General features: G+C 39.8%; 5 protein-coding genes, 62 non-coding genes and 57 pseudogenes across 69 annotated transcripts; 5 read left to right on the forward strand and 119 right to left on the reverse strand.

Moving 5' to 3' along the window:
- The first annotated feature begins 15,452 nt into the window (after window positions 1-15,452).
- Window positions 15,453-20,831, forward strand: myct1a (myc target 1a). The gene is made up of 2 exons (XM_085431939.1): window positions 15,453-15,795; window positions 18,343-20,831. The coding sequence occupies exons 1-2, from the start codon at window positions 15,741-15,743 to the stop codon at window positions 18,885-18,887; spliced, it is 600 nt and encodes a 199-aa protein (XP_085288065.1). The 5' UTR covers window positions 15,453-15,740; the 3' UTR covers window positions 18,888-20,831.
- Window positions 20,832-22,440: 1,609 nt separating this feature from the next.
- Window positions 22,441-28,987, forward strand: serac1 (serine active site containing 1). Of its 2 annotated transcripts, XM_085431940.1 has the most exons (17): window positions 22,441-22,564; window positions 23,046-23,194; window positions 23,283-23,319; window positions 23,412-23,554; window positions 24,596-24,685; window positions 25,275-25,406; window positions 25,499-25,620; window positions 25,693-25,821; window positions 25,967-26,080; window positions 26,242-26,404; window positions 26,656-26,806; window positions 26,905-27,046; window positions 27,180-27,280; window positions 27,437-27,534; window positions 27,653-27,835; window positions 27,912-28,055; window positions 28,165-28,987. In XM_085431940.1, the coding sequence occupies exons 2-17, from the start codon at window positions 23,101-23,103 to the stop codon at window positions 28,299-28,301; spliced, it is 1,980 nt and encodes a 659-aa protein (XP_085288066.1). In that variant the 5' UTR covers window positions 22,441-22,564; window positions 23,046-23,100; the 3' UTR covers window positions 28,302-28,987. The 2 variants fall into 2 exon arrangements, with proteins under 2 accessions (XP_085288066.1, XP_085288067.1); XM_085431941.1 differs by lacking the exon at window positions 22,441-22,564 and having other exon boundaries at window positions 22,571-23,194.
- A 1,261-nt stretch (window positions 28,988-30,248) lies between these two features.
- On the forward strand, window positions 30,249-31,356 carry gtf2h5 (general transcription factor IIH, polypeptide 5). Of its 2 annotated transcripts, none has more exons than XM_085433553.1 (3): window positions 30,249-30,382; window positions 30,695-30,781; window positions 30,874-31,356. In XM_085433553.1, exons 2-3 carry the CDS (start codon window positions 30,747-30,749, stop codon window positions 31,052-31,054), a joined length of 216 nt encoding a protein of 71 aa, XP_085289679.1. In that variant the 5' UTR covers window positions 30,249-30,382; window positions 30,695-30,746; the 3' UTR covers window positions 31,055-31,356. The 2 variants fall into 2 exon arrangements, with proteins under 2 accessions (XP_085289679.1, XP_085289680.1); XM_085433554.1 differs by having other exon boundaries at window positions 30,250-30,327.
- A 1,705-nt stretch (window positions 31,357-33,061) lies between these two features.
- Window positions 33,062-33,251, reverse strand: LOC146691912 (U2 spliceosomal RNA). The gene has a single exon (XR_014915398.1). It is a non-coding gene; the product is annotated as a U2 spliceosomal RNA (small nuclear RNA).
- Window positions 33,252-33,345: 94 nt separating this feature from the next.
- Window positions 33,346-39,004, forward strand: LOC146691913 (uncharacterized). The gene is made up of 2 exons (XM_085431942.1): window positions 33,346-34,117; window positions 34,585-39,004. Exon 2 carries the CDS (start codon window positions 34,894-34,896, stop codon window positions 38,935-38,937), a length of 4,044 nt encoding a protein of 1,347 aa, XP_085288068.1. The 5' UTR covers window positions 33,346-34,117; window positions 34,585-34,893; the 3' UTR covers window positions 38,938-39,004.
- A 22,107-nt stretch (window positions 39,005-61,111) lies between these two features.
- On the reverse strand, window positions 61,112-61,227 carry LOC146691914 (U2 spliceosomal RNA; annotated as a pseudogene).
- A 636-nt stretch (window positions 61,228-61,863) lies between these two features.
- On the reverse strand, window positions 61,864-61,946 carry trnal-uaa (transfer RNA leucine (anticodon UAA)). Its single transcript has one exon. It is a non-coding gene; the product is annotated as a tRNA-Leu (tRNA).
- Window positions 61,947-62,793: 847 nt separating this feature from the next.
- LOC146691916 (U2 spliceosomal RNA) lies at window positions 62,794-63,008 on the reverse strand (annotated as a pseudogene).
- Window positions 63,009-63,651: 643 nt separating this feature from the next.
- Window positions 63,652-63,842, reverse strand: LOC146691917 (U2 spliceosomal RNA). The gene has a single exon (XR_014915393.1). It is a non-coding gene; the product is annotated as a U2 spliceosomal RNA (small nuclear RNA).
- Window positions 63,843-64,478: 636 nt separating this feature from the next.
- On the reverse strand, window positions 64,479-64,561 carry trnal-uaa (transfer RNA leucine (anticodon UAA)). Its single transcript has one exon. It is a non-coding gene; the product is annotated as a tRNA-Leu (tRNA).
- Window positions 64,562-65,408: 847 nt separating this feature from the next.
- LOC146691919 (U2 spliceosomal RNA) lies at window positions 65,409-65,599 on the reverse strand. The gene has a single exon (XR_014915397.1). It is a non-coding gene; the product is annotated as a U2 spliceosomal RNA (small nuclear RNA).
- Window positions 65,600-66,235: 636 nt separating this feature from the next.
- trnal-uaa (transfer RNA leucine (anticodon UAA)) lies at window positions 66,236-66,318 on the reverse strand. Its single transcript has one exon. It is a non-coding gene; the product is annotated as a tRNA-Leu (tRNA).
- Window positions 66,319-67,165: 847 nt separating this feature from the next.
- LOC146691921 (U2 spliceosomal RNA) lies at window positions 67,166-67,377 on the reverse strand (annotated as a pseudogene).
- Window positions 67,378-68,020: 643 nt separating this feature from the next.
- On the reverse strand, window positions 68,021-68,234 carry LOC146691922 (U2 spliceosomal RNA; annotated as a pseudogene).
- Window positions 68,235-68,877: 643 nt separating this feature from the next.
- On the reverse strand, window positions 68,878-69,092 carry LOC146691923 (U2 spliceosomal RNA; annotated as a pseudogene).
- A 643-nt stretch (window positions 69,093-69,735) lies between these two features.
- LOC146691924 (U2 spliceosomal RNA) lies at window positions 69,736-69,905 on the reverse strand (annotated as a pseudogene).
- A 689-nt stretch (window positions 69,906-70,594) lies between these two features.
- LOC146691925 (U2 spliceosomal RNA) lies at window positions 70,595-70,809 on the reverse strand (annotated as a pseudogene).
- A 643-nt stretch (window positions 70,810-71,452) lies between these two features.
- Window positions 71,453-71,664, reverse strand: LOC146691926 (U2 spliceosomal RNA; annotated as a pseudogene).
- Window positions 71,665-72,307: 643 nt separating this feature from the next.
- On the reverse strand, window positions 72,308-72,498 carry LOC146691927 (U2 spliceosomal RNA). Its single transcript, XR_014915399.1, has one exon. It is a non-coding gene; the product is annotated as a U2 spliceosomal RNA (small nuclear RNA).
- Window positions 72,499-73,128: 630 nt separating this feature from the next.
- Window positions 73,129-73,211, reverse strand: trnal-uaa (transfer RNA leucine (anticodon UAA)). The gene has a single exon. It is a non-coding gene; the product is annotated as a tRNA-Leu (tRNA).
- An 847-nt stretch (window positions 73,212-74,058) lies between these two features.
- On the reverse strand, window positions 74,059-74,271 carry LOC146691929 (U2 spliceosomal RNA; annotated as a pseudogene).
- A 643-nt stretch (window positions 74,272-74,914) lies between these two features.
- LOC146691930 (U2 spliceosomal RNA) lies at window positions 74,915-75,105 on the reverse strand. The gene has a single exon (XR_014915409.1). It is a non-coding gene; the product is annotated as a U2 spliceosomal RNA (small nuclear RNA).
- Window positions 75,106-75,741: 636 nt separating this feature from the next.
- On the reverse strand, window positions 75,742-75,824 carry trnal-uaa (transfer RNA leucine (anticodon UAA)). The gene has a single exon. It is a non-coding gene; the product is annotated as a tRNA-Leu (tRNA).
- An 847-nt stretch (window positions 75,825-76,671) lies between these two features.
- Window positions 76,672-76,886, reverse strand: LOC146691932 (U2 spliceosomal RNA; annotated as a pseudogene).
- A 643-nt stretch (window positions 76,887-77,529) lies between these two features.
- LOC146691933 (U2 spliceosomal RNA) lies at window positions 77,530-77,720 on the reverse strand. The gene has a single exon (XR_014915419.1). It is a non-coding gene; the product is annotated as a U2 spliceosomal RNA (small nuclear RNA).
- A 636-nt stretch (window positions 77,721-78,356) lies between these two features.
- Window positions 78,357-78,439, reverse strand: trnal-uaa (transfer RNA leucine (anticodon UAA)). Its single transcript has one exon. It is a non-coding gene; the product is annotated as a tRNA-Leu (tRNA).
- An 847-nt stretch (window positions 78,440-79,286) lies between these two features.
- LOC146691935 (U2 spliceosomal RNA) lies at window positions 79,287-79,489 on the reverse strand (annotated as a pseudogene).
- A 2,104-nt stretch (window positions 79,490-81,593) lies between these two features.
- On the reverse strand, window positions 81,594-81,714 carry LOC146691936 (U2 spliceosomal RNA; annotated as a pseudogene).
- Window positions 81,715-82,350: 636 nt separating this feature from the next.
- On the reverse strand, window positions 82,351-82,433 carry trnal-uaa (transfer RNA leucine (anticodon UAA)). Its single transcript has one exon. It is a non-coding gene; the product is annotated as a tRNA-Leu (tRNA).
- Window positions 82,434-83,280: 847 nt separating this feature from the next.
- LOC146691938 (U2 spliceosomal RNA) lies at window positions 83,281-83,492 on the reverse strand (annotated as a pseudogene).
- A 643-nt stretch (window positions 83,493-84,135) lies between these two features.
- Window positions 84,136-84,305, reverse strand: LOC146691939 (U2 spliceosomal RNA; annotated as a pseudogene).
- Window positions 84,306-84,995: 690 nt separating this feature from the next.
- On the reverse strand, window positions 84,996-85,210 carry LOC146691940 (U2 spliceosomal RNA; annotated as a pseudogene).
- A 643-nt stretch (window positions 85,211-85,853) lies between these two features.
- Window positions 85,854-86,066, reverse strand: LOC146691941 (U2 spliceosomal RNA; annotated as a pseudogene).
- Window positions 86,067-86,709: 643 nt separating this feature from the next.
- LOC146691942 (U2 spliceosomal RNA) lies at window positions 86,710-86,900 on the reverse strand. Its single transcript, XR_014915420.1, has one exon. It is a non-coding gene; the product is annotated as a U2 spliceosomal RNA (small nuclear RNA).
- Window positions 86,901-87,530: 630 nt separating this feature from the next.
- Window positions 87,531-87,613, reverse strand: trnal-uaa (transfer RNA leucine (anticodon UAA)). Its single transcript has one exon. It is a non-coding gene; the product is annotated as a tRNA-Leu (tRNA).
- Window positions 87,614-88,460: 847 nt separating this feature from the next.
- On the reverse strand, window positions 88,461-88,673 carry LOC146691944 (U2 spliceosomal RNA; annotated as a pseudogene).
- Window positions 88,674-89,316: 643 nt separating this feature from the next.
- LOC146691945 (U2 spliceosomal RNA) lies at window positions 89,317-89,507 on the reverse strand. Its single transcript, XR_014915423.1, has one exon. It is a non-coding gene; the product is annotated as a U2 spliceosomal RNA (small nuclear RNA).
- A 636-nt stretch (window positions 89,508-90,143) lies between these two features.
- trnal-uaa (transfer RNA leucine (anticodon UAA)) lies at window positions 90,144-90,226 on the reverse strand. Its single transcript has one exon. It is a non-coding gene; the product is annotated as a tRNA-Leu (tRNA).
- An 847-nt stretch (window positions 90,227-91,073) lies between these two features.
- LOC146691947 (U2 spliceosomal RNA) lies at window positions 91,074-91,286 on the reverse strand (annotated as a pseudogene).
- A 644-nt stretch (window positions 91,287-91,930) lies between these two features.
- LOC146691948 (U2 spliceosomal RNA) lies at window positions 91,931-92,142 on the reverse strand (annotated as a pseudogene).
- A 643-nt stretch (window positions 92,143-92,785) lies between these two features.
- Window positions 92,786-93,000, reverse strand: LOC146691949 (U2 spliceosomal RNA; annotated as a pseudogene).
- Window positions 93,001-93,643: 643 nt separating this feature from the next.
- On the reverse strand, window positions 93,644-93,834 carry LOC146691950 (U2 spliceosomal RNA). Its single transcript, XR_014915429.1, has one exon. It is a non-coding gene; the product is annotated as a U2 spliceosomal RNA (small nuclear RNA).
- Window positions 93,835-94,470: 636 nt separating this feature from the next.
- Window positions 94,471-94,553, reverse strand: trnal-uaa (transfer RNA leucine (anticodon UAA)). The gene has a single exon. It is a non-coding gene; the product is annotated as a tRNA-Leu (tRNA).
- Window positions 94,554-95,400: 847 nt separating this feature from the next.
- LOC146691952 (U2 spliceosomal RNA) lies at window positions 95,401-95,613 on the reverse strand (annotated as a pseudogene).
- A 643-nt stretch (window positions 95,614-96,256) lies between these two features.
- LOC146691953 (U2 spliceosomal RNA) lies at window positions 96,257-96,468 on the reverse strand (annotated as a pseudogene).
- Window positions 96,469-97,191: 723 nt separating this feature from the next.
- Window positions 97,192-97,382, reverse strand: LOC146691954 (U2 spliceosomal RNA). The gene has a single exon (XR_014915430.1). It is a non-coding gene; the product is annotated as a U2 spliceosomal RNA (small nuclear RNA).
- A 636-nt stretch (window positions 97,383-98,018) lies between these two features.
- Window positions 98,019-98,101, reverse strand: trnal-uaa (transfer RNA leucine (anticodon UAA)). Its single transcript has one exon. It is a non-coding gene; the product is annotated as a tRNA-Leu (tRNA).
- An 847-nt stretch (window positions 98,102-98,948) lies between these two features.
- LOC146691956 (U2 spliceosomal RNA) lies at window positions 98,949-99,161 on the reverse strand (annotated as a pseudogene).
- A 643-nt stretch (window positions 99,162-99,804) lies between these two features.
- On the reverse strand, window positions 99,805-100,019 carry LOC146691957 (U2 spliceosomal RNA; annotated as a pseudogene).
- Window positions 100,020-100,662: 643 nt separating this feature from the next.
- Window positions 100,663-100,853, reverse strand: LOC146691958 (U2 spliceosomal RNA). Its single transcript, XR_014915431.1, has one exon. It is a non-coding gene; the product is annotated as a U2 spliceosomal RNA (small nuclear RNA).
- A 636-nt stretch (window positions 100,854-101,489) lies between these two features.
- On the reverse strand, window positions 101,490-101,572 carry trnal-uaa (transfer RNA leucine (anticodon UAA)). The gene has a single exon. It is a non-coding gene; the product is annotated as a tRNA-Leu (tRNA).
- An 847-nt stretch (window positions 101,573-102,419) lies between these two features.
- On the reverse strand, window positions 102,420-102,632 carry LOC146691960 (U2 spliceosomal RNA; annotated as a pseudogene).
- A 643-nt stretch (window positions 102,633-103,275) lies between these two features.
- Window positions 103,276-103,488, reverse strand: LOC146691961 (U2 spliceosomal RNA; annotated as a pseudogene).
- Window positions 103,489-104,211: 723 nt separating this feature from the next.
- Window positions 104,212-104,402, reverse strand: LOC146691962 (U2 spliceosomal RNA). The gene has a single exon (XR_014915432.1). It is a non-coding gene; the product is annotated as a U2 spliceosomal RNA (small nuclear RNA).
- A 636-nt stretch (window positions 104,403-105,038) lies between these two features.
- On the reverse strand, window positions 105,039-105,121 carry trnal-uaa (transfer RNA leucine (anticodon UAA)). Its single transcript has one exon. It is a non-coding gene; the product is annotated as a tRNA-Leu (tRNA).
- An 847-nt stretch (window positions 105,122-105,968) lies between these two features.
- On the reverse strand, window positions 105,969-106,181 carry LOC146691964 (U2 spliceosomal RNA; annotated as a pseudogene).
- A 643-nt stretch (window positions 106,182-106,824) lies between these two features.
- Window positions 106,825-107,039, reverse strand: LOC146691965 (U2 spliceosomal RNA; annotated as a pseudogene).
- A 643-nt stretch (window positions 107,040-107,682) lies between these two features.
- On the reverse strand, window positions 107,683-107,882 carry LOC146691966 (U2 spliceosomal RNA). Its single transcript, XR_014915394.1, has one exon. It is a non-coding gene; the product is annotated as a U2 spliceosomal RNA (small nuclear RNA).
- Window positions 107,883-112,697: 4,815 nt separating this feature from the next.
- On the reverse strand, window positions 112,698-112,813 carry LOC146691967 (U2 spliceosomal RNA; annotated as a pseudogene).
- Window positions 112,814-113,449: 636 nt separating this feature from the next.
- trnal-uaa (transfer RNA leucine (anticodon UAA)) lies at window positions 113,450-113,532 on the reverse strand. Its single transcript has one exon. It is a non-coding gene; the product is annotated as a tRNA-Leu (tRNA).
- Window positions 113,533-114,379: 847 nt separating this feature from the next.
- Window positions 114,380-114,570, reverse strand: LOC146691969 (U2 spliceosomal RNA). The gene has a single exon (XR_014915433.1). It is a non-coding gene; the product is annotated as a U2 spliceosomal RNA (small nuclear RNA).
- A 636-nt stretch (window positions 114,571-115,206) lies between these two features.
- On the reverse strand, window positions 115,207-115,289 carry trnal-uaa (transfer RNA leucine (anticodon UAA)). Its single transcript has one exon. It is a non-coding gene; the product is annotated as a tRNA-Leu (tRNA).
- Window positions 115,290-116,136: 847 nt separating this feature from the next.
- LOC146691971 (U2 spliceosomal RNA) lies at window positions 116,137-116,349 on the reverse strand (annotated as a pseudogene).
- A 643-nt stretch (window positions 116,350-116,992) lies between these two features.
- On the reverse strand, window positions 116,993-117,204 carry LOC146691972 (U2 spliceosomal RNA; annotated as a pseudogene).
- A 723-nt stretch (window positions 117,205-117,927) lies between these two features.
- Window positions 117,928-118,118, reverse strand: LOC146691973 (U2 spliceosomal RNA). Its single transcript, XR_014915434.1, has one exon. It is a non-coding gene; the product is annotated as a U2 spliceosomal RNA (small nuclear RNA).
- Window positions 118,119-118,754: 636 nt separating this feature from the next.
- trnal-uaa (transfer RNA leucine (anticodon UAA)) lies at window positions 118,755-118,837 on the reverse strand. The gene has a single exon. It is a non-coding gene; the product is annotated as a tRNA-Leu (tRNA).
- An 847-nt stretch (window positions 118,838-119,684) lies between these two features.
- Window positions 119,685-119,897, reverse strand: LOC146691975 (U2 spliceosomal RNA; annotated as a pseudogene).
- Window positions 119,898-120,540: 643 nt separating this feature from the next.
- Window positions 120,541-120,755, reverse strand: LOC146691976 (U2 spliceosomal RNA; annotated as a pseudogene).
- A 643-nt stretch (window positions 120,756-121,398) lies between these two features.
- LOC146691977 (U2 spliceosomal RNA) lies at window positions 121,399-121,589 on the reverse strand. The gene has a single exon (XR_014915435.1). It is a non-coding gene; the product is annotated as a U2 spliceosomal RNA (small nuclear RNA).
- Window positions 121,590-122,225: 636 nt separating this feature from the next.
- On the reverse strand, window positions 122,226-122,308 carry trnal-uaa (transfer RNA leucine (anticodon UAA)). The gene has a single exon. It is a non-coding gene; the product is annotated as a tRNA-Leu (tRNA).
- Window positions 122,309-123,155: 847 nt separating this feature from the next.
- On the reverse strand, window positions 123,156-123,368 carry LOC146691979 (U2 spliceosomal RNA; annotated as a pseudogene).
- Window positions 123,369-124,011: 643 nt separating this feature from the next.
- LOC146691980 (U2 spliceosomal RNA) lies at window positions 124,012-124,226 on the reverse strand (annotated as a pseudogene).
- Window positions 124,227-124,869: 643 nt separating this feature from the next.
- Window positions 124,870-125,060, reverse strand: LOC146691981 (U2 spliceosomal RNA). The gene has a single exon (XR_014915436.1). It is a non-coding gene; the product is annotated as a U2 spliceosomal RNA (small nuclear RNA).
- Window positions 125,061-125,696: 636 nt separating this feature from the next.
- Window positions 125,697-125,779, reverse strand: trnal-uaa (transfer RNA leucine (anticodon UAA)). Its single transcript has one exon. It is a non-coding gene; the product is annotated as a tRNA-Leu (tRNA).
- An 847-nt stretch (window positions 125,780-126,626) lies between these two features.
- LOC146691983 (U2 spliceosomal RNA) lies at window positions 126,627-126,839 on the reverse strand (annotated as a pseudogene).
- Window positions 126,840-127,562: 723 nt separating this feature from the next.
- LOC146691984 (U2 spliceosomal RNA) lies at window positions 127,563-127,754 on the reverse strand. The gene has a single exon (XR_014915395.1). It is a non-coding gene; the product is annotated as a U2 spliceosomal RNA (small nuclear RNA).
- Window positions 127,755-132,569: 4,815 nt separating this feature from the next.
- On the reverse strand, window positions 132,570-132,685 carry LOC146691985 (U2 spliceosomal RNA; annotated as a pseudogene).
- A 636-nt stretch (window positions 132,686-133,321) lies between these two features.
- Window positions 133,322-133,404, reverse strand: trnal-uaa (transfer RNA leucine (anticodon UAA)). Its single transcript has one exon. It is a non-coding gene; the product is annotated as a tRNA-Leu (tRNA).
- An 847-nt stretch (window positions 133,405-134,251) lies between these two features.
- LOC146691987 (U2 spliceosomal RNA) lies at window positions 134,252-134,442 on the reverse strand. The gene has a single exon (XR_014915448.1). It is a non-coding gene; the product is annotated as a U2 spliceosomal RNA (small nuclear RNA).
- Window positions 134,443-135,078: 636 nt separating this feature from the next.
- Window positions 135,079-135,161, reverse strand: trnal-uaa (transfer RNA leucine (anticodon UAA)). Its single transcript has one exon. It is a non-coding gene; the product is annotated as a tRNA-Leu (tRNA).
- An 847-nt stretch (window positions 135,162-136,008) lies between these two features.
- LOC146691989 (U2 spliceosomal RNA) lies at window positions 136,009-136,221 on the reverse strand (annotated as a pseudogene).
- Window positions 136,222-136,864: 643 nt separating this feature from the next.
- LOC146691990 (U2 spliceosomal RNA) lies at window positions 136,865-137,077 on the reverse strand (annotated as a pseudogene).
- A 723-nt stretch (window positions 137,078-137,800) lies between these two features.
- LOC146691991 (U2 spliceosomal RNA) lies at window positions 137,801-137,991 on the reverse strand. The gene has a single exon (XR_014915437.1). It is a non-coding gene; the product is annotated as a U2 spliceosomal RNA (small nuclear RNA).
- Window positions 137,992-138,627: 636 nt separating this feature from the next.
- Window positions 138,628-138,710, reverse strand: trnal-uaa (transfer RNA leucine (anticodon UAA)). Its single transcript has one exon. It is a non-coding gene; the product is annotated as a tRNA-Leu (tRNA).
- An 847-nt stretch (window positions 138,711-139,557) lies between these two features.
- LOC146691993 (U2 spliceosomal RNA) lies at window positions 139,558-139,770 on the reverse strand (annotated as a pseudogene).
- A 643-nt stretch (window positions 139,771-140,413) lies between these two features.
- On the reverse strand, window positions 140,414-140,628 carry LOC146691994 (U2 spliceosomal RNA; annotated as a pseudogene).
- Window positions 140,629-141,271: 643 nt separating this feature from the next.
- LOC146691995 (U2 spliceosomal RNA) lies at window positions 141,272-141,462 on the reverse strand. The gene has a single exon (XR_014915438.1). It is a non-coding gene; the product is annotated as a U2 spliceosomal RNA (small nuclear RNA).
- Window positions 141,463-142,098: 636 nt separating this feature from the next.
- trnal-uaa (transfer RNA leucine (anticodon UAA)) lies at window positions 142,099-142,181 on the reverse strand. The gene has a single exon. It is a non-coding gene; the product is annotated as a tRNA-Leu (tRNA).
- An 847-nt stretch (window positions 142,182-143,028) lies between these two features.
- Window positions 143,029-143,241, reverse strand: LOC146691997 (U2 spliceosomal RNA; annotated as a pseudogene).
- Window positions 143,242-143,884: 643 nt separating this feature from the next.
- Window positions 143,885-144,097, reverse strand: LOC146691998 (U2 spliceosomal RNA; annotated as a pseudogene).
- Window positions 144,098-144,820: 723 nt separating this feature from the next.
- LOC146691999 (U2 spliceosomal RNA) lies at window positions 144,821-145,026 on the reverse strand (annotated as a pseudogene).
- Window positions 145,027-149,841: 4,815 nt separating this feature from the next.
- On the reverse strand, window positions 149,842-149,957 carry LOC146692000 (U2 spliceosomal RNA; annotated as a pseudogene).
- A 636-nt stretch (window positions 149,958-150,593) lies between these two features.
- On the reverse strand, window positions 150,594-150,676 carry trnal-uaa (transfer RNA leucine (anticodon UAA)). The gene has a single exon. It is a non-coding gene; the product is annotated as a tRNA-Leu (tRNA).
- An 847-nt stretch (window positions 150,677-151,523) lies between these two features.
- LOC146692002 (U2 spliceosomal RNA) lies at window positions 151,524-151,714 on the reverse strand. Its single transcript, XR_014915449.1, has one exon. It is a non-coding gene; the product is annotated as a U2 spliceosomal RNA (small nuclear RNA).
- A 636-nt stretch (window positions 151,715-152,350) lies between these two features.
- On the reverse strand, window positions 152,351-152,433 carry trnal-uaa (transfer RNA leucine (anticodon UAA)). Its single transcript has one exon. It is a non-coding gene; the product is annotated as a tRNA-Leu (tRNA).
- Window positions 152,434-153,280: 847 nt separating this feature from the next.
- On the reverse strand, window positions 153,281-153,493 carry LOC146692004 (U2 spliceosomal RNA; annotated as a pseudogene).
- Window positions 153,494-154,136: 643 nt separating this feature from the next.
- LOC146692005 (U2 spliceosomal RNA) lies at window positions 154,137-154,327 on the reverse strand. The gene has a single exon (XR_014915439.1). It is a non-coding gene; the product is annotated as a U2 spliceosomal RNA (small nuclear RNA).
- A 636-nt stretch (window positions 154,328-154,963) lies between these two features.
- Window positions 154,964-155,046, reverse strand: trnal-uaa (transfer RNA leucine (anticodon UAA)). Its single transcript has one exon. It is a non-coding gene; the product is annotated as a tRNA-Leu (tRNA).
- An 847-nt stretch (window positions 155,047-155,893) lies between these two features.
- On the reverse strand, window positions 155,894-156,106 carry LOC146692007 (U2 spliceosomal RNA; annotated as a pseudogene).
- Window positions 156,107-156,749: 643 nt separating this feature from the next.
- LOC146692008 (U2 spliceosomal RNA) lies at window positions 156,750-156,941 on the reverse strand. Its single transcript, XR_014915450.1, has one exon. It is a non-coding gene; the product is annotated as a U2 spliceosomal RNA (small nuclear RNA).
- A 166-nt stretch (window positions 156,942-157,107) lies between these two features.
- On the reverse strand, window positions 157,108-157,332 carry LOC146692009 (U2 spliceosomal RNA; annotated as a pseudogene).
- A 5,559-nt stretch (window positions 157,333-162,891) lies between these two features.
- Window positions 162,892-163,082, reverse strand: LOC146692010 (U2 spliceosomal RNA). Its single transcript, XR_014915441.1, has one exon. It is a non-coding gene; the product is annotated as a U2 spliceosomal RNA (small nuclear RNA).
- Window positions 163,083-163,718: 636 nt separating this feature from the next.
- trnal-uaa (transfer RNA leucine (anticodon UAA)) lies at window positions 163,719-163,801 on the reverse strand. Its single transcript has one exon. It is a non-coding gene; the product is annotated as a tRNA-Leu (tRNA).
- An 847-nt stretch (window positions 163,802-164,648) lies between these two features.
- Window positions 164,649-164,860, reverse strand: LOC146692012 (U2 spliceosomal RNA; annotated as a pseudogene).
- A 643-nt stretch (window positions 164,861-165,503) lies between these two features.
- Window positions 165,504-165,694, reverse strand: LOC146692013 (U2 spliceosomal RNA). The gene has a single exon (XR_014915442.1). It is a non-coding gene; the product is annotated as a U2 spliceosomal RNA (small nuclear RNA).
- A 636-nt stretch (window positions 165,695-166,330) lies between these two features.
- On the reverse strand, window positions 166,331-166,413 carry trnal-uaa (transfer RNA leucine (anticodon UAA)). The gene has a single exon. It is a non-coding gene; the product is annotated as a tRNA-Leu (tRNA).
- Window positions 166,414-167,260: 847 nt separating this feature from the next.
- On the reverse strand, window positions 167,261-167,473 carry LOC146692015 (U2 spliceosomal RNA; annotated as a pseudogene).
- A 643-nt stretch (window positions 167,474-168,116) lies between these two features.
- Window positions 168,117-168,307, reverse strand: LOC146692016 (U2 spliceosomal RNA). The gene has a single exon (XR_014915443.1). It is a non-coding gene; the product is annotated as a U2 spliceosomal RNA (small nuclear RNA).
- A 636-nt stretch (window positions 168,308-168,943) lies between these two features.
- On the reverse strand, window positions 168,944-169,026 carry trnal-uaa (transfer RNA leucine (anticodon UAA)). Its single transcript has one exon. It is a non-coding gene; the product is annotated as a tRNA-Leu (tRNA).
- Window positions 169,027-169,873: 847 nt separating this feature from the next.
- On the reverse strand, window positions 169,874-170,085 carry LOC146692018 (U2 spliceosomal RNA; annotated as a pseudogene).
- A 643-nt stretch (window positions 170,086-170,728) lies between these two features.
- Window positions 170,729-170,919, reverse strand: LOC146692019 (U2 spliceosomal RNA). Its single transcript, XR_014915444.1, has one exon. It is a non-coding gene; the product is annotated as a U2 spliceosomal RNA (small nuclear RNA).
- Window positions 170,920-171,555: 636 nt separating this feature from the next.
- trnal-uaa (transfer RNA leucine (anticodon UAA)) lies at window positions 171,556-171,638 on the reverse strand. The gene has a single exon. It is a non-coding gene; the product is annotated as a tRNA-Leu (tRNA).
- Window positions 171,639-172,485: 847 nt separating this feature from the next.
- Window positions 172,486-172,700, reverse strand: LOC146692021 (U2 spliceosomal RNA; annotated as a pseudogene).
- Window positions 172,701-173,343: 643 nt separating this feature from the next.
- LOC146692022 (U2 spliceosomal RNA) lies at window positions 173,344-173,534 on the reverse strand. The gene has a single exon (XR_014915445.1). It is a non-coding gene; the product is annotated as a U2 spliceosomal RNA (small nuclear RNA).
- Window positions 173,535-174,170: 636 nt separating this feature from the next.
- Window positions 174,171-174,253, reverse strand: trnal-uaa (transfer RNA leucine (anticodon UAA)). Its single transcript has one exon. It is a non-coding gene; the product is annotated as a tRNA-Leu (tRNA).
- An 847-nt stretch (window positions 174,254-175,100) lies between these two features.
- LOC146692024 (U2 spliceosomal RNA) lies at window positions 175,101-175,312 on the reverse strand (annotated as a pseudogene).
- Window positions 175,313-175,955: 643 nt separating this feature from the next.
- Window positions 175,956-176,146, reverse strand: LOC146692025 (U2 spliceosomal RNA). Its single transcript, XR_014915446.1, has one exon. It is a non-coding gene; the product is annotated as a U2 spliceosomal RNA (small nuclear RNA).
- A 636-nt stretch (window positions 176,147-176,782) lies between these two features.
- trnal-uaa (transfer RNA leucine (anticodon UAA)) lies at window positions 176,783-176,865 on the reverse strand. Its single transcript has one exon. It is a non-coding gene; the product is annotated as a tRNA-Leu (tRNA).
- An 847-nt stretch (window positions 176,866-177,712) lies between these two features.
- On the reverse strand, window positions 177,713-177,918 carry LOC146692027 (U2 spliceosomal RNA; annotated as a pseudogene).
- Window positions 177,919-178,561: 643 nt separating this feature from the next.
- LOC146692028 (U2 spliceosomal RNA) lies at window positions 178,562-178,753 on the reverse strand. The gene has a single exon (XR_014915396.1). It is a non-coding gene; the product is annotated as a U2 spliceosomal RNA (small nuclear RNA).
- A 4,827-nt stretch (window positions 178,754-183,580) lies between these two features.
- Window positions 183,581-183,696, reverse strand: LOC146692029 (U2 spliceosomal RNA; annotated as a pseudogene).
- A 1,567-nt stretch (window positions 183,697-185,263) lies between these two features.
- Window positions 185,264-185,471, reverse strand: LOC146692030 (U2 spliceosomal RNA; annotated as a pseudogene).
- A 6,554-nt stretch (window positions 185,472-192,025) lies between these two features.
- On the reverse strand, window positions 192,026-192,122 carry LOC146692031 (U2 spliceosomal RNA; annotated as a pseudogene).
- Window positions 192,123-199,727: 7,605 nt separating this feature from the next.
- LOC146692032 (serine/threonine-protein kinase pim-1-like) lies at window positions 199,728-202,692 on the forward strand. Its single transcript, XM_085431945.1, has 9 exons — window positions 199,728-200,030; window positions 200,423-200,659; window positions 200,785-200,910; window positions 201,034-201,128; window positions 201,267-201,314; window positions 201,399-201,617; window positions 201,707-201,887; window positions 201,974-202,144; window positions 202,234-202,692. Exons 1-9 carry the CDS (start codon window positions 199,970-199,972, stop codon window positions 202,323-202,325), a joined length of 1,230 nt encoding a protein of 409 aa, XP_085288071.1. The 5' UTR covers window positions 199,728-199,969; the 3' UTR covers window positions 202,326-202,692.
- Window positions 202,693-203,872: the final 1,180 nt, after the last annotated feature.

A 203,872-nucleotide genomic window follows, 5' to 3' on the forward strand; every position in this document is an offset into this window, starting at 1 on the left:
CATCCGCATGTGGAAAGGGAGGACTTAGCGGTGGTGGGTGGGTTAAAGGAGACCATTTAGCAGGTTAGCAGGGGAAAAGCGGGAGCTCTTCTGTGACAGCACCACACACACAAACACACAAACACTAAAGCAACGCGGGGACAGACGTGCAGGAATTCCCTATGTGCTGCTGGCACTCTTAATTCCCCTCCTCGCTCTCCCCTCTGTCATCCATACAGATACCATGCGGTGCTCTGAGGCACGCTGCTTCTTTACTCCATAGAGCCTTCAGGGGAGCAGACTATCACTGACAGTCATCCTGTCTGATCTCCTACTGTACTCCCTTCAAAAAAAGAAAAAAAGAAAAGAGCCACTTTCATCTCAACCACAGTCACAAACAGTCTGTTTGTTTTCTCTCTGGGTAAGCGACTACCGAACAGGAGTGGAAAACAATACAGGAGGATGTAATATCTGGGACGAGGTTTGGATTGTCATACAACATGAAATGTACACAGTCCACAAAGCGTCTCGGACAAGAACAATATAGCGAAGTCCAGAACAAAGAAGACCACCACTTTCATTCTGATTCAGTCATGCTGTGGAAACTGCACTGCTGCTGCTGCTGGTAAAACTTTTACTGCTAAACAAGGCAACAAGAAAACATTAGACAATGGGTGCACTGTTTGTCCAACTACTGAGAGTTCATTTTACAAAGGCATGTTCCCTGAGTGCGAGAAATCCCAAGACGATACTGGGAATTAAACAAAAAGCTAACTTGTGCCATTCCCTATGGTTTAACATCTTCTCATGATGTTGCATAAAGCTGGGTGTGCATGTCCCCAGTGTATGTTGACCCCTTCTTCTTTCACACTCTGATTCCTATCTCAGTTTCTGCCTGACCTCTGCTCTCCTGCATTCAGCCTTTTCTGTTTGTTCCCCATCTCCTCCAACAACCACAGGCATACACGCGCACACACAGACACAAAAACATACAGCCAGTGTGAGCTCTGGCAAAATTAAAATTGCAGAGCTCCTTTTGAAACCATATTCAGAGAGTTTCCTGGAAAGCAATATTCATGCTGAAGAGCCCGGTGCATCTTATATCAGCCTTAAAGATGAAAGGACCATTCATCATTTGTATGATTTTCCCTTTTTGTTCTTTGGGTTCCCCCCATAAGGGATTTTAATTAAAAAAGTCATCAATAACCGATGGCAGCTGTCATCCGCTATCTGTCTGCTGATAATCACACCGCTGACACTCCTCCCTCTAACAGCCCTGGAACTGGCCGTCATAACGTGAGCCTATCCCTCTGGATGACTCTTTGAAACGAGTGTCTGTCAAGCCGCGCTTTACATTTCTGAACATACAGTTGGAGAGCTGTGTATGTGTGACGGACTGTGCAGGCATTTTAGCTCAAACGACAGTTCAAAGAAATATTCATGCAGTCCTGTTTTTTTTTTTTTCATATTTACATTTGCATTGCCTTTACCAGCTTTCTCTAAACTATGAAAAGATGATTTATGCCAGTGGAAAGCAAAATCCATTGGGGGTTTCACTCTGCACAAACTCGCAGTCCCAATTCAATAACATTACTGCAAGAAAATCCTTTGGCCCATGCTGCGCTGCAACCAGGCAAAGATCTATTGTTCTAGAGAGCCCACGCATTATCAATGATGTAAATAATAAAACAGAATATATTGACCGATGCACAGTGTGTTTCCATTTACTCCAGCCTCTATGCCAAGTTCAAGGTGCTGCTAAACAGCTACACCCGAACTCAGAAGTGTGAGGGAACTATCCGAGGTGCTGAACCCGCCAAAAAGAATCAATCAACGAGAATTAATGCAATTTTTAATCCACTTTAAAGCAGTAAATTTACAAAGAGCCAGCACTAAATAATGACCAGCTATAGCCACGCTGAAAGTCCAAGTCTTTTGAGCTCAGTATTTCTAGTTTGTTTTGTTTTGTTTTGTTTTTTTTAGATAATTCTTCCTTTTTAACAGTGAAAAATGTGGAAGCAGAACTTCTCTGGTGAACTAAACTGTTAAGAAAAACAACCCCAGGGCAAAAACCAAAACAACATGGTGAGGATTCATGGGACTTATTAGACTTCACCACGGGAGCTGAGAGAACCACAGGGTGAGCAGGTGCACACAGGCTCACACACACATGTTGAACAGAATAAGCTGAATGGAGACAATCACTTTCACATATACTGTATGTACAAGAATAAACCAACAGACTCCTTTAGGCTGCAGATCTCAGGAGTGTTTCAGTCTTTCCAAGAGGAAAAAAAAAAGATGATAGTGGGGGGGTTGAAACAGCCTGAACCTCAGCTGGTCTGGATCCCTGTTGGAGCCCCTGGCAGCCCCAGAAAATACCAGATCCTTCACTGAGGTTGTGGAGGTTGGACGTGGGTCAGCGCCCAGCGCTCACACAGGTATGCCTGCAGGGTGCGATGCTTCCTGAGGAGAGGAGGAACCGTCTCTTTTCAGCCATTAAAGGAAAAACAAACGCCCCCCTGGAAGGTGGAATAACGCCGTGTCTGCTCATCATATAATGCATTCACCCTAAGGATATTTGGGTTTTCTCTCTGAGCAAACAAGACTTCTTATTTAGCCCTTCATGACTGTACAGAGACACAGCGCCACCTTGTGGATAAGTAAAGCTTTAAGTATTTGAAGTTGATGGGGTTTTTTTTCTTATGAATGCATATTACCCAAAAGGCAACGTACAGACAAAAGAAAGCAAGAGAAGAGGACAGAAAGAACAAGCTCAGCTTTAAACCTCAGCCTCTCAGATGACCCCGCTCTGCACTCAAAGCATTTCTGATCTCTTTTAATCTATTAATGACTCCACAACTCACCAGCCATGATTATGGCCGATCACATATGGACGGGCACTCCACATACTTACTGTACAAGGTCACACACTCTGATGTCAAGTATTAATGTAGTAATACATTGATTTAATCATATTATCTTCATATTATTCAAGCTGGTGGACATTTAAATTCATCTAACAGCTGCATACCAACCTGGATTAATTGCTTAAACGACAGTCACTATGAATGTGTGTGTATATGATGAGGCTTTTTTAGATTTCTGAAAATAGTGCGTCTTGCAGCACAACATTAATGGATCGTGCCTGTGAACACCATCGTGCACTAAATGGATGGCTTTGTTGTACGCCGCAGAGGTACCCTATAATTGCTTCACACACTCTTTCTCACACACACACAACCTATTTTGCAACACTTGCACGCACACCCATCCCACTGCACTGATTTCACAGGGTTTAGAGGCTTTTCTACCCCTGCTTCTTCCAACAGCTTATTTATCCACTTCCTGACTCCAGCTCTTCTCTTTCACCCCAACAATTCCTAATTTATAAAAAAAAAAAAACCTTCTCTGCACTTCCGCTGGAGTACTTCAGCCCGAGCACTCAATAACACCATCTATCACGCTCTCAGCACCTCCACTCAACCCTCATGTCCATTCAGCCTCTCCATTCGCCATCCCACTTCATTTACAACACATTTTTACCAGACTCGACGTAAGTGCTGAGACGGAAGTCCAAATGTCAGCCAATTAGCATACCTAATTACATTTCAGTAATAATGACACCACATTAAAAGGACTAAGAAGGGGGGAACAAGTCAAAGTGATTATCAAAACAACCCCTTGCCTCTTTCAAGCACCATCACTCCCTTTTCAGTAGCAGATGTGCAGAGAAGGCACTTTGTCGTTTGACAAAAATGTCCAAATATCACAGTGTTCATTAAAGCCAGGCCACTGATACAGTAATTTCAGCAATTTTAGCACCTGCGGTACTGACGCACACACATACACACACACACAACAGCAATGAAGGCAGATCAGAATGCAAATGCAATACAGCAAAACAAACTAAAGGAATTTAAAAAAGAAATATGTAAAAATCAAATGAGACAAAAAAGTCTAAACAGGTCATCTCTCTTAGCGTAGACAGTATATTTGTTTCAGATATTAATTTGATTCATTTCTGACAGAGGAGCTGCAAAATATCAGACACATCCTGCAGCGAATCAGTGTTAGTCCGTGAGCTACAGCCTTCTGTCTTGTTTTATCAAGGCCTTTATCACAGCGAAATACATTTAGGTGAACACAACAAAATTTTAACATCACACACACAATCAGACTAAACAAGCGGCTAATACAAAGCATCTATTCCACTGGAGGCACAGGGGGTCGTATCAAAACACCATTCAGCAGCACTAAGAGCATTAGAAAGACTCAATTTGGCTTTGAAAAAATATTTTCTGCTTGATGTTTCTCTGCTGCTCTCCATGAATGTATGTGATGATTGTGTGTGTGTGTGTGTGTGTGTGTGTGTGTGTGTGTGTGTGTGTGTGTGTGTGTGTGTGTGTGTGTGTGTGTGGGAGAGTGCGGGAGTGGGTCAGACAGTCTAAGCTCTTTATCCAGGTTCAGTGGCTCGCCGCACATTACAGGGACGAGTAAAGTGAAAGGACTAGCGTCAGCACACTAAATAAATCACTGTGGCCAGAGCAGTAAATTCAGTTATAATGCTCGTCTTTGCTGTGAAATAAAAATGCTGCCTGGCACAGAGCCAGAATCATCTGCAAAATCCTGTTGCACATATCCACTTGAGCGCATTTATGCCCATCCAGCTGGGCAAATTTTCTTTGTTATTAAAAGTGAACCTAAACCAATTCTTTTTTGCATCTGGCAGATGTCCGAGCGCCTTTTACTTCACTAAAACCATCTGTCCCATTCACAGTGCATATCTGTAAAGGTATTACATTTAATTTCCTTCTACTTTCACCTGAATTTTGTTGTTTTTTTTCCTTATTACGCATTCTTGCAACAGGCAAAAAGGGCTTGTTGTGTCAGATGGCAGAGTTGCGTCTGTTTCTTAAAAACAAAATGAGGTGTTTTTATTTTCATAATTTTCTGTGAGCGACACAGAAAACAGGAAAACTTGGAAATTACTTACTTATTACCACATTATCTGCCTGACTGACCTTTACTAGGTCAAGGATTCACTATCTGACCTCTATTTAAAAGCGCTAAATTTACCGCCAGAGGCAAAAGTTTCTACTATCCAATCACAATGAGATGGAGGGAAAAGGGGGACAGAGGTGTCTGTGGGTGAGAGATAAGAGCCTGCATGAGACTCAGAGTATTACAGAAAGAGGCTGAATGTGTCTCGGGGTCAAAAGCTCAGGTGTCAGGATTTTATCTGTTAAGACATTGTTTGGCACGTCCATCAAAACTATCTGAAGCTTCAATCTGACAGACAGCATCAAAGAAGATACTGTATCGTGGAATCGGTGTGGCCTAAAGCTGTGATTTTGCCCCATGCTACAGCACCTAATAGTTTGAGATAACATAAATACTCCTTTCATTATATCTTTAGAGTCACTTAATGCTGCCTGTGTTGCATAAAATGTTAGAGTTAGAGAAAGATTTTTATATTGTAATTCTTCTTCTTCACTTAAATAACGCAGGAATACACTCTGACCTTTGTGAAAGAGTGACATTTAAAAGAGCGTCTAGAGTGGATGAGTGTGACCCACCGTACATATTGTACAGGAGGGACCCTCAGTGACCTAATCTTGTGATACGTCACTCAAAACCTCACTGACTGTCAGGTTAAAAGAGATTATGATCTGATCTGCAATAGAAGCTGCCACTGGGAAGCTTGCATGGTCTGAACACAGATACCCATTAATGCAGGGACAAACATACACACACACCTTTTTATCAAGCATAACGTGCTGTTACAGAAGCAGAGCCTGAACCAGACATGCCCCATAAGCCCACAGGGTGAAAAAGAGAAAAAAAAGCCCTGTGCTGGCTGTCATGCGACTGCCGTTTATGGCAACGAGTCACAAACACAATCTGGAAGTACAAGGAGAAGAAGAAGCAGCAGAACAAACAACAACTCACGCTACAGCGTTGTTCCCGAGCAGACGCTCTGCCACAGTTCTGCTCTGGTGGCCTTGAAGACTTCCTCTGGGTCTGTTTAACTGCTCAGTTAAACTGCTGACACCCAGTCTTATAAAAAATTACAAAAATAAAACGTTGCACTAGAGCTATTTTTAACACAGCGATTATTTCGGTGTCTATGTAAATGTGGACACGTGTGTGTGTGTGTGAAGCCACGGTGTGCAGAGCCACAGACGATAAATAGTGGTGTCACAGCTAAACAGGAGGCTGGCATGGCTCAAGGTGACCGTCTGCTCGGGCCTTCCTTGGCTGCGGCCGCATCATAATGTCGCCCCTGGCAACAGGATGTCAAGCTGGCCCTGGGCCAACCCAAGGATCTGTGCCAGGCCCACTAGCAACTAGGAGCTTAAAAGCTGGTGTGTGGGCTCGCTCTCTCTCTCCACCCCCCCCCCAACAACTCTGCTGGTCCAGTCCTCATTTTCCTGCTTTTCCCGCTGTCGCTCTCATTCCCATTTCATCCATCTGAAACTCTCAGTATGGGGCTCATATCTTCCAGATGTGCTGCCTCTCTGTTGCCTATGCACTTTACCCTCTCAGCCTTTTTTCCCCCTGCTAAGCATCTTCCTTTACCAAAATTACACAATGCAGAGAAAACTCATGCAGGTGTGCACACCCACCTCAATGAGATTTAGCAAACTTGTCCACTTGATGGGCCGGCAGACGGCAGCGTGGACGTACCCCTCTTCCGCCCACGACAGAGAAAACAGGTGAGAAATTGTAATAGCAAAAACAGCGCATCGCTTTTCTCGTTAATGAGAGACAACAAACAGGCAAATTCCACAGCATATGGATGAGTTCAGGCTGGGAGGTGTTCAAAGCGGCCTTGCCGTTCTCTGCCATATGGTGTCACTAATTGCGATGTTTTTGGGGTTTTTTCCCTTTTGTATGCGACAGAGAGGTGCACCAAAAGAGCTGGTTAAAGGGAGAAAAACACAAGCCCAAAACTGGGGCAAAAGTTTTGATTGTTTTGATGTTGCATTGAGCCGTTTCTTTCTTCTCAAGCGGTCGCCAAATTGAGCCTTGAGGGAGAACGGTTTAAAACATGGCGATTTGAGATTGTTATATTCCCTCGAGATGATGAGGAAATATGTTAAACTAATCGCGGTTTACAAGATATGCAAGTGACATTAGATTAGATATATTTATACAACTAACCGAGTTTTCTTCCCTCAAACACATGTGAACATAACAATTATCCCAGTAGAGTCACATTGTCATGAACAAAGGCTCCATACATTTCATCTACAGCTGTCTTAGGGTACAAGCTCAGAACTATATAATACTGGAAAGAACACGTTTTTATGTTGTGTTTCACTTTCATCTGCAGATTAATGAAAAAAAAGAAAAGTGCTCCTCTTTGATTCCTACAAAACATCTTGATTATATTATCACAGGTTTAGCTCTCGCCTCCCAGGAGATGAACGGCAACCAGAACACATCAAACAAATGAAATTAGATTCTGCTTGCCCGCTGTCAACAAGCTAATTTGATGCTGTACTCAGAGGCGAGAACATATGAGATACATGAGAGCTACATGTTATGAAAAAAGAAAGAATAAAAAAAACTACAGAGTACAATCAAAAAGTTCCATGACTCAACCCATTATAAAGGAAAGACAATACTCCTGATTTAAATTTGGACTAAACCTAAATATCTGGAGAAAGTACATGTACAGAGGCAACTGTAAAGGGGACCGGCCACTTCATTAGGTATACCTTGCTAGTATTGAGAGATTTTGGTCCATATTGAATTGATTATCACACAGTTGCTGCAGATATGTGTGCTGCACATGCAAGCATGTGCATGTGTATGTTCCACCACACAGTAAAGGCCCTCATCTTGATAGAGAAAATGTGACCGTGGAGGCCATTTGAGTACATTGTACTCATTGTTATATTCAAGAAACTAACTTGATGTGATCGAGCAGTGTGACACGGTGCATGAGAAGATGTGTACACATAAAGGCATAGACATGATCCGGATCAATACTCAGGTAGGCTGTAGCATTCAAACAATTCTGTGTTGGTACTAAGGGCCCCAAAGAGTGCCAAGAAAATATCCCCCAACACTATTATAATATTAAGAGTACTTTGAATCAGTGGTAAAAGGCAGGATGGAGCCATGCTATCGTGTTGTTTCTCCAAATTCTGACCCTACCCTCTGAATATCACAGCAGAAATCAGAGTTCATCACACTAGGTAATGTTTTCCAATCATATGTTGTCTAATTCTAGTGAGCCTGTTTGAATTGTTGCCTTAACTTCCTGTTCTTAGCTGATAGGAGCAGCTCCTCTTGGGTTCTTCTGTGGCTGTAGCCCATGTGCTTCAACGTGGTGTTCAGAAATCCTCTTCTGCATATCTTGTTTGTATTCAGTTACTGTCTTCTCCTCTGACCTCTGCCATCAGCAAGATATTTTCTCCTGCTAGTCATTGGATAGTTTCTATTTTTTTGGACCAGTCTCTGTAAGCCCCTGAGATGGTTTTGTGGGGAAATTCTCAGTAGGTCAGCATTTTCTGAAGAACTCAGATCAGCCATTTTTTAACACCAACAACCATGCTGCGTTCAAAGATACTCAAATCACCGTTCTTTCCCATTCTGATCCTCAGTTTAAACATTAGCAAGTCGTTCTGATCATGTCTGCATGCCTAAATCCTTTTAGTTGCCGCCATGTTTGATAAATTTGACATTTATGTTAAGCAGCTGAACAGGTGTAGCTAATAAAGTGGCCGGTGAATGTAGATCAAGTACAGATTTTGCTTTTTCAACACATTTAGTAAGAACGATGCATATTCCAACCACAGGCAATATATCAGACTCGAATATAATAGGCACATACTAAATTCAGCAGAATCAAAGATGATCTACGCGTTGTATTTTTGTGGTAACGGCTACTGCGGCTACATTAGAGCAGCATTGTTCCCACAAACCCTCAGTCTTTCCATTTGTAAAGACACCCACAGCAACAGAAACAATTTTATCTGAAATGCTTACAATTTGTGAAACCATTAAAGCAACAGTTGGTAAAAGGGCCGTTTGCTAAAATGAGATAAAAGTTTCACTAACTGGAGCTGACACACTGCCAAAAAAAGTAGGATCCAGTCAGAAGTCTGTGGCTGGAACAAACCACTGTCATGTTATTTACATCCTTACAGCATTCAATAAGAATCCTATACCTATAAGTAGTAGAAGCTTGCCAGATATCTAGAAACACCACCATTTAGATGCCGATGAAACATTATCCACCTCTTTGAAATCGGGGTGTCTCCCTGCGGATTAATTTGTTTTAATTCTAAGAAGTATGAATAAATAATGGGATCATATGACACCCTTTCATTGTTGCAAATGGTTAAATGCGCACTCAATGCGTGTCTGCATCAATCCGTCTTTGCACTGGAGAGACGGCTCGAGGGGAGGCTTCTAAAATTAGATCCATCAGCGTACAATTGAGATTCAAAGTGTGCATCCACACCTGCACACAGTGATGCAGGGGAACCACGTGGCTGCTGATGCTGTTCTCGGCTTTCACAGAAACTGCCACCTCAGAAGCCTTACAGTGAGCAGCCATATTGGATCTCAGCTCTAGTGTCACCTGACTTTCCTGCTACTTTGCAAGCGTCATCAATCTGATCCTGTCAGCAAAGGATACATGATCCCGGCACACTGAGATACACCGTTTCCCACTGGAAGCTTGTGAAACTGTTAAAGCCATGCTGTTTCATTATTAGCAAATGGGAATAAATGCTAGTTATCTGCTCCAAAAAATACAATAAAATAAAATTTTAAAGAATAGAGAATAAAATTTTAAAGAAGAAATAAAAGTTAGAGGTTAGAGAAGATTTAAAAAAAAATACTTTAAGCTGATTATTTTAAATTAGCCAGGTTGGATGTAGCTGTGCCAGCAAGCTGAGGATATAACTGTCCATTATGAGGAGTCCTGCTACTAAAGCCGAGTTAGGCTGAGGAATAGACTTCATCCTGTCAGCTTCTCTGAGGATTAGCTTTGCTATTGTCTGCTTCCCTGTCAATCAACATACAGAAACATATATATACACACAAACACACACACACACTGCACTCCATGTGTGCAATCACTAACACAGATAGACCAAACACACAGCGAGCAAGCAGGCAATTAAAACAAACACAAAACACAAACAAGAATGGGGCAATAATGCTGTCTCTCACACATTTACTCATTACCATTTGATCAAGTTTTTTTCCCAATGAAAAAGAAAAATTATATGTCAAATAATAAGCTCTAACTGCTGCAGGTTTCTCCATCTTGATTTAAAAAAAAGATTCAGAGCATTTAAAATAAACCAAAGCACTGATAGGGCCTGAAGGTGAGATAAAACAGAACTGATTATAACCCCAAATTTCTACTGTACTTCTTACACTGCATGCAGTGACATTGCACATTCCACTGATTTATGCCCTTCTCATACCAAACATTTATCAGCCATATGAACTTGAATTCCAGCATTACACATCAGGACATTCATGTCATGAGGATGAGATGGAAGACAGATTTTTTCCACGCTGTCTCTACCTCATTCTGCTCTGCTGTGTCATACCAAGCTCTAGGTCACCTCTAAACACTCTGCAAAACCAAGTTAGAGCATTGTGAGTAAGCATTTGGCTCCTACCTTGCAGCTTCTGCATCACGTTGGTAATATCCCGAGCAGAGTGTCCGTAGTGCCTGGGTGATGCCATGCTGCTGTGCTGAGGTCACTAAAGTCACGTCCCAGCTCCTGTGAATCACCCTGGCAAGATCCTCATGCTCTGACCAGGACTGCAGCAGTTTAGAGTCTTCACACTGACCGCAGTGTGTCAAGACTGAATCATGCCAATGTTGCTGTTTCTTTTGAAGTCATCCCTGTTACAGTAGCTGTCTGCAATCCTCACATTCTGCAGAGCTCCTCCCCTGGTAATGATGATGTAAGTGCAAACTGGATGTGTATGCGAGCATGCATGCATGTGTGTCTGTGCACTGAACATCTTAGAGGCCCCCCTCCCTTCCCTGAGCCTTTTACTCCTGCAGACTGTATAGCTTTGTGGTCTGCATGTACTGCCACCTGCTGTCCAACCAAAAGGAATACGCTTCCATCTCAGACCTCAGGATAGGGCTTCTTCTCCTGCCTTCTGGTTCTTCCACATGGGAAGTTGGCTTCAGCTGGGCAAATGTGCGTGTCTGCAGAGTGGCAAAAGAAAGAAACAAGAAAAAACAGAATGAGCCACAGAAAATGTGCGATGGAAGATAAATCCCACTTTAAAAAGGGCTGACATTAAAGAATCAAACCTGTCAGCACCAATACATGTTAAGGATACTGAAAATTTATCAGACTCAATTTGAGGGTAATATTGGTTTGAGCATTAATTTGTTGAAATGGTTAAAGCCAAACTTGTGCACTCACTCCAGAGTGATAACTACGCCTTCAGCCAGACAGAAGGACTGATGTATTTGCTTTATTAGTGGTGGAAAATGGATGCTATTTACCAAGATTAACTGCTCTTAAATTACTGAAGATAAAATGGAGGCAAAATGGATTAAAACAATTAGCGTTAATGATGCATAGAAAACAAAATCACTTACATATTTGAAAGCACGTTGTTTTGAAAATGAGCTATATGGCTCTACCACTTAAAAATCCAGAAAGTATAATAATTTGTTGGCTTTGTTTGATGGTTAAGGAAAGAATTTCAAGCTCCAACCTGTTGTATAAATCACATTTGGGTTGGGTTGCACCTTAAAAATACAGTTTTTTAATATGAAGTCATTGTAATAAATAAAATAATACAATGACTAGATGATCATATATTGTCTATATTTTTCTCCTTACTTAAAGGAATACACTGGAACCCTGTTATTAATCATTTTTCCTAACAGAAAAATTGTTATTTCACTGGTATTAATAGAGGTAGACCATCTCTAGCATGATAAAATCTAAATATACATAAGCATACAGAGAACATGTGCACACGTGTGCAAAAGTATGACATAATGCTGCTTGATTTCAATATAAACTAGAAGTTTCAGTTGCTACTTAATTCATTGCTTTGTGAATTATCCCATGACATCACCTTTACAGTGTGCTCAGGTTAAAGGTTGGATGGGGTGCGGGTGGCGGTGGGGGGGATTGGTGTCTTTTGCAGATCAAATCCTTGAAAATAAGCGAGCTGTATCCTAACCAAAGGACATTTCATTTTAAGTGTAGTTTTAAAGGAATCACACATATATTTTGGGGCTGGAATGACAAAGAACATTAAGAACAAACCTCTGTGAATCAAGCAATAAAGCATCTCCCTTAAAACACAATGTCCAAGATATACTACCCAACAACAGATCAATGCCACTCTTTGAAATGCAAGAGGGAGGTGCGATGAACCACTGGGCTCTGAGCACTTATTGCGATGTGTAATCCCATTAGACAAGTCCTTTCATCATCATCTCAGGAGAGCTCTTAGAAAACTAAAAGAGGGAGCTACAGAGCTCCGTCCAGAGCGTCATTCCACAAAGGCAGACACAGATGAGGACGCCTTGAAAACAGAAAAACTAATAAATGATCGACTGAAGCTTCTTTGATTTCACTAAATGATTGGCAGCAGGTGAAAAGGGCTGATTTTAAGGATGAGGATTTGCCTTCCACAGTATATCTGCAGGTCTGGATGTCTAGATTTCTGCAACATCTCGGCAGCCTTTTTGAAGCTTTTGTTGCGTGCTGTTGTTTTGTTTGTTTTCTGCAGTGACTGTGTAAAAATAATATTTACTGGGGGGAAATATTTGTCTTTCAGCCAAAAAGCTGTGGAGAGAAGATGTGGAAGAACATGAAATCCTCAAAATAACTCCCCCAAACAAGATGAATTGGTGTTTTACTGGTAAACCTACTAAAAAATGTTCTAAACCACAGTGTAAGACAAGGCAAAAACAAAACAAAACAATAATCCATTCAAATTACAGGCCTGCCATTGCTACTGCCATAGAAAATATGGGGCAAAAGATTTACCTTGGTGAATTCAGTATCAGCTATACAGGAACTCCTTCCCAATAAATGTACATGTGTCAGAATCAGCCGTTTGACTCGTCAGTGCACTGAAATGTTGTGGGATTTCGCTGGATTGGCCGGCTGCTCTGCAGCAGGAATGGACTGCTGATTCCTACATTTTTACACAGCTCAGCTCGAGGTGACCTCTACCGTTCAGCGCCCCTGTGGACCAAAACAGATTCAGCGAAAGAGTAAGTCGACAATGCTGCAGCAGAGGAGAGCAGAGACAGGTCAATAGGAAACCATCCAAGAGTAACCCTTTTAAGATCCGTTTTCTTATCTAATCATTGCACAGCCAGAGAGCTGGGAGCAAGACTGCTAGCATGGTAATCTCTTTCATGCATAGTCAGCAGTTTTCTGAAATCTCATTAGAAAGTTTGCTGTATGCATGGCAAAAATCAACATGCTAAGAGAGAAACGCTGTTCTGCAAATCTATTATGGGTCCTGAATTATTGTATCTGAAAAGTTGTTTACCACGAAACATGTTTGAAACATGAGTGAATCTTTCCAGTTATACTGATGTATGTTATGTATTCAACTCAGAAGCCTTTTACATGTTTTTCTGTAGCAAAAAGGACACAATTATTTATGTAATTAATTCATGAAAATTGTGTAAAAATGTACTTGCCTTAAAGGGCTGCCACCCATTATTAATTAAGATGCAGAAAGCATGGCTTTTTTTGAGTGCAATACTGTTGAATAATCATTATGTGGAGGTCTGCAAACAGACTGCATCACACATTCAAAAGTACAGTGCAAATATTAAAGATAAATAACCTCAGCCCTTTTATCATTTGTGTCTGCTAATTAGCTAACAGAGATGTTTTTCTAACTCTTTCCCCCCATTTTGACTGATGTTTAATGTTTACAGATGTTTAATGTTTACAGGGTGGCAGCAGACATGCTCTCTGACTTTCAGATCACATAAAGAGATATGAAGTTACCCTGGAGTATTGCTCCATCTACTGATCAAAGCGGGGACAGAAGAAACACAGAGAGTAGCTCCCTGGTGCATTAATTTCTAACCAATGCAATGTCTTTAAAACAAAACAGTATCACCTGTTTATTTTTATTTTACTAATTTTATACATGCTCCAGAAAAGCACATTGATACAAGCCACAGCTTTGAAGGTTTATAAAATATTAATTTTTAAAAATCTGTAAAATCTGCATTTTTCCTTGCTACCTAAATCTTTGAAGTACTTCTGGATGTGTATTTCTTTACTTTAGACATTAAGACATTAAGGACTGCACAGTTATTTCCCACCACTCCGCCCTGCTACACTTGATAAATGCCATGAACAAAAGCTATAAAAGCTTAAAGAATGTCTCCGCCACATATCAACATATTGGTTTATTGGCCTTCAGCTTCTCTATATCAGAAAACAATGGCCTGACATACTATTTTCAACAGGTCATACAGCCGAGCCAACAATTAAAGGAAGTTCAAGCTTTGGTTGGGATAGTCTCTCTCCCTTACTCTCTCTTTGCCAGTAAGAAGGTTAAAGCTCTCTAAACACAATAAACTCTCAGAGATTTTTGAGTAAAATGCTCATAATTGTGTATTTTAAAAACAAAAACAAAAAACCATTGACTCAGTGAATGTTTAGAGAAAGCTGAGATCAGGGGTCAACTCGGAGAAGTAAAATAAAAAGCTGCTGTTGGAGCAAAGGGGCCGGTCTACCTCAGAGGCATACCAATGTGACTACTGGCATCGTTCTTCCTGACTGAATTGATGAATTTGCAGCAGATTTGACTGCTATTCTTTTTCCTTAGTTTAGCGTGGGATCAAAAACACAGAGATTCATTTCAGTGCATTATATCCTGATTTGTTGAGAGAAGGCGGTAAAAAAGAACTTGAAATAAAAATGTTGGTGTATCAAAAGAGCAGCTGAGCAGCTCTTCTTTCTTATCAAATTACATTTTTTTAATGAATCTCTCAAATTCAGGCAACTTTGGTTTTGATAGAGAGAGAGGCACCGAAGAAACACTGAGTTTACCAATACAAATGCTGCAGTTAAAGACACGTGCAAAATTACAATCACCATTTTCAGTTGGAGATTTGCCTTTCAATGCCCCTTACAGCCCCAGAAATGTAACTTCTGGTGCAAGGTGGTGGCTTGTCGCCTGGGGTCTCTGTGACGGAAGAAAAAAAAGAAGAGATTGAAATATTTATCATTTCTGAAAGGAAGAAAAATATTTGTGATTGTAATAGACTCTCATATGGTAACAGCTGAAGGACTAACTCCTGCGGTGGTGATCCTTCTTCTACTTTAATCAACCTGAAGGAAATGATGAGAGAGGAAGTGATTACAGAAACACCCCGTCTCTATACCTCCAGGATCTCTGTCCTGAGTAGATAAGCCCCTCCTGTTGCTAATTTCCAGCAGAAAAGCAGGAAATGTGACAGTGTAGTTTTCCGCTTCCATAAACAAGCTGACTGTCAGAGTTAGCTGCCAGCCCTGCGAGCGTCTGGGCTGAGTCTCCTTTTGAGGAAGTCGGACGTTACTGACAGGGAAAGTGAGCAAAGGAGAAGAGGGAGAAAGTAGGGGGAACAGGAAAAGAGACGGGACAGAAAGACAGGAAAACCCATCATAAAAAAGGACAGGAAAGAATTGACAGGAGAGAAGGGAGAAGACGAGGAACAGACAGACTGAACTGAGCTTCAGTCTCTCTTCCTCTCCTTTGACAAAGCAGATTAAGTCATGGCTGCGAACAACACAAATTTCCTTCTGGAAATGCTTCAGCCTGCCGACGTTGGTGAGTTTTCTGAGTTTTCTGAGTTTTCTTTCTCTTTTAGCTGGTGTGTTTCATGTGGTTGCTCTGATTGGTGCCTTCAGGAATTCAAGCTTGAATCGCCTCCTAGAATAGATGTAATATGCGGGCCTGGTGCCCTTTTGAACCAAGCTTTATCATCCAAATTTGAATATTCAAAGAAACCTTTTCAGACTTCTAAGAATGCTCGATCTGTTTGGTGCTCATCTAAGGAGCGTGGAAAGAAAAGCGACTGGACTTCTTTAAGTTTCTTGAGGACGTTTCACCTTTCATTCGAGAATCTTCTTCTGTTCTAAAACCAAATGGTGGAGAGTCCCAGGTATTTAAGCCCTAGTGGGAGTTTTCCCTTAAGAGGGTACTTGACCCACTATTGATCAGGTGCCTCATCAAATGAACAAAGGTGTAGGTCATTATCTGAGTTTTAAGGTGAAACCTCACCCTATCATGTGACCTACTGAATCAATGTTAATGTCAATCCAGTCACTTTTCTTTCTAAGCTCCTTAGATTACCATAACCTGGATGACTGAGAACCTACACAGACATACTTGCTGCTGATGTTTTCTTTTTTTCAGTTTTCCCTAATGGTATTTCCAGATGACTTTTTACTAGCGTCTGCCCTCCATTTTCCAAAATTAGAGAAAAAAAAAACTTGTGGAAATGTGGTCTAGTAACAAAGCAGGTTCAAACTTTTTGAACATTTTATTGAGGGGAACCCGATTTCTTTTCCTGGCATAAGTCCAGTGGTATTTGTCTCATCTGCTACATTCTCTTCCTTCTCTCAAGCATGCTCAGTTGGCTTTATCCAAGGCAAAGTAGCACAGAGCAAGAATATGTCAACAGCTTTTCATTTTTTGTCTGTGTGTGCGTGTGTGGAAATGAAACTCAGTTGGTTTGTTTTCTCCAAGACGCTCAATCTGTTAAACACAGGCAGAGGAAAGCCTATTATTATTTTGTCAAGGGCCACCATATTTCAAGACACGTCTGGCAATTCTCAGTTTCTTCCTAGCACACATTAAATCCCTTGCATTCACAGTGGATTATTAAAAAAAAGACCATAAAGGATATTTAGATGCACTGCATGTGCATAAGAGCAGTGAGGATGTATAACTTCACCAAAGCTGAAAAACCCTCCAACCTGTGCATTAATTGACTGTGTGGATCCAGAAGGATATTTAGATCCAAATTAATTTCTGATGTTGTATTGAGAGCATCAAAAAATGTATCTAAATGTATCTTTTTGTCAATTTTATATGCATTTGTAGAAATATTAACTGGTTGTTCCACACTTGCCACACAGAACTGCAAGCAAGTATTTGTGATACCTGGTAATCAGTCTTTCACATCACTGTGGTGGAATTTTGGCAAACTCTTCTTTGCAGAATTGTTTTAATTCAGCCACAGTGGAGGATTTTCCAGCATCAATGGCCTTTTTAAGGTCATGTCAAAAAAGACTCAATGGGATTTAAGTCAAGACTTTGACCAGGCCACTCCAAAGCCTACATTTTTGTTTTTGTCTATTCAGAGGTGGGCCTGCTGATGTGTTTTAGATCACTGTTCTGCTGCATAGCCCAAGTGTACTTGAGCTTTAGGGCATGAACTGATGGCCAGACATTCTCCTTTAGAATTTTATTTTACTGTTGGTGTGGTGATCTTTTTATGAAATGATGTGTTAGTTGTATGCCAGATGTAAAGGTACTCAAGCCTTCAAGAAATCTTGGGGATCACCAAGATGTTTTTTGGCAGTGCAAGACAAGCCTTTGTGTTCTTTTTGGTCACCAGTGGTTTTCTCCTTGGAACTCTCTCTTGGATGCCATTTTTGCCAAGTCATGAATTCTAAGTGTAACTGAGACATGTGAACCCTGCAGCTCTTTAGATTTTGTCCTGGTTATTTTCTGACCTCCTTCCATAAGTTATGTATGTGCGCTTGGACTAATTTCGGTAGGCCGGACACTCATAGGAAGGTTCACCGCTGTTCCAAGTTCAGATTCCCAGCCTTAAAGCTTTAGAAATGGCTTTATAACCCTTTCCAGACTGATAGATATCAATGACTTTGATTCTCAGCTGTTTCTTTAGATCTTGGCACGATGTGCTGTCTTCTGAAATCTTTTAGCCTGCTTCACTTTGTCAGGCAGGTTCTATTTAAGTAATTCTTTGATACAACAGGTCTGGCAGTAATCAAACCTAAGAGTGGCTTGTGAAACTGAAGTGAACTTCTGAAAAAATTTGGCTAATCACAGTTCATTCATGATTTCACACAGGGAATCATGAATTAACTGATTAATAACAAAATGATGGTTTAATAAATTAAACCATAATTTAAAACTGCATTTTATACTTACTCAGGTTATCTTTGTCTAATATTACAATTTCATTTAATGATTTAAAGCATATAAACAAAGAAGAAAGCAGGAAAGGGAGCAAACACTTTTTCACAGACTTGTAATGGGAATATTTGTGATATAAAAAAGATACTACAGCACAGATCATTTTATAATGATCCTTTTTTAAATGGTATGCTTCTCTCTTCACAGACCACCTGATTATAGCTTTCTGTGCTTCTGTGGCAGTGGGCCTTCTCTTGGGCGCCCTAGTTTATGTGATGCTTACTTGGTTTTCCCGACACAAAGCAGGCTCTGCCAGCATCACCCGCCGCCCGCATCGCCGCTCGCACACTTCTTCCCGCCATCGTCCAGGCTTTAACCGCAGCAGCAGCTATGACCGGCGAAGCAACAACAGCTTAGTGACAGCTGCTTTCACCTTTCACCGCCAGACTTCCTCTCAAGATCACTTTGACGCAATGGCGCATAAATCCAGCTTCAGGGGCTCCACCTTCCACCCGCTCCTCCAGTGCAGCCAAATTGCAAGAGAGGCAGAGGAGGGGAGCCAAACCACACTGCCACGTACACCACCTCTGACTACATCAACTGGATCAGCTCAAAGCGTAGCCCAGCCAGCTGCCACCCCACCAAGACCAGAGTCATTTTGGGGGAACAGTGTCAGAGGTCTTCATGCTACGCAGACCCCACCTCCAGCTTATGAGAGCATAATCAGAGCTTATCAGGAAACCCGAACCTAAGAGGAGTGAAAGCAGCACTGGCTGATACTAATTGGGAGATGAATGGATTTCCAAACTGGACTAAATCTATAATGATTTTTATGATCAGGTGGAGCTGGAGTGGAGAAAACAAAGAGGCCAAGCTCAGCTAAGTGCCCTGCTTAACACAATAACTTCCTGAAATTACATAATTTTTAGCAAATCTGCTATATATTTATAAACATATTTGCCTTTCATCATTAGATACTTTTATACAAAAAAAGAAATTGTAAAAAGTTATTTGAATGGTGTTGCATCCTGTCAATGGTGATTATTTATAATGTAAGGCAAGACATATGCTTTCTCCGTGCAGGTCGTATAATAACTATGCAAGAAAAGATGTAATGATTGTACACGTGAAGCTTAAAAGATAAATAAAAAGTGTGTGTAAGCCTGTAGTTAATAAAGTGCATTAGACTATTTGATGTTTTATCAAATTCATGATGAAAACTTGGTTAAATGGACCTGATGTTTTTTATTTTCTGAATCACATATTCAAGATGATTTTGTTTATGTGTTTGCATGAACAGCACTTGCGAATGTGACATGTGAGAAAATGTGGGCATTAGGTATAAGAATTTTTGTTCTGTATGTTTTGAATGTATTTTACTGGACTCTGCTCTTAAGTTAATGCAATAAAGCAAGACTCAAAAAGGCTTTTCAGTGCAGACATTTTGGTCTGCAACAGGTCTGGAGGGACTCGGCAGGACAACCATTTCTTCACATAAGCTGACACAAAATATATAAAAAAAAGTGAATAATTCTTCCAATAAGGCCTCTGGGTATAAAGAAAGGATACTGAGCAATCTCAAAATGTAATGGGTTCTGTCCTTTACCACTCCACCTATAGCTACTTTCAGCTGCTCCCTTGGTACAAGCACAAATGGGCTTTTAATCTCCAGCTAAAACTGAACCAGTGACCTTTTGCATGGCAAGCAAATGTCTGAACCATTGTACTATGAACTGCTACTATGTTGATTTTCATGAAACCTCTCCAGCACACTTCATAAAAGTCAAGGTAGTCACCTTACAATGCAGTTCAACCTAGCACTCACTCAAATATGAGCTACCAACAGTTCAAGACTATAGTGTTGTTCCACAGTAATGCACTCTAGAGCAAAAAAAAGCCAGAATACAATAATAGTAATAGCTGTGTTAGACTGCTATATTTACAGTGCAGCTGTGCTGTCATTTTTATTACTGTCCTAACTGTTGTTTCCTGAAGAAGGAACTTGTGTACAACAGTAAAGTTTGAAAGGTGAAGGACACAATCCCTACAGAGCTCTTAAACTTTACAGGACCAAACGATGAGCAGCACTCGTAATGGCAAAACACATAATCGCTAAGGTATTTACAGCTGACTAAAGCCAGACAGAAAAATAATAATAAAAGCTAACCTAAAACTTAAAATTTTTAAACAATGCAAACTAAAAACTAAACCGAAACAAACAAACCTACTATGGAAACTAAATTAATTAGTTTACCACATTTAATACACACAAAAAAGAACTATACAACCAAATCTAAAAACATGACTCCAAAATGCCAAACTCTTAGCACAATTTTACTGGTCTCACTCAAATATCATTATAAATCCAAGATTTGCACATTTCTGACACACAAATCCATTATTCAACACGCTTTTTTCACCTACAAAACACTGGCCTTCAAAAGGCAACACAATCATTACCAGTTCCTCTCACTCGTCATGCACCTCCTCAAACTCAACTAGAAGAACAATTCAGTCATGTGTCAGAGTATAAAAGAGGCCTCAAGTGTAGAAGAGGAAGACTAGCAGGCAGCGGAGGCCATCGTGGACGAGGAGGAAGAGGAAGGCTCAGCCATGCCAATATTTCCAGTGAAATGTGTGCAGCTGCTCAGTGGGACATTTTGTATTATAGTAACCAATAAATACTTCTTTTGTTACCTTTTTGTATCTCTGCACTGATTTTCTTGGCAATGTTTCTCACTGTACTAACATTACACGGTGGAATTACTGAGTTTTGCCATATACTACATGAAACAGGTAACACTGGTGTTGAGATATATGTAGAACTGTAAATGCTATATTTGGACAAAACTCCCTACACTTCACCAGAACAAGAAAAAATAAACTTACTCTTACACATTTGCATGGATTTAAATATGTAGCTTCATGGCCAAAAATACACAAATAATTTTTATAGTAGTTTCCTGAATTTCTGAATTTGGTTTTTGATGTTCTGTAGGAATGTAAAGGTATGTGCGTGTTGTTTTGGTTAAAGAAATCAGTTTTGAGAAGAAAGAACAATGTTTTGAGTTGTGTTTAAGTTTTTAAAAGTTTTATGATATGTTAAAAATGCAAATAAAATGTAAAAAACATGTAATAACAAATATGTTACTGCATGTAAAAAATACACTTCTGTTTAGATAGATATATTTTGCTCTTTTTGTCAGACCTTCCCACAGATGTCCTCCTATATATATTTTTGTCTTATACTTATGGAAAAGAGTTGTAGAAAAGACATTACTGGTTTTAGTTCTAATAACATTTTGTCAAATTTTCACTTTAAATAAATCTGGTACATATTTGACTGAGAAAGAGAAAGGAGGTCAAACTCATTTTAAACTGTGAGCCAGATACAGCACACTTTGATCTTAAGTGGGCCAGACCAATGAAACTCTTCTTTCTGTCCGTTCATAATGGGTTATTCGATTATTGAATATTATCTTAATATTTGACAAAGAAGCACAATTTCAACAGAACATCTCAGTTTTTTTCTACATAATAAAGATTCATCCACTGCTGTAGTGAATGAAAGAAATCTATATGTATGAGAATTAAATTGTAAGAAATAAACGTGTAAAATTACAGAAAAGGTTCTGGTAGCTATATCTTTGTCAATCCTGTGATTACAAAACACAAAGTTTTTGTTTATTCACAGAACACGTCCTTTATTTGTATCCATTGTTAAAAAAAACCCATTAATTTCTGTAGTGAAGAAAAGGAACTTTTCTGATATATTTTTTTTTATTATCTGTTACCTAATTACTTAGGTGTGGCCACATAGGAGGTATTTAGCAGTAAAGATAAATCTGTGATACAAAATTATATTAAAAGTCAAACTAAAACAGACTCTCTTCGCATTTCCTAAAGCTGTCCAGTGAGGCCCGATTGGAGTGTTCATCAGCTTATTTCTGGCCCCTGTGCCTTATATTTGACACCCCTCCTCTAACCCATCTATTCTTATCAGTTTGCTGATATTGCCAAATTTCACATCCATAAATTGCAGTTCTCCAATAAGAAGCCACACTTCCCTATTTTCATGAATGGAAATTAAACTTTATGTGACCACAATTTATCCTTCCCGCAACAAGAAGGCTATAAACATTTTTGATTTTATAATATCGCATTGTAACAGTATTACCGTCTTTATTTGATGCCTCTCTTACTCTCGCCCCTCCTCTTTCCCCCCGTGACATATTTACTTTTTACACTGTCGTTTTTGCGTAATCTTGCAGTTCACACACCGAACCTCTAAAGCGGTCAATAAAAAAAAACTGTTGCAGTGGATGACGTATTATTTGTGGGACAAATTTATGTTGTGTTTATTTACACCGGCTGCAGTCTTGGAGGACGTTATCGTAGTTCTTTTAAAACGTGTCCATCGATAAATACGGTAAACTCGCTTATCAGAAATGGACATTAATCCACTACATGTCCACCGGGTTACTCCATTAGCCGTTTGGGTGCCTTGCACAGAGCTAGAACAATCATAGCCAAATGCTAACTAATCTCCACCAAGTTAGTGGCAGCTAAGGCTTCATTTAGCTTCACCCGGATTACGTTTGGGTGTTCATGCCAGCTTTGGCTTTATGGCGGAGACTTACCGGTGTTTATGTTATTTACTCAAGTAATTTTAGCCCAGCTGTCAGTTACACCCATCTGTGTGGCTAGCTAACGTTTAGCTAATGGTCTTTGATTATATTAATGCTTTAGATTAGTTCACCATTAGCACTGTCACGAGTTAAATGTTAGCACTGCTAAGTGTTTAAACTGACATGATAACATTAAATGTAATTATCGGGTCGTTTTTGCGTTGACATACCGTTATGTGCCTTATCAGACACTGTCCTCACGTCTGTGACTTGGTCAGATAGGTTGGACAGCAGTCTGGTTAACACACGCACATCTGGGAGGGCACACAGGGGAAGGATGTCCGCAGCCGCTCTGCGCTGGATCCGTTGTCGGAGGCTGAGCACAGCTGGGCCGCCTAGTGTGAAGAAAGTGCTTCAGTGGAAAGATTTAAGTAAGTTATTAGACAAATCAGCAATCTTGTACAATAAATTTCAATAAACACGTTGAAAATAAAGATCTTCCTCTTCGCTGGCATTTAGGGAAAGTTGCTAAAGTAACTGGCGCAGTTGTCTTGGGGTAAGTTACATTATTAAAAGAATGATTTATGCAGCGTGTGAGAGAAGAATGATCTCTGTCCCATAGCTTATTAAACATGCTCCTTTCTGCAGGGGCTGTCTTTTTATTACTTATGAGGTGATAGCCTTGGATAAGGCTGTGACCATTGACACTAGTGCAATTCTTCAGGAGAAGAACAAGTCGTACATCTATCTGAGGGCCACTCCTTCAGATGAAAAAGACAACCTAACTGGAGGTAATTAATGCTATCCTAAACAACCTCATGGGTAACATGACACATTATATATCTTTTGTTGCTGGACTCAGTCACAACTTTTCACCAAACCCTGGCTGGTGTTTGTAGGACAATCCCAGAATAAACAGTACATTTATAAATGTATCACGGAGTCTCATATTTGATGTTTTTGCCTGTTGTACGACTGTGTTTGTAGTTCTACATTTTCTCACTGCATCAAAATATTCACATTCTGTTTCTACATACCTCCATCTAGTGTCGGACGTATTTTGGGACGAATTACACGTTTTGTTGTGAAAATACACAAGGTCAAATGTAGCATCTCCCATTTGGCATTGCAGTATTTCTTCTTGTACTAAATCTGTCATTTTAACCTCTTTTGCTGTATAAATTATTTATATATTTCCACTAGCCTATAAATGTAGTAAGACCTGTTTAGATTTTTAATTTAAATTTACTGGGTTTTGGACATGTTCCTTCTTCCCTACTGTGGGAGGGCATTATCTGACAAATATGCTGAGTGGCCCCATTTTGTTCTTGTATGAGAAAGTGTTGTTGAGTTTTTTATGTTCAGTGGGGCAGTGACATCTGCCTTCATTCTTCCTGTCTTCCCTTTCCTGCCAGGACTTTGGGCCATTTGGTGTTGGGTGATTTTACTTCCTCGACCTTTTTAGTGGAAGCTTTCACAATCAACTTATAAACTCAAATATAAGCGGCTTGACTATGCCGAAACATATGATCATGATCATTTTAAGCAGTAATCACTCATAATGCGCTACTTCACTTTTAACTTAACTTCGGGGAGGTGCAAATGCTATAAGGATGAGATGGATTTATAGTGAAAGATAAAAAACAGAATCTTTATTATAAAAATGGAAATATAAATTAATAAATTAATCTGACTCAAATTTGATTAATTAGCCACCTCTACAGGGAAGCATTTCTAAATGGTTTCTGTTGTCTTTATAATGTTATAGAAATGCAGTTCTAAATTTTGTCAAGAGAGTAGTGGCTAGTTGTTTTTTTCTGCATCTCTTCCAGGACTTACACAGAAAGCAAGGAGGGAACTTCATAAAGCAGCAAGACGGTTTGTGGAAATATCCTCGAGGCTTTTACTGCAATCACTCGATGGTAAGAAACTAACAAACACCAATTCACCAATAACATAGACAGATACACGATAATGCCCCTAATATTTCTTGAACTGAAAAGTATTATTGCCAATAGCAGGGCAAGTGTTTATGCTCAGAAAACTGTAGTCATTTAGTCAATTTTATGTGACATATGTGCACAGAGACCAAAGGAAACACCTGCCTTTGCACATGCACATCCTGTTTTGAATGCCACATAGCTTTTACAGTGGTGTGGATCTTGTAAAAGTGAGTGGAATAAACAAGTCTGAGATTTTTTGTTTTGTTTTTAGCCACCTGTAGTTTTAAATCCGCAGACAAAAAGTTACATTCACTTTTGTTTACTTTAACCTTTTACAAATTAATAGCTGCCAAATTGATGACACAAGTTTCACTCCTGCAAGGTTTGTACTGTAGCTCATTAGCTCTTGTAGTAATCTAAAAGGTGGTGCAGTAGACACTAGTAGTTAACCTTTTAGTTGTAGTTAGAATTGCTAAAAGGTCCAGTTAGAGGAATTAGTAGAACACGTCTCCACTTTTATTTTGTAAATGTTCAGACGGTCAGTTTGTTCCGTAATTTTGTGTCTTAGAGCACTTCAGTCATGTGGATGCTGACCCACATGAGGTGGCATTGTGGGTCCTGCTGAAGAAGACACAGTCAGCTAACAAAGCCATCAGACTAGAGGCTGTTCAGGAGCTTGCAGACAATCACCACTGGCATGGTAAAGGACCCTAAAAGTTTCCTGTCACGTTAATTTGATACACAACAGAGACCTGCTCTGGTCTTAGATCACACCTGTTTTGAATAATCCAGATTACCAGTACCAGACGGCAGCCCAGGTTATAGACCATCGGACAGCAGTGGGCTTGGCCCGGATGCCTCAGGTAGACCTGAGGTTTTTCCGTCACCCACCTGCACTGCCTGATTTGGAGGAGGTACTCAAATCTACTTTTTAGGATAGTTACCATTTGAATGCCTACCTCACAGATGTGCTGTGATCTTCTCAGGGTTTGTCAGCGGAGGACGGACTGAGGCAGCTTTTGGCATCTCTGCCTCAAACTGAGGTGGACAAATGTGTTCGGTACTTTACCTCACTGGCCCTGAGAGAGAGCACTCAGTCCTTGGCAGCACAAAGGGTAACAATCACAGATGTACACATACATGTACAGTCATTAGGAAGGCCAGGTCTAAAACTAAAAACAGTCACTGGGATGTGATAAAGAAAAAAAGAAGAAGCTAGTTTCTATATCCTGTCATTAACACGTGCGCTTCATTGTTCAGGGTGGTCTGTGGAGTTTTGGTGGCAATGGGCTGCCTTATGCCCAGAGCCTTACCTCTGTTCCTTCTGAGAAGGTGGAGTCCTTCTGTCTGCAGGCACTGGTACAGCACTCAAAGGTAATCATCATCATTGTGCATCCAAAGGTGATTTAGTCTGGAGTCGGTGGCTTGATTATTTACTTACTACTCATTGTGGTCATTGTAGCAGTGTATTAAGGTCAATTCTATGCGCCCGCTGTCTGGATGTTGCCTTGTGGTTAATACTTTGTGATCTGCAGGTAAGGAGCCACTGTGACCACATAGTTGCCAACGGAGGTCTACAGCTTCTCCAGAGGGTTTATCAGCTCAGAACAGACTCTATGAAGATTCAGAGGAACATTGTTCGCATCATCGGAAACCTGGCTCTCAATGAAGGTGCCCATCAGGCCATAGCCCAGTCCGGTAAGTCTGTAACTAATCTGAATAAACTGGAGACAGCTCTGATTATGTGTAATCCTGACTGGGTGCGCTAAAGATGTTATGAAAGTAAGGTCTAAAATATATGTTGTGCTTGTTTCAATTAGAGATTCGATTTTCACCATCACAAAAAATGTGTTTACTTTTATAGTTATCCACCCCAACTTATAAATTTTATCGTACTCCTCACACTTTCCTGTTTTTTTCCCCCTACTTTACCCATAAAACACTTGCAGGCTGGGTGTCTGTCCTGGCTGAGATGATGCAGTGCCCTCACATCATGCAGGCGTCTCACGCAGCTCGCGCTCTTGCAAACCTGGACAGGGAGACAGTAAAAGAGAAATACCCAGATGGCGTCTATATCCTGCACCCACAAACACGTAGCAAGTAGGAAAACAAATTCAGTTATTACATAATGCATTAACGTCATATTATTTTATTGTTATAACCCAACCGTCATCTTTGACAATGTTTTCAATTTCCAGTCAGCCAATCAAAGCAGACGTGCTGTTCATCCACGGGATTCTAGGGGCAGCTTTTAAGACGTGGAGGCAGAAGGACCGCAATGCATTAGAGGAAGAGGAGGCAGCCAAACGCGAAGATGACTATACAGAGTGCTGGCCAAAGGTAACAAAGGCACCTAATTCCTCTCATTACATTAATGGATTGTTTCAGTGTTTTCCAGTGTTTCTGAGGTCTCACACAGCTTAAGATTTATCTCAGTGTTCTTCCGTGTTGTTTTATCACTGTTTATTGTCAGTCATGGTTGGCTGCTGACTGTCCAAATCTTAGAGTGCTGTCGGTGGAGTATGACAGTCATCTAAGTGACTGGATGGCCCAGTGTCCTGCTGAGAATCAGAGGTAAAAAAAACAACAACTATAAGTCTGTAGTTTCTTTATAGGTCTACATGTGATTAAGGTGCTATTCTTGGTAAAATAGAATATTTTTGCAAAGTCGGGTACCCTTGGATTAATTACTCCAACAGATTAAAAAGGGTTGACTATCTGTCTCTCCAGGAAGTCTCTAGCCTACAGAAGTCAGGAGCTGCTAAAGAAGTTAAAGCTGGCGGGAGTTGGAGAAAGGCCTGTGGTCTGGGTAGCCCACAGTATGGGAGGTATTTCTCCCACATCTTTCCTTCCACAAGCATGTCGGACTTTTATGCAGATCCCTTGAATCCAATTTGAAAAACAAAAATTACTAATCTATCCTCTTGCATTTGGTTTCTCTTGCAGGACTGCTTGTAAAGAAAATGCTGCTGGATGCCTTACAGGACCCAGACATGCATGGGTTATTACAGAACACCAAAGGGATTATGTTTTATAGTGTTCCTCACTACGGCACCTTCATGGCAGAGTACTCTGTCAATGTTAGATATCTTCTCTTCCCCTCCATAGAAGTCAGAGAACTCTGTAAAGGTCAGTGAATATGATGAATTCTGCGGTCTATGGAACTCTTTCAGCATCTAATGTGAATTGATGTGTGTGTTTTAAGATTCACCAGCTCTGCGCAGCCTGAATGACAACTTCTTGAACCTGGCCAAAGAAAAGGATTTCAAGGTGCTGAGCTTTGCAGAGACTCTACCGACAAACATTGGACCCATGATCAAGATACTTGTGGTACCAACGCAGTCAGCAAGTATGTAACTCCAAATACTGTAATGTCTGAAATGTACAGCTTAAATATTAAAAAAACAACAACACATAGTTGAAGCAGTGTCTTGCGTCTCATCGTGTTGTGGTTTCAGATCTCGGGATTGGTGAGCTCATTGAAGTGGACGTAGATCACCTAAACATCTGCAAACCAGAGAGGAAGGACTCGTTTCTATACAAACGCAGCCTCCAGTTCATCCTGGACGCTCTGCAGAGCTACATCGCCCACTGACAGAAATCTATGAAAACAATGACACTGAGACCACCTGCTGTATACTTGAAATGTATACTACACTCCAAACCAAACAGAGAAATAACTGCACATTCACATAAAGCACCACAAATGCGATTGCAGTATAGCTAATTTGTGGAAACCTGTCAGTTGTGATAACGATAGCAGGGTGCGTTTTTTGTTGTTGGGGTTTTTTAAGTCATCCACTGAGATAGGTCTCTTAATGCTACATCAGCTAAGTTATAAAGAAAATAACTTATGTTTACAAGTAAATTAAGCACATTGAAATTTTATCTAGATTTCCTTTTATTTTAGATTTATTACCAGCTAATCATGGGATACACAATGCTCATTATCTACTGTATTTACTTAAAAATGCACTGACATTTTGTTGCTACTCATGCAACTCGACTTTTGACCAGAGCAAAGGTTTAAGACTTTATTTTTTATATGTATTTGTTTTACTCTAACTATAGTGTGATTATCATCTTATGTGCCAAAACATACTCTTTCCCAAGCCTTACCTCAAGTGGACCTGAGTTCATACATTTAGTTCAGATTGCACATGCAGTTGTATGGGACCGATCAAGCAAATTAATTTAAATACATGTGTTTGCAGCCCCCACTGCCACTAGCAGTCCTAAATGCTGGCAATGAAATGAATAAATGTGTAACGTTTGAGGGTTTATGAGTCTATGCATTTCTATATACAAAGTACAAAATACAACAAAGTACTTGAAACATTCCTCTGGGATTTTGGCCCATATTGACATGATACCATCACACAGGTGCTGCAGATTTGTCAGCTGAATATCCATGATAGGAATATACCACATCCCAAAGGTGCTCAAGAGGATTAACATCTGGTCACTGGAGGTCATTTGAGTTCAGTGAACTCATTGCCACCTACAAGAAACCAGTATGACATGATATGAGCTTTGTGACATGATGTCTTATCCTGCTGGAAGTGCCCATCACAAGATGGATACACTGTTATCATAAAAGGATGGACATGGTCCAGAACAATAAATGGGTTGAACTAAGGGGCCTAAATTGTGCCAGGAAAACATTTCCTACACCATTAAACCAGCCTCGGAAACCTTAGTTTCCTATTCTTACCTTATTCTTCTGCTGCTGTAGCCCATCTGCTTCAAGGTTCAAAGTTTTGTTCAGTCATAGATGCTCTTCTGCATACATTGAATATAAAAAAGTGATTATCTGAGTTACTGTTGTCTTCCTGTCAGCTCAAAACAGTCTGACCATTCTCCTCTGAGGCATTTTTACCCAGAGAACTCCTGCTCACTGGATATTTTCTCTCTTTTTGGATCAGTCTCTATAAATCCTAGAGATGGTTGTAGCTCAAGTGACCAGCAATTTCTGAAGTACTCGACAATCAGCCCACATTCAAAGTCACCTAAATCACCTTTCTTCTCCATTCTGATGCTCAGTTTAAACCTCAGCAGGTCATCTTGGTTGTCATGTCTACACGCTTAAGTGCACTAAAATACTTCCACGTGACTGGCTGATTGGATATTTGCCTTAAGGAGCAGCAGAGCAGTTGTACCTTATAAGTGGTTCTGAGTGTTTGTGTAAATATATATATATATATATATATATATATATATATATATATATATATATATATATATATGTATCAAGTTGTCATAGTTTTCCTGTTAGTGACAGAAGGAGGGAAATGGCACAGTACTGTATTTTATACTGGATCTTAACTTACATTTTGCATCAATGTCATGATGCAGTTTTTGTAATGGATTTTATGCACTTGGGTACGAATGTTGCATTATTTTTTTCATAATACTCACTCATCTATACACAGCGTAGTTTTTTAAACCCACGGTATTGATATGATACCTTTTACCAAGCACAGAAAAGCAGCACAGAAGCAGCAAAAACTTTTAAAACACGCTAACGCGATATTTGGACATCAGAAGATTGTCCCTTGGCGCACACCTTACATAACCCATCAATGCCTTGAAAACTTAACAGGAACAGCTGGAGATCTCGGGTAGATAAACGGCTGTTTGTTGCTTTATGTTAATCCTTCGCTTAACTGTAGACAGGTATGTACATGAAGTTTGCTCTTTTAGATATTTAAGATCGTGGTATGTAGCAGAACATGCCTGTGGCCATGCTATTTTGAGCTAGTGGTAGCAGCAAAATGCTAACCGGTGCTAAAACAAAGAGCTAGCATACGCTGTACTGGAACGTTTACAAGTATTTTCTTTGTTGTAATGGTAATAAAAGTATTATTAAAATGTCCGAAAACATGTGACGCGTTTATCTGACTGTTTGGTGGCTTAATAATGGTTTAGCTGCCGTAAAGCTGCTTCTACCTGAGGCCTTCAGCTGTCGGTTTGTTTACTGTGCTGCAGGTGTTCAGCTCTTTAATCAGCTTCGACTGTCCATTTCTCTGCACCTGTCAATATGGTCAACGTGCACAAAGGTGTCCTTGTTGAATGGTAAGGTTGTAACTTTGCCAAGAAATATTTGTAGTTAGCTTCACAGAAATCTGTTTTTAAGTAGCCGAAACTTTAACTTTCTCTTCCTGCAGTGATCCTGCCATGAAACAATTTCTCCTGTACCTGGATGAAACGATGGCCTTGGGAAAGAAATTCATCCTCAAGGATCTTGACGACACGCACGTGTTCATTCTTGCAGAGGTGGTTCAAACACTCCAGGAGAGAGTTGGAGAGTTGATGGACCAGAATTCATTCCCCATCACACAGAAATAAACGCAAACTGTCAGGAGAAGTGCTACTTTTTGGCCATGGACTGCTCATGATCTCTGGATAAATGTTTGCAGTGTTTTAACTGCAGACTACAGTGGATTACTGTGAAAATGCTCAAGGAGTTTAAATACATTTTAATAACAGGTTCCAGAATATGTTTTCTTTTTCTTTGCCTTCTTTAAATTGCAGATCAAAGCTACCGTGTTGGCAGCAGCATTTTTTTCCCCCCCTTATTAATAATTGATATGAAAGGAGCAAGGATCCGAAGTTAAATAAATTGACAGCTGCTTGCTGTTTAACAGTGACTTTGAGGGTTTTTTTTTCCATATTTGGATTAAAGTTGGTCTAAAAATATTTAAAACTGTCTTCTGAAAATTTTGGGATGTTGTTTCTAATGTAAATCAAAATAATACAATTGTGTATTGAAGGTCATATAATCCCTTTTAAAGCATTTTAAATTGAAAATAATTTGAGGGTAAATAGTCTCTTTTATCACTATGTGGCATCTTTATTTTTCTTTCTTTGTAATGTGACTGGATGAAGTAACTAGATTTATTTAGTATCATTAACGCAAGCTAAGTTTCTCTACATTAGTTATACATTGCACCCCGAAACATACAGAAAAACCCCTCTGATTGTGCACTGAGTGGGAAGCAGGAAAACTGTTTAAAAAGAACGTTGAGGAACCACTTCTGACTGAGTTTTAGGATTTGTCAAGCCAGCTAACAAAAACAAGCCCGGCTGAGTTCAAGCTGCTTTGTAAGAATTGATTTAGTCTTTTTCTGTTTAATTCCATACACACACATAATGAAATACCCAAATTCTTTGCAATGTTATGTTGAAAAGAGTGTAACTGCCTTTCAGAGAGGTGACCCCTCCCAATTTTAATGTATTCATTTTATTAACAGTGAGCTTCTTTTTATAGCCATTAATTTTACTAATTAATCCAAAAGCTTGGAGTTTTTCCATTAACCATTTAACAATTTTCCCTTTGGGTTCAGCATCACAGCTTTTTTGTGGGAAAGATATTGCTCACATCAAATGCCTAAAAATCACATCTGTTGCTCTCATAGATTCCATCCAGTTTACCAGTCATGAGGCTCCAAATTATACCAGGAGTGGGGTTTGAACCCACGAGAGGATGCGCTCATTAGAGCTTAAGTCCAACGCCTTAACCACTCGGCATGCGTGTTCCTTTAGGAAACAGGAAGATTGGTAGGAGAAAGAAACGTATTAATCTTGTTTGTTAGGATCATAGCCATAAATGGAGGACTCTTATAAAGTCCATGGATTTTCATTCACACATATTACATGAGATATCTACTCTTTACACACTAAGGATCCAAACTACCAGGGCTACGGCACACAGCTGTTTTATAAATCATCAAAACCAATACTATCCTAAGATTTATTATATACAAAAATGATCTGTTCCAAAATGTTTTCATGTAATCCTGAAAACAGAAAAACAATCTTCTGCACTATTAACCATCCACAAATGGAAACAACAGACAATACGATCTTAGCTAAAAAGCCAAGAAAAAATTGTGTGTTTTTTTTCTTCAAACGATGTAATTTACAGCCACAGAGGACAGAAAGCTGCAGTATGTAGAGAAAGAGAAGAGTTAAACCTATAATCAACATGAGTCCTTGTAGATGGCAGCCTCCGGTTTTTAAAGACTTCTATTGGTCTCTAGTGGACAACAGAGGTAACTGCAGGATTGGAGCCAGAATAGTGTAACTGCAGTTCAAAACGACATATTTTTTTGATTTCCCATAGAAAGTGTGTGTCCAGCCACGTGTCAGTCCAAGTGGCAGGATTTAGTAATTCTGGTAATAGTTAAATGTAACTCATTCACAAATATTAAGTCGCAAGATTTCAGTCTGACTAACCTTGGAAGATTACACGAAGACAATGTCCAGATATGCAGACGCACGCATATATCTAGCGTATAAGAAATTTCTTTGCACAAACTGTTGAGTCAAATGACATTTGTTTTTCACAGCTTCAGGGGGTGCACCATTCCTAGAAATACTGCAATACCAGGTCGATGTGTGGAGTGGACGGAGCAAGCCCCTATTCCATCTCCCTGCTCCAAAAATCAATTTAATATATGGTCCCCGGGTAGGGGACGTATCAGATATTAAACTGATAAGAACAGATTTTTTTTTTCCTTTTTTTATTTTCTTTTCAAAGTATCTCCACACTTTACATTCATATTCCAAATAGCTCAAACATCTTTTTTTTTTTTTTTTTTTCACAACATTTACATTTCTTCATTTCTTTTCATCCCAAAGAGCATTCTCCCGAGCTAAATCCGATTTCCAACACACGAAGCAAAGAACATTTTGATAAACAATAACAACCAACACATACCTACTATCTCGCTCCCTGTCACTTACCACCTTCTTTTGGGTGGGTTTAAGAAAAAAGCTTTCCACCTATCCTTAATTGTGTCACTTCCCCACTTTTCTAGTTCGTGCCAATATATACCTTCAAATTCTTTCTCTATTGCCTTAACTGTTCCAATTTCTCCCCATTTATACACCCCCGTTATGAAACCCTGTCTTGCTTTCCATAATTTAAGCTTTACAATTGATAACAGCATACAAAGTACTTTATATTGCTCTTTTCCCACTCCCTTAACCCCGAACGAGGTGATTTCATCATATGTCACGTTTTCCAAGCACTTATAACTCCCTTTTACCCCGTCCCACACTTTTTTGCATATTCACATCCCCATAATACATGTTCAATCGTTTCATCTTCCTTACAATTTTCCCTTGGACAAACTTTTTGTTTCCCCAAATCGTGGGCATACATTGTGTGTCAAGTCAAACCGAGTAGGAGGTGGAGAGCCCTGAGGAAAAAAAGTAAACGTGACAGACTGGAGGGCGGAACTAATCTTGTGTCTGGGTTTCTGTCGGGAAGGAAAAGAAGGCGAACTGGGGAGCAACAGGAAGTTGCCACTTTCGGGAAAAGCCCAGCATAATTCTTTCAATAAGTTGTTGCCAACATGAATATTGTGTGGAACTGAAGTATCTACAAAGCCAGGGAGGCAGCCGGTAAGGGAATGGTTGCTGACTATGGTAAAAGACTTTGAAGCGAGTTGCTAAAGAATCGCGGCTGCCGCTAGCTTACGTAGCATTAGCACTGTGCCGTGAGTTGGTCGCCTGTTTACGAGCGGCACCATTGTTTATTGTTGGTCTGCATATGGAAGACTGTTAATGCTTGCATATGGTTAAGAGAAGCTGGTTATAAATACTATTGTTATTGCTCAAGTTCTAATGCAGATTGATTATTTAATTTAGCACTTTAATAGAAAGCAGTATTTCTCAAGGTGTATGTACAATTGCTAGTGAATTACATAATTTGAGCATTTAAAAATACTCAAGTAAATATTGTACTACAAAGCTTGCGCACTGCATTGATGTGTTTAAAAAAGAAAATGTGTTTGGGATTGTTTACAATATTTGCAGATGTGTGATAACAAACATAATTTGTATTTTGGTTTTTTGGTTTGTATTTAAAGGTTTTTCACCTATGGCTGACTGTGGCCGAAAAGAAGATTAAAGAAAAGGAAAACAAAAGATCTGCCTGGTCATTGAGTGAAACCCAGTTAAACACCTGTGGTAGATGCATCAATCCCTTTCAAGCGGGGAAGCTGCACAAACTTAGAGAGCTTGACAGTGAAAAACCGGGAAATCAAATCTGGGAAAAATGACCTTTAGTCCTGGGATAAGGGAATAATTAGTGCAAAGAGGAAATTCGGAGAATCCCTCAAGTTGCATGTGCCATTCCCATTAGTAAATAAACCCCAGTTCAAGCTGAGCACACAAAAATGGCAGACCAAGCTGCTGGAAAGTCAGTTGAACAACTCAAAGGAGTGAGGGCAACAGCCAAGAGATCATTCTCTCGTCTGGTTAATAGCATTACGAGGACGCATGAGGATATGACTGAAGAAGAACTCAAAGACAGTTTCAATAGACTGACAATGGAAGCAGAGAAAGTCATGGAGGCCAATGATGATCTAGAGGCCGGTTTCATCACGGAGCTAGAGGCAAAGCCTGACACAAGTGAAGCAGCTGTGCTGACAGAACAGCCGAGAGCCGACTTAGCAAAGACTGCAAGTGAATGTGAGTTAAAACTGAAGGAAATAAAAACCCTAGTCAGAGAGGCTCTCTGGGCCAACTTTGGAAGTGCAGAATTGTCCACAGCACTACAGGCAGCAGAGGCTGAGTGTGAACATGTTGCTGCCATTGCGCCTGACGGTAATTATGAAGTGTATGATTTCATTCTTGGCCACCTGAAAGAACTGGTGGGAGTGGCAAAGGAGAGGTATAGCAAGTGGAAGCATTGGATCCCATCAGGTATTCGGAGAGATCTTCAAAGCAATATACAGAAGCTGGAACTCTGTGTCCCCAGGCTGGTTTCCAGAAAAGCTGACTTTCTGGAGATGAGAATAAAGGAGGATGCTGATCACCTGTCATCATTGCCAGTTACCTCCAGCTGCCCCATGCCAATCATCAAGCTGAAACCAACAGCACTTCCTAAGTTTCTTGGAAATAAACGAGACTTCCACAGATGGAAGAAGGAATGGGAGGTTCTTCAGGGGCAGGCGGAGCCATCTGGTTCGAAAGAGATCAAAAAGTTTCAGCTACTTGATAGTGTGGATGAGAAAATAACGAGAGAACTTCGACTCACCACTTACAACACTGCAGACGACATCTTTCGTGTTTTGGAGAATCGGTTCGGCAATCAAACATCAATTGCTATTGAAATAGTGGAGGAGTTACAGAGAATGCCAGCTGTCAAGAGCCACCAGCCAAGAAAAATAGTGGAATTAATTCAAGCTGTGGAGAAGGCACTTCAAGACCTGGTTGACCTTGGTGACACGGGGGCCATAAAAAACCCACTGGTGACAAAGTCAATCGAAAGTAAACTTCCGGAAACACTCAAAAAGGAGTGGCTTATTTATGTTGCTGACAGTAGAAACACGGTCACCCCAGAAAAACGATTTGATAGTCTTCTGGAATTCCTCAAAGAGCAAGAAACCATATATGAACAGCTTGATCATCTGAGAGAGGAAGAGCCAAGTAAGCGAGAAAGAGTGGAGCTGAAACATTCCAGAACCAAATTCACCAAATCAGGTAGTGATGAAGGGTGTGTGGTCTGCGGTGATGGAAAGCATAAAAAGAAACTCTACTTCTGCAGGCAATTTAAGACATTAAAGCTTGCAGAAAAGAAGGCCGCAATTAAGAAACTAGGCGCATGCTGGAGTTGTCTCGACGTTCATGACAAAGGGTCATACTGCAAACCCACTTATCTGTGCAAAAACCCAGGCTGCAAAGAAGCACACGCTGCGGAGCACCATTACTACCTATGCCCTAATGCTGAGGTGAGGAAGGGAAGTGCAGCAGGGAAGCAAAATAGATCTGATCCAGAGGGAGGAAAGGTCAGCAGGAAATGTACGGAGGATCAGGAGGAGTTCCTCAGAAAACTGTCACCTGAACTGGCAAGAGAATGCAGGGATGCGTTCTCAAACACTGCATCTAGGGCATGCAGCACCACCAAGGAGCAGCCAAGCCTCCTATTTGGAGGTGGGCTTCGAGAGCTGCCAGTAATCATGATGCTCCTTGAGGTCACAGCTAATGCTGGGCAAAAGATTGGGACATTAATTGACCTGGCTTCTGACACCAACTATATAACCCACAGGGCTGCAAGCAGTCTTAACCTAAGAAGTGAAGAAATCACTCTGGTTGTTCATGGAGTAGGGGCAATGAAAACGCACGTGAGAACAAGGCGGTATCTTTTAAAGATCCGAGTCAGAACGCCTAGAGGCACCCTTAGGTCACACCAACTGGTCTGCTATGGACTCGACAGCATAGCAGAAGTCCACAAACATGTCACACCGAGTCAGCTACAAAGGTTCTTTCCGGATATACCACTCAACGATCTTGTAAGACCGAAAGACATTCATCTGCTTATAAGTCATAAAGAAGGTCGGCTAGCGCCTCAGAGGAGCAGAGTCATCGGTGACCTTGTGTTATGGGATGGGCCACTTGGAAAGACAGTTGGGGGAACTCACCCTGAGCTCTTCGAGGAGCTTACTGTCTCTGCCCACATGTCCAAGACACACTTTGCCAGGTCAATGAGAGCAGCAGCTGTCAAGTATGAGGAGCTCATTGGCGAGGCCTCGGACCAGTCTTCAACAAGGAAGCATGTTCCTGCTAAGCTTCAGAGGTCAAGTACCTCAACCACCAGTCGAGGATTCTTAGAGTGGTGGAAGTGGGATAGTATTGGTGCTGCATGTGAGCCAAAGTGTGGGGGTTGTCGTTGCGGAAATTGCCAGCCAGGTGGGAAAGAAATGACACTGGCCGAGGAGAGAGAGCTTGAAATAATAAGAGAAGGACTCACCTATGTCACGGGTGATGGCCACAGCGACGAGCCACACTGGCATACCAGATACCCTTGGGCTGAAGATTCAGTATCCTTACCAGATAACAAAAAAGGAGTTGAGAGCACATTCCTCCGGACAGAGAAACAATTGGCCAAGGAGCCTGAATGGAAAGCTGCTTATGCCGCTCAGGTGCATGACATGGTGGAGCGTGGAGCCGCAGTCAAGTTGTCCAAGGACATGATCAGTAACTGGGATGGGCCAGTGTGGTACGTGAGCCACCTCATTGCTCCGAATCCCCACTCTGTTACAACTCCAGTGAGGCTTGTGTGGAATAGCAGCCAGAGGTTTAGAGGTGTGAGCTTGAACGACCTGCTAATAAAGGGTCCAGATGTCCTCAACCAGATTCGAGCAGTTCTCCTCAGATTCAGGGGCGGAGTGTACGGAGCCCTTGGTGACATAAAAAAGATGTACAATTCAGTTTGGTTAGAGGACAAAGAGATGCATCTGCATAGGTTCCTCTGGCGGGACTCTGAGGATGACGAGCTAGAGGAATATGCCATCACAAGGGTGAACATTGGAGATAAACCGGCAGGATGCATTGCACAGCTGGCAATGCGTGAAACTGCCAGCCTTTCTACCTTTTCCCACCTCAAGGAGGAACGTCGTGTACTCCAGCAAGACAGCTATGTCGACGACATCCTTACCTCTCACAATGACATGAACCAACTAAAAGTCATTACGGAGAACATTGAGCAGATCCTAAAGGCTGGAGGATTTGAGCTGAAACCTTGGGTCTTGTCTGGTCAAAGTGGGAGGAGGAAGCGCAATGACGAGGGTGAGAAAACAAGAATGAAAACCATTGTCCTACCAAACCAAATGCGTGACGAAGAAAACAAAGCTCTTGGTCTGGGTTACATAGTGGAAGAAGACAAGCTTCATGTCATGGTAGCAATCAACTTCTCCAAGAGGAAGAAAAAGATGCGAGTTGGCCAAGACCTTGCCCAGGAGCAGATTAAGACCCACACGCCAAACCCACTGACGCGAAGAGAGCTTCTCAGCCAAGTGTCAGGGTTGTATGACCCAGTCGGTTTGGTCACTCCTGCAAAGCAAAAAGGAGCAATCTTAGTTCGCAGGGCATTCCAAGAGACAAAAGTAGAAAGCTGCTTGGTCAAGGACACTTGGGATATGGCGCTCTCAGATGCCCTGAGGGAGGACGCCATTAGGCTTTTTGAGGAGTATGCCCAGCTCAGCAAAGTCACATTTGCAAGGGCGCTAACTCCCCCGTGCTTCACCGAAGAACCCTGGGCAATTACTTTCTCCGATGGAAGTGAGCAAGCCTATGGGGCAGTGTTGTACTTAAGGTGGAATTCAGATCAGGGCCCAATCATCAGGTTGGTGGAGTCCAAAGCTAAGTTAACACCATTGGACCACAAAGGGGATGTTGTGTGGGGCAGTGTTTGGCTCACGCCTAAAGAAATACTTTGAGGCGCAAAGCCGGATTCAGGTTGAGAGGTGGTATCACTTTGTCGATAGCCAAACCGTCATTGGGGCAATACAGCGGGAGAGCTATGGGTACCAGACCTTTTTTGCAAATAGGATTGGAGAAATACAGAGCAGCACAAGGATTCAAGATTGGTGGTGGGTTCCTGGCCCTCAGAACATTGCGGATGTAGTCACAAGAGGAGCTAGTCCCAGGGATCTAGATGAAGACTCAGAATGGCAAAATGGTCCAAAGTTCTTGAGTTTGCCGGTGTGCGAGTGGCCAGTCAGGTCAGCTAAAGAGTTAGCCGCCACTGCCAAAGAAAACGTCAATAAGCTGCAAAGAAAGGCGTTTGTCGCTGCCTTGACAAGGGCCGAGATAAAAGGGCAAGAAGAAAAGCGAAGTCGGGCTGCTGAGGCCCAGGGAGAGCAGCGAAGACCACCTGCAGGGTCGGTCATCAAGAACCTTTTAGATGTCAAGCGGTTCAGTGACCTAACTCGATTAGTTAGATCAGTTGCTTGGACTTGGAGAGCAGCTAGAAAGTTTCTTGGGGGACATCCATCTGCAAATGACCCAAAGTGGGAGGCAGTCCCGTTGGCAGGAGTAATTTCGGTGAAGGAACGTGAAGATGCCCTAAGAGACATCTTCCTTGCAGCACAAGACAGCGCTGTCTTCCCAAGCACTACTACAGATAGACTGGTTGTATACAAAAACCCAAGCTCTGGGCTCTTTGTTTGTGGCGGCCGAGTGCAAGCTTTTAAGAAAGACCAGGTTAGTGTTCCCATCTTGGCTTATGATGCTTGGATCTCTACACTGTTGGCTCGGGAGGCCCACAATGAGAGTCATGAGGGAGTTGCTGGGACCCTGCTCAGAATGAGGAAGAAAGCGTGGGTCATAAGAGGGAGAAGGATTGCTCAAAAAGTTGTGGATGGTTGTGTGGTTTGCCGGAAAGCAAAAGCACAGAGTTGCCGGCAAATAATGGGCGACTTACCTCCGGAAAGAACTCAACCTGCTTTACCTTTTGAGTTCACAACAGTGGATCTCTTTGGACCCTACCAAGTGAAGGATGACATCAAGAAAAGAGTCATGATAAAGGTTTGGGGGGTTGTATTCTGTTGTATGGCCAGCAGAGCGATTCACACGGAGTTAGTAAATTCCTTGTCGACTGAAGGCTTCTTAATGGCTTACCAGAGATTTACAGCAATTAGAGGACATCCAAGAAAGATCTGGTCAGACCCAGGTACTAATTTCGTAGGAGCAAAGTCTGTCTTGAAGGAACTTTACGGATTCTTGGAAAGTCAGAATAAGTTTGTCTTGGAGGAGACTGCAGCAAAGAATGGAACAGAGTGGATGTGGAAAGTAAATCCGGCTGATTCCCCACATAGAAATGGAGCTGCTGAGGCTGCTGTGCGCATTGTGAAGAGAGCACTCCAGAGTCTTGGAAGGGAGTCTGGGCTAAGTTACAGTGAGTTCCAGACAGCTCTTCATGTGGCAGCTAACCTTGCAAATGAGCGCCCGATTGATGCCAGAGTACAGAGTCGGGAAGGTTGCATTCATTACGTCACACCCAACAGTCTTTTGCTTGGTCGAGCATCTCAAAGTGGGGACTTCAAGGTGTTTGACTTTTCCGTTTACCCCTATAAGAGACTTCAAGCAATCCAGGCAGAAGTGAGCAAGTTTTGGAGGTCCTGGAGCCAACTTGCTGGCCCTAATTTGTTTGTAAGGAGCAAGTGGCACACTGCACACAGAAATGTCACTGTTGGAGATGTCGTCTGGTTAAGTGATCAGAATGCGCTGAGAGGGCACTTCAAAATGGGCATAGTTGTCAGCACTAATCCAGACAAAAAGGGTATTGTGAGGGACGTCAATGTCCGGGTATGCCCAAGTTACAGTGGTTCTGTGGCTAAGTCCTTGAGGGCGGAGGACTTAAGCTCTAGTTCAAGAGGAGCGACTCCAGTGGCTCAAGCTACCATCCTTCATAGAGACGTCAGACGTCTAGTTGTTCTGTTACCTGTGGAGGAGCAAAATGGGACCAAGTCGTCAGTGTCATGCTTAAATGGGATGAGTTAAACTGCGGTTTGCTTGTGAACTTGGCGATCTCCTGTGTTCCAAGGGAAGATCGAGTGGGAGGTGGCAAGTCAAACCGAGTAGGAGGTGGAGAGCCCTGAGGAAAAAAAGTAAACGTGACAGACTGGAGGGCGGAACTAATCTTGTGTCTGGGTTTCTGTCGGGAAGGAAAAGAAGGCGAACTGGGGAGCAACAGGAAGTTGCCACTTTCGGGAAAAGCCCAGCATAATTCTTTCAATAAGTTGTTGCCAACATGAATATTGTGTGGAACTGAAGTATCTACAAAGCCAGGGAGGCAGCCGGTAAGGGAATGGTTGCTGACTATGGTAAAAGACTTTGAAGCGAGTTGCTAAAGAATCGCGGCTGCCGCTAGCTTACGTAGCATTAGCACTGTGCCGTGAGTTGGTCGCCTGTTTACGAGCGGCACCATTGTTTATTGTTGGTCTGCATATGGAAGACTGTTAATGCTTGCATATGGTTAAGAGAAGCTGGTTATAAATACTATTGTTATTGCTCAAGTTCTAATGCAGATTGATTATTTAATTTAGCACTTTAATAGAAAGCAGTATTTCTCAAGGTGTATGTACAATTGCTAGTGAATTACATAATTTGAGCATTTAAAAATACTCAAGTAAATATTGTACTACAAAGCTTGCGCACTGCATTGATGTGTTTAAAAAAGAAAATGTGTTTGGGATTGTTTACAATATTTGCAGATGTGTGATAACAAACATAATTTGTATTTTGGTTTTTTGGTTTGTATTTAAAGGTTTTTCACCTATGGCTGACTGTGGCCGAAAAGAAGATTGAAGAAAAGGAAAACAAAAGATCTGCCTGGTCATTGAGTGAAACCCAGTTAAACACCTGTGGTAGATGCATCAATCCCTTTCAAGCGGGGAAGCTGCACAAACTTAGAGAGCTTGACATTGTGACTCTTACTGGTAGTCTTCTATGCAGGTGCAACCAATTAAAATCCTTTAATCCGTTCTTAAAACTCTTATCCTGAGCCCGTTCCCACACTTCTGAGCTCACCATTACTAAGTTGACATTAGATTTCTGTACCAATTTTTTGTATAGTAGCTTGTGATTTACAATTGTATCCACCTCATTACATTCCGTATGTCTCCTCCCCCACTTTACCATTCGCTGGAAATACTCCGGCCTAGTCTCCGCTTTAGGGCCTTTGTTGTCCCACCCTATTAAGAACCGATATGGTATCGACAACCAGAACCATAACAGGATTTGACATTTGTGCATATATATCTTTTTCAATAGTGTACAAACACTTGCATAGAATATTGCATCCAACTTCAATGGGACGTTTGTCACCCCCTTCCCACCATCTGCTATTTCTTGGTACATTTGCACCCTTTTTACGTATTCATAACCCCCCCATATGAATTTAAATATCCCCCTCATTAATTGAGCTCTATACTTCTGCGGCATCGGAAAAACATAGGCCAAGTGTAGCAACTTTGGCAACACCTCAGCCTTTATGACCAACGCTTTCCCTGAAATTGAGAGTTTTCTTGTTTTCCATAATCCCAAATTTCTATCTACTGCAGTCATCTTCTTTTTCCAGTTGCATAAGGCGTCTCCCTCCTTGTTCCCAAAAGAAATTCCTAATATGTCCATAGCACCTTCACACAACATAAAATCACAAATGTTATCCTTTCTCCCTTCCCACTTCCCAAGATATTTATACATCGTCTTCTCTTTGTTTATTTTCGATCCTGTTGCTTTTTTGTAATCATTTAAGATTTCTATCACTCCCCTTAAACTTTCGTCGTCTGCCAGGTATAATATCGTATCGTCCGCGTATTGAGATATTTTTAAGCTCTCGCCCCGTGGCAGCGTTATCCCCTTTACGACTAGACTCTCCCTTATTGCACAAGCCAGGGGTTCAGCGTAAAGCACGAAGAGCACCACCGATAGTGGACACCCTTGCCTCAAACCTCTTGTTTGTTGTACTTTGTCCGTGAGGTAACCATTAATTTTTATTTTTGAATTTATGCCCTTATATAGGACTTTTACCCATTTTGTAAAAACCCCTCCTAGGCCCAATCCGTCCATTACCTTCCACAAAAAAGCGTGGTCTACTCTATCAAACGCTTTTTGCTGGTCCAAACTAACGCATATTGCCGCTATGTTTCTCTCCTTTACATATGTGAGTACATCCCTATGTAGATGTAAGTTCCATGTGATCTGCCTCCCCTGTACCCCGCAAGTTTGATCCATCTCTACTATGTGTGACATGACTCCTGCTAGCCTGTTTGCCAAAATCTTACTCAAGATTTTATAGTCCACGCACAACATAGTTAATGGTCTATAATTATCTAGATGGTTTGGATTTCCTTTCTTAAACAGTATGGACACCACTCCCGTTTTCATACTATCTGACATCTCTTCTCCCTCCACGATTTCCTTAAAAACCCCTAAAAGGTGTATCCCCACCATATCCCAGAAAGCCACATAAAATTCTTTTGTTAGGCCGTCTATACCAGGCACCTTATTAGCCTTCATTGCCTTTATCACATTGTGTGCCTCTTCTACTGTCAATTCCCCCCCCAACTTGCCTCTTTCATCTTCCAGTAACCTTCTCTTTAGGGATCTTATAAAAAACTCCCCCTTTCCCTCATCCAAGTTCTCCTTCTTGAACAATTCTCCATAATATTCTTTCACCATTTTTAACATGTTTTCCTTCCCCCTAATCACATTTCCATCCTTCTCCAATTTCCTTATAACCCCCCTCTTATCTCTTATCTTCATCTTTCTGAAAAAATATGAGGAGCATTTCTCATTTTCCTCATACTCTTCCTGCTTTAGTTTATATATTACAGCCCTTGCTTTCCTCTCGAGCAATTCTTCCTGTCTTATTTTTAAATTTTCCAAATACCCTTCCTTTATTTTTTCCTTTCCCTTATTTTGCGTAACATAAATATGTTCTATCTCTTTTTGTAGTATGTCAAACTCCTTCTTTCTAAACTTTGCTCTCTCTGAGCAATAATCGACCGTGAACTTTTTTATTTTTTTCTTTGTCCTCCCACCAAAACACAACATTGCTGTATAAGCTTTTCATCTCTACCCATAAAGGGAAGATTTTTATAAAACCTTCCCTGTAGGATTTTTCAGCAAGCACATCGTTGTTAAACTTCCAGTACCCTTTTCCAAAGTCAGGCCCTTCTATCTCAAGCTCCACATCCACAGCTTGGTGGTCTGTAAAAAGAGCCGGTATAGTTTTTCCGTTTATTATTTTACACTTTTTTTCCTACAAGAATATAATCTAGCCTACTTTTCGCCCCCCTTGAGTTCTTCCATGTGTACCCCACCTGCTTTCCCTGTAGTTTCCCCATTACATCTATTAATTCATATTTTTTAATAAAGGTCTTAAAGGGGAGGGAGCACTTTTCCTTTTCCAGAGAGCAGTTAAAGTCCCCTCCCACAATAATGTCCTTTTTAGTCAAGAAACAGGTGTCCAATTTTTGGAAGAGGTCCCTACGTAGCCCGTGCTCCACCTGTGCGTACACATTTATTATCCGGCATTGGGTCCCATTTTTTTCAACATCCACCACCATTACCCTTCCTTGTATTACCGTATAGCTCTCCATTATCCGGATACCTTTATTCCCACATAACACCCCGACTCCAGTCCCATGTACCCCCCCCCCCCCCCCCCGATGCTCCAAGAGGCTTCCCCTCCCCTCCATTCCTCAGTAAACACAACAACATCCCCCTCATCCTTTAGATGGGCTTCTTGTACCAAACAAATATCAAAATTATAACATAGTAAAAATTCGTAGACCATTTTCCTCTTTCGGGCGTTTTTTTAGCCCCCTAACATTCAAAGTAATTATTCGTATTTTCCCCATACCATAAACAGAAGGGCAAGTAGAGCACTAAGAGCAGGATTAAACAAAAAAAGAATGAGAAAAAAAAGAAGAAAAAAACAAAGAAAAAGGGTTGCGATAAGTCACTTGATAAATTTTTGCTCTTCTCCCATAGTCTTTATCTATCCATGTTAACATGTAACAATAAGTTTTTTATAAAGGAGTCCTCTGACTTTTCTTCACTCTCACCTTCCTCTTCCATGTCCCCGTCACTTGTCACGTCACTTAACGGGGTATGCATACACTCAGTCTGTGTTCCTCTCCATACATACCCCTCCACGTTCCCACCTTCCTCCAAAACCTCCTCCCTAACTTCCTGGTCTCTTATCTTAACCTCTTCCGAGGAGGCGGCCGGGCTCACCTTTCTCCTCCTCTTTGCAGGTTTTCTCCGTGGCTTTGCGACCACTTCCCACAAATGGGGATCCTCCCCCTGCTTCTCTTTCTCACCGTCTTGCTCGGGACTCCTCTCCCCCTTCTCCTCTCGCCGCTCCGTCCCCTCCTCCGCGCTCCCCGCTTTATCCTCGTTTGCCTGATTTCCAGCAGCTGGTGGCGGCTCCTGTGGCCTTTCTCCGGCGTCAGAGTCTATTTCCACTTCGCTGCGATCTTCCTCAACGAGTCCAGTCTTCACCACGGCCGAATATGGCCGGGGCTTAGTGCAGTCTCTCGCCATATGTGCGTCTGAGTCACATAGGTGGCATCTTCTGGGCTCCTTACAGTCCTTTGTTATATGACCAAGCTTGCCACAACTCCTACACCTCACCTGGTCACATTTGTCCGCGTTATGTCCAGTACTTCCGCATTTCCTACATGCTTGAGGCTGCCCTGCGTAAACTAGGAAGCCTCTATCCGCTCCAATGGAAAATACTGCAGGCGGATGGCAATATCCATCCTCGCTGTCCATATCCGCATTCAATTTGATGCGAAATTGTCTCTTTCCAGTCCATAGGCCGAGGCCGTCCTTTATTTTCCGTACTCCTGGGAGGACAGTAACGTATCTCCCCAGGAAGTACTTGATAGTCTCTTCCGTGACCCAAGGATTATACATATGTATCGTTAAAATTCTATAATCGTTCCGATACAAAGGGGTCACCGTATATTTCCGCAGTTCCTCATCTTCTTCCACGATACTCTTCTTTCTCACTTCTTCCGCATACTCCCCAGTACAAAAGGTCACATCATAGTGCTTGCTTGCAGCACTCTGTTGAAGGCAGAAGATCTCCTCCGGCTGTATCTTTAGGGCTTCAAAAAGGATTCTTCGTCCGAAGGTTATTCTGTCATGAAATTGCGTATCTTTCTCCATAAGTTCGAATCTCAAAGTATTTCTTGTTCCATACGTCCATGCGTTCCTCTCAGAGAAATTGGCCGACGATGCCGCCATCCTTCATTGCTTCTCGCCCAAACTGATAAGAACAGATTTTTTTTTCCTTTTTTTTTTATTTTCTTTCCACAATCATTCAAAAACATTTTACCATTTCCTTTACAATGACAAGTTTACATTTCCATTTTTCCCCACATTCGTTCATGACAAACTGATTAACATTTTCATATGACATTTTCATTGACGTATAGCTTATCATTACTCCTTTTCCCTTCCTCCTTTCCTTACACTTTACCTACCACCACCTTTTGGGTACCTTCAGAGCAAAAAAAGGAGAGAAATCTTTCCATCTGTCCTTAATTGTGTCTATTCCCCATTTTTGTAGTTCATGCCAATATATCTTTTCAAATTCCCTTTCTATAGCCTTGATCGTCCCAATTTCCCCCTCTTTGTATCCCCCCATTATACAACTCTGTCTTGCCCTCCACAACTTAAGTTTAACAATTGATAACAACATGCAACGTATTTTATATCTCTCTTTTTCTGTACCTTTAGTCCCAAAGAAGGTGATCTCTTCATAAGTCACCGTCCCCAAACCTTTATACTTCCCCTTTACCCCTTCCCATACCTTTTTTGCGTATTCGCATCCCCATAGTACATGTTCAATTGTTTCTTCTTTTACACAATTGTCCCTCGGACACTTTTTCTGTTTTCCCAAATTATGTGCGTACATAGTAACCCTCACGGGTAGCCTTTTATGTAAATGCATCCAATTAAAATCCTTTATGACATTTTTAAAACTCTTATCCTGTGTGAGTTTCCACACTTCTGGACTCACCGGTACCTGATTTTGGTTGGCTTTCCGTACCATTTTCTTGTATAGAAGTTTATGGTTTAATACTGTATCCACCTCTTTGCATTCCGGATGTTTCTTTCCCCATCCCACCATCCTCTGAAAATATTTTGGTCTAAACTCCGCCTTAGGTCCCTTATTTTCCCACCCTATCAAAAAACGGTATGGTATCGCCAACCAAAACCATAGCAATATTTGACATTTATGCACATAAGTCTGTTTCAATAATGTACACACATTTGTATAAAACATTGTATCTAACTTCAACGGGACATTTGGTACCCCCTTCCCACCATCTTCTATTTCTTGATACATTTGTAGTCTTTTTACATACTCGTAACCCCCCCATATGAATTTAAATATCCCCCTCATTATTTGTGCTCTATATATCTGTGGCATCGGGAACACGTAGGCCAAATGTAGTAATTTCGGCACTACCTCACTCTTTATAACCAAAACTTTCCCCGAGATTGATAATTTTCTTACTTTCCAAAGACCCAACTTCTTTTCCACCGCGTTCATCTTTTCTCTCCAATTACAAAGCTCATCGCCTTCCTTGTTTCCAAAAGAGATTCCTAAAATATCCATTGGACCTTCACACAAAGTAAAATCACAGATGTTATCTCTTCTACCCTCCCATATCCCCAAATATTTATACTTTGTCTTCTCTTTATTTATCCTAGATCCCGTCGCTTTTTCATAAGCATTTAAAATTTCTATCACATCCCTTAGACTATCATCATCTGCCAAATATAATATCGTGTCGTCCGCGTATTGTGATATTTTTAAACATTCCCCCCGTGGCATCATTATCCCTTTCACTCTTTGGCTTTCCCTTATTGCACAGGCCAAAGGTTCAACATAAAGTACATAAAGCACAACAGATAATGGACATCCTTGTCTCAAACCCCTTGTTTGGTACACCTTTTCTGTAAGAAATCCATTTAATTTTATTTTCGAGTTTATGCCCTTATATAAATTCTTTACCCATTTTATAAAGGTCCCTCCCAGCCCCATATACTCCATTACCCTCCACAAAAATTCGTGATCTACCCTATCAAAGGCCTTTTGCTGATCCAAGCTCACACATATTGCTGCCAAGTTTCTATCCCTCACATATGTAAGTATATCTCTGTGTAGTTGCACATTCCAGGTAATTTGCCTCCCCCGTACCCCACACGTTTGATCCTTCTCCACTATGTGCGACATTACTCCTGCAAGTCTATTTGCAAATATCCTACTCAAGATCTTATAATCCACACATAACATGGTTAACGGTCTATAGTTATCAAGTTGATGTGGGTTGCCTTTCTTAAATAATACGGAAACCACACCCATCTTCATACTCTCTGTCATCGCCTCTCCCTCCATGATTTCCTTAAAAACTCCCACCAAATGTATCCCCACCACCCCCCAAAGGGTTTCGTAAAATTCCTTTGTTAAACCATCTATTCCCGGCACTTTATTTGCCTTCATTCCTTTTATTACTTTATATGCCTCCTCTATTGTCACTTCCCCCTCTAGCCTTTCCCTTTCTTCTCCCGTTAGTCTCTTCTTTATTTTCTGCAAGAAGAAATCCCCTTTCCCTCCCTCTAGATTTTCTTTGCTGAACAGCTCCTCATAATATTCCTTCGCCACCTTTAACATATCTTCTTTCCCTTCCGTCATTTTCCCATCCTTCTCCAATTTTGTTATGACTCCCCTTTTTTCCCTACTTTTCATCTTTTTAAAGAAAAAAGCGGAACATTTCTCGTTCTCCTCATACTCCTCCTGTTTTAATTTATATGTTTCAGCCCTTGCCTTCCTCTCAAGTAATTCTTCCTGTTTCGATCTTAAAATTTCTATTTTCTCGTCCTTATTTTTATTTTTTTCTTTTGTTTGTAGTGCGTAAGTATATTCTATTTCTTTTTGCAGCGTGCGGAATTCCTCATTCCTAGCTCTTGACCTTTCCGTACAATAATCCACTGTGAACTTTTTTATTTTATTTTTTACATCCTCCCACCAATCCAGTTTATTCATGTATAACTTCTCCGTCTCTGCCCATAAGGGGAAGAGCTCTGCAAATTTTTTTCTTATATTCTTTTTCCATAAGTACTTCATTATTTAGTTTCCAGTAACCTTTCCCATAATCTGTTCCTTTTATCTCCACTTCCACCTCTACCATTTGATGATCCGTGAACAGTGCCGGTATTAGTTTTCCTTGCTTTATTTTGCACTTTTTGTCTACCAATATATAATCTAATCTACTTTCCACCCCTCTTGTATTCTTCCATGTGTGCCCCACTTGTTTCCCCTGTAGTGTAGCCATTGCATCTATCAAACCATATTTTTTTATGAAAGTCTTGAAGGGGAGGGAGGATTTTTCCTTCTCCAAGGTGCAGTTGAAATCCCCTCCCACCAGAATATTTTTTTTTTTTTTGTCATAAAACAGGTATCCATTTTTAAGAGTAGTTCTCTTCTCAACTTTGGATCCACATGTGCGTACACGTTTATTATCCGGTTTTGCATTCCACTTTTTTCCACATCTACAACCATCACCCTTCCCTGTATTAACGTGTAACTTTCCTTTATCCTTATACTTTTGTTTCCACATAACACTCCGACCCCAGTCCCGTGTACCCCCCCTATACTCCAAGCCGATTCACCTCCTCTCCATTCCTCCGTAAAAAGGTCAATATCCCCCTCATCCTTTAGATGTACTTCTTGCAGTAGGCAAACATCAAAATTATAATGTAACAAAAATTCATAAACCATTTTCCTCTTTCGGGCGTTTTTAAGCCCCCTTACATTTAAAGTAATTATTCGGAATTTTCCCATATCTTAACAACAAAACCAAATCATTACCACACAAAACCATGGGAATACGTTTATAATTAAAGTCCGGAGGAAAAAATTAAATAACTGCATTAAGTAACCTAAAAAATCTTCTTTTATTCCGAAATCCCCATTTTTAACTCTCCATATTAACTTGCGCCAGCAAGTTTTTTATAAAGGAATCTTCCGACTTTTCTTCACTTTCGGCCTCTTCCCCCGTATCCCCATCACTAGTTAAGTCACTTAAAGGCGTATGCATACATTCAGTCTGTGTACCTCTCAGAACATGTCCCTCCACATTTTCCACCTCCTCGGTCCGTTCCTCTCTGTCCTCTCTACTTTTCATTTTAGTCTCTTCTGAAGAAGCGCCCGAGCTCACCTTTCTCCGCCTCTTAGCTGATTTTCTCCGAGGCTTCGCTACTACTTCCCACACCTGTCCGTCCTCCCCTTGTTTCTCTCTCTCGGCATCCAGTTCGCGTGGATTTCCTCCCTCCTCCTTTCTCTGCTCTGCTCCACCTTCCTTGCTCCCATCTCTCTCCTCATTAGTCTGATCTTCGGCAGCCGTTGGCGCCTCCTGTGCTCTCCTTTCAGTATCAGTTTCTGTGTCCGTTTTTCTATGATATCCGTCTTTAGTTCCAGATTTTGCCGCTTCAGAATATGACCTTGGCCTAGTACAGTCTCTTGCCATGTGCGTCTCCGAATCACACAAGTGACATTTTCTAGGCTCCTTGCAGTCTTTTGTTATATGGCCTATCTTTCCGCAACTCCTGCACCTCATTTGTTCGCATCTGTCCGCATTGTGTCCGGTGCTACCACATTTTCTGCACGCTTGGGGCTGCCCGGCATACACTAGGAAGCCCCTATCCGCTCCAATAGAGAACACCGCGGGCGGGTGGCAATACCCGTCTTCGGTGGCCATATCCACATTTGACTCGAAATTGTCTTTTTCCGGTCCATAGGCCTAAGCCATCCTTTATTTTCCGCACTCCTGGTAGTACTGTAACGTACCTTCCCAAGAAATACTTAATGGTCTCTTCAGAAACCCATGGGTTGTACATATGAACAGTTAGGATCCTATAATCATTTCTGTACATAGGGGTTACCATGTATTTTCTCAATTCTTCGTTTTCTTCTCCAATACACTTCCTTCTCACCTCCTCCGCGCATTCTCCCGTGCAAAAGGTTACATCGTAATGTTTACTTGCCGTGCTCTGCTGAAGGCAGTAGATTTCCTCAGGCTGTATCTTTAAAGCCTCGTATAGGATCCTCCGTCCAAAGTTAATTCTGTCATGGATTTCCTCATCTTTCTCCATCAGCTCGAATCTCAAAGTATTTCTTGTACCTTGCATCCATGCATTCCTCTCATGGAAGTTGGCCGATGATGCCGCCATCCTGCATTGCTTCTCGCCTTATCACTGATAAGAACAGATTTTTTTTTTTTCCTTTTTTATTTTTACTTACAACACCATCTTACATTTCCATTTGCTCAACATTCCATTGAATACTTTTCATATTTCACAAAAACATCTTTTACATCATTCATAATAATCCTTCCACCTGTCCTTAATCGTGTCTATTCCCCATCTTTGTAATTCATGCCGATATATCCCCTCAAATTCCCTCTCTATATCCTTTATTGTTCCCATCTCTTTCCATTCATACCCCCCCCTTATATACCCCTGTCTTGCCCTCCATATCTTAAGTTTTGTAATTGATAACAACATACAACGTATTTTATTTTCCTCCTTCTTTTTATCCTTAGGCCTAAGATAAGTTATTTCCTCATATGTCAAAGCCTCTAGTCCCTTATACCTCCTCTTCATTCCAGCCCATACCTTTTTTGCATATTTGCACCCCCATAGGACGTGTTCAATCGTTTCTTCCTCTGTGCAATTATCCCTCGGACATTCTTTTAACTTCCCCAAATTATGTGCATACATCGTAGTCCTTACAGGTAATTTCCTATGTAGGTGCATCCAATTAAAATCTTTCAAAACATTCTTATAACTCTTATCCTGTGCGTATTCCCAAACTTCCGAACTCACTATCCCCTGGTTGTAGTTAGCATTCCTCACCAGTTTTTTATACAGAAGTTTATGATTTTGTATTGTATCCACCTCCCTGCACTCTATATGTCTCTTTCCCCACTTAACCATCCTCTGAAAGTATTCTGGTCTTGTCTCTGCCTTCGGCCCCTGATTTTCCCACCCAATTAAAAACCGGTATGGAATAGCTAACCAGAACCATAACAATATCTGACATTTATGAATATATGGCTTCTTTAACAGCGTACACACATTTGCATAAAAAATCGTATCTAACTTTAACGGAATGTTCGGTACCCCTTTTCCCCCATCGGCAACCTCCTGATACATTTGTACTCTCTTTACGTACTCGTAACCTCCCCATATAAAGTTAAATATTCCCCTCATTATTTGTGCTCTAAATACTTGTGGCATCGGGAACACATAGCCTAGATACAATAATTTCGGCACCACCTCACTCTTTATCACTAACACCTTCCCAGTAATTGTAAGCTTCCTCATTTTCCATAGTCGTAATTTCCTTTCCACCTCTGCCATCTTCCCCTTCCAGTTCCAAATAGCATCGCCCTCATTATTCCCAAAAGAAATTCCTAGAATGTCCATAGGACCTTCACACAAAGTATAATCACAAATATTTTCCCTTCTACCTTCCCACGTCCCCAAGTACTTATATTTTGTCTTTTCCTTATTTATTTTTGATCCTGTAACTTCTTCATATATTTTTAATATTTCCACAACTTCTCTTAAACTGTCGTCGTCCGCTAAATATAGTATAGTATCATCCGCATATTGAGATATTTTCAAACATTCCCCCCCGGCATCATTATCCCCCTCACTCTTTTATTCTCCCGAATCGCACAAGCCAATGGTTCAACATATAATACATAGAGTACCACCGATAACGGGCACCCTTGTCTCAACCCCCTCGCTTGATGAACTTTTTCCGTGAGGAACCCGTTCAATTTGATTTTTGAATATATCTCTTTATAAAGGATCCTCACCCACCTTATAAATTGTTTTCCCAAGCCCATCTTAGTCATTACCTCCCACAAAATTTCGTAATCTAGCCTATCAAATGCCTTTTGTTGGTCTAAACTTACACAGATTGCCGCCATTTTTCTATCCTTTACATATGCAAGTATGTCTCTATGTAATTGTATATTCCATGAAATTTGTCTCCCCTTCACCCCACACGTTTGATCACTTCCCACTATATCCGACATTACCCCTACCAATCTATTTGCAATTATCTTACTTAAAATCTTATAATCTACACATAACATAGTGAGCGGTCTATAATTATCAAGTAAATGAGGATTCCCTTTCTTAAATAATAACGAAATCACACCCGTCCTCATACTCTCCGCCATCTCTTCCCCCTCTAATATTTCTTTAAAGACCTCCAACAAATGTAACCCTATCACTCCCCAAAATACCTCATAAAATTCTTTCGTTAATCCATCTATTCCTGGTACCCTATTTACCTTCATTCCCTTCACCACCTTATATGCCTCTTCCATCGTTATTTCCCTTTCCAGAAACTCCCTATCTTCCTCTACTAATCTCCTCTTTAATGACCCCAAAAGAACATCTCTTTTTTCTGTCCCTACTTTTTCTTTTCTAAATAAATCCTCGTAATATTCTTTTACTACCCCCAACATGCTTTCCCTCCCTATAATCTCCTTCCCATCCTTTTCCAATTTCTCTATAACCCCCCTTTTATCCCTACTTTTCATCTTTTTAAAAAAATATGCGGAACACCTTTCATCTTCCTCATACTCTTTCTGTTTTAATTTATATGTTTCTGCTCTTGCCTTCCTCTCTAATAACTCTTCTTGCCTCACCTTTAAGTCTTCAATTTTCAAATCTACATTTTTTTCCTTCCCCTCCTTTTGTATAACATAAATATGTTCTATCTCTTTTTGTAACATATTAAATTCTTCTTTTCTACGTTTAGATCTATCTGTACAATATTCTATCGTAAATTTTTTTATCTTGCATTTTACATCCTCCCACCAATCCCCTTTTTTTCCATAAAGTTCTTTTACTTTCACCCATAAAGGGAAGATCTCTAAAAATTTATCCCTATAATCTTTTTCCTTTAACACCTCATTATTTAATTTCCAATATCCCTTCCCGTATTCCATCCCTTCTATCTCCAAATCCACCTCTACCGCCTGGTGATCCGTGAGTAGAACCGGAATCGTTTTTCCCCCTTTAATTTTACACTTTTTATCTATCAAAATATAGTCCAACCTACTCTGTACCCCCCTTGTATTTCTCCATGTATACCCTACTTTTTTCCCCAGAAGTCTGCCCATAACATCCGTTAACCCGTATTGTCTTATAAATGTCTTTAATGGGAGAGAAATTTTTTTCTTTTTCTAAAGATACATTAAAATCCCCTCCCACTATAATATTTTTCCTTGTAATAAAACAAGTGTCCATCGACAATAGGAGTTCTCTTCTTTGTTTTGGATCCACATGTGCATACACATTTATTATCCGGCTTTGGACCCCGTTTTTTTTCTACATCTACCACCATCACTCTTCCCTGTATCACGGTATAACTTTCTTTTATTTTTATACTTTTATTTCCACACAACACTCCCACCCCTGTCCCATATACTCCTCCTATACTCCATGCCGATTCACCCCCCCTCCACTGCTCCGAAAAAATAACAACATCCTTCTCGTCCTTCAAATGTACCTCCTGTAATAAACATACATCAAAATTATAAAACAACAGAAATTCATTATACCATTTGTCTTTTTCTGGCATTTTTTAACCCCCTTACATTTAACGTAATTATTCGGAACCTCACCATTTTGTAGTAAAAAAAGGGGTATCTATACACCTAAGCAGAGGGCACTTAATAATTTTATAACAAAGAAACAAAAGTAAAAAACAGATACCATCTCCTAGTGGTCTTTTTTGATCTTCATATCCCCTGAAAAAAAGGAAAACTTTACAGAATTAGAGCCGAAAAAGAAAAAAAAGGAAAAACCTCTGTCGTCCATTTTCCCCTCCCTTATTAGTCCATGTTGACTTGCGCCAGCAAATTTTTTATAAATGAATCTTCCGATTTTTCTTCACTTTCTACTTCTTCTTCTTCAACGTCTCCATCACTCGTTAAATCACTCATTGGTGTGTGCATACATTCAGTCTGCGTCCCTCTCAACACATACGCTCCCATCTCCCCTCCCTCTTCCATCCGCTCTCCTTTACCTTCTTTCAAATTAGTCTCTCCTGGAGGGACTCCCGAGCTCACTTTCCTACGCCTTTTGGCCGACTTTCTTCGTGGCTTAGCTGCCACTTCCCATATTTGTCCTTCTTCGCACTGCTTCTCCCCATTTTTCTCCCCCATCTTATCGCCTTCTTCTTTTCCTTGTTCGGCCCCATCCTCTCCCCCCCCCCCCCTTCTTCCTCATTAGTCTGATTCCTTTCTGCTGGTGGCGCCTCTTGTGCGCTTTCCCCAATATTTGTTCCTATATCCGTTTCTTCATACCGCTCTACCTCGGTCCCTGCTTTAGCTGCTTCCGAATATGATCTGGGCCTAGTGCAATCTCTTGCCATATGTGTATCTGAGCCACATAAGTGACACCTTCTAGGCTCTTTGCAGTCTCTTGTGATATGGCCATTTTTCCCGCAGCTCCTACACCTCACCTGCTCACAATTGTCTGCATTATGTCCCGTACTGCCGCATTTTCTGCATGCTTGTGGCTGTCCTGCATACACCAAAAAACCTCTGTCTGCTCCGATGGAAAACACTGCAGGCGGGTGGCAGTATCCATCTTCCGTTGTCATATCCATTTTAAGTTTTACCCGAAACTGTCTTTTTCCAGTCCATAGGCCTAGCCCGTCCTTTATTTTTCGTACCCCTGGGAGCACTGTAACGTACCGCCCCAGGAAGTACTTAATGGTCTCTTCTGTAACCCAGGGATTATACATGTGCACCGTTAAAATCCTATAATCGTTCCTGTATAACGGGGTTACCATATATTTTTTTAGTTCTTCATTTTCTTCTGTACCACATCTCTTTCTCACCTCCTCCGCGTACTCTCCCGTGCAAAAAGTCACGTCATAGTGCTTACTTGCCGTACTTTGCTGGAGGCAGTAGATTTCCTCTGGTTGTACCTTCAATGCATCATAAAGAATCCTTCGTCCGAAATTAATTCTGTCATGGAAATCCTTTTCTTTATCCATTAGTTCGAATCTCAAGGTATTCCTCGTTGCATACGACCATGTATTCCTCTCCGAAAAATTGGCCGACGTCGCCGCCATCCTACATTGCTTCTCGCCTTGTAACTGATAAGAACAGATTTTTTTTTTTTTTTTTTTTTTTTTTTTTCCTTTTTTATTTTTACTTACAACACCATCTTACATTTCCATTTGCTCAACATTCCATTGAATACTTTTCATATTTCACAAAAACATCTTTTACATCATTCATAATAATCCTTCCACCTGTCCTTAATCGTGTCTATTCCCCATCTTTGTAATTCATGCCGATATATCCCCTCAAATTCCCTCTCTATATCCTTTATTGTTCCCATCTCTTTCCATTCATACCCCCCCCTTATATACCCCTGTCTTGCCCTCCATATCTTAAGTTTTGTAATTGATAACAACATACAACGTATTTTATTTTCCTCCTTCTTTTTATCCTTAGGCCTAAGATAAGTTATTTCCTCATATGTCAAAGCCTCTAGTCCCTTATACCTCCTCTTCATTCCAGCCCATACCTTTTTTGCATATTTGCACCCCCATAGGACGTGTTCAATCGTTTCTTCCTCTGTGCAATTATCCCTCGGACATTCTTTTAACTTCCCCAAATTATGTGCATACATCGTAGTCCTTACAGGTAATTTCCTATGTAGGTGCATCCAATTAAAATCTTTCAAAACATTCTTATAACTCTTATCCTGTGCGTATTCCCAAACTTCCGAACTCACTATCCCCTGGTTGTAGTTAGCATTCCTCACCAGTTTTTTATACAGAAGTTTATGATTTTGTATTGTATCCACCTCCCTGCACTCTATATGTCTCTTTCCCCACTTAACCATCCTCTGAAAGTATTCTGGTCTTGTCTCTGCCTTCGGCCCCTGATTTTCCCACCCAATTAAAAACCGGTATGGAATAGCTAACCAGAACCATAACAATATCTGACATTTATGAATATATGGCTTCTTTAACAGCGTACACACATTTGCATAAAAAATCGTATCTAACTTTAACGGAATGTTCGGTACCCCTTTTCCCCCATCGGCAACCTCCTGATACATTTGTACTCTCTTTACGTACTCGTAACCTCCCCATATAAAGTTAAATATTCCCCTCATTATTTGTGCTCTAAATACTTGTGGCATCGGGAACACATAGCCTAGATACAATAATTTCGGCACCACCTCACTCTTTATCACTAACACCTTCCCAGTAATTGTAAGCTTCCTCATTTTCCATAGTCGTAATTTCCTTTCCACCTCTGCCATCTTCCCCTTCCAGTTCCAAATAGCATCGCCCTCATTATTCCCAAAAGAAATTCCTAGAATGTCCATAGGACCTTCACACAAAGTATAATCACAAATATTTTCCCTTCTACCTTCCCACGTCCCCAAGTACTTATATTTTGTCTTTTCCTTATTTATTTTTGATCCTGTAACTTCTTCATATATTTTTAATATTTCCACAACTTCTCTTAAACTGTCGTCGTCCGCTAAATATAGTATAGTATCATCCGCATATTGAGATATTTTCAAACATTCCCCCCCCGGCATCATTATCCCCCTCACTCTTTTATTCTCCCGAATCGCACAAGCCAATGGTTCAACATATAATACATAGAGTACCACCGATAACGGGCACCCTTGTCTCAACCCCCTCGCTTGATGAACTTTTTCCGTGAGGAACCCGTTCAATTTGATTTTTGAATATATCTCTTTATAAAGGATCCTCACCCACCTTATAAATTGTTTTCCCAAGCCCATCTTAGTCATTACCTCCCACAAAATTTCGTAATCTAGCCTATCAAATGCCTTTTGTTGGTCTAAACTTACACAGATTGCCGCCATTTTTCTATCCTTTACATATGCAAGTATGTCTCTATGTAATTGTATATTCCATGAAATTTGTCTCCCCTTCACCCCACACGTTTGATCACTTCCCACTATATCCGACATTACCCCTACCAATCTATTTGCAATTATCTTACTTAAAATCTTATAATCTACACATAACATAGTGAGCGGTCTATAATTATCAAGTAAATGAGGATTCCCTTTCTTAAATAATAACGAAATCACACCCGTCCTCATACTCTCCGCCATCTCTTCCCCCTCTAATATTTCTTTAAAGACCTCCAACAAATGTAACCCTATCACTCCCCAAAATACCTCATAAAATTCTTTCGTTAATCCATCTATTCCTGGTACCCTATTTACCTTCATTCCCTTTACCACCTTATATGCCTCTTCCATCGTTATTTCCCTTTCCAGAAACTCCCTATCTTCCTCTACTAATCTCCTCTTTAATGACCCCAAAAGAACATCTCTTTTTTCTGTCCCTACTTTTTCTTTTCTAAATAAATCCTCGTAATATTCTTTTACTACCCCCAACATGCTTTCCCTCCCTATAATCTCCTTCCCATCCTTTTCCAATTTCTCTATAACCCCCCTTTTATCCCTACTTTTCATCTTTTTAAAAAAATATGCGGAACACCTTTCATCTTCCTCATACTCTTTCTGTTTTAATTTATATGTTTCTGCTCTTGCCTTCCTCTCTAATAACTCTTCTTGCCTCACCTTTAAGTCTTCAATTTTCAAATCTACATTTTTTTCCTTCCCCTCCTTTTGTATAACATAAATATGTTCTATCTCTTTTTGTAACATATTAAATTCTTCTTTTCTACGTTTAGATCTATCTGTACAATATTCTATCGTAAATTTTTTTATCTTGCATTTTACATCCTCCCACCAATCCCCTTTTTTTCCATAAAGTTCTTTTACTTTCACCCATAAAGGGAAGATCTCTAAAAATTTATCCCTATAATCTTTTTCCTTTAACACCTCATTATTTAATTTCCAATATCCCTTCCCGTATTCCATCCCTTCTATCTCCAAATCCACCTCTACCGCCTGGTGATCCGTGAGTAGAACCGGAATCGTTTTTCCCCCTTTAATTTTACACTTTTTATCTATCAAAATATAGTCCAACCTACTCTGTACCCCCCTTGTATTCCTCCATGTATACCCTACTTTTTTCCCCAGAAGTCTGCCCATAACATCCGTTAACCCGTATTGTCTTATAAATGTCTTTAATGGGAGAGAAAATTTTTCTTTTTCTAAAGATACATTAAAATCCCCTCCCACTATAATATTTTTCCTTGTAATAAAACAAGTGTCCATCGACAAAAGGAGTTCTCTTCTTTGTTTTGGATCCACATGTGCATACACATTTATTATCCGGCTTTGGACCCCGTTTTTTTCTACATCTACCACCATCACTCTTCCCTGTATCACCGTATAACTTTCTTTTATTTTTATACTTTTATTTCCACACAACACTCCCACCCCTGTCCCATATACTCCTCCTATACTCCATGCCGATTCACCCCCCCTCCACTGCTCCGAAAAAATAACAACATCCTTCTCGTCCTTCAAATGTACCTCCTGTAATAAACATACATCAAAATTATAAAACAACAGAAATTCATATACCATTTGTCTTTTTCTGGCATTTTTTAACCCCCTTACATTTAACGTAATTATTCGGAACCTCACCATTTTGTAGTAAAAAAAGGGGTATCTATACACCTAAGCAGAGGGCACTTAATAATTTTATAACAAAGAAACAAAAGAAAAAAACAGATACCATCTCCTAGTGGTCTTTTTTGATCTTCATATCCCCTGGAAAAAAAGGAAAACTTTACAAAATTAGAGCCGAAAAAGAAAAAAAAAGAAAAACCTCTGTCGTCCATTTTCCCCTCCCTTATTAGTCCATGTTGACTTGCGCCAGCAAATTTTTTATAAATGGATCTTCCGATTTTTCTTCACTTTCTACTTCTTCTTCTTCAACGTCTCCATCACTCGTTAAATCACTCATTGGTGTGTGCATACATTCAGTCTGCGTCCCTCTCAACACATACGCTCCCATCTCCCCTCCCTCTTCCATCCGCTCTCCTTTACCTTCTTTCAAATTAGTCTCTCCTGGAGGGACTCCCGAGCTCACTCTCCTACGCCTTTTGGCCGACTTTCTTCGTGGCTTAGCTGCCACTTCCCATATTTGTCCTTCTTCGCACTGCTTCTCCCCATTTTTCTCCCCCATCTTATCGCCTTCTTCTTTTCCTTGTTCGGCCCCATCCTCTCCCCCCCCTTCTTCCTCATTAGTCTGATTCCTTTCTGCTGGTGGCGCCTCTTGTGCGCTTTCCCCAATATTTGTTCCTATATCCGTTTCTTCATACCGCTCTACCTCGGTCCCTGCTTTAGCTGCTTCCGAATATGATCTGGGCCTAGTGCAATCTCTTGCCATATGTGTATCTGAGCCACATAAGTGACACCTTCTAGGCTCTTTGCAGTCTCTTGTGATATGGCCATTTTTCCCGCAGCTCCTACACCTCACCTGCTCACAATTGTCTGCATTATGTCCCGTACTGCCGCATTTTCTGCATGCTTGTGGCTGTCCTGCATACACCAAAAAACCTCTGTCTGCTCCGATGGAAAACACTGCAGGCGGGTGGCAGTATCCATCTTCCGTTGTCATATCCATTTTAAGTTTTACCCGAAACTGTCTTTTTCCAGTCCATAGGCCTAGCCCGTCCTTTATTTTTCGTACCCCTGGGAGCACTGTAACGTACCGCCCCAGGAAGTACTTAATGGTCTCTTCTGTAACCCAGGGATTATACATGTGCACCGTTAAAATCCTATAATCGTTCCTGTATAACGGGGTTACCATATATTTTTTTAGTTCTTCATTTTCTTCTGTACCACATCTCTTTCTCACCTCCTCCGCGTACTCTCCCGTGCAAAAAGTCACGTCATAGTGCTTACTTGCCGTACTTTGCTGGAGGCAGTAGATTTCCTCTGGTTGTACCTTCAATGCATCATAAAGAATCCTTCGTCCGAAATTAATTCTGTCATGGAAATCCTTTTCTTTATCCATTAGTTCGAATCTCAAGGTATTCCTCGTTCCATACGACCATGTATTCCTCTCCGAAAAATTGGCCGACGTCGCCGCCATCCTACATTGCTTCTCGCCTTGTAACTGATAAGAACAGATACTACACTTGATCTTAGCCAAAAGGCCGAGAAGCGATACCCACATATCGCACGACAGAAACGACTCATTCTGCTTACTGCAACTCTAACTCATGGTTACAATGAAGAACACAGTCGCCTTCTAACAAATGGTAGAGGACAGGTCGATGTTTTACTGACGTTTTACCTCCGAAACATCACAATATAACTATGGTCGGCATGTTTCAGTTTTTAAACGGCGCCACATATATGACGACACTTTAGTTTCTGAAACGCCGGTCAGCGCATGCCGGTTAATGAGATTCAAAATCACGTGGTCGCCTGCAGTCCAATCAGCGGTCGTTGAGACGGAGCGTCTTCAATTCATTTTTATAACTTTCTTGGCGTTATAATTGTTTTCATAATATGATAATTACATACTGTTAAATTTTTAATGTTTCTCCTCCCGGTAACTGTATTCCTGTTATGTCTGGGCTTTCCCTAATTGCACAAGCCAACGGTTCTACATATAACATGTACAGTAAGACTGAGAGGGGGCGACCTTGGCACAGACCTCTCATTTGTCTTTCATCCCAGCTTTTTTGGGGGTGACTGGGTGGGGGGATATTGCTCACAGCAAATTCCTAAAAACTCCTATTGATCATTGTTGCTCCCATAGATACATTTCAGTTTACCAGTCATGAGGCTCCAAATTATACCAGGAGTGGGGTTTGAACCCACGAGAGCATGCGCTCATTGGAGCTTAAGTCCAACGCCTTAACCACTCGGCCACCCTGGTGCATATATATTGTGCATGCGTGTTCCTTTAGGAAACAGGAAGATTGGTAGGAGAAAGAAAGGTATTAATCTTGTTTGTTAGGATCATAGCCATAAATGGAGGACTCTTATAAAGTCCATGGATTTTCATTCACACATATTACATGAGGTATCTACTCTTTACACACTAAGGATCCACACTACCAGGGCTACGGCACACAGCTGTTTTATAAATCATCAAAACCAATACTATCCTAAGATTTATTATATACAAAAATGATCTGTTCCAAAATGTTTTCATGTAATCCTGAAAACAGAAAAACAATCTTCTGCACTATTAACCATCCACAAATGGAAACAACAGACAATACAGGTGATTTTAGCTAAAAAGCCAAGAAAAAATTGTGTGGTGTTTTTTTTTTCAAACGATGTAATTTACAGCCACAGAGGACAGAAAGCTGCAGTATGTAGAGAAAGAGAAGAGTTAAACCTATAATCAACATGAGTCCTTGTAGATGGCAGCCTCCGGTTTTTAAAGACTTCTATTGGTCTCTAGTGGACAACAGAGGTAACTGCAGGATTGGAGCCAGAATAGTGTAACTGCAGTTCAAAACGACATATTTTTTTGATTTCCCATAGAAAGTGTGTGTCCAGCCACGTGTCAGTCCAAGTGGCAGGATTTAGTAATTCTGGTAATAGTTAAATGTAAGTCATTCACAAATATTAAGTCGCAAGATTTCAGTCTGACTAACCTTGGAAGATTACACGAAGACAATGTCCAGATATGCAGACGCACGCATATATCTAGCGTATAAGAAATTTCTTTGCACAAACTGTTGAGTCAAATGCCATTTGTTTTTCACAGCTTCAGGGGGTGCACCGTTCCTAGAAATACTGCAATACCAGGTCGATGCGTGGAGTGGACGGAGCAAGCCCCTATTCCATCTCCCTGCTCCAAAAATCAATTTAATATATGGTCCCCGGGTAGGGGACGTATCAGATATTAAACTGATAAGAACAGATTTTTTTTTTTTTCTTTTTTTCTTTTTTTTTTTTCCTCTGCAGGGCTACGGCACACAGCTGTTTTATAAATCATCAAAACCAATACTATCCTAAGATTTATTATATACAAAAATGATCTGTTCCAAAATGTTTTCATGTAATCCTGAAAACAGAAAAACAATCTTCTGCACTATTAACCATCCACAAATGGAAACAACAGACAATACAGGTGATTTTAGCTAAAAAGCCAAGAAAAAATTGTGTGGTGTTTTTTTTTTCAAACGATGTAATTTACAGCCACAGAGGACAGAAAGCTGCAGTATGTAGAGAAAGAGAAGAGTTAAACCTATAATCAACATGAGTCCTTGTAGATGGAAGCCTCCGGTTTTTAAAGACTTCTATTGGTCTCTAGTGGACAACAGAGGTAACTGCAGGATTGGAGCCAGAATAGTGTAACTGCAGTTCAAAACGAGATATTTTTTTGATTTCCCATAGAAAATGTGTGTCCAGCCACGTGTCAGTCCAAGTGGCAGGATTTAGTAATTCTGGTAATAGTTAAATGTAAGTCATTCACAAATATTAAGTCGCAAGATTTCAGTCTGACTAACCTTGGAAGATTACACGAAGACAATGTCCAGATATGCAGACGCACGCATATATCTAGCGTATAAGAAATTTCTTTGCACAAACTGTTGAGTCAAATGCCATTTGTTTTTCACAGCTTCAGGGGGTGCACCGTTCCTAGAAATACTGCAATACCAGGTCGATGCGTGGAGTGGACGGAGCAAGCCCCTATTCCATCTCCCTGCTCCAAAAATCAATTTAATATATGGTCCCCGGGTAGGGGACGTATCAGATATTAAACTGATAAGAACAGATACTACACTTGATCTTAGCCAAAAGGCCGAGAAGCGATACCCACATATCGCACGACAGAAACGACTCATTCTGCTTACTGCAACTCTAACTCATGGTTACAATGAAGAACACAGTCGCCTTCTAACAAATGGTAGAGGACAGGTCGATGTTTTACTGACGTTTTACCTCCGAAACATCACAATATAACTATGGTCGGCATGTTTCAGTTTTTAAACGGCGCCACATATATGACGACACTTTAGTTTCTGAAACGCCGGTCAGCGCATGCCGGTTAATGAGATTCAAAATCACGTGGTCGCCTGCAGTCCAATCAGCGGTCGTTGAGACGGAGCGTCTTCAATTCATTTTTATAACTTTCTTGGCGTTATAATTGTTTTCATAATATGATAATTACATACTGTTACATTTTTAATGTTTCTCCTCCCGGTAACTGTATTCCTGTTATGTCTGGGCTTTCCCTAATTGCACAAGCCAACGGTTCTACATATAACATGTACAGTAAGACTGAGAGGGGGCGACCTTGGCACAGACCTCTCATTTGTCTTTCATCCCAGCTTTTTTGGGGGTGACTGGGTGGGGGGATATTGCTCACAGCAAATTCCTAAAAACTCCTATTGATCATTGTTGCTCCCATAGATACATTTCAGTTTACCAGTCATGAGGCTCCAAATTATACCAGGAGTGGGGTTTGAACACACGAGAGCATGCGCTCATTGGAGCTTAAGTCCAACGCCTTAACCACTCGGCCACCCTGGTGCATATATATTGTGCATGCGTGTTCCTTTAGGAAACAGGAAGATTGGTAGGAGAAAGAAAGGTATTAATCTTGTTTGTTAGGATCATAGCCATAAATGGAGGACTCTTATAAAGTCCATGGATTTTCATTCACACATATTACATGAGGTATCTACTCTTTACACACTAAGGATCCACACTACCAGGGCTACGGCACACAGCTGTTTTATAAATCATCAAAACCAATACTATCCTAAGATTTATTATATACAAAAATGATCTGTTCCAAAATGTTTTCATGTAATCCTGAAAACAGAAAAACAATCTTCTGCACTATTAACCATCCACAAATGGAAACAACAGACAATACAGGTGATTTTAGCTAAAAAGCCAAGAAAAAATTGTGTGGTGTTTTTTTTTTCAAACGATGTAATTTACAGCCACAGAGGACAGAAAGCTGCAGTATGTAGAGAAAGAGAAGAGTTAAACCTATAATCAACATGAGTCCTTGTAGATGGAAGCCTCCGGTTTTTAAAGACTTCTATTGGTCTCTAGTGGACAACAGAGGTAACTGCAGGATTGGAGCCAGAATAGTGTAACTGCAGTTCAAAACGAGATATTTTTTTGATTTCCCATAGAAAGTGTGTGTCCAGCCACGTGTCAGTCCAAGTGGCAGGATTTAGTAATTCTGGTAATAGTTAAATGTAAGTCATTCACAAATATTAAGTCGCAAGATTTCAGTCTGACTAACCTTGGAAGATTACACGAAGACAATGTCCAGATATGCAGACGCACGCATATATCTAGCGTATAAGAAATTTCTTTGCACAAACTGTTGAGTCAAATGCCATTTGTTTTTCACAGCTTCAGGGGGTGCACCGTTCCTAGAAATACTGCAATACCAGGTCGATGCGTGGAGTGGACGGAGCAAGCCCCTATTCCATCTCCCTGCTCCAAAAATCAATTTAATATATGGTCCCCGGGTAGGGGACGTATCAGATATTAAACTGATAAGAACAGATACTACACTTGATCTTAGCCAAAAGGCCGAGAAGCGATACCCACATATCGCACGACAGAAACGACTCATTCTGCTTACTGCAACTCTAACTCATGGTTACAATGAAGAACACAGTCGCCTTCTAACAAATGGTAGAGGACAGGTCGATGTTTTACTGACGTTTTACCTCCGAAACATCACAATATAACTATGGTCGGCATGTTTCAGTTTTTAAACGGCGCCACATATATGACGACACTTTAGTTTCTGAAACGCCGGTCAGCGCATGCCGGTTAATGAGATTCAAAATCACGTGGTCGCCTGCAGTCCAATCAGCGGTCGTTGAGACGGAGCGTCTTCAATTCATTTTTATAACTTTCTTGGCGTTATAATTGTTTTCATAATATGATAATTACATACTGTTACATTTTTAATGTTTCTCCTCCCGGTAACTGTATTCCTGTTATGTCTGGGCTTTCCCTAATTGCACAAGCCAACGGTTCTACATATAACATGTACAGTAAGACTGAGAGGGGGCGACCTTGGCACAGACCTCTCATTTGTCTTTCATCCCAGCTTTTTTGGGGGTGACTGGGTGGGGGGATATTGCTCACAGCAAATTCCTAAAAACTCCTATTGATCATTGTTGCTCCCATAGATACATTTCAGTTTACCAGTCATGAGGCTCCAAATTATACCAGGAGTGGGGTTTGAACCCACGAGAGCATGCGCTCATTGGAGCTTAAGGCCAACGCCTTAACCACTCGGCCACCCTGGTGCATATATATTGTGCATGCGTGTTCCTTTAGGAAACAGGAAGATTGGTAGGAGAAAGAAAGGTATTAATCTTGTTTGTTAGGATCATAGCCATAAATGGAGGACTCTTATAAAGTCCATGGATTTTCATTCACACATATTACATGAGGTATCTACTCTTTACACACTAAGGATCCACACTACCAGGGCTACGGCACACAGCTGTTTTATAAATCATCAAAACCAATACTATCCTAAGATTTATTATATACAAAAATGATCTGTTCCAAAATGTTTTCATGTAATCCTGAAAACAGAAAAACAATCTTCTGCACTATTAACCATCCACAAATGGAAACAACAGACAATACAGGTGATTTTAGCTAAAAAGCCAAGAAAAAATTGTGTGGTGTTTTTTTTTTCAAACGATGTAATTTACAGCCACAGAGGACAGAAAGCTGCAGTATGTAGAGAAAGAGAAGAGTTAAACCTATAATCAACATGAGTCCTTGTAGATGGCAGCCTCCGGTTTTTAAAGACTTCTATTGGTCTCTAGTGGACAACAGAGGTAACTGCAGGATTGGAGCCAGAATAGTGTAACTGCAGTTCAAAACGACATATTTTTTTGATTTCCCATAGAAAGTGTGTGTCCAGCCACGTGTCAGTCCAAGTGGCAGGATTTAGTAATTCTGGTAATAGTTAAATGTAAGTCATTCACAAATATTAAGTCGCAAGATTTCAGTCTGACTAACCTTGGAAGATTACACGAAGACAATGTCCAGATATGCAGACGCACGCATATATCTAGCGTATAAGAAATTTCTTTGCACAAACTGTTGAGTCAAATGCCATTTGTTTTTCACAGCTTCAGGGGGTGCACCGTTCCTAGAAATACTGCAATACCAGGTCGATGCGTGGAGTGGACGGAGCAAGCCCCTATTCCATCTCCCTGCTCCAAAAATCAATTTAATATATGGTCCCCGGGTAGGGGACGTATCAGATATTAAACTGATAAGAACAGATTTTTTTTTTCTTTTTTTCTTTTTTTTTTTTCCTCTGCAGGGCTACGGCACACAGCTGTTTTATAAATCATCAAAACCAATACTATCCTAAGATTTATTATATACAAAAATGATCTGTTCCAAAATGTTTTCATGTAATCCTGAAAACAGAAAAACAATCTTCTGCACTATTAACCATCCACAAATGGAAACAACAGACAATACAGGTGATTTTAGCTAAAAAGCCAAGAAAAAATTGTGTGGTGTTTTTTTTTTCAAACGATGTAATTTACAGCCACAGAGGACAGAAAGCTGCAGTATGTAGAGAAAGAGAAGAGTTAAACCTATAATCAACATGAGTCCTTGTAGATGGAAGCCTCCGGTTTTTAAAGACTTCTATTGGTCTCTAGTGGACAACAGAGGTAACTGCAGGATTGGAGCCAGAATAGTGTAACTGCAGTTCAAAACGACATATTTTTTTGATTTCCCATAGAAAGTGTGTGTCCAGCCACGTGTCAGTCCAAGTGGCAGGATTTAGTAATTCTGGTAATAGTTAAATGTAAGTCATTCACAAATATTAAGTCGCAAGATTTCAGTCTGACTAACCTTGGAAGATTACACGAAGACAATGTCCAGATATGCAGACGCACGCATATATCTAGCGTATAAGAAATTTCTTTGCACAAACTGTTGAGTCAAATGCCATTTGTTTTTCACAGCTTCAGGGGGTGCACCGTTCCTAGAAATACTGCAATACCAGGTCGATGCGTGGAGTGGACGGAGCAAGCCCCTATTCCATCTCCCTGCTCCAAAAATCAATTTAATATATGGTCCCCGGGTAGGGGACGTATCAGATATTAAACTGATAAGAACAGATTTTTTTTTTTTCTTTTTTTCTTTTTTTTTTTTCCTCTGCAGGGCTACGGCACACAGCTGTTTTATAAATCATCAAAACCAATACTATCCTAAGATTTATTATATACAAAAATGATCTGTTCCAAAATGTTTTCATGTAATCCTGAAAACAGAAAAACAATCTTCTGCACTATTAACCATCCACAAATGGAAACAACAGACAATACAGGTGATTTTAGCTAAAAAGCCAAGAAAAAATTGTGTGGTGTTTTTTTTTTCAAACGATGTAATTTACAGCCACAGAGGACAGAAAGCTGCAGTATGTAGAGAAAGAGAAGAGTTAAACCTATAATCAACATGAGTCCTTGTAGATGGAAGCCTCCGGTTTTTAAAGACTTCTATTGGTCTCTAGTGGACAACAGAGGTAACTGCAGGATTGGAGCCAGAATAGTGTAACTGCAGTTCAAAACGAGATATTTTTTTGATTTCCCATAGAAAGTGTGTGTCCAGCCACGTGTCAGTCCAAGTGGCAGGATTTAGTAATTCTGGTAATAGTTAAATGTAAGTCATTCACAAATATTAAGTCGCAAGATTTCAGTCTGACTAACCTTGGAAGATTACACGAAGACAATGTCCAGATATGCAGACGCACGCATATATCTAGCGTATAAGAAATTTCTTTGCACAAACTGTTGAGTCAAATGCCATTTGTTTTTCACAGCTTCAGGGGGTGCACCGTTCCTAGAAATACTGCAATACCAGGTCGATGCGTGGAGTGGACGGAGCAAGCCCCTATTCCATCTCCCTGCTCCAAAAATCAATTTAATATATGGTCCCCGGGTAGGGGACGTATCAGATATTAAACTGATAAGAACAGATTTTTTTTTTTTTCTTTTTTTCTTTTTTTTTTTTCCTCTGCAGGGCTACGGCACACAGCTGTTTTATAAATCATCAAAACCAATACTATCCTAAGATTTATTATATACAAAAATGATCTGTTCCAAAATGTTTTCATGTAATCCTGAAAACAGAAAAACAATCTTCTGCACTATTAACCATCCACAAATGGAAACAACAGACAATACAGGTGATTTTAGCTAAAAAGCCAAGAAAAAATTGTGTGGTGTTTTTTTTTTCAAACGATGTAATTTACAGCCACAGAGGACAGAAAGCTGCAGTATGTAGAGAAAGAGAAGAGTTAAACCTATAATCAACATGAGTCCTTGTAGATGGCAGCCTCCGGTTTTTAAAGACTTCTATTGGTCTCTAGTGGACAACAGAGGTAACTGCAGGATTGGAGCCAGAATAGTGTAACTGCAGTTCAAAACGAGATATTTTTTTGATTTCCCATAGAAAGTGTGTGTCCAGCCACGTGTCAGTCCAAGTGGCAGGATTTAGTAATTCTGGTAATAGTTAAATGTAAGTCATTCACAAATATTAAGTCGCAAGATTTCAGTCTGACTAACCTTGGAAGATTACACGAAGACAATGTCCAGATATGCAGACGCACGCATATATCTAGCGTATAAGAAATTTCTTTGCACAAACTGTTGAGTCAAATGCCATTTGTTTTTCACAGCTTCAGGGGGTGCACCGTTCCTAGAAATACTGCAATACCAGGTCGATGCGTGGAGTGGACGGAGCAAGCCCCTATTCCATCTCCCTGCTCCAAAAATCAATTTAATATATGGTCCCCGGGTAGGGGACGTATCAGATATTAAACTGATAAGAACAGATTTTTTTTTTTTTCTTTTTTTCTTTTTTTTTTTTTCCTCTGCAGGGCTACGGCACACAGCTGTTTTATAAATCATCAAAACCAATACTATCCTAAGATTTATTATATACAAAAATGATCTGTTCCAAAATGTTTTCATGTAATCCTGAAAACAGAAAAACAATCTTCTGCACTATTAACCATCCACAAATGGAAACAACAGACAATACAGGTGATTTTAGCTAAAAAGCCAAGAAAAAATTGTGTGGTGTTTTTTTTTTCAAACGATGTAATTTACAGCCACAGAGGACAGAAAGCTGCAGTATGTAGAGAAAGAGAAGAGTTAAACCTATAATCAACATGAGTCCTTGTAGATGGAAGCCTCCGGTTTTTAAAGACTTCTATTGGTCTCTAGTGGACAACAGAGGTAACTGCAGGATTGGAGCCAGAATAGTGTAACTGCAGTTCAAAACGACATATTTTTTTGATTTCCCATAGAAAGTGTGTGTCCAGCCACGTGTCAGTCCAAGTGGCAGGATTTAGTAATTCTGGTAATAGTTAAATGTAAGTCATTCACAAATATTAAGTCGCAAGATTTCAGTCTGACTAACCTTGGAAGATTACACGAAGACAATGTCCAGATATGCAGACGCACGCATATATCTAGCGTATAAGAAATTTCTTTGCACAAACTGTTGAGTCAAATGCCATTTGTTTTTCACAGCTTCAGGGGGTGCACCGTTCCTAGAAATACTGCAATACCAGGTCGATGCGTGGAGTGGACGGAGCAAGCCCCTATTCCATCTCCCTGCTCCAAAAATCAATTTAATATATGGTCCCCGGGTAGGGGACGTATCAGATATTAAACTGATAAGAACAGATTTTTTTTTTTTTCTTTTTTTCTTTTTTTTTTTTCCTCTGCAGGGCTACGGCACACAGCTGTTTTATAAATCATCAAAACCAATACTATCCTAAGATTTATTATATACAAAAATGATCTGTTCCAAAATGTTTTCATGTAATCCTGAAAACAGAAAAACAATCTTCTGCACTATTAACCATCCACAAATGGAAACAACAGACAATACAGGTGATTTTAGCTAAAAAGCCAAGAAAAAATTGTGTGGTGTTTTTTTTTTCAAACGATGTAATTTACAGCCACAGAGGACAGAAAGCTGCAGTATGTAGAGAAAGAGAAGAGTTAAACCTATAATCAACATGAGTCCTTGTAGATGGCAGCCTCCGGTTTTTAAAGACTTCTATTGGTCTCTAGTGGACAACAGAGGTAACTGCAGGATTGGAGCCAGAATAGTGTAACTGCAGTTCAAAACGACATATTTTTTTGATTTCCCATAGAAAGTGTGTGTCCAGCCACGTGTCAGTCCAAGTGGCAGGATTTAGTAATTCTGGTAATAGTTAAATGTAAGTCATTCACAAATATTAAGTCGCAAGATTTCAGTCTGACTAACCTTGGAAGATTACACGAAGACAATGTCCAGATATGCAGACGCACGCATATATCTAGCGTATAAGAAATTTCTTTGCACAAACTGTTGAGTCAAATGCCATTTGTTTTTCACAGCTTCAGGGGGTGCACCGTTCCTAGAAATACTGCAATACCAGGTCGATGCGTGGAGTGGACGGAGCAAGCCCCTATTCCATCTCCCTGCTCCAAAAATCAATTTAATATATGGTCCCCGGGTAGGGGACGTATCAGATATTAAACTGATAAGAACAGATTTTTTTTTTCTTTTTTTCTTTTTTTTTTTTCCTCTGCAGGGCTACGGCACACAGCTGTTTTATAAATCATCAAAACCAATACTATCCTAAGATTTATTATATACAAAAATGATCTGTTCCAAAATGTTTTCATGTAATCCTGAAAACAGAAAAACAATCTTCTGCACTATTAACCATCCACAAATGGAAACAACAGACAATACAGGTGATTTTAGCTAAAAAGCCAAGAAAAAATTGTGTGGTGTTTTTTTTTTCAAACGATGTAATTTACAGCCACAGAGGACAGAAAGCTGCAGTATGTAGAGAAAGAGAAGAGTTAAACCTATAATCAACATGAGTCCTTGTAGATGGAAGCCTCCGGTTTTTAAAGACTTCTATTGGTCTCTAGTGGACAACAGAGGTAACTGCAGGATTGGAGCCAGAATAGTGTAACTGCAGTTCAAAACGAGATATTTTTTTGATTTCCCATAGAAAGTGTGTGTCCAGCCACGTGTCAGTCCAAGTGGCAGGATTTAGTAATTCTGGTAATAGTTAAATGTAAGTCATTCACAAATATTAAGTCGCAAGATTTCAGTCTGACTAACCTTGGAAGATTACACGAAGACAATGTCCAGATATGCAGACGCACGCATATATCTAGCGTATAAGAAATTTCTTTGCACAAACTGTTGAGTCAAATGCCATTTGTTTTTCACAGCTTCAGGGGGTGCACCGTTCCTAGAAATACTGCAATACCAGGTCGATGCGTGGAGTGGACGGAGCAAGCCCCTATTCCATCTCCCTGCTCCAAAAATCAATTTAATATATGGTCCCCGGGTAGGGGACGTATCAGATATTAAACTGATAAGAACAGATACTACACTTGATCTTAGCCAAAAGGCCGAGAAGCGATACCCACATATCGCACGACAGAAACGACTCATTCTGCTTACTGCAACTCTAACTCATGGTTACAATGAAGAACACAGTCGCCTTCTAACAAATGGTAGAGGACAGGTCGATGTTTTACTGACGTTTTACCTCCGAAACATCACAATATAACTATGGTCGGCATGTTTCAGTTTTTAAACGGCGCCACATATATGACGACACTTTAGTTTCTGAAACGCCGGTCAGCGCATGCCGGTTAATGAGATTCAAAATCACGTGGTCGCCTGCAGTCCAATCAGCGGTCGTTGAGACGGAGCGTCTTCAATTCATTTTTATAACTTTCTTGGCGTTATAATTGTTTTCATAATATGATAATTACATACTGTTACATTTTTAATGTTTCTCCTCCCGGTAACTGTATTCCTGTTATGTCTGGGCTTTCCCTAATTGCACAAGCCAACGGTTCTACATATAACATGTACAGTAAGACTGAGAGGGGGCGACCTTGGCCTCTCATTTGTCTTTCATCCCAGCTTTTTTGGGGGTGACTGGGTGGGGGGATATTGCTCACAGCAAATTCCTAAAAACTCCTATTGATCATTGTTGCTCCCATAGATACATTTCAGTTTACCAGTCATGAGGCTCCAAATTATACCAGGAGTGGGGTTTGAACCCACGAGAGCATGCGCTCATTGGAGCTTAAGGCCAACGCCTTAACCACTCGGCCACCCTGGTGCATATATATTGTGCATGCGTGTTCCTTTAGGAAACAGGAAGATTGGTAGGAGAAAGAAAGGTATTAATCTTGTTTGTTAGGATCATAGCCATAAATGGAGGACTCTTATAAAGTCCATGGATTTTCATTCACACATATTACATGAGGTATCTACTCTTTACACACTAAGGATCCACACTACCAGGGCTACGGCACACAGCTGTTTTATAAATCATCAAAACCAATACTATCCTAAGATTTATTATATACAAAAATGATCTGTTCCAAAATGTTTTCATGTAATCCTGAAAACAGAAAAACAATCTTCTGCACTATTAACCATCCACAAATGGAAACAACAGACAATACAGGTGATTTTAGCTAAAAAGCCAAGAAAAAATTGTGTGGTGTTTTTTTTTTCAAACGATGTAATTTACAGCCACAGAGGACAGAAAGCTGCAGTATGTAGAGAAAGAGAAGAGTTAAACCTATAATCAACATGAGTCCTTGTAGATGGCAGCCTCCGGTTTTTAAAGACTTCTATTGGTCTCTAGTGGACAACAGAGGTAACTGCAGGATTGGAGCCAGAATAGTGTAACTGCAGTTCAAAACGACATATTTTTTTGATTTCCCATAGAAAGTGTGTGTCCAGCCACGTGTCAGTCCAAGTGGCAGGATTTAGTAATTCTGGTAATAGTTAAATGTAAGTCATTCACAAATATTAAGTCGCAAGATTTCAGTCTGACTAACCTTGGAAGATTACACGAAGACAATGTCCAGATATGCAGACGCACGCATATATCTAGCGTATAAGAAATTTCTTTGCACAAACTGTTGAGTCAAATGCCATTTGTTTTTCACAGCTTCAGGGGGTGCACCGTTCCTAGAAATACTGCAATACCAGGTCGATGCGTGGAGTGGACGGAGCAAGCCCCTATTCCATCTCCCTGCTCCAAAAATCAATTTAATATATGGTCCCCGGGTAGGGGACGTATCAGATATTAAACTGATAAGAACAGATTTTTTTTTTTCTTTTTTTCTTTTTTTTTTTTCCTCTGCAGGGCTACGGCACACAGCTGTTTTATAAATCATCAAAACCAATACTATCCTAAGATTTATTATATACAAAAATGATCTGTTCCAAAATGTTTTCATGTAATCCTGAAAACAGAAAAACAATCTTCTGCACTATTAACCATCCACAAATGGAAACAACAGACAATACAGGTGATTTTAGCTAAAAAGCCAAGAAAAAATTGTGTGGTGTTTTTTTTTTCAAACGATGTAATTTACAGCCACAGAGGACAGAAAGCTGCAGTATGTAGAGAAAGAGAAGAGTTAAACCTATAATCAACATGAGTCCTTGTAGATGGAAGCCTCCGGTTTTTAAAGACTTCTATTGGTCTCTAGTGGACAACAGAGGTAACTGCAGGATTGGAGCCAGAATAGTGTAACTGCAGTTCAAAACGAGATATTTTTTTGATTTCCCATAGAAAATGTGTGTCCAGCCACGTGTCAGTCCAAGTGGCAGGATTTAGTAATTCTGGTAATAGTTAAATGTAAGTCATTCACAAATATTAAGTCGCAAGATTTCAGTCTGACTAACCTTGGAAGATTACACGAAGACAATGTCCAGATATGCAGACGCACGCATATATCTAGCGTATAAGAAATTTCTTTGCACAAACTGTTGAGTCAAATGCCATTTGTTTTTCACAGCTTCAGGGGGTGCACCGTTCCTAGAAATACTGCAATACCAGGTCGATGCGTGGAGTGGACGGAGCAAGCCCCTATTCCATCTCCCTGCTCCAAAAATCAATTTAATATATGGTCCCCGGGTAGGGGACGTATCAGATATTAAACTGATAAGAACAGATACTACACTTGATCTTAGCCAAAAGGCCGAGAAGCGATACCCACATATCGCACGACAGAAACGACTCATTCTGCTTACTGCAACTCTAACTCATGGTTACAATGAAGAACACAGTCGCCTTCTAACAAATGGTAGAGGACAGGTCGATGTTTTACTGACGTTTTACCTCCGAAACATCACAATATAACTATGGTCGGCATGTTTCAGTTTTTAAACGGCGCCACATATATGACGACACTTTAGTTTCTGAAACGCCGGTCAGCGCATGCCGGTTAATGAGATTCAAAATCACGTGGTCGCCTGCAGTCCAATCAGCGGTCGTTGAGACGGAGCGTCTTCAATTCATTTTTATAACTTTCTTGGCGTTATAATTGTTTTCATAATATGATAATTACATACTGTTACATTTTTAATGTTTCTCCTCCCGGTAACTGTATTCCTGTTATGTCTGGGCTTTCCCTAATTGCACAAGCCAACGGTTCTACATATAACATGTACAGTAAGACTGAGAGGGGGCGACCTTGGCACAGACCTCTCATTTGTCTTTCATCCCAGCTTTTTTGGGGGTGACTGGGTGGGGGGATATTGCTCACAGCAAATTCCTAAAAACTCCTATTGATCATTGTTGCTCCCATAGATACATTTCAGTTTACCAGTCATGAGGCTCCAAATTATACCAGGAGTGGGGTTTGAACCCACGAGAGCATGCGCTCATTGGAGCTTAAGTCCAACGCCTTAACCACTCGGCCACCCTGGTGCATATATATTGTGCATGCGTGTTCCTTTAGGAAACAGGAAGATTGGTAGGAGAAAGAAAGGTATTAATCTTGTTTGTTAGGATCATAGCCATAAATGGAGGACTCTTATAAAGTCCATGGATTTTCATTCACACATATTACATGAGGTATCTACTCTTTACACACTAAGGATCCACACTACCAGGGCTACGGCACACAGCTGTTTTATAAATCATCAAAACCAATACTATCCTAAGATTTATTATATACAAAAATGATCTGTTCCAAAATGTTTTCATGTAATCCTGAAAACAGAAAAACAATCTTCTGCACTATTAACCATCCACAAATGGAAACAACAGACAATACAGGTGATTTTAGCTAAAAAGCCAAGAAAAAATTGTGTGGTGTTTTTTTTTTCAAACGATGTAATTTACAGCCACAGAGGACAGAAAGCTGCAGTATGTAGAGAAAGAGAAGAGTTAAACCTATAATCAACATGAGTCCTTGTAGATGGCAGCCTCCGGTTTTTAAAGACTTCTATTGGTCTCTAGTGGACAACAGAGGTAACTGCAGGATTGGAGCCAGAATAGTGTAACTGCAGTTCAAAACGACATATTTTTTTGATTTCCCATAGAAAGTGTGTGTCCAGCCACGTGTCAGTCCAAGTGGCAGGATTTAGTAATTCTGGTAATAGTTAAATGTAAGTCATTCACAAATATTAAGTCGCAAGATTTCAGTCTGACTAACCTTGGAAGATTACACGAAGACAATGTCCAGATATGCAGACGCACGCATATATCTAGCGTATAAGAAATTTCTTTGCACAAACTGTTGAGTCAAATGCCATTTGTTTTTCACAGCTTCAGGGGGTGCACCGTTCCTAGAAATACTGCAATACCAGGTCGATGCGTGGAGTGGACGGAGCAAGCCCCTATTCCATCTCCCTGCTCCAAAAATCAATTTAATATATGGTCCCCGGGTAGGGGACGTATCAGATATTAAACTGATAAGAACAGATTTTTTTTTTTTTCTTTTTTTCTTTTTTTTTTTTCCTCTGCAGGGCTACGGCACACAGCTGTTTTATAAATCATCAAAACCAATACTATCCTAAGATTTATTATATACAAAAATGATCTGTTCCAAAATGTTTTCATGTAATCCTGAAAACAGAAAAACAATCTTCTGCACTATTAACCATCCACAAATGGAAACAACAGACAATACAGGTGATTTTAGCTAAAAAGCCAAGAAAAAATTGTGTGGTGTTTTTTTTTTCAAACGATGTAATTTACAGCCACAGAGGACAGAAAGCTGCAGTATGTAGAGAAAGAGAAGAGTTAAACCTATAATCAACATGAGTCCTTGTAGATGGAAGCCTCCGGTTTTTAAAGACTTCTATTGGTCTCTAGTGGACAACAGAGGTAACTGCAGGATTGGAGCCAGAATAGTGTAACTGCAGTTCAAAACGAGATATTTTTTTGATTTCCCATAGAAAATGTGTGTCCAGCCACGTGTCAGTCCAAGTGGCAGGATTTAGTAATTCTGGTAATAGTTAAATGTAAGTCATTCACAAATATTAAGTCGCAAGATTTCAGTCTGACTAACCTTGGAAGATTACACGAAGACAATGTCCAGATATGCAGACGCACGCATATATCTAGCGTATAAGAAATTTCTTTGCACAAACTGTTGAGTCAAATGCCATTTGTTTTTCACAGCTTCAGGGGGTGCACCGTTCCTAGAAATACTGCAATACCAGGTCGATGCGTGGAGTGGACGGAGCAAGCCCCTATTCCATCTCCCTGCTCCAAAAATCAATTTAATATATGGTCCCCGGGTAGGGGACGTATCAGATATTAAACTGATAAGAACAGATACTACACTTGATCTTAGCCAAAAGGCCGAGAAGCGATACCCACATATCGCACGACAGAAACGACTCATTCTGCTTACTGCAACTCTAACTCATGGTTACAATGAAGAACACAGTCGCCTTCTAACAAATGGTAGAGGACAGGTCGATGTTTTACTGACGTTTTACCTCCGAAACATCACAATATAACTATGGTCGGCATGTTTCAGTTTTTAAACGGCGCCACATATATGACGACACTTTAGTTTCTGAAACGCCGGTCAGCGCATGCCGGTTAATGAGATTCAAAATCACGTGGTCGCCTGCAGTCCAATCAGCGGTCGTTGAGACGGAGCGTCTTCAATTCATTTTTATAACTTTCTTGGCGTTATAATTGTTTTCATAATATGATAATTACATACTGTTACATTTTTAATGTTTCTCCTCCCGGTAACTGTATTCCTGTTATGTCTGGGCTTTCCCTAATTGCACAAGCCAACGGTTCTACATATAACATGTACAGTAAGACTGAGAGGGGGCGACCTTGGCACAGACCTCTCATTTGTCTTTCATCCCAGCTTTTTTGGGGGTGACTGGGTGGGGGGATATTGCTCACAGCAAATTCCTAAAAACTCCTATTGATCATTGTTGCTCCCATAGATACATTTCAGTTTACCAGTCATGAGGCTCCAAATTATACCAGGAGTGGGGTTTGAACCCACGAGAGCATGCGCTCATTGGAGCTTAAGTCCAACGCCTTAACCACTCGGCCACCCTGGTGCATATATATTGTGCATGCGTGTTCCTTTAGGAAACAGGAAGATTGGTAGGAGAAAGAAAGGTATTAATCTTGTTTGTTAGGATCATAGCCATAAATGGAGGACTCTTATAAAGTCCATGGATTTTCATTCACACATATTACATGAGGTATCTACTCTTTACACACTAAGGATCCACACTACCAGGGCTACGGCACACAGCTGTTTTATAAATCATCAAAACCAATACTATCCTAAGATTTATTATATACAAAAATGATCTGTTCCAAAATGTTTTCATGTAATCCTGAAAACAGAAAAACAATCTTCTGCACTATTAACCATCCACAAATGGAAACAACAGACAATACAGGTGATTTTAGCTAAAAAGCCAAGAAAAAATTGTGTGGTGTTTTTTTTTTCAAACGATGTAATTTACAGCCACAGAGGACAGAAAGCTGCAGTATGTAGAGAAAGAGAAGAGTTAAACCTATAATCAACATGAGTCCTTGTAGATGGAAGCCTCCGGTTTTTAAAGACTTCTATTGGTCTCTAGTGGACAACAGAGGTAACTGCAGGATTGGAGCCAGAATAGTGTAACTGCAGTTCAAAACGAGATATTTTTTTGATTTCCCATAGAAAGTGTGTGTCCAGCCACGTGTCAGTCCAAGTGGCAGGATTTAGTAATTCTGGTAATAGTTAAATGTAAGTCATTCACAAATATTAAGTCGCAAGATTTCAGTCTGACTAACCTTGGAAGATTACACGAAGACAATGTCCAGATATGCAGACGCACGCATATATCTAGCGTATAAGAAATTTCTTTGCACAAACTGTTGAGTCAAATGCCATTTGTTTTTCACAGCTTCAGGGGGTGCACCGTTCCTAGAAATACTGCAATACCAGGTCGATGCGTGGAGTGGACGGAGCAAGCCCCTATTCCATCTCCCTGCTCCAAAAATCAATTTAATATATGGTCCCCGGGTAGGGGACGTATCAGATATTAAACTGATAAGAACAGATTTTTTTTTTTTTTTTTTTTTTTTACATTTCCATTTACTCAACATTCCATTGAATACTTTTCATATTTCACAAAAACATCTTTTACATCATTCATAATAATCCTTCCACCTGTCCTTAATCGTGTCTATTCCCCATCTTTGTAATTCATGCCGATATATCCCCTCAAATTCCCTCTCTATATCCTTTATTGTTCCCATCTCTTTCCATTCATACCCCCCCCTTATATACCCCTGTCTTGCCCTCCATATCTTAAGTTTTGTAATTGATAACAACATACAACGTATTTTATTTTCCTCCTTCTTTTTATCCTTAGGCCTAAGATAAGTTATTTCCTCATATGTCAAAGCCTCTAGTCCCTTATACCTCCTCTTCATTCCAGCCCATACCTTTTTTGCATATTTGCACCCCCATAGGACGTGTTCAATCGTTTCTTCCTCTGTGCAATTATCCCTCGGACATTCTTTTAACTTCCCCAAATTATGTGCATACATCGTAGTCCTTACAGGTAATTTCCTATGTAGGTGCATCCAATTAAAATCTTTCAAAACATTCTTATAACTCTTATCCTGTGCGTATTCCCAGACTTCCGAACTCACTATCCCCTGGTTGTAGTTAGCATTCCTCACCAGTTTTTTATACAGAAGTTTATGATTTTGTATTGTATCCACCTCCCTGCACTCTATATGTCTCTTTCCCCACTTAACCATCCTCTGAAAGTATTCTGGTCTTGTCTCTGCCTTCGGCCCCTGATTTTCCCACCCAATTAAAAACCGGTATGGAATAGCTAACCAGAACCATAACAATATCTGACATTTATGAATATATGGCTTCTTTAACAGCGTACACACATTTGCATAAAAAATCGTATCTAACTTTAACGGAATGTTCGGTACCCCTTTTCCCCCATCGGCAACCTCCTGATACATTTGTACTCTCTTTACGTACTCGTAACCTCCCCATATAAAGTTAAATATTCCCCTCATTATTTGTGCTCTAAATACTTGTGGCATCGGGAACACATAGCCTAGATACAATAATTTCGGCACCACCTCACTCTTTATCACTAACACCTTCCCAGTAATTGTAAGCTTCCTCATTTTCCATAGTCGTAATTTCCTTTCCACCTCTGCCATCTTCCCCTTCCAGTTCCAAATAGCATCGCCCTCCTTATTCCCAAAAGAAATTCCTAGAATGTCCATAGGACCTTCACACAAAGTATAATCACAAATATTTTCCCTTCTACCTTCCCACGTCCCCAAGTACTTATATTTTGTCTTTTCCTTATTTATTTTTGATCCTGTAACTTCTTCATATATTTTTAATATTTCCACAACTTCTCTTAAACTGTCGTCGTCCGCTAAATATAGTATAGTATCATCCGCATATTGAGATATTTTCAAACATTCCCCCCCCGGCATCATTATCCCCCTCACTCTTTTATTCTCCCGAATCGCACAAGCCAATGGTTCAACATATAATACATAGAGTACCACCGATAACGGGCACCCTTGTCTCAACCCCCTCGCTTGATGAACTTTTTCCGTGAGGAACCCGTTCAATTTGATTTTTGAATATATCTCTTTATAAAGGATCCTCACCCACCTTATAAATTGTTTTCCCAAGCCCATCTTAGTCATTACCTCCCACAAAATTTCGTAATCTAGCCTATCAAATGCCTTTTGTTGATCTAAACTTACACAGATTGCCGCCATTTTTCTATCCTTTACATATGCAAGTATGTCTCTATGTAATTGTATATTCCATGAAATTTGTCTCCCCTTCACCCCACACGTTTGATCACTTCCCACTATATCCGACATTACCCCTACCAATCTATTTGCAATTATCTTACTTAAAATCTTATAATCTACACATAACATAGTGAGCGGTCTATAATTATCAAGTAAATGAGGATTCCCTTTCTTAAATAATAACGAAATCACACCCGTCCTCATACTCTCCGCCATCTCTTCCCCCTCTAATATTTCTTTAAAGACCTCCAACAAATGTAACCCTATCACTCCCCAAAATACCTCATAAAATTCTTTCGTTAATCCATCTATTCCTGGTACCCTATTTACCTTCATTCCCTTTACCACCTTATATGCCTCTTCCATCGTTATTTCCCTTTCCAGAAACTCCCTATCTTCCTCTACTAATCTCCTCTTTAATGACCCCAAAAGAACATCTCTTTTTTCTGTCCCTACTTTTTCTTTTCTAAACTGATAAGAACAGATACTACACTTGATCTTAGCCAAAAGGCCGAGAAGCGATACCCACATATCGCACGACAGAAACGACTCATTCTGCTTACTGCAACTCTAACTCATGGTTACAATGAAGAACACAGTCGCCTTCTAACAAATGGTAGAGGACAGGTCGATGTTTTACTGACGTTTTACCTCCGAAACATCACAATATAACTATGGTCGGCATGTTTCAGTTTTTAAACGGCGCCACATATATGACGACACTTTAGTTTCTGAAACGCCGGTCAGCGCATGCCGGTTAATGAGATTCAAAATCACGTGGTCGCCTGCAGTCCAATCAGCGGTCGTTGAGACGGAGCGTCTTCAATTCATTTTTATAACTTTCTTGGCGTTATAATTGTTTTCATAATATGATAATTACATACTGTTACATTTTTAATGTTTCTCCTCCCGGTAACTGTATTCCTGTTATGTCTGGGCTTTCCCTAATTGCACAAGCCAACGGTTCTACATATAACATGTACAGTAAGACTGAGAGGGGGCGACCTTGGCACAGACCTCTCATTTGTCTTTCATCCCAGCTTTTTTGGGGGTGACTGGGTGGGGGGATATTGCTCACAGCAAATTCCTAAAAACTCCTATTGATCATTGTTGCTCCCATAGATACATTTCAGTTTACCAGTCATGAGGCTCCAAATTATACCAGGAGTGGGGTTTGAACCCACGAGAGCATGCGCTCATTGGAGCTTAAGGCCAACGCCTTAACCACTCGGCCACCCTGGTGCATATATATTGTGCATGCGTGTTCCTTTAGGAAACAGGAAGATTGGTAGGAGAAAGAAAGGTATTAATCTTGTTTGTTAGGATCATAGCCATAAATGGAGGACTCTTATAAAGTCCATGGATTTTCATTCACACATATTACATGAGGTATCTACTCTTTACACACTAAGGATCCACACTACCAGGGCTACGGCACACAGCTGTTTTATAAATCATCAAAACCAATACTATCCTAAGATTTATTATATACAAAAATGATCTGTTCCAAAATGTTTTCATGTAATCCTGAAAACAGAAAAACAATCTTCTGCACTATTAACCATCCACAAATGGAAACAACAGACAATACAGGTGATTTTAGCTAAAAAGCCAAGAAAAAATTGTGTGGTGTTTTTTTTTTCAAACGATGTAATTTACAGCCACAGAGGACAGAAAGCTGCAGTATGTAGAGAAAGAGAAGAGTTAAACCTATAATCAACATGAGTCCTTGTAGATGGCAGCCTCCGGTTTTTAAAGACTTCTATTGGTCTCTAGTGGACAACAGAGGTAACTGCAGGATTGGAGCCAGAATAGTGTAACTGCAGTTCAAAACGACATATTTTTTTGATTTCCCATAGAAAGTGTGTGTCCAGCCACGTGTCAGTCCAAGTGGCAGGATTTAGTAATTCTGGTAATAGTTAAATGTAAGTCATTCACAAATATTAAGTCGCAAGATTTCAGTCTGACTAACCTTGGAAGATTACACGAAGACAATGTCCAGATATGCAGACGCACGCATATATCTAGCGTATAAGAAATTTCTTTGCACAAACTGTTGAGTCAAATGCCATTTGTTTTTCACAGCTTCAGGGGGTGCACCGTTCCTAGAAATACTGCAATACCAGGTCGATGCGTGGAGTGGACGGAGCAAGCCCCTATTCCATCTCCCTGCTCCAAAAATCAATTTAATATATGGTCCCCGGGTAGGGGACGTATCAGATATTAAACTGATAAGAACAGATTTTTTTTTTCTTTTTTTCTTTTTTTTTTTTCCTCTGCAGGGCTACGGCACACAGCTGTTTTATAAATCATCAAAACCAATACTATCCTAAGATTTATTATATACAAAAATGATCTGTTCCAAAATGTTTTCATGTAATCCTGAAAACAGAAAAACAATCTTCTGCACTATTAACCATCCACAAATGGAAACAACAGACAATACAGGTGATTTTAGCTAAAAAGCCAAGAAAAAATTGTGTGGTGTTTTTTTTTTCAAACGATGTAATTTACAGCCACAGAGGACAGAAAGCTGCAGTATGTAGAGAAAGAGAAGAGTTAAACCTATAATCAACATGAGTCCTTGTAGATGGAAGCCTCCGGTTTTTAAAGACTTCTATTGGTCTCTAGTGGACAACAGAGGTAACTGCAGGATTGGAGCCAGAATAGTGTAACTGCAGTTCAAAACGAGATATTTTTTTGATTTCCCATAGAAAGTGTGTGTCCAGCCACGTGTCAGTCCAAGTGGCAGGATTTAGTAATTCTGGTAATAGTTAAATGTAAGTCATTCACAAATATTAAGTCGCAAGATTTCAGTCTGACTAACCTTGGAAGATTACACGAAGACAATGTCCAGATATGCAGACGCACGCATATATCTAGCGTATAAGAAATTTCTTTGCACAAACTGTTGAGTCAAATGCCATTTGTTTTTCACAGCTTCAGGGGGTGCACCGTTCCTAGAAATACTGCAATACCAGGTCGATGCGTGGAGTGGACGGAGCAAGCCCCTATTCCATCTCCCTGCTCCAAAAATCAATTTAATATATGGTCCCCGGGTAGGGGACGTATCAGATATTAAACTGATAAGAACAGATTTTTTTTTTTTTCTTTTTTTCTTCTTTTTTTTTTTCCTCTGCAGGGCTACGGCACACAGCTGTTTTATAAATCATCAAAACCAATACTATCCTAAGATTTATTATATACAAAAATGATCTGTTCCAAAATGTTTTCATGTAATCCTGAAAACAGAAAAACAATCTTCTGCACTATTAACCATCCACAAATGGAAACAACAGACAATACAGGTGATTTTAGCTAAAAAGCCAAGAAAAAATTGTGTGGTGTTTTTTTTTTCAAACGATGTAATTTACAGCCACAGAGGACAGAAAGCTGCAGTATGTAGAGAAAGAGAAGAGTTAAACCTATAATCAACATGAGTCCTTGTAGATGGAAGCCTCCGGTTTTTAAAGACTTCTATTGGTCTCTAGTGGACAACAGAGGTAACTGCAGGATTGGAGCCAGAATAGTGTAACTGCAGTTCAAAACGACATATTTTTTTGATTTCCCATAGAAAGTGTGTGTCCAGCCACGTGTCAGTCCAAGTGGCAGGATTTAGTAATTCTGGTAATAGTTAAATGTAAGTCATTCACAAATATTAAGTCGCAAGATTTCAGTCTGACTAACCTTGGAAGATTACACGAAGACAATGTCCAGATATGCAGACGCACGCATATATCTAGCGTATAAGAAATTTCTTTGCACAAACTGTTGAGTCAAATGCCATTTGTTTTTCACAGCTTCAGGGGGTGCACCGTTCCTAGAAATACTGCAATACCAGGTCGATGCGTGGAGTGGACGGAGCAAGCCCCTATTCCATCTCCCTGCTCCAAAAATCAATTTAATATATGGTCCCCGGGTAGGGGACGTATCAGATATTAAACTGATAAGAACAGATTTTTTTTTTTTTCTTTTTTTCTTTTTTTTTTTTCCTCTGCAGGGCTACGGCACACAGCTGTTTTATAAATCATCAAAACCAATACTATCCTAAGATTTATTATATACAAAAATGATCTGTTCCAAAATGTTTTCATGTAATCCTGAAAACAGAAAAACAATCTTCTGCACTATTAACCATCCACAAATGGAAACAACAGACAATACAGGTGATTTTAGCTAAAAAGCCAAGAAAAAATTGTGTGGTGTTTTTTTTTTCAAACGATGTAATTTACAGCCACAGAGGACAGAAAGCTGCAGTATGTAGAGAAAGAGAAGAGTTAAACCTATAATCAACATGAGTCCTTGTAGATGGCAGCCTCCGGTTTTTAAAGACTTCTATTGGTCTCTAGTGGACAACAGAGGTAACTGCAGGATTGGAGCCAGAATAGTGTAACTGCAGTTCAAAACGACATATTTTTTTGATTTCCCATAGAAAGTGTGTGTCCAGCCACGTGTCAGTCCAAGTGGCAGGATTTAGTAATTCTGGTAATAGTTAAATGTAAGTCATTCACAAATATTAAGTCGCAAGATTTCAGTCTGACTAACCTTGGAAGATTACACGAAGACAATGTCCAGATATGCAGACGCACGCATATATCTAGCGTATAAGAAATTTCTTTGCACAAACTGTTGAGTCAAATGCCATTTGTTTTTCACAGCTTCAGGGGGTGCACCGTTCCTAGAAATACTGCAATACCAGGTCGATGCGTGGAGTGGACGGAGCAAGCCCCTATTCCATCTCCCTGCTCCAAAAATCAATTTAATATATGGTCCCCGGGTAGGGGACGTATCAGATATTAAACTGATAAGAACAGATTTTTTTTTTTCTTTTTTTCTTTTTTTTTTTTCCTCTGCAGGGCTACGGCACACAGCTGTTTTATAAATCATCAAAACCAATACTATCCTAAGATTTATTATATACAAAAATGATCTGTTCCAAAATGTTTTCATGTAATCCTGAAAACAGAAAAACAATCTTCTGCACTATTAACCATCCACAAATGGAAACAACAGACAATACAGGTGATTTTAGCTAAAAAGCCAAGAAAAAATTGTGTGGTGTTTTTTTTTTCAAACGATGTAATTTACAGCCACAGAGGACAGAAAGCTGCAGTATGTAGAGAAAGAGAAGAGTTAAACCTATAATCAACATGAGTCCTTGTAGATGGAAGCCTCCGGTTTTTAAAGACTTCTATTGGTCTCTAGTGGACAACAGAGGTAACTGCAGGATTGGAGCCAGAATAGTGTAACTGCAGTTCAAAACGAGATATTTTTTTGATTTCCCATAGAAAGTGTGTGTCCAGCCACGTGTCAGTCCAAGTGGCAGGATTTAGTAATTCTGGTAATAGTTAAATGTAAGTCATTCACAAATATTAAGTCGCAAGATTTCAGTCTGACTAACCTTGGAAGATTACACGAAGACAATGTCCAGATATGCAGACGCACGCATATATCTAGCGTATAAGAAATTTCTTTGCACAAACTGTTGAGTCAAATGCCATTTGTTTTTCACAGCTTCAGGGGGTGCACCGTTCCTAGAAATACTGCAATACCAGGTCGATGCGTGGAGTGGACGGAGCAAGCCCCTATTCCATCTCCCTGCTCCAAAAATCAATTTAATATATGGTCCCCGGGTAGGGGACGTATCAGATATTAAACTGATAAGAACAGATACTACACTTGATCTTAGCCAAAAGGCCGAGAAGCGATACCCACATATCGCACGACAGAAACGACTCATTCTGCTTACTGCAACTCTAACTCATGGTTACAATGAAGAACACAGTCGCCTTCTAACAAATGGTAGAGGACAGGTCGATGTTTTACTGACGTTTTACCTCCGAAACATCACAATATAACTATGGTCGGCATGTTTCAGTTTTTAAACGGCGCCACATATATGACGACACTTTAGTTTCTGAAACGCCGGTCAGCGCATGCCGGTTAATGAGATTCAAAATCACGTGGTCGCCTGCAGTCCAATCAGCGGTCGTTGAGACGGAGCGTCTTCAATTCATTTTTATAACTTTCTTGGCGTTATAATTGTTTTCATAATATGATAATTACATACTGTTACATTTTTAATGTTTCTCCTCCCGGTAACTGTATTCCTGTTATGTCTGGGCTTTCCCTAATTGCACAAGCCAACGGTTCTACATATAACATGTACAGTAAGACTGAGAGGGGGCGACCTTGGCCTCTCATTTGTCTTTCATCCCAGCTTTTTTGGGGGTGACTGGGTGGGGGGATATTGCTCACAGCAAATTCCTAAAAACTCCTATTGATCATTGTTGCTCCCATAGATACATTTCAGTTTACCAGTCATGAGGCTCCAAATTATACCAGGAGTGGGGTTTGAACCCACGAGAGCATGCGCTCATTGGAGCTTAAGGCCAACGCCTTAACCACTCGGCCACCCTGGTGCATATATATTGTGCATGCGTGTTCCTTTAGGAAACAGGAAGATTGGTAGGAGAAAGAAAGGTATTAATCTTGTTTGTTAGGATCATAGCCATAAATGGAGGACTCTTATAAAGTCCATGGATTTTCATTCACACATATTACATGAGGTATCTACTCTTTACACACTAAGGATCCACACTACCAGGGCTACGGCACACAGCTGTTTTATAAATCATCAAAACCAATACTATCCTAAGATTTATTATATACAAAAATGATCTGTTCCAAAATGTTTTCATGTAATCCTGAAAACAGAAAAACAATCTTCTGCACTATTAACCATCCACAAATGGAAACAACAGACAATACAGGTGATTTTAGCTAAAAAGCCAAGAAAAAATTGTGTGGTGTTTTTTTTTTCAAACGATGTAATTTACAGCCACAGAGGACAGAAAGCTGCAGTATGTAGAGAAAGAGAAGAGTTAAACCTATAATCAACATGAGTCCTTGTAGATGGCAGCCTCCGGTTTTTAAAGACTTCTATTGGTCTCTAGTGGACAACAGAGGTAACTGCAGGATTGGAGCCAGAATAGTGTAACTGCAGTTCAAAACGACATATTTTTTTGATTTCCCATAGAAAGTGTGTGTCCAGCCACGTGTCAGTCCAAGTGGCAGGATTTAGTAATTCTGGTAATAGTTAAATGTAAGTCATTCACAAATATTAAGTCGCAAGATTTCAGTCTGACTAACCTTGGAAGATTACACGAAGACAATGTCCAGATATGCAGACGCACGCATATATCTAGCGTATAAGAAATTTCTTTGCACAAACTGTTGAGTCAAATGCCATTTGTTTTTCACAGCTTCAGGGGGTGCACCGTTCCTAGAAATACTGCAATACCAGGTCGATGCGTGGAGTGGACGGAGCAAGCCCCTATTCCATCTCCCTGCTCCAAAAATCAATTTAATATATGGTCCCCGGGTAGGGGACGTATCAGATATTAAACTGATAAGAACAGATTTTTTTTTTTCTTTTTTTCTTTTTTTTTTTTCCTCTGCAGGGCTACGGCACACAGCTGTTTTATAAATCATCAAAACCAATACTATCCTAAGATTTATTATATACAAAAATGATCTGTTCCAAAATGTTTTCATGTAATCCTGAAAACAGAAAAACAATCTTCTGCACTATTAACCATCCACAAATGGAAACAACAGACAATACAGGTGATTTTAGCTAAAAAGCCAAGAAAAAATTGTGTGGTGTTTTTTTTTTCAAACGATGTAATTTACAGCCACAGAGGACAGAAAGCTGCAGTATGTAGAGAAAGAGAAGAGTTAAACCTATAATCAACATGAGTCCTTGTAGATGGAAGCCTCCGGTTTTTAAAGACTTCTATTGGTCTCTAGTGGACAACAGAGGTAACTGCAGGATTGGAGCCAGAATAGTGTAACTGCAGTTCAAAACGAGATATTTTTTTGATTTCCCATAGAAAATGTGTGTCCAGCCACGTGTCAGTCCAAGTGGCAGGATTTAGTAATTCTGGTAATAGTTAAATGTAAGTCATTCACAAATATTAAGTCGCAAGATTTCAGTCTGACTAACCTTGGAAGATTACACGAAGACAATGTCCAGATATGCAGACGCACGCATATATCTAGCGTATAAGAAATTTCTTTGCACAAACTGTTGAGTCAAATGCCATTTGTTTTTCACAGCTTCAGGGGGTGCACCGTTCCTAGAAATACTGCAATACCAGGTCGATGCGTGGAGTGGACGGAGCAAGCCCCTATTCCATCTCCCTGCTCCAAAAATCAATTTAATATATGGTCCCCGGGTAGGGGACGTATCAGATATTAAACTGATAAGAACAGATACTACACTTGATCTTAGCCAAAAGGCCGAGAAGCGATACCCACATATCGCACGACAGAAACGACTCATTCTGCTTACTGCAACTCTAACTCATGGTTACAATGAAGAACACAGTCGCCTTCTAACAAATGGTAGAGGACAGGTCGATGTTTTACTGACGTTTTACCTCCGAAACATCACAATATAACTATGGTCGGCATGTTTCAGTTTTTAAACGGCGCCACATATATGACGACACTTTAGTTTCTGAAACGCCGGTCAGCGCATGCCGGTTAATGAGATTCAAAATCACGTGGTCGCCTGCAGTCCAATCAGCGGTCGTTGAGACGGAGCGTCTTCAATTCATTTTTATAACTTTCTTGGCGTTATAATTGTTTTCATAATATGATAATTACATACTGTTACATTTTTAATGTTTCTCCTCCCGGTAACTGTATTCCTGTTATGTCTGGGCTTTCCCTAATTGCACAAGCCAACGGTTCTACATATAACATGTACAGTAAGACTGAGAGGGGGCGACCTTGGCACAGACCTCTCATTTGTCTTTCATCCCAGCTTTTTTGGGGGTGACTGGGTGGGGGGATATTGCTCACAGAAAATTCCTAAAAACTCCTATTGATCATTGTTGCTCCCATAGATACATTTCAGTTTACCAGTCATGAGGCTCCAAATTATACCAGGAGTGGGGTTTGAACCCACGAGAGCATGCGCTCATTGGAGCTTAAGTCCAACGCCTTAACCACTCGGCCACCCTGGTGCATATATATTGTGCATGCGTGTTCCTTTAGGAAACAGGAAGATTGGTAGGAGAAAGAAAGGTATTAATCTTGTTTGTTAGGATCATAGCCATAAATGGAGGACTCTTATAAAGTCCATGGATTTTCATTCACACATATTACATGAGGTATCTACTCTTTACACACTAAGGATCCACACTACCAGGGCTACGGCACACAGCTGTTTTATAAATCATCAAAACCAATACTATCCTAAGATTTATTATATACAAAAATGATCTGTTCCAAAATGTTTTCATGTAATCCTGAAAACAGAAAAACAATCTTCTGCACTATTAACCATCCACAAATGGAAACAACAGACAATACAGGTGATTTTAGCTAAAAAGCCAAGAAAAAATTGTGTGGTGTTTTTTTTTTCAAACGATGTAATTTACAGCCACAGAGGACAGAAAGCTGCAGTATGTAGAGAAAGAGAAGAGTTAAACCTATAATCAACATGAGTCCTTGTAGATGGCAGCCTCCGGTTTTTAAAGACTTCTATTGGTCTCTAGTGGACAACAGAGGTAACTGCAGGATTGGAGCCAGAATAGTGTAACTGCAGTTCAAAACGACATATTTTTTTGATTTCCCATAGAAAGTGTGTGTCCAGCCACGTGTCAGTCCAAGTGGCAGGATTTAGTAATTCTGGTAATAGTTAAATGTAAGTCATTCACAAATATTAAGTCGCAAGATTTCAGTCTGACTAACCTTGGAAGATTACACGAAGACAATGTCCAGATATGCAGACGCACGCATATATCTAGCGTATAAGAAATTTCTTTGCGCAAACTGTTGAGTCAAATGCCATTTGTTTTTCACAGCTTCAGGGGGTGCACCGTTCCTAGAAATACTGCAATACCAGGTCGATGCGTGGAGTGGACGGAGCAAGCCCCTATTCCATCTCCCTGCTCCAAAAATCAATTTAATATATGGTCCCCGGGTAGGGGACGTATCAGATATTAAACTGATAAGAACAGATTTTTTTTTTTCTTTTTTTCTTTTTTTTTTTTCCTCTGCAGGGCTACGGCACACAGCTGTTTTATAAATCATCAAAACCAATACTATCCTAAGATTTATTATATACAAAAATGATCTGTTCCAAAATGTTTTCATGTAATCCTGAAAACAGAAAAACAATCTTCTGCACTATTAACCATCCACAAATGGAAACAACAGACAATACAGGTGATTTTAGCTAAAAAGCCAAGAAAAAATTGTGTGGTGTTTTTTTTTTTCAAACGATGTAATTTACAGCCACAGAGGACAGAAAGCTGCAGTATGTAGAGAAAGAGAAGAGTTAAACCTATAATCAACATGAGTCCTTGTAGATGGCAGCCTCCGGTTTTTAAAGACTTCTATTGGTCTCTAGTGGACAACAGAGGTAACTGCAGGATTGGAGCCAGAATAGTGTAACTGCAGTTCAAAACGACATATTTTTTTGATTTCCCATAGAAAGTGTGTGTCCAGCCACGTGTCAGTCCAAGTGGCAGGATTTAGTAATTCTGGTAATAGTTAAATGTAAGTCATTCACAAATATTAAGTCGCAAGATTTCAGTCTGACTAACCTTGGAAGATTACACGAAGACAATGTCCAGATATGCAGACGCACGCATATATCTAGCGTATAAGAAATTTCTTTGCACAAACTGTTGAGTCAAATGCCATTTGTTTTTCACAGCTTCAGGGGGTGCACCGTTCCTAGAAATACTGCAATACCAGGTCGATGCGTGGAGTGGACGGAGCAAGCCCCTATTCCATCTCCCTGCTCCAAAAATCAATTTAATATATGGTCCCCGGGTAGGGGACGTATCAGATATTAAACTGATAAGAACAGATTTTTTTTTTCTTTTTTTCTTTTTTTTTTTTCCTCTGCAGGGCTACGGCACACAGCTGTTTTATAAATCATCAAAACCAATACTATCCTAAGATTTATTATATACAAAAATGATCTGTTCCAAAATGTTTTCATGTAATCCTGAAAACAGAAAAACAATCTTCTGCACTATTAACCATCCACAAATGGAAACAACAGACAATACAGGTGATTTTAGCTAAAAAGCCAAGAAAAAATTGTGTGGTGTTTTTTTTTTCAAACGATGTAATTTACAGCCACAGAGGACAGAAAGCTGCAGTATGTAGAGAAAGAGAAGAGTTAAACCTATAATCAACATGAGTCCTTGTAGATGGAAGCCTCCGGTTTTTAAAGACTTCTATTGGTCTCTAGTGGACAACAGAGGTAACTGCAGGATTGGAGCCAGAATAGTGTAACTGCAGTTCAAAACGACATATTTTTTTGATTTCCCATAGAAAGTGTGTGTCCAGCCACGTGTCAGTCCAAGTGGCAGGATTTAGTAATTCTGGTAATAGTTAAATGTAAGTCATTCACAAATATTAAGTCGCAAGATTTCAGTCTGACTAACCTTGGAAGATTACACGAAGACAATGTCCAGATATGCAGACGCACGCATATATCTAGCGTATAAGAAATTTCTTTGCACAAACTGTTGAGTCAAATGCCATTTGTTTTTCACAGCTTCAGGGGGTGCACCGTTCCTAGAAATACTGCAATACCAGGTCGATGCGTGGAGTGGACGGAGCAAGCCCCTATTCCATCTCCCTGCTCCAAAAATCAATTTAATATATGGTCCCCGGGTAGGGGACGTATCAGATATTAAACTGATAAGAACAGATTTTTTTTTTTTTCTTTTTTTCTTTTTTTTTTTTCCTCTGCAGGGCTACGGCACACAGCTGTTTTATAAATCATCAAAACCAATACTATCCTAAGATTTATTATATACAAAAATGATCTGTTCCAAAATGTTTTCATGTAATCCTGAAAACAGAAAAACAATCTTCTGCACTATTAACCATCCACAAATGGAAACAACAGACAATACAGGTGATTTTAGCTAAAAAGCCAAGAAAAAATTGTGTGGTGTTTTTTTTTTCAAACGATGTAATTTACAGCCACAGAGGACAGAAAGCTGCAGTATGTAGAGAAAGAGAAGAGTTAAACCTATAATCAACATGAGTCCTTGTAGATGGAAGCCTCCGGTTTTTAAAGACTTCTATTGGTCTCTAGTGGACAACAGAGGTAACTGCAGGATTGGAGCCAGAATAGTGTAACTGCAGTTCAAAACGAGATATTTTTTTGATTTCCCATAGAAAATGTGTGTCCAGCCACGTGTCAGTCCAAGTGGCAGGATTTAGTAATTCTGGTAATAGTTAAATGTAAGTCATTCACAAATATTAAGTCGCAAGATTTCAGTCTGACTAACCTTGGAAGATTACACGAAGACAATGTCCAGATATGCAGACGCACGCATATATCTAGCGTATAAGAAATTTCTTTGCACAAACTGTTGAGTCAAATGCCATTTGTTTTTCACAGCTTCAGGGGGTGCACCGTTCCTAGAAATACTGCAATACCAGGTCGATGCGTGGAGTGGACGGAGCAAGCCCCTATTCCATCTCCCTGCTCCAAAAATCAATTTAATATATGGTCCCCGGGTAGGGGACGTATCAGATATTAAACTGATAAGAACAGATACTACACTTGATCTTAGCCAAAAGGCCGAGAAGCGATACCCACATATCGCACGACAGAAACGACTCATTCTGCTTACTGCAACTCTAACTCATGGTTACAATGAAGAACACAGTCGCCTTCTAACAAATGGTAGAGGACAGGTCGATGTTTTACTGACGTTTTACCTCCGAAACATCACAATATAACTATGGTCGGCATGTTTCAGTTTTTAAACGGCGCCACATATATGACGACACTTTAGTTTCTGAAACGCCGGTCAGCGCATGCCGGTTAATGAGATTCAAAATCACGTGGTCGCCTGCAGTCCAATCAGCGGTCGTTGAGACGGAGCGTCTTCAATTCATTTTTATAACTTTCTTGGCGTTATAATTGTTTTCATAATATGATAATTACATACTGTTACATTTTTAATGTTTCTCCTCCCGGTAACTGTATTCCTGTTATGTCTGGGCTTTCCCTAATTGCACAAGCCAACGGTTCTACATATAACATGTACAGTAAGACTGAGAGGGGGCGACCTTGGCACAGACCTCTCATTTGTCTTTCATCCCAGCTTTTTTGGGGGTGACTGGGTGGGGGGATATTGCTCACAGAAAATTCCTAAAAACTCCTATTGATCATTGTTGCTCCCATAGATACATTTCAGTTTACCAGTCATGAGGCTCCAAATTATACCAGGAGTGGGGTTTGAACCCACGAGAGCATGCGCTCATTGGAGCTTAAGTCCAACGCCTTAACCACTCGGCCACCCTGGTGCATATATATTGTGCATGCGTGTTCCTTTAGGAAACAGGAAGATTGGTAGGAGAAAGAAAGGTATTAATCTTGTTTGTTAGGATCATAGCCATAAATGGAGGACTCTTATAAAGTCCATGGATTTTCATTCACACATATTACATGAGGTATCTACTCTTTACACACTAAGGATCCACACTACCAGGGCTACGGCACACAGCTGTTTTATAAATCATCAAAACCAATACTATCCTAAGATTTATTATATACAAAAATGATCTGTTCCAAAATGTTTTCATGTAATCCTGAAAACAGAAAAACAATCTTCTGCACTATTAACCATCCACAAATGGAAACAACAGACAATACAGGTGATTTTAGCTAAAAAGCCAAGAAAAAATTGTGTGGTGTTTTTTTTTTCAAACGATGTAATTTACAGCCACAGAGGACAGAAAGCTGCAGTATGTAGAGAAAGAGAAGAGTTAAACCTATAATCAACATGAGTCCTTGTAGATGGCAGCCTCCGGTTTTTAAAGACTTCTATTGGTCTCTAGTGGACAACAGAGGTAACTGCAGGATTGGAGCCAGAATAGTGTAACTGCAGTTCAAAACGACATATTTTTTTGATTTCCCATAGAAAGTGTGTGTCCAGCCACGTGTCAGTCCAAGTGGCAGGATTTAGTAATTCTGGTAATAGTTAAATGTAAGTCATTCACAAATATTAAGTCGCAAGATTTCAGTCTGACTAACCTTGGAAGATTACACGAAGACAATGTCCAGATATGCAGACGCACGCATATATCTAGCGTATAAGAAATTTCTTTGCACAAACTGTTGAGTCAAATGCCATTTGTTTTTCACAGCTTCAGGGGGTGCACCGTTCCTAGAAATACTGCAATACCAGGTCGATGCGTGGAGTGGACGGAGCAAGCCCCTATTCCATCTCCCTGCTCCAAAAATCAATTTAATATATGGTCCCCGGGTAGGGGACGTATCAGATATTAAACTGATAAGAACAGATTTTTTTTTTTCTTTTTTTCTTTTTTTTTTTTCCTCTGCAGGGCTACGGCACACAGCTGTTTTATAAATCATCAAAACCAATACTATCCTAAGATTTATTATATACAAAAATGATCTGTTCCAAAATGTTTTCATGTAATCCTGAAAACAGAAAAACAATCTTCTGCACTATTAACCATCCACAAATGGAAACAACAGACAATACAGGTGATTTTAGCTAAAAAGCCAAGAAAAAATTGTGTGGTGTTTTTTTTTTCAAACGATGTAATTTACAGCCACAGAGGACAGAAAGCTGCAGTATGTAGAGAAAGAGAAGAGTTAAACCTATAATCAACATGAGTCCTTGTAGATGGAAGCCTCCGGTTTTTAAAGACTTCTATTGGTCTCTAGTGGACAACAGAGGTAACTGCAGGATTGGAGCCAGAATAGTGTAACTGCAGTTCAAAACGAGATATTTTTTTGATTTCCCATAGAAAGTGTGTGTCCAGCCACGTGTCAGTCCAAGTGGCAGGATTTAGTAATTCTGGTAATAGTTAAATGTAAGTCATTCACAAATATTAAGTCGCAAGATTTCAGTCTGACTAACCTTGGAAGATTACACGAAGACAATGTCCAGATATGCAGACGCACGCATATATCTAGCGTATAAGAAATTTCTTTGCGCAAACTGTTGAGTCAAATGCCATTTGTTTTTCACAGCTTCAGGGGGTGCACCGTTCCTAGAAATACTGCAATACCAGGTCGATGCGTGGAGTGGACGGAGCAAGCCCCTATTCCATCTCCCTGCTCCAAAAATCAATTTAATATATGGTCCCCGGGTAGGGGACGTATCAGATATTAAACTGATAAGAACAGATTTTTTTTTTCTTTTTTTCTTTTTTTTTTTTCCTCTGCAGGGCTACGGCACACAGCTGTTTTATAAATCATCAAAACCAATACTATCCTAAGATTTATTATATCGTTAGCTTCATAGCATAAGTGCCTAAGTCATTGACTTAGTCAAATGACTTAGGCAATTATGCTATGAAGCTAACGATATACAAAAATGATCTGTTCCAAAATGTTTTCATGTAATCCTGAAAACAGAAAAACAATCTTCTGCACTATTAACCATCCACAAATGGAAACAACAGACAATACAGGTGATTTTAGCTAAAAAGCCAAGAAAAAATTGTGTGGTGTTTTTTTTTTCAAACGATGTAATTTACAGCCACAGAGGACAGAAAGCTGCAGTATGTAGAGAAAGAGAAGAGTTAAACCTATAATCAACATGAGTCCTTGTAGATGGAAGCCTCCGGTTTTTAAAGACTTCTATTGGTCTCTAGTGGACAACAGAGGTAACTGCAGGATTGGAGCCAGAATAGTGTAACTGCAGTTCAAAACGAGATATTTTTTTGATTTCCCATAGAAAGTGTGTGTCCAGCCACGTGTCAGTCCAAGTGGCAGGATTTAGTAATTGTGGTAATAGTTAAATGTAAGTCATTCACAAATATTAAGTCGCAAGATTTCAGTCTGACTAACCTTGGAAGATTACACGAAGACAATGTCCAGATATGCAGACGCACGCATATATCTAGCGTATAAGAAATTTCTTTGCACAAACTGTTGAGTCAAATGCCATTTGTTTTTCACAGCTTCAGGGGGTGCACCGTTCCTAGAAATACTGCAATACCAGGTCGATGCGTGGAGTGGACGGAGCAAGCCCCTATTCCATCTCCCTGCTCCAAAAATCAATTTAATATATGGTCCCCGGGTAGGGGACGTATCAGATATTAAACTGATAAGAACAGATACTACACTTGATCTTAGCCAAAAGGCCGAGAAGCGATACCCACATATCGCACGACAGAAACGACTCATTCTGCTTACTGCAACTCTAACTCATGGTTACAATGAAGAACACAGTCGCCTTCTAACAAATGGTAGAGGACAGGTCGATGTTTTACTGACGTTTTACCTCCGAAACATCACAATATAACTATGGTCGGCATGTTTCAGTTTTTAAACGGCGCCACATATATGACGACACTTTAGTTTCTGAAACGCCGGTCAGCGCATGCCGGTTAATGAGATTCAAAATCACGTGGTCGCCTGCAGTCCAATCAGCGGTCGTTGAGACGGAGCGTCTTCAATTCATTTTTATAACTTTCTTGGCGTTATAATTGTTTTCATAATATGATAATTACATACTGTTACATTTTTAATGTTTCTCCTCCCGGTAACTGTATTCCTGTTATGTCTGGGCTTTCCCTAATTGCACAAGCCAACGGTTCTACATATAACATGTACAGTAAGACTGAGAGGGGGCGACCTTGGCACAGACCTCTCATTTGTCTTTCATCCCAGCTTTTTTGGGGGTGACTGGGTGGGGGGATATTGCTCACAGCAAATTCCTAAAAACTCCTATTGATCATTGTTGCTCCCATAGATACATTTCAGTTTACCAGTCATGAGGCTCCAAATTATACCAGGAGTGGGGTTTGAACCCACGAGAGCATGCGCTCATTGGAGCTTAAGGCCAACGCCTTAACCACTCGGCCACCCTGGTGCATATATATTGTGCATGCGTGTTCCTTTAGGAAACAGGAAGATTGGTAGGAGAAAGAAAGGTATTAATCTTGTTTGTTAGGATCATAGCCATAAATGGAGGACTCTTATAAAGTCCATGGATTTTCATTCACACATATTACATGAGGTATCTACTCTTTACACACTAAGGATCCACACTACCAGGGCTACGGCACACAGCTGTTTTATAAATCATCAAAACCAATACTATCCTAAGATTTATTATATACAAAAATGATCTGTTCCAAAATGTTTTCATGTAATCCTGAAAACAGAAAAACAATCTTCTGCACTATTAACCATCCACAAATGGAAACAACAGACAATACAGGTGATTTTAGCTAAAAAGCCAAGAAAAAATTGTGTGGTGTTTTTTTTTTCAAACGATGTAATTTACAGCCACAGAGGACAGAAAGCTGCAGTATGTAGAGAAAGAGAAGAGTTAAACCTATAATCAACATGAGTCCTTGTAGATGGCAGCCTCCGGTTTTTAAAGACTTCTATTGGTCTCTAGTGGACAACAGAGGTAACTGCAGGATTGGAGCCAGAATAGTGTAACTGCAGTTCAAAACGACATATTTTTTTGATTTCCCATAGAAAGTGTGTGTCCAGCCACGTGTCAGTCCAAGTGGCAGGATTTAGTAATTCTGGTAATAGTTAAATGTAAGTCATTCACAAATATTAAGTCGCAAGATTTCAGTCTGACTAACCTTGGAAGATTACACGAAGACAATGTCCAGATATGCAGACGCACGCATATATCTAGCGTATAAGAAATTTCTTTGCACAAACTGTTGAGTCAAATGCCATTTGTTTTTCACAGCTTCAGGGGGTGCACCGTTCCTAGAAATACTGCAATACCAGGTCGATGCGTGGAGTGGACGGAGCAAGCCCCTATTCCATCTCCCTGCTCCAAAAATCAATTTAATATATGGTCCCCGGGTAGGGGACGTATCAGATATTAAACTGATAAGAACAGATTTTTTTTTTTCTTTTTTTCTTTTTTTTTTTTCCTCTGCAGGGCTACGGCACACAGCTGTTTTATAAATCATCAAAACCAATACTATCCTAAGATTTATTATATACAAAAATGATCTGTTCCAAAATGTTTTCATGTAATCCTGAAAACAGAAAAACAATCTTCTGCACTATTAACCATCCACAAATGGAAACAACAGACAATACAGGTGATTTTAGCTAAAAAGCCAAGAAAAAATTGTGTGGTGTTTTTTTTTTCAAACGATGTAATTTACAGCCACAGAGGACAGAAAGCTGCAGTATGTAGAGAAAGAGAAGAGTTAAACCTATAATCAACATGAGTCCTTGTAGATGGAAGCCTCCGGTTTTTAAAGACTTCTATTGGTCTCTAGTGGACAACAGAGGTAACTGCAGGATTGGAGCCAGAATAGTGTAACTGCAGTTCAAAACGACATATTTTTTTGATTTCCCATAGAAAGTGTGTGTCCAGCCACGTGTCAGTCCAAGTGGCAGGATTTAGTAATTCTGGTAATAGTTAAATGTAAGTCATTCACAAATATTAAGTCGCAAGATTTCAGTCTGACTAACCTTGGAAGATTACACGAAGACAATGTCCAGATATGCAGACGCACGCATATATCTAGCGTATAAGAAATTTCTTTGCACAAACTGTTGAGTCAAATGCCATTTGTTTTTCACAGCTTCAGGGGGTGCACCGTTCCTAGAAATACTGCAATACCAGGTCGATGCGTGGAGTGGACGGAGCAAGCCCCTATTCCATCTCCCTGCTCCAAAAATCAATTTAATATATGGTCCCCGGGTAGGGGACGTATCAGATATTAAACTGATAAGAACAGATTTTTTTTTTTTTCTTTTTTTCTTTTTTTTTTTTCCTCTGCAGGGCTACGGCACACAGCTGTTTTATAAATCATCAAAACCAATACTATCCTAAGATTTATTATATACAAAAATGATCTGTTCCAAAATGTTTTCATGTAATCCTGAAAACAGAAAAACAATCTTCTGCACTATTAACCATCCACAAATGGAAACAACAGACAATACAGGTGATTTTAGCTAAAAAGCCAAGAAAAAATTGTGTGGTGTTTTTTTTTTCAAACGATGTAATTTACAGCCACAGAGGACAGAAAGCTGCAGTATGTAGAGAAAGAGAAGAGTTAAACCTATAATCAACATGAGTCCTTGTAGATGGAAGCCTCCGGTTTTTAAAGACTTCTATTGGTCTCTAGTGGACAACAGAGGTAACTGCAGGATTGGAGCCAGAATAGTGTAACTGCAGTTCAAAACGAGATATTTTTTTGATTTCCCATAGAAAATGTGTGTCCAGCCACGTGTCAGTCCAAGTGGCAGGATTTAGTAATTGTGGTAATAGTTAAATGTAAGTCATTCACAAATATTAAGTCGCAAGATTTCAGTCTGACTAACCTTGGAAGATTACACGAAGACAATGTCCAGATATGCAGACGCACGCATATATCTAGCGTATAAGAAATTTCTTTGCACAAACTGTTGAGTCAAATGCCATTTGTTTTTCACAGCTTCAGGGGGTGCACCGTTCCTAGAAATACTGCAATACCAGGTCGATGCGTGGAGTGGACGGAGCAAGCCCCTATTCCATCTCCCTGCTCCAAAAATCAATTTAATATATGGTCCCCGGGTAGGGGACGTATCAGATATTAAACTGATAAGAACAGATACTACACTTGATCTTAGCCAAAAGGCCGAGAAGCGATACCCACATATCGCACGACAGAAACGACTCATTCTGCTTACTGCAACTCTAACTCATGGTTACAATGAAGAACACAGTCGCCTTCTAACAAATGGTAGAGGACAGGTCGATGTTTTACTGACGTTTTACCTCCGAAACATCACAATATAACTATGGTCGGCATGTTTCAGTTTTTAAACGGCGCCACATATATGACGACACTTTAGTTTCTGAAACGCCGGTCAGCGCATGCCGGTTAATGAGATTCAAAATCACGTGGTCGCCTGCAGTCCAATCAGCGGTCGTTGAGACGGAGCGTCTTCAATTCATTTTTATAACTTTCTTGGCGTTATAATTGTTTTCATAATATGATAATTACATACTGTTACATTTTTAATGTTTCTCCTCCCGGTAACTGTATTCCTGTTATGTCTGGGCTTTCCCTAATTGCACAAGCCAACGGTTCTACATATAACATGTACAGTAAGACTGAGAGGGGGCGACCTTGGCACAGACCTCTCATTTGTCTTTCATCCCAGCTTTTTTGGGGGTGACTGGGTGGGGGGATATTGCTCACAGAAAATTCCTAAAAACTCCTATTGATCATTGTTGCTCCCATAGATACATTTCAGTTTACCAGTCATGAGGCTCCAAATTATACCAGGAGTGGGGTTTGAACCCACGAGAGCATGCGCTCATTGGAGCTTAAGTCCAACGCCTTAACCACTCGGCCACCCTGGTGCATATATATTGTGCATGCGTGTTCCTTTAGGAAACAGGAAGATTGGTAGGAGAAAGAAAGGTATTAATCTTGTTTGTTAGGATCATAGCCATAAATGGAGGACTCTTATAAAGTCCATGGATTTTCATTCACACATATTACATGAGGTATCTACTCTTTACACACTAAGGATCCACACTACCAGGGCTACGGCACACAGCTGTTTTATAAATCATCAAAACCAATACTATCCTAAGATTTATTATATACAAAAATGATCTGTTCCAAAATGTTTTCATGTAATCCTGAAAACAGAAAAACAATCTTCTGCACTATTAACCATCCACAAATGGAAACAACAGACAATACAGGTGATTTTAGCTAAAAAGCCAAGAAAAAATTGTGTGGTGTTTTTTTTTTCAAACGATGTAATTTACAGCCACAGAGGACAGAAAGCTGCAGTATGTAGAGAAAGAGAAGAGTTAAACCTATAATCAACATGAGTCCTTGTAGATGGCAGCCTCCGGTTTTTAAAGACTTCTATTGGTCTCTAGTGGACAACAGAGGTAACTGCAGGATTGGAGCCAGAATAGTGTAACTGCAGTTCAAAACGACATATTTTTTTGATTTCCCATAGAAAGTGTGTGTCCAGCCACGTGTCAGTCCAAGTGGCAGGATTTAGTAATTCTGGTAATAGTTAAATGTAAGTCATTCACAAATATTAAGTCGCAAGATTTCAGTCTGACTAACCTTGGAAGATTACACGAAGACAATGTCCAGATATGCAGACGCACGCATATATCTAGCGTATAAGAAATTTCTTTGCACAAACTGTTGAGTCAAATGCCATTTGTTTTTCACAGCTTCAGGGGGTGCACCGTTCCTAGAAATACTGCAATACCAGGTCGATGCGTGGAGTGGACGGAGCAAGCCCCTATTCCATCTCCCTGCTCCAAAAATCAATTTAATATATGGTCCCCGGGTAGGGGACGTATCAGATATTAAACTGATAAGAACAGATTTTTTTTTTTCTTTTTTTCTTTTTTTTTTTTCCTCTGCAGGGCTACGGCACACAGCTGTTTTATAAATCATCAAAACCAATACTATCCTAAGATTTATTATATACAAAAATGATCTGTTCCAAAATGTTTTCATGTAATCCTGAAAACAGAAAAACAATCTTCTGCACTATTAACCATCCACAAATGGAAACAACAGACAATACAGGTGATTTTAGCTAAAAAGCCAAGAAAAAATTGTGTGGTGTTTTTTTTTTCAAACGATGTAATTTACAGCCACAGAGGACAGAAAGCTGCAGTATGTAGAGAAAGAGAAGAGTTAAACCTATAATCAACATGAGTCCTTGTAGATGGAAGCCTCCGGTTTTTAAAGACTTCTATTGGTCTCTAGTGGACAACAGAGGTAACTGCAGGATTGGAGCCAGAATAGTGTAACTGCAGTTCAAAACGAGATATTTTTTTGATTTCCCATAGAAAGTGTGTGTCCAGCCACGTGTCAGTCCAAGTGGCAGGATTTAGTAATTGTGGTAATAGTTAAATGTAAGTCATTCACAAATATTAAGTCGCAAGATTTCAGTCTGACTAACCTTGGAAGATTACACGAAGACAATGTCCAGATATGCAGACGCACGCATATATCTAGCGTATAAGAAATTTCTTTGCGCAAACTGTTGAGTCAAATGCCATTTGTTTTTCACAGCTTCAGGGGGTGCACCGTTCCTAGAAATACTGCAATACCAGGTCGATGCGTGGAGTGGACGGAGCAAGCCCCTATTCCATCTCCCTGCTCCAAAAATCAATTTAATATATGGTCCCCGGGTAGGGGACGTATCAGATATTAAACTGATAAGAACAGATTTTTTTTTTTCTTTTTTTCTTTTTTTTTTTTCCTCTGCAGGGCTACGGCACACAGCTGTTTTATAAATCATCAAAACCAATACTATCCTAAGATTTATTATATCGTTAGCTTCATAGCATAAGTGCCTAAGTCATTGACTTAGTCAAATGACTTAGGCAATTATGCTATGAAGCTAACGATATACAAAAATGATCTGTTCCAAAATGTTTTCATGTAATCCTGAAAACAGAAAAACAATCTTCTGCACTATTAACCATCCACAAATGGAAACAACAGACAATACAGGTGATTTTAGCTAAAAAGCCAAGAAAAAATTGTGTGGTGTTTTTTTTTTCAAACGATGTAATTTACAGCCACAGAGGACAGAAAGCTGCAGTATGTAGAGAAAGAGAAGAGTTAAACCTATAATCAACATGAGTCCTTGTAGATGGAAGCCTCCGGTTTTTAAAGACTTCTATTGGTCTCTAGTGGACAACAGAGGTAACTGCAGGATTGGAGCCAGAATAGTGTAACTGCAGTTCAAAACGAGATATTTTTTTGATTTCCCATAGAAAGTGTGTGTCCAGCCACGTGTCAGTCCAAGTGGCAGGATTTAGTAATTGTGGTAATAGTTAAATGTAAGTCATTCACAAATATTAAGTCGCAAGATTTCAGTCTGACTAACCTTGGAAGATTACACGAAGACAATGTCCAGATATGCAGACGCACGCATATATCTAGCGTATAAGAAATTTCTTTGCACAAACTGTTGAGTCAAATGCCATTTGTTTTTCACAGCTTCAGGGGGTGCACCGTTCCTAGAAATACTGCAATACCAGGTCGATGCGTGGAGTGGACGGAGCAAGCCCCTATTCCATCTCCCTGCTCCAAAAATCAATTTAATATATGGTCCCCGGGTAGGGGACGTATCAGATATTAAACTGATAAGAACAGATACTACACTTGATCTTAGCCAAAAGGCCGAGAAGCGATACCCACATATCGCACGACAGAAACGACTCATTCTGCTTACTGCAACTCTAACTCATGGTTACAATGAAGAACACAGTCGCCTTCTAACAAATGGTAGAGGACAGGTCGATGTTTTACTGACGTTTTACCTCCGAAACATCACAATATAACTATGGTCGGCATGTTTCAGTTTTTAAACGGCGCCACATATATGACGACACTTTAGTTTCTGAAACGCCGGTCAGCGCATGCCGGTTAATGAGATTCAAAATCACGTGGTCGCCTGCAGTCCAATCAGCGGTCGTTGAGACGGAGCGTCTTCAATTCATTTTTATAACTTTCTTGGCGTTATAATTGTTTTCATAATATGATAATTACATACTGTTACATTTTTAATGTTTCTCCTCCCGGTAACTGTATTCCTGTTATGTCTGGGCTTTCCCTAATTGCACAAGCCAACGGTTCTACATATAACATGTACAGTAAGACTGAGAGGGGGCGACCTTGGCACAGACCTCTCATTTGTCTTTCATCCCAGCTTTTTTGGGGGTGACTGGGTGGGGGGATATTGCTCACAGCAAATTCCTAAAAACTCCTATTGATCATTGTTGCTCCCATAGATACATTTCAGTTTACCAGTCATGAGGCTCCAAATTATACCAGGAGTGGGGTTTGAACCCACGAGAGCATGCGCTCATTGGAGCTTAAGGCCAACGCCTTAACCACTCGGCCACCCTGGTGCATATATATTGTGCATGCGTGTTCCTTTAGGAAACAGGAAGATTGGTAGGAGAAAGAAAGGTATTAATCTTGTTTGTTAGGATCATAGCCATAAATGGAGGACTCTTATAAAGTCCATGGATTTTCATTCACACATATTACATGAGGTATCTACTCTTTACACACTAAGGATCCACACTACCAGGGCTACGGCACACAGCTGTTTTATAAATCATCAAAACCAATACTATCCTAAGATTTATTATATACAAAAATGATCTGTTCCAAAATGTTTTCATGTAATCCTGAAAACAGAAAAACAATCTTCTGCACTATTAACCATCCACAAATGGAAACAACAGACAATACAGGTGATTTTAGCTAAAAAGCCAAGAAAAAATTGTGTGGTGTTTTTTTTTTCAAACGATGTAATTTACAGCCACAGAGGACAGAAAGCTGCAGTATGTAGAGAAAGAGAAGAGTTAAACCTATAATCAACATGAGTCCTTGTAGATGGCAGCCTCCGGTTTTTAAAGACTTCTATTGGTCTCTAGTGGACAACAGAGGTAACTGCAGGATTGGAGCCAGAATAGTGTAACTGCAGTTCAAAACGACATATTTTTTTGATTTCCCATAGAAAGTGTGTGTCCAGCCACGTGTCAGTCCAAGTGGCAGGATTTAGTAATTCTGGTAATAGTTAAATGTAAGTCATTCACAAATATTAAGTCGCAAGATTTCAGTCTGACTAACCTTGGAAGATTACACGAAGACAATGTCCAGATATGCAGACGCACGCATATATCTAGCGTATAAGAAATTTCTTTGCACAAACTGTTGAGTCAAATGCCATTTGTTTTTCACAGCTTCAGGGGGTGCACCGTTCCTAGAAATACTGCAATACCAGGTCGATGCGTGGAGTGGACGGAGCAAGCCCCTATTCCATCTCCCTGCTCCAAAAATCAATTTAATATATGGTCCCCGGGTAGGGGACGTATCAGATATTAAACTGATAAGAACAGATTTTTTTTTTTCTTTTTTTCTTTTTTTTTTTTCCTCTGCAGGGCTACGGCACACAGCTGTTTTATAAATCATCAAAACCAATACTATCCTAAGATTTATTATATACAAAAATGATCTGTTCCAAAATGTTTTCATGTAATCCTGAAAACAGAAAAACAATCTTCTGCACTATTAACCATCCACAAATGGAAACAACAGACAATACAGGTGATTTTAGCTAAAAAGCCAAGAAAAAATTGTGTGGTGTTTTTTTTTTCAAACGATGTAATTTACAGCCACAGAGGACAGAAAGCTGCAGTATGTAGAGAAAGAGAAGAGTTAAACCTATAATCAACATGAGTCCTTGTAGATGGAAGCCTCCGGTTTTTAAAGACTTCTATTGGTCTCTAGTGGACAACAGAGGTAACTGCAGGATTGGAGCCAGAATAGTGTAACTGCAGTTCAAAACGACATATTTTTTTGATTTCCCATAGAAAGTGTGTGTCCAGCCACGTGTCAGTCCAAGTGGCAGGATTTAGTAATTCTGGTAATAGTTAAATGTAAGTCATTCACAAATATTAAGTCGCAAGATTTCAGTCTGACTAACCTTGGAAGATTACACGAAGACAATGTCCAGATATGCAGACGCACGCATATATCTAGCGTATAAGAAATTTCTTTGCACAAACTGTTGAGTCAAATGCCATTTGTTTTTCACAGCTTCAGGGGGTGCACCGTTCCTAGAAATACTGCAATACCAGGTCGATGCGTGGAGTGGACGGAGCAAGCCCCTATTCCATCTCCCTGCTCCAAAAATCAATTTAATATATGGTCCCCGGGTAGGGGACGTATCAGATATTAAACTGATAAGAACAGATTTTTTTTTTTTTCTTTTTTTCTTTTTTTTTTTTCCTCTGCAGGGCTACGGCACACAGCTGTTTTATAAATCATCAAAACCAATACTATCCTAAGATTTATTATATACAAAAATGATCTGTTCCAAAATGTTTTCATGTAATCCTGAAAACAGAAAAACAATCTTCTGCACTATTAACCATCCACAAATGGAAACAACAGACAATACAGGTGATTTTAGCTAAAAAGCCAAGAAAAAATTGTGTGGTGTTTTTTTTTTCAAACGATGTAATTTACAGCCACAGAGGACAGAAAGCTGCAGTATGTAGAGAAAGAGAAGAGTTAAACCTATAATCAACATGAGTCCTTGTAGATGGAAGCCTCCGGTTTTTAAAGACTTCTATTGGTCTCTAGTGGACAACAGAGGTAACTGCAGGATTGGAGCCAGAATAGTGTAACTGCAGTTCAAAACGAGATATTTTTTTGATTTCCCATAGAAAGTGTGTGTCCAGCCACGTGTCAGTCCAAGTGGCAGGATTTAGTAATTCTGGTAATAGTTAAATGTAAGTCATTCACAAATATTAAGTCGCAAGATTTCAGTCTGACTAACCTTGGAAGATTACACGAAGACAATGTCCAGATATGCAGACGCACGCATATATCTAGCGTATAAGAAATTTCTTTGCACAAACTGTTGAGTCAAATGCCATTTGTTTTTCACAGCTTCAGGGGGTGCACCGTTCCTAGAAATACTGCAATACCAGGTCGATGCGTGGAGTGGACGGAGCAAGCCCCTATTCCATCTCCCTGCTCCAAAAATCAATTTAATATATGGTCCCCGGGTAGGGGACGTATCAGATATTAAACTGATAAGAACAGATTTTTTTTTTTTTTTTTTTCCTTTTTTATTTTTACTTACAACACCATCTTACATTTCCATTTGCTCAACATTCCATTGAATACTTTTCATATTTCACAAAAACATCTTTTACATCATTCATAATAATCCTTCCACCTGTCCTTAATCGTGTCTATTCCCCATCTTTGTAATTCATGCCGATATATCCCCTCAAATTCCCTCTCTATATCCTTTATTGTTCCCATCTCTTTCCATTCATACCCCCCCCTTATATACCCCTGTCTTGCCCTCCATATCTTAAGTTTTGTAATTGATAACAACATACAACGTATTTTATTTTCCTCCTTCTTTTTATCCTTAGGCCTAAGATAAGTTATTTCCTCATATGTCAAAGCCTCTAGTCCCTTATACCTCCTCTTCATTCCAGCCCATACCTTTTTTGCATATTTGCACCCCCATAGGACGTGTTCAATCGTTTCTTCCTCTGTGCAATTATCCCTCGGACATTCTTTTAACTTCCCCAAATTATGTGCATACATCGTAGTCCTTACAGGTAATTTCCTATGTAGGTGCATCCAATTAAAATCTTTCAAAACATTCTTATAACTCTTATCCTGTGCGTATTCCCAAACTTCCGAACTCACTATCCCCTGGTTGTAGTTAGCATTCCTCACCAGTTTTTTATACAGAAGTTTATGATTTTGTATTGTATCCACCTCCCTGCACTCTATATGTCTCTTTCCCCACTTAACCATCCTCTGAAAGTATTCTGGTCTTGTCTCTGCCTTCGGCCCCTGATTTTCCCACCCAATTAAAAACCGGTATGGAATAGCTAACCAGAACCATAACAATATCTGACATTTATGAATATATGGCTTCTTTAACAGCGTACACACATTTGCATAAAAAATCGTATCTAACTTTAACGGAATGTTCGGTACCCCTTTTCCCCCATCGGCAACCTCCTGATACATTTGTACTCTCTTTACGTACTCGTAACCTCCCCATATAAAGTTAAATATTCCCCTCATTATTTGTGCTCTAAATACTTGTGGCATCGGGAACACATAGCCAAGATACAATAATTTCGGCACCACCTCGCTCTTTATCACTAACACCTTCCCAGTAATTGTAAGCTTCCTCATTTTCCATAGTCGTAATTTCCTTTCCACCTCTGCCATCTTCCCCTTCCAGTTCCAAATAGCATCGCCCTCATTATTCCCAAAAGAAATTCCTAGAATGTCCATAGGACCTTCACACAAAGTATAATCACAAATATTTTCCCTTCTACCTTCCCACGTCCCCAAGTACTTATATTTTGTCTTTTCCTTATTTATTTTTGATCCTGTAACTTCTTCATATATTTTTAATATTTCCACAACTTCTCTTAAACTGTCGTCGTCCGCTAAATATAGTATAGTATCATCCGCATATTGAGATATTTTCAAACATTCCCCCCCCGGCATCATTATCCCCCTCACTCTTTTATTCTCCCGAATCGCACAAGCCAATGGTTCAACATATAATACATAGAGTACCACCGATAACGGGCACCCTTGTCTCAACCCCCTCGCTTGATGAACTTTTTCCGTGAGGAACCCGTTCAATTTGATTTTTGAATATATCTCTTTATAAAGGATCCTCACCCACCTTATAAATTGTTTTCCCAAGCCCATCTTAGTCATTACCTCCCACAAAATTTCGTAATCTAGCCTATCAAATGCCTTTTGTTGGTCTAAACTTACACAGATTGCCGCCATTTTTCTATCCTTTACATATGCAAGTATGTCTCTATGTAATTGTATATTCCATGAAATTTGTCTCCCCTTCACCCCACACGTTTGATCACTTCCCACTATATCCGACATTACCCCTACCAATCTATTTGCAATTATCTTACTTAAAATCTTATAATCTACACATAACATAGTGAGCGGTCTATAATTATCAAGTAAATGAGGATTCCCTTTCTTAAATAATAACGAAATCACACCCGTCCTCATACTCTCCGCCATCTCTTCCCCCTCTAATATTTCTTTAAAGACCTCCAACAAATGTAACCCTATCACTCCCCAAAATACCTCATAAAATTCTTTCGTTAATCCATCTATTCCTGGTACCCTATTTACCTTCATTCCCTTCACCACCTTATATGCCTCTTCCATCGTTATTTCCCTTTCCAGAAACTCCCTATCTTCCTCTACTAATCTCCTCTTTAATGACCCCAAAAGAACATCTCTTTTTTCTGTCCCTACTTTTTCTTTTCTAAATAAATCCTCGTAATATTCTTTTACTACCCCCAACATGCTTTCCCTCCCTATAATCTCCTTCCCATCCTTTTCCAATTTCTCTATAACCCCCCTTTTATCCCTACTTTTCATCTTTTTAAAAAAATATGCGGAACACCTTTCATCTTCCTCATACTCTTTCTGTTTTAATTTATATGTTTCTGCTCTTGCCTTCCTCTCTAATAACTCTTCTTGCCTCACCTTTAAGTCTTCAATTTTCAAATCTACATTTTTTTCCTTCCCCTCCTTTTGTATAACATAAATATGTTCTATCTCTTTTTGTAACATATTAAATTCTTCTTTTCTACGTTTAGATCTATCTGTACAATATTCTATCGTAAATTTTTTTATCTTGCATTTTACATCCTCCCACCAATCCCCTTTTTTTCCATAAAGTTCTTTTACTTTCACCCATAAAGGGAAGATCTCTAGAAATTTATCCCTATAATCTTTTTCCTTTAACACCTCATTATTTAATTTCCAATATCCCTTCCCGTATTCCATCCCTTCTATCTCCAAATCCACCTCTACCGCCTGGTGATCCGTGAGTAGAACCGGAATCGTTTTTCCCCCTTTAATTTTACACTTTTTATCTATCAAAATATAGTCCAACCTACTCTGTACCCCCCTTGTATTTCTCCATGTATACCCTACTTTTTTCCCCAGAAGTCTGCCCATAACATCCGTTAACCCATATTGTCTTATAAATGTCTTTAATGGGAGAGAAAATTTTTCTTTTTCTAAAGATACATTAAAATCCCCTCCCACTATAATATTTTTCCTTGTAATAAAACAAGTGTCCATCGACAAAAGGAGTTCTCTTCTTTGTTTTGGATCCACATGTGCGTACACATTTATTATCCGGCTTTGGACTCCGTTTTTTTCTACATCTACCACCATCACTCTTCCCTGTATCACCGTATAACTTTCTTTTATTTTTATACTTTTATTTCCACACAACACTCCCACCCCTGTCCCATATACTCCTCCTATACTCCATGCCGATTCACCCCCCCTCCACTGCTCCGAAAAAATAACAACATCCTTCTCGTCCTTCAAATGTACCTCCTGTAATAAACATACATCAAAATTATAAAACAACAGAAATTCATATACCATTTGTCTTTTTCTGGCATTTTTTAACCCCCTTACATTTAACGTAATTATTCGGAACCTCACCATTTTGTAGTAAAAAAAGGGGTATCTATACACCTAAGCAGAGGGCACTTAATAATTTTATAACAAAGAAACAAAAGAAAAAAACAGATACCATCTCCTAGTGGTCTTTTTTGATCTTCATATCCCCTGGAAAAAAAGGAAAACTTTACAAAATTAGAGCCGAAAAAGAAAAAAAAAGAAAAACCTCTGTCGTCCATTTTCCCCTCCCTTATTAGTCCATGTTGACTTGCGCCAGCAAATTTTTTATAAATGAATCTTCCGATTTTTCTTCACTTTCTACTTCTTCTTCTTCAACGTCTCCATCACTCGTTAAATCACTCATTGGTGTGTGCATACATTCAGTCTGCGTCCCTCTCAACACATACGCTCCCATCTCCCCTCCCTCTTCCATCCGCTCTCCTTTATCTTCTTTCAAATTAGTCTCTCCTGGAGGGACTCCCGAGCTCACTCTCCTACGCCTTTTGGCCGACTTTCTTCGTGGCTTAGCTGCCACTTCCCATATTTGTCCTTCTTCGCACTGCTTCTCCCCATTTTTCTCCCCCATCTTATCGCCTTCTTCTTTTCCTTGTTCGGCCCCATCCTCTCCCCCCCCTTCTTCCTCATTAGTCTGATTCCTTTCTGCTGGTGGCGCCTCTTGTGCGCTTTCCCCAATATTTGTTCCTATATCCGTTTCTTCATACCGCTCTACCTCGGTCCCTGCTTTAGCTGCTTCCGAATATGATCTGGGCCTAGTGCAATCTCTTGCCATATGTGTATCTGAGCCACATAAGTGACACCTTCTAGGCTCTTTGCAGTCTCTTGTGATATGGCCATTTTTCCCGCAGCTCCTACACCTCACCTGCTCACAATTGTCTGCATTATGTCCCGTACTGCCGCATTTTCTGCATGCTTGTGGCTGTCCTGCATACACCAAAAAACCTCTGTCTGCTCCGATGGAAAACACTGCAGGCGGGTGGCAGTATCCATCTTCCGTTGTCATATCCATTTTAAGTTTTACCCGAAACTGTCTTTTTCCAGTCCATAGGCCTAGCCCGTCCTTTATTTTTCGTACCCCTGGGAGCACTGTAACGTACCGCCCCAGGAAGTACTTAATGGTCTCTTCTGTAACCCAGGGATTATACATGTGCACCGTTAAAATCCTATAATCGTTCCTGTATAACGGGGTTACCATATATTTTTTTAGTTCTTCATTTTCTTCTGTACCACATCTCTTTCTCACCTCCTCCGCGTACTCTCCCGTGCAAAAAGTCACGTCATAGTGCTTACTTGCCGTACTTTGCTGGAGGCAGTAGATTTCCTCTGGTTGTACCTTCAATGCATCATAAAGAATCCTTCGTCCGAAATTAATTCTGTCATGGAAATCCTTTTCTTTATCCATTAGTTCGAATCTCAAGGTATTCCTCGTTCCATACGACCATGTATTCCTCTCCGAAAAATTGGCCGACGTCGCCGCCATCCTACATTGCTTCTCGCCTTGTAACTGATAAGAACAGATACTACACTTGATCTTAGCCAAAAGGCCGAGAAGCGATACCCACATATCGCACGACAGAAACGACTCATTCTGCTTACTGCAACTCTAACTCATGGTTACAATGAAGAACACAGTCGCCTTCTAACAAATGGTAGAGGACAGGTCGATGTTTTACTGACGTTTTACCTCCGAAACATCACAATATAACTATGGTCGGCATGTTTCAGTTTTTAAACGGCGCCACATATATGACGACACTTTAGTTTCTGAAACGCCGGTCAGCGCATGCCGGTTAATGAGATTCAAAATCACGTGGTCGCCTGCAGTCCAATCAGCGGTCGTTGAGACGGAGCGTCTTCAATTCATTTTTATAACTTTCTTGGCGTTATAATTGTTTTCATAATATGATAATTACATACTGTTACATTTTTAATGTTTCTCCTCCCGGTAACTGTATTCCTGTTATGTCTGGGCTTTCCCTAATTGCACAAGCCAACGGTTCTACATATAACATGTACAGTAAGACTGAGAGGGGGCGACCTTGGCACAGACCTCTCATTTGTCTTTCATCCCAGCTTTTTTGGGGGTGACTGGGTGGGGGGATATTGCTCACAGAAAATTCCTAAAAACTCCTATTGATCATTGTTGCTCCCATAGATACATTTCAGTTTACCAGTCATGAGGCTCCAAATTATACCAGGAGTGGGGTTTGAACCCACGAGAGCATGCGCTCATTGGAGCTTAAGTCCAACGCCTTAACCACTCGGCCACCCTGGTGCATATATATTGTGCATGCGTGTTCCTTTAGGAAACAGGAAGATTGGTAGGAGAAAGAAAGGTATTAATCTTGTTTGTTAGGATCATAGCCATAAATGGAGGACTCTTATAAAGTCCATGGATTTTCATTCACACATATTACATGAGGTATCTACTCTTTACACACTAAGGATCCACACTACCAGGGCTACGGCACACAGCTGTTTTATAAATCATCAAAACCAATACTATCCTAAGATTTATTATATACAAAAATGATCTGTTCCAAAATGTTTTCATGTAATCCTGAAAACAGAAAAACAATCTTCTGCACTATTAACCATCCACAAATGGAAACAACAGACAATACAGTTGATTTTAGCTAAAAAGCCAAGAAAAAATTGTGTGGTGTTTTTTTTTTCAAACGATGTAATTTACAGCCACAGAGGACAGAAAGCTGCAGTATGTAGAGAAAGAGAAGAGTTAAACCTATAATCAACATGAGTCCTTGTAGATGGAAGCCTCCGGTTTTTAAAGACTTCTATTGGTCTCTAGTGGACAACAGAGGTAACTGCAGGATTGGAGCCAGAATAGTGTAACTGCAGTTCAAAACGAGATATTTTTTTGATTTCCCATAGAAAGTGTGTGTCCAGCCACGTGTCAGTCCAAGTGGCAGGATTTAGTAATTCTGGTAATAGTTAAATGTAAGTCATTCACAAATATTAAGTCGCAAGATTTCAGTCTGACTAACCTTGGAAGATTACACGAAGACAATGTCCAGATATGCAGACGCACGCATATATCTAGCGTATAAGAAATTTCTTTGCACAAACTGTTGAGTCAAATGCCATTTGTTTTTCACAGCTTCAGGGGGTGCACCGTTCCTAGAAATACTGCAATACCAGGTCGATGCGTGGAGTGGACGGAGCAAGCCCCTATTCCATCTCCCTGCTCCAAAAATCAATTTAATATATGGTCCCCGGGTAGGGGACGTATCAGATATTAAACTGATAAGAACAGATACTACACTTGATCTTAGCCAAAAGGCCGAGAAGCGATACCCACATATCGCACGACAGAAACGACTCATTCTGCTTACTGCAACTCTAACTCATGGTTACAATGAAGAACACAGTCGCCTTCTAACAAATGGTAGAGGACAGGTCGATGTTTTACTGACGTTTTACCTCCGAAACATCACAATATAACTATGGTCGGCATGTTTCAGTTTTTAAACGGCGCCACATATATGACGACACTTTAGTTTCTGAAACGCCGGTCAGCGCATGCCGGTTAATGAGATTCAAAATCACGTGGTCGCCTGCAGTCCAATCAGCGGTCGTTGAGACGGAGCGTCTTCAATTCATTTTTATAACTTTCTTGGCGTTATAATTGTTTTCATAATATGATAATTACATACTGTTACATTTTTAATGTTTCTCCTCCCGGTAACTGTATTCCTGTTATGTCTGGGCTTTCCCTAATTGCACAAGCCAACGGTTCTACATATAACATGTACAGTAAGACTGAGAGGGGGCGACCTTGGCACAGACCTCTCATTTGTCTTTCATCCCAGCTTTTTTGGGGGTGACTGGGTGGGGGGATATTGCTCACAGAAAATTCCTAAAAACTCCTATTGATCATTGTTGCTCCCATAGATACATTTCAGTTTACCAGTCATGAGGCTCCAAATTATACCAGGAGTGGGGTTTGAACCCACGAGAGCATGCGCTCATTGGAGCTTAAGGCCAACGCCTTAACCACTCGGCCACCCTGGTGCATATATATTGTGCATGCGTGTTCCTTTAGGAAACAGGAAGATTGGTAGGAGAAAGAAAGGTATTAATCTTGTTTGTTAGGATCATAGCCATAAATGGAGGACTCTTATAAAGTCCATGGATTTTCATTCACACATATTACATGAGGTATCTACTCTTTACACACTAAGGATCCACACTACCAGGGCTACGGCACACAGCTGTTTTATAAATCATCAAAACCAATACTATCCTAAGATTTATTATATACAAAAATGATCTGTTCCAAAATGTTTTCATGTAATCCTGAAAACAGAAAAACAATCTTCTGCACTATTAACCATCCACAAATGGAAACAACAGACAATACAGGTGATTTTAGCTAAAAAGCCAAGAAAAAATTGTGTGGTGTTTTTTTTTTCAAACGATGTAATTTACAGCCACAGAGGACAGAAAGCTGCAGTATGTAGAGAAAGAGAAGAGTTAAACCTATAATCAACATGAGTCCTTGTAGATGGCAGCCTCCGGTTTTTAAAGACTTCTATTGGTCTCTAGTGGACAACAGAGGTAACTGCAGGATTGGAGCCAGAATAGTGTAACTGCAGTTCAAAACGACATATTTTTTTGATTTCCCATAGAAAGTGTGTGTCCAGCCACGTGTCAGTCCAAGTGGCAGGATTTAGTAATTCTGGTAATAGTTAAATGTAAGTCATTCACAAATATTAAGTCGCAAGATTTCAGTCTGACTAACCTTGGAAGATTACACGAAGACAATGTCCAGATATGCAGACGCACGCATATATCTAGCGTATAAGAAATTTCTTTGCACAAACTGTTGAGTCAAATGCCATTTGTTTTTCACAGCTTCAGGGGGTGCACCGTTCCTAGAAATACTGCAATACCAGGTCGATGCGTGGAGTGGACGGAGCAAGCCCCTATTCCATCTCCCTGCTCCAAAAATCAATTTAATATATGGTCCCCGGGTAGGGGACGTATCAGATATTAAACTGATAAGAACAGATTTTTTTTTTTCTTTTTTTCTTTTTTTTTTTTCCTCTGCAGGGCTACGGCACACAGCTGTTTTATAAATCATCAAAACCAATACTATCCTAAGATTTATTATATACAAAAATGATCTGTTCCAAAATGTTTTCATGTAATCCTGAAAACAGAAAAACAATCTTCTGCACTATTAACCATCCACAAATGGAAACAACAGACAATACAGGTGATTTTAGCTAAAAAGCCAAGAAAAAATTGTGTGGTGTTTTTTTTTTCAAACGATGTAATTTACAGCCACAGAGGACAGAAAGCTGCAGTATGTAGAGAAAGAGAAGAGTTAAACCTATAATCAACATGAGTCCTTGTAGATGGAAGCCTCCGGTTTTTAAAGACTTCTATTGGTCTCTAGTGGACAACAGAGGTAACTGCAGGATTGGAGCCAGAATAGTGTAACTGCAGTTCAAAACGAGATATTTTTTTGATTTCCCATAGAAAGTGTGTGTCCAGCCACGTGTCAGTCCAAGTGGCAGGATTTAGTAATTCTGGTAATAGTTAAATGTAAGTCATTCACAAATATTAAGTCGCAAGATTTCAGTCTGACTAACCTTGGAAGATTACACGAAGACAATGTCCAGATATGCAGACGCACGCATATATCTAGCGTATAAGAAATTTCTTTGCGCAAACTGTTGAGTCAAATGCCATTTGTTTTTCACAGCTTCAGGGGGTGCACCGTTCCTAGAAATACTGCAATACCAGGTCGATGCGTGGAGTGGACGGAGCAAGCCCCTATTCCATCTCCCTGCTCCAAAAATCAATTTAATATATGGTCCCCGGGTAGGGGACGTATCAGATATTAAACTGATAAGAACAGATTTTTTTTTTCTTTTTTTCTTTTTTTTTTTTCCTCTGCAGGGCTACGGCACACAGCTGTTTTATAAATCATCAAAACCAATACTATCCTAAGATTTATTATATCGTTAGCTTCATAGCATAAGTGCCTAAGTCATTGACTTAGTCAAATGACTTAGGCAATTATGCTATGAAGCTAACGATATACAAAAATGATCTGTTCCAAAATGTTTTCATGTAATCCTGAAAACAGAAAAACAATCTTCTGCACTATTAACCATCCACAAATGGAAACAACAGACAATACAGTTGATTTTAGCTAAAAAGCCAAGAAAAAATTGTGTGGTGTTTTTTTTTTCAAACGATGTAATTTACAGCCACAGAGGACAGAAAGCTGCAGTATGTAGAGAAAGAGAAGAGTTAAACCTATAATCAACATGAGTCCTTGTAGATGGAAGCCTCCGGTTTTTAAAGACTTCTATTGGTCTCTAGTGGACAACAGAGGTAACTGCAGGATTGGAGCCAGAATAGTGTAACTGCAGTTCAAAACGAGATATTTTTTTGATTTCCCATAGAAAGTGTGTGTCCAGCCACGTGTCAGTCCAAGTGGCAGGATTTAGTAATTCTGGTAATAGTTAAATGTAAGTCATTCACAAATATTAAGTCGCAAGATTTCAGTCTGACTAACCTTGGAAGATTACACGAAGACAATGTCCAGATATGCAGACGCACGCATATATCTAGCGTATAAGAAATTTCTTTGCACAAACTGTTGAGTCAAATGCCATTTGTTTTTCACAGCTTCAGGGGGTGCACCGTTCCTAGAAATACTGCAATACCAGGTCGATGCGTGGAGTGGACGGAGCAAGCCCCTATTCCATCTCCCTGCTCCAAAAATCAATTTAATATATGGTCCCCGGGTAGGGGACGTATCAGATATTAAACTGATAAGAACAGATACTACACTTGATCTTAGCCAAAAGGCCGAGAAGCGATACCCACATATCGCACGACAGAAACGACTCATTCTGCTTACTGCAACTCTAACTCATGGTTACAATGAAGAACACAGTCGCCTTCTAACAAATGGTAGAGGACAGGTCGATGTTTTACTGACGTTTTACCTCCGAAACATCACAATATAACTATGGTCGGCATGTTTCAGTTTTTAAACGGCGCCACATATATGACGACACTTTAGTTTCTGAAACGCCGGTCAGCGCATGCCGGTTAATGAGATTCAAAATCACGTGGTCGCCTGCAGTCCAATCAGCGGTCGTTGAGACGGAGCGTCTTCAATTCATTTTTATAACTTTCTTGGCGTTATAATTGTTTTCATAATATGATAATTACATACTGTTACATTTTTAATGTTTCTCCTCCCGGTAACTGTATTCCTGTTATGTCTGGGCTTTCCCTAATTGCACAAGCCAACGGTTCTACATATAACATGTACAGTAAGACTGAGAGGGGGCGACCTTGGCACAGACCTCTCATTTGTCTTTCATCCCAGCTTTTTTGGGGGTGACTGGGTGGGGGGATATTGCTCACAGCAAATTCCTAAAAACTCCTATTGATCATTGTTGCTCCCATAGATACATTTCAGTTTACCAGTCATGAGGCTCCAAATTATACCAGGAGTGGGGTTTGAACCCACGAGAGCATGCGCTCATTGGAGCTTAAGGCCAACGCCTTAACCACTCGGCCACCCTGGTGCATATATATTGTGCATGCGTGTTCCTTTAGGAAACAGGAAGATTGGTAGGAGAAAGAAAGGTATTAATCTTGTTTGTTAGGATCATAGCCATAAATGGAGGACTCTTATAAAGTCCATGGATTTTCATTCACACATATTACATGAGGTATCTACTCTTTACACACTAAGGATCCACACTACCAGGGCTACGGCACACAGCTGTTTTATAAATCATCAAAACCAATACTATCCTAAGATTTATTATATACAAAAATGATCTGTTCCAAAATGTTTTCATGTAATCCTGAAAACAGAAAAACAATCTTCTGCACTATTAACCATCCACAAATGGAAACAACAGACAATACAGGTGATTTTAGCTAAAAAGCCAAGAAAAAATTGTGTGGTGTTTTTTTTTTCAAACGATGTAATTTACAGCCACAGAGGACAGAAAGCTGCAGTATGTAGAGAAAGAGAAGAGTTAAACCTATAATCAACATGAGTCCTTGTAGATGGCAGCCTCCGGTTTTTAAAGACTTCTATTGGTCTCTAGTGGACAACAGAGGTAACTGCAGGATTGGAGCCAGAATAGTGTAACTGCAGTTCAAAACGACATATTTTTTTGATTTCCCATAGAAAGTGTGTGTCCAGCCACGTGTCAGTCCAAGTGGCAGGATTTAGTAATTCTGGTAATAGTTAAATGTAAGTCATTCACAAATATTAAGTCGCAAGATTTCAGTCTGACTAACCTTGGAAGATTACACGAAGACAATGTCCAGATATGCAGACGCACGCATATATCTAGCGTATAAGAAATTTCTTTGCACAAACTGTTGAGTCAAATGCCATTTGTTTTTCACAGCTTCAGGGGGTGCACCGTTCCTAGAAATACTGCAATACCAGGTCGATGCGTGGAGTGGACGGAGCAAGCCCCTATTCCATCTCCCTGCTCCAAAAATCAATTTAATATATGGTCCCCGGGTAGGGGACGTATCAGATATTAAACTGATAAGAACAGATTTTTTTTTTTCTTTTTTTCTTTTTTTTTTTTCCTCTGCAGGGCTACGGCACACAGCTGTTTTATAAATCATCAAAACCAATACTATCCTAAGATTTATTATATACAAAAATGATCTGTTCCAAAATGTTTTCATGTAATCCTGAAAACAGAAAAACAATCTTCTGCACTATTAACCATCCACAAATGGAAACAACAGACAATACAGGTGATTTTAGCTAAAAAGCCAAGAAAAAATTGTGTGGTGTTTTTTTTTTCAAACGATGTAATTTACAGCCACAGAGGACAGAAAGCTGCAGTATGTAGAGAAAGAGAAGAGTTAAACCTATAATCAACATGAGTCCTTGTAGATGGAAGCCTCCGGTTTTTAAAGACTTCTATTGGTCTCTAGTGGACAACAGAGGTAACTGCAGGATTGGAGCCAGAATAGTGTAACTGCAGTTCAAAACGACATATTTTTTTGATTTCCCATAGAAAGTGTGTGTCCAGCCACGTGTCAGTCCAAGTGGCAGGATTTAGTAATTCTGGTAATAGTTAAATGTAAGTCATTCACAAATATTAAGTCGCAAGATTTCAGTCTGACTAACCTTGGAAGATTACACGAAGACAATGTCCAGATATGCAGACGCACGCATATATCTAGCGTATAAGAAATTTCTTTGCACAAACTGTTGAGTCAAATGCCATTTGTTTTTCACAGCTTCAGGGGGTGCACCGTTCCTAGAAATACTGCAATACCAGGTCGATGCGTGGAGTGGACGGAGCAAGCCCCTATTCCATCTCCCTGCTCCAAAAATCAATTTAATATATGGTCCCCGGGTAGGGGACGTATCAGATATTAAACTGATAAGAACAGATTTTTTTTTTTTTCTTTTTTTCTTTTTTTTTTTTCCTCTGCAGGGCTACGGCACACAGCTGTTTTATAAATCATCAAAACCAATACTATCCTAAGATTTATTATATACAAAAATGATCTGTTCCAAAATGTTTTCATGTAATCCTGAAAACAGAAAAACAATCTTCTGCACTATTAACCATCCACAAATGGAAACAACAGACAATACAGGTGATTTTAGCTAAAAAGCCAAGAAAAAATTGTGTGGTGTTTTTTTTTTCAAACGATGTAATTTACAGCCACAGAGGACAGAAAGCTGCAGTATGTAGAGAAAGAGAAGAGTTAAACCTATAATCAACATGAGTCCTTGTAGATGGAAGCCTCCGGTTTTTAAAGACTTCTATTGGTCTCTAGTGGACAACAGAGGTAACTGCAGGATTGGAGCCAGAATAGTGTAACTGCAGTTCAAAACGAGATATTTTTTTGATTTCCCATAGAAAATGTGTGTCCAGCCACGTGTCAGTCCAAGTGGCAGGATTTAGTAATTCTGGTAATAGTTAAATGTAAGTCATTCACAAATATTAAGTCGCAAGATTTCAGTCTGACTAACCTTGGAAGATTACACGAAGACAATGTCCAGATATGCAGACGCACGCATATATCTAGCGTATAAGAAATTTCTTTGCACAAACTGTTGAGTCAAATGCCATTTGTTTTTCACAGCTTCAGGGGGTGCACCGTTCCTAGAAATACTGCAATACCAGGTCGATGCGTGGAGTGGACGGAGCAAGCCCCTATTCCATCTCCCTGCTCCAAAAATCAATTTAATATATGGTCCCCGGGTAGGGGACGTATCAGATATTAAACTGATAAGAACAGATACTACACTTGATCTTAGCCAAAAGGCCGAGAAGCGATACCCACATATCGCACGACAGAAACGACTCATTCTGCTTACTGCAACTCTAACTCATGGTTACAATGAAGAACACAGTCGCCTTCTAACAAATGGTAGAGGACAGGTCGATGTTTTACTGACGTTTTACCTCCGAAACATCACAATATAACTATGGTCGGCATGTTTCAGTTTTTAAACGGCGCCACATATATGACGACACTTTAGTTTCTGAAACGCCGGTCAGCGCATGCCGGTTAATGAGATTCAAAATCACGTGGTCGCCTGCAGTCCAATCAGCGGTCGTTGAGACGGAGCGTCTTCAATTCATTTTTATAACTTTCTTGGCGTTATAATTGTTTTCATAATATGATAATTACATACTGTTACATTTTTAATGTTTCTCCTCCCGGTAACTGTATTCCTGTTATGTCTGGGCTTTCCCTAATTGCACAAGCCAACGGTTCTACATATAACATGTACAGTAAGACTGAGAGGGGGCGACCTTGGCACAGACCTCTCATTTGTCTTTCATCCCAGCTTTTTTGGGGGTGACTGGGTGGGGGGATATTGCTCACAGCAAATTCCTAAAAACTCCTATTGATCATTGTTGCTCCCATAGATACATTTCAGTTTACCAGTCATGAGGCTCCAAATTATACCAGGAGTGGGGTTTGAACCCACGAGAGCATGCGCTCATTGGAGCTTAAGGCCAACGCCTTAACCACTCGGCCACCCTGGTGCATATATATTGTGCATGCGTGTTCCTTTAGGAAACAGGAAGATTGGTAGGAGAAAGAAAGGTATTAATCTTGTTTGTTAGGATCATAGCCATAAATGGAGGACTCTTATAAAGTCCATGGATTTTCATTCACACATATTACATGAGGTATCTACTCTTTACACACTAAGGATCCACACTACCAGGGCTACGGCACACAGCTGTTTTATAAATCATCAAAACCAATACTATCCTAAGATTTATTATATACAAAAATGATCTGTTCCAAAATGTTTTCATGTAATCCTGAAAACAGAAAAACAATCTTCTGCACTATTAACCATCCACAAATGGAAACAACAGACAATACAGGTGATTTTAGCTAAAAAGCCAAGAAAAAATTGTGTGGTGTTTTTTTTTTCAAACGATGTAATTTACAGCCACAGAGGACAGAAAGCTGCAGTATGTAGAGAAAGAGAAGAGTTAAACCTATAATCAACATGAGTCCTTGTAGATGGCAGCCTCCGGTTTTTAAAGACTTCTATTGGTCTCTAGTGGACAACAGAGGTAACTGCAGGATTGGAGCCAGAATAGTGTAACTGCAGTTCAAAACGACATATTTTTTTGATTTCCCATAGAAAGTGTGTGTCCAGCCACGTGTCAGTCCAAGTGGCAGGATTTAGTAATTCTGGTAATAGTTAAATGTAAGTCATTCACAAATATTAAGTCGCAAGATTTCAGTCTGACTAACCTTGGAAGATTACACGAAGACAATGTCCAGATATGCAGACGCACGCATATATCTAGCGTATAAGAAATTTCTTTGCACAAACTGTTGAGTCAAATGCCATTTGTTTTTCACAGCTTCAGGGGGTGCACCGTTCCTAGAAATACTGCAATACCAGGTCGATGCGTGGAGTGGACGGAGCAAGCCCCTATTCCATCTCCCTGCTCCAAAAATCAATTTAATATATGGTCCCCGGGTAGGGGACGTATCAGATATTAAACTGATAAGAACAGATTTTTTTTTTTCTTTTTTTCTTTTTTTTTTTTCCTCTGCAGGGCTACGGCACACAGCTGTTTTATAAATCATCAAAACCAATACTATCCTAAGATTTATTATATACAAAAATGATCTGTTCCAAAATGTTTTCATGTAATCCTGAAAACAGAAAAACAATCTTCTGCACTATTAACCATCCACAAATGGAAACAACAGACAATACAGGTGATTTTAGCTAAAAAGCCAAGAAAAAATTGTGTGGTGTTTTTTTTTTCAAACGATGTAATTTACAGCCACAGAGGACAGAAAGCTGCAGTATGTAGAGAAAGAGAAGAGTTAAACCTATAATCAACATGAGTCCTTGTAGATGGAAGCCTCCGGTTTTTAAAGACTTCTATTGGTCTCTAGTGGACAACAGAGGTAACTGCAGGATTGGAGCCAGAATAGTGTAACTGCAGTTCAAAACGACATATTTTTTTGATTTCCCATAGAAAGTGTGTGTCCAGCCACGTGTCAGTCCAAGTGGCAGGATTTAGTAATTCTGGTAATAGTTAAATGTAAGTCATTCACAAATATTAAGTCGCAAGATTTCAGTCTGACTAACCTTGGAAGATTACACGAAGACAATGTCCAGATATGCAGACGCACGCATATATCTAGCGTATAAGAAATTTCTTTGCACAAACTGTTGAGTCAAATGCCATTTGTTTTTCACAGCTTCAGGGGGTGCACCGTTCCTAGAAATACTGCAATACCAGGTCGATGCGTGGAGTGGACGGAGCAAGCCCCTATTCCATCTCCCTGCTCCAAAAATCAATTTAATATATGGTCCCCGGGTAGGGGACGTATCAGATATTAAACTGATAAGAACAGATTTTTTTTTTTTTCTTTTTTTCTTTTTTTTTTTTCCTCTGCAGGGCTACGGCACACAGCTGTTTTATAAATCATCAAAACCAATACTATCCTAAGATTTATTATATACAAAAATGATCTGTTCCAAAATGTTTTCATGTAATCCTGAAAACAGAAAAACAATCTTCTGCACTATTAACCATCCACAAATGGAAACAACAGACAATACAGGTGATTTTAGCTAAAAAGCCAAGAAAAAATTGTGTGGTGTTTTTTTTTTCAAACGATGTAATTTACAGCCACAGAGGACAGAAAGCTGCAGTATGTAGAGAAAGAGAAGAGTTAAACCTATAATCAACATGAGTCCTTGTAGATGGAAGCCTCCGGTTTTTAAAGACTTCTATTGGTCTCTAGTGGACAACAGAGGTAACTGCAGGATTGGAGCCAGAATAGTGTAACTGCAGTTCAAAACGAGATATTTTTTTGATTTCCCATAGAAAATGTGTGTCCAGCCACGTGTCAGTCCAAGTGGCAGGATTTAGTAATTCTGGTAATAGTTAAATGTAAGTCATTCACAAATATTAAGTCGCAAGATTTCAGTCTGACTAACCTTGGAAGATTACACGAAGACAATGTCCAGATATGCAGACGCACGCATATATCTAGCGTATAAGAAATTTCTTTGCACAAACTGTTGAGTCAAATGCCATTTGTTTTTCACAGCTTCAGGGGGTGCACCGTTCCTAGAAATACTGCAATACCAGGTCGATGCGTGGAGTGGACGGAGCAAGCCCCTATTCCATCTCCCTGCTCCAAAAATCAATTTAATATATGGTCCCCGGGTAGGGGACGTATCAGATATTAAACTGATAAGAACAGATACTACACTTGATCTTAGCCAAAAGGCCGAGAAGCGATACCCACATATCGCACGACAGAAACGACTCATTCTGCTTACTGCAACTCTAACTCATGGTTACAATGAAGAACACAGTCGCCTTCTAACAAATGGTAGAGGACAGGTCGATGTTTTACTGACGTTTTACCTCCGAAACATCACAATATAACTATGGTCGGCATGTTTCAGTTTTTAAACGGCGCCACATATATGACGACACTTTAGTTTCTGAAACGCCGGTCAGCGCATGCCGGTTAATGAGATTCAAAATCACGTGGTCGCCTGCAGTCCAATCAGCGGTCGTTGAGACGGAGCGTCTTCAATTCATTTTTATAACTTTCTTGGCGTTATAATTGTTTTCATAATATGATAATTACATACTGTTACATTTTTAATGTTTCTCCTCCCGGTAACTGTATTCCTGTTATGTCTGGGCTTTCCCTAATTGCACAAGCCAACGGTTCTACATATAACATGTACAGTAAGACTGAGAGGGGGCGACCTTGGCACAGACCTCTCATTTGTCTTTCATCCCAGCTTTTTTGGGGGTGACTGGGTGGGGGGATATTGCTCACAGCAAATTCCTAAAAACTCCTATTGATCATTGTTGCTCCCATAGATACATTTCAGTTTACCAGTCATGAGGCTCCAAATTATACCAGGAGTGGGGTTTGAACCCACGAGAGCATGCGCTCATTGGAGCTTAAGTCCAACGCCTTAACCACTCGGCCACCCTGGTGCATATATATTGTGCATGCGTGTTCCTTTAGGAAACAGGAAGATTGGTAGGAGAAAGAAAGGTATTAATCTTGTTTGTTAGGATCATAGCCATAAATGGAGGACTCTTATAAAGTCCATGGATTTTCATTCACACATATTACATGAGGTATCTACTCTTTACACACTAAGGATCCACACTACCAGGGCTACGGCACACAGCTGTTTTATAAATCATCAAAACCAATACTATCCTAAGATTTATTATATACAAAAATGATCTGTTCCAAAATGTTTTCATGTAATCCTGAAAACAGAAAAACAATCTTCTGCACTATTAACCATCCACAAATGGAAACAACAGACAATACAGGTGATTTTAGCTAAAAAGCCAAGAAAAAATTGTGTGGTGTTTTTTTTTTCAAACGATGTAATTTACAGCCACAGAGGACAGAAAGCTGCAGTATGTAGAGAAAGAGAAGAGTTAAACCTATAATCAACATGAGTCCTTGTAGATGGAAGCCTCCGGTTTTTAAAGACTTCTATTGGTCTCTAGTGGACAACAGAGGTAACTGCAGGATTGGAGCCAGAATAGTGTAACTGCAGTTCAAAACGAGATATTTTTTTGATTTCCCATAGAAAGTGTGTGTCCAGCCACGTGTCAGTCCAAGTGGCAGGATTTAGTAATTCTGGTAATAGTTAAATGTAAGTCATTCACAAATATTAAGTCGCAAGATTTCAGTCTGACTAACCTTGGAAGATTACACGAAGACAATGTCCAGATATGCAGACGCACGCATATATCTAGCGTATAAGAAATTTCTTTGCGCAAACTGTTGAGTCAAATGCCATTTGTTTTTCACAGCTTCAGGGGGTGCACCGTTCCTAGAAATACTGCAATACCAGGTCGATGCGTGGAGTGGACGGAGCAAGCCCCTATTCCATCTCCCTGCTCCAAAAATCAATTTAATATATGGTCCCCGGGTAGGGGACGTATCAGATATTAAACTGATAAGAACAGATTTTTTTTTTTCTTTTTTTCTTTTTTTTTTTTCCTCTGCAGGGCTACGGCACACAGCTGTTTTATAAATCATCAAAACCAATACTATCCTAAGATTTATTATATCGTTAGCTTCATAGCATAAGTGCCTAAGTCATTGACTTAGTCAAATGACTTAGGCAATTATGCTATGAAGCTAACGATATACAAAAATGATCTGTTCCAAAATGTTTTCATGTAATCCTGAAAACAGAAAAACAATCTTCTGCACTATTAACCATCCACAAATGGAAACAACAGACAATACAGGTGATTTTAGCTAAAAAGCCAAGAAAAAATTGTGTGGTGTTTTTTTTTTCAAACGATGTAATTTACAGCCACAGAGGACAGAAAGCTGCAGTATGTAGAGAAAGAGAAGAGTTAAACCTATAATCAACATGAGTCCTTGTAGATGGAAGCCTCCGGTTTTTAAAGACTTCTATTGGTCTCTAGTGGACAACAGAGGTAACTGCAGGATTGGAGCCAGAATAGTGTAACTGCAGTTCAAAACGAGATATTTTTTTGATTTCCCATAGAAAGTGTGTGTCCAGCCACGTGTCAGTCCAAGTGGCAGGATTTAGTAATTCTGGTAATAGTTAAATGTAAGTCATTCACAAATATTAAGTCGCAAGATTTCAGTCTGACTAACCTTGGAAGATTACACGAAGACAATGTCCAGATATGCAGACGCACGCATATATCTAGCGTATAAGAAATTTCTTTGCACAAACTGTTGAGTCAAATGCCATTTGTTTTTCACAGCTTCAGGGGGTGCACCGTTCCTAGAAATACTGCAATACCAGGTCGATGCGTGGAGTGGACGGAGCAAGCCCCTATTCCATCTCCCTGCTCCAAAAATCAATTTAATATATGGTCCCCGGGTAGGGGACGTATCAGATATTAAACTGATAAGAACAGATTTTTTTTTTTCCTTTTTTATTTTTACTTACAACACCATCTTACATTTCCATTTGCTCAACATTCCATTGAATACTTTTCATATTTCACAAAAACATCTTTTACATCATTCATAATAATCCTTCCACCTGTCCTTAATCGTGTCTATTCCCCATCTTTGTAATTCATGCCGATATATCCCCTCAAATTCCCTCTCTATATCCTTTATTGTTCCCATCTCTTTCCATTCATACCCCCCCCTTATATACCCCTGTCTTGCCCTCCATATCTTAAGTTTTGTAATTGATAACAACATACAACGTATTTTATTTTCCTCCTTCTTTTTATCCTTAGGCCTAAGATAAGTTATTTCCTCATATGTCAAAGCCTCTAGTCCCTTATACCTCCTCTTCATTCCAGCCCATACCTTTTTTGCATATTTGCACCCCCATAGGACGTGTTCAATCGTTTCTTCCTCTGTGCAATTATCCCTCGGACATTCTTTTAACTTCCCCAAATTATGTGCATACATCGTAGTCCTTACAGGTAATTTCCTATGTAGGTGCATCCAATTAAAATCTTTCAAAACATTCTTATAACTCTTATCCTGTGCGTATTCCCAAACTTCCGAACTCACTATCCCCTGGTTGTAGTTAGCATTCCTCACCAGTTTTTTATACAGAAGTTTATGATTTTGTATTGTATCCACCTCCCTGCACTCTATATGTCTCTTTCCCCACTTAACCATCCTCTGAAAGTATTCTGGTCTTGTCTCTGCCTTCGGCCCCTGATTTTCCCACCCAATTAAAAACCGGTATGGAATAGCTAACCAGAACCATAACAATATCTGACATTTATGAATATATGGCTTCTTTAACAGCGTACACACATTTGCATAAAAAATCGTATCTAACTTTAACGGAATGTTCGGTACCCCTTTTCCCCCATCGGCAACCTCCTGATACATTTGTACTCTCTTTACGTACTCGTAACCTCCCCATATAAAGTTAAATATTCCCCTCATTATTTGTGCTCTAAATACTTGTGGCATCGGGAACACATAGCCAAGATACAATAATTTCGGCACCACCTCGCTCTTTATCACTAACACCTTCCCAGTAATTGTAAGCTTCCTCATTTTCCATAGTCGTAATTTCCTTTCCACCTCTGCCATCTTCCCCTTCCAGTTCCAAATAGCATCGCCCTCATTATTCCCAAAAGAAATTCCTAGAATGTCCATAGGACCTTCACACAAAGTATAATCACAAATATTTTCCCTTCTACCTTCCCACGTCCCCAAGTACTTATATTTTGTCTTTTCCTTATTTATTTTTGATCCTGTAACTTCTTCATATATTTTTAATATTTCCACAACTTCTCTTAAACTGTCGTCGTCCGCTAAATATAGTATAGTATCATCCGCATATTGAGATATTTTCAAACATTCCCCCCCCGGCATCATTATCCCCCTCACTCTTTTATTCTCCCGAATCGCACAAGCCAATGGTTCAACATATAATACATAGAGTACCACCGATAACGGGCACCCTTGTCTCAACCCCCTCGCTTGATGAACTTTTTCCGTGAGGAACCCGTTCAATTTGATTTTTGAATATATCTCTTTATAAAGGATCCTCACCCACCTTATAAATTGTTTTCCCAAGCCCATCTTAGTCATTACCTCCCACAAAATTTCGTAATCTAGCCTATCAAATGCCTTTTGTTGGTCTAAACTTACACAGATTGCCGCCATTTTTCTATCCTTTACATATGCAAGTATGTCTCTATGTAATTGTATATTCCATGAAATTTGTCTCCCCTTCACCCCACACGTTTGATCACTTCCCACTATATCCGACATTACCCCTACCAATCTATTTGCAATTATCTTACTTAAAATCTTATAATCTACACATAACATAGTGAGCGGTCTATAATTATCAAGTAAATGAGGATTCCCTTTCTTAAATAATAACGAAATCACACCCGTCCTCATACTCTCCGCCATCTCTTCCCCCTCTAATATTTCTTTAAAGACCTCCAACAAATGTAACCCTATCACTCCCCAAAATACCTCATAAAATTCTTTCGTTAATCCATCTATTCCTGGTACCCTATTTACCTTCATTCCCTTCACCACCTTATATGCCTCTTCCATCGTTATTTCCCTTTCCAGAAACTCCCTATCTTCCTCTACTAATCTCCTCTTTAATGACCCCAAAAGAACATCTCTTTTTTCTGTCCCTACTTTTTCTTTTCTAAATAAATCCTCGTAATATTCTTTTACTACCCCCAACATGCTTTCCCTCCCTATAATCTCCTTCCCATCCTTTTCCAATTTCTCTATAACCCCCCTTTTATCCCTACTTTTCATCTTTTTAAAAAAATATGCGGAACACCTTTCATCTTCCTCATACTCTTTCTGTTTTAATTTATATGTTTCTGCTCTTGCCTTCCTCTCTAATAACTCTTCTTGCCTCACCTTTAAGTCTTCAATTTTCAAATCTACATTTTTTTCCTTCCCCTCCTTTTGTATAACATAAATATGTTCTATCTCTTTTTGTAACATATTAAATTCTTCTTTTCTACGTTTAGATCTATCTGTACAATATTCTATCGTAAATTTTTTTATCTTGCATTTTACATCCTCCCACCAATCCCCTTTTTTTCCATAAAGTTCTTTTACTTTCACCCATAAAGGGAAGATCTCTAGAAATTTATCCCTATAATCTTTTTCCTTTAACACCTCATTATTTAATTTCCAATATCCCTTCCCGTATTCCATCCCTTCTATCTCCAAATCCACCTCTACCGCCTGGTGATCCGTGAGTAGAACCGGAATCGTTTTTCCCCCTTTAATTTTACACTTTTTATCTATCAAAATATAGTCCAACCTACTCTGTACCCCCCTTGTATTTCTCCATGTATACCCTACTTTTTTCCCCAGAAGTCTGCCCATAACATCCGTTAACCCATATTGTCTTATAAATGTCTTTAATGGGAGAGAAAATTTTTCTTTTTCTAAAGATACATTAAAATCCCCTCCCACTATAATATTTTTCCTTGTAATAAAACAAGTGTCCATCGACAAAAGGAGTTCTCTTCTTTGTTTTGGATCCACATGTGCGTACACATTTATTATCCGGCTTTGGACTCCGTTTTTTTCTACATCTACCACCATCACTCTTCCCTGTATCACCGTATAACTTTCTTTTATTTTTATACTTTTATTTCCACACAACACTCCCACCCCTGTCCCATATACTCCTCCTATACTCCATGCCGATTCACCCCCCCTCCACTGCTCCGAAAAAATAACAACATCCTTCTCGTCCTTCAAATGTACCTCCTGTAATAAACATACATCAAAATTATAAAACAACAGAAATTCATATACCATTTGTCTTTTTCTGGCATTTTTTAACCCCCTTACATTTAACGTAATTATTCGGAACCTCACCATTTTGTAGTAAAAAAAGGGGTATCTATACACCTAAGCAGAGGGCACTTAATAATTTTATAACAAAGAAACAAAAGAAAAAAACAGATACCATCTCCTAGTGGTCTTTTTTGATCTTCATATCCCCTGGAAAAAAAGGAAAACTTTACAAAATTAGAGCCGAAAAAGAAAAAAAAAGAAAAACCTCTGTCGTCCATTTTCCCCTCCCTTATTAGTCCATGTTGACTTGCGCCAGCAAATTTTTTATAAATGAATCTTCCGATTTTTCTTCACTTTCTACTTCTTCTTCTTCAACGTCTCCATCACTCGTTAAATCACTCATTGGTGTGTGCATACATTCAGTCTGCGTCCCTCTCAACACATACGCTCCCATCTCCCCTCCCTCTTCCATCCGCTCTCCTTTATCTTCTTTCAAATTAGTCTCTCCTGGAGGGACTCCCGAGCTCACTCTCCTACGCCTTTTGGCCGACTTTCTTCGTGGCTTAGCTGCCACTTCCCATATTTGTCCTTCTTCGCACTGCTTCTCCCCATTTTTCTCCCCCATCTTATCGCCTTCTTCTTTTCCTTGTTCGGCCCCATCCTCTCCCCCCCCTTCTTCCTCATTAGTCTGATTCCTTTCTGCTGGTGGCGCCTCTTGTGCGCTTTCCCCAATATTTGTTCCTATATCCGTTTCTTCATACCGCTCTACCTCGGTCCCTGCTTTAGCTGCTTCCGAATATGATCTGGGCCTAGTGCAATCTCTTGCCATATGTGTATCTGAGCCACATAAGTGACACCTTCTAGGCTCTTTGCAGTCTCTTGTGATATGGCCATTTTTCCCGCAGCTCCTACACCTCACCTGCTCACAATTGTCTGCATTATGTCCCGTACTGCCGCATTTTCTGCATGCTTGTGGCTGTCCTGCATACACCAAAAAACCTCTGTCTGCTCCGATGGAAAACACTGCAGGCGGGTGGCAGTATCCATCTTCCGTTGTCATATCCATTTTAAGTTTTACCCGAAACTGTCTTTTTCCAGTCCATAGGCCTAGCCCGTCCTTTATTTTTCGTACCCCTGGGAGCACTGTAACGTACCGCCCCAGGAAGTACTTAATGGTCTCTTCTGTAACCCAGGGATTATACATGTGCACCGTTAAAATCCTATAATCGTTCCTGTATAACGGGGTTACCATATATTTTTTTAGTTCTTCATTTTCTTCTGTACCACATCTCTTTCTCACCTCCTCCGCGTACTCTCCCGTGCAAAAAGTCACGTCATAGTGCTTACTTGCCGTACTTTGCTGGAGGCAGTAGATTTCCTCTGGTTGTACCTTCAATGCATCATAAAGAATCCTTCGTCCGAAATTAATTCTGTCATGGAAATCCTTTTCTTTATCCATTAGTTCGAATCTCAAGGTATTCCTCGTTCCATACGACCATGTATTCCTCTCCGAAAAATTGGCCGACGTCGCCGCCATCCTACATTGCTTCTCGCCTTGTAACTGATAAGAACAGATACTACACTTGATCTTAGCCAAAAGGCCGAGAAGCGATACCCACATATCGCACGACAGAAACGACTCATTCTGCTTACTGCAACTCTAACTCATGGTTACAATGAAGAACACAGTCGCCTTCTAACAAATGGTAGAGGACAGGTCGATGTTTTACTGACGTTTTACCTCCGAAACATCACAATATAACTATGGTCGGCATGTTTCAGTTTTTAAACGGCGCCACATATATGACGACACTTTAGTTTCTGAAACGCCGGTCAGCGCATGCCGGTTAATGAGATTCAAAATCACGTGGTCGCCTGCAGTCCAATCAGCGGTCGTTGAGACGGAGCGTCTTCAATTCATTTTTATAACTTTCTTGGCGTTATAATTGTTTTCATAATATGATAATTACATACTGTTACATTTTTAATGTTTCTCCTCCCGGTAACTGTATTCCTGTTATGTCTGGGCTTTCCCTAATTGCACAAGCCAACGGTTCTACATATAACATGTACAGTAAGACTGAGAGGGGGCGACCTTGGCACAGACCTCTCATTTGTCTTTCATCCCAGCTTTTTTGGGGGTGACTGGGTGGGGGGATATTGCTCACAGAAAATTCCTAAAAACTCCTATTGATCATTGTTGCTCCCATAGATACATTTCAGTTTACCAGTCATGAGGCTCCAAATTATACCAGGAGTGGGGTTTGAACCCACGAGAGCATGCGCTCATTGGAGCTTAAGTCCAACGCCTTAACCACTCGGCCACCCTGGTGCATATATATTGTGCATGCGTGTTCCTTTAGGAAACAGGAAGATTGGTAGGAGAAAGAAAGGTATTAATCTTGTTTGTTAGGATCATAGCCATAAATGGAGGACTCTTATAAAGTCCATGGATTTTCATTCACACATATTACATGAGGTATCTACTCTTTACACACTAAGGATCCACACTACCAGGGCTACGGCACACAGCTGTTTTATAAATCATCAAAACCAATACTATCCTAAGATTTATTATATACAAAAATGATCTGTTCCAAAATGTTTTCATGTAATCCTGAAAACAGAAAAACAATCTTCTGCACTATTAACCATCCACAAATGGAAACAACAGACAATACAGGTGATTTTAGCTAAAAAGCCAAGAAAAAATTGTGTGGTGTTTTTTTTTTCAAACGATGTAATTTACAGCCACAGAGGACAGAAAGCTGCAGTATGTAGAGAAAGAGAAGAGTTAAACCTATAATCAACATGAGTCCTTGTAGATGGAAGCCTCCGGTTTTTAAAGACTTCTATTGGTCTCTAGTGGACAACAGAGGTAACTGCAGGATTGGAGCCAGAATAGTGTAACTGCAGTTCAAAACGAGATATTTTTTTGATTTCCCATAGAAAATGTGTGTCCAGCCACGTGTCAGTCCAAGTGGCAGGATTTAGTAATTGTGGTAATAGTTAAATGTAAGTCATTCACAAATATTAAGTCGCAAGATTTCAGTCTGACTAACCTTGGAAGATTACACGAAGACAATGTCCAGATATGCAGACGCACGCATATATCTAGCGTATAAGAAATTTCTTTGCACAAACTGTTGAGTCAAATGCCATTTGTTTTTCACAGCTTCAGGGGGTGCACCGTTCCTAGAAATACTGCAATACCAGGTCGATGCGTGGAGTGGACGGAGCAAGCCCCTATTCCATCTCCCTGCTCCAAAAATCAATTTAATATATGGTCCCCGGGTAGGAGACGTATCAGATATTAAACTGATAAGAACAGATACTACACTTGATCTTAGCCAAAAGGCCGAGAAGCGATACCCACATATCGCACGACAGAAACGACTCATTCTGCTTACTGCAACTCTAACTCATGGTTACAATGAAGAACACAGTCGCCTTCTAACAAATGGTAGAGGACAGGTCGATGTTTTACTGACGTTTTACCTCCGAAACATCACAATATAACTATGGTCGGCATGTTTCAGTTTTTAAACGGCGCCACATATATGACGACACTTTAGTTTCTGAAACGCCGGTCAGCGCATGCCGGTTAATGAGATTCAAAATCACGTGGTCGCCTGCAGTCCAATCAGCGGTCGTTGAGACGGAGCGTCTTCAATTCATTTTTATAACTTTCTTGGCGTTATAATTGTTTTCATAATATGATAATTACATACTGTTACATTTTTAATGTTTCTCCTCCCGGTAACTGTATTCCTGTTATGTCTGGGCTTTCCCTAATTGCACAAGCCAACGGTTCTACATATAACATGTACAGTAAGACTGAGAGGGGGCGACCTTGGCACAGACCTCTCATTTGTCTTTCATCCCAGCTTTTTTGGGGGTGACTGGGTGGGGGGATATTGCTCACAGCAAATTCCTAAAAACTCCTATTGATCATTGTTGCTCCCATAGATACATTTCAGTTTACCAGTCATGAGGCTCCAAATTATACCAGGAGTGGGGTTTGAACCCACGAGAGCATGCGCTCATTGGAGCTTAAGGCCAACGCCTTAACCACTCGGCCACCCTGGTGCATATATATTGTGCATGCGTGTTCCTTTAGGAAACAGGAAGATTGGTAGGAGAAAGAAAGGTATTAATCTTGTTTGTTAGGATCATAGCCATAAATGGAGGACTCTTATAAAGTCCATGGATTTTCATTCACACATATTACATGAGGTATCTACTCTTTACACACTAAGGATCCACACTACCAGGGCTACGGCACACAGCTGTTTTATAAATCATCAAAACCAATACTATCCTAAGATTTATTATATACAAAAATGATCTGTTCCAAAATGTTTTCATGTAATCCTGAAAACAGAAAAACAATCTTCTGCACTATTAACCATCCACAAATGGAAACAACAGACAATACAGGTGATTTTAGCTAAAAAGCCAAGAAAAAATTGTGTGGTGTTTTTTTTTTCAAACGATGTAATTTACAGCCACAGAGGACAGAAAGCTGCAGTATGTAGAGAAAGAGAAGAGTTAAACCTATAATCAACATGAGTCCTTGTAGATGGCAGCCTCCGGTTTTTAAAGACTTCTATTGGTCTCTAGTGGACAACAGAGGTAACTGCAGGATTGGAGCCAGAATAGTGTAACTGCAGTTCAAAACGACATATTTTTTTGATTTCCCATAGAAAGTGTGTGTCCAGCCACGTGTCAGTCCAAGTGGCAGGATTTAGTAATTCTGGTAATAGTTAAATGTAAGTCATTCACAAATATTAAGTCGCAAGATTTCAGTCTGACTAACCTTGGAAGATTACACGAAGACAATGTCCAGATATGCAGACGCACGCATATATCTAGCGTATAAGAAATTTCTTTGCACAAACTGTTGAGTCAAATGCCATTTGTTTTTCACAGCTTCAGGGGGTGCACCGTTCCTAGAAATACTGCAATACCAGGTCGATGCGTGGAGTGGACGGAGCAAGCCCCTATTCCATCTCCCTGCTCCAAAAATCAATTTAATATATGGTCCCCGGGTAGGGGACGTATCAGATATTAAACTGATAAGAACAGATTTTTTTTTTTCTTTTTTTCTTTTTTTTTTTTCCTCTGCAGGGCTACGGCACACAGCTGTTTTATAAATCATCAAAACCAATACTATCCTAAGATTTATTATATACAAAAATGATCTGTTCCAAAATGTTTTCATGTAATCCTGAAAACAGAAAAACAATCTTCTGCACTATTAACCATCCACAAATGGAAACAACAGACAATACAGGTGATTTTAGCTAAAAAGCCAAGAAAAAATTGTGTGGTGTTTTTTTTTTCAAACGATGTAATTTACAGCCACAGAGGACAGAAAGCTGCAGTATGTAGAGAAAGAGAAGAGTTAAACCTATAATCAACATGAGTCCTTGTAGATGGAAGCCTCCGGTTTTTAAAGACTTCTATTGGTCTCTAGTGGACAACAGAGGTAACTGCAGGATTGGAGCCAGAATAGTGTAACTGCAGTTCAAAACGAGATATTTTTTTGATTTCCCATAGAAAGTGTGTGTCCAGCCACGTGTCAGTCCAAGTGGCAGGATTTAGTAATTCTGGTAATAGTTAAATGTAAGTCATTCACAAATATTAAGTCGCAAGATTTCAGTCTGACTAACCTTGGAAGATTACACGAAGACAATGTCCAGATATGCAGACGCACGCATATATCTAGCGTATAAGAAATTTCTTTGCGCAAACTGTTGAGTCAAATGCCATTTGTTTTTCACAGCTTCAGGGGGTGCACCGTTCCTAGAAATACTGCAATACCAGGTCGATGCGTGGAGTGGACGGAGCAAGCCCCTATTCCATCTCCCTGCTCCAAAAATCAATTTAATATATGGTCCCCGGGTAGGGGACGTATCAGATATTAAACTGATAAGAACAGATTTTTTTTTTTCTTTTTTTCTTTTTTTTTTTTCCTCTGCAGGGCTACGGCACACAGCTGTTTTATAAATCATCAAAACCAATACTATCCTAAGATTTATTATATCGTTAGCTTCATAGCATAAGTGCCTAAGTCATTGACTTAGTCAAATGACTTAGGCACTTATGCTATGAAGCTAACGATATACAAAAATGATCTGTTCCAAAATGTTTTCATGTAATCCTGAAAACAGAAAAACAATCTTCTGCACTATTAACCATCCACAAATGGAAACAACAGACAATACAGGTGATTTTAGCTAAAAAGCCAAGAAAAAATTGTGTGGTGTTTTTTTTTTCAAACGATGTAATTTACAGCCACAGAGGACAGAAAGCTGCAGTATGTAGAGAAAGAGAAGAGTTAAACCTATAATCAACATGAGTCCTTGTAGATGGAAGCCTCCGGTTTTTAAAGACTTCTATTGGTCTCTAGTGGACAACAGAGGTAACTGCAGGATTGGAGCCAGAATAGTGTAACTGCAGTTCAAAACGAGATATTTTTTTGATTTCCCATAGAAAGTGTGTGTCCAGCCACGTGTCAGTCCAAGTGGCAGGATTTAGTAATTGTGGTAATAGTTAAATGTAAGTCATTCACAAATATTAAGTCGCAAGATTTCAGTCTGACTAACCTTGGAAGATTACACGAAGACAATGTCCAGATATGCAGACGCACGCATATATCTAGCGTATAAGAAATTTCTTTGCACAAACTGTTGAGTCAAATGCCATTTGTTTTTCACAGCTTCAGGGGGTGCACCGTTCCTAGAAATACTGCAATACCAGGTCGATGCGTGGAGTGGACGGAGCAAGCCCCTATTCCATCTCCCTGCTCCAAAAATCAATTTAATATATGGTCCCCGGGTAGGGGACGTATCAGATATTAAACTGATAAGAACAGATACTACACTTGATCTTAGCCAAAAGGCCGAGAAGCGATACCCACATATCGCACGACAGAAACGACTCATTCTGCTTACTGCAACTCTAACTCATGGTTACAATGAAGAACACAGTCGCCTTCTAACAAATGGTAGAGGACAGGTCGATGTTTTACTGACGTTTTACCTCCGAAACATCACAATATAACTATGGTCGGCATGTTTCAGTTTTTAAACGGCGCCACATATATGACGACACTTTAGTTTCTGAAACGCCGGTCAGCGCATGCCGGTTAATGAGATTCAAAATCACGTGGTCGCCTGCAGTCCAATCAGCGGTCGTTGAGACGGAGCGTCTTCAATTCATTTTTATAACTTTCTTGGCGTTATAATTGTTTTCATAATATGATAATTACATACTGTTACATTTTTAATGTTTCTCCTCCCGGTAACTGTATTCCTGTTATGTCTGGGCTTTCCCTAATTGCACAAGCCAACGGTTCTACATATAACATGTACAGTAAGACTGAGAGGGGGCGACCTTGGCACAGACCTCTCATTTGTCTTTCATCCCAGCTTTTTTGGGGGTGACTGGGTGGGGGGATATTGCTCACAGCAAATTCCTAAAAACTCCTATTGATCATTGTTGCTCCCATAGATACATTTCAGTTTACCAGTCATGAGGCTCCAAATTATACCAGGAGTGGGGTTTGAACCCACGAGAGCATGCGCTCATTGGAGCTTAAGGCCAACGCCTTAACCACTCGGCCACCCTGGTGCATATATATTGTGCATGCGTGTTCCTTTAGGAAACAGGAAGATTGGTAGGAGAAAGAAAGGTATTAATCTTGTTTGTTAGGATCATAGCCATAAATGGAGGACTCTTATAAAGTCCATGGATTTTCATTCACACATATTACATGAGGTATCTACTCTTTACACACTAAGGATCCACACTACCAGGGCTACGGCACACAGCTGTTTTATAAATCATCAAAACCAATACTATCCTAAGATTTATTATATACAAAAATGATCTGTTCCAAAATGTTTTCATGTAATCCTGAAAACAGAAAAACAATCTTCTGCACTATTAACCATCCACAAATGGAAACAACAGACAATACAGGTGATTTTAGCTAAAAAGCCAAGAAAAAATTGTGTGGTGTTTTTTTTTTCAAACGATGTAATTTACAGCCACAGAGGACAGAAAGCTGCAGTATGTAGAGAAAGAGAAGAGTTAAACCTATAATCAACATGAGTCCTTGTAGATGGCAGCCTCCGGTTTTTAAAGACTTCTATTGGTCTCTAGTGGACAACAGAGGTAACTGCAGGATTGGAGCCAGAATAGTGTAACTGCAGTTCAAAACGACATATTTTTTTGATTTCCCATAGAAAGTGTGTGTCCAGCCACGTGTCAGTCCAAGTGGCAGGATTTAGTAATTCTGGTAATAGTTAAATGTAAGTCATTCACAAATATTAAGTCGCAAGATTTCAGTCTGACTAACCTTGGAAGATTACACGAAGACAATGTCCAGATATGCAGACGCACGCATATATCTAGCGTATAAGAAATTTCTTTGCACAAACTGTTGAGTCAAATGCCATTTGTTTTTCACAGCTTCAGGGGGTGCACCGTTCCTAGAAATACTGCAATACCAGGTCGATGCGTGGAGTGGACGGAGCAAGCCCCTATTCCATCTCCCTGCTCCAAAAATCAATTTAATATATGGTCCCCGGGTAGGGGACGTATCAGATATTAAACTGATAAGAACAGATTTTTTTTTTTCTTTTTTTCTTTTTTTTTTTTCCTCTGCAGGGCTACGGCACACAGCTGTTTTATAAATCATCAAAACCAATACTATCCTAAGATTTATTATATACAAAAATGATCTGTTCCAAAATGTTTTCATGTAATCCTGAAAACAGAAAAACAATCTTCTGCACTATTAACCATCCACAAATGGAAACAACAGACAATACAGGTGATTTTAGCTAAAAAGCCAAGAAAAAATTGTGTGGTGTTTTTTTTTTCAAACGATGTAATTTACAGCCACAGAGGACAGAAAGCTGCAGTATGTAGAGAAAGAGAAGAGTTAAACCTATAATCAACATGAGTCCTTGTAGATGGAAGCCTCCGGTTTTTAAAGACTTCTATTGGTCTCTAGTGGACAACAGAGGTAACTGCAGGATTGGAGCCAGAATAGTGTAACTGCAGTTCAAAACGACATATTTTTTTGATTTCCCATAGAAAGTGTGTGTCCAGCCACGTGTCAGTCCAAGTGGCAGGATTTAGTAATTCTGGTAATAGTTAAATGTAAGTCATTCACAAATATTAAGTCGCAAGATTTCAGTCTGACTAACCTTGGAAGATTACACGAAGACAATGTCCAGATATGCAGACGCACGCATATATCTAGCGTATAAGAAATTTCTTTGCACAAACTGTTGAGTCAAATGCCATTTGTTTTTCACAGCTTCAGGGGGTGCACCGTTCCTAGAAATACTGCAATACCAGGTCGATGCGTGGAGTGGACGGAGCAAGCCCCTATTCCATCTCCCTGCTCCAAAAATCAATTTAATATATGGTCCCCGGGTAGGGGACGTATCAGATATTAAACTGATAAGAACAGATTTTTTTTTTTTTCTTTTTTTCTTTTTTTTTTTTCCTCTGCAGGGCTACGGCACACAGCTGTTTTATAAATCATCAAAACCAATACTATCCTAAGATTTATTATATACAAAAATGATCTGTTCCAAAATGTTTTCATGTAATCCTGAAAACAGAAAAACAATCTTCTGCACTATTAACCATCCACAAATGGAAACAACAGACAATACAGGTGATTTTAGCTAAAAAGCCAAGAAAAAATTGTGTGGTGTTTTTTTTTTCAAACGATGTAATTTACAGCCACAGAGGACAGAAAGCTGCAGTATGTAGAGAAAGAGAAGAGTTAAACCTATAATCAACATGAGTCCTTGTAGATGGAAGCCTCCGGTTTTTAAAGACTTCTATTGGTCTCTAGTGGACAACAGAGGTAACTGCAGGATTGGAGCCAGAATAGTGTAACTGCAGTTCAAAACGAGATATTTTTTTGATTTCCCATAGAAAATGTGTGTCCAGCCACGTGTCAGTCCAAGTGGCAGGATTTAGTAATTGTGGTAATAGTTAAATGTAAGTCATTCACAAATATTAAGTCGCAAGATTTCAGTCTGACTAACCTTGGAAGATTACACGAAGACAATGTCCAGATATGCAGACGCACGCATATATCTAGCGTATAAGAAATTTCTTTGCACAAACTGTTGAGTCAAATGCCATTTGTTTTTCACAGCTTCAGGGGGTGCACCGTTCCTAGAAATACTGCAATACCAGGTCGATGCGTGGAGTGGACGGAGCAAGCCCCTATTCCATCTCCCTGCTCCAAAAATCAATTTAATATATGGTCCCCGGGTAGGGGACGTATCAGATATTAAACTGATAAGAACAGATACTACACTTGATCTTAGCCAAAAGGCCGAGAAGCGATACCCACATATCGCACGACAGAAACGACTCATTCTGCTTACTGCAACTCTAACTCATGGTTACAATGAAGAACACAGTCGCCTTCTAACAAATGGTAGAGGACAGGTCGATGTTTTACTGACGTTTTACCTCCGAAACATCACAATATAACTATGGTCGGCATGTTTCAGTTTTTAAACGGCGCCACATATATGACGACACTTTAGTTTCTGAAACGCCGGTCAGCGCATGCCGGTTAATGAGATTCAAAATCACGTGGTCGCCTGCAGTCCAATCAGCGGTCGTTGAGACGGAGCGTCTTCAATTCATTTTTATAACTTTCTTGGCGTTATAATTGTTTTCATAATATGATAATTACATACTGTTACATTTTTAATGTTTCTCCTCCCGGTAACTGTATTCCTGTTATGTCTGGGCTTTCCCTAATTGCACAAGCCAACGGTTCTACATATAACATGTACAGTAAGACTGAGAGGGGGCGACCTTGGCACAGACCTCTCATTTGTCTTTCATCCCAGCTTTTTTGGGGGTGACTGGGTGGGGGGATATTGCTCACAGAAAATTCCTAAAAACTCCTATTGATCATTGTTGCTCCCATAGATACATTTCAGTTTACCAGTCATGAGGCTCCAAATTATACCAGGAGTGGGGTTTGAACCCACGAGAGCATGCGCTCATTGGAGCTTAAGTCCAACGCCTTAACCACTCGGCCACCCTGGTGCATATATATTGTGCATGCGTGTTCCTTTAGGAAACAGGAAGATTGGTAGGAGAAAGAAAGGTATTAATCTTGTTTGTTAGGATCATAGCCATAAATGGAGGACTCTTATAAAGTCCATGGATTTTCATTCACACATATTACATGAGGTATCTACTCTTTACACACTAAGGATCCACACTACCAGGGCTACGGCACACAGCTGTTTTATAAATCATCAAAACCAATACTATCCTAAGATTTATTATATACAAAAATGATCTGTTCCAAAATGTTTTCATGTAATCCTGAAAACAGAAAAACAATCTTCTGCACTATTAACCATCCACAAATGGAAACAACAGACAATACAGGTGATTTTAGCTAAAAAGCCAAGAAAAAATTGTGTGGTGTTTTTTTTTTCAAACGATGTAATTTACAGCCACAGAGGACAGAAAGCTGCAGTATGTAGAGAAAGAGAAGAGTTAAACCTATAATCAACATGAGTCCTTGTAGATGGCAGCCTCCGGTTTTTAAAGACTTCTATTGGTCTCTAGTGGACAACAGAGGTAACTGCAGGATTGGAGCCAGAATAGTGTAACTGCAGTTCAAAACGACATATTTTTTTGATTTCCCATAGAAAGTGTGTGTCCAGCCACGTGTCAGTCCAAGTGGCAGGATTTAGTAATTCTGGTAATAGTTAAATGTAAGTCATTCACAAATATTAAGTCGCAAGATTTCAGTCTGACTAACCTTGGAAGATTACACGAAGACAATGTCCAGATATGCAGACGCACGCATATATCTAGCGTATAAGAAATTTCTTTGCACAAACTGTTGAGTCAAATGCCATTTGTTTTTCACAGCTTCAGGGGGTGCACCGTTCCTAGAAATACTGCAATACCAGGTCGATGCGTGGAGTGGACGGAGCAAGCCCCTATTCCATCTCCCTGCTCCAAAAATCAATTTAATATATGGTCCCCGGGTAGGGGACGTATCAGATATTAAACTGATAAGAACAGATTTTTTTTTTTCTTTTTTTCTTTTTTTTTTTTCCTCTGCAGGGCTACGGCACACAGCTGTTTTATAAATCATCAAAACCAATACTATCCTAAGATTTATTATATACAAAAATGATCTGTTCCAAAATGTTTTCATGTAATCCTGAAAACAGAAAAACAATCTTCTGCACTATTAACCATCCACAAATGGAAACAACAGACAATACAGGTGATTTTAGCTAAAAAGCCAAGAAAAAATTGTGTGGTGTTTTTTTTTTCAAACGATGTAATTTACAGCCACAGAGGACAGAAAGCTGCAGTATGTAGAGAAAGAGAAGAGTTAAACCTATAATCAACATGAGTCCTTGTAGATGGAAGCCTCCGGTTTTTAAAGACTTCTATTTGTCTCTAGTGGACAACAGAGGTAACTGCAGGATTGGAGCCAGAATAGTGTAACTGCAGTTCAAAACGAGATATTTTTTTGATTTCCCATAGAAAATGTGTGTCCAGCCACGTGTCAGTCCAAGTGGCAGGATTTAGTAATTCTGGTAATAGTTAAATGTAAGTCATTCACAAATATTAAGTCGCAAGATTTCAGTCTGACTAACCTTGGAAGATTACACGAAGACAATGTCCAGATATGCAGACGCACGCATATATCTAGCGTATAAGAAATTTCTTTGCACAAACTGTTGAGTCAAATGCCATTTGTTTTTCACAGCTTCAGGGGGTGCACCGTTCCTAGAAATACTGCAATACCAGGTCGATGCGTGGAGTGGACGGAGCAAGCCCCTATTCCATCTCCCTGCTCCAAAAATCAATTTAATATATGGTCCCCGGGTAGGGGACGTATCAGATATTAAACTGATAAGAACAGATTTTTTTTTTTCTTTTTTTCTTTTTTTTTTTTCCTCTGCAGGGCTACGGCACACAGCTGTTTTATAAATCATCAAAACCAATACTATCCTAAGATTTATTATATCGTTAGCTTCATAGCATAAGTGCCTAAGTCATTGACTTAGTCAAATGACTTAGGCAATTATGCTATGAAGCTAACGATATACAAAAATGATCTGTTCCAAAATGTTTTCATGTAATCCTGAAAACAGAAAAACAATCTTCTGCACTATTAACCATCCACAAATGGAAACAACAGACAATACAGGTGATTTTAGCTAAAAAGCCAAGAAAAAATTGTGTGGTGTTTTTTTTTTCAAACGATGTAATTTACAGCCACAGAGGACAGAAAGCTGCAGTATGTAGAGAAAGAGAAGAGTTAAACCTATAATCAACATGAGTCCTTGTAGATGGAAGCCTCCGGTTTTTAAAGACTTCTATTGGTCTCTAGTGGACAACAGAGGTAACTGCAGGATTGGAGCCAGAATAGTGTAACTGCAGTTCAAAACGAGATATTTTTTTGATTTCCCATAGAAAGTGTGTGTCCAGCCACGTGTCAGTCCAAGTGGCAGGATTTAGTAATTCTGGTAATAGTTAAATGTAAGTCATTCACAAATATTAAGTCGCAAGATTTCAGTCTGACTAACCTTGGAAGATTACACGAAGACAATGTCCAGATATGCAGACGCACGCATATATCTAGCGTATAAGAAATTTCTTTGCACAAACTGTTGAGTCAAATGCCATTTGTTTTTCACAGCTTCAGGGGGTGCACCGTTCCTAGAAATACTGCAATACCAGGTCGATGCGTGGAGTGGACGGAGCAAGCCCCTATTCCATCTCCCTGCTCCAAAAATCAATTTAATATATGGTCCCCGGGTAGGGGACGTATCAGATATTAAACTGATAAGAACAGATTTTTTTTTTTTTTTTTTTTTTTTTCCTTTTTTATTTTTACTTACAACACCATCTTACATTTCCATTTGCTCAACATTCCATTGAATACTTTTCATATTTCACAAAAACATCTTTTACATCATTCATAATAATCCTTCCACCTGTCCTTAATCGTGTCTATTCCCCATCTTTGTAATTCATGCCGATATATCCCCTCAAATTCCCTCTCTATATCCTTTATTGTTCCCATCTCTTTCCATTCATACCCCCCCCTTATATACCCCTGTCTTGCCCTCCATATCTTAAGTTTTGTAATTGATAACAACATACAACGTATTTTATTTTCCTCCTTCTTTTTATCCTTAGGCCTAAGATAAGTTATTTCCTCATATGTCAAAGCCTCTAGTCCCTTATACCTCCTCTTCATTCCAGCCCATACCTTTTTTGCATATTTGCACCCCCATAGGACGTGTTCAATCGTTTCTTCCTCTGTGCAATTATCCCTCGGACATTCTTTTAACTTCCCCAAATTATGTGCATACATCGTAGTCCTTACAGGTAATTTCCTATGTAGGTGCATCCAATTAAAATCTTTCAAAACATTCTTATAACTCTTATCCTGTGCGTATTCCCAAACTTCCGAACTCACTATCCCCTGGTTGTAGTTAGCATTCCTCACCAGTTTTTTATACAGAAGTTTATGATTTTGTATTGTATCCACCTCCCTGCACTCTATATGTCTCTTTCCCCACTTAACCATCCTCTGAAAGTATTCTGGTCTTGTCTCTGCCTTCGGCCCCTGATTTTCCCACCCAATTAAAAACCGGTATGGAATAGCTAACCAGAACCATAACAATATCTGACATTTATGAATATATGGCTTCTTTAACAGCGTACACACATTTGCATAAAAAATCGTATCTAACTTTAACGGAATGTTCGGTACCCCTTTTCCCCCATCGGCAACCTCCTGATACATTTGTACTCTCTTTACGTACTCGTAACCTCCCCATATAAAGTTAAATATTCCCCTCATTATTTGTGCTCTAAATACTTGTGGCATCGGGAACACATAGCCAAGATACAATAATTTCGGCACCACCTCGCTCTTTATCACTAACACCTTCCCAGTAATTGTAAGCTTCCTCATTTTCCATAGTCGTAATTTCCTTTCCACCTCTGCCATCTTCCCCTTCCAGTTCCAAATAGCATCGCCCTCATTATTCCCAAAAGAAATTCCTAGAATGTCCATAGGACCTTCACACAAAGTATAATCACAAATATTTTCCCTTCTACCTTCCCACGTCCCCAAGTACTTATATTTTGTCTTTTCCTTATTTATTTTTGATCCTGTAACTTCTTCATATATTTTTAATATTTCCACAACTTCTCTTAAACTGTCGTCGTCCGCTAAATATAGTATAGTATCATCCGCATATTGAGATATTTTCAAACATTCCCCCCCCGGCATCATTATCCCCCTCACTCTTTTATTCTCCCGAATCGCACAAGCCAATGGTTCAACATATAATACATAGAGTACCACCGATAACGGGCACCCTTGTCTCAACCCCCTCGCTTGATGAACTTTTTCCGTGAGGAACCCGTTCAATTTGATTTTTGAATATATCTCTTTATAAAGGATCCTCACCCACCTTATAAATTGTTTTCCCAAGCCCATCTTAGTCATTACCTCCCACAAAATTTCGTAATCTAGCCTATCAAATGCCTTTTGTTGGTCTAAACTTACACAGATTGCCGCCATTTTTCTATCCTTTACATATGCAAGTATGTCTCTATGTAATTGTATATTCCATGAAATTTGTCTCCCCTTCACCCCACACGTTTGATCACTTCCCACTATATCCGACATTACCCCTACCAATCTATTTGCAATTATCTTACTTAAAATCTTATAATCTACACATAACATAGTGAGCGGTCTATAATTATCAAGTAAATGAGGATTCCCTTTCTTAAATAATAACGAAATCACACCCGTCCTCATACTCTCCGCCATCTCTTCCCCCTCTAATATTTCTTTAAAGACCTCCAACAAATGTAACCCTATCACTCCCCAAAATACCTCATAAAATTCTTTCGTTAATCCATCTATTCCTGGTACCCTATTTACCTTCATTCCCTTCACCACCTTATATGCCTCTTCCATCGTTATTTCCCTTTCCAGAAACTCCCTATCTTCCTCTACTAATCTCCTCTTTAATGACCCCAAAAGAACATCTCTTTTTTCTGTCCCTACTTTTTCTTTTCTAAATAAATCCTCGTAATATTCTTTTACTACCCCCAACATGCTTTCCCTCCCTATAATCTCCTTCCCATCCTTTTCCAATTTCTCTATAACCCCCCTTTTATCCCTACTTTTCATCTTTTTAAAAAAATATGCGGAACACCTTTCATCTTCCTCATACTCTTTCTGTTTTAATTTATATGTTTCTGCTCTTGCCTTCCTCTCTAATAACTCTTCTTGCCTCACCTTTAAGTCTTCAATTTTCAAATCTACATTTTTTTCCTTCCCCTCCTTTTGTATAACATAAATATGTTCTATCTCTTTTTGTAACATATTAAATTCTTCTTTTCTACGTTTAGATCTATCTGTACAATATTCTATCGTAAATTTTTTTATCTTGCATTTTACATCCTCCCACCAATCCCCTTTTTTTCCATAAAGTTCTTTTACTTTCACCCATAAAGGGAAGATCTCTAGAAATTTATCCCTATAATCTTTTTCCTTTAACACCTCATTATTTAATTTCCAATATCCCTTCCCGTATTCCATCCCTTCTATCTCCAAATCCACCTCTACCGCCTGGTGATCCGTGAGTAGAACCGGAATCGTTTTTCCCCCTTTAATTTTACACTTTTTATCTATCAAAATATAGTCCAACCTACTCTGTACCCCCCTTGTATTTCTCCATGTATACCCTACTTTTTTCCCCAGAAGTCTGCCCATAACATCCGTTAACCCATATTGTCTTATAAATGTCTTTAATGGGAGAGAAAATTTTTCTTTTTCTAAAGATACATTAAAATCCCCTCCCACTATAATATTTTTCCTTGTAATAAAACAAGTGTCCATCGACAAAAGGAGTTCTCTTCTTTGTTTTGGATCCACATGTGCGTACACATTTATTATCCGGCTTTGGACTCCGTTTTTTTCTACATCTACCACCATCACTCTTCCCTGTATCACCGTATAACTTTCTTTTATTTTTATACTTTTATTTCCACACAACACTCCCACCCCTGTCCCATATACTCCTCCTATACTCCATGCCGATTCACCCCCCCTCCACTGCTCCGAAAAAATAACAACATCCTTCTCGTCCTTCAAATGTACCTCCTGTAATAAACATACATCAAAATTATAAAACAACAGAAATTCATATACCATTTGTCTTTTTCTGGCATTTTTTAACCCCCTTACATTTAACGTAATTATTCGGAACCTCACCATTTTGTAGTAAAAAAAGGGGTATCTATACACCTAAGCAGAGGGCACTTAATAATTTTATAACAAAGAAACAAAAGAAAAAAACAGATACCATCTCCTAGTGGTCTTTTTTGATCTTCATATCCCCTGGAAAAAAAGGAAAACTTTACAAAATTAGAGCCGAAAAAGAAAAAAAAAGAAAAACCTCTGTCGTCCATTTTCCCCTCCCTTATTAGTCCATGTTGACTTGCGCCAGCAAATTTTTTATAAATGAATCTTCCGATTTTTCTTCACTTTCTACTTCTTCTTCTTCAACGTCTCCATCACTCGTTAAATCACTCATTGGTGTGTGCATACATTCAGTCTGCGTCCCTCTCAACACATACGCTCCCATCTCCCCTCCCTCTTCCATCCGCTCTCCTTTATCTTCTTTCAAATTAGTCTCTCCTGGAGGGACTCCCGAGCTCACTCTCCTACGCCTTTTGGCCGACTTTCTTCGTGGCTTAGCTGCCACTTCCCATATTTGTCCTTCTTCGCACTGCTTCTCCCCATTTTTCTCCCCCATCTTATCGCCTTCTTCTTTTCCTTGTTCGGCCCCATCCTCTCCCCCCCCTTCTTCCTCATTAGTCTGATTCCTTTCTGCTGGTGGCGCCTCTTGTGCGCTTTCCCCAATATTTGTTCCTATATCCGTTTCTTCATACCGCTCTACCTCGGTCCCTGCTTTAGCTGCTTCCGAATATGATCTGGGCCTAGTGCAATCTCTTGCCATATGTGTATCTGAGCCACATAAGTGACACCTTCTAGGCTCTTTGCAGTCTCTTGTGATATGGCCATTTTTCCCGCAGCTCCTACACCTCACCTGCTCACAATTGTCTGCATTATGTCCCGTACTGCCGCATTTTCTGCATGCTTGTGGCTGTCCTGCATACACCAAAAAACCTCTGTCTGCTCCGATGGAAAACACTGCAGGCGGGTGGCAGTATCCATCTTCCGTTGTCATATCCATTTTAAGTTTTACCCGAAACTGTCTTTTTCCAGTCCATAGGCCTAGCCCGTCCTTTATTTTTCGTACCCCTGGGAGCACTGTAACGTACCGCCCCAGGAAGTACTTAATGGTCTCTTCTGTAACCCAGGGATTATACATGTGCACCGTTAAAATCCTATAATCGTTCCTGTATAACGGGGTTACCATATATTTTTTTAGTTCTTCATTTTCTTCTGTACCACATCTCTTTCTCACCTCCTCCGCGTACTCTCCCGTGCAAAAAGTCACGTCATAGTGCTTACTTGCCGTACTTTGCTGGAGGCAGTAGATTTCCTCTGGTTGTACCTTCAATGCATCATAAAGAATCCTTCGTCCGAAATTAATTCTGTCATGGAAATCCTTTTCTTTATCCATTAGTTCGAATCTCAAGGTATTCCTCGTTCCATACGACCATGTATTCCTCTCCGAAAAATTGGCCGACGTCGCCGCCATCCTACATTGCTTCTCGCCTTGTAACTGATAAGAACAGATACTACACTTGATCTTAGCCAAAAGGCCGAGAAGCGATACCCACATATCGCACGACAGAAACGACTCATTCTGCTTACTGCAACTCTAACTCATGGTTACAATGAAGAACACAGTCGCCTTCTAACAAATGGTAGAGGACAGGTCGATGTTTTACTGACGTTTTACCTCCGAAACATCACAATATAACTATGGTCGGCATGTTTCAGTTTTTAAACGGCGCCACATATATGACGACACTTTAGTTTCTGAAACGCCGGTCAGCGCATGCCGGTTAATGAGATTCAAAATCACGTGGTCGCCTGCAGTCCAATCAGCGGTCGTTGAGACGGAGCGTCTTCAATTCATTTTTATAACTTTCTTGGCGTTATAATTGTTTTCATAATATGATAATTACATACTGTTACATTTTTAATGTTTCTCCTCCCGGTAACTGTATTCCTGTTATGTCTGGGCTTTCCCTAATTGCACAAGCCAACGGTTCTACATATAACATGTACAGTAAGACTGAGAGGGGGCGACCTTGGCACAGACCTCTCATTTGTCTTTCATCCCAGCTTTTTTGGGGGTGACTGGGTGGGGGGATATTGCTCACAGAAAATTCCTAAAAACTCCTATTGATCATTGTTGCTCCCATAGATACATTTCAGTTTACCAGTCATGAGGCTCCAAATTATACCAGGAGTGGGGTTTGAACCCACGAGAGCATGCGCTCATTGGAGCTTAAGTCCAACGCCTTAACCACTCGGCCACCCTGGTGCATATATATTGTGCATGCGTGTTCCTTTAGGAAACAGGAAGATTGGTAGGAGAAAGAAAGGTATTAATCTTGTTTGTTAGGATCATAGCCATAAATGGAGGACTCTTATAAAGTCCATGGATTTTCATTCACACATATTACATGAGGTATCTACTCTTTACACACTAAGGATCCACACTACCAGGGCTACGGCACACAGCTGTTTTATAAATCATCAAAACCAATACTATCCTAAGATTTATTATATACAAAAATGATCTGTTCCAAAATGTTTTCATGTAATCCTGAAAACAGAAAAACAATCTTCTGCACTATTAACCATCCACAAATGGAAACAACAGACAATACAGGTGATTTTAGCTAAAAAGCCAAGAAAAAATTGTGTGGTGTTTTTTTTTTCAAACGATGTAATTTACAGCCACAGAGGACAGAAAGCTGCAGTATGTAGAGAAAGAGAAGAGTTAAACCTATAATCAACATGAGTCCTTGTAGATGGAAGCCTCCGGTTTTTAAAGACTTCTATTGGTCTCTAGTGGACAACAGAGGTAACTGCAGGATTGGAGCCAGAATAGTGTAACTGCAGTTCAAAACGAGATATTTTTTTGATTTCCCATAGAAAATGTGTGTCCAGCCACGTGTCAGTCCAAGTGGCAGGATTTAGTAATTCTGGTAATAGTTAAATGTAAGTCATTCACAAATATTAAGTCGCAAGATTTCAGTCTGACTAACCTTGGAAGATTACACGAAGACAATGTCCAGATATGCAGACGCACGCATATATCTAGCGTATAAGAAATTTCTTTGCACAAACTGTTGAGTCAAATGCCATTTGTTTTTCACAGCTTCAGGGGGTGCACCGTTCCTAGAAATACTGCAATACCAGGTCGATGCGTGGAGTGGACGGAGCAAGCCCCTATTCCATCTCCCTGCTCCAAAAATCAATTTAATATATGGTCCCCGGGTAGGAGACGTATCAGATATTAAACTGATAAGAACAGATACTACACTTGATCTTAGCCAAAAGGCCGAGAAGCGATACCCACATATCGCACGACAGAAACGACTCATTCTGCTTACTGCAACTCTAACTCATGGTTACAATGAAGAACACAGTCGCCTTCTAACAAATGGTAGAGGACAGGTCGATGTTTTACTGACGTTTTACCTCCGAAACATCACAATATAACTATGGTCGGCATGTTTCAGTTTTTAAACGGCGCCACATATATGACGACACTTTAGTTTCTGAAACGCCGGTCAGCGCATGCCGGTTAATGAGATTCAAAATCACGTGGTCGCCTGCAGTCCAATCAGCGGTCGTTGAGACGGAGCGTCTTCAATTCATTTTTATAACTTTCTTGGCGTTATAATTGTTTTCATAATATGATAATTACATACTGTTACATTTTTAATGTTTCTCCTCCCGGTAACTGTATTCCTGTTATGTCTGGGCTTTCCCTAATTGCACAAGCCAACGGTTCTACATATAACATGTACAGTAAGACTGAGAGGGGGCGACCTTGGCACAGACCTCTCATTTGTCTTTCATCCCAGCTTTTTTGGGGGTGACTGGGTGGGGGGATATTGCTCACAGAAAATTCCTAAAAACTCCTATTGATCATTGTTGCTCCCATAGATACATTTCAGTTTACCAGTCATGAGGCTCCAAATTATACCAGGAGTGGGGTTTGAACCCACGAGAGCATGCGCTCATTGGAGCTTAAGTCCAACGCCTTAACCACTCGGCCACCCTGGTGCATATATATTGTGCATGCGTGTTCCTTTAGGAAACAGGAAGATTGGTAGGAGAAAGAAAGGTATTAATCTTGTTTGTTAGGATCATAGCCATAAATGGAGGACTCTTATAAAGTCCATGGATTTTCATTCACACATATTACATGAGGTATCTACTCTTTACACACTAAGGATCCACACTACCAGGGCTACGGCACACAGCTGTTTTATAAATCATCAAAACCAATACTATCCTAAGATTTATTATATACAAAAATGATCTGTTCCAAAATGTTTTCATGTAATCCTGAAAACAGAAAAACAATCTTCTGCACTATTAACCATCCACAAATGGAAACAACAGACAATACAGGTGATTTTAGCTAAAAAGCCAAGAAAAAATTGTGTGGTGTTTTTTTTTTCAAACGATGTAATTTACAGCCACAGAGGACAGAAAGCTGCAGTATGTAGAGAAAGAGAAGAGTTAAACCTATAATCAACATGAGTCCTTGTAGATGGCAGCCTCCGGTTTTTAAAGACTTCTATTGGTCTCTAGTGGACAACAGAGGTAACTGCAGGATTGGAGCCAGAATAGTGTAACTGCAGTTCAAAACGACATATTTTTTTGATTTCCCATAGAAAGTGTGTGTCCAGCCACGTGTCAGTCCAAGTGGCAGGATTTAGTAATTCTGGTAATAGTTAAATGTAAGTCATTCACAAATATTAAGTCGCAAGATTTCAGTCTGACTAACCTTGGAAGATTACACGAAGACAATGTCCAGATATGCAGACGCACGCATATATCTAGCGTATAAGAAATTTCTTTGCACAAACTGTTGAGTCAAATGCCATTTGTTTTTCACAGCTTCAGGGGGTGCACCGTTCCTAGAAATACTGCAATACCAGGTCGATGCGTGGAGTGGACGGAGCAAGCCCCTATTCCATCTCCCTGCTCCAAAAATCAATTTAATATATGGTCCCCGGGTAGGGGACGTATCAGATATTAAACTGATAAGAACAGATTTTTTTTTTTCTTTTTTTCTTTTTTTTTTTTCCTCTGCAGGGCTACGGCACACAGCTGTTTTATAAATCATCAAAACCAATACTATCCTAAGATTTATTATATACAAAAATGATCTGTTCCAAAATGTTTTCATGTAATCCTGAAAACAGAAAAACAATCTTCTGCACTATTAACCATCCACAAATGGAAACAACAGACAATACAGGTGATTTTAGCTAAAAAGCCAAGAAAAAATTGTGTGGTGTTTTTTTTTTCAAACGATGTAATTTACAGCCACAGAGGACAGAAAGCTGCAGTATGTAGAGAAAGAGAAGAGTTAAACCTATAATCAACATGAGTCCTTGTAGATGGAAGCCTCCGGTTTTTAAAGACTTCTATTGGTCTCTAGTGGACAACAGAGGTAACTGCAGGATTGGAGCCAGAATAGTGTAACTGCAGTTCAAAACGAGATATTTTTTTGATTTCCCATAGAAAATGTGTGTCCAGCCACGTGTCAGTCCAAGTGGCAGGATTTAGTAATTCTGGTAATAGTTAAATGTAAGTCATTCACAAATATTAAGTCGCAAGATTTCAGTCTGACTAACCTTGGAAGATTACACGAAGACAATGTCCAGATATGCAGACGCACGCATATATCTAGCGTATAAGAAATTTCTTTGCACAAACTGTTGAGTCAAATGCCATTTGTTTTTCACAGCTTCAGGGGGTGCACCGTTCCTAGAAATACTGCAATACCAGGTCGATGCGTGGAGTGGACGGAGCAAGCCCCTATTCCATCTCCCTGCTCCAAAAATCAATTTAATATATGGTCCCCGGGTAGGGGACGTATCAGATATTAAACTGATAAGAACAGATACTACACTTGATCTTAGCCAAAAGGCCGAGAAGCGATACCCACATATCGCACGACAGAAACGACTCATTCTGCTTACTGCAACTCTAACTCATGGTTACAATGAAGAACACAGTCGCCTTCTAACAAATGGTAGAGGACAGGTCGATGTTTTACTGACGTTTTACCTCCGAAACATCACAATATAACTATGGTCGGCATGTTTCAGTTTTTAAACGGCGCCACATATATGACGACACTTTAGTTTCTGAAACGCCGGTCAGCGCATGCCGGTTAATGAGATTCAAAATCACGTGGTCGCCTGCAGTCCAATCAGCGGTCGTTGAGACGGAGCGTCTTCAATTCATTTTTATAACTTTCTTGGCGTTATAATTGTTTTCATAATATGATAATTACATACTGTTACATTTTTAATGTTTCTCCTCCCGGTAACTGTATTCCTGTTATGTCTGGGCTTTCCCTAATTGCACAAGCCAACGGTTCTACATATAACATGTACAGTAAGACTGAGAGGGGGCGACCTTGGCACAGACCTCTCATTTGTCTTTCATCCCAGCTTTTTTGGGGGTGACTGGGTGGGGGGATATTGCTCACAGAAAATTCCTAAAAACTCCTATTGATCATTGTTGCTCCCATAGATACATTTCAGTTTACCAGTCATGAGGCTCCAAATTATACCAGGAGTGGGGTTTGAACCCACGAGAGCATGCGCTCATTGGAGCTTAAGTCCAACGCCTTAACCACTCGGCCACCCTGGTGCATATATATTGTGCATGCGTGTTCCTTTAGGAAACAGGAAGATTGGTAGGAGAAAGAAAGGTATTAATCTTGTTTGTTAGGATCATAGCCATAAATGGAGGACTCTTATAAAGTCCATGGATTTTCATTCACACATATTACATGAGGTATCTACTCTTTACACACTAAGGATCCACACTACCAGGGCTACGGCACACAGCTGTTTTATAAATCATCAAAACCAATACTATCCTAAGATTTATTATATACAAAAATGATCTGTTCCAAAATGTTTTCATGTAATCCTGAAAACAGAAAAACAATCTTCTGCACTATTAACCATCCACAAATGGAAACAACAGACAATACAGGTGATTTTAGCTAAAAAGCCAAGAAAAAATTGTGTGGTGTTTTTTTTTTCAAACGATGTAATTTACAGCCACAGAGGACAGAAAGCTGCAGTATGTAGAGAAAGAGAAGAGTTAAACCTATAATCAACATGAGTCCTTGTAGATGGCAGCCTCCGGTTTTTAAAGACTTCTATTGGTCTCTAGTGGACAACAGAGGTAACTGCAGGATTGGAGCCAGAATAGTGTAACTGCAGTTCAAAACGACATATTTTTTTGATTTCCCATAGAAAGTGTGTGTCCAGCCACGTGTCAGTCCAAGTGGCAGGATTTAGTAATTCTGGTAATAGTTAAATGTAAGTCATTCACAAATATTAAGTCGCAAGATTTCAGTCTGACTAACCTTGGAAGATTACACGAAGACAATGTCCAGATATGCAGACGCACGCATATATCTAGCGTATAAGAAATTTCTTTGCACAAACTGTTGAGTCAAATGCCATTTGTTTTTCACAGCTTCAGGGGGTGCACCGTTCCTAGAAATACTGCAATACCAGGTCGATGCGTGGAGTGGACGGAGCAAGCCCCTATTCCATCTCCCTGCTCCAAAAATCAATTTAATATATGGTCCCCGGGTAGGGGACGTATCAGATATTAAACTGATAAGAACAGATTTTTTTTTTTCTTTTTTTCTTTTTTTTTTTTCCTCTGCAGGGCTACGGCACACAGCTGTTTTATAAATCATCAAAACCAATACTATCCTAAGATTTATTATATACAAAAATGATCTGTTCCAAAATGTTTTCATGTAATCCTGAAAACAGAAAAACAATCTTCTGCACTATTAACCATCCACAAATGGAAACAACAGACAATACAGGTGATTTTAGCTAAAAAGCCAAGAAAAAATTGTGTGGTGTTTTTTTTTTCAAACGATGTAATTTACAGCCACAGAGGACAGAAAGCTGCAGTATGTAGAGAAAGAGAAGAGTTAAACCTATAATCAACATGAGTCCTTGTAGATGGAAGCCTCCGGTTTTTAAAGACTTCTATTGGTCTCTAGTGGACAACAGAGGTAACTGCAGGATTGGAGCCAGAATAGTGTAACTGCAGTTCAAAACGAGATATTTTTTTGATTTCCCATAGAAAGTGTGTGTCCAGCCACGTGTCAGTCCAAGTGGCAGGATTTAGTAATTCTGGTAATAGTTAAATGTAAGTCATTCACAAATATTAAGTCGCAAGATTTCAGTCTGACTAACCTTGGAAGATTACACGAAGACAATGTCCAGATATGCAGACGCACGCATATATCTAGCGTATAAGAAATTTCTTTGCACAAACTGTTGAGTCAAATGCCATTTGTTTTTCACAGCTTCAGGGGGTGCACCGTTCCTAGAAATACTGCAATACCAGGTCGATGCGTGGAGTGGACGGAGCAAGCCCCTATTCCATCTCCCTGCTCCAAAAATCAATTTAATATATGGTCCCCGGGTAGGGGACGTATCAGATATTAAACTGATAAGAACAGATTTTTTTTTTCTTTATTTAGTAATTGTGGTAATAGTTAAATGTAAGTCATTCACAAATATTAAGTCGCAAGATTTCAGTCTGACTAACCTTGGAAGATTACACGAAGACAATGTCCAGATATGCAGACGCACGCATATATCTAGCGTATAAGAAATTTCTTTGCACAAACTGTTGAGTCAAATGCCATTTGTTTTTCACAGCTTCAGGGGGTGCACCGTTCCTAGAAATACTGCAATACCAGGTCGATGCGTGGAGTGGACGGAGCAAGCCCCTATTCCATCTCCCTGCTCCAAAAATCAATTTAATATATGGTCCCCGGGTAGGGGACGTATCAGATATTAAACTGATAAGAACAGATTTTTTTTTTTTTTTTTTTTTTTTTTTTTTTTACTTCTTTTATTTTCTTTCCACAACAATTCAAAAAACTTTTTCCATTTCCATTACAAAGACATATTTACATTTCATTTCTTTCCCACATTCATTCATCGCAAACCAATCATTTTCATGTAACATATTCATATAACTTATTGCTTTTCATTGCTCCTTTTCCCTTTCTCCCTTCCTTACTCTTTACCTACCACCACTTTTTAGGTGCCTTCGCAGTAAAGAAGGAAGGGAAATCTTTCCATCTATCCTTGATCGTGTCTATTCCCCATTTTTGTAGTTCATGCCAGTATGTCTTTTCAAATTCCCTCTCTACAGCTTTAGTCGTACCTATTTCCCCCTCTTTATATCCTCCCGTTATACAACTCTGTCTTGCCTTCCACAATTTCATTTTTACAATTGTTAACAACATACAACGTATTTTGTAGCTCTCTTTTTCTATGCTGTTAGCCCTGAAAAGGGTAATCTCTTCATAAGTCACCGTGCCCAAACCTTTATACTTCCCCTTTACCCTTTCCCATACCTTTTTTGCGTATTCGCATCCCCAAAGTACGTGTTCTATTGTTTCCTCTTCTACGCAGTTGTCCCTCGGACACTTTTTCTGTTTTCCCAAGTTATGTGCATACATGATGATCCTCACGGGTAACCTTTTGTGTAAATGCATCCAATTAAAATCCTTCAAAACATTTTTAAAGGTCTTATCCTGTGCACATTTCCACACTTCTGGACTCACCGGTACCTGGTTATAGTTAGCTTTCCATACCATTTTCTTATATAAAAGTTTATGGTTTAGTACGGTATCCACCTCTTTACATTCAGCATGTTTCTTTCCCCATCCCAGCATCCTCTGAAAATATTTTGGTCTAGTTTCCGCCTTTGGTCCCTTATTTTCCCACCCTATCAAAAAACGGTATGGAATCGCTAACCAAAACCATAACAATATTTGACATTTATGGACATAGTTCTGTTTCAATAGCTTGCATACATTTGCATAAAACATTGTATCTAACTTCAAAGGGACATTTGGTACCCCTTTCCCACCATCTTCAATTTCTTGATACATTTGCGTTCTTTTGACATACTCATAACCCCCCCAAATAAATTTAAATATCGCTCTGGTTATTTGCGCTCTGTAGATCTGAGGCATCGGAAACACATAGGCCAGATGTAATAACTTCGGCACCACCTCACTCTTTATAATCAGAACCTTCCCCGTAATTGTTAATTTCCTTGCTTTCCAAAGGCCCAGCTTCTTTTCTACCGCACTTAACCTTTTTTTCCAATTGCTAAGCTCATCTCCTTCCTTATTTCCAAAGGTGATTCCTAAAATATTCATTGGGCCTTGGCACAAAGTAAAATCACAGATATTATCTCTTCTACCCTCCCATGTCCCCAAATATTTATACATCGACTTCTCTTTATTTATCTTTGATCCAGTCGCTTTTTCATAAATATCTAAAATTTCTATCGCACCCTTTAGACTATCATCATCTGCCAGATATAATACTGTATCGTCCGCATACTGCGATATCTTTAAAACTTCCCCCCGCGGCATCGGAATCCCTTTTACTCTCTGGCTTTCCCTTATTGCGCAAGCCAAAGGTTCAACATACAGTACATAAAGAACAACAGATAATGGACATCCTTGCCTCAAACCCTTTGTTTGATACACTTTTTCTGTAAGGAATCCATTTACTTTTATTTTCAGACTTATGCCGTTGTATAAATTTTTTACCCATTTTTTAAATTTCTCTCCCAAGCCCATATACTGCATTACCCTCCACAAAAAATCATAATCTACCCTATCAAAGGCCTTTTGTTGATCTAGGCTCACACATAGTGCTGGCAAATTTCTATCTCTAACGTATGTGAGTATGTCTCTGTGTAGTTGCACGTTCCAAGACATTTGCCTCCCCCTGACCCCACACGTCTGATCCTTCTCCACTATTTGCATCATTACTCCCGCGAGTCTATTTGCCAATATCCTACTCAGGATCTTATAATCCACACATAGCATAGTTAACGGTCTATAATTATCAAGTTGTTGTGGGTTACCTTTCTTGAATAGAATAGAAACCACACCCGTCTTCATACTCTCTGTCATCTCCTTTCCCTCCATGATTTCCTTAAAAACTCCCAACAAATGTATCCCCACCATTCCCCAAAAGGTTTCGTAAAATTCCTTTGTTAATCCATCTATCCCTGGCACTTTGTTTGCCTTCATTCCTTTTAATACTTTATATGCCTCCCCTATTGTAACTTCCCCTTCTAAACTGTCGCTTTCTTCTCCCGTTAATCTCTTTTTTATTTTCTTTAAGAAAAAATCCCCTTTTTCTCCCTCTAATTTTTCTTTTCTAAACAAGACCTCATAATACTCCTTCGCCGTTTTAAGCATATTTTCCTTCCCTTCTATCATTTTCCCATCCTTCTCTAATTTTATTATAACTCCCTTTTTTCCTTACTTTTCATCTTTTTAAAGAAAAAGGCCGAACATTTCTCGTTCTCCTCATACTCCTCCTGCTTTATCTTATATGTTTCAGCCCTTGCCTTCCTTTCAAGTAGTTCTTCCTGCTTCAATCTTAAACTTTCCATTTTCTCGTCCATGTTTTTGTTGTTTCCTTTTTCATTTTGTAGTGTATAAGTATATTCTATTTCTTTTTGCAATATACGAAATTCCTCTTTCCTTACGCTGGACCTTTCCGTACAATAATCCACCGTGAACTTTTTTATTTTGTTTTTTACATCCTCCCACCAATCCAGTTTATTTATATATAAGCTTTCCATCTCCTCCCATAAAGGGAAGAGCTCTGCAAACCTTTCCTTATATTCTTTTTCCATAAGTACTTCGTTATTCAGTTTCCAGTATCCTTTTCCATAATCTATTCCTTCTATCTCCAAATCCACCACTATCATTTGATGATCTGTGAACAAAGCCGGTATTATTTTCCCTTGTTTTATTTTACACTTTTTCTCTATCAAGATGTAATCTAATCTACTTTCCATCCCTCTTGTGTTCTTCCATGTGTACCCCACTCTTTTCCCTTGTAATGTGGCCATTACATCTATTAAACTGTATTTTTTTATAAAGGTCTTAAAAGGGAGCGAAGTTTTTATTTTCTCCAGTGAACAGTTGAAATCCCCTCCCACAAAAATATTTTTCCTTGTCATAAAACAAGTGTCCATTTTTGAAAGAAGTTCTCTTCTTAATTTGGGATCCACATATGCATACACATTTATTATACGGTTTTGTGTCCCACTTTTTTCCACATCTACAACCATAACCCTTCCCTGTATTAAAGTATAACTGTCCTTTATTCGTATACTTTTATTCCCACATAACACTCCTACCCCAGTCCCATGTACTCCCCCTATACTCCAGACCGATTCACCTCCTCTCCATTCCTTCGTAAAGAGGTCAACATCCCCCTCATCTTTTAAATGTACTTCCTGCAACAAGCAGACATCAAAATTATAATACAACAAAAATTCATAAACCATTTTTCTTTTCCGAGCATTCCTAAGTCCCCTTACATTTAATGTTATTATTCGAAAGTTTCCCATGTCTTAAACATAAATCAAAAAAAGAAAAAAAAAGGGGTCTCAAAGCAAAACCAAAACAAATCAAAACCATAGGAGTTTTATTTCAGTATCCCCATTTTTAACTCTTCATATTAACCTGCGCCAATAAGTTCTTAATAAAGGAATCTTCCGATTTTTCTTCGCTTTCAGCCTCTTCCCCCGTATCCCCATCACTAGTGAAGTCACTTAAGGGGGTATGCATGCATTCAGTCTGTGTACCCCTCAAAACATGTCCCTCCGTATTTTCCACCTGCTCGATCCGTTCCTCCCTATCCTCTTTATCTTCCGTTTTTGTCTCTTCTGGAGAAGCACCTGAGCTCACCTTTCTCCGCCTCTTTGCTGATTTTCTCCGCGGCTTCGCTACTACTGCCCACACCTGTCCGTCCTCTGCTTGTTTCTCTCTCTCGGCGTCCGATTCACGTAATGTTCCTTCCTCCTTATTCCTCTGCTCTACTCCGCCTTCCTTGCTCCCAGCTCTCTCCTCGTTAAGGTGATCTTCGGCAGCCGTTGGCGCCTCCTGTGTTCTTTTTCCGATATCAGTTTCTGCATCCGATTTTCTGTAATGTTCATTTCCTGCCGCTTCAGAATATGACCTTGGCCGAGTACAGTCTCTTGCCATATGGGTCTCTGAATCGCACAAATGACATTTTCTAGGTTCCTTACAGTCTTTAGTTATGTGGCCTATCTTCCCGCAACTCCTGCACCTCATTTGTTCACACCTGTCCGCATTATGTCCGGTACTGCCACATTTTCTGCACGCTTGGGGCTGCCCAGCATACACTAGGAAACCCCTATCTGCTCCTATGGAGAATACCGCGGGTGGATGGCAATATCCGTCCTCGGTAGACGTATCCACATTTAATTTGACTCGGAATTGTCTTTTTCCGGTCCATAGTCCTAAGCCATCCTTTATTTTGCGCACTCCTGGTAGTACTGTGACGTACCTTCCTAAGAAGTACTTAATTGTCTCTTCCGAAACCCAAGGGTTATACATATGGATCGTTAAAATCCTATAATCATTTCTGTACAAAGGAGTTACCGTATATTTCTTTAGTTCTTCGTTTTCTTCTCCGTGAAATCTCCTTCTCACCTCCTCCGCACATTCTCCCGTGCAAAAGGTTACATCATAATGTTTACTTGCCGTACTCTGCTGGAGGCAGTAGATTTCCTCAGGCTTTATCTTTAAAGCCTCGTAAAGGATCCTTCGTCCGAAGTTAATTCTGTCATGAATCTCGTCCTCTTTCTCCATCAACTCGAATCTCAAAGTATTTCTTGTACCTTGCATCCATGTATTTCTCTCATGAAAATTGGCCGACGCCGCCGCCATCCTGCATTGCTTCTCGCCTTGTAACTGATAAGAACAGATTTTTTTTTTTTTTTTTTTTTTTTTTTTTTTTACTTACAACACCATCTTACATTTCCATTTGCTCAACATTCCATTGAATACTTTTCATATTTCACAAAAACATCTTTTACATCATTCATAATAATCCTTCCACCTGTCCTTAATCGTGTCTATTCCCCATCTTTGTAATTCATGCCGATATATCCCCTCAAATTCCCTCTCTATATCCTTTATTGTTCCCATCTCTTTCCATTCATACCCCCCCCTTATATACCCCTGTCTTGCCCTCCATATCTTAAGTTTTGTAATTGATAACAACATACAACGTATTTTATTTTCCTCCTTCTTTTTATCCTTAGGCCTAAGATAAGTTATTTCCTCATATGTCAAAGCCTCTAGTCCCTTATACCTCCTCTTCATTCCAGCCCATACCTTTTTTGCATATTTGCACCCCCATAGGACGTGTTCAATCGTTTCTTCCTCTGTGCAATTATCCCTCGGACATTCTTTTAACTTCCCCAAATTATGTGCATATTAAGTCGCAAGATTTCAGTCTGACTAACCTTGGAAGATTACACGAAGACAATGTCCAGATATGCAGACGCACGCATATATCTAGCGTATAAGAAATTTCTTTGCACAAACTGTTGAGTCAAATGCCATTTGTTTTTCACAGCTTCAGGGGGTGCACCGTTCCTAGAAATACTGCAATACCAGGTCGATGCGTGGAGTGGACGGAGCAAGCCCCTATTCCATCTCCCTGCTCCAAAAATCAATTTAATATATGGTCCCCGGGTAGGGGACGTATCAGATATTAAACTGATAAGAACAGATACTACACTTGATCTTAGCCAAAAGGCCGAGAAGCGATACCCACATATCGCACGACAGAAACGACTCATTCTGCTTACTGCAACTCTAACTCATGGTTACAATGAAGAACACAGTCGCCTTCTAACAAATGGTAGAGGACAGGTCGATGTTTTACTGACGTTTTACCTCCGAAACATCACAATATAACTATGGTCGGCATGTTTCAGTTTTTAAACGGCGCCACATATATGACGACACTTTAGTTTCTGAAACGCCGGTCAGCGCATGCCGGTTAATGAGATTCAAAATCACGTGGTCGCCTGCAGTCCAATCAGCGGTCGTTGAGACGGAGCGTCTTCAATTCATTTTTATAACTTTCTTGGCGTTATAATTGTTTTCATAATATGATAATTACATACTGTTACATTTTTAATGTTTCTCCTCCCGGTAACTGTATTCCTGTTATGTCTGGGCTTTCCCTAATTGCACAAGCCAACGGTTCTACATATAACATGTACAGTAAGACTGAGAGGGGGCGACCTTGGCACAGACCTCTCATTTGTCTTTCATCCCAGCTTTTTTGGGGGTGACTGGGTGGGGGGATATTGCTCACAGCAAATTCCTAAAAACTCCTATTGATCATTGTTGCTCCCATAGATACATTTCAGTTTACCAGTCATGAGGCTCCAAATTATACCAGGAGTGGGGTTTGAACCCACGAGAGCATGCGCTCATTGGAGCTTAAGGCCAACGCCTTAACCACTCGGCCACCCTGGTGCATATATATTGTGCATGCGTGTTCCTTTAGGAAACAGGAAGATTGGTAGGAGAAAGAAAGGTATTAATCTTGTTTGTTAGGATCATAGCCATAAATGGAGGACTCTTATAAAGTCCATGGATTTTCATTCACACATATTACATGAGGTATCTACTCTTTACACACTAAGGATCCACACTACCAGGGCTACGGCACACAGCTGTTTTATAAATCATCAAAACCAATACTATCCTAAGATTTATTATATACAAAAATGATCTGTTCCAAAATGTTTTCATGTAATCCTGAAAACAGAAAAACAATCTTCTGCACTATTAACCATCCACAAATGGAAACAACAGACAATACAGGTGATTTTAGCTAAAAAGCCAAGAAAAAATTGTGTGGTGTTTTTTTTTTCAAACGATGTAATTTACAGCCACAGAGGACAGAAAGCTGCAGTATGTAGAGAAAGAGAAGAGTTAAACCTATAATCAACATGAGTCCTTGTAGATGGCAGCCTCCGGTTTTTAAAGACTTCTATTGGTCTCTAGTGGACAACAGAGGTAACTGCAGGATTGGAGCCAGAATAGTGTAACTGCAGTTCAAAACGACATATTTTTTTGATTTCCCATAGAAAGTGTGTGTCCAGCCACGTGTCAGTCCAAGTGGCAGGATTTAGTAATTCTGGTAATAGTTAAATGTAAGTCATTCACAAATATTAAGTCGCAAGATTTCAGTCTGACTAACCTTGGAAGATTACACGAAGACAATGTCCAGATATGCAGACGCACGCATATATCTAGCGTATAAGAAATTTCTTTGCGCAAACTGTTGAGTCAAATGCCATTTGTTTTTCACAGCTTCAGGGGGTGCACCGTTCCTAGAAATACTGCAATACCAGGTCGATGCGTGGAGTGGACGGAGCAAGCCCCTATTCCATCTCCCTGCTCCAAAAATCAATTTAATATATGGTCCCCGGGTAGGGGACGTATCAGATATTAAACTGATAAGAACAGATTTTTTTTTTCTTTTTTTCTTTTTTTTTTTTCCTCTGCAGGGCTACGGCACACAGCTGTTTTATAAATCATCAAAACCAATACTATCCTAAGATTTATTATATACAAAAATGATCTGTTCCAAAATGTTTTCATGTAATCCTGAAAACAGAAAAACAATCTTCTGCACTATTAACCATCCACAAATGGAAACAACAGACAATACAGGTGATTTTAGCTAAAAAGCCAAGAAAAAATTGTGTGGTGTTTTTTTTTTCAAACGATGTAATTTACAGCCACAGAGGACAGAAAGCTGCAGTATGTAGAGAAAGAGAAGAGTTAAACCTATAATCAACATGAGTCCTTGTAGATGGAAGCCTCCGGTTTTTAAAGACTTCTATTGGTCTCTAGTGGACAACAGAGGTAACTGCAGGATTGGAGCCAGAATAGTGTAACTGCAGTTCAAAACGAGATATTTTTTTGATTTCCCATAGAAAGTGTGTGTCCAGCCACGTGTCAGTCCAAGTGGCAGGATTTAGTAATTGTGGTAATAGTTAAATGTAAGTCATTCACAAATATTAAGTCGCAAGATTTCAGTCTGACTAACCTTGGAAGATTACACGAAGACAATGTCCAGATATGCAGACGCACGCATATATCTAGCGTATAAGAAATTTCTTTGCACAAACTGTTGAGTCAAATGCCATTTGTTTTTCACAGCTTCAGGGGGTGCACCGTTCCTAGAAATACTGCAATACCAGGTCGATGCGTGGAGTGGACGGAGCAAGCCCCTATTCCATCTCCCTGCTCCAAAAATCAATTTAATATATGGTCCCCGGGTAGGGGACGTATCAGATATTAAACTGATAAGAACAGATACTACACTTGATCTTAGCCAAAAGGCCGAGAAGCGATACCCACATATCGCACGACAGAAACGACTCATTCTGCTTACTGCAACTCTAACTCATGGTTACAATGAAGAACACAGTCGCCTTCTAACAAATGGTAGAGGACAGGTCGATGTTTTACTGACGTTTTACCTCCGAAACATCACAATATAACTATGGTCGGCATGTTTCAGTTTTTAAACGGCGCCACATATATGACGACACTTTAGTTTCTGAAACGCCGGTCAGCGCATGCCGGTTAATGAGATTCAAAATCACGTGGTCGCCTGCAGTCCAATCAGCGGTCGTTGAGACGGAGCGTCTTCAATTCATTTTTATAACTTTCTTGGCGTTATAATTGTTTTCATAATATGATAATTACATACTGTTACATTTTTAATGTTTCTCCTCCCGGTAACTGTATTCCTGTTATGTCTGGGCTTTCCCTAATTGCACAAGCCAACGGTTCTACATATAACATGTACAGTAAGACTGAGAGGGGGCGACCTTGGCACAGACCTCTCATTTGTCTTTCATCCCAGCTTTTTTGGGGGTGACTGGGTGGGGGGATATTGCTCACAGCAAATTCCTAAAAACTCCTATTGATCATTGTTGCTCCCATAGATACATTTCAGTTTACCAGTCATGAGGCTCCAAATTATACCAGGAGTGGGGTTTGAACCCACGAGAGCATGCGCTCATTGGAGCTTAAGGCCAACGCCTTAACCACTCGGCCACCCTGGTGCATATATATTGTGCATGCGTGTTCCTTTAGGAAACAGGAAGATTGGTAGGAGAAAGAAAGGTATTAATCTTGTTTGTTAGGATCATAGCCATAAATGGAGGACTCTTATAAAGTCCATGGATTTTCATTCACACATATTACATGAGGTATCTACTCTTTACACACTAAGGATCCACACTACCAGGGCTACGGCACACAGCTGTTTTATAAATCATCAAAACCAATACTATCCTAAGATTTATTATATACAAAAATGATCTGTTCCAAAATGTTTTCATGTAATCCTGAAAACAGAAAAACAATCTTCTGCACTATTAACCATCCACAAATGGAAACAACAGACAATACAGGTGATTTTAGCTAAAAAGCCAAGAAAAAATTGTGTGGTGTTTTTTTTTTCAAACGATGTAATTTACAGCCACAGAGGACAGAAAGCTGCAGTATGTAGAGAAAGAGAAGAGTTAAACCTATAATCAACATGAGTCCTTGTAGATGGCAGCCTCCGGTTTTTAAAGACTTCTATTGGTCTCTAGTGGACAACAGAGGTAACTGCAGGATTGGAGCCAGAATAGTGTAACTGCAGTTCAAAACGACATATTTTTTTGATTTCCCATAGAAAGTGTGTGTCCAGCCACGTGTCAGTCCAAGTGGCAGGATTTAGTAATTCTGGTAATAGTTAAATGTAAGTCATTCACAAATATTAAGTCGCAAGATTTCAGTCTGACTAACCTTGGAAGATTACACGAAGACAATGTCCAGATATGCAGACGCACGCATATATCTAGCGTATAAGAAATTTCTTTGCACAAACTGTTGAGTCAAATGCCATTTGTTTTTCACAGCTTCAGGGGGTGCACCGTTCCTAGAAATACTGCAATACCAGGTCGATGCGTGGAGTGGACGGAGCAAGCCCCTATTCCATCTCCCTGCTCCAAAAATCAATTTAATATATGGTCCCCGGGTAGGGGACGTATCAGATATTAAACTGATAAGAACAGATTTTTTTTTTTCTTTTTTTCTTTTTTTTTTTTCCTCTGCAGGGCTACGGCACACAGCTGTTTTATAAATCATCAAAACCAATACTATCCTAAGATTTATTATATACAAAAATGATCTGTTCCAAAATGTTTTCATGTAATCCTGAAAACAGAAAAACAATCTTCTGCACTATTAACCATCCACAAATGGAAACAACAGACAATACAGGTGATTTTAGCTAAAAAGCCAAGAAAAAATTGTGTGGTGTTTTTTTTTTCAAACGATGTAATTTACAGCCACAGAGGACAGAAAGCTGCAGTATGTAGAGAAAGAGAAGAGTTAAACCTATAATCAACATGAGTCCTTGTAGATGGAAGCCTCCGGTTTTTAAAGACTTCTATTGGTCTCTAGTGGACAACAGAGGTAACTGCAGGATTGGAGCCAGAATAGTGTAACTGCAGTTCAAAACGAGATATTTTTTTGATTTCCCATAGAAAATGTGTGTCCAGCCACGTGTCAGTCCAAGTGGCAGGATTTAGTAATTCTGGTAATAGTTAAATGTAAGTCATTCACAAATATTAAGTCGCAAGATTTCAGTCTGACTAACCTTGGAAGATTACACGAAGACAATGTCCAGATATGCAGACGCACGCATATATCTAGCGTATAAGAAATTTCTTTGCACAAACTGTTGAGTCAAATGCCATTTGTTTTTCACAGCTTCAGGGGGTGCACCGTTCCTAGAAATACTGCAATACCAGGTCGATGCGTGGAGTGGACGGAGCAAGCCCCTATTCCATCTCCCTGCTCCAAAAATCAATTTAATATATGGTCCCCGGGTAGGGGACGTATCAGATATTAAACTGATAAGAACAGATACTACACTTGATCTTAGCCAAAAGGCCGAGAAGCGATACCCACATATCGCACGACAGAAACGACTCATTCTGCTTACTGCAACTCTAACTCATGGTTACAATGAAGAACACAGTCGCCTTCTAACAAATGGTAGAGGACAGGTCGATGTTTTACTGACGTTTTACCTCCGAAACATCACAATATAACTATGGTCGGCATGTTTCAGTTTTTAAACGGCGCCACATATATGACGACACTTTAGTTTCTGAAACGCCGGTCAGCGCATGCCGGTTAATGAGATTCAAAATCACGTGGTCGCCTGCAGTCCAATCAGCGGTCGTTGAGACGGAGCGTCTTCAATTCATTTTTATAACTTTCTTGGCGTTATAATTGTTTTCATAATATGATAATTACATACTGTTACATTTTTAATGTTTCTCCTCCCGGTAACTGTATTCCTGTTATGTCTGGGCTTTCCCTAATTGCACAAGCCAACGGTTCTACATATAACATGTACAGTAAGACTGAGAGGGGGCGACCTTGGCACAGACCTCTCATTTGTCTTTCATCCCAGCTTTTTTGGGGGTGACTGGGTGGGGGGATATTGCTCACAGAAAATTCCTAAAAACTCCTATTGATCATTGTTGCTCCCATAGATACATTTCAGTTTACCAGTCATGAGGCTCCAAATTATACCAGGAGTGGGGTTTGAACCCACGAGAGCATGCGCTCATTGGAGCTTAAGTCCAACGCCTTAACCACTCGGCCACCCTGGTGCATATATATTGTGCATGCGTGTTCCTTTAGGAAACAGGAAGATTGGTAGGAGAAAGAAAGGTATTAATCTTGTTTGTTAGGATCATAGCCATAAATGGAGGACTCTTATAAAGTCCATGGATTTTCATTCACACATATTACATGAGGTATCTACTCTTTACACACTAAGGATCCACACTACCAGGGCTACGGCACACAGCTGTTTTATAAATCATCAAAACCAATACTATCCTAAGATTTATTATATACAAAAATGATCTGTTCCAAAATGTTTTCATGTAATCCTGAAAACAGAAAAACAATCTTCTGCACTATTAACCATCCACAAATGGAAACAACAGACAATACAGGTGATTTTAGCTAAAAAGCCAAGAAAAAATTGTGTGGTGTTTTTTTTTTCAAACGATGTAATTTACAGCCACAGAGGACAGAAAGCTGCAGTATGTAGAGAAAGAGAAGAGTTAAACCTATAATCAACATGAGTCCTTGTAGATGGCAGCCTCCGGTTTTTAAAGACTTCTATTGGTCTCTAGTGGACAACAGAGGTAACTGCAGGATTGGAGCCAGAATAGTGTAACTGCAGTTCAAAACGACATATTTTTTTGATTTCCCATAGAAAGTGTGTGTCCAGCCACGTGTCAGTCCAAGTGGCAGGATTTAGTAATTCTGGTAATAGTTAAATGTAAGTCATTCACAAATATTAAGTCGCAAGATTTCAGTCTGACTAACCTTGGAAGATTACACGAAGACAATGTCCAGATATGCAGACGCACGCATATATCTAGCGTATAAGAAATTTCTTTGCACAAACTGTTGAGTCAAATGCCATTTGTTTTTCACAGCTTCAGGGGGTGCACCGTTCCTAGAAATACTGCAATACCAGGTCGATGCGTGGAGTGGACGGAGCAAGCCCCTATTCCATCTCCCTGCTCCAAAAATCAATTTAATATATGGTCCCCGGGTAGGGGACGTATCAGATATTAAACTGATAAGAACAGATTTTTTTTTTCTTTTTTTCTTTTTTTTTTTTCCTCTGCAGGGCTACGGCACACAGCTGTTTTATAAATCATCAAAACCAATACTATCCTAAGATTTATTATATACAAAAATGATCTGTTCCAAAATGTTTTCATGTAATCCTGAAAACAGAAAAACAATCTTCTGCACTATTAACCATCCACAAATGGAAACAACAGACAATACAGGTGATTTTAGCTAAAAAGCCAAGAAAAAATTGTGTGGTGTTTTTTTTTTCAAACGATGTAATTTACAGCCACAGAGGACAGAAAGCTGCAGTATGTAGAGAAAGAGAAGAGTTAAACCTATAATCAACATGAGTCCTTGTAGATGGAAGCCTCCGGTTTTTAAAGACTTCTATTGGTCTCTAGTGGACAACAGAGGTAACTGCAGGATTGGAGCCAGAATAGTGTAACTGCAGTTCAAAACGAGATATTTTTTTGATTTCCCATAGAAAGTGTGTGTCCAGCCACGTGTCAGTCCAAGTGGCAGGATTTAGTAATTGTGGTAATAGTTAAATGTAAGTCATTCACAAATATTAAGTCGCAAGATTTCAGTCTGACTAACCTTGGAAGATTACACGAAGACAATGTCCAGATATGCAGACGCACGCATATATCTAGCGTATAAGAAATTTCTTTGCACAAACTGTTGAGTCAAATGCCATTTGTTTTTCACAGCTTCAGGGGGTGCACCGTTCCTAGAAATACTGCAATACCAGGTCGATGCGTGGAGTGGACGGAGCAAGCCCCTATTCCATCTCCCTGCTCCAAAAATCAATTTAATATATGGTCCCCGGGTAGGGGACGTATCAGATATTAAACTGATAAGAACAGATACTACACTTGATCTTAGCCAAAAGGCCGAGAAGCGATACCCACATATCGCACGACAGAAACGACTCATTCTGCTTACTGCAACTCTAACTCATGGTTACAATGAAGAACACAGTCGCCTTCTAACAAATGGTAGAGGACAGGTCGATGTTTTACTGACGTTTTACCTCCGAAACATCACAATATAACTATGGTCGGCATGTTTCAGTTTTTAAACGGCGCCACATATATGACGACACTTTAGTTTCTGAAACGCCGGTCAGCGCATGCCGGTTAATGAGATTCAAAATCACGTGGTCGCCTGCAGTCCAATCAGCGGTCGTTGAGACGGAGCGTCTTCAATTCATTTTTATAACTTTCTTGGCGTTATAATTGTTTTCATAATATGATAATTACATACTGTTACATTTTTAATGTTTCTCCTCCCGGTAACTGTATTCCTGTTATGTCTGGGCTTTCCCTAATTGCACAAGCCAACGGTTCTACATATAACATGTACAGTAAGACTGAGAGGGGGCGACCTTGGCACAGACCTCTCATTTGTCTTTCATCCCAGCTTTTTGGGGGGTGACTGGGTGGGGGGATATTGCTCACAGCAAATTCCTAAAAACTCCTATTGATCATTGTTGCTCACATAGATACATTTCAGTTTACCAGTCATGAGGCTCCAAATTATACCAGGAGTGGGGTTTGAACCCACGAGAGCATGCGCTCATTGGAGCTTAAGGCCAACGCCTTAACCACTCGGCCACCCTGGTGCATATATATTGTGCATGCGTGTTCCTTTAGGAAACAGGAAGATTGGTAGGAGAAAGAAAGGTATTAATCTTGTTTGTTAGGATCATAGCCATAAATGGAGGACTCTTATAAAGTCCATGGATTTTCATTCACACATATTACATGAGGTATCTACTCTTTACACACTAAGGATCCACACTACCAGGGCTACGGCACACAGCTGTTTTATAAATCATCAAAACCAATACTATCCTAAGATTTATTATATACAAAAATGATCTGTTCCAAAATGTTTTCATGTAATCCTGAAAACAGAAAAACAATCTTCTGCACTATTAACCATCCACAAATGGAAACAACAGACAATACAGGTGATTTTAGCTAAAAAGCCAAGAAAAAATTGTGTGGTGTTTTTTTTTTCAAACGATGTAATTTACAGCCACAGAGGACAGAAAGCTGCAGTATGTAGAGAAAGAGAAGAGTTAAACCTATAATCAACATGAGTCCTTGTAGATGGCAGCCTCCGGTTTTTAAAGACTTCTATTGGTCTCTAGTGGACAACAGAGGTAACTGCAGGATTGGAGCCAGAATAGTGTAACTGCAGTTCAAAACGACATATTTTTTTGATTTCCCATAGAAAGTGTGTGTCCAGCCACGTGTCAGTCCAAGTGGCAGGATTTAGTAATTCTGGTAATAGTTAAATGTAAGTCATTCACAAATATTAAGTCGCAAGATTTCAGTCTGACTAACCTTGGAAGATTACACGAAGACAATGTCCAGATATGCAGACGCACGCATATATCTAGCGTATAAGAAATTTCTTTGCACAAACTGTTGAGTCAAATGCCATTTGTTTTTCACAGCTTCAGGGGGTGCACCGTTCCTAGAAATACTGCAATACCAGGTCGATGCGTGGAGTGGACGGAGCAAGCCCCTATTCCATCTCCCTGCTCCAAAAATCAATTTAATATATGGTCCCCGGGTAGGGGACGTATCAGATATTAAACTGATAAGAACAGATTTTTTTTTTTTTCTTTTTTTCTTTTTTTTTTTTCCTCTGCAGGGCTACGGCACACAGCTGTTTTATAAATCATCAAAACCAATACTATCCTAAGATTTATTATATACAAAAATGATCTGTTCCAAAATGTTTTCATGTAATCCTGAAAACAGAAAAACAATCTTCTGCACTATTAACCATCCACAAATGGAAACAACAGACAATACAGGTGATTTTAGCTAAAAAGCCAAGAAAAAATTGTGTGGTGTTTTTTTTTTCAAACGATGTAATTTACAGCCACAGAGGACAGAAAGCTGCAGTATGTAGAGAAAGAGAAGAGTTAAACCTATAATCAACATGAGTCCTTGTAGATGGAAGCCTCCGGTTTTTAAAGACTTCTATTGGTCTCTAGTGGACAACAGAGGTAACTGCAGGATTGGAGCCAGAATAGTGTAACTGCAGTTCAAAACGAGATATTTTTTTGATTTCCCATAGAAAATGTGTGTCCAGCCACGTGTCAGTCCAAGTGGCAGGATTTAGTAATTCTGGTAATAGTTAAATGTAAGTCATTCACAAATATTAAGTCGCAAGATTTCAGTCTGACTAACCTTGGAAGATTACACGAAGACAATGTCCAGATATGCAGACGCACGCATATATCTAGCGTATAAGAAATTTCTTTGCACAAACTGTTGAGTCAAATGCCATTTGTTTTTCACAGCTTCAGGGGGTGCACCGTTCCTAGAAATACTGCAATACCAGGTCGATGCGTGGAGTGGACGGAGCAAGCCCCTATTCCATCTCCCTGCTCCAAAAATCAATTTAATATATGGTCCCCGGGTAGGGGACGTATCAGATATTAAACTGATAAGAACAGATACTACACTTGATCTTAGCCAAAAGGCCGAGAAGCGATACCCACATATCGCACGACAGAAACGACTCATTCTGCTTACTGCAACTCTAACTCATGGTTACAATGAAGAACACAGTCGCCTTCTAACAAATGGTAGAGGACAGGTCGATGTTTTACTGACGTTTTACCTCCGAAACATCACAATATAACTATGGTCGGCATGTTTCAGTTTTTAAACGGCGCCACATATATGACGACACTTTAGTTTCTGAAACGCCGGTCAGCGCATGCCGGTTAATGAGATTCAAAATCACGTGGTCGCCTGCAGTCCAATCAGCGGTCGTTGAGACGGAGCGTCTTCAATTCATTTTTATAACTTTCTTGGCGTTATAATTGTTTTCATAATATGATAATTACATACTGTTACATTTTTAATGTTTCTCCTCCCGGTAACTGTATTCCTGTTATGTCTGGGCTTTCCCTAATTGCACAAGCCAACGGTTCTACATATAACATGTACAGTAAGACTGAGAGGGGGCGACCTTGGCACAGACCTCTCATTTGTCTTTCATCCCAGCTTTTTTGGGGGTGACTGGGTGGGGGGATATTGCTCACAGAAAATTCCTAAAAACTCCTATTGATCATTGTTGCTCCCATAGATACATTTCAGTTTACCAGTCATGAGGCTCCAAATTATACCAGGAGTGGGGTTTGAACCCACGAGAGCATGCGCTCATTGGAGCTTAAGTCCAACGCCTTAACCACTCGGCCACCCTGGTGCATATATATTGTGCATGCGTGTTCCTTTAGGAAACAGGAAGATTGGTAGGAGAAAGAAAGGTATTAATCTTGTTTGTTAGGATCATAGCCATAAATGGAGGACTCTTATAAAGTCCATGGATTTTCATTCACACATATTACATGAGGTATCTACTCTTTACACACTAAGGATCCACACTACCAGGGCTACGGCACACAGCTGTTTTATAAATCATCAAAACCAATACTATCCTAAGATTTATTATATACAAAAATGATCTGTTCCAAAATGTTTTCATGTAATCCTGAAAACAGAAAAACAATCTTCTGCACTATTAACCATCCACAAATGGAAACAACAGACAATACAGGTGATTTTAGCTAAAAAGCCAAGAAAAAATTGTGTGGTGTTTTTTTTTTCAAACGATGTAATTTACAGCCACAGAGGACAGAAAGCTGCAGTATGTAGAGAAAGAGAAGAGTTAAACCTATAATCAACATGAGTCCTTGTAGATGGCAGCCTCCGGTTTTTAAAGACTTCTATTGGTCTCTAGTGGACAACAGAGGTAACTGCAGGATTGGAGCCAGAATAGTGTAACTGCAGTTCAAAACGACATATTTTTTTGATTTCCCATAGAAAGTGTGTGTCCAGCCACGTGTCAGTCCAAGTGGCAGGATTTAGTAATTCTGGTAATAGTTAAATGTAAGTCATTCACAAATATTAAGTCGCAAGATTTCAGTCTGACTAACCTTGGAAGATTACACGAAGACAATGTCCAGATATGCAGACGCACGCATATATCTAGCGTATAAGAAATTTCTTTGCACAAACTGTTGAGTCAAATGCCATTTGTTTTTCACAGCTTCAGGGGGTGCACCGTTCCTAGAAATACTGCAATACCAGGTCGATGCGTGGAGTGGACGGAGCAAGCCCCTATTCCATCTCCCTGCTCCAAAAATCAATTTAATATATGGTCCCCGGGTAGGGGACGTATCAGATATTAAACTGATAAGAACAGATTTTTTTTTTCTTTTTTTCTTTTTTTTTTTTCCTCTGCAGGGCTACGGCACACAGCTGTTTTATAAATCATCAAAACCAATACTATCCTAAGATTTATTATATACAAAAATGATCTGTTCCAAAATGTTTTCATGTAATCCTGAAAACAGAAAAACAATCTTCTGCACTATTAACCATCCACAAATGGAAACAACAGACAATACAGGTGATTTTAGCTAAAAAGCCAAGAAAAAATTGTGTGGTGTTTTTTTTTTCAAACGATGTAATTTACAGCCACAGAGGACAGAAAGCTGCAGTATGTAGAGAAAGAGAAGAGTTAAACCTATAATCAACATGAGTCCTTGTAGATGGAAGCCTCCGGTTTTTAAAGACTTCTATTGGTCTCTAGTGGACAACAGAGGTAACTGCAGGATTGGAGCCAGAATAGTGTAACTGCAGTTCAAAACGAGATATTTTTTTGATTTCCCATAGAAAGTGTGTGTCCAGCCACGTGTCAGTCCAAGTGGCAGGATTTAGTAATTCTGGTAATAGTTAAATGTAAGTCATTCACAAATATTAAGTCGCAAGATTTCAGTCTGACTAACCTTGGAAGATTACACGAAGACAATGTCCAGATATGCAGACGCACGCATATATCTAGCGTATAAGAAATTTCTTTGCACAAACTGTTGAGTCAAATGCCATTTGTTTTTCACAGCTTCAGGGGGTGCACCGTTCCTAGAAATACTGCAATACCAGGTCGATGCGTGGAGTGGACGGAGCAAGCCCCTATTCCATCTCCCTGCTCCAAAAATCAATTTAATATATGGTCCCCGGGTAGGGGACGTATCAGATATTAAACTGATAAGAACAGATACTACACTTGATCTTAGCCAAAAGGCCGAGAAGCGATACCCACATATCGCACGACAGAAACGACTCATTCTGCTTACTGCAACTCTAACTCATGGTTACAATGAAGAACACAGTCGCCTTCTAACAAATGGTAGAGGACAGGTCGATGTTTTACTGACGTTTTACCTCCGAAACATCACAATATAACTATGGTCGGCATGTTTCAGTTTTTAAACGGCGCCACATATATGACGACACTTTAGTTTCTGAAACGCCGGTCAGCGCATGCCGGTTAATGAGATTCAAAATCACGTGGTCGCCTGCAGTCCAATCAGCGGTCGTTGAGACGGAGCGTCTTCAATTCATTTTTATAACTTTCTTGGCGTTATAATTGTTTTCATAATATGATAATTACATACTGTTACATTTTTAATGTTTCTCCTCCCGGTAACTGTATTCCTGTTATGTCTGGGCTTTCCCTAATTGCACAAGCCAACGGTTCTACATATAACATGTACAGTAAGACTGAGAGGGGGCGACCTTGGCACAGACCTCTCATTTGTCTTTCATCCCAGCTTTTTGGGGGGTGACTGGGTGGGGGGATATTGCTCACAGCAAATTCCTAAAAACTCCTATTGATCATTGTTGCTCCCATAGATACATTTCAGTTTACCAGTCATGAGGCTCCAAATTATACCAGGAGTGGGGTTTGAACCCACGAGAGCATGCGCTCATTGGAGCTTAAGGCCAACGCCTTAACCACTCGGCCACCCTGGTGCATATATATTGTGCATGCGTGTTCCTTTAGGAAACAGGAAGATTGGTAGGAGAAAGAAAGGTATTAATCTTGTTTGTTAGGATCATAGCCATAAATGGAGGACTCTTATAAAGTCCATGGATTTTCATTCACACATATTACATGAGGTATCTACTCTTTACACACTAAGGATCCACACTACCAGGGCTACGGCACACAGCTGTTTTATAAATCATCAAAACCAATACTATCCTAAGATTTATTATATACAAAAATGATCTGTTCCAAAATGTTTTCATGTAATCCTGAAAACAGAAAAACAATCTTCTGCACTATTAACCATCCACAAATGGAAACAACAGACAATACAGGTGATTTTAGCTAAAAAGCCAAGAAAAAATTGTGTGGTGTTTTTTTTTTCAAACGATGTAATTTACAGCCACAGAGGACAGAAAGCTGCAGTATGTAGAGAAAGAGAAGAGTTAAACCTATAATCAACATGAGTCCTTGTAGATGGCAGCCTCCGGTTTTTAAAGACTTCTATTGGTCTCTAGTGGACAACAGAGGTAACTGCAGGATTGGAGCCAGAATAGTGTAACTGCAGTTCAAAACGACATATTTTTTTGATTTCCCATAGAAAGTGTGTGTCCAGCCACGTGTCAGTCCAAGTGGCAGGATTTAGTAATTCTGGTAATAGTTAAATGTAAGTCATTCACAAATATTAAGTCGCAAGATTTCAGTCTGACTAACCTTGGAAGATTACACGAAGACAATGTCCAGATATGCAGACGCACGCATATATCTAGCGTATAAGAAATTTCTTTGCACAAACTGTTGAGTCAAATGCCATTTGTTTTTCACAGCTTCAGGGGGTGCACCGTTCCTAGAAATACTGCAATACCAGGTCGATGCGTGGAGTGGACGGAGCAAGCCCCTATTCCATCTCCCTGCTCCAAAAATCAATTTAATATATGGTCCCCGGGTAGGGGACGTATCAGATATTAAACTGATAAGAACAGATTTTTTTTTTTTCTTTTTTTTTTTTCCTCTGCAGGGCTACGGCACACAGCTGTTTTATAAATCATCAAAACCAATACTATCCTAAGATTTATTATATACAAAAATGATCTGTTCCAAAATGTTTTCATGTAATCCTGAAAACAGAAAAACAATCTTCTGCACTATTAACCATCCACAAATGGAAACAACAGACAATACAGGTGATTTTAGCTAAAAAGCCAAGAAAAAATTGTGTGGTGTTTTTTTTTTCAAACGATGTAATTTACAGCCACAGAGGACAGAAAGCTGCAGTATGTAGAGAAAGAGAAGAGTTAAACCTATAATCAACATGAGTCCTTGTAGATGGAAGCCTCCGGTTTTTAAAGACTTCTATTGGTCTCTAGTGGACAACAGAGGTAACTGCAGGATTGGAGCCAGAATAGTGTAACTGCAGTTGAAAACGACATATTTTTTTGATTTCCCATAGAAAATGTGTGTCCAGCCACGTGTCAGTCCAAGTGGCAGGATTTAGTAATTCTGGTAATAGTTAAATGTAAGTCATTCACAAATATTAAGTCGCAAGATTTCAGTCTGACTAACCTTGGAAGATTACACGAAGACAATGTCCAGATATGCAGACGCACGCATATATCTAGCGTATAAGAAATTTCTTTGCACAAACTGTTGAGTCAAATGCCATTTGTTTTTCACAGCTTCAGGGGGTGCACCGTTCCTAGAAATACTGCAATACCAGGTCGATGCGTGGAGTGGACGGAGCAAGCCCCTATTCCATCTCCCTGCTCCAAAAATCAATTTAATATATGGTCCCCGGGTAGGGGACGTATCAGATATTAAACTGATAAGAACAGATTTTTTTTTTTCCTTTTTTATTTTTACTTACAACACCATCTTACATTTCCATTTGCTCAACATTCCATTGAATACTTTTCATATTTCACAAAAACATCTTTTACATCATTCATAATAATCCTTCCACCTGTCCTTAATCGTGTCTATTCCCCATCTTTGTAATTCATGCCGATATATCCCCTCAAATTCCCTCTCTATATCCTTTATTGTTCCCATCTCTTTCCATTCATACCCCCCCCTTATATACCCCTGTCTTGCCCTCCATATCTTAAGTTTTGTAATTGATAACAACATACAACGTATTTTATTTTCCTCCTTCTTTTCATCCTTTGGCCTAAGATAAGTTATTTCCTCATATGTCAAAGCCTCTAGTCCCTTATACCTCCTCTTCATTCCAGCCCATACCTTTTTTGCATATTTGCACCCCCATAGGACGTGTTCAATCGTTTCTTCCTCTATGCAATTATCCCTCGGACATTCTTTTAACTTCCCCAAATTATGTGCGTACATCGTAGTCCTTACAGGTAATTTCCTATGTAGGTGCATCCAATTAAAATCTTTCAAAACATTCTTATAACTCTTATCCTGTGCGTATTCCCAAACTTCCGAACTCACTATCCCCTGGTTGTAGTTAGCATTCCTCACCAGTTTTTTATACAGAAGTTTATGATTTTGTATTGTATCCACTTCCCTGCACTCTATATGTCTCTTTCCCCACTTAACCATCCTCTGAAAGTATTCTGGTCTTGTCTCTGCCTTCGGCCCCTGATTTTCCCACCCAATTAAAAACCGGTATGGAATAGCTAACCAGAACCATAACAATATCTGACATTTATGAATATATGGCTTCTTTAACAGCGTACACACATTTGCATAAAAAATCGTATCTAACTTTAACGGAATGTTCGGTACCCCTTTTCCCCCATCGGCAACCTCCTGATACATTTGTACTCTCTTTACGTACTCGTAACCTCCCCATATAAAGTTAAATATTCCCCTCATTATTTGTGCTCTAAATACTTGTGGCATCGGGAACACATAGCCTAGGTACAATAATTTCGGCACCACCTCACTCTTTATCACTAACACCTTCCCAGTAATTGTAAGCTTCCTCATTTTCCATAGTCGTAATTTCCTTTCCACCTCTGCCATCTTCCCCTTCCAGTTCCAAATAGCATCGCCCTCATTATTCCCAAAAGAAATTCCTAGAATGTCCATAGGACCTTCACACAAAGTATAATCACAAATATTTTCCCTTCTACCTTCCCACGTCCCCAAGTACTTATATTTTGTCTTTTCCTTATTTATTTTTGATCCTGTAACTTCTTCATATATTTTTAATATTTCCACAACTTCTCTTAAACTGTCGTCGTCCGCTAAATATAGTATAGTATCATCCGCATATTGAGATATTTTCAAACATTCCCCCCCCGGCATCATTATCCCCCTCACTCTTTTATTCTCCCGAATCGCACAAGCCAATGGTTCAACATATAATACATAGAGTACCACCGATAACGGGCACCCTTGTCTCAACCCCCTCGCTTGATGAACTTTTTCCGTGAGGAACCCGTTCAATTTGATTTTTGAATATATCTCTTTATAAAGGATCCTCACCCACCTTATAAATTGTTTTCCCAAGCCCATCTTAGTCATTACCTCCCACAAAATTTCGTAATCTAGCCTATCAAATGCCTTTTGTTGGTCTAAACTTACACAGATTGCCGCCATTTTTCTATCCTTTACATATGCAAGTATGTCTCTATGTAATTGTATATTCCATGAAATTTGTCTCCCCTTCACCCCACACGTTTGATCACTTCCCACTATATCCGACATTACCCCTACCAATCTATTTGCAATTATCTTACTTAAAATCTTATAATCTACACATAACATAGTGAGCGGTCTATAATTATCAAGTAAATGAGGATTCCCTTTCTTAAATAATAACGAAATCACACCCGTCCTCATACTCTCCGCCATCTCTTCCCCCTCTAATATTTCTTTAAAGACCTCCAACAAATGTAACCCTATCACTCCCCAAAATACCTCATAAAATTCTTTCGTTAATCCATCTATTCCTGGTACCCTATTTACCTTCATTCCCTTTACCACCTTATATGCCTCTTCCATCGTTATTTCCCTTTCCAGAAACTCCCTATCTTCCTCTACTAATCTCCTCTTTAATGACCCCAAAAGAACATCTCTTTTTTCTGTCCCTACTTTTTCTTTTCTAAATAAATCCTCGTAATATTCTTTTACTACCCCCAACATGCTTTCCCTCCCTATAATCTCCTTCCCATCCTTTTCCAATTTCTCTATAACCCCCCTTTTATCCCTACTTTTCATCTTTTTAAAAAAGTATGCGGAACACCTTTCATCTTCCTCATACTCTTTCTGTTTTAATTTATATGTTTCTACTCTTGCCTTCCTCTCTAATAACTCTTCTTGCCTCACCTTTAAGTCTTCAATTTTCAAATCTACATTTTTTTCCTTCCCCTCCTTTTGTATAACATAAATATGTTCTATCTCTTTTTGTAACATATTAAATTCTTCTTTTCTACGTTTAGATCTATCTGTACAATATTCTATCGTAAATTTTTTTATCTTGCATTTTACATCCTCCCACCAATCCCTTTTTTTTCCATAAAGTTCTTTTACTTTCACCCATAAAGGGAAGATCTCTAAAAATTTATCCCTATAATCTTTTTCCTTTAACACCTCATTATTTAATTTCCAATATCCCTTCCCGTATTCCATCCCTTCTATCTCCAAATCCACCTCTACCGCCTGGTGATCCGTGAGTAGAAACGGAATCGTTTTTCCCCCTTTAATTTTACACTTTTTATCTATCAAAATATAGTCCAACCTACTCTGTACCCCCCTTGTATTTCTCCATGTATACCCTACTTTTTTCCCCAGAAGTCTGCCCATAACATCCGTTAACCCGTATTGTCTTATAAATGTCTTTAATGGGAGAGAAAATTTTTTCTTTTTCTAAAGATACATTAAAATCCCCTCCCACTATAATATTTTTCCTTGTAATAAAACAAGTGTCCATCGACAATAAGAGTTCTCTTCTTTGTTTTGGATCCACATGTGCATACACATTTATTATCCGGCTTTGGACCCCGTTTTTTTTCTACATCTACCACCATCACTCTTCCCTGTATCACGGTATAACTTTCTTTTATTTTTATACTTTTATTTCCACACAACACTCCCACCCCTGTCCCATATACTCCTCCTATACTCCATGCCGATTCACCCCCCCTCCACTGCTCCGAAAAAATAACAACATCCTTCTCGTCCTTCAAATGTACCTCCTGTAATAAACATACATCAAAATTATAAAACAACAGAAATTCATTATACCATTTGTCTTTTTCTGGCATTTTTTAACCCCCTTACATTTAACGCAATTATTCGGAACCTCACCATTTTGTAGTAAAAAAAAGGGGTATCTATACACCTAAGCAGAGGGCACTTAATAATTTTATAACAAAGAAACAAAAGTAAAAAACAGATACCATCTCCTAGTGGTCTTTTTTGATCTTCATATCCCCTGGAAAAAAAGGAAAACTTTACAAAATTAGAGCCGAAAAAGAAAAAAAAGAAAAAAAAAGAAAAACCTCTGTCGTCCATTTTCCCCTCCCTTATTAGTCCATGTTGACTTGCGCCAGCAAATTTTTTATAAATGAATCTTCCGATTTTTCTTCACTTTCTACTTCTTCTTCTTCAACGTCTCCATCACTCGTTAAATCACTCATTGGTGTGTGCATACATTCAGTCTGCGTCCCTCTCAACACATACGCTCCCATCTCCCCTCCCTCTTCCATCCGCTCTCCTTTACCTTCTTTCAAATTAGTCTCTCCTGGAGGGACTCCCGAGCTCACTCTCCTACGCCTTTTGGCCGACTTTCTTCGTGGCTTAGCTGCCACTTCCCATATTTGTCCTTCTTCGCACTGCTTCTCCCCATTTTTCTCCCCCATCTTATCGCCTTCTTCTTTTCCTTGTTCGGCCCCATCCTCTCCCCCCCTTCTTCCTCATTAGTCTGATTCCTTTCTGCTGGTGGCGCCTCTTGTGCGCTTTCCCCAATATTTGTTCCTATATCCGTTTCTTCATACCGCTCTACCTCGGTCCCTGCTTTAGCTGCTTCCGAATATGATCTGGGCCTAGTGCAATCTCTTGCCATATGTGTATCTGAGCCACATAAGTGACACCTTCTAGGCTCTTTGCAGTCTCTTGTGATATGGCCATTTTTCCCGCAGCTCCTACACCTCACCTGCTCACAATTGTCTGCATTATGTCCCGTACTGCCGCATTTTCTGCATGCTTGTGGCTGTCCTGCATACACCAAAAAACCTCTGTCTGCTCCGATGGAAAACACTGCAGGCGGGTGGCAGTATCCATCTTCCGTTGTCATATCCATTTTAAGTTTTACCCGAAACTGTCTTTTTCCAGTCCATAGGCCTAGCCCGTCCTTTATTTTTCGTACCCCTGGGAGCACTGTAACGTACCGCCCCAGGAAGTACTTAATGGTCTCTTCTGTAACCCAGGGATTATACATGTGCACCGTTAAAATCCTATAATCGTTCCTGTATAACGGGGTTACCATATATTTTTTTAGTTCTTCATTTTCTTCTGTACCACATCTCTTTCTCACCTCCTCCGCGTACTCTCCCGTGCAAAAAGTCACGTCATAGTGCTTACTTGCCGTACTTTGCTGGAGGCAGTAGATTTCCTCTGGTTGTACCTTCAATGCATCATAAAGAATCCTTCGTCCGAAATTAATTCTGTCATGGAAATCCTTTTCTTTATCCATTAGTTCGAATCTCAAGGTATTCCTCGTTCCATACGACCATGTATTCCTCTCCGAAAAATTGGCCGACGTCGCCGCCATCCTACATTGCTTCTCGCCTTGTAACTGATAAGAACAGATACTACACTTGATCTTAGCCAAAAGGCCGAGAAGCGATACCCACATATCGCACGACAGAAACGACTCATTCTGCTTACTGCAACTCTAACTCATGGTTACAATGAAGAACACAGTCGCCTTCTAACAAATGGTAGAGGACAGGTCGATGTTTTACTGACGTTTTACCTCCGAAACATCACAATATAACTATGGTCGGCATGTTTCAGTTTTTAAACGGCGCCACATATATGACGACACTTTAGTTTCTGAAACGCCGGTCAGCGCATGCCGGTTAATGAGATTCAAAATCACGTGGTCGCCTGCAGTCCAATCAGCGGTCGTTGAGACGGAGCGTCTTCAATTCATTTTTATAACTTTCTTGGCGTTATAATTGTTTTCATAATATGATAATTACATACTGTTACATTTTTAATGTTTCTCCTCCCGGTAACTGTATTCCTGTTATGTCTGGGCTTTCCCTAATTGCACAAGCCAACGGTTCTACATATAACATGTACAGTAAGACTGAGAGGGGGCGACCTTGGCACAGACCTCTCATTTGTCTTTCATCCCAGCTTTTTTGGGGGTGACTGGGTGGGGGGATATTGCTCACAGCAAATTCCTAAAAACTCCTATTGATCATTGTTGCTCCCATAGATACATTTCAGTTTACCAGTCATGAGGCTCCAAATTATACCAGGAGTGGGGTTTGAAACTACGAGAGGATGCGCTCATTGGAGCTTAAGTCCAACGCCTTAACCACTCGGCCACCCTGGTGCATATATATTGTGCATGCGTGTTCCTTTAGGAAACAGGAAGATTGGTAGGAGAAAGAAAGGTATTAATCTTGTTTGTTAGGATCATAGCCATAAATGGAGGACTCTTATAAAGTCCATGGATTTTCATTCACACATATTACATGAGGTATCTACTCTTTACACACTAAGGATCCACACTACCAGGGCTACGGCACACAGCTGTTTTATAAATCATCAAAACCAATACTATCCTAAGATTTATTATATGCAAAAATGATCTGTTCCAAAATGTTTTCATGTAATCCTGAAAACAGAAAAACAATCTTCTGCACTATTAACCATCCACAAATGGAAACAACAGACAATACAGGTGATTTTAGCTAAAAAGCCAAGAAAAAATTGTGTGGGTTTTTTTTTTTTCAAACGATGTAATTTACAACCACAGAGGACAGAAAGCTGCAGTATGTAGAGAAAGAGAAGAGTTAAACCTATAATCAACATGAGTCCTTGTAGATGGCAGCCTCCGGTTTTTAAAGACTTCTATTGGTCTCTAGTGGACAACAGAGGTAACTGCAGGATTGGAGCCAGAATAGTGTAACTGCAGTTCAAAACGAGATATTTTTTTGATTTCCCATAGAAAGTGTGTGTCCAGCCACGTGTCAGTCCAAGTGGCAGGATTTAGTAATTCTGGTAATAGTTAAATGTAAGTCATTCACAAATATTAAGTCGCAAGATTTCAGTCTGACTAACCTTGGAAGATTACACGAAGACAATGTCCAGATATGCAGACGCACGCATATATCTAGCGTATAAGAAATTTCTTTGCACAAACTGTTGAGTCAAATGCCATTTGTTTTTCACAGCTTCAGGGGGTGCACCGTTCCTAGAAATACTGCAATACCAGGTCGATGCGTGGAGTGGACGGAGCAAGCCCCTATTCCATCTCCCTGCTCCAAAAATCAATTTAATATATGGTCCCCGGGTAGGGGACGTATCAGATATTAAACTGATAAGAACAGATTTTTTTTTTTTTTTCCTTTTTTTTATTTTCTTTCCACAATCATTCAAAAACATTTTACCATTTCCTTTACAATGACAAGTTTACATTTCCATTTTTCCCCACATTCGTTCATGACAAACTGATTAACATTTTCATATGACATTTTCATTTGACGTGTAGCTTATCATTACTCCTTTTCCCTTCCTCCTTTCCTTACACTTTACCTACCACCACCTTTTGGGTACCTTCAGAGCAAAAAAAAGGAGAGAAATCTTTCCATCTGTCCTTAATTGTGTCTATTCCCCATTTTTGTAGTTCATGCCAATATATCTTTTCAAATTCCCTTTCTATAGCCTTGATCGTCCCAATTTCCCCCTCTTTGTATCCCCCCATTATACAACTCTGTCTTGCCCTCCACAACTTAAGTTTAACAATTGATAACAACATGCAACGTATTTTATATCTCTCTTTTTCTGTACCTTTAGTCCCAAAGAAAGTGATCTCTTCATAAGTCACCGTCCCCAAACCTTTATACTTCCCCTTTACCCCTTCCCATACCTTTTTTGCGTATTCACATCCCCATAGTACATGTTCAATTGTTTCTTCTTTTACACAATTGTCCCTCGGACACTTTTTCTGTTTTCCCAAATTATGTGCGTACATAGTAACCCTCACGGGTAGCCTTTTATGTAAATGCATCCAATTAAAATCCTTTATGACATTTTTAAAACTCTTATCCTGTGTGAGTTTCCACACTTCTGGACTCACCGGTACCTGATTTTGATTGGCTTTCCGTACCATTTTCTTGTATAGCAGTTTATGGTTTAATACTGTATCCACCTCTTTGCATTCCGGATGTTTCTTTCCCCATCCCACCATCCTCTGAAAATATTTTGGTCTAAACTCCGCCTTAGGTCCCTTATTTTCCCACCCTATCAAAAAACGGTATGGTATCGCCAACCAAAACCATAGCAATATTTGACATTTATGCACATAAGTCTGTTTCAATAATGTACACACATTTGTATAAAACATTGTATCTAACTTCAACGGGACATTTGGTACCCCCTTCCCACCATCTTCTATTTCTTGATACATTTGTAGTCTTTTTACATACTCGTAACCCCCCCATATGAATTTAAATATCCCCCTCATTATTTGTGCTCTATATATCTGTGGCATCGGGAACACGTAGGCCAAATGTAGTAATTTCGGCACTACCTCACTCTTTATAACCAAAACTTTCCCCGAGATTGATAATTTTCTTACTTTCCAAAGGCCCAACTTCTTTTCCACCGCGTTCATCTTTTCTCTCCAATTACAAAGCTCATCGCCTTCCTTGTTTCCAAAAGAGATTCCTAAAATATCCATTGGACCTTCACACAAAGTAAAATCACAGATGTTATCTCTTCTACCCTCCCATATCCCCAAATATTTATACTTTGTCTTCTCTTTATTTATCCTAGATCCCGTCGCTTTTTCATAAGCATTTAAAATTTCTATCACATCCCTTAGACTATCATCATCTGCCAAATATAATATCGTGTCGTCCGCGTATTGTGATATTTTTAAACATTCCCCCCGTGGCATCATTATCCCTTTCACTCTTTGGCTTTCCCTTATTGCACAGGCCAAAGGTTCAACATAAAGTACATAAAGCACAACAGATAATGGACATCCTTGTCTCAAACCCCTTGTTTGATACACCTTTTCTGTAAGAAATCCATTTAATTTTATTTTCGAGTTTATGCCCTTATATAAATTCTTTACCCATTTTATAAAGGTCCCTCCCAGCCCCATATACTCCATTACCCTCCACAAAAATTCGTGATCTACCCTATCAAAGGCCTTTTGCTGATCCAAGCTCACACATATTGCTGCCAAGTTTCTATCCCTCACATATGTAAGTATATCTCTGTGTAGTTGCACATTCCAGGTAATTTGCCTCCCCCGTACCCCACACGTTTGATCCTTCTCCACTATGTGCGACATTACTCCTGCAAGTCTATTTGCAAATATCCTACTCAAGATCTTATAATCCACACATAACATGGTTAACGGTCTATAGTTATCAAGTTGATGTGGGTTGCCTTTCTTAAATAATACGGAAACCACACCCATCTTCATACTCTCTGTCATCGCCTCTCCCTCCATGATTTCCTTAAAAACTCCCACCAAATGTATCCCCACCACCCCCCAAAGGGTTTCGTAAAATTCCTTTGTTAAACCATCTATTCCCGGCACTTTATTTGCCTTCATTCCTTTTATTACTTTATATGCCTCCTCTATTGTCACTTCCCCCTCTAGCCTTTCCCTTTCTTCTCCCGTTAGTCTCTTCTTTATTTTCTTCAAGAAGAAATCCCCTTTCCCTCCCTCTAGATTTTCTTTGCTGAACAGCTCCTCATAATATTCCTTCGCCACCTTTAACATATCTTCTCTCCCTTCCGTCATTTTCCCATCCTTCTCCAATTTTGTTATGACTCCCCTTTTTTCCCTACTTTTCATCTTTTTGAAGAAAAAAGCGGAACATTTCTCGTTCTCCTCATACTCCTCCTGTTTTAATTTATATGTTTCAGCCCTTGCCTTCCTCTCAAGTAATTCTTCCTGTTTCGATCTTAAAATTTCTATTTTCTCGTCCTTATTTTTATTTTTTTCTTTTGTTTGTAGTGCGTAAGTATATTCTATTTCTTTTTGCAGCGTGCGGAATTCCTCATTCCTAGCTCTTGACCTTTCCGTACAATAATCCACTGTGAACTTTATTTTATTTTTTACATCCTCCCACCAATCCAGTTTATTCATGTATAACTTCTCCGTCTCTGCCCATAAGGGGAAGAGCTCTGCAAATTTTTTCTTATATTCTTTTTCCATAAGTACTTCATTATTTAGTTTCCAGTAACCTTTTCCATAATCTGTTCCTTTTATCTCCACTTCCACCTCTACCATTTGATGATCCGTGAACAGTGCCGGTATTAGTTTTCCTTGCTTTATTTTGCACTTTTTGTCTACCAATATATAATCTAATCTACTTTCCACCCCTCTTGTATTCTTCCATGTGTGCCCCACTTGTTTCCCCTGTAGTGTAGCCATTGCATCTATCAAACCATATTTTTTTATGAAAGTCTTGAAGGGGAGGGAGGATTTTTCCTTCTCCAAGGTGCAGTTGAAATCCCCTCCCACCAGAATATTTTTTTTTTGTCATAAAACAGGTATCCATTTTTAAGAGTAGTTCTCTTCTCAACTTTGGGTCCACATGTGCGTACACGTTTATTATCCGGTTTTGCATTCCACTTTTTTCCACATCTACAACCATCACCCTTCCCTGTATTAACGTGTAACTTTCCTTTATCCTTATACTTTTGTTTCCACATAACACTCCGACCCCAGTCCCGTGTACCCCCCCTATACTCCAAGCCGATTCACCTCCTCTCCATTCCTCCGTAAAAAGGTCAATATCCCCCTCATCCTTTAGATGTACTTCTTGCAGTAGGCAAACATCAAAATTATAATGTAACAAAAATTCATAAACCATTTTCCTCTTTCGGGCGTTTTTAAGCCCCCTTACATTTAAAGTAATTATTCGGAATTTTCCCATATCTTAACAACAAAACTAAATCATTACCAAACAAAAACATGGGAATACGTTTATAATTAAAGTCCGGAGGAAAAAATTAAATAACTGCATTAAGTAACCTAAAAAATCTTCTTTTATTCCGAAATCCCCATTTTTAACTCTCCATATTAACTTGCGCCAACAAGTTTTTTATAAAGGAATCTTCCGACTTTTCTTCACTTTCGGCCTCTTCCCCCGTATCCCCATCACTAGTTAAGTCACTTAAAGGCGTGTGCATACATTCAGTCTGTGTACCTCTCAGAACATGTCCCTCCACATTTTCCACCTCCTCGGTCCGTTCCTCTCTGTCCTCTCTACTTTTCATTTTAGTCTCTTCTGAAGAAGCGCCCGAGCTCACCTTTCTTCGCCTCTTAGCTGATTTTCTCCGAGGCTTCGCTACTACTTCCCACACCTGTCCGTCCTCCCCTTGTTTCTCTCTCTCGGCATCCAGTTCGCGTGGATTTCCTCCCTCCTCCTTTCTCTGCTCTGCTCCACCTTCCTTGCTCCCATCTCTCTCCTCATTAGTCTGATCTTCGGCAGCCGTTGGCGCCTCCTGTGCTCTCCTTTCAGTATCAGTTTCTGTGTCCGTTTTTCTATGATATCCGTCTTTAGTTCCAGATTTTGCCGCTTCAGAATATGACCTTGGCCTAGTACAGTCTCTTGCCATGTGCGTCTCCGAATCACACAAGTGACATTTTCTAGGCTCCTTGCAGTCTTTTGTTATATGGCCTATCTTTCCGCAACTCCTGCACCTCATTTGTTCGCATCTGTCCGCATTGTGTCCGGTGCTACCACATTTTCTGCACGCTTGGGGCTGCCCGGCATACACTAGGAAGCCCCTATCCGCTCCAATAGAGAACACCGCGGGCGGGTGGCAATACCCGTCTTCGGTGGCCATATCCACATTTAATTTGACTCGAAATTGTCTTTTTCCGGTCCATAGGCCTAAGCCATCCTTTATTTTCCGCACTCCTGGTAGTACTGTAACGTACCTTCCCAAGAAATACTTAATGGTCTCTTCAGAAACCCATGGGTTGTACATATGAACAGTTAGGATCCTATAATCATTTCTGTACATAGGGGTTACCATGTATTTTCTCAATTCTTCGTTTTCTTCTCCAATACACTTCCTTCTCACCTCCTCCGCGCATTCTCCCGTGCAAAAGGTTACATCGTAATGTTTACTTGCCGTGCTCTGCTGAAGGCAGTAGATTTCCTCAGGCTGTATCTTTAAAGCCTCGTATAGGATCCTCCGTCCAAAGTTAATTCTGTCATGGATTTCCTCATCTTTCTCCATCAGCTCGAATCTCAAAGTATTTCTTGTACCTTGCATCCATGCATTCCTCTCATGGAAGTTGGCCGATGATGCCGCCATCCTGCATTGCTTCTCGCCTTATCACTGATAAGAACAGATTTTTTTTTTCTTTTTTATTTTTACTTACAACACCATCTTACATTTCCATTTGCTCAACATTCCATTGAATACTTTTCATATTTCACAAAAACATCTTTTACATCATTCATAATAATCCTTCCACCTGTCCTTAATCGTGTCTATTCCCCATCTTTGTAATTCATGCCGATATATCCCCTCAAATTCCCTCTCTATATCCTTTATTGTTCCCATCTCTTTCCATTCATACCCCCCCCCCCCTTATATACCCCTGTCTTGCCCTCCATATCTTAAGTTTTGTAATTGATAACAACATACAACGTATTTTATTTTCCTCCTTCTTTTTATCCTTAGGCCTAAGATAAGTTATTTCCTCATATGTCAAAGCCTCTAGTCCCTTATACCTCCTCTTCATTCCAGCCCATACCTTTTTTGCATATTTGCACCCCCATAGGACGTGTTCAATCGTTTCTTCCTCTATGCAATTATCCCTCGGACATTCTTTTAACTTCCCCAAATTATGTGCATACATCGTAGTCCTTACAGGTAATTTCCTATGTAGGTGCATCCAATTAAAATCTTTCAAAACATTCTTATAACTCTTATCCTGTGCGTATTCCCATACTTCCGAACTCACTATCCCCTGGTTGTAGTTAGCATTCCTCACCAGTTTTTTATACAGAAGTTTATGATTTTGTATTGTATCCACCTCCCTGCACTCTATATGTCTCTTTCCCCACTTAACCATCCTCTGAAAGTATTCTGGTCTTGTCTCTGCCTTCGGCCCCTGATTTTCCCACCCAATTAAAAACCGGTATGGAATAGCTAACCAGAACCATAACAATATCTGACATTTATGAATATATGGCTTCTTTAACAGCGTACACACATTTGCATAAAAAATCGTATCTAACTTTAACGGAATGTTCGGTACCCCTTTTCCCCCATCGGCAACCTCCTGATACATTTGTACTCTCTTTACGTACTCGTAACCTCCCCATATAAAGTTAAATATTCCCCTCATTATTTGTGTTCTAAATACTTGTGGCATCGGGAACACATAGCCTAGATACAATAATTTCGGCACCACCTCACTCTTTATCACTAACACCTTCCCAGTAATTGTAAGCTTCCTCATTTTCCATAGTCGTAATTTCCTTTCCACCTCTGCCATCTTCCCCTTCCAGTTCCAAATAGCATCGCCCTCCTTATTCCCAAAAGAAATTCCTAGAATGTCCATAGGACCTTCACACAAAGTATAATCACAAATATTTTCCCTTCTACCTTCCCACGTCCCCAAGTACTTATATTTTGTCTTTTCTTTATTTATTTTTGATCCTGTAACTTCCTCATATATTTTTAATATTTCCACAACTTCTCTTAAACTGTCGTCGTCCGCTAAATATAGTATAGTATCATCCGCATATTGAGATATTTTCAAACATTCCCCCCCCGGCATCATTATCCCCCTCACTCTTTTATTCTCCCGAATCGCACAAGCCAATGGTTCAACATATAATACATAGAGTACCACCGATAACAGGCACCCTTGTCTCAACTCCCTCGCTTGATGAACTTTTTCCGTGAGGAACCCGTTCAATTTGATTTTTGAATATATCTCTTTATAAAGGATCCTCACCCACCTTATAAATTGTTTTCCCAAGCCCATCTTAGATAAGAACAGATACTACACTTGATCTTAGCCAAAAGGCCGAGAAGCGATACCCACATATCGCACGACGGAAACGACTCATTCTGCTTACTGCAACTCTAACTCATGGTTACAATGAAGAACACAGTCGCCTTCTAACAAATGGTAGAGGACAGGTCGATGTTTTACTGACGTTTTACCTCCGAAACATCACAATATAACTATGGTCGGCATGTTTCAGTTTTTAAACGGCGCCACATATATGACGACACTTTAGTTTCTGAAACGCCGGTCAGCGCATGCCGGTTAATGAGATTCAAAATCACGTGGTCGCCTGCAGTCCAATCAGCGGTCGTTGAGACGGAGCGTCTTCAATTCATTTTTATAACTTTCTTGGCGTTATAATTGTTTTCATAATATGATAATTACATACTGTTACATTTTTAATGTTTCTCCTCCCGGTAACTGTATTCCTGTTATGTCTGGGCTTTCCCTAATTGCACAAGCCAACGGTTCTACATATAACATGTACAGTAAGACTGAGAGGGGGCGACCTTGGCACAGACCTCTCATTTGTCTTTCATCCCAGCTTTTTTGGGGGTGACTGGGTGGGGGGATATTGCTCACAGCAAATTCCTAAAAACTCCTATTGATCATTGTTGCTCCCATAGATACATTTCAGTTTACCAGTCATGAGGCTCCAAATTATACCAGGAGTGGGGTTTGAACTCACGAGAGAATGCGCTCATTGGAGCTTAAGTCCAACGCCTTAACCACTCGGCCATAGGGTTTACAGGGATGGAGGACTCAAATGAGAAAATATCCAGCGAGCAGCAGTTTTTGGTGCAATGTTTCAAAACAAGCTATGCAGAAGAGCATGTTTGGGAGCACCGTACATCTGACTTTGAAGCAGATGGGCTACAGCAACAGAAGGCCAAAATGAGAGCCACACTAACAGCTACAACAACTTTTTCAAGAATATTATTTTATGACAGACTTGAGCATGAATGATGAATATGAATCGGAAACAACAATGAACAACAATGTGAAACTGCTCATGAATCATTTAATCTATTAGTGAAAGTAGTTTTCTTTAATCTCCTCCTCCTTTAGTTTGCCTCTCCTCTTTATAAGCTCCAGCTCTCTTCTCCTACTCACATCTCTAAACAGTAAAGATCATTTACACCTCACACTGACAACATGCTGTGGACCTTCTGCACTCTCATCACTGCTCTAACATGTAAGATCTTCTTATTCCATTTTTTAGTCCATATTTAGAGCTAAACTTTAAACTTCTATTTTTTCTGTGTTTCCTGGCAGATGTTGATGCAGTGATTGTGTTGACCCAAACACCTGCTGTCCACACAGTTTCTCCAGGTCAAGAAGTTGTTCTCAACTGTAACATAGAGAGAGATGATGGGAATTCTGTTAGATGGTATAAACAAGTTCCTGGAACGGTTCCTCAGTATGTTCTAAGATTTTATCATTCTAGCAGCTCACCCAGCTTTGGAACAGGATTCTCCTCAGACAGATTCAACTCTAAGTCCTCATCAAACATTGATTACCAGTTCATTATCAAGCGAGCAGAGACAGGAGACTCTGCAGTGTATTACTGTCAGACATGGGATGACTCTGCCAGTGCAGCTGTACCACAGTGATTTAGACAGTGACAAAAACCTCCTCATTAGTACTTCTGCTTTTTTAGAAACTTTCACATGCAAAAAAAAAAAGACCCATAAAAGAAACCCTGTAATGTGCTATTAAACACTAAATCCTCCATTTTTAAATCCTTTTTAATCTTCATTATTAAAGGCATAAAGAGGAAAGCACTGAAATATGTACATCTCATTTACTCACATCAGCCTGAACAGATCACATAAACCAAACTATCCAACATATAGTATTATATGTTGCTGCAAGCTATTCTTAATAACAGAAATTTTATAGATACTACTCACAGGTCTAACTGTCCAACAGCAGTTTAACTTATCATTTAAAAAAAAGTGTAGTTAACATGCAGTTTAAAAAATATATATAAAGCTATACTGAAGCTAGTTTAGAGCTTCTACACCATCTTCATTTACATTTAGCTTTGATTATTCAGAAACATATTTTTAAGGCAGAAGGAAAATATAGAAGTGTGAGGATAAGGACACTAGTGATAAATGTTTGATTCTTTTACAACCATTTTTAAGAACACGGTGTGATTTATTGTAGCTATTGTATTATTATGGTATATATTTTTCTATCATTTGTAAAAATGATGACGATCAAACTGACTGACATAATACTCATGGGAAGGAAATATACAGTATTTACTCAGTGTCTTTTCTGCACACTGCAATTCTGTCAAGAATACTTGAATGTGTTTTAAGTATTTTACTATTGGGTGGCTGTAGCTCAGGTGGCAGAGCAGGTCAGCCACTAATCAGATGGTTGGTGGTTTGATCCCAGGCTGCCTCCTGGCTGCATGCCAAATATCCTTGGGCAAGATACTAACCCCATGTTTGCCTACTGGTGGTGGTCAGAGGGCCCGGTGGCGCCAGTGTCCGCCTCTGTCAGTGCGTCCCAGGGCAGCTGTGGCTACAATGTAGCTTGCTATTGCCATTGTGTGAATGACTGAATGTAGTGTGAAGCGCTTTGGGGTCCTTAGGGACTAGAAAAGCGCTATACAAATGCAGGCCATTTACTTGTTTAAATGATTAGCACTAGTGCTCATAAACCACAACGTAATGATCTGTGAATGTGCTTGAAAGCGATTGTTTACAGTACACAGCAGTTATGTTAAAAATATGCTTCTCTGTTATCCGAAATAGAAATACAAAAACTAAAAGTTTTTTTATTTGCAAAAACTAACAGATCGAAAAAATACATTCCCCAAACAAACAAAACAAACTTTGTTGTTGATGACTGATGAATAAAAATAACAAAAAAGAATGCAGTACAGTAGAATTGTATTGCATGGGATCATTTTACAAATAAACTAATGCCAACAAATAACTAAAGCACAATAAACAAACATTGAGCTTATTTGAAATTCATCCATCCATCCATCCATCCATTTGCTTCTGCTTATCCTTTTCAGGGTCGCGGGGGGCGCTGGAGCCTATCCCAGCTGTCATAGGGCGAGAGGCAGGGTACACCCTGCACAGCATCAGGAAAAAGGAGCACGAGAAGCTTGAGAAATACCAAAGGCTCAGAGAAGAGCTCGAGAAGATGTGGAGGGTTAAGGTAACAGTGGTCCCAGTGGTAATTGGAACACTCGGTTTGGTGACTCCCAAGCTAGGTGAGCGGCTCCAGCAGATCCCAGGAACAACATCAGAGATCTCTGTCCAGAAGAGCGCAGCCCTAAGAACATAAATAAACATAAATCAGAATAAATTTGATAGTATTGACATTATATAAATTAGAGATGGACCGATCCGATATTACGTATCGGTATCGGTCCGATACTGACCTAAATTACTGGATCGGATATCGGAGAAAAATAAAAAATGTAATCCGATCCATTAAATATCACGAAATCACCTCGCAAAACTTGCAACATGCCGTAACTCACCTCAGAACGTTAGCACGTCGGAGCAGTATGCATCACGTGATAGAGCGGCTGTGGCATGCGGGACCTGTCGGTGGTCTGGATAGCATTTGGAGCTTCGCTAGCAACCTGGCATTTCATCTCCGACAAAGTTATCCCCGAGAGAAGTAAAGCAAGTGTGTAAGTCCATCTCTGAATGTTTGTAAAGCATTCCTGCGTTAAGCTTAATAAGCACTGCCTCTTCTTGCTAACAAATGCACAAAAAAACCCCCAAAAAGAAATCTTTCTACCTTCTGCAAAGTTCATCGCCCCAGAAAGACAAGTCAAAACAAGTAAAAAAAAAATAAAAATGTAACAGCCTCCCGATTATGACCAATATATCATTTACGTCACTGATACATCCGTAACTGAAATTAACTCAGAACAATTTGTTTATTTTTTTAAATGGTCATTCAGAATCAGAAGATTATTTACGGTGATGTTTTTGGTGGGAGTGAAACAACAATCTACTGATAAAACCAATAAAAATAAGATATGATAATAAGAAATAACCACTGTTGGAAGCCTTATTTACTCTTATCGCCTTAATCATGTGCAGTAATTAAAGTTGAAATGAGAAACTTTGCATTTGAAAGATGCTCTTCTACTGGGCACTCAAAATGCTTTCTTACAACAAGCATCATTCATCCACACCTTCATACATAATGTGCGCACATTTTAAATATAAATTAATATTACTGTAGCAGTATTTTTTTTTTTTTTTAAAAGATAAAATGGCCACATTTAAGAAGGCAGGACCTGCAGTTATTGTCCTTTTCCAGACATTTATCTGGCACTTACTTTGGGGTTTTCTGCGGCTCGTCCTCGGGGCCCTCCAGACACAGAGACAGCAGGTCGTAACCCAGGATCTTCTGGGCTATGGTGAACATTTCTTTAATGTTGGGGTATTTCAAAAGTCCTCTGCCCATGCCCACAAACTGGCTGCCCTGACTGGGGAAGAGGAGCACGGAGCAGCCGCTGCTTTTGGGTGAGGCGCCGCGGCTGGCTCGCTGTTCGGGGGAAAAGCGGGGGCTTCAGCCGGAGGAGGGTAATCTCCAGCCGTGGAACCGGGCTTGTTGGTGGACAGCGTCCTGCTCAGAGAGACCAGCGACCTGACCTTCCCTCTGGAAGATGCCGCCATCCTGACTGCCACTGATGCCAACATGAGCTGTTCCTCATCCAACGACGTGTCTGCAGATGAAATAAGACGCACAGCCCGCCCGGACAAACTGTAATCACCAAAAGAGTCAACTCAATTCTGACATCTGCTCGGCATGACACCTCACAGGGAGACGAAAACAACCGCCAGAGGAAAGAAAAGAACAAAATCTTCAGCGAAGGAAGATGATATCTCCAATAAAACTATTTTTGAAGCCATTATGGGACTTGACAAAAAATTTGAAGCACAACTGGAGGATATCAAGGAACAAAACAGACAAAGTGCAGCTATGGTTGCCAGCTTGGCTAAGGCTGTAGAGTTTAACGCTGCAGAGATAGCTGATTGCAAACTGAAAGTTGTTAAACTGGCAAATGCGAATGAACTGCTGCTTAAAGAAAACGAAGACTTGAAAAGAAGAGTGAGAGAACAAGAGCGCTACCGAATGAGGTGGTGCCTAAAACTGAAAGGGGTGAAGGAAGACAAAGACGAAAACATTAGAGTGAAGGTTTTGCAAACGCTTCAGAAGATTGCCCCTGACTTGAACTTAGAAGAGGCTGTTGATATTGTCCACCGCTTAGGGAAACAAGTTGATGGCAGAAACAGAAACATCATTATTCTATTCACACAGAGGCGAATTAAAGAAGAATTGTGGAGGCGCACCAAAGATTCTTCAACCTGCAAGCAAGAAGGCATCAGCTTCGCAGAGATGTTGCTGCAGGAGGACATACAAGATCGACAGCGCCTATGGCCTCTGGTGGAGGAAGAAAGACGTGCAAAACTACAAATATCTGTAGTTTCCACTCCGTATATTTTCAAAACAAACTCGTTACTTTGGGTTTAACGCATTTGGGGGAAGTTAATATTTCACGTCACTGCAGGCCTTCAAACAATGAGATTTGAGCCTAAACAGTGAAAGACAGTCGCGTTTTAATCAGGAGAGGATGTCGCATAAAAAGAGATGAAAGAACAAACCATGTACTGTAGTGTTGATTTATTTATTTTTAGCACAACACCTGAACAACCCCACGTGCCCATAATTTGCAGTACTTCAGAAAAAAAGGAGTGAACATAAAAGGGAGTAAAATGTTGTGTCAGGTAATTTCAAATGCAGCATTTCTATCACCTCAACAAACACTAACTGTGTTACAGTGTGTTGCTATCTAAAGCTCTACTTGCTGTATTTCACAGGAAGAGAAAGAATGAGAGCTAACTTCACTCAGAGATATAGAAAGAAAGAGAAAGAAACCAGGCTGTATTTAAAGGTAAGGACTGCTTAGTGATATTTGATAAAATGTAGTTGTATTTTCACAGGGACATAAAGTGCTTGTCTTACTCCCTTCTTCTAGCTCGAAATTACTTGCCAAGTGGTAAGGACCGTTCATTGTCACACGGTGAGAACATTGGTGTTGACTATGAAGAGATAGGGTCAGACAGGGGAGGGGCCAGTCAGATTTATCAACTCAACCTCCTTAAAGCATGGAGAGAGGCTGAAACCAATCTCTGGTGAGCCCGGTTAAGGAAAGAGATGAGTTGGTGCCTGAGATGCCAAATTCCAACATCCTCATTCCCGCCATTGAGATAACACTCTCACACAGGCCCAGAGAGCAGATGTTGCTGCATTGCAGATGTGTTATACCCCCTGCCCAGCCGAATGACTCTCAAAACGAAAATTTTGCAGAAAATCAATGTGATCGCTTGAATCACTGGAATTATCATCTCGATATCTCTTGTCCTTCTTTCATTTCAGACGTCTTGAAAACAAGTTTTAACAAAGTCCTGGAGAAGTGCCCAATGCTGGAGGACCTCCTGCTTTACCCCTGGCTCAGATAAACTCCTCTCTGACACAAACACACACGCATACTGAATTCACATCTTGCCATACAAATGTGATACAGTAACCAACTTTCTTTCTTTCAGAAAGAAAGAAAATTGGGAGATTCAAAAATTTCCTCACAGTAATGTTTGCATCAGTCTATCAGACGAATCCCCTCCAAGTCCAATATTTACATCAGTTACAGTGATAATGCTTGGTGTCTACTTTCAGCCACCGCAGTAGAATGCCAGGAATGAATCTCATTGAAATTGTAGTTGCATTTGCTATTTCATTTAATTGTCATGGATGATACACAGATAACCCAACAGCAAACAGAGGAAAACAATGGGCTTAAATACACAGAGGGATAAATGAGGGAATAAGACACAGGATGAGAGCACAGCTGCGAGAAATCACAAACAACAAGACCATGGGGAAGGAAAACTGAAAACACTAACATAGTCTAAGGAGCTTAGAAAGAAAACGTCTGGACTTCTTTAAGTTGCTTGAAGATGTTCAAGCAAAGTTTAAGTTCTTTTCATCCGAGAAGGTGAAACATCTTCAAGCAACTTCAAGTCCAGACGCTTTCTTTCCAAACTCCTTAGACTACGATGACCTAGATGACTGAGAACCTTCACAGACATGAAAACACTAACACAGCACACATGACTATCAAAGTAAAACAGCAAACAAGAGACTTTTACAAAGACACAGAGTTGACACAGAGACATGACTGACTGGGGAGAAATTGGGGAACATGGAAACAAGAGTGACTAGACATGACACGTGGGACACAGGGGCAAGGCAAAGTAACAGAAACCTAAAGCCTAAGAATATAACACAAGAAGAAAACAATAAAGAGAACCAAAAACATACATAAGAATAATCAATGAATATAAATGAACAAACACAAAACACTGGGTCACAGACTCACTACCATGACAGTTAAATGTACATAATAAATACTTTAAATCAGATGACAATGTAGCTGACACTGTGTTTATTATAATGTGTGTGGTCAACCACAAATCTTCATACTGTCATCCATAGATGAGGTCTTTATACAAATGATGAAAGATAATGAAAGAAACTGTTTAATTGATATGAAATGATTGAATTATAAGAAATATTATGGCTTTGTCTGCCAGTGTTTTTCTGTAAACTACTTTGAACTACTGGCAGTCAGTGAAGTCACTGAAAGGCAAGATTCTATGTTGTGTTGCCGTAGTTTCCAGAGTTTACTTATAAAGCTCACTTACAGAATTCAGTTAGAAAAGTCAAGCATTTGAAGGGTGCACATTTGAAGGAATATTAACTCAATCTTAGCTCATTACGGTTTACATTTTCGATTTTAAAGGGTCTCCGAAATTACAATGAAAAAGGAAACAAGAAAAATTGCCACTCCAGCCGATAAGAAAGATTCGGGAGATCAAGGTAAGTAAAATAATAAAATCAAATCCTGGTAAAATCCAAATCCTAGAAATGTTGACACTGTGTGAATCATTTTTGGAGCAATTGAATCATATGTTTAATTGAAAATAGCTTTAATACAAGATGTCTAATCAAAGAAAGGTTACCGGTCTTTTGGTAAAATAATGTAATAAGTTTATTCTTGGACTCAACAGTAAAAACAGACCAACAAGTGCCATCAAGATCTAAGACTTAGTAAACCTAGTATCAACTCGCACTGATCAGTTATTTTTTTCATCCCAAGATTAAACTTGTGATCATTTAAGCAAAAGCAATTTCAAATTCTTTGCCATCAAACTGCTTCCAGTCTTGATGTCGGGGACTCTTTTTCACCACTGTGTTGTTGTCGTTTATAGATTGTAAGAGCAGGACTGCTAAAAGAAAGGCCAGTCCTGAAAAGAAGACCCCAATGAAAAGGAGGAGGGTCGCTGAGCAGGCTGGTCCTTCCACCAGCTCAGATGTGGTCAAAGGAGTGAAGCGCAAGGTTGTGCAAGATGAAGAGGACACAACAAAGAGAGCAAAGAGGGCTAAACTTCTTGACCATATGAGCGGTGACAAGGAGCAAGCATCCTCCTCGTTGGACTCTGGTAAAGGTAGGCTAATTAGTTGAATAAGGGGGTAGATTAAGTGTGGTTGCTAGGTTTAAGATATTGGTGTTTAGTGTTTGTGTCTATCATCCAGTGAGCTGATATGCTTTTGGTGTTTTCCACATCTCCAGACTTGAACAACAAACAGGTGTGCGCAAAAAATGGCAAAAGAAAGGCCACGGGAGACGACAGAGAGTCACCCAAGAAAAAAAAAAGGAATGTGGACCAGGACAAAAAATCAGTGGCAGACCAAAAACGTAAGTAGCAAGCAGCTTGGGTTTTATATTCAGGGGAAGGGCAAAAGGAACATTTAGGCTACAGAGGAGAGTAATTTGTGTCACAGCTGTAATAAAACAAGATTTGCTGTTTTGTCTGTTCAGGTGAATTCCAAGCCAGATATGTGGAGGAGCACCAGCTCGGAGAAGGAGGCTGCGGAGCAGTGTTTTCTGGCTACCGGATAGAAGATCGTTTTCCAGTAAGTGTTCAGATGATGGTAGTAAGACAGGCAGTAACGCAGATAATGGATAATATCGTAAACTGAGACGTCTGCTGTGTTTCCACCTTTCATTATGTCATACTGAGGAAATGCTCACCAATGCTCTGTGTCTTCTAGGTTGCCATCAAACACATTCCCAAAAATAAAGTCTACTGCAAAGTGGCGGTAAGCGTCCAACACTTGAATTAGTTTTACATTACTGGATTGAATGCGGCGTTCCTCATCATCCACTTTGTTGTAATATTTCAGGATGAAAGCGGGAAGATGCTCTCGGTGGAAGTGGCCATTATGGTTAAACTTGCAGGTGAAGCAGAAGGGTCAGTGGGAATATCAGCACCTGTGTCCTTGCTGGAGTGGTTCGACCTTGGCAAAGAGCTGATCCTGGTGCTGGAGAGACCTGTCCCCGCTGTGGACCTGCAAAAATACAAAGCAGAATATGGAAGAACCTTACCAGAGGACAAGGCCAAGGTAGGTTGACTGGGAGAGCCTTAGACTGTACAGCATTCAATCAAGGCAGAAAAGCATTAACTCATTATTGTGTTTTTCATCTTTTCCAGGTCATTCTGAAGCAACTAGTTGATGCTGTAAAGGAACTTGAGGATAAACACATCTTTCATCGGGACATCAAGGGAGAAAACATTCTGATTGAGACCGGCTCCGATGTGCCTCGAGTTCGCATCATTGACTTTGGACTGAGCTGCTTTGTTAAACAGCGATCTCTGTATCGCGTCTTCTATGGTAACATATTCTGCTCCTGCTTTTCACAGATGTAGCAATTTGTGTCTTTTGTTTTAGAAGAAATTGTAATTGTGTCTGTTTGTTAGGCACTCCTCTTCACACCCCTCCCGAGTGGTACAGGAGGAGCTGCTACAGGTGTGGACCCACCACGGTGTGGCAAATGGGAGTGGTGTTGTATGAAGCGCTTCATGCACGGCACTTTAGTACCGAGAGGTTCCTCGCAAAGAAACTGAGCATCAAAAAGCGTCTGTCCACAGGTAAGAAAACTTCACACTTCCAGATTCACTGATGCCTTGGATCACTAGAACTATCATCTTCATCTTTTTGATCTTTTCTTTCTTTCAAGAATGCCAGAATTTCTTGGAGGCATGTTTAACTATAGCCCCGGAGAAGCGCCCAACACTGGAGGAGCTCCAGCTTCACCCCTGGCTAAGATAGCACACACAAACACACAATTCACACCTTATCATATAAGTGTGATACATTGTGGTAACCTCCTTTCTTTTTTCTGTTGGACAGGAATGGGTCAATCTTAAAAAATAAATAAATAAAAAATTAGCTTTTTCGGACTTCCTGTAACCCCCCCAGCCATCCCAGGAAAGGGGATCTCTCTTTGAATGGGCTTTCCCGAGGTTTCTTCCCATCGATCTGGCCCCCTGGGGAGTTTTTCCTCGTCTTCATAGAGAGCTTGGGCTGGGTCAGGAGCTCCATCAAAACTGTCTTTATTTGATGACATTAAAGTCATCAAATAAAGATGTGTTTTACTTAAAGTAAAATTGGATCAAAATAAAACTTGTTTAATTCATCTTTGCTGAGGATTCTCCTTCATTACTATTTTGTTTTGTTTTGTTTTTTTTACCCATGGTGCATTTTGACAAATAAGAAAACTGAATCAGGTTAAAGTGTGCACAAAGACAGTCACACTGCAAATGATCTGAAGACTTGCATCTGTTGCTCTAACCCCCAACTAGTTTAGACAGATTTCCAGGTTCTACCAGAGGTTTTTTCCTTCAAGAAGGGAGTTTTTCCTTCCCACTGTTGCTGAGTGTTTGCTCATAGTGGGTTGTAAAAGCATAAAAGTTAATAAGAGGCATTCATAGCAGAGTTATCACAGAGGGAACTATATAGCTTAAATGTACAATTTCTACAGGACGAATTATAACTTCATTATGTATAAAAGCTTCTGTGGATAATTACTCCTATTTGTAACTTTACACAAGAGAAAGTTTAGTGTCACACTATTTATAACAGGTTGGGTTTTGTCCTCTGAGTTGAGCCTTTGGTTGCAGTTTATTGAAGAATTTCCTCTAAAGTAGCTGTTGATAAAGATTTAAAGTCCTGTTTATATACAGAAATATGCTTTAGTTCATGTTTTTTACATGTCTGCCTCAGTGGATCAGTAGAAGATCTGGCACAGGAAACTAGATGATGAAAAAAGGGTACGAATACACATATATATCTATATCTATATAGATACAGATATATAAACACACACACACACACACAGGTTGCAACGTAGTATTTTCATTTTTTCTTAGCATTTCTTTAACGCCTTGGTGCAAAAGAATACCTTCATCTGTGTGTTGGAAAAAAGAACTACAAATTTGGAAAGGAATTTATTCATGTTCTTACTCATAGATGGAGTACATGGTTTAAAAAACACTGAGGAAACAGATATGAGGCGGCTGTATTAACATAAAAACATTAATACAGTTAAAAATGAATAAAAAGTTGCACGCTTAAACTTATTTCTCTACAGTTTGTACAATTAATCCATGTAACAATAGGTTCTCCCTTAATATAGTAGTTATTAAAATATCTTTACATAAAAATACATTTTTAAGTACTCTCCAGTGGAAGTCTGTTGTGGCTTATGTTTCTAAATGACACAACCATAAAGCAGCCCACAGAATATACAAATATGTCTTTGATAAGTGAATGTTGGCTCCCACAATGGCCTGTTAAGTTATTGCAAAAATAATTTA

The sequence above is a fragment of the Copadichromis virginalis genome, linkage group LG15 (genome assembly GCF_057382275.1).
Source record: "Copadichromis virginalis isolate Kocher_CV1m ecotype Utaka linkage group LG15, C_Virginalis_male_GT1.1, whole genome shotgun sequence".
Lineage (NCBI taxonomy): Eukaryota > Metazoa > Chordata > Actinopteri > Cichliformes > Cichlidae > Copadichromis > Copadichromis virginalis.

What these genes read in the sequence shown, in the direction of transcription:
- myct1a (XM_085431939.1), top strand. Translation starts at nt 15,741, where the DNA reads ATGGCTGCGAACAACACAAATTTCCTTCTGGAAATGCTTCAGCCTGCC. An exon ending in GCTTCAGCCTGCCGACGTTG is followed by an intron (nt 15,796 to 18,342) that starts GTGAGTTTTCTG and finishes CTCTCTTCACAG; the next exon opens with ACCACCTGATTATAGCTTTC.
- LOC146692032 (XM_085431945.1), top strand. Translation starts at nt 199,970, where the DNA reads ATGAAAAAGGAAACAAGAAAAATTGCCACTCCAGCCGATAAGAAAGAT. An exon ending in CTCGTTGGACTCTGGTAAAG is followed by an intron (nt 200,660 to 200,784) that starts GTAGGCTAATTA and finishes CCACATCTCCAG; the next exon opens with ACTTGAACAACAAACAGGTG. An exon ending in ATCAGTGGCAGACCAAAAAC is followed by an intron (nt 200,911 to 201,033) that starts GTAAGTAGCAAG and finishes TTGTCTGTTCAG; the next exon opens with GTGAATTCCAAGCCAGATAT.
- LOC146691913 (XM_085431942.1), top strand. Translation starts at nt 34,894, where the DNA reads ATGGCAGACCAAGCTGCTGGAAAGTCAGTTGAACAACTCAAAGGAGTG.
- gtf2h5 (XM_085433553.1), top strand. Translation starts at nt 30,747, where the DNA reads ATGGTCAACGTGCACAAAGGTGTCCTTGTTGAATG. An exon ending in AAAGGTGTCCTTGTTGAATG is followed by an intron (nt 30,782 to 30,873) that starts GTAAGGTTGTAA and finishes CTCTTCCTGCAG; the next exon opens with TGATCCTGCCATGAAACAAT.
- serac1 (XM_085431940.1), top strand. Translation starts at nt 23,101, where the DNA reads ATGTCCGCAGCCGCTCTGCGCTGGATCCGTTGTCGGAGGCTGAGCACA. An exon ending in CACTGCCTGATTTGGAGGAG is followed by an intron (nt 25,621 to 25,692) that starts GTACTCAAATCT and finishes TGATCTTCTCAG; the next exon opens with GGTTTGTCAGCGGAGGACGG. An exon ending in ATACAGAGTGCTGGCCAAAG is followed by an intron (nt 27,047 to 27,179) that starts GTAACAAAGGCA and finishes GTTTATTGTCAG; the next exon opens with TCATGGTTGGCTGCTGACTG.